Here is a 288,358-nt window from a genome sequence, read left to right as displayed (position 1 = left end):
ATGGCTGTCCCTTATGTCCTGAAATTTTGCCATGATGTGGCTTGGTGTAGCTTTCTTTTCCTCCACTGTGCTGATTCTAAAAATTCATGTCATTCATTTTGAGAAGTTTTTACTGATTATATTTTTCCATGTGATTTATCTATTCCTTCCTTCTGGAGCTCCAATTATTTGCATGTTGGGTTTCCTGGGGACCCTTTGCTTTGCCGTTTTTCTTTCCTATTTTCCATTTTCTCTTTCATTTCCTCATTTCCTATTTTCTCTATCTTCTTCTCTACTTTAGGAGATTTACCCAACTTTATTATCATTCCTTAATTCATTTATTTAACAAATTTTTGAGTACCTACTATATACCAGCCAGTGTTCTAGGTGCTGGAAATGCCACTACGGGAAAAAAAAAAAAAAAAAAAAAAAACCATCATAATTGATCATACAGTCTTATGGACCCTATTATTGAGTATTTTGTTTTTGCTACCAAATATTAAATTTCCAAGAGATGTTTGTCATTACGTATTCCTTCTTCATAGCGGCCTATTCTGGTTTGGGGTTGCCCTATCTTCTCTTATGTCTCTGGGCATTTTGATAGATTTCTTTGAAGTTTTCTTCTTCTTATACTGTTTTCATTTCCTCTACACTGACTTTATTTGCTTGGTTTATGTGTTTCATTTTATGTGCTTTCCTCAAGTATTTGGACATCTGTTCGTATTTAAAAGTGGCATGCTAAAGCATGGATTGGAAGCTCTGTGTTGATGGCTGGGGCCTGTCAACCTTGGTCTTTACAATAGATAAACAGTAGATCTGTCTATCCTATCCTTAAGGAACCCCTGATATTAGTTTCCTTAGATCTTTCCCTTGAACTGGTCAGGTTTCTCAGAAAAAAATCTTAGAGCTACAATATTCAGTGTATTAACTTTTACCCAATCTCCCTATTTCAGTATAATTATACCATCTTCAACTGCCTTATATTTTTGATACAGAGACTGTTTTACTTTGCCATAATGAGAGGTGGGCATTCTTCTTGCTGCATAAATAATAATTACTACAATATAATTTGTTATTTACTGTTGCATTAAAAATTACTTCCAAACTAACTAACTTAAATATTGTCTCATAGTCTCTGGGTTAGGAATCTAGACAGGACTTAACTTCATGCTTCTACCTAAAGGTTTCTCTCAAGGCTGCAACAAGATGTCAACTGGGGCTACAGTCTTATCTGAAGACCCAACTGGGGGAAGATCTTGGCAATGCCCTGGATTTTATCTTTGCTGAGAAGGCATTTCTGAAATATAGCAATGTTTGCCATCTAGATAGACTGGGAATTTTCAAATTCATCAAGTCCTGGCTCCTGTTTATCAGTACTTTCTTCAATTTATCTCTGTCCTCTTGCATTTTACTCCAAGCAGCAAGAAGAAATCAGACAGCACTTTCAACGCTTTGCTTGGAAATCTCCTAAGCTAAATCAACCATTTCATTAGGTACATTTCTTACTTTCCACATTACTGCAAACAATAATGTTAAGTTTCTGCCACCACCTAACAAAGATCTTTCTTCCTCCAGTTTTCATAATATGTTTCTCACTTCCTTTTGAACCCTCAGCATCACAGAAGTTCAGAATTTCTACTAACAGTCTGTTCAGTTTAACTTAGGTTTCCTCTAATGTATACACCAAAAAGTCTTCCCAGCCTTCATTTACTGGTCAGTCAGAAAGCCACTTCATACTTTTTGGTATTTTTTTTAATAGCATCACTCCACTGATGGTACCAAAGCCTATATTTGGTATCTATTGCTGTATTTTAAAACTATCCCAAACCTAGCAGCTTAAAACATTAAACACTTATTGTTTCACTATTCCTATGGGCCCAGAATCCAGATGTGGCTTAGTTGGGTGCCCTAGCTTCAAGATCTCTCACAAGGCTGCAGTCAAGGGGCCAGCTGGGGCTATGGTCTCAACTGAAATCTTGACTAGGGGAGAATCTATTTCTAAGCTCTCTCACATAATTGTAGGCAGAATTTAGATTTCATGGGCTGTTGTATTAAAGGCCTTAGTTTTTCACTTGCTGCTAATTGCTGGCATCCTTTGATTCCCTGCCATGTGGACTTCTCCACAGAGCAACTCACAACATGGCAGTTGATGTCTCTCAGAGCAAGTGAATGAGAGAGTGAAAGAGGGAGACCCAAAATTGAACTTTGGGTCTTTTTTATAACTTCATTTCACGATTGCTATGCCATCACTTTTCCCATATTCTATTGGCTATTCATGAGACACAAAATTCAGGCCTCACTCAAAGAGAGGGCATTACACACAACCATGAGTATCAGGAGTCAGGGGTCATTGTGATTTTCTTGGAGGCTATCTACCACAATAATATTATATCATATCAAATAAAAGTAAGACAACATATGCCAGAGCATTGAGAAGCCAAAATAACAGAAACACAGAATACAGAGAAAAGGCCTTCTCTTCAGGTTAGTTATTGCCAGTCTTGCATTCTGGCTTTGCAGTGTTCAGCACCACACTTGACTGCTTTGTTAGTTGGTAATGCAGACTTTGTAGACCTCTAAAATTATGGTTCTTTTTTAAATTACGGTTCTTATGCAACTGTTTTTATGTTATTTAATTTGTGTAAGTCAAGTATTGTGTAACCAGGGGAACTACTGTAATTTGCAGGAAAGAAATATATACCGAAGAAAGTAATGACAACATCCATGAAATTTGCAGCATTAGAAGAAACCTCAATTTCCTGGCACAACACTGACAGTTCCTGCTGTAGCTCTTCCAGCTTTCCCGTTTGTCTCTCTATACATCATACTGAGATTTGTTTATAAGATTCCTCACTGATTCCTCACTAATTAGCATCTAAGCCATTCATCTATTCATTTGTCAACCACAAAGCACTGATTGAGCACCTGCTGTGTGCTAAGTTCTGCAGTAGCCCCACAGGCCCACATCCCCCACCACGAGAGAATTAGTCATGGTCTCCGCCCTTCTGGAGCACACAGTCTGATGGGGGGTGAGGGAAACAAGTGAAACCACACCTACAAAACCCTTGAGCTGGGATTCAAAAGATGATCAAGAGCTCATTGAGTAGACAAGTTTGGGAACGCAAAGTGGACATGTCAAGAATACAGAGGACCCACAACAAGAACCTACCAAATCTGTTTGTTTCTTGTCTAAAAGTGCTGCCCAAATATAAGGAAATGGAAGAATAATCTCATGGCTGTGTGTGTACGTGTTTCAATAAATCCCATAAGATTTTGTCTGCCTGAGAGTATAGAGTATAGGTAGGAAGGTTAAAGGCTATAGATGAAGGGAAAAGGAAGATATGCCAGGGGGAACTTTCTGGCTCAAAGCTATCAAAAACTGAAGTTGGCTGCCATAGTAGCCACCCTTCTATTTAACACTGGTGCACTGGTCCCTAAATGCTGGTGGGACCTCGACCCCAGCCAGTGTCCAGGCTCTTGATACCATCATAAGAATGAATTTAAGGACCAGTCAGAAAAGAGTGAAAGTATGGAGATTTATTACAAAGGGAAAAGTACACACTCCAGAAAAGGGAGTGCAGGTATACTCAAGAGACTTACACGTAAGGGTTTGGAGTTTCTATATTTATGGGGTTTTCTTAACCATGGGGTGGAATATTATGAAAATTCCTGGAAAAAGTGGAGATTTCTCAGAACTGTGGTGCCATCCATTTTTACACTAAATATGGGTGGTCTGAAAACTGTCATGACACTGGCAGATGTGTGATTTAGTATGTTAATGCGCACACATTAATAATGAAGTGCTAGGTGAAACTTACATCAAATCCAGTGCCATGTTGGGTCCAGTTGATCTTAGCCAGCTTTGTCCACACCTTGACTTTTCAGGATCTTATCAGCCCATAGCTTCTGCAGCTATTTCAGATTTCCTTTTGCTAGTCATGTGAAACTGCTGCTTAGAATTTTCTAATCTCTTGTGACAACCTTGTATTAATCCTGTCTCATATTTTTTTCTCTTCCAGTCATGTTAATCTTCTCTCAGTTTCTCCACTAAGCCTCACTCTTTTCTTTTTCATGATTGGATCCTTCAATGTGCCATTTCCTCTACATGCAACCCTCCTGCCACCAAATCTTCCTTTATCTTGCTGGTTCTCACTCCTCCTTCAGCTCAACTTGAAAGTTACGTCCTCTAGGAACTTTTCTATGACCACTACCACCTGCAAGTCACAGTAATCTCCATTATCCTCAGAGTTATCCCTAACCTAACACTCCTCATACTTGCTCAATGTCTGTCTTTATAGATTGCTGGGTTAGAAGCTCCCTGAGGAGAACAGCATCATTCATTTGCCTTGTTCACCATCAAATTCCTAAAACCCACCAGAGTCCATGGCACTTGGGAGGACATAGTTGAATGAACAAATGAATGAATAGGCAGGGCATTCTCTTTCCCTGGAAGTGGCTACGTGGTTACTTGAAGGGAATGTCATAGAGAAGATTCTGGATGAGGCAACAGGAGTTGGGGTTGCAGGGTGAACTACATGATCTTTTAGTTCTGTTACACCTCTGCAATTTTAGGATATAACAAAGAATAAAATAACAGTAACCATCCTTCCCTCAGAATGGAAATATTCTGTTACTTCAAGTACATAATAAAGTCCAATAATTCAGTATTGTACTTGGGAATTAACCCCTGAACAAGACCAAATGCAAATAAAATTATTCATTTAAGATAGATTTAAAGGTCAAAGGTGGCTACTGGTTTCTTTCTTCACTGACACCATGTAAAGATAAAGAAGGTTCCTGAATGAGAGAAAGAACCACTTAGAACACATATCCAGAGCTGATTTCTGACCCGTTTTAAGTGACTGGGCTACCTACTAGTGCCTCACTGGTAGAGCAGTTGTTCTTGGCATTATTTGACTCACACAGTGAACACTGAGAATACCATGAAAGCTATGCAACTTCCTCCCCACTAAAAATGCAGGACGACACATTTATTCAGAAATTTACTTCCTGTTTCGGAGGCTCCCTCATCTCCCTAGAGCTCATGCGCAGACCTCAACTTGAGAAGCTCGAAGTGATAATCAAGATTCACAAACAACTAAGTGGGACATGTGTCCCTGAGGGCTTCAGTCATAAAATGTGCTGCTCCCTTTCCTTTTCAAAGGTATGGGGTGACAGCGACAAAGGCAGGCCTGACAGTCACTAACTGCACCCAGCCACTGACAAGAGACTAAACAATATAGAAAGACCAGAGAGTTCACAAAATTATAAATTCCTTGAGCACAGGGTCTGTGTCTGCTCTATTTATTGCAGTATTCTAAGTACAAAACAAAGCAAGATGGAAAGACTCATGGAAATTATTTTTTTAAAAAAAGGGAGAGACATAGATGAAGAGAAAGAGATGGGAGGTAAGATTACAAAGAGAACTAGAAGAAGGTAACAACACAGAGAGAGAGATAAAGAAGTAGAAGAGTTATGAGGAGCTAGGACCCAAGACAGAAGTTTCTTAACATCATTCATGATCTCCAGACAATTAGCTGCATGGCAGCCATGAGAAGACTAAGATGGCCAACTGTAAAACCATTTCATATGTTAAGACTTTAATCAATAAGAACCAGTGAAACATTTGTGCTTCATGTTCTTCTTATTTACACAGGCGACAAACTGAAGAAAAAACTCTATTTCTCCAGTCAGAAACATTTCTTCCAGGGAGCCAAGCTCCTTCAAAATCAACAACAAAGTGACGAAGAAAAAGAAAAAACATTCAGTACTTCCACAATGCTATATTTAGATTCAGCCCAAAGACCATCTCTTAGCCTGCCCCTTCTCTCCAGCTGGTTCCAATTGCAGCAAAACTCCTCAATTAAATTGCTACCAAGTTTTAGTCTCCTATTGAGGCTTCGGGCCCATCTCATCTGGAAGAGTGGCTGGAAGGAAGATGGCAGCTCTGGGATCCAAGGTCAAGTTTCAACCTATGTACTTCCTGAACAGACATCCCTCAGAAGACCCCACTCTGGCCAACACTGGGATATGGCTTAAGGGTCCTGAAGCCTCCTCTAACCCTTCTCAGGCAAGGGAAGTGGGAAATGCAGCCTTGTCAACAGACCTGGCATTGAATCCCAGCTCTGCCTCTTACTATCTAGGTGGCTTGGCTGTTTTCTTAGCCTTGCTAAGCTCTAGCTTTGTTATCTATAAAATGGGAGGAAATATACCTGCTACATTGAATTGTTGCATTAGATGTGACTGATCAGGTAATGCATTTAGTGTAATACCTATCACATGGTAGGAATTCAACAAACATCAGCTGCTATGATGAAACTGCCACTCCCACTCCACCTCCCCACAAAATGTCTGAGCACGGACCACACCGTGTTGAAATGATCCTACGACAGCCTGTTGCACCACTACACAGAAAAGCCAGGTCTCCATCTCCAGTGCCTACCCTGCCATAAGTTCTCAATAAGTGTTTGGTGAATTAATGCAGTAGGAACATACTATACATGGGGCCAGCTCACTTTTTCCCTATCAATATGGCTTGGAAGAGATCCACATAACCTTCCCAGGCTTCTGGAAATTTCTCTGTAACATGATATTCCTTGTGGTTTGTTCTGTCCTTGATTTGTCTATTCAACCCCTCATTCTTCAAAACTAAACCAGTCACTTAGGGAGAGCCCGTGCCCCTGCGTAGGGTCTACGGACTTAGTAAAACCTTCAGCAGTCCTGTGGAGGAAGAATTAACATTCGCAAGGGCAACAAGTCTCAAGCCAGAGGTCCCAGTGCCGTCCTCATCTGCATAGGCAATAACACACCATGTGTTGTCTTCAAGGCAGAAACAGCCCAAAGAGCCACTCAACCAGTTCCAGGAAATGGCTAAATGGCAGGTCAAATTGCCCATAACTTTGACGAGGAGGATGGCTGGATGATTCTAGCACCTCTCTGGGGAGAAATGAAATTCAGAAATCAAGCGTCAAGAAAGAGAATCATTAAAAAAAAAAAAAAAAAAAAAAACCACCCTATGCAGAATTTACATCCTGCCGTAACTTGGGGAAGGACTTAGGATGCAAAGGCATCCTTGTATTAGCAGAGCGTGTTTGTCAGGAAACAACCTCCCCCAGCTGGACCAATCAGCTGTTTGCTTTCAGACGATTCCTTTCAGAGACAAACAATCCAGACATTTGCAGTTAGAGCATATCAATTTGTTTTTAAATTATAAGGCTGCCAGGAAGAGTTGACTCCTTGCAGGACATATGCTACTGGGGCTCTGGGACAGCCTCTAGGAGATGTAGTGAGACCACCAATCTGTCCAGACCTAGAGGGCAGAGGATTTATGTGCCTGTGTGTGTAGCCAAAGTCAAGGAGCAAAGGAGGTGGGCAAGTTCAAACCCAGCCCCGCCCCGCTCCAGAGGCACTGAGCTGCAAATGCCTAGCATGGCCTCATTTCAGCACATGCACAATTTGCTAGATGTGTCCTCCTCTACGGATCTGGACACTGCTCTAAATGTCCTTGGAGTGCCACAGGGGATGTACTTCTCTTTGTTCTTTTGTGTGTGTTTGGAGCCCATGAAGAGATCTATGAGGAGAGGCTATCCAAGAAGCTGGCCTCCTGGCCTCTCAGGATCGAAGCATCACCTTCTGTGTGTAATCTACCTTTGCTTCTCATACCTACAGCAAGGGCATCGTCTATGTCAGGTGAAACAGACAGGGATGGTCCCCTCACCTGCAGGGTCTCATGGCCATCTTCATAAAACTGAACACAGTCCCTATTCCAATAAAGGGTTCAGCTCTCCTTTAATGAAAGGTCCCAGAAAGTATCCTGGGGAGCTGGGGAGACTTTAGCTGCCTAACTTGCCCATCATGCCACATGGTGGAGGTGAGGACAAGGACTCACCCATGGAGGTTTTATTAGCTGATCCTCATTTTCCCATCCTGTTTTCTGTAAGCCCTTACCATCCAGTGTTCCTCCTTTCCTCTCTTGGGAACCCTCGCCCCTGCCACATGTAAGGAGAGCCCCAGTCCTGAATCCTTTCTTGTGGAAACTTTTCTTATGGGAGGTCTCAGCTGGGTCTCAGTGAAGCTGTTCCCTATCTGGGCTCCTGCTCACTCCTAGGATTTGGGGAGCCATTTTCATCTCCTGGATATAGGGAGAGATGAGCGTATTTCAAAGGCACGTGGGTCTCTCCTCCCCAGAACTAGCTACTTCAGCTTCCTCCTCATTTTCTGAAGTGCAGATGTACCTCACTGCCACAGGAATTCATTTTTCTATTGAAAGCCATATATTCATTTTAGTTATATGACTTTTACTCTATTCCTTGAGACAATAATCTTGACCTTTTTATGATAAAAAATCATCTCTCTCCTTCCTGGACCAATCCATTACAAAGGGCCCTTAAATACCTCTGTCTGTGCTGTTTAGGACAACGGGGCAGTGCTTCTAGTTTTCTCTCATCACCATGACTGGAAATGCGGTAGGGACCACTTTGCCCCATTCTGCTGCACACACAAACCAAGGTACCTCCAACATCCCTACCCCAACCCACAAGACCAGGTATCCAATCCACCATTTATCAGTCCTGCTGCTCCACTGCCAGCCACTAATACAAGAGCATCTCCAAAGAGGGGCCCAGAAAAGCAGCCCAAAGGGAGTGTGAAGGTGAGCAGTAAAGGGGGCTCTCCTGACCTCAGGAGCACTTGTGATGCAAGGTCACATTGACTTTTGGACTAGAAAGCCCCCACTGATCACCGGGCAGGCTCTGATGTAAACCCCAGAACCTGAGGGGTCTTAGATGGCTGCCAGTCCATTCTAACCAGCTTCTGCACCTTGATTTTGACATCAAGGCCTCCAAAGTTATCTTCCAGATTATTTTCCTGCACTGGGGAACCTGGATGGTTAAAAAATATATATTTCCTCTCTCTACTGGAGTCTCGTTGTTCATCAATTACATACATTCTAGTATCTGGCATCTCAGAAGAAAAATTCTCCCACAGTTCGACACACTCTTAAGGCCCCATTTTCTCCCTTCAGTTCTTGGTTAAGGTTCTAAAAATAAAACTCTATACTTTTTTTCATTTCTCACCCACCTCAATCCACTGAAACCTGGTTTCTATGCCCACAACTCAAACATCTGCTGTTGAAATCTTCAGTGACCACCTCATCATGATATCAAATATCCATCATTATATTGGCTGCTCTTGGGTTTCCACTGCTGCTCTGCTTTTTATCATTAGGTGACCATACAGTTTCCATCTAACCCAAGGCACTATGAGAGTGCAAAGGAGCAGAAGAGTTATCACATGGGCCCAACAGGCATAAAACGGAACAAACTGCAGGCACACCTGGACACATGATCACACTTGTCTTCAGTCTTCTTGCTGGCTTCTCTTCCTCTGCTTATCCTTCAAGGCCAGTATCTATCTGATCTCTGTCCTTAATGCCTCCTTTTTTCATTGTACCCACTTCTGTTAGGTGATCTCTCCCATTACCAAGACTCCAAATATCATCTAAATGTTAATGATTTTCAAATCTATATCTCCAACTGCAGTAGCCAGTCTTAAAGATGGCTTCAATCATCCTTGAAGCCTGGTATTCACACCCTTGAGAAGTCCCTCCATCACTGTATCAAGGTCAGTTCATGTGACCAATACAATATGGTGGAAGTGATGGTGTGTGACTTCTGAGGTGAGGTCAGTAAAAGACATTGCAATTTCTTCCCTACTTTCTTGGATCACTTGCTCTGGAGGAAGCCAGCTGCCATGTCATGAAGACACTTGAATGACCCCTATGGAGAGGTCCACAAGGTAAGAATTTAAGGCCTTTTTCCGACAGCACCAACTTGATAGACATGTGAGTGAGCCATCTTAAAAGCACAGCACTTCTTCCCACCCCAGTCAAACCTTTAGGAGACTGCAGCCCTGGCCAGCATTTTGACTGCCACCTCATGAGAGATCCCCAAGCTAAGGCCCTCTTCCTCATTCACAGAAACATGAAATAATAAATATTTGTGATTATTTTAAGTTGCTAAGCCTTGAGGGTAATTTATTATAAGCAATAGGTAACTAAATAAATAACTGCTCTTCCTCTTAAGCTTTATATTCAGATAGCTAAATGTCTCAGCTCTGTACTTGAATATCCCATCCAAAGATAAGTAACTTTAGCACTTCCAAAACAAACACATTTTCCCCTCCATCATGCTCTTCCCAAAATTGTTCCTCCACTTTCTTCTCACCTCACTAAATGGCAGGAGCATCCTCACAGTTACTAAAGCCAGAAACTCAAACATCGTCCTTACCTCCTTCTCCCTCCATATTCCATCTATCATCGGTTCCTGACAACTGATTCTTTTCCTTAGTAAATGTCTTAAATCTATCCACCTCCCTCCATCTACTCAAGTTAGGCCACTATCATCTCTCTTCTAAGTTACTATAACAGCCTTCTTAGCTGGTCTTCTTGCTTCTGTCTTTATGCCCCTCCTATTGAGATATTTTTTATAAAGAAATAAATCAACTATATCACCCCCCCTACTTAAAACCCTTCAGTGATATTGAAATGCCTTTAAAACCCAAGCCCCTATCACAACTCAAAAGAACCCCAAGCCTCCTACTGTGCCATTCTCCACCAGAGTATGCCCTGCTTCCTTTTTCCTATCAGACTGTATACATTCCCTTCCTCTATTTGCAAAAAATACTCTTCCCCTCAGATCTACAGCTATAACCAGCCTGACTCTCACTCATCCTTCAGGTTTCAGCCTAGAAGGCATTTCCTGTAGGAAGCTTTCCCTAAACAACATTGACCGTGTTAGGTACTGCTGCAGGTTGCGTCCCCCAGGAAGCAGAGCCTGAGACAGAGATTAAGGTGCAGAATATTTCTTCTAGAGTGCTCTTGCAATCAACACCTGTGGAAGGGAAGGAAGGGGGACTGGGCAGAAGAAGAATTTGAGCTATGAGGCAGCTCCCAACAGGCCTCAGCTGACTTACGGGGGTTCCAAGGCTTGAATGACTCTCCAGAGTTGTCCCAAGTTGGGGCAAAGAGGTTGGGCCTTACACACCCGCACCTATCAGTCACTGGATGCCCCAGAGGGGAGCACCATCTTGGGCATGATCTTCAAAGGAGGAAATCTCTACAGAGTGCTGAGAGCTGAAGGCACTCCCTCTGCCTCTGCCTGCAGCACTTCCGGCAGCTGGGGACTACGTCCTTTGTTCCCAAGAGGGCTCTCTGCAGTGTATCACGGAGTGCTCCATGGGAACCTCTATTGTTTACTCCTGCACACCTGATGCTCACTCATTCTGCATTGAAATTGTGTGACTCTATTTGTGTAATTGTGTAATCTCCTTGAACATAGACCCACACTTTTTTCATCTCTAGCCCCAGCACCTAGCACTGCCTAGCATACAGTAGGTGCTCCATAAAAGTCTGCTTAATAAATTGGTAAGACCATAGCTGGATATCAGGGCCCTCCAGGGAACCAAAATTATTCAGGGCTTCCTAGAAACCCTCCTTCTCTGAGCTGCATTGGCTCTTACCTGAGCCACAATCAGCTGGCATTCCCAAGGTTGGTCTATTTCCATAGCCAAAGAACAAGTCTACTATCTACTGCTGAGATGCAGAGCAGAATTAGCAAGTCTGGTGCAGCCAGATGCCCCAGAGGAATATTTTTTTCCTCCTTATTTTATTCTAACTTATTACATTTTAAACAGCCCTCGAAGACTCCAGCCTAACACGGTATCAAACACAACAAAACAATGTGTTTATTTCCTATTAACATGGTAGAGCAGACAGCCCTGCTGCAACAAAGCTGTGAATTATGGGAGAAAAACTACCTGTCTTGTTTCTCTGTGCAGACCCAGAACTCCACCCACAGCAGCCCCAGCTGGACCTGGCATCCCACACAGAGGTCAAGACCCCAGCTCCCGGGTTGCCTGCAAATGTAATCTCCTAGGGCCCTCGGATAGCTGGCTCCTGGGGAAGGCAATGGGGTCAGGAGGCTGAGCCCAAAGTACCTAACAGCCAGCCTAGGTTCTCTAGTACCTAGAGGATAGTTGGGGAGGATTCTTCAAGAATTTACTATGAAAATAAAATTGCTTCCAGGACAGGGAACTCCTCGAGCTAGAGAGGGTCGCCAGGGCTGTCCTGAGGTTGATTATAACCATGCCTCCATCTTCCCTACCTTAGCTTGGCCCTGCCCCTGGTTATAAGGCATTCTACAGCAACCTTTTTCATACAGGGACATCCTGAGATAGCATAAAAGCAAGTTCTGCAAATCAATGGCAAGTAAAGAGGGCTTTAAATTGGGTGATCATATAACTCATCCAAATTAGGACACTTTTGAGAGTGAAAGAGATTATTATTAGCCATTAAGTCAAACTAAGGAGTAAATTGTGACTGTCCCAAGCAAATTGGATGTGTGGCCACTCCTGAGCTTTCAGCCCATCCCTGGACCTCTCTTCATCTCTCACCCTGTCCTGAGACTCACCCCAAGGGCAAGCGGCAAGGATGGCGTGGGCATGTAGGATGAAGTGCAGGTCAAGGGAGGGACAAGGCCTCAGAGAAGGGATGAGGGCCAAGCATAGATCTTCATGTTTCCTGGCAATTGTAAAGGACATTATCACATAAAATTGAGGGTGACAAAATGGCCTGGGCACAAGTTTCTGCTTTGTATGTGCCCTTTTGTGACCCCCATGGAGCCCAGCACTAAATGAATGAAGTTTTGTGGGGAGGAAGGTTCTGAAAGGGAAGGTGCGAGGAAACCTCAAGTTTAGCCCCATCTCGTCCCAGGTTTGCCATGATCTGGCCCTGTCCCCTATATTCAGGGGTGGGGGCAGCTCCTCCCTTTGAGCTTCTGTTCGCTGATCACCCTGGTCCTAAGGAGGTTTAGATCTTCACGGGACTAAAGAGGCCATAGGCCATTGGCCCTTCACCCACTGGTGGCCTGAGCAACCAAAGGTCGTCCTTAAGGGAAGGTGAGTGCTGAGGCACCGAGCATGTGTGCTTGTGTGTGTGTGTGCTTGTGTATGCGTGCCAATGTGGATGTATATGCTTCCGTGTGTGCCTGTGTGTGTGTGTGCATGCTTGTGGGGTTGTGTGTGTGTGCTTTTGTGTGCATTTGCATATGTGCTTGCATGTCTGCTTGTGTGAGTGCTTGTGGGATTGTGTTTGTGTGCCTGTGTGTGTGTGCTTCTGTATGCGCTAATGATGTGTACTGGTGTGTCTGTATGTTGTGTATGTGCTGTGTATGTATTCTGGGATGTGTGCATATATGCTTGTGCATGTGCTGGCATGTGTGGGTGCTTCGGTGTGTGCTTGTGTATGTGTGTGTGTGCTTGTGTATGTGTTTGTGTGTTTGCATATGTGTGCTGATGCATGTGTGTTTGTGTGTATGTTTGTGTGTATACTTGCGTTTGTATGTTAGCATGTATGCTTGTGTGCATGTCTGCCTGCGTACATATGCCAGTGTGTGCTGGTGTGTGTACCTGTATATGTTTGTGTGTATGCGCATGTGTGTGTGCTGGTGTGCATGCCTGTGTGTGTTTGTGTGTGCTTATGTTTGTTATGTAGTGTATGTGCTTGTGTATGTGACCTTGTATATGTTCTAGGGTGTGCCTTTGTGTCCACTTCTCTCTGTGAGTACTCGCTTGCTTATATGTGTGCAGAAATGGCACAGTGTGCCTTCACACAGCCTCATAGGACCAGAATTTTCTTTTTCCTCAAGCATTTGCAGTGACAGAGAGAAGCAGAAACACCAACAGGACATCCCCGCTCCTTCCCTCACAGAGCCTCGGAGGGAATCTTCCTAAAACCATACTTTCTGCCATCTGCCAAGTAGATAATTGTGCAAAGGGCCCTGATGCTGAGATGACCCAGAGAGCTTCACAAGCAGCATCTAGGCACAACTGGCTGATGAGGAAATTGTCCCGCTGGCAGTGGATGGAGTAGATACTTGAAAGGGTGTTGATAGATCATAGAATTCAAGAAGTCTATGCCATGCCATGCCCTGACCTGCAGAAAAAAATTCTCCCAAATATTCTTTCTGGGCAAAGCTGTTGAGTTTGACCTTGAGTACCCATCCAGATGCCACAGGATGCCAGGTTCATTGGACACTAATCAAGTAGAAAACATGAGGTGATGAGGGCAGAGTCACTGATCAGCCCTCCCTTCAAGGAAATTGAACTGCTAATTAACATGACTCACTCTTGACAGGAAAGACAGAGAAGTTGCCCAGGCCAGGGTAGTAACAGGATAGTACCAGCCAGCAAATGTCAGCCCCACAAAGCCCTGCCAGCCCATTTCCACAAGATCCAGCCCAAAGGGTAGTTTCTCTGAGTCAAGAAGTGCAATATTCCATGTAGAGGAGCAAAGAAGACAAAGTGGACCCCTCCAGGAGCAGAAGCCACCCCGGGCCATGAATCCAAGTGCAGAACTTGGCTCCAGGGACACCAGTGGAGAACATCGCTGATGAATTCCACCTCATCACTAAAGACTCATAGGATGCACCAGGCCCAGCAGCAGCAAACACTGGGGGAGCTCCATGGTATGCATGTGTTCAGGCTGAGTGTGGTGAGCAGGCGAGAGGTTCGCAGAGGCGTGGAGGCTGGGTGCCTTGTGACCGCATGCTGAGGGGAGCAGGGACACTTTATGAGGTGTAGCACCAGGGCAATGGGACTGCCTGCTTCCCAGTTCATACACCAGCTGGGTACTGAAGGCTGTTCCCATGGAGAAGCTCTAACTGCCGTGCTGAGCAAGGCAGCCACCAGAGAATAAGTGCATGGCCTCAGGCTGGAGGGAGAAGGGATTGGGGACGTGCCCACTGGGATGTATGTGCCAGAATAATGGTTCAAATTATCAAATTACCACGTTACAGCCTCATCTCCTAATATAGTTCTGCTTGCCTTTAAAATCCTCCTACTTCCCTTTTGGGATCTTGATGGCGCCTATTCATGGAGTCCACAGAGTTCCAGAGGAAAGGAAGGAAGGCTACACCTGGATCCAAGCCTCCCACTTCTGCCTCTGATAGCTTTTTCTATTAGCCTTCCATTCCCTTTCCTGCCTGAACAGCCCAAACCTGAGAAACCTGGCCCTCCTGCCATTTCCTGAGTTAGACGGCTTCTGCCCCAAGTCTTGCCAGAGCTAATGAAACAGCAGGTGACAGTCTCAAGTGCTTCAAAGGCAAGAGCCCCAAAGCCCCTGCATGCAGGAAATGAGCTAATTTTACAATGTGCCTGATTGAATTCTACCCTGCTTTCCCAGGCATGCCTGAATATAGAACCCAGCATCTACACAGGCCAGTAAAACAGGGGTTGAGAGAATAACAACTATCATTTTTTCAATAGAGGATATCCATCTGCTTTTTCTTCCACAGTTTTCACCAAATTGGTTCAATATGTGCTAAGTACCCACTTGGTGGGAAGCCTTGTGCTGAGCACAAATCTCATAAAAGGATGGCAAGACTTACCAGTCTGCCCTCAAGTTGCTTCTTCTAGAAAAAGCCTAGGGGTGAATGCAAATGATACCCATACGGGGAAGGGGCCAAAGAGAGCCAAGAACAAAGTCACCAGGAATCAGAGGAAGGACTGATGGTGCTTGTTGGTTTATCAGGAAGCCTTCAAGAGGACAGGGGATTTTGGACAGGCTCCAAAGGACAGAACAAGTCCAAGAGCTCATCCTCGTGGAAGGACAGAGCATTGTGATAGAGTGAAAACAACCTGTCATTTCATATCAGAAAAACTTGAGATCAAACTCTGGTCATACCACTTACCAGCTGAACAACTTTGGCTGAGCTATTTAACCTCTGTGTGCCTTTTCTTCATCTCTAAAGTGAGAATAATAACTCCAGACTCCCAAGATGGCTGCAAGGATCAAATCAACTAACATTGGTAAAGAGCCGTGTCTGGCACAAAAAAGAGTTCAATGAATATTAATTTATTAATTCTGAACAGTGCACTAAGTAGTCTCCACATTAACCCCACAACATCCTTCTAAGCTGCTCTCAGGCCAAGAAGATGGAGAGATGGGTTGCTGGGGGGACGAGCGGAACAGAGGTCACCACTGACGTTCGAAGCCAGACATTATTCCCAAGTGTAAAACAATAAACAATTTCCACTTGCTGTTATCCCTGAATCCTTCTCCCTGGAGTTATTACGGAGTTTAAAAGCAAACTGAAGTCAACATTTGGAACAGAGAACGCATACGTGCGCACACACACACCCTCCTTTTTGTAAGAAAGGTTGCCATGGAGATGAAACAGAGAAATAGCAAAGACACAGAGGAGCCACTGAAACGGCTATAATTAATTTAAAGCATTAAAAATAATTAAAATTGTATTAAAGTAAGTTCATTTGAACAAGGCATAAGTAGGGTGAGCAGATCACATCAAGCATGAACAACGTCAAGTCTTGCTTTGGGGGTAGGAACAGGCACCCTCGCTGTCTTCAAAGAAGGGAAATAAATTACTGCACAATATTCAGAAACAACAAAATATGTAAGCTAATTTATCTAATGTTTCTGAAAACAAGACAGTTCTCCAATAATTCTGCTTCCTCTAGTACCTGAATGCCAGATTGAAAAACAAAATGAGGACAGAAAATTACTTCTTATCAAATAAATGGATCCATGTTCCTTTGTTCATCACTGCAACCACAAATTGCTCATCAATGAGAAGACGGGAAAGAAAGGGAACCAGCACTGTGGGATGCCTACTGTATACCAGCCACTGTCCTGGGCACTTGGCACCCTTTATCTCATTAAACACTCCCACAAGTTCCCTGGGGAAAGTGGGAGTGGCCCTGTCCTACCAACATGGGACTCAGAAGGACGTGTAACTTGCTCGGAGTCTCAGCTCTTCGATCAAGGAATAAGCATGTGAACTCTGATCTGTCGGGATTCCAAAGCCTATCCTCTTGCCACCATACCACACTGCCTCTCATGGAAGAAACTAGAATGGGACGTGGGACAACAGGCAGCCAGGCACCATTTTTTTAACACCTGTGCTACACATTTTACAAATATTGTTTGATTTAACCCTCACAAGGAGCCTCCGTTTCATAGAAAAGGAAACGACAGAGCTCACCAAGTTCAGCTTGCCCGAAATGACACAACCAATAAGGAGCAGAACCAAGAGTCACTTCCAGATCTGTCTAACTCTTTGAAATCCCAGGCTCTGCATCTCCCCCCTTCTCCTGAACTCCTGGAGCATTTATGTCTACCGCATATCACGTCCTGCCTTGGACTGCATAGCATTTACGGCAGCGTGGGGAGGGTGGTAACTGGGTTTTTTGTTTTTGTTTTTTTCCATTTACACAATTGGGGATGGCAGAGAAAACTTTTCAGAAGAGGCAGCTTCAAGGTGGACTTTGCCTTGGACAACCTGCAAGGCTTGAACAAGCAGAGATCTTTCTTGTTTATGAGATCAGATAAGCCTGGAAATTTAGATCTGGCGAATGGAAGGCCCCAGGACCAGGACAAGCAAAAGGGTTATCTGGATGAAGTGGCCTGAAGCCCCAGAGCCTGGATGGAGAACCAGACCCACTTGTCCATGGAAGACAGGCCGTAGCTATAGAGTGGTGCTGAGTGTCAAATCCAACCCAGGTGGGAGAGTAAATCAGAAGGTTGATAGCAGGTAAGTCAGATGTAGGACAAAACCAGGAACAAGAAACGGAAGTCAAGAGAGCCAAAACCACAATGGGAGCACATGTGCTGAAGCCTCTTCATTCTTTGGTGTCTGACATGCATGTCTCGGGGGCAGGTGGGTGCCTCTAAGGAGCTAGGCACCAGGGCCAGCTGACTATTAGCCAGGACTCTGCAGTAGAGCCACGCCCATTGTTATGATATTGAAACACATCATGCTAGTTATAAACATCAGCTCACAGAGCCCAACAAAGGCTCCTATCACTTGACCACCCACCCCACCTCTAGGCTCCTCAGGCCTCCCCAGACTCCAGCAACTGCAGGCTGACCAACCTGCCCTAGGCCCCTGCCAGCAGTGCTCAGATTGACCAACTGGACACACTAGTGAGTAAATACTTTTGCATATCACCCTATGCACTCCGTATGATAAAAACTTACCAGAGTGGCAACTTGCATCTTGACCACAACCATGAGATGGATTAATAGTATGATTTTGATTTTACTAATGCAAGCTTTAGGGGGTTAAGCAAGAGCCTAAGAGAAGTAACGGCAGAAAAGGAAGCCTAAGAAGTTGGCACAAGCAACAGAGGAAACCAGGAAAATGAATGACTGGCATCTGCCATCTCACAGCTCAAGGAACTGAGCTCAAATTTATTTCCTATGGAAAGAAATTCCATGGGTCACAGGGAAAAATCTAGACCATAAGCTGTCTATGAAGAGGCCATCTAATTCAGTGCTTAATTAACCCACTCCCAGGATACATTAAATACAGATGGCCAGGTTCAAGAGAGAGATTTATTGATCAAATGAAAAATCAGATGTGTGATAGAAGCCTTGTAGCACCTCCAGCGGCCTCCTGCCTGTGATGCTATGAGAGAGTAAGGGGATAATTAAATGATCCCCTCCCTCCTGACAGGGAAGATAAAAGGCCTGGCTGGACAACTTGAATCCCCAGAAATATTTATTCCCCCACGTAATTTATTAGTGCACACAACATAGCACAACACCAATGTGTATTTCCAGTTATAATTTCCAGGAAAATAATCCCCCTATGCCTTGATAAACCACAGAGCTCAGGCCACCCACCACAGAGCAATCTGAGCTGGGAGAGGTCGAAGCAAAAAAAAAGCAAGTGAGAGCTCACAAGGTGGAAGGCAAGGGCAGGTGGGAGGAACAGGGTGTGGGCTCATTCATTCCTTCACCCAGCAAATATCTACTAGGTTCCTGCTATGTTCCAGGCCCTGTTCTAGGCATTGGGGATAGTAAAGTGAACAAGACATGTGTATTCTCTACCCTCATGGGATTTCCAATCTAGCTGGGGAGACAGATGGCTTAAACAAATGTATAATATAATGTCAGGCCATAAACAGGTAGCGCTAATGCACAGATCCAGGGACCAAGAGGCTCTCGGTGTGTTTGCGAGACAGCAAGAAAACCAATCTGGCTAGCATAAAGTCTTTAAGGGAAAGGGGGGGTAATAGGTGAGTAAGGGCTCATAGACCAAAGAAATGCCTTTGGATTTCATCCTGGGTCTGATGGGGGATTGGAAACAGTTGGCGATTTAGACAGTGACATAATTTGATTTACATTATTAAACATCTCTAGTAGCTGGGTGGGAAATGAATCCAAAGGCTAGAAATAGGCATTAGCTAGGATGCCATTCTATAATTATCTGCATTATGTATTGAGGGCTTACTATGTCATGTATTATCATATATTAACTCAAATAATGCTTACAACAACAAAAGACACCTTTTAGTATGTCCACTTCATAGTTGAGGTGCTGAGGCACAGAGAGGTTAAAAAAGGGATAGAGGCAGATTTTGAACCCAGGTCGTCTGCCTCTGCCCTGCGATGCTGCACCGCCTCTCTGCAGTAGTCTGGGCAGATCATGGTGGTTTGGACAGCGATGGCAGCCAATAGAGGTGGTGAGAAGTGATCAGATCCCAGTTATACTTCAAAATTTGTCACTAGCATCTAAACTAGCTGGGAGGTATGAGACAAAGACACTTGGAGACCATTGCTTCCAATGTGCTAATTTCAAAGTCCTAGTAAGAGCCACACCTCTGACTCAGTAGTTTATAAACCTGGAAACTCAACAGAAGCTTTCACAAACACAGATTCTAGATGCTTATTCCACATTCACTGAAGGAAGCATTTCAGAATGGGGCCCAGGAACCTGCATTTTAAGACCTCTTCTCACATGATCTTGAGGTAGCTGGTCCCTGGGCTGGCATGGGGAGGCCCTGCAGTTGGCCTCACATCATAATTCTTGGAATGTAAGGACTAAGAGCACCTGAGAGATGACAGTGCCACCTACCTACAGATGACAATATCAAGGCCCTGAGATGGAAGGGACTTGACCCAGTTAATAAGTGGCAGCCCTGGGACTAGACTCCTGGGCCAGTGCTGCATCCACTGCCCCATGTTGACTCCTCCAGACAGCACTGCATTGCTCACCTGCCTCAATCCTCACTCAAGGTCAGGTAGAGTACTCTGAATGACCTCTGAAGCCATGGGAAGAGCATTATACTTGGAGTCAGAGACGTGGGTTCAGGCCCAGGCCCAGCCACCTACCAGATGAGAGCTCCTGAGAAAGTCCCTTTACCTCTCCGAGCTTCAATTTCCTCACTTATAAAATGGAAATATAAGGTCCTCCTACTATTGCTATTTTATTGGATAAAGTAATACATGTAAAACATGTGGCAAGACCTTAATGCTAGTTACTGTTTGGGTTTTTATGGCCATTAACCCAGATTTCCTGGTTCCTAATACAACGTCTTTCTCTAAACATGTGTTCATGAGGATTTTGAAGTTTTGTGTCTCCAGGGTCAAATGCAGGTACTCCAGCAGGAAAGAGCAACTCTAAATGTTGGAACCAATTCTATAAGGAGCTTGAGAGTCAAGCAGCAGGGAAGAGGGCACAGAGGAGCATGTGAGAACTGGGAGAGAGGAGTGACGAATGGCAGAAACACCATCAGCCCTGACGCAAGTACACAGAGATTCCATAACAGGGAACGGGTCCCTAAATAGCTTTCTGCATTCCCAGAAAATATCAGATAAATCTCTTAGATTTACAGGCCACATATATATCCTGTTGCAAATTCTTTTTTCTTCTTCTCTTATTTTACAACCCTTTAAAAATGTAAAATCCATTCTTAGCTGACAGGTTGTACAAAAACAAACCTGGGGCCAGATGCGGCCTGTGGTCATTGTTTGCCAACTTCTGCTCTAAAGTATAAGCTCATGAAAGGCAAGATCCACATGTAATGTGTGCGCCACTGCATCCTTCAGAGCCTAAAATATAGTAGGGCACTCACTAAACAGTTGTGAAATGTAATTTAACTGAAGTAGGTCAGGCAGGATTTATTATTCCCACTTGACAGATGACAAAAAAATGAAATCAGAGAGTCAATGTGACTTACCCAAAGCACGTAGCTAAGAAACAGAGCTGCAAAACCAGTTACATGTGTATAACAATTTGCATCTCACAGAGTGCTTTCCACAGATTATTTCATTTGAGCCTCAGAACAACCCTATCAATTAGCTGTTACGACTGCCCTCCATTTTAGAAATGAAAAATTGAGGCTGAGTTCAATCATTTGCCCCGATAACACACTAATATGCAGCAGGACACCCATCTAAATCAGTGCTATCCAATGGAAATATTATGTGAGCCACAAATGTGATTTTCAATATTCTAACACCACATTTTTAAAAAGTAAAAAGAAACAAGTATAATTCATGTAAATACTATATTTTAATTCACTATATCCAAAATAATATCATTTTAGCATGTAATCAATATAAAAAATTTAAACTGGGATATTTTTCATTTTCTTTTCCTACAGTCTTTGAAATCCAATATGCATTTTACACTTACAGTGTATCTCAATTTATGAGCCACATTTCAAGTGCTTAATCGTGACAGTGGCTTCTGTATTGAACAGCTCTAGAGCAGGTATCAGCAAATTTTTCTGTAAAGGATCAGATAAGTATCTTAGATTTATAGGCCATATGCTCTGTTATTGCATATTCTTGGTTTTTTTTTTTTTTCCAACTCTTTAAAACTGTAAAATCCATTCTTAGCTAACAGGTTGTACAAAACCAAGCCATGGGCCAGATTTGGCTTGTGGATCATGGTTTACCAACTTCTGCTCTAGACTATAAGCTGCTGGAAGGCAGGAGCCACGTCAAATGTGCGCACTGCTGCATCCTCCCATGCCTAAAATATAGCAGGCACTCACTAAATAGCTGTAGAATGGAATTTAACTGAAGTAAGTCAGGCAGGATTTACTATTGCCACTTGACAGATGACAAAAATTAAATCAGAGTCAATGTGATTATCCAAAGCACACGGCTAAGTACAAGCCCCAAACTGTGTGGCTTCCAGCCACTTCTCTTTCCTGCATCAAGCTTCTTTTCATACCTGTTGCCACCTGTTTCATAGCTGCATTGGCGGTCACTCTGATTTTTAGTTCTTCTGTCTCTTTGCCTCTGGATTTGATCTTGAGCTCCCCGGAAGCCCCAGCCAGCCTGGCAGAGAGGAGGAGTTGTGGGTCCTGCATGTTTTAGGAGAGGAGCACGCTCCCGGCGGGCCCCATCATTCATGATGGACAGCCCAGGTCATGCTCCTGTCCCTCCAGTCCAGGATCTCTCTGGAAATGAGTGCTCTTTTATGTTTAGAGAAAATGCATTTCTATTCTCCTTTTCAGGCTAAAAGCATCTGCCTTCTTCACAAAGAAGTTAGTGAACCCGTTATAATTACACACCATACCCTGGGGAGCGTGAAAGTGACATTTAGCAACACTTAAGCCTCGGCTCTGTGGTGGCTGCAGTAAACATTATATAATTGCTGCGGCATCGATCCCAACAATTAACGCCAAAGAGCAGAGACAGAATGGAAGTTCTCCAAGAAGCTGCCACAACCTGAGAGTAACATGGAGCCCAGAGTCTCTCTTGGAGATGATTCTCGCTCCTCCAAATGTTAAGACTTTTTTCTCTTTTTTTAATGTTCTCAATCCAAACAGCTTTTAGTGCAATTTTCCAGGGCTGAGGGGACCATGAAGCAGGCAGGCAGGTGGAGACGGAAACACGAGGAAGTGCTCTGATGGGGTGGTCTGCTTCCCCGCCCCCTCTGTTCCAGCCTATGAAATTGGTGAATGCGGAGAACTGCAAGGTCAGTGTGGCTGGATACCACAAGGCAAGGAGCAGGGCTCAGGAGAGGGGCCTGGAGAGGTTAAGGCCCAGGGAGGTCAATGATCAGTCGTGCCTGGAAGCAATGCAGAGCCTCTTGGGTCAGGGCAGGGTTATGTTCTTAGAAGGAACAGAGCCATTTTACTTTTAAAGAAGCAGGGAGACAAAGAGAGACTGGTAATGGCTGAACTGTGGCTTGGGGAAGGAAAGAAGTGGACATATCCAAGGGGTCTTTAAGAGAAAAAAATGGACAGGGCCTGATGAGGGATGGGATGAAGGAGAATCAAGAGCATCCCAGGCTTCTGCCTTTGGTGACTGGGATGCTGGTAGTACTGACCCCTGGAAGGAAGGAAGACAGGTTTGGAGGAAAAAAACAATGTGTTCAAGTGTTGGGTACCTTCATCATAAGGTGCCTGTGGGGTGTTCAGATAAAATGGGAAACTGGAAATGGGGCTCAGAAGAAAGACTGGATGGAAACCAGGAAATGTGGGTAATCTGCATCCAGGAAGTGACTGACCGTGGAAGTGAGTTGCTGGGACGAGAAAATCCAGTGAGTAGAAAAGAGGATCAGGGACACGCCGGTGAAGGATTGAGTAAAAGAAGAGTCTCCAACCATGGAGACTGGGAAGGAACAACCAGAGAAGGCAGAAGAGAAACAAGGAGAGCGAGGAAGTCTCAGAAACCAAAGAAGTGGATTTTGGAAATAAAAGAGGTGAACAGCCATGCCTGATGCTGCAGCAGGAAGAAATAAGATGCACTCAGTCATCAGTCCAAGATTTATCCAGCACTACTACGTACCTGCTACTATTCTAGGTGCCGAGTAAAGCAGTCAAGTGAACGCAACAGGCAAGATGCCCTACCCTCATGGAGATTTCCTTCTAATGTGGAAATACAGATTACAAGCAAATAAATAGGTACATTTATTAGGTATATGTAGTGGGTTGAATAGTGGCCCTAGAAGATATGACCAAGTCTTAACCTCTGGTGCCCATGAATGGGACCTTATTTGGAACTTACATCTTTGGAAATGTCATTCAATCAAGGATCTCAAGATGAGATCATACTGGAATTAGAGTGAGTCTAAATCCTGTAACTGGTTTTCTTATAAAGAAGAGGGGAATTTCAGACATACAGACACACAGAGGCGAAAACCATGTGAGATGGAGGCAGAGATGAGAGCAATGTCTCCACAAAGCAAGAAATGCTAAGGAGTCTAAACCCCATAACTGGTTTCCTTATAAGATAAAGAGGGGAATTTGACACATATGGACACACAGAGGTAAAAATCATGAGAAGATGAAGGCAGAGATGGGAGCAATACCTCCACAAGCCAGGAAATGACAAGGATTTTCAGCAGCCACCAGAAACTAGGAAAGAGGCCTGGGACAGATTCTCCCAGAACTTCCAGAAAGAACCAGCCCTGCCCACACCTGGATTCCAGACTTCTGGCCTCTAAGACTGAGAGAACACATTTTTGTTGCTTTAAGCCATATAGTTTGTGATAATTTTTTATGATAGCCCTAGGAAATTACTGCAATGTGTGAGAAGGTGATAAGTGCTATGGAGAGAGAAACAGAGAGAGAGAGGAAAGTGGAAGGTGGGGAGTTGGTCAGAGAAGGCTTCACTGAGGAAATGAGGGAACTAGTCATGCAGCTGTCTGGAAGAAATAATAAAGTGAACAAACAGTGCAAGATCCCCAAGGCAGGAATCTGCCTGAAAGGTTCAAGAAAAGCCAAGGAGGCCAGTCCAACCAGGTGGGGTTGTCAAGAGGCAGAGTAGCAGGCGATGAGTTCAGAGAGAGAACATGGGGTGGGGAGTAAGGTTCTGTGTGCTGCGCTTCTCCAACTGCAATGTGCACATGAATCATCCGAGTAATATGTTAAAACACACATATAAGATTCTCCCTTTATAACAAGCTCCTATACTACGCTACAACTGCTAATGGCTGTGTCTTGAGCATGAAGGTAAAGGACAATGTCTTTCAACCCAGAGTGCTTATCAGAGGCATCTGAGAAGCCTTTGGGGTGGGAGAAGATAATAGAGTCTTGCCCCAGACCAATTAAATCAGAATCTCTGGGAGGTGAGACCCAGGCACAGATAATTTAATAGCTCCCTAGGTGATTCTAATGTGCAGCCAGAATTGACAATCACTGCTCTAGAGCCTTGCAGATTTTTAAAGGACTTTCTTTTTCTCTGAAAGAACTGGAAAGAGATGAGAGAGTTTTGGACAAAGGAGTGATGTGATTTGATTTACATCTTAAGAGAATGACTTTGGCTTCTGGCTTCTACTCAGGTTGTAGAAAGCTGGAAAGACCATCCCTTCCACCATTGTAACAACAGAAAAGCCACATAATCTACAAATTAACAACTTCTTGGAAGCTGAGGTCTCTGGGCAACCAATTAACCTGAAATCTAAAGAAAGGTATGCATAAAGCCTTACCTGGGTTCTTCTTCCCTCTCTCCTCAAAGAAACAGAAGTCTTCAGCCAGTGAGAGGAGAGCAGCAAAACCTTCCCTGTCACTCTCAGGCCAGAACTGAGGATTCATTACAGCTTGGGGAGTGTGCATGAGTCTGCTAGTGCTGCCATAACAAAACACCACAGGATAGGTGGCTTAAACAAGAAAAATGCATTTTCTCACAGTTCGGGAGGCTTAGCGTTCAAAACAAAGGAGTCAGGAGATTTGATTTCTTCTGAGGTCTCTCTCCTAGGCTTGCAGATGACCATCTTCTTGTTGTGTCCTCACGTGGTCTCTCCTCTTGTGTGAGCTCCCCTTGTGTTTCTTTTTGTGTCCAAATTTCCTCTTCTTATAAAGATACAAATCGGATTAGAATAAGGCCCTCCCTAACAGCCTCATTTTAACTTAATTACCTCTTTAAAGGCCCTATCTCCAAATATAGTCACAATCTGAGGTACTGGGAGTTAGGACTTCAACATATGAAGTTAGGAGAGGGAGCACAATTTAGCCCTCAACAGAAGGGAACTCCCCCCAAAACACTTTTAACCTTGGAAGGGGACCAGGGAAATGTACTGGACCCTAATCATTAGAGATTCTCTGCCCCTGAGGAAGGGATACAATTACTGAGGATGTCCTCTCACCAAGATTTAATGTTACAACACCTAAGATTTGGGCTAAACAAGAAAAACAAAGAATGCCCCCTACATCCCCCATCATGAGACTATCAAGCAAGAATTAATATAAATCTAGTATTGGAAGAGGAGCAACAGCATGGAAAATACTCTCTAAGATGTATGTACAAATGGAGACCTAACCTCTGGCAAAACAGTCACCTCAATAAGCATGGGGTAACACCAGAAGAATTTAAATGATAAAGTGCTCTGGGGATAACGATAAAAACAACAAAACCCAAGCCCAGCTCCACTCTTAACTAGACTGACTCAACCCCCAAAACTAATGATCTAGCAAAGGAAAAGGTCAACTCTTTGCAAGAATAAATACTGTTTACGTCAGTCACTACTGTTGTTACAGTCTCAACAATGCACCACAAGCAGTCTCTTGTGAGGTATCACCCAGAGTTCTTTGTCTCATGACCAAGAGAATTAAGGACTGTGAACACAAAGGGTGAAGTTGGAGCAAAAGTTTAATAAGCAAAAGAAGAAAGCTCTTTGCCACAGAAAAGGAGCCTGGAAAAGCGTTGCCATTTTTACAGTGGAATGCAAAGGCTTTTATAAAAAAAAAACAATGAGGGATGGGTGTCTCATTTGCATAAGGCATGAAGGTCCACCACATCCTAATGTGCATGTGGGTGCTTAGCTTGAGTTACTCTATACTGCTTTGTTCGCCTTACTACTCATATGTCAGGGTATGGAGTTTTCCATTGCAGGTATGTCTGGGCAAGTCACTTGTATAGCCTTTTTTATCTGTGTGGCTGTGGGCATGTCTTAGGTAAGCTCCACTGTGCAAGTTCCCTTATCTGTGCCTGCAGGTTGTTCTTTTGTTTGAAGGGATTCAAACAAAGACATACCCTAACTGCTTACCTGACTGGGATTTTTCCCTTTCTCCTCTCTCACTGTCTTACACAGGGCAACAACTTTCAACCAAACATCACATGACACACACAAAAATTAAAAATGAAATCACTGATAAGAGATAAAGTAATCAATAAGACAAGACTCAAATATGACCAAGATGTTGGAACTATCATCTAGAAAAGCTAAAATAATATTAATTAATATATTCAGGCCTTTAGCAGAAAGAGTACACAGCACGCCTGAACAGATGTGTGATTTTATCACAGAGATGAAAACTATAAGAAAAAATGAAATGAAATTGCTAAAAAAAAAAAACACAGTAACAGAGATAAAGAATGTCTTCAATAGCCTCATCAATAGAATAGACACAAGCTGAGGAATCAGTTTACCCAAACTGAAACACTAATAGAAAAACAGAGTGAAAAAAGAAAGAGGAGGAAAAGGAAGCATCCAAAACCTGTGAGAAAATAACAAACAGTCTAACATACCTGTTACTGAGATTCCAAAAAGGGAAGAGAGATGAAGAGAGTGGACAAAAGAAATACTTTTTAAGGCCAGGCACGGTGGTTCACGCCTGTAATCCCAGCACTTTGGGAGGCCGAGGCGGGCAGATCATGAGGTCAAGAGATCGAGACCATCCTGGCCAACATGGTGAAACCCCATCTCTACTAAAACTACAACAATTAGCTGGGCGTGGTGGCGCACACCTGAGGCAGGAGAATCACTTGAACCCAGGAGGTGGAGGTTTCAGTGAGCCAAGATCGCGCCACTGCACTCCAGCCTGGTGACAGAGTAAGACTCCATCTCAAAAATAAAATAAAATAAAATAAAATAAAAGATAAATAATAAGCCTATAGTGGATAAAATGAAATCTTAAAAAAGAATTAATCCAAAAGAAGACAGAGGGGCCGGGCGCGGTGGCTCACGCCTGTAATCCCAGCACTTTGGGAGGCCGAGGCAGGCAGATCAGGAGGTCAGGAGACTGAGACCATCCTGGCTAACACGGTGAAACCCCGTCTCTACTAAAAACACAGAACAATTAGCCAGGCATGGTGGCAGGCACCTGTAGTCCCAGCTACTCGGGAGGCTGAGGCAGGAGAACGGCATAAACCCAGAAGGCGGAGCTTGCAGTGAGTCGAGATAGCGCCACTGCACTCCAGCGTGGGCGACAGAGTGAGACTCCATCTCAAAAAAAAAAAAAAAGAAAAAGAAAAAAGAAACAGAACAAATAGCACGTAGAATAGAAAACCAGAAATTAACATGGCAAGATGTTAGATTTTAATAATATAATAATTACATTAAATATAAACAGTCTAAACACACCAATTAAAAGACAAAGAGTGTCAGATTGGATATAAAAGTAAAACTCAATTTTATGCTCTCTAAACATAGGGAGATAAACTAAGAGCAAAAGAATGGAAAAAGATACACCATGGAAAAGAAAACTGATATAAAACAACGAATAAGGTTATTATATTAATATTAGACAAAGTAGAAGTCAGAACAATGAATATTTCAAGCAATAGTGACTTAAAATAACATTAAAGGATTAATTCACCAAGAAGCTATAAAAATCCTCAATGTATATACAACTAATAAAAGAGCTTCAAAATGCACGAAACAAAGAATAATAGAACTGAAAGGAGTAATAAAGAAATCTACAATTATGGGAGGCTTCAACACATTCTCTAAGTATTTAATAGAACAGTTAAACAGAATATCAATAAGGATAGAAAAGACTTGGACACCACCACCAACCAACTTGACCTAACTGAAATTTTTAGAATACTCCACCCAACGACAGGAGAATACACATTCTTTTCAAGTGCACATGAAACATTTGACAATATATAACATATTCTGAGCCACAAAACAAATCTAAAAACTTTGAAAGACTTAAAGTCATAAAAAGTACATTCTCAGATCGTAATGAAGTTTAGGTAGAAATCAATAAAAGAAAAATATCTAGAAATTAAGCAACATACTTTGAAATAGCCATGGACAAAGACAAAGACACAAGGAAAATTTTTTAATGTTTTGAATTAAAATAAAAATGAAAACAACATATCAAAATATGCAGAATGCATTAAAGAAAATGCTTAGAGGGAAATTTATAGCCTTAAATATTTATATTGCAAAAGAAGAAAGGTCTTAAATTGAATACACTTTTACATTAAGAAGCTCGAAAAAGAGAAATTAAACCCAAAACATACCAAAGGAAAGAAAGAGCAAAATCAATAAAACAATAGAGAAAATTAATGAAATAAAAAACTGGTTCTTTGAAAAGATCTATAAAATCAATAAACCTCTATCTAGACTGACTAAGAAAAAAGGAGTGAAGAAATGAAATATTACCCTCAGGAATGAAAGAGGGGCCATCATGATTACTATCATTTCCACAGACATTCAGAAAATAATAAATAAATATCACAAACAATTCTATGTTTATAAACTTAACAATCTGATGAAATGGACAAATTCCTTGAAAAACACAAACTTCTAAAACTCACTTAAGAAGAAATAAATAGCCTAAATAGTTCTATTAAATAAGTAAAATTTGCATTTTAAAGACCCCAACCAAAAAGACAAAACAAAACAAAACTTTAGGCACAGATGGTTTCACTAGATAATTATATCATACATTTAAAGAAGAAATGATAACAATGCTCTACAAAATCTCTCAGAATCTAGAAGAAAAATGAATACTTCCCAACTCATTTTATGGGGCCAGTTTTATCCTAACACCAAATGAGACAAATATATAACAACAACAAAAAAAAACTGTATACCAATATTCTTCATAAATATAAAAGCAACAATCCTCAAGAAAAAGCAATATTAGCAAATTAAACCCAGCAATAATTAAAAAGGATAACAAATAATCAAGTGTGACTTATCCCAGGAATGCAAGGGATGCTTAACATTGAAAAGAAAAAAATTAATGGATGAAATTCACTATGTCAACAAACTGGAAGAAATACTCTTATTAGTTTCCTAGAGATGCCATAACAAATTACCACAAAATGAGTGGCTTAAAACAGCAGAAATGTATTCTCTCCAGGTTCTGGAAGCTAGAAGTCTGAAACCAAGATGTCAGCAGGACCATGCTCCCTCTGAGGGAAGAATTCTTCACTGTATCTTCAAGTCTCTGTCTCCTTTAAGGACACTGAGTCATTAGATTTAGGGTCCACCCTATTCAATATCACCTCATCTTAAACTGATTATACTTGCAGTGACCTTATTTCCAATAAGGACACATTTACAGGAACTGGGGATTAGGACTTTTCTATTATTTGAATGATGGTCTCCTGTCCAAAATTCATGTTGAAACTTAATCTGCATTGTGGTGGTATTAAGACATGGCGTCTTTTTTGGGAAGTGATTAAGGCATAAAGGTGAGGTCCTTGTGAATGGATTAGCATCTTATAAAAGAGCTGGAGGAAATTAGCTTAGGCTGTTTTTGCTCTTCCACTCTGCCATGTGAGGACAGTGTTCATTCCCTTTTTGCTTTCCGTCCCTTCAGCCATGCAAGGTCATCTAGATGGTACCATCTCTGAGGAACAGGTTTACAACAGACACCAAACCTGTTGGTGCCTTGACCTTGGATTTTCCAGCTTCCAGAACTGCAAGAATAAATTTCTATTGTTTATCAATTACCCAATCTGTGGTATTTTGTTATAGCACCACAGATGAACTAAGATAGCCTTCAACAAATATTTTGGGGGTACACAATTCAATCAACAAATACCACATAATTATTTCTACAAGTGCAAACAAAGCATTTGAAAAATTAGATACTTACTCATAATAAAAATTTTCCGCAATAGAAGCAATTTTTCTCAACTTGAAAGGCAGCAACTGCAAAAAAAACTTCCAGCTATTAACAGACTTGCTAGGTCAGGGAAGTCCTCCTGGATAGTATCCTGAAGTGTGTTTTCCAGCTTGTTTCCATTCTCCCCATCTCCTTCAGTTACTAAAATCAATCATACATTTGGTCTTTTTACGAAGTCCCATATTTCTTGGAGGTTTTGTTCATTCCTTTCATTCTTTTTTCTCTAGTTTTGTCTGCATGCCTTATTTCAGCAAAATGGTCTTCAAACTCTGATACCCTTTCTTTCACTTGGTCAATTCGGCTATTGATACTTGTGTATGCTTCATGAAGTTCTCGTGCTATGGTTTTCAGCTCCTTCAGGTCTACATTTCTCTCTAAACTCGTTATTCTAGTTAGCAGCTCCTCTAACCTTTAATCAAGGTTCTTAGCTTTTTTGCATTGGGTTAGAACATGCTCCTTTAGCTCAGCGTATTTTTTTATTACCCATCTTCTGAAGCCTACTTCTGTCAATTCGTTCGTGCTCTTCTGTAGGGCTGCTGCAGTTTGCTGGGGGTTCACTACTGGCCCTATTCATCTGATTTGCTCCCGTGTCTGGAGATGTCACTCAAGGAGGCTGGACAGCAGCAAAGATGGGTGCTTGCTCCTTCTTCTGGGATCTCTGACCTCGAGGGGCACCAACCTAATGCCAGTAGGATCGCTCCTGCATAGGGTGTCTGACAACCCCCGCTGGAGGGTCTCTCCCAGTTGAGTGGTACAGGGAACAGGACCCACTTAACAAAGCACTTTGTCCCTTGGTGGAGGGGATGTGCTCTGCTGGGGGGGGAAACCCACTCGTCTGGGCTGCCCAGATTCCTCAGAACTACCAGGAGGAAAGGCTAACAGAGACGCGGCCAACCCTCCCGCTGGGGGCTCAGGCCCAGGGAGATTAGCATTCTGTCTCTGAGCCTCTGGCTGGAGTTATTGGAGTTCCTGCAGCGAAGCCCCATCCAGTGAGGATGAGTCAGGGTTAGGCCTGAAGAGGTACTCTGGCCACAGTCCGCCACAGCCCATGTGTTGGGCTGTGAGGGACAAGTCTTGGGACCAAGCCATCCAGCCTCCCTGGCTCCTGCAGGGGAAAACCACAGCCCGGAGCTAGAGATGAATGCCGCCCTTCCCCCACCCAGGGAGCTTAGCGTGTTGGGCAGTTGTGAGCCCCCATGCTGGCTGCTGCCCCTCCCACAAGGAGCTCAAATGGCCCAGACAGCAGGCAGCCAAAGCTATGGTGCTGGTCACCCTTCCCTGCTGTGAGCTCGAGCTCGATAGGCTTAAGCAGATTCCAGCTCAGAGGCTGTTGAGAATTTGCCTGTCTCCAGGGTTGGGACATTAGGCCTAAGTGGTGTGGGTTCACAGGCGGGATCTTCCGATCCAGGAGGTGCACAGTTCCGTGGGAAAAGCACTGTTTCCTCGGCTGGGTAGCACATTCACTCACCGCCTCCCTTGGCTGGGAGATGAGGGCTCCCCTGTCCCATATGGCTCTTAGGTGGGCCGCCGCACTATGCTGCTCTTCCTTCCTCTCCGTGGATCACGCCAGCCTCCTAGTCAGTTCTGATGAGAGAACCTGGATACCCTGGTTGCCTGTGAAGGATTCACACACTTATTATGGTTCTTTTTGATGGGAGCCTCGGATCGCGCCTGTTTCTAATCAGCCATCTTGGCCCCGCCCCTATTGACAGACTTAATGGTAAAAGACTAAATGCTTTTCCCCTAAGATGAGGAACAAGGCAAGGATGTGTGGTCTCACTACTTTTATTCAATATCACATTGCAAAAATGCAAGAAAAAAATAAATAAAAGCTTTGCAAGATTGGGAAGGAGGAATAGAACTATCTCTATTTTTAGACAACCTGATTTTCTATGTAGAAAATCATGAAGACTCTTCAGCAAAATTACTAGAACTAATAAGTGAGTTTGGAAAGTCACAGCATACAAAGTCAATATACACAAAGCCATTGTATTTGCACTTACTAACAGTGAAAAATTAGAAATTGAAATTTACAAAAGTGCCATTTGTAATAGCACTAAAAATTTATAAACACATATATGGACAAGTCTAATAAAGTATATGCAAGATCAGTATACCAAAACTAAAAAAAAAAAAAACACTGAAATTAAGAAGACCTAATAAGTGGAGAGAAACATTGTTCATGGATCTGAAGACTTGATGTTGTTAAGATGTGAGTGCTCTCTAAAGTGAGCTACAGATTCAGTTCAATTTCAGTCAAAGTCTCTGCAGGAATTTTGCAAAAATTAATATACTGATTCTAAAATGTATATGAAAAGATAAAGGAACTAGAATAGACAAAACAATTTTGAAAAAGAACAAAATTTGAGAAATCACACTGCCTGATATCAAGACTTATAAAGCCACAGTGATCAAGACAGTGTGATACTGGAGAAAAGGATAGACATAGTGGTGTGCTGCAGCCAGCTCATATCAGCTCATCAGAGCCAATGTCAAAGTTGCAGAAGTTTTACAGGCTAGTTGTTGTCACACTGATTGCTTGAAATTATGCACTGTAAGAATATATTAAAAACAGAACTCAGCAAACAACTACAAATCAGGACTTGCGTCTCCCACCACCCCCCAGAGTCACTTCTTAAATATGTACCAGCAGCCAGGTTGCAGTGGCTCACACCTGTAATCCTAGCTGAGGTCAGCGGATCGCTTGAGCTCAGGAGTTCGAGACCAGCCTGGGCAACATGGTGAAACCCCGTCTATACAAAAAATACAAAAAATCAGCCAGGCATGGTGGCACATGCTTATGGTCCCAGCTACTTGAGGGGCTGAGGTAGGAGCATCACTTGAGCCCATCACTTGAGGTCAAGGCTGCAGTGAGCAGAGATTGCACCACTGCACTCCAGCCTGGGTGACAAAGTGAGACCCTGTCTCAAAAAAAAAAAAAAAAAAAAAAAATTGCCAGCACACCTCTGCATTTAGATCTAGGGAACAGAATCCAGAAATTGACCCAGGTAAAGTTGGGCAACTTATTTTCAATAAAAGTATGAAGGCAATTCAATGGATAAAAAGTAGTCTTCCACACAAATGGTGCTGGAACAAATTGCACATCTATATGCAAAAAAAAAAAGAACTTCTATCCATCCGTTGTATCATATACACAAATTAATTCAAAATGAATCATAGACCTAAATGCAAAATCTAAAACTATTAGATCAAATCATAGAGAATCTTTGTGAACTTGAGTTAGGCAAATATTTCTTAGATGTTACCCCAAATTAATAAATTAGAAACCTCTGCTCTTCATAAGACACTGTTATGAGAATGAAAAGATAAGCCACAGACTGGGAGATCAAATCATGTATCGAATAAAAGACTTGACACAGGATATATAAAGTATTCTTAAAACCTAAGAGTAAGAAAACGAACAGTCCAAGTTTTAAAATAGGCAAAAGAATTTAATAGACACTTTGCATGTCAATAAGCACACAAAAAGATGTTCAACATTATTAGCCACCAGGGAAAAAGACATTAAAGCCACAATGAGATACCACTACACATCTGGTAGAATGTCTAAAAATATATTATCAGCTAAAAATAATTTTTATAGCTTTTAAAAATGATTTTTTTAGCTGATAATATCAGGGGCTGGTGAGGCTGCAGAGCAACTGGAACTCTCATACATTGCTGGTGGAAATGCAAAATGGTACACTTTGCAAAGCAGCCTGGCAGTCTTATAAAATGAAACATACTCTTACCATACAACCCAGCAATCCCACTCCCAGGCATTTACCCAAATGAAATAGAAACTTAAACTTCCAGAAAAACCTGTATGCAAATGCTTAGAAAGCAACTTCATAACTGCCAAAAATTGGAAAGTATCACACATCCTTTATCTGTTGCATATGGATAACAAACTGTGGAATATTCATTATAAAGGAGTCCTATTCAGTATTAAAAATAATGAGCTACTAACACACACAACATGAATTAATCTCAAATGCATTATGCTAAGTGAAAGAAGCCAGACTCAAAGGCTACATACAATATGATTCATTTCCACGCCATTCTGAAAAGTCAGAAAGTTTAGAAACAGAAATCAGTGGTTACCAGGGACTGGGGGTAAGGAAATAGGTTGGTACAGAGGAATTATTTGGAGTGGAAAAAAAAAAAACATTTTTATATCTTGACTACAGTGGAGGTTAAACCACTGCATGTGTTTGCCAAAGCATGCAGAATTGCGTATTAATACACTTGAGTTTTACTATGTATACATTATTTCTGAATTTTAAAAGGTTCAATTTTTCAGGAAAAGGTCACTTTGGCTGTTGGGTTGGGAATAGATTGTACGGCAAAGGATGGAAGCAGGGGACCATTAGGAGACTACTGCAGTAGGCCGGGTGAGGGATGACAGTGACTTGTACCAAAAGAGGCTGTGGAATCTGGAAGTATGAAGGGTTCATCGGTGACCCTCGTGGAGGAAGTTTCAGTGAGGGCGCCAAGGGAAAGGTAGCCTGCAAGGGCCAAAAGTGGGAGGTGAGCATGCGCAAACAGCGCCAGATTCCCTCCCTACTCTTTCAAGAAGCGTGCATGGACCTGCCCCTGGATGAGCCCAGACTCTGAGTTGGGCCTCCGCCTGGGGTGACCAACCCTCCCAGTTTGCCTGGGACTTTCCTATTTTTAACACTGGAAGTTTTAAAACTTCCAGGGAAACCCCTCAGTCCCAGGCACATCCGGAAAGCTGGTCACCTAAGCCCGGTCCCCGGCCAGCCCCTGTGGTCGCCCTGCAGTTTTGCTGTCCCTGTAGGGTGATGTCCCTGCCTTCCATTACAAGCCTCTGAGCTCCTGCTACTGATACTGCTCACTGATGCCGGGATGCAGAGATGCTCAGGAACAGGAGGGACATTCTGCTCCTTGCATGCCACCTTATGAAGGCTGTTCCATGACTCCCAGTATTGGGAAGAAATAAATGAATGATTTTGTCACTCCACCACACCAAGTCAGGAGCACTGAGCTGGGAACACGCACTTCACCCCCATCATGTTTCTGAAATGCCTGTCTTGAAAAAGATTCATCGTTTTTTGCATTGGTCTTGTCCTTCTATCTTCACAACTTTGAATACAGAAAAGCACTTCCTCCTTCTTAAGATCGCTCCTTCGTTGCCTCCATACTCCTCTCTTCAGTGTCTCCTCCTGCCTTTCTGATATGTGTTTCTCAGTCTCTTTCATGGCCTGAGAAAGCATGAACCTTCCTCATACACGCTGGTGAGGCAGGCCAGGGTCACGTTTGAATGCCTGGACATTAACATCAAATGGGACCAGGACTTGAATCCCAGATTTGCCTCTTTCTGGAACTGCAGCCTTTGACACATTACTCCTCAGACCTTCATGTTTCCCTCTGTAAAATGGGTCTAATGGAGTCTACCTCATTAGATTGCTATGAGAATAAAATTAAATGAGATTATGCGTCAAGGGAAAAAGCTTAGCAAAATACTTGGAACAGAGCAAAGCAACAAATAAAAGCTGCTCTTGGTATTATACAATGTTCCCAACAGTAATGTTCAACAATAGGGAAGTGGTTAATAAATCAGGCTACATACACCATGATTTATTTATAGAATACTATATGATACAGCCATTAAAAATAATGTTCTGAAGAATATTTAATGGCACAGCAAAATGTTCACAATATAATTTTAAGAGAAAAAAATCGGGCTATAAAACTCAAGTCTCAATTCTGTTCTTTAAAGAAAGTATGTGTGTGTGTGTGTGTGTGTGTATGTGTTATGCATGTATTTAGAAAAAAGAACAAAGAAGAAATATAGCAATATAGCAAAAATGTTGGCTGGTTAGCCTTTCTTTTTTACTTCTTCTTTATAGTCTTTTGTATTTTTACATTTTCTCTAATAATATGTACAGCTGACCCTTCATATCTGCAGGTTCTGCATCTGTGAATTCAACTGAGGATCAAAATATTTGGAAAAAATAAAAAATATATAAATTATAATCATTTACATAAGATTTACAGTGTATTAGGTATTGTAAGCATCCAGAGATGATTTAAAGTATATGGGAAGGCCAGGGGCAATGACTCACACCTGTAATCCCAGCACTTTGGGAGGCCAAAGCAGGAGGATGACTTGAGGTCAGGAGTTCAAGATCAGCCTGGCCAACATGGTGAAACCCCATCCCTACTAAAAATACAAAATTAGCTGGATGTGGTGGCTCACGCCTGTAATCCCAGGTACATGGGAGGCTGAGGCAGGAGAATGGCTTGAATCCAGGAGGCAGAGGTTGCAGTGAGCCAAGATCATGCCACTGCAATCCAGCCTGTGCAGCAGAGCGAGACTCATCTCAAATAAATAAATAAACAAAGTATATGGGAAAATGTGCTTAGGTTATATGCAAATAAATACTACACCATTTTATATTAGGTACTTGAGCATCCTTGGACTTTGGTACCCAAGGGAGGTCCTGGAATCAATTCCCCATGGTTACTGAGGGACAACTGTCTTATTCTCATAACAATAGATGTTATTTTAACATTTCCATCATCAATCTATTTATTCAACAAAGATTTTTTTTTCTGGCACATACTGTATGCCAAGCAGTATTCTAGACCCTGAAGATACTGTGTTGAAAAAGTCAACAGGCAGAATTTTCTTAAAACACCCTCTAGCCTTGCATTTAATTCCCCTTAATTGTTTTATGTATTAATTTTGTCTCCAACACTAAATTGTTTACTCCTCAAGGGAAGAGACCTTGTGTTTCCCTTCTCTGTAGCCCTATATCACTCCCTGAATACAGGAAGAAATCAGTAATAGATTTCACTTCAGCAACGGGGGCTTGATTGAAAGCGGCCAGTTTTCTGGAATCAGCTACTATAGTAAGAAAACAGAAGAGGTGCCTTCCTATGTTGGGTTGGTATCTGCCCCTTCTTCCATTGTCTTGGGAATGATGAGGTTGAACATTAAAGACTGCCACCTCCAGTGGATTTTCCTGGCAGCACAGGAGCCAAATGGCTGGCCTGGCCTTTTGTCAAGGAAGCTGCTCTTTCTTCAAGCACCATATCATACACAACACACCTGCCTTTTTGCACGTTAAGCAACTTGAGAGCGTGGCAGGTGATCATGTCCTCTTATATCAGGAGTTTTTTTTTGTTTTGTTTTGTTTTGTTTTGTTTTGTTTTGTTTTTGGAGACAGAGTCTCACTCTGTTGCCCACACTGGGGTGCAGTAGCACGATTTCGGCTCACTGCAGCCTCCACCTCCTGGGTTCACACAATTTTCATGCCTCAGCCTCCTAAGTAGCTGGGACTACAGGAACATGCCACCACGACTGGCTAATTTTTGTATTTTTAGTAGAGGCGGGGTTTCGCCATGTTGGCCAGGCTAGTCTGAAACTCCTGACCTCAAGTGATCCACCCACCTCGGCCTCCCAAAGTGCTGGGATTACAGGCCTGAGCAACTGTGTGGAGCCATCTGTTCTTTACTGTCTTTATATAGTGGATTCCTTGGGCAATCTGAGGAAGCCTACAGACCTTTCTTAAAATAATGTTTTTTGATGAATAAAATAAAGGCATAGGATTACAAGGAAAACCAAGTATGTATACTGAAGTACTATTACCAAAACAGTATGTTTAAAATATATATTACATAGTAATAGATTTGCTTCTTTGAACCACATTTAAAAAAAATCAGACATTGCATTTGAAATACAGACAAATTAAAGTAAAATTTTATTTTTTAAAAGACATACCCATATAAAGGCTGTTTTTGCCTAGCTTGAATAACAACATGAGACAGCGGGATGTCTTTGATGAGATAATACACTTGTCATGCTGGACAGCCAATTGATTTTGATTTTTTTATAGTAACGATTAAAAATCCAATCCTCAAATGTATATTGTTGAAAATGGAATTAAAGCTTTTATGGCTCCTTTGCAAAGTAGACAGAGGTTTCTGTCAAGGAGCACCAAAACTCTCCAAGACTTTTTAGCTAAACTCTAGTTGTAGCTGTTTTCCGTCCCAAGATCGATGTTTGCCATCTTTGGCTAGGCGAACACCTTTGAGACAGTTTGTATCAACAAGAAAAAGAATGTGATTCTATGGTCCAACTTTGACACCATCAAGATAGAAATAATTTTTAAAGGAGTTCTACAGTGTTTCTAGGTGTTTGTAGATTTCTCTTTTCAAATAAACTGACAGTATTTTGTATGTCAACTTCATTGAGGTAAAGCACTTCCTCCAGCATCGCAAAAGTTGGCAAAGATGTCAGCCTCAACTCTCCTTTCATATTGGCAACTGAGCCAAAAAAACTGGTAAAGATTTCAGGATCATTCATAATGGTGGTGTCAGGGCCTCAAACTGGAAGATTCCTCTCATTCAGATGGTTAAAAATATCCGCTGAGTCAGCCAACCCACAGAAAACATTTTTTTTTTTTTTTTTTTTTGCTACATGTTTCAGGAGTGATTTTCTTTTTCTTTTAGAAAACAGTGAATCTTTCCCCTTGAAAGATAGTGAGCTTCTCTGTGGTAGAGAAGCACTTCATTTTTTGCCATCATTTCTTGACAAAACCTGCAAAAATGCTGTGATTCAGAGACTAGATAAAAGTTGATGACTTTTATGGCTGTTGACAAAACTTCTCTTGGGACTTACTGAAGAGCCAGAATATGTTTGTGTGAAATGCGGTGAGTGAGAACAAGGTAGGTACTCCGTTTTACTCAAGTGGCGAAGTCAGATGCACAGCCACGCATTGCGACAGCACTGTCTGTGCTAGGAAATGAACCTTTTCTGTCGAGTCACTTTTGTTTGACACAAGCAAAACAGAACAAAAACCTTTATACCATCTGCAAAACATCAGCAGCCTTTGTAGTTTCCGAAGACACTCACAAAACAAAATCTTTCTTTGTTGAAGTCAGCAGGCGCATCATGCACAAAACACGCAGGTGGTTACCTGGAAAGATACCTGTAGTTTCACAGAGTGACGTGTGGGAGTAATGGCGAGGCGACCACTTCCTCCATAACTTGCTTCAAGACATGCCTATTATTCTTCATAGAAGCACCTCATCTGACTAAATAATCACCTCCAGTTTTTACCTGTTTCTATTCACAAATCTACTCCATATTCCCACTGTATGTGGCTTTAGATAAAGTTTCTCCAGTAATGTGAGGCTTTTTCTGTTTGGCATCTGGTAAGAAATTTCAAGAACGCTTCAAGAAAAGGTTTTTATGCCAAATCCACATTTTGAAGTATCTGAGCTTTTTTTTCTTTTTCTTTTCCTTTTCCTTCCCCCCCACCGCCCCCCACCGAGGTAGAGTTGAGGTAGAGTACAGTGACGCTATTATTTCGCCCTGCAGCCTTGACCTCCCAGTCTCAAGGGATCCTCCTACCTCAGCCTCCTGAGTAGCTGGGACCACAGGTGCCACACCATCACACCCAGCTAATTTTAAAAAAAAATTTTAGAATCAAGGTCTTGCTGTATTGCCCAAGCTGCAAGCTTTTTCTAACTGAACTTCCTTCATACACATGCACACAAAACTGGGCATTTTGGATACATCTTCCAGATAGACAACGGTGGGTCCTCTTTCAGTCTTCCTGACTTCAAAATTCCATTCCCAATAATTTTTTTCACAAAAGAAAAAAGTCATTGTGACTTTTTCTGTCCGGTCACTTCATTAATGTAAACAAAGCCAAATACACAGTTTTCATCAGGCCTTCCTTTTCTTTTCCCAGCCTGAAGATAAATTGGGTCTGTAAAAAATAAATAATAAATAAAGCTAAAATAAAATGTTTTATGCCACTAACATTCTTTGAAGCATCATATTTTCTTTATGATTCCTAAGTAATTTGTTTGATAGACCTACATAGGAGGCAATCATTTGTATATTAATTAAGTAAAGTGTCAAATATTTGTTAAATTTTATGACCAGTGAGTAAAATAAGACAGGTTTTATGATTACCCAAGGTTTCAGTACTGTTAGTATCTTTTAACCCCTGCACAGATGTGGGATTACCACAGTTGATCACGAGTCCTATCCTACCTGGAATTTAGCTAGTGCTGCATGTGATTTCCTATGACTTTTTAGAAGTAATGATTCTCATTTCTGATATTGTCAGTGTTTCTCACAAAGGTTTTTTTTTTAGGTATGTGATATTTTCACAAAATAATAGTGCAAGAACAACATGTGAGTAACATAGTGTGCATGTGAGACCGCACTTCATATCACAGACATTGCACAAATACAGAGTAAATCCAGAAAAAAAATAGAGAGGACTTCTGCTTCTCCCAGAGCTTATCGCACCGTGCACGACCTGCATCACCGTGCAATCTGTCAGCAATCACAAGAAGTTGCTTTACATATCACACTCCGACAGTTCACTCATCAATCAGACTTATCCCAACTCAGCTGTGCCACCCAAGGTGGCACTGCCTACGGAGAGTTAAAAATTCAAGTTAGAACAGTTCAGATTGCAAAACTTCACAAACCATTAAAACGATTCAACTCCTTCTGCAAATTCATCCACAAACAATTCAGTTAAGGGATGCTGGAAAATCTGGGTCACCTACAGGAAAACACTCAGATCTGCTGCTTGATGACTGCCCTGTTGAGGTACCAAGTTGCCACAAGTGGCCAGATGTAGAGCAGGAGAGTCTGTGGGGAATTCTGAGCTCACATGCTGTCTAGCAGCCAGTCTGAGAGCTTCTGTGATTTCAAAATAGTCGTGGGTGTTAATGACATTTCCAGATATCTACAACAACTGTAATGTGATACGAAAACATTTGCGATTCTATTAATGACAAAATCACAGTTAGAGCTAATATGACTGGTTTGTTGCCACATTTGTAATTGAAGGAAATGCTACATTTCACATAGAAGATAGTTAAAAAAAAAAAAAAAAAAGCTATAATTTTTCTCTACCCAAGTTCATGGAGCCTCTGGCTCCTATTCCACAGACCCCTTAGCAGTAGGGTGGCAATCTACAGACTCAAGTTAAGAACTTCTGCCATATATAGCTCAGAGTGGTCCCAAGAGACTGGTTCCCAAATTTCAGATAAAAGAAATGAAAAAGAGTAAATGTTTATAATGCTAAACTTATGAAACACAAGGATTCTTTCTTCTTTGCTTTTAAGATGTTCTTCCAATGAAATGATAGAGACAGCAGATGGTATTTTTTTTAATATTTACTAGGTGAAAGTGAAAAGTCAGCAATCCTATGTCAGTTCCCCCACCCACTCTTTGTATTGTGTTTATTGATCTAAGAAATTCAAAATCTGAGATGTGTTGGTCCAGGGCACCATGACAAATCCAATGAGCCCCCATGTCTAGTTCCCCTAACAGGACCCTGGGTTAGTTCATCTGTCTACTTTTCAGAGATGACCCCATTTGCAATCCATGGCGAAATTCTTATCAGTCTATGCCTTCACAGTCATCCCATTTTCCTGGCAGAGCACACAGCTTGACTCTGTGTAGCCAGATGAGCCTGAGAAGAATGTGGTTGTGACTGGGTGTCTGATGCCTGGAAATGCCAAGGTCACCTTGCCACCACCAGGGAAGCTGGCCCCAGTGGGAATCAGCAGAGTGAAGAGAGAGAGGGAGCCTGAGTCCTTGGTGACATCACAGAGCTGATTCTACCACTGGAGCAAGTGCTACCACCCATGGACTTCCTGCTATGTGAGATGATTTCTGATTATTTATAACCATTGAGTTGGGGGATTTCTTACCATGCAGGTGAAGTCATCCGGACTGATATAGCTAGACAGCTTGGGAAGCATTAAGAAGGGGCATTACCGCTAAAGCACAGGTTCCTAAACCAGGGTATCAAATGTGCTTGCCCATCTCAGTTTATGTAGATTATGTCTCCTGCAACCCTTAATTCAATCCATCCCCCCATGTCTTGCTGATTTTACCTCCTAAATATCCCACTGATCCTTCCTCTGCCAACTCTAGCCCAGCTACTGCCAGCTCTTGTTTGGTCTAAGGCATCAGCCCACCAACTCCCACTACAGCCTCTTCCACACAGCAGCCAGAGGGACTTTGTGTTAGTGCAGATCTGTTCACATTGCTTTCCTGATTCAAATCCTGATGAAAACCTTTGTTCTAAGTGCAATAGCAAACTACTTAAGTTACCGACAAAACCCTAGAGAACCGGGCCCTCCATACCCTCCTCCAGCTCCAGCCACACTGGCCCTCCTCCTGCCTTTCCCTCCTGTGTCTGGTTAAATCATTCAGATCCTATAGAGGTCAGTTCAGAAATCACTTCCTTAAACACAACTTTAACAACCACATTCTCTGCCAGCCCCAGGCTGGTCCCCCAGTAATACTCTCACAGCCCTCCATCAAGCCCTGCCAAGGATTCAATGCGATCTTTTTGTTTCACCATTGAATTCACAGACCCTAATATAATGTAGGTGTTCAAAACATATCTGTGAAATGAACAGATGGATCTTCACAAACAATCCTAGATACACCTGGGGGGTAGCTTGTCCCCAAGGTGTATCTGGCTTCATAAGCAGTGCACAGAAGCCCTCTTCACAGCTCCCTGTGTCCTGCTCACAGACACAGCAGCCTGCCCTTGACTACTCCCTCTCGAGGGAGGGAGGTGTATGCCTCCTACCGTGCTTCTAACGGTGACCCAGTGTTCCCCACCCATACTTTTTCTGTATCGTGGAAGGAAGCAATATTGCATAATGCATATGATGAATTAAATGTCTGTGTCCTCCCACAATTCTTATGTTGAAGTCCTAACCCCCTTTTGTGTTGGCATTAAGAGGTGCAGCCTCTAGAAAACAAAAGGTTCAGATGAAGTCCTGAGGGTGGAGCTCCCATCATGAGATTAGTATCCTTATGAGAAGAGTAAAAGACTCTCTCTCTCTCCCACTGGCTCCCCTACCTTCACTCCCCCTTATGCAAAGATAGAGCAAGAAGGCACCCATCTACAAACCAGGAGGAGAGGCCTCATCAGATTCTGCTGGGACCTTGAGCTTGGACCTCCCAACCTCCAGAACGGTGAGAAATGTCTGTTGTTTAAGAAACCCAGCCTGTGGTGTTTTATTATAGCAGCCCAAGCACACTAAGATAATGCATTAAAGGTGTGGGCGACAGAATCAGACACACGAACTCATTCCAGTTCTGCCACTTCCCAGTTGTATTTCCCAGGGCTAAGTTCATAACATCTCTAAGCCTCAGTTCCTCATCTGTAAAACGGGATAATAAAAGCATGAACCTCACACAGTTGCCATGAAGATTAAATGAGATCATATATGTAAAGCTCTTAGCAAAGTGCCTGGCACATGGCCTAAACATTCAGCAATGGGTATCTTCACTGCCACAGAACTGAAACAGAGTCTTAGAGATCAACTGCAGTTGACCCTGGACCAACACAAGGGCCAGGAGTGCCAACCCCTTGCCTCCACGCAGTTGAAAATCCACATATAACTTTTGACTCCCTCAAAACTTAACTCCCTTAAAACTTAACTGATAGCCTACAATTGGTTGGATGCCTTACTGATAATATAAACAACACATATTTTGTATGGCATATGTATCATATACTGTATTCTTACAATAAAGTAAGCTAGAAAAAAGAAAATGTTCAGAAAATCATGAGGAGAAGAAAACACATTTACTATTCATTAAGTGGAAGTGGATCATCATAAAGGTCTCCATCCTCAAGTCTTCACGCTGAGTAGCCTGAAGAGGAGGAGGAAAAGGAGGTCTTCCTGTCTAGGGGTATTTTATGGAAGTAAATGATAAAAGAGACTAGTATCTACACATATTTTATGCATTCGTGACATAGCTTTCCTTAATTTTTTTGACATTTCTAGGCCACATGGCTCATCTGTGAGTTGTTTCAAATTGTTGTACATTTCCCTCCCCTAAAAAAATCCCAATATGTTTGTTGAACAAAATCTGTGTAAAAGTGGACCTGTGCAGTTCAAACCCATGTCATTCAAGGGTCAACCATAGTAAACAAGCTGATTTCACAGAAGAGGAAACATGCTGTGAAGGGGCTCCAGTGGCAGTAGCAGCAAGAGGAGGCTGACGTGATTCCTACCCCGTGCAGTTTCCATCAGAACCTGGACCCACCCTGATTCTCTGTGCTCTGATGACTCGGGGCCCTCCCGGGACTCAGGGAGGGTCTGCAGAGGGAGCAGCCAGGAGATTCTCTCCCCTGGACACATGGTGAGTTGAGATATTTATTGAATAAATGCAGAAAAGACCAGAACCAGAGGGGTGCTTCTTGGCCCCAAGAGACCATGTATTGCCCCAGAAACACAAAGTGGCACCACCCAGGAAAATTAATTAATCCAGTACTGTTCATCTCTTTCAACAGGCCTTCCTGGGAAGGACATTCCAGACTGTTTATTTATTAGGCTTTCTTTCCACACTATGGTACCTTTCTCCCCTTCCTGGGATCCACGCAGATGAAATTCCTGCTAATGGCATCCTCATCATGTCGATCCCCAAAGGTTATTTTGCAAAGATGCAATTCAGAAACAGCTTTACATGTGCACGCATTTGAACAAAAAACATACTCCTTGATGCCTGCCTGATGTTTCAGCTGAGGGCAGCTGCTTGACAACAACTGGGAAGATGAGAGAGAGAGGCAGAGAGAGGAAAAGAGAGAGAGAGAAAGAGCCTAAAGAGTGTGGATACCAATGGGAGCAACACAATCAATCACTTCTAAAGGGCACATTTGCCCTGGAGAAAAGGTTTAAGGAAATAAGCAAGCAGATTTAATGAAAAATTCTGAGTCTATTGATTAAAATCTGTTGCCTATTCTTACTATTCAAGAACACACCATTTTTGCATTAGGCAATTGGTTTATGACTTATGTAAACATAAGAATACATAAAAACTTTTCAAGAGACAGGGAAAGTTCAGCGAAGATGTTTCATTCAATTGCCCTGCAGTGTTCATGTCTCCTTCCCTGTTGTCTTTGTGATGAGACTGGTCCAGGCCCCTTCAGACTGAAGCCCCCCTCTGCTCCACTGCTGATAACAATCACAAACAAAGACAACAAAGAGCTGCTCTCAATCACACCCGCCTCTGTCTCCTTCCTCTGCAAAAGCTGCTCCCTCTGCCTGGAACCCTACCTCCTCTGGACTCTTTACCCTCCCCTTGACCATCACTGTTAGCCTAGAAGGCAGCCTTCCAACACTATCTCCTGCCAGGAGCCTTGTCTGGTGTTCCCACACGGCATTAAGGGCTTCCTCCAGTGGGTTCCAGTGGTGTTTTGTTCCCACCCGTTGTGACAATGATCACACCGCTGTAACTATCAATTCCAAGACACATTTTTCCCCACATTTTCATGTCCTGATAGGTCAATGGGCCCACTCCTATTGTGAAAATGATTACTCTGTTCATACTGCTCAATTTTAAAACCTGTTTTTTCACACTTGAGTGTTTCTGAAACCAGAATATTTTGCTAATGTGGACATTGACTGTGGTAGTGTTTCTGACTTTTTTCTTCTGAAAACCTGTTATTATATTGACAGTACATTTTAAGATCAAAGAGCTGTGTTACTTAATTGTGTGTCTCGACTGAGAACTCTTAGGGAGCAGGAACTGTGTTCTAGTCATCTTTGTATCTCCATCCCTTAGCACAATACAGTTATGCAGCAATTGCTCAATAAAGGTTGGAGGGAGTGAGGAATGTCGGGGGGGGACTTCTTTTTGTGCTGCTATAACAGAATACCACAGGCTAAGTAATTTGTAAACAGAAATCTATTGGCTCACAGTTCTGAAGGCTGGGAAGTCTGAGGTCAAGGCATCAGCAGGTTTGATGTCTGATGAAGATATTCTGTTCTTCCACGATGGTGCCTTGCACGTTGTGTCCTCACATGATGGAAGGCAGGACAAGACAGAGAGCCCACTCCCAGAAACCCTTTATATGGCAGCATTAATCCATTCATGAGGGCTCTACCCTCATGACCTAAACACCTCCCATTAGGTCCCACCTCACAACACTTGCCTTGGGGAGTACCTAACATATGACTCTGGGGGGATGCATTCAAACCATACCAGGGAAGAAAGAAAGGAAGAAAAGAAGGAAGAAGGGGACTGTATACAATTTAGATATCACCTGCACATCCCTATCTCATTCATTTGGTTTCTCATAAGAAAGCACTGGGGTTTCTCCCTGCAAAACCTTGCCTCTGGGCTTCCCTCCTCACTGTTCTCTGGGCACTCACCTCTGTGATGAATTATCAGCACAACACAAGGGTCGTCAACAACACAGGGCACACACTATGATGAGAGAAAACAATCAAAAGGAAAGTTATAGGTTCAGGGTTATCATTCAATTCAGCTTCACCAGCCAGGAGTCAGGAGACCCTTCCATGAACTCTGTATTCCCCAGGGAAGAGCTCACCTCCACACCTTCTACCCATCTCAGCTCCTCCCTGGCCCACAAACCACGCCCAGATCTGGGCTTTCCCTTACCTATTCCACCCCATTTCTGAAGACTCCAGTCAGCTGATTTCTTCACCTTGCCCAGCTCACGCCCTGCAGTGACATCTTCCCCAGCCCCTTCCATCAAGGGCCTGCTCAAGCAGCTCCTCGATGGCTTCTTCCCTGGTGACCCCTCACCATCCTCTGAATAGCACTGGTCATCTGAGCCATACCAGTCAGCGCTGTTGATTCTGTGGCTGTTGTTTCATAGCATTTCCCACAGCACAGGGCTATACACAAAATCAGAGCTCAAACACATGACTGACATGAATTAATACAGCAACCGGCTTTTCTGCAATGCTTCATCCTTTATCATTTCCTTGGTGCATCCTTCCTTCTTCTCCTAGCTCTAACAAATCCCTCTCTCTGAGGCCCCCTGGTTAGCTAAGAATTATGCCCCTTGCCTCTGTTTGTTTTTTTTTCAGGTATTTTGTTAGAGACACCCTCCAATCACACGGCATGCAGCTCCCCAACACTCGAGCCTATAAGCCAGCCCTGACTTCCCTACAGACATCTCTTTGAGCTGGCCTCTCTCCTTGGCTGCTGCACTTTTCTTACAGGTTCTTCTCTATCCTTATCAGAGAAGTTTCATGGGTTCCTCTCCAACATCTCATACATCAAGGGGGCATTAGAAGTGGAAGAAGGTTGTTAAGTTTAAGGTCAGGTTCCAGCCCATGCTGAGGTCTGAAGGGATTTGGTGGATGAATGGCAGATGGATAGGAGGAACACTTAGGGAGCCATAAGTAGGTGAAATGTAACTTTATTCAGCAGCTCTCTTACACTGTCTGTCTCTGTCTCGGCTGCTTGCTCCAGCGGCTCCCACATACAGCTACACAACCAGCAGTCCCTTCAGGGTAAACAGCTTAACTCTTGCCCTATGGGCACAAGCGAGCCAAGCTGTGTCCTGGCTCCACAGCTCTGGCTTTCTCTGTCTTTCTCTGGGCACGAGCATGCCTGTACAGTGTCAGCAGGGCAATTACACCTTTTACAGATGATAGTGGCTCCAAGCCAAGTTATGAGCCTTCCCATATTATGGCTACATGGCTATGATTATACAACAAGTTGGAGCTATGCTCCTGCACTACAAATTGACTGAGTCACGCAGGATGTTTACCTTGGCCTATCCTTGCTTGGCTGCAGCACAGCCATGTTCCTTACAAAGGGGCAGCCACAGCACCACGTCAGCTTGTGTGGAATTCATAGCCAACTGACTCTATTAGGTTCTGTTGACATGAGCTGCTGTTAAGTCAGGTTTTTCATCCTTTACAGAAACAACTGATTTTGCGAACCTAAGGAGTGTAATTTAAATTTATCCCTGTTACATCTCATCATGTTTAGCCTGATTGTTCCAGTTGGTGACGATCATGTTGAAGCTTCACTCTGTCCTTTCGATTTCTCAGTAGGGTAGAAACAAACTCAGTGTTTACAGCCTTAATTGGTGGCCTCAGTGAAATAATTAACACCATGTCTACATTGGGGTTTTAATTCAGTTCTCGACCCTGAGATCATAACAAAGTTGGGTCAGCTGAACTGCCTTTTAGGGCTCATTTTCATCACCATAGATAAGATAATCGTTCATTATCTTCTCCCAACCTCACTTCCACCGTTAGGCTCCTCCACAGCACCCCCTGTCTCAGTAAATGCACTGCCATCCTACAGGTGACCATGCCAGGAACTGGGGTTGGGGTGGGGAGTGCAGATTCCCAACTCCTGTCTCTCCATGAGCCCCACAACTGAATCAGTTCCTTAGCCTTATCGATTGATGATGCCTCCTAAATCAATCCAGTTCCTCAGCCACCAATCTCTCTTACATGTCAGCCACGCCTTTGTGCAGGCTTCCTCCTGGCCTGTGCGCTCTTCCCCCTCCTTCATCTATTTATCTTCTATCCTTCAGGTTTCAGCTCAAACCTTGCTTCCTCCAGGAAGGCTTCTCTGTCCCATAGATATGATCAGAGCCTCCTGCCAGCAGCTTCCGTAACATGGTGCTTTCTCTCTGATTCACCGAACTCACCGCACATTGTTGCTGGTGGAACTCTCCCCAGCTACACCTAAGTTCCCTGAGGATAGAGAAGGATTCTGTTTTGCTCATTGTATCCCTAGCCTACAGTAGATACTCAATGAATATTTCTTGAATTATTGCATTAAGTATAGTGCCATGAGTTTGGTTGCACAAGGTTTAAATCACTAGCAAGTGAGTTGGCTCCAGACCCTTAAGGCCTCTGGCATGGGGAAAGCACACCAGCTTTGCCCTCTACACAGCAGCGGGACCTGGGTGATTCTATGAGCCTCAGTTTCCTCATCTGAAAAGTGAGAATAAAAACGTATCATATGGGATTGTCACAGGGTCAAAGGAAATCATGCACATGAGCTTGCTCCCAAGCTGAAAAGCATGGTTCAAGCACAGGTATAACCATAGCCACCCAGTCCCTCTGTGAGTGACTTTGCCCTGGCTTTGGAGGCTGTGCCAAAGTTGCATAGGCTCAACCTTGACCACGTGACTCAACAGTGTGGGCTCAGTAAAGTCCAGCAGGTCTTTCTTAACTCCTTCTCAACCCTTTCTGCTATCCTCATTCTTCTGTACTACTGGGCCACTTCCAGAAACTCTCATAACTGCAACTTCTATTGCACTCTCTTGGTGGAGGGTTTAATGATCCTGAAGGCCCTAGAAATACACTGAACTTAAAACGCCAAATGGAGAGCATTGTGCATTTTAGTGAAACAGCAATTAGGAGCAGCAGTCACCACGTACTTGGGAGGGCAAGAGAGCCGAGGAGAAAAGTAATAAAGTGACCTCATAAAGACACTTAATTTCATTACCACCAGACGCAGTTTCCCATTATTGCTCTTGGTGTTTAATGGTTTTATGATTTCATCTATTGATGCTTAGCTAGTTCATTAACTGTGCTGCTAAAAATACAATTATTTCCAACAAACCCTTCATCACTAATAAATGGGGGGAAAAACCTCCATCATTACCAGAAAGCAGTGGGGTGGACACACCTGTGCAGTAACGCTGCAGCCCCAAAGTTCTCATAGAGACTGAGACTGTAACCACACAGGTTTCATGTGGCCAGTTTAGAAATTCAGTCAAGCAACTGCTTTATTATTTGGCTGATTCCAACTAACTAATGGACTGATTTTGTGCACCCAACTGACATAGACTTTGATTGAGCAGCTGAGTCACAAAGCTGGTGACCAATGTGAGATCTGAGGATCTGCTTAACTGCTCATTCATTCACCGGTATTTACTAAGCCCCTACTGGGTGCCAAGCCCCAGTCAGACATGCAGTGATATGTAAATAGGCAGGGGTTTTGTTTTGGGGAAGCCTGTAGCCTAGTTGAGAATCTGTGTCTGCTGGGATCAGGGGAAGGAGAATCCCAGTAATTGAGCTGGGGGTCAAGGCAGAGAGCTCTACTCCTGACTTGGGGTGTGGGGAGGAGATAGCGGGCACTCAGCAGGGCAGAAGGTTTTCCATTTCACTTAGCATCAAAGCTGAAGCCATCATGATGGCCCTGCAGGGTCTGTCCTCCAGCCCCATCCTCTGACCGCTCTATGGTCCTACAAGAGGAGGAAGGGGATGTCAGTACAAGTCACCCAGGTCATCAGTCAGAGGGAGCCCAGGGCCTAACAAAAACCTACATAAAGATTTTTTAGGTAGCCCACCTATCCTAAGGAGTCCCCCTTTTTTTTTTTATTTCTGGAGCCCAAACTGCTCAGCTGTATCCCCCTGCCCTCATCTCCTACTGCTTCTCCCCTTGCACACTCTGCTCGGGCCTCTTTATTTTTCCTTGTCCAAGGCAGGCCTCAAGGCCTTTGCCCTTGCTGTATCTCTGCCTGCTATGCTCTTCCCCGAACACCTCGGGTCTCATTGCCTGGCTTCATCCAGGTCTTTGCTTAAACTGTTCTTAGTGAGACCTTTCCTGCCCACCCACCCACTCCCACCACTCGCTGCCCACTTCCTGCGTTCATTTTTCTCTGTAGCTCTTACTGCCGTTTAAGAGATTACATATTTTACTTTTTTTATATGTTTGCTGACTGTCTCCCCAACTAAGATGCTGGCTCCTAGATGGCAGGGAATTTTCTATTTTGTTCCCTGCTCACTCCCCAGCATCACAACAGTGTCTGGCATTTAAAAGGTACTTAGTAGGCCGGGTACAGTGATTCATGCCCGTAATGCCAACACTTTGGAAGGCCGAGGCAGGCAGATCACAATGTCAAGCGATCAAGACCATCCTGACCAACATGGTGAAATGCCGTCTCCAGTAAAAATACAAAAATTAGCTGGGCATGGTGGCGTGTGCCTGTAGTCCCAACTGCTCAGGAAGTTGAGGCAGGAGAATCACTTGAACCTGAGGAGTGGAGGTTGCAGTGAGCTGAGATTGCAGCACTGCACTCCAGCCTGGCAACAGGGTGAGACTCAATCTCAAAAGAAAAGGTACTTAGTAAATATGTGCTGACTGCCTGAATGTACTTATTGTTTGTCTATTGCCTCCCAGGCCCAGCACACTCTCTGCACACGGCTCGGTCACACTTGGCTCCTTTGCCAGCTGACTTCTTCACAAGCTCTCTCAATAAGAGATGCTGGGAGAGTAGTGCTGATCTTCTATTCCTCTCACTCTTTCTCTCATTCCTTCTTCTCCAGGTGGTGTCTCTCAAGCAGCTGTGCCATTTCCATCATCTCAGCTCTAGCTGCAGCAGTCCCTCCTCCACAGCACTGCTCCTCCTCTGCATCCCAGATCCTAATGATAACCCTCCTTCTTTTTGCTTCCCCAGCTGGGGCAGCAGCTTCCTACAGGTCATAAGCCCTGGGCCACCTCTCGGTCTCCCTCTTGCCATCCCAGCCTTCCAACATCTACACATTCTATAGCCAGTGTTAAATTCCTCTGTCAGATACACCACGCCTGGTTTGTGTTTTCCTGCCTGAATCCCGACAAATACAATGAACCAAGGAGGGAAATCAAGGCACAAGCACAGCCCCAGGGACTGAGCCAACATGGAGAAAGGGCCAGAGAGCTCTGACAGAGGCCCTCCCACCCTTCCCGACTCTGCGAGGAGCAAAGAAGCTCCAACAGCAACGAGAAAGCCCTGCAGTGCAGACTGGTCTGCCAGATCCCAGCTGAAGGCTGACCCCTCTCAGTGGTGGGGCAGACACTGAGGAGCATGCTCTGACTCAATTTGGCTTGACTCCTGAAAGTCTGAATCACAAAGACAGCCAGCCCTGTGCATCCAGCTGAGAGATGCTGGAGAAGAGAGACACGGGACTGATCCTCCGACACTCCGCATCCCAGGCCTGGGAGATGATGCACAGCAGTCTCAGTGGCCTCCCAGCATGGTGTATACCAGGTGATCATCGAGGCTGCCGTCTAATCACAGTCATGGTTATTGCCTCACACCACATGGATTTCTCCTTCAGTCCTGTGACCACAGCTGAGACAATGCACAGTCCAGGGGTGCAATTTTTAATGTGCCTGAGGTTGAAATGTATAAATTTAATGGGTAATTGACACATTTTTTTCCTGAGAAGGTGTTATTGGTAGTGCATCTCATTATGAATAGCATCTGGAATTGAAGAATGGAAAAGCTGTCATTCCCAAACATAGCTGCTTCTCAGAGTCTCACTGGGAGTGCCTCAAAAATTCACATTCTCAGAACCCAACCTCCAATAGTTTCTATTAAAGGGGGCAACACTGGAGTCCGGGAATGCATTTATATTTCAAATCTCCTTACGGCATTAGCAAGAAAAACTGAGCACTTTAATGTGCTAGATGGTGCCGTGCCCTGTCACTGAGGCCTAGAAGCAGTCCCACTGTTCCCACTTTTATGAATAGGAAATGGAGGTCTGAGAGGATTGCAACTCCCACAGCTTACTAGTGCTAGATTGGGGATTGAGAAGCCCGTGTTCTTTCCATCCCATCATGCCAGCCATACTCACACCTTTGACCAGGAGGAAGGGCTGAAAGGCAGATTCTGAAATGAACTTTTGGTGTCAGGACCCTCTCCCAGCCTGGTGGTGGAGAACTAGAAGCAAAGAAGTCCCCCAAGAAAATTCAGATTTTCCCAGGCATCTTCCCAATGGATCCAGGACCCATCTGGCCAATCCATCTGGTGAACTTCTCCTCTGCAAGATAGAAAGAAGTACTGGACATGGCCCCACCCTTGAGGTGGTTCCAGTCTCATTAGGAGCAATAACAACAAAGAACAATGGCCAGGCACGATGGTTCAGCCCTGTAATCCCAGAACTTTGGGAGGCCAAGGTGGGCCAGCCTGGCCGACATGATGAAACCCCATCTCTACTAAAAAATACAAAAATTAGCCAGGCATGGTGGTGCACACCTATAATCCCAGCTACTCGGGAGGCTAAGGCACAAGAATCGCTTGAACCTGGGAGGTGGAGGTTGCAGTGAGCCGAGATCGTGCCACTGCATTCCAGCCTGGTCAAAAGAGTGAGACTCCATCTCAAAAAAAAAAAAAGCGGGGTTGGGGGGAACAGAGAGAAAAGAGAAAAAAATAAAGAACAACAGGCAGTACTGTCAAATTCCACAAAAAATAGGACAAGGATCATGCATATAAGGCTCCGGGAGACAAAACTTTCCAGAAACTGAAGGGCATCCTCAGCCTTCACTCTGCCCTCTGGGGAGAGCATTTGAGTGTCAGGAACTCTGGTGGTGCTGTGGCTCCCTTTGGATCCTCACACAACCTCCCAATATAGGTCTTGTTAGTCCCATTTTACAGATGCCCTAGGTCATACTGTTGGTGACAGTCCAGCTGGACTTGAACCTCGGTCTGCCTGCCTTTTGAAATCCATACCCTTTCAACCACACCATGTCCTCAGTGCATGTGTGTGCACTTACACATGCGCGCGCGCACGCACACACACACACTCCCACACACACACACACTCACGTGTCTTATCTACTGTCTGCAGAGGTAATTGTTTTTTTGGAGAATGCAATATAGAATACACTGCCAGGTGCATTCAGAGAAGCCAAATGTTCCATAATCCTTGCTAGGGATATTGTTTGCCAAGAGAATGGATTTTTGTGGGGTTTGTGGGTGTTTTCTGTTTTATAGTCTTGGGGCTTTTTTAATGATTAAAAAATAAAGCACACAGGTTGTAACATTTGAGATTTATTCTTTACCTGGCAAGCAGCTTTGTGCAGAAACAGGGCTATACTCCCAGTGCTGGCCTTACCACCAGGAAGCCTGCTCTGTTGGGCACTGGGCTGAGGGATGAGGGGAACAGCAAGGTTAACAAATGCCAATCAGCCAAGGACTTGACCAGGCCACCAAGTGCCCCAGGAACATCTCTTTTTTCATCTAACAGATATGCATTCAATGCCTACAGGGTCCCAGGCACTAGAGGTAATAAAATAGCCCTACCCTCAAGGTGATCAGTCTGATGTGATAGAACAAAATTAGTCATTACAGGCAGAGCATAGTGGCTCAGGCCTGTAATTCCAGCACTTTGGGAGGCCAAGGTGGGCGGATCACTTGAGGTCAGGAGTTTGAGACCAACCTGGCCAACAGGGCAAAACCCCATCTCCACTAAAAATAAAAAATTAGCCGGGCATAGTGGTGGATGCCTGTAATCCCAGCTACTTGGCAGGCTGCGGAAGGAGAATCACTGGAACCCAGGAGGCGGAGGTTGCAGTGTGCCAAGATTGCACCACTACACTCCAGCTTGGGCAACAGAGTGAGACTCTGTCTCAAAAATGAAAAGGGAAGAGAAGGGAAGGGAGGGGAAGGGAGGGGAGGGGAGGGGAGGGGAAGGGAGGGGAAAGGAAGGGAAAAAGGAAGGGAAGAGAAGGGAAGGGAATCATTACAATACAATGTAAGGAGTGATAGAGTGCAGGCCTGCGGCAGCATCGAAGGCAATAGCAAAGTCTGCAAGAATGGATGGGGGGAAAGGATGTTACAAAAACACAAACAAAATTGGAGCTCCAGGACCACAGCTTTGAAGATTAAGGAAGATTTTCTTTTACATACAGAAAAAGGAGGAAGAATTCCCGAGGGAGGAGACAAGAGAGCAACATGACGAACAATTAGTAAGGCACAGTGCAGTGAGGACTGTAACATACCTGGAGCAAAACTGGGATGCAGGGGAGGTGGGTTGTGGATTGTACCTGGGGAATGAGTCCTAGATTGATGAATTGTCATTTGACTTTTTCCTAATTCATGCTCACACATAGCCTGATGTATTTCAGAACGTGGCTTAATTGATATTTTAATTATATGCTTATACCCTGAAACAATTTCAAACGACAGCAGGTACATGAAACAAGATAACAGTGAAACCACTTAGAGGGCTATGATGTGTTAGACCAAGTACTGTTGGTAAGGTTGTTTCCGTGTTTTTCTAAGATTCCTGAGGCAGATCACTCTGCTCATTCCCATACCTATTTACTGAGGCCCTGCTACATGCACAACTGGGGCCAATGAGCTGGGAGGGCCGGGGGGAAGGGACACAGCAGTACTTCCTCAACACCCAATTTGGTGCCATCCATGGCACGGTGCCACCCACCCTGGCTGACAATGTGTGAATGTCAGCATCTGTCACTTAGACCAGTGAGGAGGCACTGAAATGGTAAACGCATTGGCATAGCAGTGCTGGGTGGCTGAAGGGTAATGGACTTAGCCTCCACTCCACCTCTCTGCCTAGAGGCCTTGAGGGGCAGCAGCTCTGGATCTCAGGGTTCTCATCTGGAACATTCAGAGATAATGGTGAGGGCCCCCAGTATCCGAACTCAGAAGCAGAGTCCCCACACGTGCCTCATGCATTCATACTGGCCGCCCCAGGGAAAGAGGTACAGGAGCTGCAAAAAGCGCAAAGGAGAGAGGTTTGGACACTCCGGATATCTCGCTGAGTAGCACTTGACAGACTTGCTTTCCTCCCCTGACAGAAAGAAAAAAAAAAAAAAAAAACTGCCAAGGAATCCCCAAGCCCCAGCTTATTCAATAGCGGATACCAAATGCCACATCCATTCATTAACTTAGTAAACATGGATGGAGTATCTTCTGTTTATAGGTAACGCACAAGGCACTAGGCTACCAAGATTTTTTAATAAAATATTTTTAAAATAACAAAAAGACATAGCCTCCCAAAATTCACACAGCATTCTAGCCAAGCTAAAAATAAGAATATTTAAATTTTTAAAGCCAGTGATTTACCTGGTGTCTTCTGGGGTAAAGAAATAATTACAAAACAGTGGTAACAAGGGTTACTTACAAGATAATCTAAATTTTAGAACGAGGCTCTAACATAGGCCTAGGCACATACAGTCACCGTTCAGTATCCAAAGGGATGGGTTCCAGGATCCCCTACAGATGCCAAAATCCAAGGATGCACAAGTCCCTCATAAAAAATGATGTAATATTTGCATACAACCTATGCACATCTTCCCTTACACTTTAAATCATCTTTAGATTATTTATTATGCCTAATACTATGTAAATGCTATGTAAATAGTTGTTATACTATATTTTTTATTTGTATTTTTTCCAAATATTTTAAATCCAAGGTTGGTTGAATCTGCAAATGCAGAATCCACAGATATGAAAGGTCAACAGTAGTCGGTGTTCAATAAACATTTGTTGAAATAATAAAGGATGGCTGGGCTCAGTGGCTCACACCAGTAATCCCAACACTTTGTGGGGCCAAGGTGAGTGGATCACTTGAGCCCAGGAGTTTGAGAGCAGCCTGGCCAACATGGCGAAACCCCAGCTCTACAAAAAGCACAAAAAAATTAGCTGGGCAAGGTGGTGCATGTCTGTAGTGCCACCTACTCGGAAGGCTGTGGCTGGAGGATCACCTGAACCCTGGGAGGTTGAGGCTGCAGTGAGCTGTGATTTTACCACTGCACTCCAGCCTAGGCAACATAGTAAGATCCTATCTCACAAAATAAGTAAATAAATAAAAGAAATAAGAGAGGTTATAAGAACAGGGCCTCATGAAATCATCTAGGAGCAGTACCCAGTCCATGGGTGGGGTCAAAGAAGGCCCCCCGGGGGAGCAACTCCTGATGCCTGCAATTGCCTCAGTTGGATCCACTTGGATTTGCTTTGGGGAAAACCCAGGCTGAGGGGCTGGCAAGAGCTTTGCTTTCTGGGGGGCGTCAGGCAAGAGAGCAATGGCCACATCCCACATTGCCTCTGCTGTGAGTCAATGCTGCCTTTGCCAAGAGATGCCCAAGTAGTATACAATGTTTTTAGGGCTGGGGAGGAGGTGGTGGTGGCAGATGCAGCCTCCTCTCAAGTTGAAGTGTTTGCAAACATGGCCAGTTGGCCACACCTACCTGCTCGGAGGGCGCCTTTCTGGCACCTCCTCTCACTGAGTCCCTGGCTATCTCATTTGGCGAGAGCACAGCAGAATCCAGGCCTAAATTGCTTGTTCCATCTCCTTCCTGTAACTTCCTGATATAATCATCTTGTCAGGCATTTGTCCACATGCCGGAAGAATGAGCTTGCCCAAGGCCAGCTCCATCAACTCACTCTTTTATCCATGTAGCACTCGAGTCAGGCTGAAAAATAGGATTATTTCACTTTTTAGCTGGTGGGAGTACAGCCTGGCAGAACTGTTTTTGGGAAAGTGATTGGTAATGCAGATGGCACAAGGCAGGGAGAAGAGCACCAGCTCAACCACCCACTAACTCTGGGGCCCTGGGCAAGTCACAGAACATCTCTGAGCCCCCATTTCTCTGAAGCAATTGGAAAGGACAGATCACAGAATGCTCAGGAGCCGAGGGACAAATTATAAGCTGCAGCATAGCAGATGCATCACCCACATCACCAGAAGTGCACACTGTTGGATGTTTCAGGTGAGGGCATCTCAAAAAACCCACTGTATTAGGGGCATAGCAGAATAGATGGCACTCAAATTAGATTGTTCAGGGAGAGATTAATAAAAAGATTATGTATGAAGCTGTGAGTGGGACAGAAGACCTTGGGGGAATAGTGCAGTGTTCTGAAGCTAATAACAGCCTTAGCATCCTAATAGGGCAGAACTGGGAGCCCAGGTCCAGGGGGCTGTCTGCAGAGAACCTGCTGGGAGCTGCAACCTTCAATGGAGAGATGCAGCCAGACAATGTCGACCCCACAGGGAGGGAACCAGAGGAATAACTACCCCAGCATCTCTCCCCTGATTCTCTCCAGACTCTTGCCTGGGACTCCCACTCACCAAACTCAAGCAGACACTGAAAGGTAAGGGAGCCCTTTGATACATTCTACATGCGCCAGCCCCAGAAACAAAGCAGGGTGAAGGAGGATGAGAGGTTGGCTCTGGAGAGACAAATAAAGATATCCAGCACACCCCACAAAAGCAACCCACAAGAAAAAGGGTCAACTTTGAATGCCTACCAAAACAATGAGGGCACCAAAACAGCAAGATCATGACAGTCCCAGTCAAGTAAGCTCTTTCCTGCCTCTCCCGCTGCTTCTATGCTCCAACCCACCCTACAGAGTTCAGAAACTGCAGTTAGTAAGTCAATAGGATTAAGGATGGGATGAGGAGGTACCAAGGAGGATAGTAGAGAGCTCATTATGCCTCCTTTTCCCAATGCAGGCTTTTAACCTGACACAGACCACAGCTGGAGAACGTATCAGTTAGAGTGTGAGAAGCTGCAGTAACAAACAGTCCCAAACATGCAGTGACTCAACTCAGTACAAGTCTGTTTCTTGCTCATGTAACAGTACAGGAAAGTGCCAGTTTAGGGTAGTAGGGAAGGCAGTGAGTGGGCTTTGCTTCATCCACACAGTTAGGGTACCAGGCTGATGATCTTTAACAGATAGCTCCCACATGCAGGCTACGTTGAGGACTTATCAATGCACAGCCATCACAGGCAGGTGCTACTGAGAAACAAAAACACTTCAGTGGCAAATTGTAGACAGATGTGGATCACTCCCATCTCAGCCAACCAGAAAGAGGAGATAATATGAAGAAGCACACATGGGAAGTGTTTCAGGGATAGGCCTGGAAATGAAACCTATCCCTCTGTTCACATTCCATTAGTTAGACCTCAGTCACATGGCCACTTCTAACTGCAAGGGAGACTGGGAAATGGAGTCTGCTGGCCAGCCATGAGATTAGAACTTTTATTATAAGGGAAAATGGATTTTGGTGGACAGTTGTCAGTCTTTGTTACAGAGAAATTTTAAATCTTGAATTTTGCTTCTACATAGAATGGACATTTTAATCACTGACAGAGGCCAGGCGCGGTGGCTCACACCTGTAATCCCGGCACTTTAGGAGGCCAAGGCAGGCAGATCACTTGAGATTAGGAGTTTGAGACCAACCTGGCCTACATGGTGAAAACCCATCTCTACTAAAAATACAAAAATTAGCCAGGTGTGGTGGCAGACACCTGTAGTCCCAGCTACTTAGGAGGCTGAGGCAGGAGAATCACTTGAACAGGGAGGTGGAGGTTGAAGTGAGCCATGACCTCACCACTGCACTCCAGCCTGCATGACAGAGTGAGTGAGACTCCATCTCAATAAACAAATTAATTAATTAATTAAATTACTGACAGAGTTTGTTTTGTGATTAAAAGTCATGAGAGAACTTTCCTCATTTGACAGGGAAAAAGGGAGTCAAGACATCTGCCCTAGATTTACCAAAGGAACAAAACAGTACCAGGCAGAGAGCAGGTTTGAGTCAACTTGAACAACAGTTTGAAAAATAGTTTGAAGGTTGTTTGTTTACACTTTGGGGATTTCCACTTGCTCAGTGTGCCAGTTATTCTGTGATCAGAATATGTGTAAACTTTTTCTCTCTCTTTTCACTTCTCTGAGAGAAATTTTCTCAATTGCTTAAATGTTACTTTTAAATGAAGAACACTATTAAAAATGTATGTATTTTTAAAAAGTCAATGAAGTTACTCGATCTTCTTATTCTGACTGCATTCAGTTCTTTACTGACCACCAGTCCCCTATGCTTTAAAAAGCCATGTGTAATATCATCTTACATATCATTTTTCCTCCATTAGTGATGTCTCTTTTGCTCACATCGACTCAACACTGTTCAATCCCATTTGACTCTTCCTCCCTCACCCCAGCACCCAGTTGATGACTAACACCTTGTTATGCACAGGGAAGTTGGTCATGGCAGCTGGGGAAGGGGACAGAGGGCTGAGGACGGCAGAGCAGAGCATGCAGGCTACGTTTAGGACTTACCAATGCACAGCCATCACAGGCAGGTGCTACTGAGAAAAAAGAAAAAGAAAAAAAAAAAAAAAACCACTTCAGTGGCAAATTATAGAGAGATCTGGGTCAGGATCCAGGTAAAACCAGTAAAGAAGTTTTCCAGGGATGACGGGGCTCATGGATGTCATTCAGAGACCAAGTCCAGGGCATGCACTTTAGACAGTGTATGGCTTAATCCTGCCTCAGTTTTTTTTTTTTTTTTTTTTTTTTTTTTTTTTTTTGAGGCGGAATTTCACTCTTGTTGCCCAGGCTGGAGTGCAATGGCACAATCTTGGCTCCCAGGAGGCAACCTCCGCCTCCCAGGTTCAAGCAATTCTCCTGCCTCAGCCTCCCTAGTAGCTGGGATTATAGGCATGTGCCACCAGGCCCAGCTAATTTTGTATTTTTAGTAGAGATGGGGTTTCTCCATGTTGGTCAGGCTGGTCTCGAACTCCCGACCTCAGGTGATCCACCTGCCTCGGCCTCCCAGAGTGCTGGGATTACAGGCATGAGCCACTGCGCCCGGCCTCCTGCCTCAGTTCTAAGTAACTCTCCCTACCAATCACACGCCACTCCCAACCCCACCTCCACTGCCGTCATCATCTGCATTTGATGTCCAAGCTATACATGGTGAAGCCAGGTACCAAACCAAGAAGTCAGTTCAAAACCGTAACCACTCTACACTGAAAATAATGCTCCCGTGCTCGCTTCGGCAGCACATATGCTAAAATTGGAATGATACAGAGAAGATTAGCATGGCCCCTGCGCAAGGATGACACGCAAATTCGTGAAGCATTTCATATTTTTTTCTTTGACAAACCTGATAAAAACAAGCAATGGGGAAAGAATTCCCTATCTGATAAATGGGGCTGGGGAAACTGGCTAGCCATATGCAGAAAACTGAAACTGGACTCGTACCGTTACGCCTTATACAAAAATTAACTCAAGATGGATTAAAGACTTAAATGTAAGCCCTAGAACCATAAAAACCCTAGAAGAAAACCTAGGCGATACCATTCAGGCCATAGGCATGGGCAAAGACTTCATGACTAAAACACCAAAAGCAATGGCAACAAAAGCCAAAATTGACAAATGGGATCTAATTAAACTAAAGAGCTTCTGCACAGCAAAAGAAACTATCATCAGAGAGAACAGGCAACGTACAGAATGGGAGAAAATTTTTGCAATCTACCCATCTGACAAAGGTTTAATATCCAGAATTTACAAGGAACTTAAACAAATTTATAAGAAAAAAACAAACAACCCCATCAAAAAGTGGGCGAAGGATATGAACAGACACTTCTCAAAAGAAGACATTTATGCAGCCAACAAACATATGAAAAAAAGCTCATCATCACTGGTCATTAGAGAAATGCAAATCAAAACCACTATGAGATATCATCTCACGCCAGTTAGAACGGCAATCATTAAAAAGTCAGGAAACAACAGATGCTGGAGAGGATATGGAGAAATAGGAATGCTTTTACACTTTTGGGAGTGTAAATTAGTTCAACCATTGTGGAAGACAGTGTGGCAATTCCTCAAGGATCTAGAACTAGAAATAGCATTTGACTCAGCAATCCCATTACTGGGTATATACCCAAAGGATTATAAATCATTCTACTATAAAGACACATGCACACGTATGTTTATTACAGCACTGTTCACAATAGCAAAGACTTGAAACCAACCCAAATGCACATCAATGATAGACTGGATAAAGAAAACGTGGTACATATGTACCATGGAATACTATGCAGCCATATAAAAGGACGAGTTCATGTCCTTTGCAGGGACATAGACGAAGCTGGAAACCATCATTCTAAGCAAACTAACACAGGAATGGAAAGCCAAACACTGTATGTTCTCACTCATAAGTGGGAGCTGAACAATGAGAACACATGGACACAGGAAGGGGAACATCACACACCAGAGCCTGTCAGGAGGGATAGCATTAGGAGAAATACCTAATGATGATGGGTATTTCATTATCATTAATGATAATGAATAGCTTTAGGCAACCTGGAGGTCCTGGTTGGATGATGGATTGTGATTAAAAGTTATAAGAGAACTTTCCTTATTTGACAGGGGAAAAAGGAGTCAAGACGTCTGCCCTAGATTTACTAGATGATGGGTTGATGGGTGCAGCAAACCACCATGGCACGTGTATACCTATGTAACAAACCGGCACATTCTGCACATGTATCCCAGAATTTAAAGTATAATAAAAAATAAAAGAAAAGAAAAAAAAAGAAAAGAATGCTCCCACTGCAATTGATGAAATTATACATGTACAGTGCTTACACTAGCTCTGTGAGTTTGCTAGGGCTGCCATAACAAGATATTGCAGACTGGGTGGCTCAAACAGAAATGTCTCACAGTTCTGGAGTCTGGGAAGTCCAAGATCAAGGTGTCAACTGATTGGTTTCTTCTGAGGGCCATAAAGGAAAGATCTGTTCCAGACCTGTCTCCTCAGCTTGTAAATGGCCATCTTCTTCCCACGTCTTCACGTGGTTTTCCCTCTGTACACACCTGTGCCCTAGTCCCGTTTTGAAGGGATGCAAGTCATACTGGATCAGGGTTCACCCTAATGACTTCAGTTTACCTTACTTGCCTGTATAAAGACCCTGCCTCCGAATATAGTAATGTTCTGAGGTACTGGGGGCTACAGCTCAAATATCAATTTGGCCAAGGGTGGCTAGGGGGTCACAATTCAGCCCATGCTACCAGCTAAGTGATCATAGCTATTACTAGGATCCTGGAATTCAAGGACCCCCATAATGTCAACATCTAAATCAACTTTCCATTCAACTTTATGTTTCTTACCCCCATCCGAATCAGGTTTACAGGCACTTTTGACCAAAACACCACAAACATTCCCTCCTGCAAGCATTTTCTCTACTGTGATGGCCCACCCTGTAATCTACCTTGTGATGACAAACACACCAAACTCTCCTCATAGTGAAAGATGCAGCTCAAGCCCCATCCTGTATCCTACGTCCCCTTTACAGGTTAGGAAACTGAAGCTCAGAGTGGTTAAGTAATCGTGTCCAAGTTCACCCAGCAAGCGAGGCAAGAAATGCGATCCTAACTCCACCCATCTAACTCCAGGTACAACGGTCCCTCCATGCTGAACTCCTACAGCAACCCTGGCCTGAAGCACTCGCAGGGCAGTGAAGCTTGCAATGTCCTGATGTCCTCTTCATCGTCACCTGGAGATTTCAGTTTGAGCTTTTGAATCCTTATTATCAAATTTCTATTCACATATCTTTTCCTCCTACCTATATTTTCAGCACCTTGAAACAGGAATGGACTTTTCACTTACGCAGATCCCTTCATAGGATCTGCACTGGCAGGGCTCGATGGAGATGGCTGATGTTGGTGTAGGGCCAGCGTGGGGGTCATTCTCTGAAACCTAAAACACGTACCCACTCCTGCAGAGAGGTGCACACACTCCTCGGAGAGCTGGCTTTAGCCAGCTGGACAGATGGGGCTCTGCCTCCTCCAAACACAGTGGCTTCATGAACCAATTGATTCCAGAGATGGATGCTCTGCCATCCCCTCTCAGCCCCAGGTCCCTCCCAGAGCTGGAAGCTGGAGACCAGGCCCAGAGCTGGAAGTTGCAGACCAGGCCTCATGCTTGAGTGGGGCACCCCAGAGCCCAGCTTCTAGAAATAGGGCTAGATATCCACACTGACACATTTGCCTCTGTCTCCTTCTGCTTTCCCCCTTCCTTTCCTGTCCCCAGTCTCTCTCCTCTCTCCTCTTTCCAGGACCTCCAGGTTGCCTAAAGCTAACCTTTGCTACTTAGTGGCTACTGTAGGCCGGGCACTACTCTAAGCACTTTAGAGCTGTAACCACTGCATTGAGCAAGAAGGACTCAGGAAGTGATGTCACAAAGGTATTTTTACTCTGAGTCTCACAATTTATTTACGCCTCCTCGGTGGCGGTGGGCTTTCTTGGATAAAAGCTCAGTCCACATGGTTCTTTCTGTTAGCTGTGTCCATGGGCAAAATGCCTAACCTTGCTAAGCCTCATGTGGACACAACATAGTATCTACATTACAGAATAGTTGTAAAATGAGACTTAGTAAAGGATTTGTAAAGGGCTTGGACAGGTAACCAGCATTTGATAAAAATCAGTGTTTGCTGCTGCCGCTGCTGCTGCTAATTCACGCATTTGTTGTGCTCCTTCCCTGATGTAGTCACTGTGCTGGCTCTGAGATAAAGAATGGAGGCAGATGCGCTCCTTCCCCATAAGGAGCTCATGGCCTGGTGAGGGAGGCAGGTAGATGAGTTGATGGATAAGAGCGAGGCATGAGGCGGGTGCGATGAGAGGGTGAACATGGGGCGAGGGAGTAGAAAAAGGATCCCCTGTGCCACTTCCTTCCAGGCTTGGCTTTGGCTTTGCTGACCCATCCCTTGCTCAATGCCCCAGGATAAGAAGTCCACCTCTAACTTCAATGTCCCGGATTATCCATTGACTCAGAATCACCGAGTGATGCTCTGGTGGCAGGAAGCGGCCCAGTGAAGAGATGGCTGTGTTTGTAGCTATCTGAAATACCTGCTCTCTAAAAAAGAAAAAATAAGTATCTTCTGAACCATAAATGCTGCTGGTAAAGGCTCAGAGATGGCATATGTCCCCCAGATAAGTTAATCAAGCTTATAATGGGCTCCTCACGCATCACCAGAGGCTGCCTGGGAAGGCAGTGCACCTCCCTGGGACTGAAACCACGTCATTCCACCCTTTGAGCCAGCTCAGTGACCGGCTCAACTCAGAGGGAGCTGGCTTCCCTGCCCAGAGAGCTAGCCTCCAGTGCTAGCACCACCAGAGCTCCCAGGCTCTCCTCTCTCACCAGAGATGCTGCTGAATTCCAGGCAGGATCTCCCTAGGAAGAATCAAAGCCTCAAGGGGCTGGGGCCCAAGGACCCTGTGGCCTGTTGTGGAGACTGTGACTTTCACAGCATGAAAGCCACAAACCTACTGGAGGCCTCCCACCTCATTTTCATGGCACCGTTCCCCCCACACCTTCCAGGCCCAGGCAGGGGCCAGCTTCTTGCCCCACAGGCCTCTGCCAGGTGCCTGGCATCTTTTGTCCATCTGCATCCTCACTGCCCCACCCTTGTTCAGATGTGCCTTATGACCCAGCTGGACTGTGGCAAAGAGCACCTACTGGCACTCTTCCCTCTAACCTCATGCCTCCTGACGCCACTTTGATACCTGGGAGACGGGGATATTTAGCTCTCTCCAGGCCACTCCCCTCCTCAGAAATCTCCCCCAGCTCCGCCCTGCCCAGCAGAGGGACAGACCCATGGGCTCAGGCCAGACGCAGTGTGCAGATAGGTTTTGTTTGACCTACGTAGTGTTTTTTAAATTTTTGAATAATTTTAAAATCAGAAAATGCATATAAAACTTCAGGTTTCTGGCTTGTCTCGAGTACCAGGAAAGCTAGCAAGGGTCCGTATGTCTACCTGGAGTCATCAGCCGGATCTGGGTCACAGCAGCTGCCCACCCCACCAGCTTCACCTGTTCACCCACATCATGGCTGCTGTAGACACGGGAGTGCGGGACCCCAGCCAAGCGTTTAAGTCCAGACTCCTTGGGCTCCTTCCCTTAATCCCTTCCTAAGTCTTCCTCCTAACCTCATCTCTCACTATACACAGAGTGAGCACATGATGTATCTTTCAAACTGGAACGATTTTGAAAGTAAAAAGGGACACCGGGAATCATTAACAGTTGTTCATTGATCCACAAAAGTCATAAAGTGGGACTTTTTCTGGGCAACCTGGGCATAAGGTCTCCCAAACTACTGGCCCCAACTTGGGCATCACACACCCCAAACTCCAGCCAAGACACACTGCTCATGCTTCCTTAATGGAGCCTACATTGGCAGGTCAGCGCTTTCACCCCTGTTGTTCCTGCTTCTAGAGATATCCTTCCTTCCCATCTCAGCCTGTCAGGATTCAGCCAGCACTTCAAAGCCCAGACCAAATGTGACTGCTTCCTGGAAGCGCTCCCGTGTTTCCTACTTGGAATTCCACTTCCCTCTTCTGAGTGTGTAAATCTGCTACGACCCTTCCTTGTGCCTCACATTAGAATCATGCCACACCTTCACTCAACAAACCTTTATGGACCACTCAGGATCCTGCAGTGAGCAAGGCCAAAGTTCCTCCCCTCGGTGAGCGTGTATTTGACTGCACGTGTCATCCTCGCTCATTAGCTTATAAACTTCTCAAGGCCAGGAATTGCGTGTGGAAGGTCTGGCGCTCTGAACCCAACAGATGATCAAGAATATTTGCCACATTAAATTGTAAAGACCTCTCTGAGCCTTATCCTCCTCATCCGCCACAGGGGGATCATACCCACCCTTCTTCCCTTCCAGCATAGCTCTGAGGCTTCATGAGAAGCCGAGGGATGGTGCTTTGTAAAGTTAAAAATATTTTAGCGCTATAGAGTTCTAAAAACAGTAGCTACTGAGCAATGCAAACTGCGGTCAGCACATCCTGTATCACCTCCTTTTAAATGATAGACATTATCATTCCCTGTTAACAGAGGAAGAAACTGAGGCTCAGAGAAATTGATTGGCTGGTGAGGGAGAGGCAGGCTCAGTCCTGAGTCTGTTTGGTGTTTGACTCTGGACTCTGAAATGTTTCTGCCACACCATGCTGAAAATTAACTGGATTCCAGTGTGACCCAGTTTCTCCTCTTAGGAACAAGAAGGACTAGAAGTGCATCTGAGGGAAATCTAACTTTAGCATCCTCCTGGGAAGTACCTTAGCAGAGACCGTTTCCACCCTAAATGACAGTGGAGAACATAAACAGTGACTGGCATGGAGGGACCAAGATGTCTGGGTCTCTGGGCCTAAACCTGTCTGCCCCCACCCCCACTCTGCCTCGAGCATCCCCCATGGACATTGCCCCCTTGGCCTCTCTGGGCAGTGGGGACCTTCAGAGGCTGCAGCAGGCCTGGTCTAGGGCTGTGACAGGTGATAAATCTCCCTGAAGAGGCGGGTCCTATCTGTGAACGTCCCCTGCCATACCCCGCAACACGCACACAGGTCTGGAGACTCCATTTAGCACAGGGGAGGGAGGGGATAGTGGCAGGAGAAGCACAGTGTTCTCAGTTCACCTGCTGAGATTGTGAGTACCTTTCACCTGGGGCTGTTTTCCAGGCCTGAAGTCAGTGCCTGGCTCTCTGCAGGGCCTCTGGTCATTGCCAGGAAGAAGCACAAATTGGGTTAAAAAGCCATGCTACCATGATTCCAGAACTCCCATTCTGTGAGGCTGTGCTTCCCATGTCAATGAACAGCCAACTCCCTGTAAATGTCTGCTGGTTTCTATAATTACTTGGGGAAAATGTCATGTTTGCCACTGTGCTATTAGTGTAGCACACAGGCTAAGATGCAAACAACTCCACACCAACATAAATATTTTTAATGGCGCTGTTCCAACTCTCTGGTGCATGTGCTTCCAGATGATCACACAAGAGAAAATCAAAAAGAAGGATCTTCTGTTATGAAATGTAGTCATACGGAGGCTGCGTCTGAAGACAGACAGTTCCAGTCGGCTGTGAAATCCAGTGTGATCCTGCATTTGAAGCCATATTTATTCTCTCTTGCTTGAGACTTGATCACTACCTGATTTGACTGTGAAACAAAATGCTGGATATTTAAGCAGTTTTCACAGGAACCCTTAGCAAATGTATCATAGGAACTGAAAAAGGGAAGAATCAGGCTGACCTTTGGGTGAGTCAATATACTTCCTTGGGCCTAAGTCGTCCCATCTATAAAATAGGGATAAAATGTCAACTGACCAAAGTGAGAATGACTTTCTTGTACTTCCTTCAAGCTCTGAAATACATGATGCATTGAAGGCTTGCGATTTCATGCAAAAATAACATGCAGATAAATGTCAGGATTAGCCAAGGGGGGTGGCTCACGCTTGTAATCCCAGCACTGGAGGCCAAGGTAGGGGGATCACTTGAGGTCAGGAGTTAGAGACCAGCCTGGCCAACATAGTGAAACTCTGTCTCTATTAAAAATAGGACAACATGGTGAAACCCCATCTCTACTAAAATACAGAAAAATTAGCCGGGTTTGGCATTGTGTGCCTGTAGTCCCAGCTACTCGGGAGGCTGAAGCAGGAGAATTGCTTGAACCTGGGAAGAGAAGGTTGCAGTGAGCCGAGATCACGCCACTGCACTCCAGCCTAGGTGACAGAATGAGACTCCATCTCAAAAAACAAAAATTAGCTGAATGTGGTGGGGCACACCTGTAATCCCAGCTACTTGAGAGGTTGAGGCAGGAGAATTGCTTGAACCTGGGAAGCGGAGGTTGCAATGAGTCAAGATCGCACCACTGCACTCCAGCCTGGGCAACAGAGTGAGATTCCATCTAAATAAATAAATAAATAAATGCCAGGATGCCCTGTAGTTTCTGCTGACTCTAGGAGAAGTGGTCAGGCCTGCCCTAACATTGGCAGGACCCAGGGCAAGATTACAAATGGAGACCCATGTGTTACAGGTCACATTTAGAAGTTAGAAATCAAGTTAATAAACCATTAAGTAAAAGATGTTTTTGTTCTTCTTCCTTGAAAAAATAGGCCTTCAAAATGACCTTGAAGGCCAGGATGGACTTTAGAATTCTTGACTCCTTAGGGTTCCACACCACGGTATTGTAGTTGGAAGAGCCTGCCCCAGCTTCTACCCTTTTCTCCCACTCCTGTCTCCGTCTCATTATCTCCATCTCAAGGGGCCTTGCACACCTGCTTGTGAGCAATGCAGTGTGCATGTCCATGCTCTGTACACGCACACACACACATGCACACATACACAACCAACAGTTCCAGGAGTGTGTGCACTAGCAGCATAATCCATTCTCCAGAGAATGGACCTGGGAAAGTTAACGGACTTGGGGCTGTTTGAGCTGGAAATCCCAGGGTCTTGTGTATCCTTAGAGTAACTGAGAAGAGGGAGCACTTCCACTGGTTCCATACCCTACAGAGAACTGTAAGCCCATGGGAGGCCAAAGTGGGGCCAAGACAAGGACCCCTCTTGACTGGAACTAAAGGCAGCTCTAGAGGTGGTGCAAATGATGTGCCATTGGCAATGGCTACTTTCCCCAATATATAAAGAACTCCTTCCAATCAGTGAGGGAAAGTGATAGAGACTCCTCCACAGAAAGTGAAGAGACTTCATTTAAAAGAATATGAATGGCAGCCAGGCACCGTGGCTCACACCTGTAATCCTAGCACTTTGGAAGGCTGAGGCGGGCAGATTACCTGAGGTTGGGAGTTCAAGACCAGCCTGGCCAACATGGTGAAACCCCATCTCTACTAAAAATACAAAAAATTAGCTGGGTGCAGTGGTGCGCACCTGTAATCCCAACTACTCTGGAGGCTGAGGCAGGAGAATCACCTGAACCTGGGAGGCGGAGATTGTGGTGAACCGAGATAACACCACTGCACTCCAGCCTAGGGTACAGATCGAGAGTTTGTACCAAAAAAAATTTTTAAAAAGAATATGAATGACCCCTAAAAACAAAAAGGTCGAAAGTTTGGTAGCACATTTTGTTGACAAGGGTGTGAGCAGCAGACATTCTCATCCCACTGCTGGTGGGAGTGAAGGCCGTGTGAGCTCTTGGAAACACATATTGGAAACTACTAGAAAACTTACAAATGCATATACTCCTTGACCCAGCGATTCCACATCTAGTTATGGAAGCTTGAGAAACTCTTTCAACAAGAAAGAATATTAATTGCAGTATGTCTTGTGATGGCAAAATACTGGAAGCAACCTAAAAGTCTGCCAGTGTGGAACTGGTTAACTCAGCAATGTCCTCCGTCCAATAGAATGGCATGAGGCAGATCTATATGAGCCCATACATGGAATGATCTTCAACAGACATTGCTAAGTGTTGAAAGAAAAGTGCCCAGGACAGTGGCGGTGTGCTGAAATTTGCGTGAAAAGAAAGAACTCACATACACATACATACATATTCATTGTGCAAAAGCTCTCTGGAAGGACAAACAAGAGACTATTAACAGAGGCTACATTCAAGGAGGGGATCTGTCTGGCTGGGGAGAGCTATGAGTTGGAGACTTACTCTTTTATTGTATCTCTTTCGTGCCTTTTGAATTTGTACCATGTGTATGTTTTATTTATTCCAAAATATTCAAGTAATAAAAAATAAAACACTTAGCTCAACACCCTATCTGTTCCTTTTTTTCTCTTTGTTTCTTTCTCCTTCTCCTTCTCCTTCTTCTTTTTTAGAGGAATGCAGTGGTATGATCATAGCTCATCTCCCTGGGCCCAAGCAGTCCTCCCACCTGAGCCTCCTGAGTAGCTAGAATAACAGGCACACAGCACCAAACCCAGCTATTTTTTTTTTATTAGAGATGGGTTCTCCCTATGTTGCCCAAGCTGGTCTCAAACTCCTTGAGCTCAAGCAATCCTCCTGCCTTGGTCTCCCAAAGTGCTGGAATTATAGACATAAGCCACCAAGCCTGGTCTGGCCCTTTTTCAACAGTAGTTGTCTTTCCTACCTTATGCCATCATCATTTATACACTATTTTTGCATCCTCATCTATATTTTACAGTTTGTGAGAGCAGAATTCATGTCGAATAATAACTAACATTTTTGAGAATCTATCATATGCCAAGCCCTGTTATCAATTCTTTATGTGCATTATCTCATTTATTTCTCTATAATCACCTCTGATGGTAGGGACTGTTATTATCCTCATTTTACTAGCAGGGCGTTAAAAAGAAAACTTCCCTAAGGCCACCTAGGTATGTGCTGCAGACGCTGTCTGATCCCAAGACTATTTGACCCCAGTTCTGTCTGACTTCAAGTTTGCCTTAATCATTGTACATAGCAGCTCATTCTTCCTCTGATACACACACACAGTACCTGAAATCGGTAATGCATAAGTGAATGGGTGCATGAGTGAGTAAATGAGTGATGTACCCGCCACATCAACAGTTATCCTGCTTGTTGTGCTTCTAGGTCATAGCATGCTATTCCTAGATTTAGGGAGGACTTCCTTATAAATAACCAAAGGTTTCCATTCCCTGCTACTGCCTGGAGGGAAATATGGAGATGGAATTTACCAGCTAAGGAAAATGAAGGGGCTGGTGGTTTCACATAAGAGAGGATATTTTTTAAGCAACGGTGCTGGGGATTAGACAAGAGCCTGAGGGCCTATTCTGTCACTTCTGCATGAAGCATAGGTCACATCTCAAAGCTCTGAAATGTCAGAGAGCTGACTGTACAGTCCCTGGTCCTACAGAGCCCAAGGGTCCCTTCCAACAGCAGGGCAGCCTGTACATGCTTATCCTGCAGTCTGAGGGCCGAGCAACCGTGAATCCCATGTGGGATAGCCCTGTCTGAGCATAGAAACAAAGGTTTCTGGTCCCCTCTACCAAAAACAAAATTGCCAACATGTTTGTGTACCTGTTTGTTTTCCACACTCCAAACAAAGCCCACTGTGAGCTTCCATAAGACAATTTGAACCAAGCCTCATGATCCTTACACACAGTTCTGTCTCCTCCTCTTGCATGATTTATATGGGGTTTAAATAATAAATTGCATGGATGCTGTAGAATTTATAGTGCTCCAAGTAGGTCATTAAATAAATCACTGTATAATTTATATAAATGAACCTAAATCATGCAGTAGGAGGACTTCATTAGAAAATCAATCCTGTGAGTGGATAAACATGAGGACCGGCAGGTGCACTGTTGCTTTTGAAAAGTCCCTGCATCTGTGACCGCATGTGAAGGTGCTCTGTGCTGGAGGGCACTCACTTCTCCCAACTCCACCCTCCCCCTGCTGGGTTGTGGGTGCTCCCAGGAAGCTGGGTTCAGGCTTGCAGTCTCCAAGAAGACCTGCTTCCACCTCCGAGTTCCCGAGCTCTTCTAGCAGGAGTCCACACAGCCACAGGGACTCAGGTCACCTCACAGGCAGCCAGCCTCTTACCATTTCCATGGCAGAACTGAGGATAAAAGGTAAGGCTTGGTGCTTTCTGAGTAAGGAAATCCACAGGGCTCCTGCTAACTACAAGCCCAGTCTTGGCTTGAACACAGGCCAAGAAAGAAGTCCAAATATCTTTGGCTGGCAGGAGTGTTCACCTTGCCATGGGCAGATGTCTGCTTGATGCTGCTGCCCGCCAGCTGTGCTTCCCCCAGCCTCCCATGGAGAATGTATTCCAGTCTCCATCAGGAACCCATTCTTGAGGGGACATATAGGACAGATGGGTCCAAGAGGCAGGTCTGATTAGGACAGCTTAAACCCCTCAATTCCTCTCCAGATCCATTCTGGGACAGGAGAGCCTTGGGATCTCCACCTGGCAAAGAGAAGCACATCATTAACAGCAGCCTGGGGCAGCTCTGCCAATTAGGGTGGGAGGCAGGAGGCTGACGACTGAAGGCAGAGACATTTTAGGACATGGGAATCTCAGGCGAGAGGAGGTCCTGTATTTTTAAAACCGCTGCTTGAGACAGATCATCGAGATTGAGTTAAACAAGATGGAAGATGAACAAATGGCCTATTAATAACAAGTTCTCTGAGAAACTCTACAGGCTCGGTGAGGCTCCCCAGAACCCTGTGGGAAGTTTGGCAACAAGGGAAGCTGAAAGAGTCATGATGTGGCAGGCCATGGGTGTATCCTGTGCTTTTTAGTCACTCTAAGAATATGAGTTTAAAGACTCTGATCCCCCCAACACCTGGCTTCCCTAATTCCTTGACTTGCACACTCTGAAATCCTGCAGGTCCACGGGTCAAGGTGGCTCTTTGCTCCTGAGAGGGGTGGCAGCTGGGGACATGGCCCCAGAGGGCCTGTAAGGACCACAAAACTGCCCACCCCATGGATTGGGGACACGTGCCAGGCTCCTCTTGCCCTCTGCTCCTGTGGGTCACTGTTGCCCAAACACTCACAGGTGGCTGTGCCCATTGTCTTCATTGAGACCCTTTAGTGTTGATGCCTACGAAATAAGAGAATGAAGCCCTGATAGCTGGGACATCCTTTGAACTTCCCAGATACTGAACAGTCTCTGTCTTAGTGACTGAGGCCAACAGCTATAGAAAAAAAAAAAAAAACTACTACCTGAACAACCCACCATCCACCAAATTTCCCCACTGGATCATTGTCTTAGCCCATTTAGGTTGCTATAACCAAATTCCATAACCTGGACAGATTATAAACAGCAAACATTTATTTCTCACAGTTCTAGAGGCTGGGAAGTCCAAAATCAAGGCATGGCAGATTTGGAGTCCACTGAGGGCCCACTTCCTACATGGTGCCTTCTCCTTGTGACCTCACATGGCAGAAAGGGTGAGGAGCTCGCTGGGCACTAATCTCATTCATGAGGGTGGAACCTCATGGGGCATAAACCATAGCAAGTATCGTGATCACCATGGAGGTAGTGGCAGAGGGGACCAGCACACACTGTGCTTCCAAGATCTCATTTACAGTCGCAACTGAGATTTTTCCCATTCTGAAAAGTGAAGGAGATAGAAGAAGAGAGAGAAAAAGAAGGAAAGTGGGATAGGAGGGAGGAGAGGGAAAGACATCTTGTGAATCTACTGACTCTATTTGTCTCTCAAGCTACTACCCTAGGTTTTTTCTCTTGCCTTTATTGCTAATTATTGTTGCTTGTTTGTTTGTTGTTTGCTTGCACTCTTTTGCCCAGGCTTGAGTGCAGTGGCACAAGCATAGCTCACTGCAGCCTCAACTCCCTTGAACCAAAGCGATCCTCCTGCCTCAGCCTCCCACATAGCTGGGACCACAGGCATGCACCACCACTATGCCTGGCTTTTTTTTTTTTTTTTTTTTTTTTTTGGAGAAACAAGGTATCCTATATTGTCCTGGCTGGTTGAACTCCTGGGCTCAAGCAATTCTCCCACCTCAGCCTCCCAAAGTGCTGAGAGTACAGGCATGAGCCACTGCACCTGGCCCCAATTACTGCTTTTCTTTTTTTTTTTTTTTTTTTTTTTTTTTTTTTTTTGAGATGGAGTCTCACTCTGTTGCCCAGACTGGAGTGCAGTGGCATGATCTCCCCTCACTGCAACCTCTGCCTCCCAGGTTCAAGCAATTCTGCCTCAGCCTCCCAAGTAGCTGGGATTACAGGGGCCTACCACCACGCCCAGCTAATTTTTTGTATTTTTAGTAGAGGCAGTGTTTCGCTATTTGGCCAGGCTGGTCTCGAACTCCTGACCTCAGGCTATCTGCCCACCTCAGCCTCCCAAAGTGCTGGGATTACAAGTGTGAATCACCGTGCTCAGCCAATTATCGTTTTTTAAGCAAGCCCCACCTGTTGCCTTTTCTGCTCAGGGGCAACTCACCTCTTGGCTCTGTGCCCACTGCTCTCTGAGAAGTTGCCAGCGCCCTCCTCCTATGTGCTTCTGTTCTCACACACTTCAGCATCCCCACTGCATTCCACGTGACTGGGTCCCCACCCTGCTGAAGCCTCCTTCTCCCTGCACCTACGAAACTCACCTGTGGCTCTTGTTCACTCTTTACTTCCCAGGACTCTTTGACTTGTTTTCTCCTTTTCCTTCCCTCAACATCAGCATCTCCATTGGTTTCAAATGTCATGTCTATGAAGGTGACTCTCAGATCCACATTTCTGACTCTGACCCCATGTCTTCATGATAAGCAACCACCTTTGGTTATCATTACATTGCTCTAATTGGGTGCCCCACTACCTAAAACTGAACTCACCATCTTTCTCTCTGCAAAGGGACTTTCTTCCTTGGACTCATTATCACCATGAGGAATATCTCCATCCTCAAGCTCCTGAAGCCTTTTGAATGCTCCAGTTATTTTAACACTGCATACTGTCCTTCATAGATGCCTGCCAATTATTCCTATGATGTTTCTCTCACATCCACTCCACTCCCACAGCCCTCACCGCAAATGAGCCCTCATGGTCTCATATGTGGGCAAGAGAAATACACTTTTAAAGCTAGGAGGAATCCAAAGCTAGGAGTTCATTCAACCTTATCAAAGGTTCAGAGGAAATGTCCCAAGGTCACACAGCTGTTTAGAGTCAGGACTTACACCCAGGCTTCACAGCTCTGTCCCTCGCCTTTCACCTTCACCACAGGTAAACTTCACAGTGGCAGCCTAACTCCTTTCACTTTTCCTTATAACCACTTACCAAGACATTTTTTGGGGTGTCCGCCCATCTCACCCACAAGGGTGGAACCCAGCAGTTATATTGCACCATGTGGTCTCCCTTACTCGTTAGAAGTTACCGGATGAAGGATGGTCATCTGACTGTTCAAGACAATCAGATTTTTTCTCCCAATATTTGGAATTAGAGATAAGAAAATTCTAATTCAGTCTAAATTCATCTCTTGAAAGTGGCCTGTCATTCACCCACCCTCTGCTCTAAGGTGCAAAGAAAGGTGGGCTTCAGAGTGATGCAAACACATGGCGAGAAGCAGACAGGAGTGGGAGAGAGAAGCCTAGAGAGTGGCTTGGGGGTAGCAGGACTGGTGACTTTATCTGACCTATTACCTCCATCTATGTCCCTAATCCATCCCCAGGTAAACATACAATCTGAGCAAAAACTGGGTTTGCCATGAGGACAACTTCAAGTCTTCTAGCCCTAGAAGTTTTTGCTTTAAGCGATCTCAATTTGGTTTCTGTTGCTTACAATCAAAGAGTTCTAAGTAATTCACCACCCATTCCAACCAAACCAAACATATGCACACACATACACAGACACATACACACACACACACACACACACACACACACCATGAACCTATGCAGGGTAGAGGGTAGTTTCTCTCAAGCCCCTCTAAAAAGCTTCTCCAGCCAGAAGATGTAGGCGTATGTTTTTCCATTCAACTTGCTCTCAGCTCCCCGCCCCTACCTGCCACTGCTGGGTGGCTCCAAACCCTACCTGAGTTAATGTTCCTTGGAAAAGCTTTCCTGCTGAGGCTCATCCAACTCCAATCAGCACCTCCAGCCTCAGCCCCAGCTCAGCTTCCCCTCCCTGTAGAGAACTTGTCCATAAAAATACACTCAGTAACGTAACGTCAATTCTATGTTCTGGCTTTTCTGGTGTGTGTCCTAACTTCCTGGTGGTCTATGAGCTTTTCAATAAGGAAGACAGGCATCCCTTCCCAGCAGCATCTGGTGCAGTACTTTCTACATGATAGACACTCAATTAATTTAACTGCCTGACTGGTTAGAACAGGAAAGGTAATAAGCCAGCATCCAAACTTGCTCCCAGCAGGCCTCTAACTTCCTCCCTGAAAATGGCAGGCATCAGGAGCTCCAGGGCCCTCCACTCACTTCCAATCCTGAATTAAGATGTGGTGCTGCATGAATGACTCAGCCCTTTGGAACCATCTGAACAGGGATCAGGTGCAAAGCAGAGCTAAAGGGTGCAGGGCAGGATCTTGGAAAGCAAGGCCTGTCAGAGAGTGCGTGGGCATGAATGTGAACAACCAAGGCCCTAAACTAGGACAGGGAATAGCCCTAGGATCAGCCCTGGGCATGCACGTGAGACTGGGGACCTCCAACCCAACTCCAAACTTTCCCCACAGCCTTCCTCTTCCAAAGCACACTGTGAGCACCCGTGCTTTTCTTTACTTCAGACCCTACATCCCACCCATTGCTCTTAACTACTTTCTGCAGATAGGGGAACAAGAAAAACCTAATGACTTAGCAGTATAAATCTTCAAAGAGTGTCTTCTTTTTGGCCAAAAAAAAAAAAAAAAACTACAGCTGCTACTCTATGCCAGTCATTATAACTCTATTAAGTAAATTACCATTAATTATTTCTATTTTACAGAAGGGAAAACTGAGGCTCAGAGAGATTAAGTCTTTTGCCTAAAAGTATAAGTATGCAGAAAGCCATTCAGATAGGAGGTGGTAGATCTGGGATTTGAATCCACGTATTTTTTTGTGTAGAAGTTGAATATTTTCCTGTATACCTTGCTGACTCCTGAGATAAGGCAGCAAGACCCCACGCTAAGAAAAACTTGGCCAAACTACACCAGGAATCCTTCCTGGTCAGCAGGAGGTCAGGAAGATCAGCAGGGATGAGTGTAGGTGAAGGTGAAACTGAGCATGACAGACAGTAAGATCATAGTGAGACCCTGTGTCCCACCCAGAGTGCTACGGCCCACCAAGGCAAAAAGAGCATTAATTGAGAGCAATAGATCAAATAACAAAGGTCCAGAACAAAGGTCACCTTGAAGGTGACCATCTGTTTCCTGCAAGAAAGAGGAGAAAAATTCAACAGATTTTGTTCTCCTTTCCCACTATCAGAGATTAATATATTTGATTTTACCATCATCTTCATCATCATCATCATCATCATCATCAACTAACACTTATTAAGTGCTTGTGTACTACATACTTGACTTTTATTATCTCATTTAACCCTTACAACAACCCAGGGCAGGGATATGGGTGTTATCCTCCCCACCTTTAACAAATTAGGAGACTAAGGCTCAGAGTGCTGCATCAACTTTATCCAAGCTGCATGGCAAGCCAATGGAAGAACCAGAATAGAACCTGAAACTGTTTGCCTCTAGAACCCAAGCCCATAACTATGACTACAGCAAGGGCTGCGCTGGTCATCACACTGAGGGGTAGTCGTTGCTGGCTCTGAGGTCTCAATACACTCAGGACATTGAGATGTGTGTGTACTATGGAGAAGCAGGATGGCAGCCCCCACTGCCACCCTACCCCCAGAAGCTAGAAGAGAAGGCCTGTATGAATAGGGGTGGTCAAGTATCAGCCCTGGGAAGCCTAGGGGAGCAGCAGGAGGAAGGAAGCAGCACAGGCACTAATCCTTAGTCTTGAAGCATCCAAAGGACCAGTGCTGCCTGAAGCACAGAACCCTGAGTCCCTTTGCTTCCTCTCTGCAGCATCCTATTTTTACCCCATGTTCCAAGAAGATTCCTCTTACACAGTCACAATCACGTGTTACCAGAGCCTTCTCAGGGCTATGACTTTCTCAAGACCAAAATAAAGCCTCCATTTGCTATCCCACCCTGATGCCGTATGAAATACTTCATCACCATGGTTTTTGTTGTGGGGGTTACTTGGTAGAGAATCTGAAAACATATAAAGAGAAAGGTATGGTAGGACTTACATCTCTTTTTCATTCCTTAAGAAGAATTGTTATTTTGGTAAAGAAGGCTTGCAGCAGCATTGATTGCAATGCTGGGGGTTTCACAGTTGTGCTAATGCAGTCCTTTTTCTTTAGAAGCCAAGCCTGTTAAGCAGGGTGGATGCTAATGACTGCATAGAAATTATAGAGCAAAATTTTATTCTAGGAAATTGAAATTGTAACTGATCTCCACTTTTATATTCTGTTGGATACTGATATAACATAATCATCATGAAAAATTCCACAAATACCTATGGATAATTTGCAATCTTAGATAATTGTGCTAGTGTCTTTCTTAAAAATAAACCAGATTTATGGTATTCAGTAAGTCACTGACTGAGACCACATGAAAAGGCAGTATGGTGCCAAGGTTTGTGAGTAGGGCTGGAATCTGAGAAACCAGGGTTCAGTTCTCAGCTCAGCGCTACTTGGGGTGGCGCCTCAGAAGCTCCCCAGCCTCTGCTCCATTCTGCACCTATCCATAAGGTGGGAGTGATAATAATAACCCACCTCCATGGCTGATCACTGAGATCACATTGGAAGGTTACCCAGCAGTAGCAGAGGATTCCCAAATGTGTTTTCTTCTTAGCAGACAGGTTTATTGTGATAATGTTCAATTTCACCTGAGCCCTATGCTCCTGGAAGCATGAAAGGTTCAAAAGTCCCCCACCTGGCCCACCGCAGTGGCTCACACCTGTAATTCCAGCACTTTGGATGGCCCAGGTGGGCAGATCACTTGAGGCCAGGAGTTTAAGACCAGCCTGGACCAACATGGTGAAACACTGTCTCTACTAAAAACACACAAAAAATTAACTAGGCATGGTAGTGCACACCTGTAATCCCAGTTGTTCAGGAGGCTGAGGTAGGAGAATCACGTGAACCCAGGAGGCAGAGGTTGCAGTGATCGGAGATCACGCCATTGCACTCCAGCCTGGGCAACAAGAGTGGAACTCCACCTCAAAAAAAAAAGGTCCCCCACCCTTTTGTGTTCTGGTGAATGCCATCCTGCAAAGAACTCCCCCTTCCCCATTTGACTCACATAAGAACCATGGATGCCTCCCTTGATCACCTGTGACAAAGTTAGACACACACTCTCCAAACTCCCATTCTTTGCCTTATAAATGATCATCTGAACCATTTCATCCCAAACCATTCAATAGGAACAATCCAAACAAAATGCCTGTAAACCAAACATTAGCTAAGTTTCTCCCTTTCATCCAGTCCCTGAACTTTGGCTCACCCTCACCCTAAGCCAGTAGACGGCCCATCTTGAGAGCAGGCGGGTCTCAGGATTATAACATTCTCTGAGCTGCTGTCCTGATCCTGTCATCCCACTCCTTCACAGTGGTTCTTTCTAGCCTTGTTTACTCCTCCCTATAAAAGAAAAACCCTTTTTGCCTAACCTTTGGGAGACCTGCAGGTACATTAGTCCCCCGGCCTTATCCACAGTTTCACTTTCTGGAGCTTCAGTTACCAAAAGTCAACTATGGTCAAAAAGTAGATGAGTACGTTAAAAACATCCCTGTCTGACTGCTCTGAAGAAAGCAGTGGTTCTCTCAGCATGGCGTTCGAGCTCTAAGAACAGACAGACTACCTCCTCAAGTGCGTCCCTGCCCCACGTGTAGCCTGACTGGGAGACACCTCCCAGTAGGGGCCGACAGACACCTTAAACAGGCAGGTGCTCCTCTGGGACGAAGCTTCCAGAGGAAGGATCAGGCAGCAATGTTTGCTGTTCTGCAGCCTCCGCTGGTGATGCCCAGGCAAACAGGATCTGGAGTGGACCTCCAGCAAACTGCAACAGACCTGCAGCTGAGAGGCCTGATTGTTAGAAGGAAAACTAACAAACAAAAAGGAGTAGCATCAACATCAACAAAAAGGACATCCACACCAAAACCCCATCTGTAGGTCACCAACATCAAAGACCAAAGGTAGATAAAACCACAAAGATGGGGAGAAACCAGAGCAGAAAAGCAGAAAATTCCAAAAACCAGAGCACCTCTTCTCCCCCAAAGGATCGCAGCTCCTCGCCAGCAAGGGAACAAAACTGGATGGAGAATGAGTGTGATGAGTTGACAGAAGTAGGCTTCAGAAGGTCGGTAATAACAAACTTCTCTGAGCTAAAGGAGCATGTTCTAACCCATCGCAAGGAAGATAAAAACCTTGAAAAAAGGTTAGATGAATGGCTAACTAGAATAAACAGTGTAGAGAAGAGCTTAAACAACCTGATGGAGCTGAAAACCACAGCACGAGAACTTCGTGACACATGCACAAGCTTCAATAGCCAATTCAATCAAGTAGAAGAAAGGATATCAGTGATTGAAGATAAAAATCAATGAAATAAGGCAAGAAGACAAGATTAGATAAAAAAGAGTGAAAAGAAATGAACAAAGACTCCGAGAAATATGGGACTATGTGAAAAGACCAAATATACATTTGACTGATGTACCCGAAAGGGATGGGGAGAATGGAACCAAGTTAGAAAACACTCTTCAGGATATTATCCAGGAGAACTTCCCTAACCTAGCAAGGCAGGCCAACATTCAAATTCAGGAAATACAGAGAACACCACAAAGATACTCCTTGAGAAGAGCAACCCCAAGACACATAATTGTCAAATTCACCAAGGTTGAAATGAAGGAAAAAATGTTAATGGCAGCCAGAGAGAAAGGCTGGGTTACCAACAAAGGGAAGCCCATCAAACTAACAGTGAATCTCTCAGTGGAAACCCTACAAGCCAGAAGAGAGTGGGGGCCAATATTCAACATTCTTAAAGAAAAGAATTTTCAACCCAGAATCTCATATCCAGACAAACTAAGCTTCATAAGCGAAGGAGAAATAAAATCCTTTACAGACAAGCAAATGCTGAGAGATTTTGTTACCCCAGGCCTACCTTACAAGAGCTCCTGAAGGAAGCACTAAACATGGAAAGGAACAACCAGTAACAGCCACTGCAAAAACATGCCATATTGTAAAGACTGTCAACATTATGAAGAAACTGCATCAATTAATGGGCAAAATAAACAGCAAACATCATAATGACAGGATCAAATTCAAACATAATAATATTAACCTTAAACGTAAATGGGCTAGCCCCAATTAAAAGACACAGACTGGCAAATTGGATAAAGAGTCAAGACCCATTGGTGTGCTGTATTCAGGAGACCTATCTCACATGCAAAATGCACTTAGGCTCAAAATAAAGGTATGGAGGAAGATCTAACAAGCAAATGGAAAGCAAAAATAAAAAGCAGGGGTTGCAATCCTAGTCTCTGATAAAACAGACTTTAAACCAACAAAGATCAAAAGAGACAAAGAAGGCCACTACATAATGGTAAAGGGATCAATTCAACAAGAAGAGCTAACTATCCTAAATATATATTCACCCAATACAGGAGCACCCAGATTCATAAAGCAAGTCCTTAGAGACCTACAAAGAGACTTAGACTCCCATACAATAATAATGGGAGACTTTAATACCCTACTGTCAATATTAAACAGATCAATGAGACAGAAGGTTAACAAGGATATCCAGGACTTCAATTCAGCTCTGGAACAAGCAGACTTAATAGACATCTACAGAACTCTACACCTCAAAGCAATAGAATATACATTTTTTCTCAGCACCACATTGCTCTTATTCTAAAATTGACCACATAATTGGAAGTAAAACACTCCTCAGCAAATGTAAAAGAACAGAAATCATAATAAACTGTCTCTCAGACCACAGTGCAACCAAATTAGAACCCCAGATTAAGAAACTCACTCAAAACAGCACAATTACATGGAAACTGAACAACCTGCTCCTGAATGACTACTGGGTAAATAATGAAATGAAGGTAGAAATAAAGATGCTCTTTGAAACCAATGAGAACAAAGACACAATATACCAGAATCTCTGGGACACATTTAAAGCAGTGTGTAGAGGGAAATTTATAGCACTAACTGCCCACACAAGAGAAAACAGGAAATATCTAAAATCGACACCCTAACATCACAATTAAAAGAACTAGAGAAGCAAGAGCAAACAAATTCAAAAACTAGCAGAAGGCAAAAAAAATAACTAAGATCAGAGCAAAACCGAAGGAGAAAGAGACACAAAAAAACCCTTCAAAACATCAATGAATCCAGGAGTTGTTTTTTTTGAAAAGATCGACAAAATAAAATAGATAGACCATTAACAAGACTAATAAAGAAGAAAGAAGAATCAAATAGATGCAATAAAAAATGATAAAGGGGATATCACCACCGATCCCACAGAAATACAAACTACCATCAGAGAATACTATAACACCTCTATGCAAATAAACTAGAAAATCTAGAAGAAATGGATAAATTCCTGGACACATACACCCTCCCAAGACTAAAAGAGGAAGAAATGGACTCTCTGAATAGACCAATAACAGGTTCTGAAATTGAGGCAATAATTAATAGCCTACCAACCAAAAAAAGTCCAGGACCAGACCAATTGACAGCCGAATTCTACCAGAGATATAAAGAGGAACTTGTACCACTCCTTCTGAAACTATTCCAATCAATAGAACAAGAGGGAATCCTCCCTAACTCATTTTATGAGGCCAGTATCATCCTGATACCAAAGCCTGGCAGAGATACACACGCAAAAAAAGAGAACTTTAGGCCAATATCCCTGATGAACATTGATGCAAAAATCCCCAGTAAAATACTGGCAAACCAAATCCAGCAGCACATCAAAAAACTTATCCACCATGATCAAGTCGGCTTCATCCCTGGGATGTAAGGCTGGTTCAACATACACAAATCAGTAAATGTAATCCATCACATAAACAGAACCAATGACAAAAACTACATGATTATCTCAATAGATACAGAAAAGGCCTTCAACAAAATTCAACAGCCTTTCATGCTAAAAACTCTCAACAAGCTAGGTATTAATGGAACGTATCTCAAACTAATAAGAGCTATTTATGACAAAGCCACAGCCAATATCATACTGAATGGGTAAAAACTAGAAGCATTCCCTTTGAAAACCGGCACAAGACAAAGACGCTCTCTCTCACCACTCCTGTTCAACATAGTGTTGAAAGTTCTGGCTAGGGCAATCAGGCACAAGAAAGAAATAAAGAGTATTCAGTTAGGAAAACAGGAAGTCAAATTGTCTGTGTTTGCAGATGACATGACTGTATATTTAGAAAACCCTATCATCTCAGCCCAAAATCTTCTTAAGCTGATAAGCAACTTCAGCAAAATCTCAGGATACAAAATCAATGAGCAAAAATCACAAGCATTTCTATACACCAATAATAGACAAACAGAGAGCCAAATCATGAGTGAACTCCCATTCACAATTACTACAAAGAGAATAAAATACCTAGGAATCCAACTTACAAGGGATGTGAAGGACCTCTTCAAGCAGAACTACAAACAACTGTTCAAGGAAATAAGAGAGGACACAAACAAATGGAAGAACATTCCATGCTCATGGATAGGAAGAATCAGTATCATGAAAATGGCCATACCACCCAAGATAATTTATAGATTCAATACTATCCCCATCAAGCTACCACTGACTTTCTTCAAATAATTGGAAAAAACTACTTTAAAGTTCATATGAAACCAAAAATGAGCCTGCATAGCCAAAACAATTCTAAGCAAAAAGAACAAAGCTAGAGGCATCACACTATCTGACTTCAAACTATACTACAAGTCTATAGTAAACAAAACAGCATGATACTGGTACCAAAACAGATATATAGACCAATGGAACAGAACAGTGGCCTCAGAAATAACACCACACATCTACAACCACCTTATCTTTGACAAACCCGACAAAAACAAGCAATGGGGAATGGATTCCCTATTTAATATATGGGGCTGGGAAAACTGGCTAGCCATAGCTAGGTAGAAAGTATGACATATGTAGAAAGCTGAAACTGGATACCTTCCTTATACCATATACAAAAATTAACTCAAGATGGATTAAAGACTTAAATATTAGACCAAAAGCCATAAAAACCCTAGAAGAAAACCTAGGCAATACCATTCAGGACATAGGCATGGGCAAGGACTTCATGACTAAAACACCAAAAGCAATGGCAACAAAAGCCAAAATAGACAAATGGGATCTAATTAAACTAAAGAGCTTCTGCACAGCAAAAGAAACTATCATCTGAGTGAAAAGGCAACCTACAGAATGGGAGAAAATTTTCACAGTCTACCTATCTTACAAAGGGCTAATATCCAGAATCTACAAAGAACTTAAACAAATTCACAAGAAAAAAGCAAACAACTCCATCAAGAAGTGGGCAAAGGATATGACCAGATACTTCTCAAAAGAAGACATCTATGCAGCCAACAGACATATGAAAAAATGCTCATCATCACTGATCATCAGAGAAATGCAAATCAAAACCACAGTGAGGTACCATCTCATGCCAGTTAGAATGGCACTCATTAAAAAGTCAGGAAACAACAGATGCTGGAGAGGATGTGGAGAAATAGGAACGCTTTTACACTGTTGGTGGGAGTGTAAATTAGTTCAACCATTGTGGGAGACAGTGTGGTGATTCCTCAAGGATCTAGAACTAGAAACACCATTTGACCCAGTGATCCCATTACTGGATATATACCCAAAGGATTATAAGTCATGCTGCTATAAAGATACATGCATGTATATGTTTATTGTGGCACTATTCACAATTGCAAAGACTTGGAACCAACCCAAATGTCCATCAGTGATAGACTGGATTAAGAAAATGTGGCACATATACACCATGGAATACTATGCAGCCATGAAAAAGGATGAGTTCATGTCCTTTGCAGGGACATGGATGAAGCTGAAAACCATCTTTCTAAGCAAACTATCACAAGGACAGAAAACCAAATACCACATGTTCTCACTCATAGGTGGAAGTTGAAAAAGGAGAACATATGGACACAGGGCAGGGAACATCACACACTGGGGCCTGTCGGAGGGGTTGGGGGCTGGGGGAGGGATAGCATTAGGAGAAATACCTAATGTAAATGACGAGTTGATGGGTGCAGCAAACCAATATGGCACATGTATACCTATGTAACAAACCTGCACGTTGTGCACATGTACCCTCGAACTTAAAGTATAATTTTTTAAAAAGTGAGTACAATTCGCTAAGATATTTTGAGAGAGAGAAAGACCACATTCACATAACTTTTATTATAGCATATTGATATAATTTTTCTTTTTTTTTTTTTTTTTTTTTTTGAGACGGAGTCTTGCTCTGTCACCCAGGCTGGAGTACAGTGGCCGGATCTCAGCTCACTGCAAGCTCCGCCTCCCGGGTTTACGCCATTCTCCTGCCTCAGCCTCCCGAGTAGCTGGGACTACAGGCACCCGCCACCTCGCCCGGCTAGTTTTTTGTATTTTTAGTAGAGAAGGGGTTTCACCGTGTTCGCCAGGATGGTCTCGATCTCCTGACCTCGTGATCCGCCCGTCTCGGCCTCCCAAAGTGCTGGGATTACAGGCTTGAGCCACCGCGTTATTAGTTACTATTGTTAATCTCTTACTGTGCCTAATTTGTAAGCTAAAATTTATCATAGACATGTACGTATAGAAAAAAAAAACATTAAATATATAGGGTTTGCTACTATCCACGGTTTCACTCTCCACTGGGGATCTTGGAACATGTTCCTGTCGGAGAAAGGGGAATGACTCTATTACGGTCAGAGCATTCTCCCTATCGCAATAGTCTCTTCCTATCCCACTCCTTGAAATAATCCTTCCAATAAAATCTATTCTAAGTCCAGACTTGTTTTTTATTTGACAATGGCCATGGATGACTCTAAGGAGGTCTTAGACTCAACAACTGTCCTCTAAAACTGATCTCCAGTCCTGGAAAGTGCCATGAGCCAAGCATCTGAGGGCATGTAATATGGCCACACATTAGTAAAGACATTTGTCAGGGTACTGCCACCGCCAGATGCTGTCGTGGCTCCCATGGATGAATGCTAATTATCCTTTCTTTCACCTTTCTGTTTGCATCTTTGAAGTCCTGGCATCAGATTCAAAGTCCTGGGAGGGAGTGTGTGATTGGCCTGGCTCAAGTCCCATGCTTGTGTCCTGAGGTCAGGAGCCAGGACAGAGAACCTCCCCAAGTTGGTTTCTGAGGACACAGGCAGGGCCCTGCATCCCAGCAATATTACACGCAATGGGGAAGACAGCTTGATGTTAGGACACCCACGAAAAACCAATAAATGTCTGCTATCTTTCTATCTAGATCCTAGATGTTTGTTTGTTTGTTTGTTTGCAGGGGTGAGGGGATGCTTGTTGTTGTTAAAAAAGACTCCAAAACTTGCTCTCTTCATCAATAATGTTGGTATAAAGTCCACAAATAATGATGTGTGGCTAAGGCTTCACAGAGCAGTGTACGGTTTCACAGACAACACATCTCTCAAACTCCCGTCCTCAAATTGCCCCCTGCCCACACCTTCGGCTTTGATTAATCAACCCAGATGCTGAGGCAAGAAGGGTTCTTCTTGCTGCCCTCCATGGTCTCCAGCTGCTGATACTGTCCCCCTAAGCCTGAGCCACTTATCACTGAAGAGGATCCTGGGCCCCATGTGACAGGGGGAAGGGAAGGCACCAGCATTAACCTGCTACCTGATTCTGCTGGGGCCTCTGCCAAATGCCTGTGGGGAGCTGCAATAAATTGTCATGCAACATGCCAACGTAACAGCTGGTGACCAGTCATTAGGGTAATCCACCGAGCATGGGAATTTCAAAAACCTCTCAGCACGCACAGAAAATGAGAATTATTGCAAAACCAGGTGTTCCGGTCTAATTGCACCAAGTGGTTTGAAATGTTAATCTGCTCCCCAAAACTGCATTTTGCATGTGAGGAGTGTGGAAGAAATACTCCCAGCCAAGGCTTAATAGAGGAGAGCAAATACTTTGTTCCCTCATCTATTTACTCCATTGAGGTTGTTTCTAAGCTTTTGAGTCATAGAATCACAGAGAATTGTGGCTGGAATTAACCTTGAGGGCATCAGCTCTGTGCCCTGCTATAGTGCACAGCAGTCAAACTGTGCCAACCTGGTCCTCGGCAAGGTGAGCCTATACTTCCTAGAAACCTGCCCCAATCTGCCTCTCAGATGACATAGCAGCCAGACATGCCTCCCATTCACCCAGGGACTGTCATTTTTGCAGTATCAGCCACATGTATCTGTTGTGGGAAGCAGTCAACCCTGGCCATTAAGAGAAGTTCAGAGGCAGACACAACTGGCTTCAACTTCTTGCTCTGTCCTTGCTGGCTGTGTGACTTGGGGCAAGTTTCTTCACCTCTCTGAGTTTCTCAAAGCCTCCATTTCCCCCCCTCTTTTGAAACAGGGATAATGAATCTATCTTACAAACAGAGGTTAGGATTAGCTCAGGTAATGTATGTAAAGCACTTAGCAAAGTCTGTGGTCATGGCAATGAAACAGTAAAATAGCTCTTATTATTAATTCACTGGATTAGCTAACTTTATTCATTTTCAGAAATCAAGGGATCTTCCTCGTGGCTACATATTTAAAGACAGCACAACTTTCCCATGAATTGACGCCTTCATCCTTTCCTCTCCAGGCTCTGTTACTGATGTTTAGGGCTTGCTGTCACTCGGCCTTTGCTGCTGCTTCCAGTTAATCTGCCATGGGTTTGCAACCCCATTCTTTGCCCCCACCTTCATAATCTGCTCTATCCTGTTTCTCGGGCACTGGGATGCTCTTTCTGCCCTCTCTGCCCTCCCAGACCTATGCAACTTCAAAGCCCAGCTCAAGTCCTGCCTTTTCCACAAAACTTCTTCTGGCTGCCCCAGCTCGTTCATTCAACAGCACATGCTGACTAAGCATTGGCACTAGGCTAGGCCCGTGCCTCCCTGAGGCTGGGGTGAAACGTAGACAGGACACACTCCATTCAGCCCTACCGAGCACTCCTTTCCCTGAACCACAGTGGCAGATTACAGTTTATTGCCACCCATGTTCATGGCTGATGTGCACATTATTCTTGCCTTTTGGAAGCTTAATTCTTTAAAGAAATGATGCAAGGCAATGCTGTGGAAGAAAGGACGCACACTGTGAGATCAAAGAGTCCTAGATTCAAATCCCAGCTCTGCTTCTTGCTAGCTGTGTGACCCTGGCACGTACATGGGCTCACTACAGGAAAAGATGTGGTATCCCTGCAGAACCAATGCCCTGTCACAGTGTGAGGACCACTGGCTCCTGCTGAAACAAGCTGCAGACGCTGTCTGACATCTTAGCATCACTGTCCCTTAGCTTTTGTCATTGTAGAATCTGAAGAATACCCCAGCCACTCTAGACTGGACACCAGGAAGTGACTTCTCTCTCTCCTCGAAGTCTATGCACAATATACAAGGAATAACACCAGAGTCTTCTTTTATCTAATCAGTTCACAAAACGGTTGAGCCAGTTTTTCTGCAGAGTTCTTTTTCCCCCTTCTCTGCAGAGTTGTTTATGAACATATTTTTTAATTGTCTGAGAAACATACATAACTTGTTATTCCAAAGCTAGGTTACCATAACTCTGACTTCTGCTTGGGGGAAGAAACTAGGAGAGAGTGAAATAAACTCCAAGTACCCTTTCAAACAAATCCCACTGTTTCTGTGCAATATTATTTGAGCATCCTCAGAGCGGTGAGACTGTGGCGGAATCCTGCAAACCTCCCACGGCCACAGGTGTACTCCCTCAGGATCTGCCGTCTACCCAAATCACTTGGACACAGTAAAAGACAAAAGGGCCTCCAGCCTTGCTTGTCACTGCCGCTTTGCCCTATGTTCTCTATTTGTGGCTTGCAGGCTGCTTTGGGGTGTTGGCAATAAAATATACGATGAATTGATTTGCCTTCGATCAGAGAATCTTTGTTCTATTTCCACTCTGAGTCTGACCAAAAAATACACTTGAGTCCATTGAAAGGTGAGTAAACAAAGCAGACCACTCCCAAAATCCACCAAAATGACAATTTTATTTTTTATTTTTTAAATTTTTTTGAGACAGAGTCTCACTCTCTCGCCCAGGCCAGAGTGCAGGGCTGCGATCTCGGCTCACTGTAACCTCCACGTCCTGAGTTCAAGCAATTCTCCTGCCTCAGCCTCCCAAGTAGCTAGGAGTACAAGCACACGCCACCACACCTGGCTAATTTGTGTATTTTTATCAGAGACGGGATTTTACTATGTTGGCCAGGCTGGTCTTGAACCTGAATAGTTACATATAACTATTGAAGAAGAACTACAAGAAAATATTCTAACATGGAAAGTAAAAAGACAAAAATCATATGAAGGAAAAAATTAGAGACATAGAAGATTAATTAGAGCCTATATCTATCTCATAGAAGTTGAGACAGAGAGAAAGAACCAAGAGAAAGGAAGGGAGAAAAGAATCAAATAAATATTTCAAGTCTCTATGCCAAAAGGCCCACCAAGTACTAAGCAAGATGATTCTCAAAAGACTCCTACTTAGACATAAATATCCTCATGTGGTTTCACTACATGGAAAAGGGAAAGTTTCTAAAACCACTGGAGGAAGCAGTTTAACCTACAAAAGATTGATCATCTTCTCAACAATTCTGGATGCTAGGAGACAGTGAAGCAATTCCTACAAAATTTTGAGTTAAGTTATTTTGAACCCAGAAGCCACCCAAGGAACAGGACAAAAATAAAGATATTTTCAGACCTGCCAAGATCCAGAAATTTTACCTGAAAAAAAAAAAGTTGCCTGAGGATATGCTCCAGAAAAGCAAACAAACAAAAAAGAAGCTGTGCAAATAAACAAGCACCAACCAAATGAGAACAAGCAAAGGCTATTTATTCAGAGCTTGCTCGAGCAAGAGTCAGCTGCCATCCATTGCATTTTGGCGAGACTCAAAAACAAGCAGAGAAATGGGAAAGCTCTATAGTAGAAAAAAGGAAAGGTTTCTGGCATGCCCTGATTGGAGGCTGCCGGCATGGGGAGGTCGCAGGTGGACTAACGAGAAGCTCAGCATCCCACAGGATTGATTACAGGTGCGTATCTGGCTTTCTCTGGTTGATCCCAAATTGGAAGCAGAGACAAAGACTAGGGATGCTGTCAGATATTAATCAAGTCCTGACTGTTGGAGACCCATTGCTTCTGAGGTTATTGTTAGGATTCTTGGGCTGAGTGCCGGAGACAGTGGTCTGACTTACTATACATCTGACTTATCGATAATAAGCTGGCTTCTTGGGCTGGTTACTGTAGATAATGGATTGGTTTCCTGGGATAGTTGCTGCAGTTTGTGAGTCAGTGTTTTGTTTCTTAATATGGTTTGGCTATTATCCATTTATTTATTCAGTCCCTCAAACCAAAGAAAGAAAGATGTGGGACCTATCAAATGGTGGAACTAAAGAGTGCATCAAAAAAGTTCAGGATGACACAGCTAGAAAGTCTGTTTCAAATTGGCCACTTTCCAAATAGAATGATTAAGAAGTTGGAAATTCTTAGTAACATGGTGAAGGCATGTCAACCAGAAAACAGACACACACAATTATAAATTCCAGAATGAGACTCATGTTCCAGATTGAAAATGAGTTCTTATATTGAAGAATTGTTAGCATACAGCAAGATTCTGTTTACCTTGATGCTTGGAACAACCTCCTTTGGACAGCAAAGATTATATCAGAACATAGGATTACATCTCCTCCATAAAGCCAAACACTGTTCTGGTTCTGCAGCGAATAATCTTTACCAAATCCCAGTATTGTTAAAGCCATGTATTGATTTTCAGTTTTCAGCATCAACTTGCATATAAACAAAGCATGAAAGGGACTAGTTGTGGGTATGATATGAAGTGTAAACGTTCTACACTTTGACAACATAAAAGTAAAGTTAGCGCTGACCAATACTGGGGGGGAAGAGAAAGGTGGCAACATGGAGTTAATTTCCTTACATTACATGATAGAGAAACAAGACATACTAAGTTAATGCATCAAAGAATGATGGTTTAGGCACATTATTTTAAATTATAGAGAAAATATATAGAAGAATAAAAATATAACAAAAATGGGCAGGCAGAAGTTGGGGAGATACAGGCCTCATCTATCACAGAGAGGAGTCAATAGCTACTGCTTCATATTGATGAATCAAGAAATGCGAATGTAAGCATATTATTTGAGATATGGACAAAACCACCACCAACGCTTCCTCCCCCAAGAAAGTCGAGTGAAGAACAGGACTAGCAATGGAGGTGAAGAGAAAGACTTATGTTTTATTTCATACCTTTCTGTACTATTTTAATGATTTTTCCCCAGGCGCATGTACTTAATATTCTTTTCTTCTTTCTCTTAACTTTAAAAGAAGTCAGGATTCAGAGACAGCACTTCAGAACTCCCACAAAGTGAACTCTTTTTTCTCTGTGCCCCAAAACAGCTTGGCTTTATTGTTTGACATGGCCTCACCAAGTTTGTGTTTTCAGCTGCACTTTCTCAGACCCGCATTCTTGGGGACGTAGAAGAGACATTTGATGCATATTTATTGCATAGATGAGAAGACAGTAATTCCTTCCTGGAATAAACACGTTCAGAGAACCTACTGTGTGCTGGGCACTGGAGATACAGAAGTGAATGAAACAAAGTCACTGCCCTCATGGAAAGTGTTTATATTCTTATGGGCGAGACAGACACCAAGCAAGGAAAACCTGCCCTTCCTTCACCTGCTGAGAGAAAAGCTAGACAAACCCACGTCCGCATCTCTGTTACCAGCTGCAAGATCCTGAGCCAATGACTAAACCTCTTGGAGCTTTTGTGCCCCCATCTGTAAATTGCAGATGCCTACCTTTCAGGGTCATCAGAAGAGTAAACATGGTTCCAGGCTCCCACGTTGAGTTACACAGACATAAATTGGAGTTTTTAATAATCTGGAAAGGAAATACAAAATCAATTCAAGTTTCAACACTCTTTGGGTAAGAGCTTATAACAATATAAATATCAAACTATTTCTAGTTTAGTTGAGAGAAGTATAGATTTTGAGTCTTTTGGTGTTGATGACTTAGAAAAATCAGCAGGATGAATCTTCATTCAAGTAAGACTCTATTTCCCAAAGTATGTTCGGTGAAATGCTTGTAGCAAGGGCTTTATAGCTAAATAAACAGTAGGAGTGCAGCCTATGATAGCCCTCTCTTAGAAAGTCACAATGCACCCTGGTGTAATAAAGGTCCTGAGAAGTCCTGCCGCAAACAGGCCTGTTCAGCCCACAATTTCCCAATTGACTTCATCACGAAACTCTTCCACCCACTCTCCATCCACAGAATGGGTGGAGTGCTGTCCCACACAAACATCTCCTACCCACCCTAATTCCACTGAATTAGTACTTAGCAGAATACACTTTAGAAAATGCTGAAGTAGAGGGCTTGTGGCCTCTGTTTAGGTCAAGCCAGAGATAATAGTCTTCACGAATTCCCTAGCACTAAAAAAAGCTCACCAGACTCAAGCAAGGCCCATGTGGCCAATAGCAGACCTCACTGTGAACAAACAGTTTCTCTCTCCTAAAGGCCCTTCACATTGTGTGGGCGGCACATGAATGCCGCCAGGACGCGATGAACGTTATCTGCACAGCCTGGGAACCCTCCTGAGGCCCCTCTGGGCTCCTGCCATCCCGTCAGGTTCAACAGTGAATCGGAACCATCCTGCCATCTAACCGATGCCAGCAAATCCACCCCAAGAACACCTGTTCCTCAAATAGCCAACTAATCCTGCAGACACTTCTCGAACACACAGCCTAACACGTGAGGGGTGTATGGCAGCAGTTTCCAAAGATGCCACTGTGCCCAGCCCTACAAGCCCTCGAACCTCCCCCTGCACCCCTCCCCACCCACATCACACCTCTACGCACACACACAAAGCTTCCTCCTGGCTTCCAGCACACGCAGAATAAAAGCTGTTCTTGGGCCCTATGGGCTTTGCCAGAAAAAGTGTTTTGGGGACAAAACTGATACTGCTGCTGGAGTAAACTAGCAAATCAAAGGACAACTGACTGGCATTTCCTTCTGTTCCTGTGACATCTTCATTTTGTGCAGAAAGTGCAGTTTGGATACCACTGACAGCTGCTGACCCTCCTGTAGGAGGCTGGAAGCCCACGATCCCTCCAAATGGCAAGCTCTGCTGTTCCCTCCTCTTATGCAGTGACAGGCAGGCTGTCACCTGGAGCCTTGCCTGGCTTTGTTCCCTTCCACAGAGACTCACCACGGCAAGCCGTGTGTGCCGCTGCCACTCACAGCCACTCTGTTCAAACCATATCAAGTAGTTGGAAAAGTGATACAAAGCGGATGGTAGAGGAAGAGGCAACTGCCTCCCAGGAGTGATCAGAGCATGAAAAGCCCTCTTTCCTCCAAAACATTCTCCCCTGCCAGCTGTAAATGCCTAAAATATTAGAGTAAGAGTTTAATTCCTTCGACTGAAAGCAGGTGGTACGTGGGAGGTGCGTGGCGCTTGCCCCTGCCTCCTCCTCTACGTTCGTGGCAGGCGTCGCAACCCAATCCAGGAATATTTCCTGCAGCTTTGCACCCCCTTCCAGCCACTGCCCTACTAAGTTTTCCATTTATTCCCATCAAATATACCTTCCCGTATTTGTAAGAAATCGTTTAAAATAATACAGAAAAAAAAGTATAGGGGGAGATAAGTGAAGAATGGAAGCAAAAATGATAGACTGTTGATAAATGTTGAAGCCAGTGGGTATGTATGGGTTCATTATATTTTCTCTCTATTTTTGTGTATATTTAAAATTCCTATAATAAAAATCTAAATTAAAATATATATACAGGCCGGGCGTGGTGGCTCATTCCTGTAATCCAAGCACTTTAGGAGGCCGAAGCAGGAGGATCACTTGAGCCCAGAAGTTCAAGACCAGCCTGGGCAACATGGCAAAACCCCATCTCTACCAAAAAAAAACAAAAAATTTTTTAAAAATTAGCCAGGCATGGTGGTGCATGCCTGTAGTCCCAGCTACTCAGGCGGCTGAAGCGGGAGGATGACTTGAGCCTAGGAGGCAGAAGTTGCAGTAAGCCAAGATCGCAGCAGTGTATTCCAGCCTGGGTGACAGAGTGAGATGCTGCTAAAAAAAAATATACATATATATATACACACACACATACACATACATACACACGCACACACACATACACACACACACACATACATATAGTATATGTGTATATATGCCAGTTTCCCTTCCTACCTGATATCACTTAGATATCAACTTAAATTATAACGTGAATGAGTTTTTGCATCTTTTTGAGAGCAAATTTTGACAGTAAAAGAATAGAATAGCTGAATTCTCAGTGAGGCAGGAGGAGGCCACCAATTGGGAGGAAAACAAAGTCAAACATAACTGAGAGGCAAGGGTTCCCAAAAACCTGGAAGGGTATTTACTTTACAAACTGTTAAGTCAATGCTATTCAAGAACAATCAAACTGGATTAGGGAAGTTTGGTGGAGAAACTAAATGGCCATTTGCTCTCTCGGCATTGTTGGTTTCTGAAGTGTGAATTTTTGCTGTTGTCCACCTCTGCTTTTTGCATCAAGCAGCTGAGTGTTAGAGGCCAATGTGTTGATTTAAGGTATGAACTTTAATAGTTTGTGGACCAGCCCCTGTTATTTCAATGAACCCAGTTTTCAAGTTATTGACTCTATACTGTTCTCTGATCCGAAGGACACCAATGAATCTGTTTCTAGCCTCCAGCAGATTTAGAAGAGTTCATTTCTCGCCCGTAATTTACTGAATTATTTTCATTCAAGATTCTTAGATGAAGCCACCCTTCAAAATATTGCGACATGGGAGAAGTTGTATAAGACCTGCTCTTTCCATTACATCCCCCTTTAAACACCGGCTGTTCCCCCGTTCAAAAGTCAATCAGTAAAGATGTAATTCTACTATGGGAACATTAAAGCATTCGGCAATAGGAGTCTGGTTAAATAAACTGAAGTTATACACACAATGCAATATCTATGCAACCATCAAAGAGGATGAATTTGATCTTTAGGGGCTGAGATGAAAAGATCTCTAAGATACACTATTTAGTGTGACGCAAAAGCCCAGTTGCCCTGTGGACGTGAAGGGACAAGATCACCCCCTGCACAGATAGTAAGTGTTTACCGCTAGTCACCAGAACTGAAGGCTCACCAAGCCTGCCCCTGAGCACAAAGACAGATGGAAATGGTGGAGCACAGGGGGATGGCAGAGTTTGAAAAAGGTCATGTGCCTTGTTCCAGAAAAGAGTAAAGCTGCTCCCCTCTACCTGAGACCTGAGAGCAGCTAAGAGGAACAAAGCCTCTATCATGATTTTTGCATATTTGTGCCTGCCTTTTGGAAATAGAAAGCAGTTACCTTAAGATCCAATCATATAAATTGTAAGTTTCTGAGCCTCTGGCATTTTCCTTATTTTCTTCTTTTTATGCCTGAGTACTATATTTAATAAAGTTCTTGGAAAATGCTTGGAGAGCCAATTCATGCTAGAGACAAAGAAGGAAAGGAGGTGTCGCACCCCCTGGGTCTAAATTTCAAAGGTGAAGTTGTGTGCCCTCAGGTGGGGTAAGGTCAAATAAGTGAGAAAATGCACGAAGCAGGTGAACTTCAAGGGTTCAAGCTCTTTCTGTTCACACTCACAGCTGGATATTTTATTTTCATAACTCTTCTCTGCTGGAAATTTTGTGGTTAGTTTTGCAGGGTGTCGCAGAGACTGCCACATTCTCCTCTTATGCTAATGTGTATTCTCTGATCACTGGCTGGGCAAATAGCTATGTGGAGTAAGGACCATATGTCCCAGCCTTCCTGGCTACTAGGTGTGGTCAATTGACTAAGTCAAAAGACAAATCAAGAGGGTATGGTAAGTGTAATTGGAACATGTGATTTCTGGGCAGAGCTCTTAAAGAGAGAGATCCCAACTCCTCCTCCTCCTTTTTTCTACTGACTAGAATGTGAGCATAATGGCTGCTTTTTGGACCAAAAGGCAGAATCTTCATGTTGAAGATGTAGAGCAACAAGAGACATGGAGTCTGGCTTCCTGATCACTGTAGAACTGACAAACCAGTTTAGGACAGCCTATGTCTATGGGATAAATAAACTTCAATTTAGTTTAGGCCACTGCAGTGCTGGATTTTTCTGTCACTAATAGTCAAGCTTAAACGTGGCTAACAGAAAATTTTCTAAGTCTTTTGCCTGAAAGAGTCCAAGGGCTTTATCAGGGCTGTGTGTGTGTGGGTGTGTGTGTGCATCTGGGAATAAGGTTACCATGGATCACTTCAGAGAGGGGGCATATGCCTCCTCCTCTTTCTGTAGAAAAGTCTCATTTTGGGGGAGGTGTCCTCTGTTCCATTTTTCTCCAGCTTGCCCCTGTGAGCACTGGCCAGGCTGCAGAATCTGTGGGCACTGGGTGAGAAGGAGGTTCTCTTAGAGTCTCTGCTTCATTCAGAACAGCTTCAACTGATTCCTCTCATAGTCCAGGTGACTAAGTCAGGGTGGTCTCATTACAGGGATGATTGTTTCCTCCGAGTCTTTAAGTAAGAACCCTAGTTGTGATACTAGACCTCTTATTCCCTTTTCCTGCAATAACCCAGCTTCAATTCAGCTTCAGATAAATTTGAGTAAATTTCATCAGAACTGAATCTTCCTTTCAGATCTGTAGACCCACACTGCCAAGATGCAGTTTGGGCATCTTGTTAGGACTTTCATGAAAGCCCTAACAAGAAAGACTATTATTCTCAAGGTTGAACCCACAGATACAATAAAAAATGTGAAAGCTAAGATTCCTCCAATCAACAGGGGTTGATTTTGCTGGCAACTGGAAGATGGATGTACCAATGTCTGATTATAAAATTCAAAAAAAGGCCTCTTTTGCTGTTGAGGCTTCATGGTGCTAAGAAGTCATCTTATCACGCTCCCAAGAAGAATAAGTCTAAGAGAAAGAAGGTGAAGTTATTTGCTCTGAAATACAATAAGGTTGATGGAGATTGGCAAAATGGGTCACCTTCTCCAAGGGTGTCCTTCCGATGGCGTCTTCCTGGGCCATGTTAACCCACGTTACTATGCAAGTGCTGTCTAATCCTTGCTGCAACAAACCAGAAGATAAGAATGTGTGTGTGTGTGTGTGTGAATATAAGACTAGAACTACTTTAACTATTGGATTTTATGCCAACATTTGAAATACAAAGATTTAGATTTTATTCTTGAAAAGGCAAAATTATGGTGATGGAGAACAGATTAGTGGTTTCCAGGGGCTATAGGTGGGGTGGGAGCATAAGGGAGTTTTTTTGGGAGTCATGAAATAGCTCTGCATCCTGATTGTGTTGATGTGGTTCCACAAAGGTACATATGTGTTAAAACTTACAGAACTAGACATCAAACAAATTCAAGTTTATATAATTTTAATTAAATTTTAAAAGGTCTTTCTGAGCATCCAAAAAATAAACAGACCCATAGTTTTGTTTATATGAAACTAACAAGGAACGTACAGCAAATTCTTGCAGGCACTCCCAGTATCTACATATCAGTATTCGCACACTGAGGCCACTATGTCACTTAGAGATGGCTACAAGGATGAGCTCCCAGATCACAGGGGACCAGATCACTGGTAGAAGGACAGTGGGACAGTAACCAGTCACAAAAACCATTCCATCTTCTTACAAAGGGACATTCTCTGTGCACAGTGATTCATAGAAGACCCCCAAGTGTGCAAAATAAAGACACCTGCAAAAGAGAAAAAGAAAATACTCAGTTTGTTCGACCTGACTAGTTAACTAGAAGAATTACCACCACATACACACAAAAAATCATGCACTATGTAAGCATAACAGTGTGTTCTCTATAAATATCTGCCCGGAGCCTTCCAGTGGCTCACAGAAACCTGGAACCAACTATGGAGCTGGGAAGAAAGTTGGCACACAGGGAGGAGAGTCTCAAACGAGTTTAAATTTCTGACTAGCACAGTATGATGGGAACATGGAGTCAAAATTAGGTTTACTTATGGGCAAGGACAGAATTGGAGATTTCTTACCCATCTGAGTTTGGGGACTGGGATTGGTGCCCCCTATCCCAACCAACTCACGCACCGTCACTCTCAATAACCATGCGGTAACCCTCTCCTCCCCACTTCCTGGCTCCAGGAGTGACTAGGATGTGTTTCGCGCCCCCACATCACTTCCCCTTAGCCCACCAGGATTTCCGCTGCAGCTGTGACAGCCAGTCCCCATGAATGGTGCAGGGGACCACCTCCAGCATCCTGCTGGTCTATTTGTTACCCTCAGGGCTTTTTATCCAAAATTTCAGGGTCTTAGTGTGCAGGGCAGTCCGAAGGCAACCCCAGAAGGCAACCTCAACCAATGGTTTGGAAATCAGAGAATAAATGCACCCACCTCCCCTCCGGAGTGAAGCGTCCAAGGAGACATTCCTGACAGATGCTCACCAGGCCTGGGCCCAGCTGACCGCCATGGCAGCCAACTCAAGACTGACTCTTCCTCCTTCCCTGCCTGGCTCATTCTGCTCCCTCACTCCCTTGCCTTGGATCACTCCACAAATAAACTCACTGCTCCCGAATCCTTGTTTCAGGCTTAGTTTTCAGCGAAACCCAAACTAAGACAAATGGCTAGATTATGACTCTCTACTCTATCTCACTCGCTCCGTGAGGTCCTAGAGCCAGCTCCCGGAACATAATTGCACATTTCCATCAAATGCCATTGGCTGGAAAAACTTCAATCCTTTAATGTCGGTAAATGGACTAAGACGTGGGCTCCGTCTAATGAGGAAGCTTTGCAGCTACCTCCCTGTACCATTTCAAGAAGCTGCCACTTTCCAGTTCCAGATGCCTCTTGTCCCCAGCCCCGGCTCCCCTTGGCCCCCAGGCTGTAACCAGCAGATCCTGACCATTCCTGTCTTCTGCCTTCATTTGTGTAAAGAGCCCCAGGAGGCTAATGCTCTGAGCATTTCAGTGCCCATTGGAGGGCTGCAATTTCTTCACTAATTAGGCAGGTGAAAGGGCTGTGCCGAGGGGCCTTTGCTCCTGCATCTAACACCAGCGTTACACCAGGTGGCATAGCTTTCCCCCTCCTTCCTCAGTCTGTTCAAGCCCATTGCCTCCCAGCCACAACTGCTCAGGTTAAGATGCGTCAAGATGGAAAGTTGCCACTTGATTAAGATAAAAATAAAATAATCAAAATATGTACCACGTTCCTCCTTTGAACAGATGGCCAGGAAGCTTGCCTCATAACATTGAACATCAAAAATGAATCAGAGGCTCATCTTCCTTCATAATCAAGAATTTGCTCACTGTTTGTACTACAGCCAGGCAGGGAGTGGAGATTCTATCTACAAAGGTTGAGAAACGACAGAGAAACCACTGGTTCCATCGTGAGGCTCTCCCTAGTCTTTTCCTCAGCCTGTCGGGCAGCACTGGCCTGCATCAGACATCGTGTCAGTGTGTGCAACAGAAAGAGGAAAGAGGATGCAGAGATACGAAACAAATAAAAGATATGTCAATTCTGCCCCTCAGGAGGGCCCAGAGCAACCCTTTATCAAACCATACTCGTTGCCATTTTTTCTCCAAAGAAAGAGTATTCCAGACACTCACGTTTTTTATCTCATGGAGACATCCCACTTGTCACTTCACTCCAGTTACAATACTTGAGCACACTGTATGATGATTTATGTGTTTACTTGTCTGAGCTCCCTTCAGCTCTTTGAAAACAAGGATCATTTCTTATGTGACTTGATATCACAGAGCCCAGCACAGACCTAAATGAATGTTTGATGAATGAATGAATGAAAATAATCAGAATTGTTGAAGGAGTCTCTCAATTGGTCTAGCTTCCTCCATTCTCTTTGCTCTATTCCACCTGGCCACTGGTTTGAATCTGTCTAAAAGCTTCAATTAGATAGACCTATAGGTGCTGTGAAATTACCTCCAAGATATACAGTGAGGTGTAAAAGTAAGATACAAAACAATAGACATGTCCAATTGATTTTCAAGGAGAGGAGGAATATGTACATAGATAGTTTAGATATCCCTAAACGTTTCCAAGACATACAAGAGAAGGAAAAAAATGTTCCATTCTGGGAAACAAGAGTTAGATGCTGGGGATGGAAAAGAACCTTGCTTTTTAGTACACATCCCTCTGAATTTTTATCTTGCACATCTATTTCTACCTTTCCATTTAAAAAGCCAATTAATAATTATTTTAAGAATTATGGTTAAAATTACTCCCACACTCAAAAATATTCATCAACTGCCTATTTCCTTCAAGCCAATTAATCTCATAAACCCCAATTTGACTTTCTAACTTTTCCCTGACAATACCCTGCACAGACCCTCTCAATGGTAAATGAGTCTCTATGTTACAGGATCGTTTATGGTGGCATCACAGCTGCCCACAAATACGCCAGTTCCGCCTCCATGCACATGGTAGGGTTGCACTTCCCTGCCCCCCTGAGGTTAGGGGTGGCCATGTATCACACCTTAATGGGCTAAATGGAGGTTGAAGCATACAGAGCCTATGCTAGGCACCTTCCAAAACAGTTCCCAGTGACACTTGCTTCCTGGCATGTGTACACTTGTGTGGTCCCTTCCTCTAGAGTGTAAGTGGGGCCCAGCCAATTGTTCCTGGTGACTAGAATATGGTGAAAAGGATGGAATGTCACCTCCAAGGTTAGGTAATAAAAGACTGTGACTTCCATCTTGTTGCACTCTCTTTCTCTCTCTGGCTGTTTCCACATGGCTTCCCTAATGGAGAAGGTCACCTGCTAATAACCATGTGAATGAACTTGGAAGCTGACCTGGCCTTGTTGAGCCTTGAGATGACTGCCTCAGCAGACACCTTGATTGCAGTCTTATGAGAGACCCTAAGCCAGACCACTCAGCTAAAGCACATCTGGATTCCTAACCCACAGAAATGGTGACATTATAAGTGCACATTGTTTTAAGCCACAAGTTTTATGGTACTGTGTTATACAGTGGTAGACAACTAAGATAGAGCCACTGCACCATTCCCTTTCCCCTGCCAGGTGATCCTAAAAGCACAGGTAGAGATGGACCCTGTCCCTGAGTGACTATGATGAGCAGGGCAGACTCACACACAGTAGATGAATGAGATGAAAATAACAAACAAAAAAATTTATGATTGTGTCAAAATGAGTGTATAGAGGAGAATAAGAGTGTGTGAATTCATTCATTCATTTAAATATTTAGGTGTTTGTGTTAGGTACTGTGGCAGATGCTGGGAATATAATGATGAGTAAAACCCACAGGATCCCTGTGCCCATGGGGTTTATATTCTAGTAGAGATGACAGGCACTGGATAAATGGAATGGATACACATATAATTAGTTACAGTTGTAATAAGTGGTAGGAAAGAAAAAGTGGGGGTGGGTGGTTAGCACTCAGAGAATGGAGCAGATTGCTACGGACCAGGGTAATTAGAGAGTAGTTTGTGAGAGAGGTCCAATTGAAGAATGGTTGATGTGAATAGCTGGAGAGGAAAAATGGGGTCTAAAGTTCAGGACACAGGAACAGTGTTCAGATGTTAGTATTAATAGTTTATACTTGGATTATACTTTCAGATTTCATGGTGATTTCACACACATGCTGCATTAGTCAGGATAGATCTGCCCCATTCTCTGAGTGCTAACACCCACCCCCACTTTTTCTTTCCTACCACTTATTACAACTGTAACTAATTATATGTGTATCCATTCCATTTATCCAGTGCCTGTCATCTCTACTAGAATATAAACCCCATGAGGACAGGGATCCTGTGGGTTTTACTCATCATTATATTCCCAGAATCTGCCACAATACATAATACAAACACCTAAATATTTAAATGAATGAATGAATTCACACACTCTTATTCTCCTCTGTACACTCATTTTGACACAAACATAAAATGTTTTGTTCGTTATTTTCATCTCCCACATGTTTGTTACGGATTGTACCTCCCAAGTAGATTCTGAGTCCCTGGAGGCATGAATTGCATCCTTCAATTGGGCAGGACACTTCACAATCACAGCAGTGCCTTAAGCGTCATATAATACCCAGTGCAGTGCCTTGCTCATGGCTGGAGCACAATTACTGCTAAATTCATATTATTCCATGTGCTGAACAAATTATTGATAAGTAAATTAATATAAACAAGCATATATCAATATAATGGTGTGAAAATAATTCTTAAGGAAATAGAGCAAATGAGTGAGGAGTGTGAGATGAGGGCAGATGAGAAAGGCTTTCTGCAGGAAGAGAGCTGGAAATGATACATTTGTAAAGAGGCAGAGAAACCACCATGCACATAGCTGGTCACCGTGTCAGGCACCAGACTAGATGAGACGCATGTATTATTTTGTTTAATTTTCAAATTAGCCCTACGTAATAGGTTCTATTATCTCCACTTTACAAATGAGGAAACTGGAGGACAAAGAGGTTAAGTGACTTGCCCAAGGTCACAGAGCTAACCAATGGCAGAAGCAACAACAAACTCAGATCTGCCTCTCTCCAAAGCCCATCTCTACCATGCCAGAACCTAAGTTTAGATGTAAGCCTGGTGCTGTCATTTATCGGCTGTATGGCCTTGGGCAATATACTTAACCTCTCTTGACTCAGTTTCCTTAATTTAGTTAGGATTAATCATTGTGCCTACCTCATGGGATTGTTGTGAGTATTAAATGAGATAAAATATGTAAAGCACTTAGAATAGTGCCTGGGCCATGGTACGTACTCAATAAATGTTATCCATTGTTATAACTATTTATAAACAGATGTCAGAGAAAAACATAATTCCCCTCCCCAAAAAAAAGAATTTTTATAAATGCCCCTTTCATTCACATCTACTTTCGTTTGATATTTCTACACCCAAAGCTTTAGGACTGCAAGAAGAAGGGAGCTTTCAGGACAGAAAAGGCCATGTGGGAAACCCAGGAACAGATCTCATCTCACCTGTCCCTACCAGCCTCTTCTGCCCGCCACACATTGCCCTGTGCAGCCTGGGGTCCCATAGCACCAACTCAAGGTGAGGCATTGGGGGCAGCCTCTCATGCACTGCCCTCTGACCATCAACACACCCATTCTCACAGATCCTCAAACAGGATTGGCCACATAATTTAGAGGGCTCAGTGCAAAATGAAAATGTAGGGGCCTCTTGTTCAAAAGGTATTCAGACTTTCAAAACAGCCACAGCAGAACGTCAAACCAAGCTGAGGGCCCTTCTAACCTCACAGGTCACCTATGAAGCTGTCCCTGTCCTCAAACCTCTCCAGAGGGGGCCCAAACAGCTGGGAGAGTCATAAACAAACGAGACGCACCATCTCCCACCTGGCTTCTCCATCCAGGCAAAACCTGACGTGGAAAACCCTTTCCTACAGAGTACCTCAGTGTTTTCATTAAAAACCATGATAAACTTGTGGGTGCAACAAAAGAAGAAATTGATGTTTTAATACAACTCATTAGAGCACCTTTATTAACTCCAGAAATAGAAAGAGGATATAAAATAGAAAGATTAGTTTAAAATCAACACTGCGCTGGTAAGGGCAGCCACGATTCCAGGAACATTAATTGCTGGGTAGCCTCATTACTGATTAAATAAGAAATCTCAAATACCATTAGACAATTGTGATTAAATGTATGTCATTCTAATTGAATGTGTGGTTTATTGCCTTCCACTGAATCAGCAGGTCACCTTCCTGTTTTGTATATTTGAAAGGGCACATCTATGCAGTGACAGCACAGAGCCATTATTTCTCAGAGAGCCCTGAAACCCTCGCAGTTGTATCCTAAAATATGACTGTATGTGCAGGTGGCGAAGGAGTATGCCATACAATAGGGAACCTGAGATGATGAAAATAAATCCCACTTAATGTCACGGCTGGGCACTTTTTCCTCTCATCTCATTACCCAGCTCTAGAGTCACTTGCAGTCCCCCTGCCTTTGCAGTCATTTGAGGACTAGGGGGAGTTGGGCACCTTCTTGGCACAGAGAAGAAGCTCTGAGTCCTTGAAACTGGATCTGGCTGAGATCGTGGGGAAATGAAAAACCTCTGGTCTCATCTCTCCCTCACTTCTGCTAAGGAGCCGGGACAGAAGAGTTTTCTAAGGTCCATCCTTCTTGGTTTCCCAAGGATGAAAATACAAAATTAATATTGTCACTGTTCTGACTGATTTTTGTTGCCCACCTATCCCATGGGACATGGGCTATCATCTCCCCACTCTGCTCTTGGCTTTGCCTGGAATAAGAGCCAAGGTGAAGTGGGGCAAGCACCTTGCTGCAGGCCCGCGGGCTGCATAGTCCCACACAGCACATCATTCCAGAAGGGACCAGGCAACACCAATCCCAGGGCCCACCCTGGAGGAAATCATACAGTAGGTTAGGTCATTCTCAGTTGAGTTTTGTTACATGGCCATGCACCTATGTGAGCGTGCACGCATGCACGTGCGCGCGCACACACACACACACACACACACACACACACACACGCAGAGTTACCACAGTCTTCTTCCTAAGCTCCAGATGCGGTCACATCAGTGCCCTGCTTCAGGTAAATGCTGGGGTTTTTTCCCACCAGCTGTGCCTTTAAGGCCTCCACCAGCTGCCCCAACCACCCTCTCCACCTGATCCCCCAGTGACATCCTATACTCCTGCGCAAGGACTCCCAACAGACCCAGCACGGGGACGCACATGCTGCCTGCTCTGCCTGGAATGCTCTTGTTACGGTTACTGGGAAATTACTTCATATCTTGTTTCTCCAGAGTCCCTGGAAAGGAATGTTTCCCGCTCGTAAGGATTAAGCAGTGTTCCTAAGGTCTAGGCCCCCCAGTCACCAGAGGGTGGTCAATACAGTTCTATATTTCAGTGGAAATGAGGAGAAAGGAGGGTGGGCTCCAGGGCAGCCTGTTGCTGAGGGTTGAGATTGTACAGGCTGCTGGCTGCATGGGGCTGAGTGAAAGGCAGGCACCAAGCCTTGGGAGCTGCAGAGGCATGGTGAGACTGGTGCCACCCCCAAAGCTGTCCAAGAGACCGGGCTGGTCTAGACAGGAACCGTGAGGCAAGATGGGTTCAGGAGGTGCCACAATACTAGACAGATGGTGGAAGAGCAGCTTTCAAGAGCAGTCTCAGATCCGTGCAGAGTGGAAACCACAGACTGAGACCCAGATCCATTGTGGGGTTCCTGGAAAACCTTGTCGGGGGGTGCCCCCAAGTAATGACTGGTTTTTAGACTTCTCACCAATCCTGGCTAACAGGAACTCAGAGCTCAACTGACTTGATTAAATATCTATACTTGGCTGGGCACAGTGGCTCACGCCTGTAATCCCAGCAGTTTGGGAGGCCGAGGCAGGCGGATCACCTAAGGTCAGGAGTTTGAGACCCACCTGGCCAACATGGCAAAACCCCATCTCTACTAAAAATACAAAAAAATTAACTGGGTGTGGTGGCAGGCGCCTGTAATCTCAACTATTTGGGAGGCTGAGGCAGGGAGAATTGCTTCACGCAGGAGGCGGAGGTTGCAGTGAGCCGAGATCACGCCACTGCACTCCAGCCTGGGTGACAGAGCGAGACTCCATCTCAAAAAAAAAAAAAAAAAATCTATACTTAAGCATCTTGGAGCAGCCATACCAAGTACAGCTTTCCCCTTCTTCCCACAGGATGGGCTCCTCACCTTCTCCAGGAAGTCCTCCGTGCTGCTCCCACAGCCACTCATGTCCATGCTGCTAGTAGAACACTGACCACATGGCTCTTGCAAGTAGGGTGTGTACAAGCATCTCCCAAGCTACATTAAGCCCATCCTTGGTTCCCAGTACCTAGTAGCCTGCCCAGCACATAACACATGCTCAGGAAATATTGAAGGCAGGAAAAACAAAGGAGAGAGGGAAGGAAACTTCAGCTGCTCAGGCCCCCACTGAGCTACCTCCTACACATCACCAGACCCAGACCTCCCTCAACCACCCCACCACCTCCACCAGGCCCTGCCCCATGTGCCTGTAACACCTGGGATACCCACTACCATGCTTGACCCACTTCAAGGCAGTAAAGCACACCAGTCATAAGTCTGACCTCTGGAGCCAGCTCGTCTGGGTTCAAATCTCAGCTCTGTCACTTATTAGCTGTATGACCTTAGGTAAATTATTTAACCTCTCTGTGCCTCATCTGCAGCAAACTATATAAAACAGTACCTGCTTCCTAGGGTGATCACGAGCATCAAATGAGTAGAGCGATTTTGAAAGGATACATGGTGCTTAGTGAATGCTATCTTATTATTGCATTATGATTATCTACTTAAAAACTCATCCCCCTACTAAACCAGGAGTTCCACAAGGGTAAGAATCATGTCTGGGTTTTTTTTAATATATCCGATACTTAGCACAACCCCTAGACTGGCTTAGAATAGGCATCAATAAATGATTTCTGGATGAATGAGTACATGACACAGATTCTAGTTAAGAGCAGAGAGCTCTGGCAAGCCTGTGGAAGAGAGGGCCTCAGGGCTGTGGGATGGCTTTAAGACTGCTTGGTAAGGGACGAACAAGTTTGCAGTGGGCTAGGAGAGGTGGGCCTGAATCTCCAGGGGCTCTAGGGCCTCACTGGAGCATTTAGAGAACCTAAAGTATCAGGATTTAGATGGTAGGATATTGGAAAGGGACAGAGACAGAAAATAGCTGCATTTCCCTGACTTTCTCCCCATTTGGCATTCATGGCCCCTCTCCTCCTTTTCTCCTTCTAATTACCTCTTCCTCTCCTCCCAAACTCAGGAAGGGCAAGACATAGCAAGGCTAACAAAGAAAAGTGCCCTGGATCACTACTGTTGTATAGGTAGAACACAGACAAAAAAGAGATCTACTCAAATAGCCTCCCGGCCAGAACTTCTGCAGGCAGGGAAGATATCAACAATTCCGTACACCGGAAATACGTGATGTGGGAAGAACCATCACTCAGTGGATAGCCTGCCCTCTTGATGCTCTTACAGGAAGGCTTTCTTTAGACTTTCTTTTCTATTTCATCAATTCTTCCTCAGCACAAAACAAAAATCATTCATAACTCACTTGTAATTTATAATTTTCCCAATTTCAAAGTTGAACTTTTTTTTTTTTTTTTTTTTTTTTTGAGACAGAGTCTCACTCTGTCGCCCATGCTGGAGTGCAGTGGCACGATCTCAGCTCACTGCAACCTCCACCCCCCAGGTTCAAGCGATTCTCCTGCCTCAGCCTCCCAAGTAGCTGGGATTACGGGCATGCATCACCAAAACCAGCTTTTTGTATTTTTGGTAGAGACGAGGTTTTGCCATGTTGGCCAGGCTGGTCTCGAACTCGTGACCTCCTGTGATCCACCTGCCTCAGACTCCCAAAGTGCTAGGATTACAGGCGTGAGCCACCGTGCCTGGCTCAGCTTTTAAATACACTTAAAATACTCTGTCCTAACCAGGGCCTCAGATCAAGAGCACAGAACCCCTCTGCAAAGTTTACCAATGCAGCCAAGAGAGGGTCTGCTGGATTCCAGAGTGACAGCCACCTCAGAGGAGAGTTTCTTCACATTAGAATTAGAAGTCAAAGACCCCAGTCTGCTTGGGTTTAGGAATCTCATTTCATTCCTGCTGTGCACTGCAGGCTGGTAGGTGTGACAAATTGTCTTATCTTTGTCTAACCTTTGTTGGACCCGTGCTTGCTTCGGGGTTTAACTTTAATATATGGCTTCAGTTTAATAGCAAAGTGCTTCTCTTAAAATGTCAGATTGTAAAATGCTGAGTCATTCACCAAGAAAAGGCTGGTCCTGAGTGGAAATTAGATTTGCTGGGGCACACAGAGCAATACCACATATCTTCAGCCTGAGTAGAGGAGACAGAGCTTAAGTTCAGATCAAATTTAGAAGGCAGTGCTGAGCTCCAGTGGGGTTGTTTGCTCTGAAAGACAAGAATGAATCAGATGGAATGATCAGGCAGCAGCTGAAATATTGTCACTCCTGAAAGTAAACACAGTGGCAAAGATGTGATATTCAACATTTTATGTACTTAACAACTGACTAAACTCTACTAAATGAGACCAAAATAGGAAGAGAACCAACAAATAGTGTTCCAGATGTAAGAAGTGATACAATCCTGCCAATATGCCTACAAAGTTCTGTTAGTTTTGCTTTATACCCATATTTGTCTTTATATTTATATATGAATTAAATTCCACAGTAATAATTATTTCAGGCCGGGCGCAGTGGCTCATGCCCATAATCCTAGCACTTCAGGAGGCCAAGGTGGGTGGATCACTTGGGCTCAGGAGTTTCAGACCAGCCTGGGCAACATGATGAAACCCTGTCTCTAAAAAAAATACAAAAAAACAAAAAAAATTAGCCAGGCGTGGTACTGGCTGTCCCAGCTACTTGGGGGGTTGAGGTAAGGGGATCGCTTGAGCACAGGAGGTCGAGGCTGCAGTGAGCTAAGATTGCACCACTGCACTCCAGCCTGGGTGACAAAGTGAGACCCTGTCTCAAAAATAAATAAATAAAAATAAATAATTATTTCAGGCTGAATTATTAATAAATCCTAAAATCAGTGGGTAGAATATGATGAGAAAAGGATATCTAGAAAGTGTCTCTCCACAAAATGCTTTACAAAAGCAAAAACAGTAACTTTACGGTAGAGAAACCTGGCAGTCCCCACCTTAAACAGGAAGTCAAAGTTATCACCAATAATAAAACAAATCGATGATGTGCTCCTTAATACGATGCTCTGGGAAGGATACAACATCACTTCCGTAATATTCTTGCCAAAAACATATGACCTGGATTTAGATCTTGAAGAAACATCACATAAACCCAAATTAAGGACATTCTAGATGATAACTGGGCAGTATTTTTCAAAAATGTCAAGGTAATGAGAGACAAAGAAAAATTAAAGAACTATCCCAGATTATAGGAGACTAAGGGGACGTGACAGCCAAAGGCAATGTGTGGTCCTGGGCTGGATCCTGAACCAAGAAAAGGGCTGTATTGGGAAAACTGGCAAAACTCAAATTAGGGCTACAGATTATGTCATAGTATCTTATCAATATTAATTTCCTGATTTTGATCATTATACTCTAAGTTATATAAGATGGTAACATTTGGGGGAATCTGGGTTAAAGAGTGTATTGAAATTCTTTGTACTATTTTTGCAACTTTTTTTAAAAAACTGAAATTAATTCAAAATGAAAAGTTAAAAATAAATAAAGCTTTAAGTGAAGTAGAGGATCTCAATTTAGCAGTTATAAGGATGAGGGGAGAGGACTCTTCTTTTGCAAAGCCCTTACTCCCCAGTCTCAGATAAAAAGAATTTTGGTAACTGTGAGACATAATAGAACTATCAAAAATGTATGAATCTAGCTATATAAATAAAGAAGCATACGTCACAGTTCTTTTTTTCCCCCTGTAATTGTGTAAAACGTGCAAATTTTTCAAGATACACAGCTACAAGCTTTAGAGCTATACGAGCTGGTATGAAGTAAGGTGGAGTACTGTTTCCCACCCGGTAAAATAGGGCCAACACCGTCACTGGGAAGCCAGGAGACTTTGGCTGAGCTTCTCTTAGCTCCGTCTCTTCCTCCATGAAATGGATTCATCCTAATGCCTGCACTAAGAGGTGTGAAAGGGCAGTGCAAAAAGCGTCACTGTCCTCCTACTGCACAGCAGCACATGGCAATGCTGCCACCATTCTGAGGAGCATGTCGGGCACTGTGCCACAGCTTGTCTGGTTGGAGGGGAAAGTGGGCTAAGTAACCGGTCTCTAGGACAGCCGTATCTAAGGTCTCTAGCCGCAGTCTCCATCCCTCACTCTATGGTTTCCTCATCCCACTGAGCAAGGCCTGGGATGGGCAAGAGTCTACTGCAAGAGACCAGACAAGCTCCACAGTCCCCGTTATTTGGGACTTCGAGCTACCAGCTCCCTGCAGCCTCCCCAGTCCACTTCCACATTCTCATCAGCACGCTCCCCACTGTCAGGCTGCTTTATTAGAGGCACGATTTACATTTCACATCGACAACCTAGTACCACAGGCGGCAAAGGCAGAGACTCGTGATGGGCAGTGCCTGGGTCTGGCAGATGATGAGATGGGTGAGCTCGGGCCTCTCAGGACTCTTTTGCACGAAGACAGGTGGGAGCCTGCTGGCGTGCCCGTTCCATCCCACGCCTCAACCACAGGGAAATCTCATTCATTCCCCACCCACTCTACTCACCCTGCTGCCCCCAGCTCCTTCTTGACCCACTAGGGCACACACACACAAAAATTGTTTTTGCTCTTGAGGAAGACACAAAAGCCTATAGTTCCTGCAAGCCCCACATTCCCTCGCTCACAGGGCAGGGGCCAGACAGGGAGCATTTGTTAGTGTCTCCCATCAAAGTCACTTTCTGACCTGGCTGTTCATCTCTAACCTGCCTGCTCCTATCTGCCAGTTTGTCCTCCAAGGGCAAATGGTGAGCAGTGAGGCTGCCTTTCAGCCCTCTTGGTGCTGCTTTTCCTCCCCTAAACATCTAAGAAGACAAGTGTTCATTGAGCCCCTCTTCTCTGTCACACCAGCAATAACTCTGTCAAAGAAACCTGCAAAAGGGGCCCACAGGCCTGTAATCCCAGCACTTTGGGAGGCCAAGGCAGGTGGATCACTTGAGGTCAAGAGTTCCAGACCAGCCTGGCCAACATAGTAAAACCCCTTCTCTACCAAAAATACAAAAATTATCCAGGCATGGTGGAGTGCACCTATAGTCCCAGCTACTTTGGAGGCTGAGGCAGGAGAACTGCTTGAACCTGGGAGGTGGAGGTTGCAGTGAGCCGAGATGGCGTCATTGCACTCCAGCCATCAGAGTGAGACTCCATCTCAAAAAAAAAAAAAAGAAAAGAAAAGAAAAGAAACCTGCAAAAGGTTTCAAAGTTCAACAAATAGGAATGCAAGTTCTGGTCCTAGAGCCTGCTTGCTGTGCAATCTTGGGTGAGTCATTACCCTTTCTGATTTCAATTCCCTCACCGGTACCATAGAGAAAATCATGTGGACCTTGCAGGGTTGTTCTGTGGCCCAAATGAGATGATGTCTATAAATCACTTATTGCCACGTAGCACATGCTGGATATTCAATAAACAGTTCCAACCTCCTCAGTAATAGAATGATTGCTTATTGGGCATGCCAGTCTCTGATGTGGGCACCTTACCTACATCATCTAATTTAATCTCACAGTAAACCTCTAAGGCAGCAACCTTCATCCCTTTACATGTGAGGAGACTAAGGCTTAGGCAGGTCAGATAACTGTTGCTCAAGGTCATACAGCCAGGAAGTAGCACAGCAGGACTCAAATCTTCTGATCCCAGACACCAGACTTTCTGGTCTTCACAGCACAGCCTCCGTCCTGCCCTGGCAGACCTTAGAACTGGGCTGACATCAACAAATGGGGCAACTGGAAGGCACCGGCCCTGGCACCAGAAGCAGTGCTGGAAGGAAGCCCAGTCCGGAAGCCACAGGAGCAAACCCAGTGGTGGGAGGGAAGAGGCGCCGCGGCTCAGGGTGCAACCACACAAACAGGCGGAGTCCCACAGCAGCGCGGCTGGGGAATGTGAGTGTGAATACCAGCTGTCCACTTAACTGGACTGAGAGAGGCCGAGGTGGCTGGTGAAGCATTGTTTCTGGGTGTGTCTGTGGGGGTGTTTTCGGATGATGTGAACTTGGGAGTTAGTGGACTGGGAGAGAAAGACCCACCCTCAATGGGGAGGACACCATCCAGTCGGCTGCCAGCACGGCCAGAGCAAAGCAGGCAGAGGACGGCGGCATATTCAGCTTACTGAGCTTCCTCTCCCCCGCCCCCTCCCCTCTCTCTCCTTTCCCACACGGGATGCTTTGCTTTCACTCCTCCTGCCCTCGGACGGACGTCAGACCCCAGGTCCTTTGGCCTTCAGACTCTGGGACTTGCGCCATCAGCCTGCCGGGGGGCTCTCAGGTCTTCAGCCTCAGACTTGGGGCTGTGGCTCCAAGTGTGGGCTTACCTGCCTGCTCCTTCCCGGTTTTGAGATTTCAGATTTGGACTAAGCCAAGTTACCAGCTTTTCTCATTCCCCATCTTGCAGAAGGCCTGTCATGGGATCCTTGGAGGACCCTAATACAAAGAGGATGGGGAGAAAGGCAGGGGGGCCATGTGGAAAGGGGAGAGGCCACCTGAGCACAGGTGGGGACCCTGGGTCAGGTGACACCCAGCCCTGCAGGCGGTCAATATCAGGGAGGTATATTGGTCAGATTACCTAGATATTCAAAGGCAGTTCCAGGACCAGTAGCATCACCTGGTCGCTGATGAGAAATGCAGAATCTCAGGCCCTCCCAGACCTCCCGGTTCAGAATCTGATGTTTAACAACAGCCACGGGTATTTCTTATGCACATTAAAGTTTGAGAAGCAATAGGTCAGAAGGTAACTTGTCCCCTGCCATGAATTTGGGGAAAGCAGAGAGCAGTGGTTCTTAACCTTGGCTGGACTTGTTATCCAGACCCTTGTCCAGATTACAGTGACAATAACAAAATCCAGCCCATGGGGTTGCTTGTGAAGATCAGTGGCCCAGCACCCATGAACGCCACGCCCCTGTAAACTAGAACGTGCTCTAACAGTGCTACCTACTCTTTTTGCTTTTCCTGTCATATTTCCTCTGCTGCTTCAAAACCAAAGGAAGTGAGGCCTCATTTCTTCAGATTTTGTCATTTAATTTAACCCTATTTCACCCCACAAAGTCCCCAGAAGGCACAGAGGAGAAAATCACCCCCGAGACCTGCCTCACTTCTGCTGAGACCCTGCCTACTGCAGTTCTTCTCACCTCCCCCTCCACCCCCGTGACACACTGAAGGAAGAGGAGAAAACGCGAACAGGTCTGATCTCCCAGGCGTACAGATTTACAAAGCAGTCAGCACTTTTAACTAAAAGTCTTGTCCAGGATATGCACAGACATTTATCATGTGGGCAGGGCCTAGCGCCATGGTTGGATCTCAACATGGAGTCTCCTCTTTTATGTCAGATCAGGACGGGCCAACTGCAAACTGAGACAGGAGGGTCTGCTGGAAAAAACGGGGACCTGGAGAAGACCTGTGTTTAAGCCTTCACCCCAGCTCTGCTTCTAACTTACCTTATATGATTAGAAGGATTATTTAATCACTCTTTCTATGTTCCCACCTCTCCTGCTGCTGTCAAACCTCAAATCTCTATTAACCATTGGAATTTTGTTAGAAAGTGACGAATAGTCCATGCAAAGGCATGTAATAAAGAATATCTTCTATTTATAGAAATTTGATCATATTTAAAGCACTTGATAAGATGATAAACAAAGAAAATATTATCCCCATTTTATTAATTTAAAAACTGAGATTTGGATTGATTTGTAAAATTGCCCAAAGTCTTTAAGTTTGACATGAAAGGCAGTGTCAAGAACAAAATCCGAACTTCTGACCCCTCGGCCAGTGTTCTCCCTACACTGCTAATTTCTGCGGAATGCCATTGCATGTATCTATGAAAAACCTATTTCCATTTCTATCTGCATAGAAAAAAGTAATGGTGGCAGAAGGGCCATGTCCACTTTGATTGGTCCTGCTTTAGAACTGAAGGAAGGCTTTGGTTTCCAAATAATGTCTCTGCTAGAAAGAAAGTTTGCAAAATGTGGATCTCTCATTAAAGAGTCTTTCTGATTAGAGGGGAGTGGGAACAACGCCAAGGAAACTGTAATGGGAGTCAGCTGGAGATGCAGGTGTGCAGTCTTATAAATTACTCAACAGTTCTTCACGAGTGCCCCCCAAGACCCCACAGCATAACAGGAAGACGAGTGCTCCACTCTGCCCAAGGAACGCATGGCCAAGAACTCCTGCTCACTTTAGGATTGGGTCTAGGGGGTTTGATTCCAAAAGCCAAGGGTGGCAGGGACTTGCCCAGCTCACAATAAGCCCCATTCTCTGACAACTGCCAGTAGTCATGCTTGTACCATCTCATACACAGACACACATCCATATCGACTGGACTAGGGTGATCACATGACCCAAGCCCATCCAATTCTCTCTCTCCCTGGGAGTCTGAAATTAAGACTTAGAGGCATCCAATCAATCTGAGCTGATTACTTGGATAAACAAGAGGAAAACTCAGGAGCTATGAGGCATCCATTTTACAGCATGCACGTGAAGAGCAAAGTCACATGTACACCCTGAACAGGACTTTGTTTGCAATTAATGTTTCTTTTACAGGATGCAGAGGAAGAGAATGAACAAGGACTATGGGCTCCTAGCAGCTTCAGAGCTCCCGGTCCCACCTCTTAAAAGGCCCAATCGTCCTGGGATCTTGTAAGATATCCCAGTATCACAGTGTACTCTTTTCCCTTCCCCTGCAACTGGCTGTAGTTGGTTTCTATTATTAACAACCAAAGAATCTTGAATGAGACCCTAGGTAAAAGAAATTACCCACCATCTGATGACTGCTTGGCATGGCTACACGCTACCAAAAAGTGTCTCGCTCACCCTGCCTCCTCCAAAGGTGCAGGCAACAATGAGATTTAGAAAAGCATTGGAGGGCAACCTTGGAGCCCATGGACACTTCATAAGTGGTTTAAGGCAAGCAGAACATGACGAATAAGTAAACTGAACTCATTCCCAGACCTAATTTTTTTAAGTAAAATAAAATCAGGTCCACTTAGAGTTTAAAATGGCATTTGGCTAGAAGTTCCTGACAAAGGATCTCCAAACTTCTCCCTAAATTATTTATCATACAGAAAAATGACAAAAAGTCACAACAATAATGAAAATGAAGACTAACAACCTGTTACCAGAATCTAGAAGGAATTCCTACTAACTAAATAAAGCTGCTAAAGCTGAGCTGCATTGAGACAAACAGTCCGTGCTGCTGCTCAGAAAACAGAAGAGCACCATCGTCTTGAAAGATGATAGACATTTTCTTTCTCTCCTACTTTCTACCTCCAGTTCAGAGACCCAGGACCAAGTCAAATGAAAACCTGGCTCTTTATTATGACTGCTATTCTTTGCAGGAGCCAGAGAACTATTACCTCTCCCTCAATCTACATCCATTCATAGAATGCAATTACTGGGAAACCACAGAGCAGGAAGTGGAAGAGGATTACCAATGGCACGTCATGTTTTGGAAGGCATTTTCTCCACACAGCATGCCTTATAGGAAGCACAAAGGTAGTTTGTGCTGGAGAGTAAGATTTTCACATCCCCCATCAGTTCTGGTTGTTAGAGAATGGGCAGAAGAGGTAGGGGGAGATCCTATGCCAGTTCAGCAGGGCTGCACAAGATGAATGCCCTTCAATTCTGGGGAGTTGTGCACCACAACTGCCCTTCAGCTACAGACCTAGGAATAGGGCAGTGAGCAAAGCCAAGGACAATCGGCACAATCTACACTTCCTCTTTTAGCAAGCAAGCACCAAGGCTCCAAGGAGCTCTACTTGCTTAAAGGTAAACAATGTGCCAGGCGGAAGAGGGGATATAGGAGAGGGAATCCTCATGAAGCCTATGGAAAAACAGCATTCACCATAAGAGAATAAGGGAAACAGAGTATCACCCGGAAGACTAAGAAAAAGAGCACATTTCTGAAGATAACTTACTACAGAAACCAGAAGAAAATGTTTTAAAATTGGCATTTATAATATAAAAACATAATGTGGCCTTATGAAATTGAAACTGAAAACCATATATATACACACACACATATATATATACACACACACAAATACATATAGATATAGAAAACAAGCTGAGTTAAACTGCTATCAGGATAAGCTTCAAAGACTGGCATGTGAGATGACATTTTATGTTCTTACAAAAGTGTGATGGGGGGCTGGCTCCCTTGTTTATGTTAGACCTAATTGTGATTCTTTTAAAATGAACAGTGAAGCAAAACTTTTAGGATATCAAGAGAAAGCAGTTAGCTAAAAGAGTGGAGTTTTTAGAAATACGTTATTCAAAACAATATTAAACAATATTCAGATATGATCCACTCAGGCTTCAGCTCCTTACTACTTGTAAGTGTTCTTCCCTCTGCAAATGTCCGAGCAAATCAGACCAGCACACACCCACTGGAGAAGAATGGTACTCTAAAGCTGCTTCTGTTTTTTTTTTATTTTTGGCAGAAATGATGGAACTGTTAAAATTCAGTAATGATTTTATTACCTCATTTGAGATCATTTCATTCTCTTTTTCCAGTAGCAACAGCAAATTGGTTAAGGAAGCAAAATCCAGCAGTTCTCATACAAATATTGCAAGAATTTTGTTAAAATATTTTAGGGTACATGGTGATTTCAGAATATGTATTATTGGAGTACCTTCAGCTGCTGTACAAATACATCTAATGTTTGTATCTTGGCAGAAGTACAATAAAAGCTTATCTGTCACTTACAAAAGCGCCTGAGGCAGATGTTCCCAGTTGGCAAGAGCAGCTGTCCACCCTGAGCACCCAGGCTAACAAAGGTTCTGCCACCTTCACCATTAGGCCTCCGAGGTTGTCACTGTCCTCTCATGGCACTCAGCTGGAAGGGGGGAAAGAGAAAAGAGGACAACTCATTAAAGGCTCTTATGGGGAAGTCCTATATGTCACACACATCACCTGCATTCCCATTCTACTAACTAGAATACAGTCTCAGGGTAAATATTAGGGGCTTCAGGCTTATGAAAGAGAATTTGGCCAATGGACTCAAGAAAAGATACAAAGGAAGCTGGTTGTAATAAGAGAAAAATATTCCCAAGAAAATTAAATTATTAAACATAATTAAAAGTCACATAGGAAGCAGTAAATGAGTGGAATGGACATGGCAGAAAACTAAGAAAGCGTTATAGATGGCAAACTGGAGGAACACTTTCAGAATGCCAAGAAAGAGCACCAAGAATTAAAACTATTTCCTTAATTCTAAGATGTCTGTGTTGCCACATCAACACTTCTGAAATCAGGCCAAGTCTTGCAACCACTGGCATCTTATAATCACCCTGGGCCAGGGAGCTGCCATGGTGAGGTCATCAAGACCTGGGCATGGGTGAACTTGGTCTCAGCTGTTCATGTTATTAGCACTTTAATTGAGTTGTATACATTGTTGCAATTACATGTGAGTTTAATTGCCATTTAAAATGTCTTTTAAAAGATTACACTATGGTTTGGCATTGAAACAAGAAGTTATTATGTATGCAGAAAGGCATGGAATTCAAGCAGCAGGATGTAATTTGATATTACTGAAGCAAATGTCTATTATTGGACCAACCACTGCAATTCTTTTTATTTTTTTTTTTCTTTAAGAAAAACTAAGTGCTTGACAGGACCCAAGAAAGGAAGGTATCCTTAAGTAGAAGCTGTGTTATGTTTTGTAACTGAGACTCATGCAAAAAGAATTGCCTGTCACATGCCAAACAATGCAACCAAATGCAGGAGCAACTGCCAAGTCCCTCAAAATAGATGAAGTCTATCAAAATAAGAGAGAGAATGGTGTGAGCAACTTACCAATTTCACAGGACTGTAATCATGGCATTATGTCACAGTTTAATTGGCAGCATTTTTTCTTCCTTAGTTGCACTTATAATAATAGTGCTTCTTACAACAAATACTAGCTTAGATTCAATAAAATACAGTACTTTAAAAAGAAGACGATAGCTGTGGAAGACCAGGAATAGAGATTGAGCCTAAGAGTTATGTTTCTGAAGAAGAATCTAGAACAATCAAAAGAGAACCAATAACTGAAGATATAATTAAAGAAAACTTTCCAAAAAGGGACAGAAAGGGGAAACAGAGAAATGGACTCAGTTCACCAGGTTCCAGGTAAAAGTAACCAAGAGATGCTCAAATCCAGAAATATCCTGAGAAATTTTTAAATTACAAGCAAATTTTTAAGTGTTTTCTATGTACATCCGACCAAAAGAAAAAGGAAGTAAGGAGGGAAGGAAGGGAGGAAGGAAGGGAGGGAGGAAGGGAGGGAGGGAGGAAGGGAGGGAGGGAGGGGGGAAGGGAGGGAGGAAGGGAGAGAGGGAGGAAGGGAGGAAGGGAGGGAGGAAGGAAGGGACGGAGAGGGGAGGGAGGGAGGAGGGAATGAAGGAGGGAGGCAAGGAGGAAGGAAAGAAGGAAGGAAGGAATGAAGGAAGGAAGGAAGGAAGGAAGAAAGGAAAGAAGGGAAGAAGGGAAGGAGGGAGGGAGGGAAGGAGGGAGGGAGTAAGGAAGGAGGGAGGGAAGGAGGAAGGAAGGGAGGGAGGAAGGAAGGAGGGAGGGAGGAAAGGAGGAAGGAAGGGAGGAAGGGAGGGAGGGAGGAATGAAGGAGGGAGGGAGGGAGGAAGGAAAGAAGGAAGGAAGGAAGGAAAGAAGGGAAGAAGGGAAGGAGGGAGGGAGGGAGGGAGGGTGGGAGGGAAGGAAGGAGAAAGAAGGAATGAAAATTGTGCTGACCTCTGTCTCTACTACAATGGAGGAGTAGCTTACAGAGTTTTGATATGGAAAACACTTAGATGAAAATTTTACTCACAAATAAGTTTAGTTTTTGAGGACAGACAACCAAAAGAGCTCAGAATGTCTGCCACTCACATATTCTTTAAATCACTTTAAAATATATTTCAACTGCCCAAACGATGACTTAAAATTACTCAAGAATGGAAAAAATAGAGTGTCAAAGGACTAGCAGTGAGTGTTGAAGCCAATTACACACAGAGAGTTGGTCTAAAATAGTTGTTTAACTATGGTTACAAGACAGAATATGTGTCAAAAATACCCTAGAACCAAGAGACATACAACATCAAAAAACAATGCACGAATAATCTGATCCCAAGTCCATAAACTAATCAGCTTTCAAATAGGAAAGGAGAACAGAGGGAATTAAAAGTGTACAGAATTCATCCTACACAGTTGTGAGCTTAAAAATACCATTTTATTCTTGACTTTAACAACCAGAGAAATATTGATTGGTGCTCACATCCATTTTTAGAAACTCATTACGTAGGAGAGTAGGGGCCTGTCCTTTAAAAGATAAAACCTCACTCCTGCCTCAAGGTATTTACAGTTTGAAGATCTCTAACCAACACACAGGATAGGTTTTAATTTGTTACAAGAATAAACAAATGTCAACGTCCTTGAAGAATTTAAGGTTTTATGCAGAACCAGTCCTCAAATGCCGTTTCAATGTTACTGCCCACCAGCATTTTCCATTCCTTCTGGTAAAGCCTCCTAAAGCCTGGTATGAAAGGACGGCAGTTCCTGGTCACTGTGGTGCCCTCTGTACCTGACAGCAGGGTCCCCTTGATGTCAGTCTGCATTGTGACAATCCATGAACCGGACTGCCCTTGTTTAACAGCATCACTGGTGTCACTGAGAATGAGACACACAGATTTGGATTGCAGGGAAGCTCTCACAGTAACCATTACACACAGAGCACCAAGACCTGAAATCAGTACACAAATACCAGATATTTTCCTTCCAGAATTTAATTTAATGCTCACAATCACCATTCAAGTGGGCGGCATTTTTCCCATTTTACAGATAAGAAAACTGAAGTTTAGAAAGGCTGTTTTCCAGAATTACAGAGCCAGTCAACAGATGGCAGACAGGGGTCTCCAAGCAAGGAATTTCTGGCCCCAAAGTTCACGGTACCCTACCACACTATTTTCTTAATTCAAAGAAAGAAGTTACAAGGAACGGAAATGGAGATAATAATTTTGCAATTTATTACAGCACTAGTAAAGATGCTGCCTCCTTTACAAAGTAATAATCCAATGAACTGAACTAATCATACTGTGCTAGTACCCCGTTAACCCTCTCTAAAACATTCACAAAGTGGATGCGACACAGGGCTGCTCCAGGGCCAATGAGTTTTCTCTCTAAAGTAAAATTCCCAGGGAGCGCTCTGGTCTCTAAGGCTTGATTAGCAAGTACCAATTAATGCGCCTTCAGTCCTCTTTGTGTCTTGAGCACTGAGGGCTAACCCTTGCCTTGCCGACAAAGATGAGATGAAATCATTGACTCACCCTAAAGAGCCCAAGTTCTAATGCACTGCTCCCTCTCAGGGCCTTGAATTGACAACAATCTTTAGGACAAAAGACTGCATCTCTAATAGTGAAATTTTAGACGTCAGCAAAGGAGATATTTTTAAGTCACACATAGACACACAAATTTTCCACGTCACACCTTATTGAGACAGTGGTTCCTCATCTGGTGCCGAGGACCGCGGCTCACCTCGGTGTTACCCAACTTAACGTCCTGCCCCGCCACAAACCATGGGTACAGACCAAACCAGGGCGTGCAACGCCCGGAAGACTGGTCCAACCCCGGCGCCCAGGCCTGCAACCCCTGGGAGGCGTGGGCGACCGCTGCCAGCACCCCGACTCTGTCGCTGCGTCCCCGCGGCTCCCCCTCTCCGGGGTTCGCCCGGCCAACCCAGGAGCCCGCAGCAGGGACCACGCCCGCCCGGAGCCGGCGCGTCCCCGCCCCCCGGGACGCACCGTGGCTGCCAGAGGGCCGCTGCTGCCACCTCGCGGCGGCGTCTCCCCGAACCGCGCTCAGCCGCCACGCCCAGAAACCGCCCCCCAAAGGACTCTCGGGTCCGAGTCCAGTGGGCCTGGGAGGTGGTGACTCCTGGCAGGGGCTTCCTACGGAAGGAATCGTCTTCATCTCGGGTCACTCACGCCGCGCACCCAGACTGGAGGTGGAGATGAGCGCTTCCAGCACCGACCTCCCCCAGGGTTCCAACGGACACGTGCTCCACGCCCCTTCCCCGTCTGGGGATCCGAAAAAGCCACACAACCTGGCCCCAGGCACAACATATAACAACTAGGACCCCAGGATCTGGGCAGACCGGCTCTATTTGGGCCATCCTGGATGCCTGAAGAATGCGAGTTGGAGCGGAGATCTTTGAACTCAGATTCAAATGTCAGACCCACTGAATTAGAATCCCCTGGGCAGAGGCCAGGGAACTATTTTTGCAAAGTTCCCCCAGGTGATCCTAATGGTCAGGCAGGTTGGGGACCCTCCCAGTTACAAAATCTAGATGACCTTTTCAGGTTACCCACACATGCACAGAAACACACACCCCTGAGTCTATGAAAAGGCAACAATATAAGGTTGTGTGCTTGAAATGAGAAAGATTTCATGACAGCTCATCACCTAGCCCCTGAGTTTCCAACCTTGTCTGTTTATCATGCCCTTAATGTCTCAATGCTTTTTTTCACAGTAACCCTAGGTCTAAAGAAATACCTAACTGTTCTGTGTATTAAGTAGCTAGACCCAAAGTAAGAAGTATTTCTGTCCTAAAAACTTAGCTACTACAAAAAATAATGCATATAAAATAGGAAAAAAAATTATCTTATTCTTAGCCACAAATTCTCACTAATGGGATGTGTGTCCTTTGTGGGCACGCACAACTTCTCAAACCTTGGAATTGGATTAGGCACTGCCACCCTCACTCCCTATTCTATACTGATTTTTCCCATAGTACATGTTTTATGTCATAGCAAATGACAAAAACTGAAAATATAGCTTCTGAAAAATATGGTTTTATCAAAAAACATGTAGGGCAGGCTGGGCGTGGTAGCTCACACCTGTAATCCCAGCACTTTGAGAGGCCAAGGCAGGCGGATCACTTGAAGTTAGGAGTTCAAGACCAGCCTGGCCAACATGGTGAAACCCCATCTCTACTAAAAATACAAAAATTAGCTGGGTGTGGTGGCCCGTGCCTGTATTCTCAGCTACTCAGGAGGCTGAGGCAGGAGAATCTCTTAAACCTGGGAGGCGGAGGTTGCAGTGAGCCAAGATCGCACCACTGCACTCCAGCCTGGGCAACAGAGTAAGACACCATCTCAAGGAAAAAAAAAAAAAAAAAAAATGTAGGGCAATCTAATGTTGAGTCTGCAAGCTGTCCTGCACTGCTTAGTAGTTTGCATGGAGAACAACAGAAGTTGAGTGTTGCCTTTGACCTTTAAAATATCCCAAAGAGCCCCTCCGAATTCACAGCAGCACCAAGAACACCTCAGCACAGAGTTAGGGAACATGCATGGACCTCGCTCCTGCTCCTCTCCTCATCCCATACTCCCCAGGGTTCACAGTGCTCCTGCAAGCATCTTCTTTCTTGCCAAATGCTTTCCCACCTCAGCACATTGTGCCATTGCTCTTCTCTCTGCCTGGAATGCTCTTCCTCGGGTCTCCGCAGGCCCAGCTCCTTCTTGGCCTCCAGGTCTTGGTTCAAGGACCACCGTGCTCCCTAAAGCCTCTTCAGGCCTCCCACCAAATCACTTCTATCCTATGGGCCTGTTTCCTTTTCTCTGTAGCTTTTATCACTATCTGAAGTTATCCTGCTTAGTTTACTTACTTATTTTCAAGCTTCCCCACCAGAATGTGAACTTGATGAGAATAGAGACTTGTTCATTACTGTTTCCCCAGAACCTGGAACAATGCTTAGCAATAGGTGGACAATAAATAATTGTTCAATGAATGACTGCAGCCACTACACTCAGCTCAGGGAGATAAAAGGTAAGAAGAATGTGCTTACATGTGCTATCCCCTTGGATCTTCACAACACCCTTTGGAAATAAATACAAATAGACATGATTAACCCCATTTAATAGGTGAGGAACTCACATTCAAAGAAGTTAAGTGTTCAAAGCTGCACAGCTGAAGTGGCAGAGCCAAGATTCAAGTTCATGTCTACTTGACTGCAAAGGCTGCTTTTCATAAAATCACATTAACATCATGTTGGATACCTTCGATACAGACAATATTTTTTTTTTTTTTTTTTTTTTGAGATGGAGTTTCACCCTTGTCACTCAGGTTGGAGTGCAGTGGCGCGATCTCGGCTTACCACAACCTCCATCTCCCAGTTTCAAGCAATTCTCCTGGCTCAGCCTCCTGAGTAGCTGGGACTACAGGCATGAGCCACTAACCAGCTAATTTTTGTATTTTTACTAGAGACAGAATTTCATCATGCTGGCCAGGCTAGTCTCAAACTCCTGACCTCAGGTGATCTGCCCGCCTCAGCCTCCCAAAGTGCTGGGATTACAGGCGTGAGCTACCACACCTGGCCAACATTTTTTTTTTTTAAAAAAGTTTAACCACATTGCCTCCCATTATCCCACTATCCACCTAGAAAAGGGAATAATAACAATGGCAAAGTCAAGAAATGTAGCCTAGGGGCTAATAGAGCCCCAGAGTCCTTAGAGAAACTGGCCCATGTTGGCATTTCCCCACTCAAGGTCTCAGCCCCTGCCTCCAGTGGAAAATAGCAGAGGCGCCCACCTGGGAAGGACTTGCCTTTATTATTCCTCTGGCCGTAGCTGCTACCAGGGAGACCCTCTTGTAGACATATCTTCTGGCCTGGCCCGTGTTACCCTGTTAACCTAATGACATGTGTAACTCTCATTGCTGATTACAACTGCCGAGCTCCTGTTGATCATCCTGACAGGTAACAGGTGAACTCACACGCAGCTGCAATCAAGGACATGATGAGCACACACCCTGAGCTCATCTGCATCCCCCAGGAAATGCTGGGTTGCCTTGACCCCCTGGGAGGAACTGTGAAGGATCCCCATAGGCCAGAGCTTGGATGGCTGGACACTGAGTTTGAGACCCTCGTACAAAGAAAGGGAGATTAAAATTTGTTCTCTAAAGTCAAGGGACTTGTGCTTGTCAATTTCCCCTCTTCATATGGTTTGGTTGCCCCATGTTGCTCTTAAACAGGGTGGTTCAGGCAGGAAAAGAATTCAGCTCTTCCCTCCTCACCTCTATACTCCCCTTGGCTTGGCCCAGCTATAATTTCTGCTTATTCAAGACTCAGTAGTGTTGGTGCCGCCTCTGGCAAGCCTGCCCTGGCCCCTGAGACCTCTCCTCTGTGCTCAGAATAACCCCCATACATCACTGGATCCTGGTACTTGCCCGGCTGCATTATAATTATCTAAGTGTGGGTCTGTCTCCCATCCAGGCCGTGAGCAGAACTGAGGTGGGAACTGTGACCTATTTACTGTTATGTTTCCAGCTTAGCACCATTCCTGGCACAGAGTAAGTGGAATAAATATCTGGGCTAAGGGAGTTGCTGAATTACCCGACTACGTGTTCTGACAGGTAGTTGGGAAGATCGGATCATCATAGTTCTAGTCTCTGCGCTGCCAACATTCACAAGCTCCTGGAAGACCTTAGAAGTCATCTAGCCCCGTGCACAGGTTCCCATATCCTGAGGTCCCTGCACCAGGGTGGTCTGCCAGAATTACAAAGGCCAAGGGAACAACTTCTCAGGAAAGCCTTGGCCACAGGCTACTCTCATTTCTGAAGGCTCTGAGCCTATCTCACTGACCATGTAGAACAAATTGTTCATGACTCAACCTCATTATCTTCTACCTGGGGTATAGGAGCCCCAGCCTCCTCAGCTCTGCATCAGGTCACTGTTATCGCTCCCTTGTGGGCTTGCCATGTCACTTCCACAAGCAGCAGCAAAAATCACTTGCCAGAAAAAATGTCAGAAAAGCAATTAACATGAGTCTGGGAAGGAAGAAGGAAGCAACACATAAGAACAAAGGAGATGGCTCCTCCCTGCAAAGTCTCTGATTGCCTGCCAGGGAAGCCAGCTCCGGGAGACCTGGGGATTGGGCTTGAGCCATCAGCCTCTGCCCCTGGTGCTTTATGTCACAAGCACCAGCATCCCTTTAATCATGAGCAGGAAGCTTGACTGCTGTGGGAACCCAAAGGGACCACCTGAAGCCGGTGATGAGAGGGGCTGCAGTTCAGGAGAAAGGTAGAGTCTCCCCCACTGCCTGCTGAGGAATGCAGCTGCTCTGCAGCTGAACTTGGAGAGGCGAGAAAGAGAACAGGCATTTAGGAAATGAGAGGCAACCCAGCGTCTGAACCCTGAAGGTCATGGGGAGATACAAGAGACAGAAAATAGGCTGGGCGCGGTGGCTCACGCCTGTAATCCCAGCACTTTGGGAGGCCTAGGTGGGTGGATCACGAGGTCAAGAGATTGAGACCATCCTGGCCAACACGGTGAAACCCCGTCTCTACTAAATATACAAAAATTAGCTGGACATGGTGGCACATGCCTGTAATCCCAGCTACTCGGGAGGCTGAGGCAGGAGAATCCCTTAAACCCAGAAGGCAGAGCTTGCAGTGAGGTGAGATCGCACCACTGCACTCCAGCCTAGCGACAGAGCAAGACTCTGTTAAAAAAAAAAAAAAAAAAAAAAAAGAACAAGGAGGGAGGGATAGACAAAGAGACACAAACACAAAAGGAGAGACAAAAGTCGACAACTTTAAAAAGAACTTTTAAACAGAAGGAGTTTTCACCGTCAGCGAGAGTGTGAGGGGCCTCCCTGAGAGTGGGGGAGGATTATGAAAGCATTACCAAAATGTTCTAGATCTCGCCCTGGAGACCACAAAGTCAGACCACATTTACATTCAGTTCCCAAACTGGGATCATCTAAGCTCTCACCAAGCTGTGGCAGCAGGTCCTGCAGCCTTCTCTGAGGCTCAGGGACTCAGGAGCCAGCCCCAAAGCGGAAGTCCCTCTGCTGTGGCCCCCACCTCAGGCTGCCACCATGGCACTCATTAGCTCACCATCTGCAAGGTACGACTGCCCTCCATTACGGCTTTCACCACCACTGCCGCTCTGGCACCTAAGGAAGACCTGCCCTGACCCCCACTTCTCAGTCCTTACTATGGGATCCATCCCTCCCCAGTGCCACACTTTTCCCATGGATTTCCTCGAGAATTGGAGGCGACAGAAGGAACCTGTGTGGGGCCTAGAGCAGCCTAAAGCCCCTGACTCACCTGCCTTGTACCTCAGGCCCACCAGCTTTACAGAGCCAGAGGTCAGTCATCTCCCACCATAGAAATAACTGACACCTTCGCGCCCCAGAGCCTGAATCCGAGGGAGATGTGGCTGCCCCCTAGCCTACGGCCCCGGGTCTTGGGGGATGATGCTGGGCTCCTGAGTGACCCTGTGGAATCAAGGAGTTCACCTACTCCCCAGAGGCTGCTAAATGAGGGAGAGAAATAATCCACAACATTTTTTAAACCACTGTATTCTTGGATGTTTTTCTTACGACAGCTTTGCCTTGCACCCTAACAAATAACAAGAGCAGGCAATTTCCTGGCAGGAGTCACACCTGATTTCAGCTCACAAGAGAGCCAGCCCTCCAATCCTGGGGTTCCATATCTGAAGATTTTCTATCTGCAGATATGAAAGATATTTCACATGGATAGAAAATATTCCAAAACAAACCAAAAATTTAGAAAATATTCTATTTAGAATATTTTAGAAAATATTCTGAATATTTTAGAAATATTAGATAGAAAATATTCCAAAACAAACCAAAAATATATATATAACAATAAGAAAACACAGGCCAGGCACGGTGGCTCATGCCTGTAATCCCAGCAATTTGGGAGGCCAAGGCAGGCGGATCGCCTGGGGTCGGGAGTTTGAGACCAGCCTGACCAACATAGAGAAACCCTGTCTCTACTAAAAATACAAAAATTAGTGGGCACGGTGGCGCATGCCTGTAATCCCAGCTACTCGGGAGGCTGAAGCAGGAGAATCACTTGAACCCGGGAGGCGGAGGTTGCGGTGAGCCAAGATCACACCACTGCACTCCAGCCTGGGCAACAAAAGCGAAACTCTGTCTCAAAAATAAAATAATACAAATTAAAAACCCAATTAAAAAGCTAATTTACATAGCATTTGCATTGCATCAGATATTATAAGTGGCCTGGAGATTATTTAAAGTGTATGAGAGAATTGTAGGGTATATGCAAATACCACACCATTTCATATCAGGGACTTGAGCGTCTGTGGATTTTGGTATCCGCAGGCAGGGAGTATGTCCTGGAATCAATCCCCTGTGGACACTGAGGGATGACTATGATGATAATACCCTCTAAGAATCAACTTAAGATGAGGTGGTGGTTCCGAGCAGGTACTGGGCACTCCCAGGGAATACGAAAGTGTTCTCAGGGCCTCCCTCCACATCACCTAGTAGAGACAAATGGGGCCTTTCTCTTTGTTCCAACAGCTTAATCACATCTTTCTTCCCACTTTTTGCATCCCCCTCCCCTGCCCTTCAAGGCACAACAGCAAATCCAATGAGGGACCAGCCCACACTCAACAGCTACACTAACCAGCTGAGTGACCTTGACAGCCGCTTCTCAATCGAGGGCTGGACTAGATCTGTGGCTTACAATCCCAGCTGTGCATTAGAATCACCAAGGGACCTTTGAAATATTGAGATGCTGAGTCCCTCATCAGACCAACTAAAACCAAGTTTCTGTGGGGCAGAGAACCTTTAACTTGGAAACTAAATCCAGTTCCCAGATTAATTTCATCAAATGGTGCTGTTCTGGTCACAATCCAGCCCATGCAGCCCTCGCTGGACTTTGTCTTATTTACAGCCCAACACCTAGGACAGTCACAAGTATCACACAGAGTAGATGCTCACTTTTCCTTCCAAGAGGTTGCTGTCATTGTGGATAAAATTCCATGTTTCCTGCATTTGATTTCAGAATACACGAATGGAATTTTCTCTAAGAAAGAAAAAAAAAACTAAGTTTGGTCACTTTTTACTCCTGTGGAGTCTTCAAAAGACTTGTGTAGCAGAGAGAACATGGGCTTTGGAGTCATTCAGACCGGGTGTGAATTCCAGCTCTGCTCCTCCTTCACCATGTGACTTGGGCAAGTGATATACTGGCTCCCCTTGTAACCAACGAGGTCACTTGAATTACAGGTGAATAGCATTTCCTCAAATATTGCAAATACGCAATTTGTGCAGCCCAAAGCAGCAGCTGCGGCTGAACCTCTGAGCCTAGTTTTCTTAGCTGTAAAATGAAAGTAGTAACAGTTACAACACAGCTTTCATGCAAAAATATGAACAATGTAAGTAAAATAGTTAGCATAGCCCCTAGCAGATAAAAAATGCTCAAGAAATATTAATTTTCTCCCACTTTTACCCTCAAAGTTTTCTATATCCCCAAATCTATGCATCTGTGTCCTCTGAATGGAAGGCATATGAGGAGCTCCTATTGAGTGGCCACGTGAGATCTCTGCAGGACACTCACAGAGGCAAGGCAGGCTGAGATGGACAGGGTGTGCAGCTTGATCCTGGTAAGGCAGCTACTAACAGCAGTGCAAGTTTTGCATTGCACAATTCTGTTGGGCTCCTTTCACATCATGGTCATCATAGGTTTTTCTGGTTACTACAGCAGTTTTCTAGAAGATGTCAGTGGCATGTCTGAAAGAAATGGTACCATTTTCTAAATTCAACCAAATTTGCCCTGTTGACCAGCTGTAGGCTGCCATCCCCACTCCCTAGCTCCTCTGCCTTAATACGACATTGGACCTCATCCCCCAACCAACCTGTCCACAAAGTAAGTCCTGATGACGTCCCTCTCAGGGGCACACAAGTCATTCTTTGTGCCTCTCCTTGAAACTGATGATACAATGAAAATGAGAAACACAGCAGGACAAATGGAGAAGATGAATCCCACCACAAGATGTCCTGAAACTTCCATGCTGTGGAAGCTCCCAGCCCTCTTCAATGCAGACCAATCACCCAGCTCCCAGACAAGGGCTCCAGCTCACAGCTGCCACATGTGAGCTCCCAGATGGGATAGCTCTATAGTGTGCTGCACCTACATCTCCCTTTAAAGGAAACCGCCTGCCCTCATCCCCTGCCACAGGTACTCCCCAGCAGGGCACTTCTGTTTTATGGTACACCCTCCCCTGCCCAGCTAATTGCAACAGGAGGCAGACTCCCAAACAGCTCATTCATTGGCTGGCTAGAGACTTTTGATGTGGCCCAGCACCTGAAAAGGGCGGAGGGTGTGTCAATTAGATTTCTATCTCAGAAAGCAAAACTGGAAAATGTCAAGAAAATCAATCCGTTGGTGGCGGGAGCCAAGGCTGAAATGTCATGGAGTGCAGCAAGTGGAGAGAGGCTAAAGGGACCACAATGAGTGAGGGGTGAGCCAAAGTTATGAATCAGCAGAAGCTGTGATGTGGGAAAAAGGCAGGTGCAGAAAACAAGGCAAGGGAGCTGCCAGTGGCAAGTGGAGAATGGAGGACCTGCTCACAGAAGCCAGGTCACCTTACTGGGGGAGAGCCAGAGCAAAGATCCAGGACTCCTGCTGGAGTGTAACCTCAGATCCAAATGCAGGCTCTGTGGACATTCTTACTCCCTTGTTGCTTCCTTCTCCTTCTAGCTACCTCTCCAACTTCACTTAAACTGGTGTGTAAAGGCATCTGCTTATTGCAACTTAAAGAACCCGGCTGGGCACAGTGGCTCACACCTATAATCTCAGCACTTTGGGAGGGTGAGGCAGGCAGATTGCTTGAGTTCAGGAGTTCGAGACCAGCCTGGGCAACATGGCGAAACCCCATCTCTACAAAAAATACAAAACAATTAGACAGATGTGGTGGCACATGCCTGTAGTCCCAGCTACTTGGGGAGCTGAGGTGGGAGGATAACTGGAGCCCAGGAGATCAAAGCTGCAATGAGCCAAGATCATGACCCTGCACTCCAGCCTGGATGACAAACCGAGACCCTGTCTCAAAAAAAAAAAAAAAAAACTCAATTCAACCATTAGCAAGTAGAGGTGGGCAGAGAAAATCACACACACAAAAAAAAGTCAATCAATAAGGAAACCACCTAAAAGAAGAACAATTATTCTAGAGTTTCTGGTAATAATACTAATTAACATGTGTATAACCATTTGCAAATTTTGGCTTAGGATAATCATGAGAAATACAGAAACTGAATCTTAGTTCTGTCTCACCAGTCACCATTGCAGAATCAGTTCATTTTAGTCAGAAGGCCAGATGGGGGATTTTGCAATCTACACCTCACCCTGTCACATCTCAGTGGATCTTTTTGAGCTGAAAACATAAAAATTTTAAAAATTAAAAAAAAAAAAAAAAAATCCTTGAGAAGCGCGAGGGCTAGTGGGAGAAAAGCATCTTGAAATAGACGATCGTGGCCACTAGAGGGAGATGCTTCCTCGTGAAACATTTCACGGCCCGCTCCTTCCCGGGAGGATTCTCAGCTGAGACCAGAGAACGTGAAGGGACCTGCTCCCCTTCCTCCTCTTTTAGAGACGAGATGAGGCAGCATCCCCTCTGGAACCGAATGGGCTCTTCTCCGCCTTGGTGAAGACAAGGCCGTGTTCTACAAAGTTCATGCATAACCCAGCGTTCCTGCGGCCAAGGCAACAGATATGGCCATCGTCTGGAGGGGCCGGTTGAAAGAAAGAGCCGGAAGAAGAAACGTCTAATGCTGCCCTCAAACAGCTGAGAGGATACGGGGAAGTGCCACATTTGCTATGCGCAGCTTCAAATGGCGGAACTAGGGCCTATGGCTGAGAGCTACAAGGAGAAACCACTCAATACAAGAAGGCCTCCTTGGAAACACAGCTGACCAATTATGGAGTGGATCCAGCTGACACTGACCATCTTTGGGTGTGGCATAGATGGATGACTATACTGTGTGGGGAGTTGGTCTCACCGCCCCTAAGACCCCCTCCATCTCTGAGAACCTGCAGGAAGAAGTGGCCTTGCGACCCCCACCCGCCCCGCCCACGCCGAGTGCTTCTTTGCCAGCCATCCTACCGCGAGCCACCAGGGGGCGCCGCTACTCTGGAAGACGCCTTACCACTGAGCTTTCAGAACCAATCCCTGAGCGCCAAGTGCCCACCCTCAACCAAAAGACCACCTGTTAGGTCGGGATAGCACAATGAATCTGGCTTGGTTGCACCCCCGCTATTCCAAACACATTGTAATAGTACGTAAAGTATAAAAAGAGAAAACCGAAAGATATAGTTCCTGCCTAGTGCTGTGGCTCACACCTGTAATCCCAGTGCTTTGGGAAGCCAAGGTGGGAGGATTGCTTGAGGCCAGGAGTTTGAGATCAGCCTAGGCAACACAGTAAAGCCCTGTCTCTACAAAAAAAAAAAAAAGCCAGGTGTGGTGGCAAGCACATGGAGTCCTAGCTATTTGGGAGACTGCGGAGGGAGGATTGCTTGAGCCCGAGAGTTCAAGGTTACAGTAAGCTATGATTATGCCAATGCACTCCAGCCTTGGGACAGAATGAGAACTTCTCTCTAAAATATATATATATATTTATATAATATATATCATATATATATATACATTTTTTTTTTTTTTTTGAGCTGAAAATGTGTATATCTCTTTGGATCAGAAAAGGAAGATAAACCCAAAGCAGTAAGCAGGGCTGAAGCAGCAGGATGGCTGCCCAATGCTACCTGGGGTTACAAATTCCTGGGCAGCCATGGGCCCAGGGAGGGGAAGGACAAAGCCTCCCTTCCAGGAACTGAACCAAACCACCCACTGTGCTGTCTCCAGTATCTCCTGTCACTAGCCACCTTCATGAGGCGTTTCTAGACCTGGGGTTCAAAGGGACAGGAGGGAAGCAACTGCAAAACCTCAGCTGAAGACAGATGCAGTTGAACAATCAGAAGAAAAAGAAGAAAAAATCCAAAAGCCTCCCATTGCACATGAACCTGCAAATCCAAAATTACAAAACACAGGAAGAACCTCATGCTAAGCCTAGCAGCCAGCAGCACCAACACTCTAAACATGAATCAATCCAGACAAAATTAGTTTTCAGAAGTAGCGTGACATCATGCATACATCGAGGCTGAGAAGAGAAAGAGGAAGCATAATGCTGTCATCCACACAGGTGAATGTCCAAATAGCACATGCCCCTGGCCTGCTGGGCAGCACTCCTTGGGGTCCACTCACAGAGAGGACCAGGAACACGTGTGCAGGTCCCCATGACCCTTTTCTCCTAGGCTAGCACTGTACTGCCTGGGAGGGGAAAAGAAGCAAAAGTTGCTTTCTGGGAGAGTCAGGAAAGGACATTCTACTGGTGACACTGCTGGTTGGGGGCCTATCCAGGACTAAAGCAGCCCCTCTCTGGAGCCCCGTGTCCTCAAAGAGAGACTAGTAGATTGAAAAAGTACTGGTTCAAGGAATGTGAAACCTGCTATTAATTGATTTATTACTTTAGACAAGTCACTTTCCTTCCCCTAAGTTCAAGTCCTGAATATCCCTGTTAATTTTCTGTCTCAATTATCTGTCTAACACTGACAGTAGGGTGTTAAAATCTTCTACTATGAAGCAACTACATCAACAAGTTTACAAAATAACCAGCTAGCCTTATTATTATTGTGTGGGGGTCTAAGTCTTTGTAGGTCTTTAAAAACTTGTTTGATGAATCTGGGTACTCCTGTACTGAGTGCATATATATATTTAGATAGTTAGCTCTTCTTGTTGAATTGAACCCTTTACCATTATGTAATGCCCTTGTCTTTTTTATCTTTGTTGGTTTAAAGTCTGTTTTGCCAGAAACTAGGATTGCAACCCTTGCTTTTTTTCTACTTTCCATTTGCTTGGTAAATTTTTCTCCATCCCTTTATTTTGAGCCTAGGTGTGTCTTTGCATGTGAGATGGGTCTCTTGAATACAGCACACCAATGGGTCTTGACTCTTTATCCAGCTTGCCATTCTATGTCTTAATTGGGGCATTTAGCCCATATACATTTAAGGTTAATATTATTCTGTATGAATTTGATGCTGTCATCATGATGCCCGCTGGTTATTTTGTAGACTTGTTGATATAGTTCCTTCATAGTGTCATTGGTCTTTGTATTTCAGTGTGTTTTTGCAGAAGCTGTTAACAGTCTTTCCTTTCCATATTTAGCATTTCCTTCAGGAGCTCCTGCAAGGTAGGCCTGGTGGTGACAAGTTCCCTCAGTATTTGCTTGTCTGAAAAGAATTTTTTTCTTCTTCACGTGTGAAGCTTAATTTGGCCAGATATGAAATTCTGGTTTGGAAATTATTTTCTTTAAGAGTGATGAATATTGGCCTTCAATCTGTTCTGGTTTCTAGGGTTTCCACTGAGAAGCCTGCTATTAGTCTGATGGACTTCCCTTTGTAGGTGACCTGCTTTTTCCCTCTGGCTGCCCTTAACATTTTTTCCTTCATTCTGACCTTGGAGAATCCAAGGATATTGTGTTTTGGGGTTGGTCTTCTCATGGAGTATCTTACTGGGGTTCTCTGGATTTCCTAAATTTGAATGTTGGCCTGTTTTGTTAGGTTGGGGGAGTTTCCTGGATGATATACTAAAGTATATCATCTTGGTTCCATTCTCCAACTTGGTTCCATTCTCCTCATCTCTTTCAGGTACGCCAATCAGTCATAGGTTCAGTCTTTCTATATAATCCCATAGTTCTGGGAGGTTTTGTTCATTCCTTTTCATTCTTTTTTCTCTATTTTTGTCTGCCTGTCTTATTTCAGCAAGATAGTCTTCAAGCTCTGAAATTCTTTCATCTGCTTGGTCTATTCAGTTATTGATACTTATGGTTTCATTGGGAAGTTCTCACGTTGTGTTTTCTAGCTCCATCGTGTCATTTATGTTCCCATCTAAACTGGTTATTCTGGTTACCAGCTCTTGTAATGTTTTATCATGGTTCTTAGCTTCTTTGCATTGGGTTAGAACATGCTCCTTTAGCTCAGCGAAGTTTGTTATTACCCACCTTCTGAAGCCTACTTCTGTCAATTCATCCATCTCAGCCTCTGCCCAGTTCTGTGCCCTTGCTAGAGAGGTGTTCTGATCATTTGGAGGAGAAGAGGCACTCTGGCTTTTTGAGTTTTCAGTGTTTGTTTCACTGATTCTTTCTCATCTTCATGAGTTTGTCTAGCTTCAATCTTTGAGGTTGCCGATCTTTGAATGGGGTTTTTGTGGGGACTTTTTTGTTGATGCTGTTGTTGTTGTTGCTGTTTGTTTTCCTTTAAACAGGCCTCTCTTCCATAGGGCTGCTGTGGTTTGCTGGAGGTCCACTCCAGACCCTATTTTCCTGGGTCCCTCCCGCACCTATAGGTGTCACCCGAGGAGGCTGCAAAACAGCAAAGATGGCTGCCTGCTTCTTCCTCTGGGATCTCTGTCCCAGAGGGGCACTGATCTGATGCTGGTGGGAATGTTCCTTTATAAGGTGTCTGGCGACCCCTGCTGGGGGGTCTTGAGCAGTGAGGAAGGATGGGTCAGTGTCCAGCCTAAAGAGGCAGTCTGGCCACGATCTGCCACAACCCATGTGCTGTGCTGTGGGGAATTCCTCCTGGGTCAAAACCATCTAGTCTCCCCGGCACCAGCAGGGGAAAAATGGCAGACCCGAGCTGCAGAGATGGCCACCACCCCTCCCTGGGGGAGCTCAGTCATCTTAGGCAGCAGGCAGCTGCAGTGATAACGGCCTGCCCCACCCCTCTGGAAACTCTTAGCAGAGTTAACAGAACAGAGCTGTTAACTTAACAGACCTGTGCAGAGTTAACAGAGCTGTGCAGACTCTCAGCAGCCACTTGACTGGAGACTGCCTAAAACTGCAGTCACGTGGCTGCTGAGAATCTGCACAGCTCTGTGCTTGGGGCCCAAGGCCCTGGTGGTGTAGCTCACAAGTGGGATCTCCTGATCTGTGTGTTGCGCAGATCCGTGGAAAAGAAAGAAAGAAAGAGAGAGAGAGAGAGAAAGGAAGGAAGGAAGGGAAGGAAGGAAGGAAGGGAAGGAAGGAAACCAGCTCATCCACCATTTACTCCAAAAAGCATTCTTTCCCTTCCTTTGTACTCCTAAGGCTTACCTCTATCTTAGCATTTACCCATTAATTTGAAATTATCTGTTTATGAACCTGCCTCTCAACACTAACCAAAAGCTATTCAAACGGAGGGATTGGCCAGGCATGGCGGCTTATTCTGTAATTCCTTTGGGAGGCCCAGGTAGGAGGATTACTTGAGGCCGAGAGTTCAAGATCAGCCTGGGCAACATAGCAAGACACCATCTCTGCAAAAAAATAAAAGTTGTAAAAAGGAGAAATCATAACTGGTCTTTGTGCCCCTGCTCTAAAGCTTACCACAATGCCTGCCACATACTGGGCCCTCAAAATAAATTATTGATTAATTTTCACAATGGGGCTACAAGGCAGGCATTACAAATGAAAAAAACTAACACCCAGAAAGCCAGTTACATACCAGGAGGTGGGAGGGCAGCAACTTGAAACCAACTCTACTGCTAAGGCCTAGGCTCTCTCAAGTACAACCTGGAAGACATGAGTAAGCATGGAGGTGGAGATGAGAATGAGGTGTTGGGGCACCTGCCTGGGACATGATGTGTGAGGAATGGAGGGATATGAAGGTGGACAAGATTCTGGGGGGTGGAAGAGTATGGTCATGAGGCCTTGGCATTGTGGCTTCTAAGCAGAGCCCTGATAAGCTAAACTGCCTGGCAATGTCAGGCCGGGCAGTTTGGTCTGACGTTGCCAGTTTAGCTGCCCAGGCATGTCTGCTAGCTAAATCTAAATCCTGGGCCTGAGGCCCATGTCCCCACAAATACCCACAACTCTGCTGCACAACCATATTCAGAGTCCTGCACTTACTCAGCCTCTGCTTGCTGAGCAAGCAGACACTACCTCTCTTGAGTACAAGCCTCCAGGAAGTTCCTAATGCATATCAAGGCGGGAATATCCAAATTATATTAGAAGGCCAGGCACAGTGGCTCACATCTAGGATCCCAGCATTTTGGGAGGCTGAGGCAGGTGGATCACGTGGGACCAGGAGTTTGAGACCAGCCCGAGCAACATGAAAAAACTCTCTACAAAAAAAAAAATAGCCAGGCATGGCAGCATGCACCTGTAGTCCTGGCTACTCAGGAGGATCAGTTGAGCCCGGGAAGTTGAGGTTGCAGTGAGCCATGATGGCACCACTGCACTCTAGGGTGGGTAACAGAAGGAGACCCTCAAAACAAACAAGCAAACAAACTAACACAGTATATTAGAAGATAAATAAATATGGACTTGTGTGGACAAGAGTGTCTGTGCACCTCAGCCTCTCCTGAGAGGTGCCTCTTCTCCCACCCACCTTCCAGGGGCCTTCCCCTACAAACCTAAACACAGAAGGCAGCCAATGAAAGGGACCAAGAGGCAGATTCATGAGATAAGCCAAGGAAAGCCCAGGTCCAGGAGTCCATAGAATCAAGAGAATATTCTCAGACAGTAGCAAAACAGGAGGACTGTTCAACACAGCTAAATGCATGCAACAGAACATGGCCATCCCCTGCACGCCCTTCTCTGGAGCTCCTTAGACTAGAAGATGATTTCTTCTGGACAAGGAAGACACAGGCCATGGGGTGAAAATAATTCCAGCAAAAGAAAGCTAAATACACCATCCCATGTTTGCAAAACACAGGAAAGGTAGCGAGGGGATGGAGAACCAAAGATAAAGGTAGGATGCCCTTTTCTGGTAAACTGCATGCTAAACAAAGGTGAGGGGCCACAGTTAGCTCATCAGCAGGGAACTCAGGGCAAGAATACCCTGCCCTTTTTCTGTCCTCACCTGAATCTCTGGGACGAAGCCAACTTGTCACCTCCCTAAATGGTTCTAGAAACAGAAGAGTTCATCCCTTGCCCGGGGAAGGGATTTCTAGGTCTTCAGTTCTAATCATATTTGGTTTTTTTTGTTTTGTTTTGTTTTTTTTTTGAGACAGAGTCTCGCTTAGTCGCCCAGGCTGGAGTGCAGTGGCGCGATCTCGGCTCACTGCAAGCTCCGCCTCCCGGGTTCACGCCATTCTCCTGCCTCAGCCTCCCGAGTAGCTGGGACTACAGGCGCCCGCCGCTTCGCCCGGCTAATTTTTTGCATTTTTAGTAGAGACGGGGGTTTCACCGTGTTAGCCAGGATGGTCTCGATCTCCTGACCTCGTGATCCGCCCGCCTCGGCCTCCCAAAGTGCTGGGATTACAGGCGTGAGCCACCACGCCCGGCCAGTTCTAATCATATTTGTTATGCACGAGTGGAGACATTCAGATACATGGCCCCCACCCTGTTTCTGCTCTGCAGACTGAGATAAGAGCCTTACGTTTACAAAATTTCACAAGAAACTGGAATTTGTTGCCCTTCTTTTCCATCTCCCCTCAGCCAGCTCCACTTGTCCTCGGATGTGACGGAGACTCGTTACCAGCTGGACAGCATACATCCCAGAGCTGGAGGGGAGCACCAGCGACCCTGACTCACCTGCCCTTGCTCAGGGAGGGAAGGAAACCTGTGAAACCTGGAAATCCCCTCTGGGGGAGGTGTGGCCAGCTCCTAGGCACCACCTCCGCAGGATTTCTCCAATCATAATAACAAGAAGGAAAACAAGCAGCTATCCAGTGCTTTCTCTCTGCCAGCCATCGTGCTCCACAAGTGTTATGTCGTTAAAAGCTCCCAACAGCCTTATGAGCTGGGCACTGTCATTCTCCCCGCTTTGTGGATAAGGAAGAGCAGTCGCATAGATTGGTCTGGGGTCACCCTTGGTTTCCCATTGGAGTGTAGGCTTCCTGAGGTTAGAAGTTGTTTTTATGGGCTGGGCGCGGTGGCTCACGCCTGTAATCCCAGCACTTTGGGAGGCTGAGGTGGGCGGATCACCTGAGGTCAGGAGTTCAAGACAAGCCTGGCCAACGTGGTGAAAACCCGTCTCTACTAAAAATACAAAAATTAGCCGGGTGTGGTGGCAGGCACCTATAATCCCAGCTACTCGGGAGGCTGAGGCAGGAGAATCGCTTGAACCCGGGAGGCAGAGGTTGCAGTGCCATTGCACTCCAGCCTGGGTGACAGAGTGAGACTCCCTCTCAAAAAAAAAAAAAAAAAGAAGAAGAAGAAGTCGTTTATATGACGCTTTGGGAGTGATATCAAGAACATAAATGCTGACTGACCAACTGAAAGATTCAAAGCACCATGGGTATTTAATAAATGTTATTATTGATCACTATTCAAAAATCATTAACATGATTTTACATATCTCAGGAAGCAGTACCACAAATAATTCTGAAGTTACTGTATCAATAACAAATTATGTAAGTGACAAAACTGCATTTGTTCACAAGGCTAGACATAGAGCCTATTTGTTTTCAGGAGTGTGGACCTTATTTGTTTTTGTTGATAAGAAAGATAAGCTGCTCTGGTATAAGTAACGATATTTAATTGCTATTACATAGTATCAAATCAGTGCAAAAGGAAAAATCACAGGTCACGAGATATGGCAGAAGTTAGAAGACTGTAAGGGAATTAAATGAATTAAAGGCTGCTTCTGTGACTCAATTAATTGAATGATATTGAAAAGAGAAGGTAGAAAGCTGGATTCAGGGCTGATTTCCAGGAGCCTAGTTGTAAATAATTAGGCCATCCCTTGGATGTGTACACGACACCAACACCTCACAGCCTCCACAGGAGCAGGGTTCATCTCCTCCTCCCAGTACCTGCAACAACAGAACCAACACAGAGACGCCAGCAAGCATTTCCGCAATCACAAACCCCACCTTTCTCTTATCATGCTGTTCTACCTTTCTTTTCCCTATATCCTTCACTTCTTACATTTTAAATCTTGTTTTTCTGTAAGCTGCTTCAAATCCTACCTGAATAAGGCAGGGTATCCGAAAATCAATACACTCTTCAGGAACTTAACCGAAGGGAATTTCCTGTGAGCAGCACAGGGCCTTGACTTTGCGCCTGGAAAGGTGTCCTCATCACATCATTGTCAGACCACCACAGGAACCCACAGCTCATCCTGCCTCTTCCAATTCATGTCTCACTCATTAAACCGTCCTGTTTGTTTGTTTGTCTGTTTTCTACTGAATCCTCTGGTTAAATAGCAGGAGCAGTGCAGTCAAATGTCTTGATAAAATGTCACACCTTTCCGTGAAATTTCTAAGTGTAGCTATGCAGCACGGAGGAAAAACCACTTGGTTTCCAGTTACTGACCTGGGCGGACTTGGTTTTCTTCCGGGTTCCCGCAGTGGGTTTCCTCTCGAGCAGTGAGTTCTTGCCTCTCAAAGGAAGAAGCCACACTGGCCATGTAAAGAGAGTGTCCAAACCTTCCTCTTCCGCAGCTGGAGAGACTTCCCAGTTCCTCTTCTGTTTGGGGACTGGGAAGCTCTGAGTCCCAACTTCTCTTGTCTGATTTCACTTTCTCACCCACCAACCCCTGCTCTCACTCAACCACAAAGTGCCCTCAACACTGATCTCTGCCTAAAAATGACTGAAATCGATGTCCAATTTTGGGGGGATGACTGATTCTAATGTTGGGAAGAGGAGCTTAAAAGATCCAACCTCCCACTCAGTGAGAAAGGGGTCCCTGAACACCTTTCTTGAGACATAACCTCCCTACTCCCACTTAAATGCGAGCAATTCCTGCTTTTTGCCACAGCGAGGCAAGGCATTTCTGGAAGTTATGCTGCAAAGTAAATCTTTTTAGAGCTCCGATTTCAAGACTTTGGGTTTTAGGCACCTAGATAGGTGCCAAGTTTTCATTTTGTTAAATAAGGATATTTAAAAAATAAATAGGTGCCCCCTTCTGCGCGGTCACACTGAGCCAGCGCCTAGGCCTGGGACTGGGCCACAGCACCTTAGCTTCTTCATCCACCGCCTCCCGACCATGGACCCCTGGAAAGTGAACGCACTTCGGGCTTTTGTGAAAATATGTAAGCAGGATCCGAGCATTCTGCACATTGAGGAAATGTACTTCCTGAGGGAGTGGGTGGAGAGCATGGGGGGTAAACTACCACCTGCTACTCAGAAAGTTAAATCAGAAGAAAATACCAAGAAAGAAAAACCTGGTAAGAAGAAGGTGGAGGAAGACTTAAAGGCAGACGAACCATCACGTGAGAAAAGTAATCTATAAATTGATAATGAAGCTGTGATTGAACCAGACCCTGATGCCCCTCAAGAAATGGGAGATGAAAATGCAGAGATAATGGAAGAGATGATGGATCAGGCAAATGATAAGAAAGTGACTGCTATTGAAGCCCTAAATGACGGTGAACTACAGAAAGCCATTGACTTATTCACAGATGCCATCGAGCTGAATCCTCAGTTGGCCATTTTGCATGCCAAGAGGGCCAGTTTCTTTGTCAACTTACAGAAGCCAAATGCTGCCATCCGAGACTGTGACAGAGTCATTGAAATAAATCCTGATTCAGCTCAGCCTTACAAGTGGTGAGGGAAAGCACACAGACCTCTAGGCCACTGGGAAGAAGCAGTACATGATCTTGCCCTTGCCTGTAAATTGGATTATGACGAAGATGCTAGTATAATGCTGGAAGAAGTTCAGCCTAGGGCACAGACATTGCAGAACATGGGAGAAAGTATGAGCAAAAACGTGAAGAGTGAGAGATCAAAGAAAGAATAGAAAGAGTTAAGAAGGCTCGAGAAGAGCATGAGAGAGCCCAGAGGGAGGAAGAAGCCAGACGACAGTCGGGAATTCAGTATGGCTCTTCTCCAGGTGGACTTCCTGGGGGAATGCTTGGAATGGGAGGGGGCATGCCTGGGATGGCCGGAATCCCTGGACTCAATGAAATTCTTAGTGATCCAGCGGTTCTTGCAGCCATGCAGGATCCAGAAGTTACGGTGGCCTCTTCCAGGATGTGGCTCAGAACCCAGCAAATATGTCACAATACCAGAGCAACCCAAAGGTTATGAATCTTATCAGTAAATTGTCAGCCAAATTTGGAGGTCAAGCATAATGTCCTTCTGATAAATAAAGACCTTGCTGAAGGAAAAGCAACCTAGATCACGTTATGGATGTCGCAATAATACAAACCAGTGTACCTCTGATCTTCTCATCAAGAGAGCTGGGGTGCTTTGAAGATAATCCATATCCCTCTCCCCCAAATGCAGCTGAAGCATTTACCGTGGTTTGCCATTCATTCAGATAATGTTTTCCTACTAGGAATTACAAACTTTAAACCGTTTTTAAACCTTAAAAATATTTAAAACAAATTTAAAGGGACTGTTAATTCTTATATTTTTCTTTATTAATCATTTTGGATTTTTTTCTTTGAATTATTGGGCAGGGAAGATACTTATGTATGGAAGATTATTGCTCTAATTTGAATGAAATAAGAGTTTATTAGTGCAAGGCAAACATAAAAAAATAAATAAATAGCTGAAGGAAGGGAAAATCTACCATCTATAATCTACAATGATCATAGTTTCATAAAAGAAAGAACAACAAAACATCATAAAGCTATAATGTCAAAATAAAAGGCAGGCCTTTAAACCAAATCAATGTTTCTTTCTTTTTAAAAATGTCATAATTTTGCCCTCATCTCTGTCATGCCATGAAAACAGGCAAACAGTTGATCAAGATCATTGCCAGCCTAGAGTTTGGCAATAATTGCTATAAAGCAGGGGTTATTTTCCCAGAAGGCCTTGTGACCTGGAGCAGCTCAACCACCCAACCCCAGTCCACTGACCCTGGCAGGCCAACAAGGCAACACAAGTAAAGCACAGTGCAGATCCAGCTGTGCTCTTGACACGCAATTTTGGATTAAACGAAGACACAAATATGATCAACAAAAAGTCTTGAGCAAAGACAGAACAATTAACTATTGCTGTGATAAACTTCTCTCCAAGTTCTATCAAATGTAAGTAGATGAGGTATGTGTCCCACATGTACAACAAAATATACACACGGCATATTAAAATTAAAATGTGCTGTATCTGGAATACATCTGAATCTGAAATGCTAAGCAGAGCACACGTGTATTCCCTAGGTAGTAGAGCTGTCCGGTGGAGAGAATCCCCAGCCGGTGGGAAGGAGGCTGGGATCTGGCCCTGACTTTGTCACTAAGTGGTTCTTAAGCCTGGGGCAAGTTGTTTAATTTTTCTGTGCTCAGTTTTCTCAGACATAATTAAGGGAGTTAGATTAAAATTATCTCTTAGGGCCAGTCCTGCTTGAAAATACTTAATCTAATACATAACAGCATGTTCCCTCTCTCTGAGAATTTGTAAGGCCTCGGGGAATGAGAAGAATGGTATGCATCTTTTCAAAAGCTGACCACGGGCTATCCCTAAAGCACAGGGACTCTCACTTTGGGCTATTCAAAGGCATAACACCCACAATGCTGAACCAAAGAGCCAGAGGCACAACCCAATTAGCTCCTAAATCAATATATGTGGACTTGAGCATCCATTGTGGGTCAACAAATGAGAGTAAAACTTCTCCAGCTACCCCCAGCTCCCTGGTCACCCTTGTCCCTCGAGTTAACACAGATACTTGCCATCGGTGGTAAAAAACTTCTCTTAGAGTGTTGACTCTGTGGCATGCATGTTACATGCATTACCTCTTTTAAACCTTAACACAATCCTGCAAGGTTGGTCAAAGTCTGTCCATAATACGGATAAGAAAACTGAGGCTCAGGTAGGTTAAGTACAGTCCAAGGTTACAATGTGAGGAGCAGGATTCCAATGGAGGTCTCTTGGACTCTTAACATCTGCGCCCCTTCCTCATGTTCACCATATTGCATCCGTCACACCGCTGACATGCCCAAGAGACACATCAAAAACCCCAGGGCCCCTCAGACAAATGATCCCTGCATCCATCACTGGTCGTGTCTGGTGAATTTCGGAGAATCTCCCATTAGCCTTTGACCTTGGAAAGCCAACTGCTTCCTCCTCTCTGACAGCTCTCCTTCCCAGGGAGACCAACAAGGCATTGAAGCACCCACCAGACTTTCTACCGCATGAAGAGCCTCTGCATATAAAGCTGTAGGCAGACGGGCAGGCTTGGGGTGCACAGGGCAGTCATGGAACCTAGCTTTTCCAACTTTGATTAGTCTGGCATTTAATTCTAACCTGGTTTACTCAAACCAGCTGCTAAACGCTTGCTATTCAAAGTGTGGTCCATGGATCAGCAACTTCCTGGTATCACCCAAGAGCCTGTTAGAAATGAGGAATCTCAGGCCCCATATCAGACACACTGAATCTGTGTACTAGCAAGATGCTTCCGGTGACTTGAACATGCATGCATGTTTCAAAAGCTCCATCCAAGAATCACTGATGGGGCTTTTTGAAAGTGTGAATTTCCAGGAACTACAGTCCAGAATTGTAGAAAAGGGGCTGAAGAAATATACAAGGAGGCCCCAAAAATGTGTATTTTATTTCAAAACTTGTTTTCTTTTGGTCCCCTGTCCTCAAGAAAAATCAAGTCCTTTCCAGCTTGATTCAAAGAACAATTTTGTTTTATGAACAGCTGTCCCTATAGCCGTAGGGCTATAGGCCAGTAGACACGCCCCCCCTCCCTAGAGGACATGCCAGTGTCTTCACACAGGCCCTCTCTTGGGCTGAGCCCCATCTTGCAGAAAATGCATGGAACAATTCTACATAAATCAGAGTGTTCCCTTCTGAGTCGTTTCCCATCCCCCAATCCCATGTCCCCCAGTTCATAAGGAGATTAGACCATCATCCCCATATCAATAGCAGAACTCCTATATTTTATTTTCTACCATCCTGATCTGTATAAATTTAGGAAAGAGGGAAGAAGAAAGGAAGAAAGGTAGAAAATGAATTAACATTTGTTAAAAATTTATATTATATGTCAGGCCCACCCTGTTCCCTAAAATGGTTTTGGGGTTTGTTTTGTTTTCTTTTTTGAGATGGAGGTCTCAATATGTTGCTCAGCCTAGTCTCAAACTCCTAAGCTCAAGTAATTCTCCTACCCCAGCCTCTCAAGTAGCTGAGACTATAGGGGTGCACCAGACCCAGCTCAAAACAGCTTACATACACCTTTCACTTAATATACATAAAAGTAGGTAAGATTGATATTAATGCCTTAATTTTAGAAGTGGAGACTAAAGCTCAGATAGTTTAAAAACTCTCCCAAAGCAAGGATTCTGAACAGGACCCAATACTAAAGTCCTGTCACATTATTTCTGCTACCCCAACTTGCCTACATAACATATTATGTAAATAAAAATTTTGTTGAGATATAATTCACACACCATAAAATTCAATTTGGTAGTTTTTAGTACATTCACAAGGTTGTGAAACCATCCCCACTAATTACCTCCAGAACATTTCCAACATCCACGAAAGAAACCCCAAATCAATGAGCAGTCATAGTCATTTCCCATTTCCCGCACCATCCCTAGTCCCTGGCAATGACTTTGTGTCTCTATGGATTTGCTGCTTCTGGATATTTCATAGAAATGGAAGCATACAATATGTGGTCTTTTGTGTCTGGCTTTTTTCACTTAGCACAGTCATTTCAGGTTCATCCATGTTGTCGCATGTATTGGTACTTGATTTATTTTTACAGCTGAACAACAGTCCATTATAAGAACATACCACATTTTGTTTATCCATTCATAAGTTGATGGACACTTGGATTGTTTCCACTTTTTAGCTATTATGAATAATGCTCCTATAAACATTTATGTACAAGTTTTTGTGTGGACATACATTTTTAATTCTCCTGAGTATATACCTAGGAGTGGAGTTCCTGGACCATATAATAGTAAGTCTATGTTTAGCTTTCTGAAGAAATGCCAAACTGTTTTCTAAAGTGGCTACATCATTTTATATTTCCACCAGAAATGAATGAGGGTTCAACTTCTCCATATCTGTGCCAACTCTTATTATTATCTGTCATTTTTATAGCAATAATTCTAGCTGTAAAGAGGTATCTCACTCAAGTTTTGATTTGCATTTTCCTAATAACTAATAATGTTGAGCACCTTTTCGCATGCCTATTGGCCATTTGTACATTTCTTTGGAGAAAGTATTCAAATCTTTGCCCATTTTTAAATTGGGACATTTGTCTTTTTGTTGTTGAGTTGTATTCTTTATATATTCTAGAAACTAGGCCCTTTTCAGATATATGATGTAGATTATCTTGTCACTTTTTTTTTTTTTTTTTGAGATGGAGTCTTACTCTGTTGCCCAGGCTGGAGTGCAGTGGTGCAATTTCAGCTCACCGTAACCTCTGCATCCCAGGTTCAAGTAATTCCCCTGCCTCAGCTTCCTGAGTAGCTGGGATTACAGGCACATGCCACCACACCTGGCTAATTTTGTATTTTTAGTAGAGACGAGGTTTCATGATGTTCGCCAGGCTGGTCTCGAACTCCTGACCTCAGGTGATCCACCCTCCTTGGCTTCCCAAAGTGCTGGGATTACAGGCGTAAGCCACTGTGCCCAGACCTTTTCACTTTCTTGATAGTGGCCTTCAAAGAACAAAAGCTTTTAGTTTTGAAGTCCAATTTATCTATTTTTTCTTTACTTATTTTTGCCTCAGGCATCATGTCTAATAAACCGTTGCCTAAATCAAGATTATGAAGATTTATACCTATGTTTTTTCCTAAGAGTTTTATAGTTTTACATTTAGGCCCTTGGTTCACCTTGAGTTAATTTTGTATATGGTATGAGTAGGGCTCCAACTTTATTCTTTTGCATGTGGATATTCAGTTGACCCAGTACCATTTATTTCCCCATTGAATTGTCTTGTTACCCTTATCAAAACCCAGCTAATAATAAATGTGTGGATATGTTTCATCTCAATTCTATTTCATTGATTTATATGTCTATCCTATGTCAGTACCACACTATCTTGATTACTGTAGCTACACAGTAAGTTTTAAAATTGGGAACTGTGAGTCCTCAAACTTTGCTGAGTTTTGTTTGTTTTTCAAGATCATTTTGACTATCCTGAGTGTGTTGTTATAGTTTTCCGTATACAAGTCTTGCATTTGTTTTGTTAAATGCATTCAAATGACCTATCTTCAAGTTCACCAATACTTTCTTCTACCAGTTCAAATATGCTGTTGAGTTCTTCTAGTGACTTTTTTTAATTGTAGTTATTGTACTTTTCCATTGCAGAAATTTCTATTTGGTTCTTTTTATCATTTTTATCTCTTTATTACTATTCTTTATTTGGTGAGACATCAATCTCATACTTTCCTTTAATTATTTAGATATGATTTCTTCTAGTTCCTTGAACGTATTTATAAAGCTGAGTTAATATCTACGTTCAGTTAAGTTCAGTGTGTGGGCTTCCTCAGGGACAGTTTCTGTTTACCTGGGATGGTTTTTTTTTCTTCTGTATAAGCCATATTTTCTTGTTTATTTGTATATCTTATAATTTTTCTTCAAAACTGAACATTTAAAAAACACAAAGCCAGGCAAAGTGACTTATGCCTGTAATCCCAGCACTTTGGGAGGCTGAGGCACAAGGATTGCTTACACCTGGGAGTTCAATAACAGTCCAGAGAACATAGCAAGACCCTGACTCTACAAAAACTATGAAAATTAACCAGGTGTGATGACACATGCCTATAGTCCCAGCTACTTGGGAAGCTGCGGCGGGAGGATCACTTAAGCCCAAGAATTTGAGGCTGTAGTGAGCTATGATTGCACCACTTCACTTCAGCCTTGGCAATAGTGAGACCCTGTCTCAAAAAAATAAATAAATACACACACACACACACACACACACAATGTGACAACTTTGGACCACCAGACTCCCTTCTCCTCCCTGAGTTTGTTTTTGTTGCTGTTCGTTGTTCTTTTTTTTATTGTTGTTGCTGCTGCTGTTTCCTGACTTTCTTAAATTAATTCTGTGAAGTCTGTATTCTTTATCATGTGTAACCGCCAAAGTCTCTGTTCTGTTTGCTTATTGACCAGCTAATAAATAGAGATTTTTTTTTTTAATTTCTTGAACTAATAACTCTGGAACCAACAAGTCTCCCAGTCTTTGCCAAGCACTTCTGCATGTGTGTTTTGGGGCATGCCTTCAATGATCGGATAGGCAGTTTACAGCTCTGCCTTAGCCTTCACTTCTTACTTGTGCAGAGCCTCAAGGTCAGCCAGAGGTGAGAGATTAGGGGCTTCTCAGGTCTTTCCTGGGAATGTGTGTAGCCCTGCACATGCACATGGCTTTTTAGATTCCCAGGGATTTGTCCAAGCTTTTCAAACCCCCTACAGACATCTCATTCCTCAGGGGGTTATTTTACAGTTTTTACTCAGCCTTTTGTTAGTCCCAACTGGAATCGCTGCCTCAGAACGTTACAATGTTGAAAAATTCCAACTGACTATTTTTGACAAACATCTTAGCAATATAGGTGTTCACACAGAGGATGTTCTGAGTCAGGTCACATAAAGAAAAGCCCAGAGAACGAAACTTTACAGGCAGCTTCCAAAAAGGTCACAAAGTGACAGTTCTCTGGGGATGAGGCTTTTTGGGAAGCTCCAAACCTGTTCTGTTTCCTTCCATCAGCTGCTAGTTTGCTAATCTTCAGAGTTACCATAGCTGCAAAGGCCCTCATGGAGGTGGGGCAAAGTGAGTGTGACCAGGGCTACTTGAAATGCCATAACGCTCATAGTTCTTAATGATATTCAACCATTTTTCTTAAATAAATGCTCCCAGATTGTTGCAAGGATTTGGTTAACTTCCAAAATTCTGGAAAACTTATTTTGACCATTTTTTGCTAGTGTTCTCATTGTTTTAGTGAAGGAGTTGATTTTTCAGAGGTATTTATGCCACCATTCTGCCAGTGTTTCTCTTGAAGGAACACATAGTAAATATTATCTTGATTCTAATCCACATTTTGTTTCTTTCTACTCACAAACTTGCATATTTCTTTCCTCTTCTTCAGTGAGTAAGTCATAAAATTCAGAAAGGAGATGTGAAAAAGCATATTTTCTGATTTTTTTTTTTTTTTTGGTGCTATGGTGTTATGGAAGAATGTATCAGGAACAAGGTAAACCTAAGCTGTTTCTTTCCAAATAAATATAAATAATATATAAGTAGATGTAAGTCCAGAAGCATAGTCTTTCTCATTCTATGCTAGTCACTAAATGAATTGGGGATTGGAGACTTCTCTGATTAAGGAGGGGTGGAAGAGGGTATGTAATCCAGGAAAAGAGGGTTTTTGTGCCTGGGTTTCCTGCAGTGAGAAGAGCGGAACTTCTCAATGGACCAGGTATGTGATGATTACACAACTCTGAATTTCACTTGCTGGTATTTACGTCTTCTCAATGGCTTTCTTCAAACAGCAGATGCTGAAATGAGAGGTGTAAAAAAAACCATATTCAGGACATTCCCCTTCCTAAGCAAAACTGCAATTTGCAAAATCATCGGTGACAGGTAATGGTGACTGGTGATTCATTACTGATGATGTCTTGGGCCAAATTCCAGAAGCCAATGTATATTCAGAAGGGGCAGGGAGAAGATCTGCACATATGACTTCACCCAGAAGCCCTGGCGTATAAACAAGAGGTGAGTCAGTTTTACCCAATACCAGGCCTAGCACTTTCCAAACAGATTGAGACCATGGCAGTCCTCCATGACATGCTGCTGCAGCCACTGAAGATGTGTCTGTGCCTCAGTCTGCAGTTTTCTTCTGCCACCTTTATAAGGTACAGTAACACCTGCTTCACCTTTGATGAATATTACACCATCACCCTAGACATCAAGGCCAGTTCACATATCTATGAAAGCAATGCAGTCTATTCTGGTGAGTAGAAGCCATGCTCTCTGCTGTACTTTGTTCCCTGAGGGAAATTAACCAGAATTTCAGAACACACTCCTCTATCGTTACTCGCAATTATACAAAACATGTGTCTTCTGAACCCAATGGGAAGCAAGGGAAGGAAGAGAAAGAATGAGAATTAAGGGAGTGGGTTGGGGGGGTGGCTATTTCTGCATGTTCCTTGTGAACTCAAGCCACAGGAGTGAGAAAGCCCTAACCCCAGAGTCACTGAGTCCCGGTAAGAGCATGCTTGGGGTAAATCCTCTGACTTAAATAAAATGGGCACTTTTATCATTTTAAGGGATAATCATTGCATTCCAGTGTGTAATCTTTTCTCTTTTTGTTTTTGTTTTTCTGGAGACAGAGTCTCACTTCATCACCCAGGCTGGAATGTAACGGTACAATTTCAGCTCACTGCAACCTCCGCCTCCTGGGTTCAAGCAATTCTCGTACCCCAGCTTCCCAAGTAGCTGGGATTACAGGTGCGCACCACCACACCTGGCTAATTTTTTGTATTTTTAGTAGAGATGGGACTTCTCCATGTTGACCAGGCTAGTCTTGAACTCCTGGCTTCAAGTGATCCACCCACCTCAGTCACTCAAAGTGCTGGAATTACGGGTGTAAGCCACCGCACCCAGCCTCCAGTGTGTAATCTTTTCATATCTATTTGACAAAATGATGCTGCTGGGGATAACTGTATACTGCATTTAGTCCGTGGGTGAAAAAAAATCTTATAAACTATACAGGGGAAGTATTACTAACCCACTTTATGTATGAGAAGCCTGAGGCCAAGGGAAATTAAATGACCTGCCCAGAGTCTCCCTTCTAGTAAGTCATAGAACTGGCTCTTGAATCTTAGTCTGTTCATTCTTAATCCAATACTTTTCTTAGAGGTGTCCAGTAGATATTTTTTATATATCCCTTTTCGAATCAGCCAAACCTAAAAGTCAAGGAATATGCTTTCTAATTAGTTTCATAATAATAACACTTCATATGGTGTTTACATGTAATAGTGACCTATTAGGGAGATACCATTATCATTTCCATTTTGTAGATGAGAAACAGAGACAGATGCTAAGTGACTCTTGCTCAGGTCCCGGAGCTACTTCAATGGTGAAGCTAAGATATGAACCAGCATTCCAGCTTCAGAGACCCTGCCTTTAACCACTGTATACTCTTCCTTACAGTAATGAGAGCTAACACTTCTTACGATGTGCTGGGCATGTTTTAGGAGTAGATGCTGTTATCATTTTACAGACAAGAACTGAGGCACAGAGAAGTTACAAATTTACACTAATAAGTAACCTAGCTATGATTTGAATCTAAATAGCACAGCCAAAACTCGTACAGCTTTTTGTCCAGCCAGGCTGTCCAGCTTCAGAACCTGTCTTCTTATCTACTGTGTTATCCTGCCTTTCTTAAAAGTCTAACTAACTTTTGCAAAGACCACCAGGGTGATCTCCACACTCACAGTCTAGGTCTCAGACTTCAGCAGGTGAACAATCATGGCATGCCTCACGCACTCACCTTGCTTATCTTTTGTCTTACTTTTAAATGAGGAATGACACTATGTGCTCCAGTTGTGATGGAGCCAGCTACGTCCCACTCCCTCAGGCAGTCGATATTGTCCTGACAGGGCAGGGAGGATAATCTTGTAATTCAAGATGAGCACAGGTGGACGGACATATGTGCAACCTGGGGGAGAGCCTGAGGGGTCAGAGGCACTACTGCAAAAGAGATCACAAGCCTCTGGCATTTAAGATAAAAGATTTTATCTTAAATCTTTAAGGTGAAAGATTTTGCTAATGCAACGGAAGAAAGAGAAATCTATCACTGAGCACGGTGGCTCACACCTGTAATCTCAGCGATTTGGGAGGTCAAGGCAGGCAAATTGCTTGAACTCAAGAGTTCAAGACCAGACTGGGCAACATGGCGAAACGTAGTCTTTACAAAAATCACAAAAATTAGCCAGACGTGGTGATGCGTGCCTGTGATCCCAGCTACTCAGGAGGCTGAGGTGGGAGGACGGCTTAAACCCGAGAGGTGGAAGTTGCAGTAAGCTGAGACCACGTCACTGCACTCCAGCCTAGGTGACAGAGCAAGACTCCATCTCAAAACAAAAAAAAAGAAACCTATCATGTGAAGATGCTATGGAGGGGGAGACATGGGAGCCTTCTGAAAGTCGAAAGACAGGAGAAAGATGAGTCAACGTGATCCACTGGGGTGAAGGGGATCACAGCAGCCACAGAGGCGTTAGGGAGCAGGGAAAGGGAACAGGGAAAGAGGAGAAGAACTAAGGTTCCTTGAATGCCTACTTATGCCATGTACCCCCAAACTTTATCCAATTCCATTTTAAAATAAATGTGCTGTGAAAGCTCCGTGGCAAATTGACTCATGATACAAATGATTTAAGTCGAGGGTCAAAATCCTCACCCACGGAGATGTGAATTGCCAGATCCCACCCCCGTGGTTACACAGCAGGCTCCACGATTGCCTTGTAGGTGTTATTGCCAGAACTCAGGACTTCTGGGGACTCTGAGTAAACGGCCATTCAGGCCAATTGCTTTTCCTTATTTTGATTCTGAAATTCTTTTAAACTCTGGGGCTATGTCAACATTGGTAAATCGTGTATAAATGGCTTGGCAGGTCCCAAGAGACAACTGCAGCTCAAGCAACATCTTAGAACAGGTTTCCTGGGTCTGTTTTGGTATCAGTGAAAGAAACCCTTAATACAGTGACATTTACACTAAGACTGTGCTGAGCAACCATCTGCCTTTTTTTAAAAAAACAAAAACAAAACTTCTACGGGCAAGAGGGATGTGATTTGCTTGCTTTTCTTGCTAAACTTTAAGCCTTAAGGGCACTATACAACACTGGATGCAGGACTTTTAAAATCAACCAATGAGTAGTTACCTAGGGCCCTCCAGAGGCACAACACTGGGCTGTCCAGATACCAACACAGATGAAACCACAGCATGCAGCACAAAGTAGAATATGATTAAGAACTCAACAGAAAAAAAAGAAAAAAAGAAAAAAGAAGAAAAGAAAAAAAAGAATGAGAGTTAAACAGGGATAAATCGGTCCAGAGGTGGGACATCAGCAAGCTGTTGGAGTGGAAGAGGGGATGTGATGTATGACGAGAGGGAAGGAAGGCTTTCAGGCAGGCTGCCGAAGGTAAGCAAGGATCAGGGGCAGGTGCATTTGCAGAAAAAGGGAAAGCCTGGCTGCCTTTAGAGTGGGAATACAAACAGCAGGCTGAGGCTAGGTTCTTACAGTCCAAAAACATGTGTTGGACACTGTAATCAACACACCAGAGGCAGAAATATAAAAGCAGAAATGTTGACATGCTCTAGAAGGAAGGACCCTTTGAAGGTTTGAACAGGAGTGTGTTCTGATGGACGTGCTGCATAAGGAAGTCTGGTCTGGCTGCAGCATGTTGCAAGGCCACCTAAAGGAGAAGAACCTAAGGCCAGAAATCCAGAAAATGTGGGTGCCTAAGAGGGAAGAAAGAGGACTTAAACCTCTTTAAGGGGAAGGGGAAAAGCAGGACAGGGCACACTTGTGCAGAGCTCACACTGACGATTACCTAGATGACACCGTCTCTGCTCACCTTCTACTGCACCTGACGCACAGATCTAGAACAGCTGTCAGGTGCTCATTGAGCAAGCCGAGGTCTGTGGGATCTGCATCACCCGACCGTGACTGGCAAAACTAACAACTAGAACACAGAACTGTAGTGTGCATATAGTCACATAATAACAATTGCAACGTATCCAGTACTCCCCAAGTATTAAAATCTTCACATTCTTCTCTTTATTCTCCAGGACCTTTCAAGATAGGTATCACGATCTCAGATAATGAAGGATAACGTCATTATCCCCAGACCTAGAACCAGGGCAGGTGCAAAGTGGGCACGCAAGAAGTATTTATGGAGTGAATGATGAACAATAAGGAAGCCGAGGCTCGGAGGTGAAATGACTTGCTCCTAAGTGTTAGAGTCAGAATTCAGATCCAGGACTCTGATCCTTTTGCGTTACATGATCAATTTGCTTCACTTTGTTAAGGAGAAGCCTTAAAGAAATTTTCCGTGGCTGAAAGGGCCCAGGAAAGAACAATAGCCTAGCATTGAGGAATTCACTCAGAAGAGATCTCCTAAGGGAAGAAATGGAGAGACAGATATTTTCTTTAAATGCCCTCTCCATTATACCGCCAAAGGCTGAAATTAACAAGTGGAATTAACAAGTTACTTGGGGTAACCCTCTAAGGAGTTAGGGCCCCTGTGGCTCAAAGGCACTCCTTCCCACACCCTAACAACAGAGACCAAGAGAATCAGCATTTCTGGAACCACAAAAAGGGTTTTGCTTTTACTTGGCCCACCTGGCCTTTCCACACGCATCAGCCTCTTCCGTCCCCACACTCCCCCTGAGAAGAGGACCAAGCAGGCTTGTATTCTCATCTGAGAAATGGGCCCTGGCTCAAAGAGGTAGACATTCACTCCCAGAATCTCACCCACCGTGTGTAGCAAAACCAGAGCTGGGTATAGGTTTTCTTTTGTCTGCCTTTTACTGTAGAAAATTTGGAAAACACCAAAAAGCACTAGAAAGAAAATAAAAATCATCCACAATCCCACTACCAAGAAATCACCACAATCAATAATCTTCATGTATTTCCTTCCAGACTTTCAACTTCTTTTACAAAAGTGAGACCGCATTCTGTGTACATATTCTTTGTAACTTTCTTGTTCCACGCTTTGTTTTGATGTCACCACCCGCATCCCTTGAGCTTGGCTCACAGGGAACAGACGGCTGATTGTGTCTTCACCATTTCACCCAGAATTCGTTTCCGTGAATGACAGCGTCTATGCTGTGGTCAGGAAAGCCTTGGACAAGAATGGTGACTCTGGGCCTCTGGCAAAGAGCGGATGAAGATTGCTACAGCAACTCCACGTTTTACGTGAATGATCAATACATGACAGTCTTAGAGGCACAGTGGCAAGCTCCTAAATCTGAGAACATAACTGAAGTGGAGATACAGTAAGAACTTAGCTTGCTTTGCTTTGGGCTTTAATTTTCATATTGGGTTTATGCAGTTTTACACTAAGCAAGGAAGACTTAAAATACAATCCAGATGTGATGTGCAGTACTCAGCAGCCACACTTCATTACCGTCTCACATGCTCTACCACACCTTCCATCTATAGGAGCTTGCAGACACACACATTCACATACACATTCACACACACACCACACCACACACACACTCACACCACATACACACCACACACACACCACACATACACCACACACACCTCACACACACACCACACATACATACCACACACACCACACATACCACACACACACCACACACACATACCACACGCACCCCACACACCCCACACACACACCCCACACACACCTCACATTTACACCACACGCACATACATACCACACACACCACACTCACATACATATCACACACACCACACATACCACACACACCACATACATACCACACACACACAAACATACCACACACACCCTACATACACCTCACACCACACATACATACCGCACACACCACACATACTACACACACCACACTCACATACATATCACACGCACCACACACACCACACACACCAAACACCTCACACAAGCTCGCAGCACACACACATACCACACACACACCACACATACATACCACACACACATACCACACACACACCACACATACATACCACACACACCACACACACACCGCACACACCTCACATGCTCACAGCACACACACATACACACCACACAAACACCACAAACACACACCACATACACCACACACAACACACGCATACATACCACACACATACCACACACATAGCATACACCACACACTCATACCACACACATACATACCACACACACCCCACACACCCCACACACACAACCACCCACATATACATACCTCACACACCACATACACCACACACACGCCACACACACTCACACCACACACACATACATACCACATGCACCACTACCACACACACCCCACACACACCACACACGACACACACACACCATTCACACCACACACGTACATAACACACACCACCACACACACACCACACACACCACACACAATACACAACACACTCACCACACACAACACACACATACATACCACACACACACACCACAGACACCACACACACACCACACACACATACTACACACACACCACACACACCACACTCAATACACAACACACACACTCACCACACACAACACACACATACATACCACACACACACCACAGACACCACACACACACCACACACACACACACACACACACATGCTCAACATCCTCAGAAAGAACTGAGCACCCTCTTTGTTTCATATTCCTACGTTCAAACTGGAGAACCGTTTTTTAAAACATGGCTTCATTTTGGAAATGGCTCGCTAACAGAAAGTGTGATGATTGCATAATAAAACTGTCTTGCTAGTGTCACACGAAATGGACACACTCAGCTTCTGAGGTAAGGTCACCTGGAATCGCATTACACTTTAACAACAAATCTTCCTCCCAGCTAGGATCTGTCATTAGGTTTACTTTAGGAAACACATGCTGGGAAGTACTTAAAGCTTTCAGATTCCATTCTGTACTGAAAGGGCCAGTCTGACCCTCAGGCTGTGTCAGCTTGAACAGCCATGTCTCTGTGGAAGCTGGTAATGATGACGATGCTGTCGAACCACGCTGCCCTCTCCCTCCACGCACTGGGCCTGGTCGGACCTAACTGGCTTTGGAGGAGGGACTATTGTGCCCACAGAGTGACTGCAAGAGTAGAACCCAATGGGAGCTACTACAATCCAGCCTCCCAGTGACAGCAGTTGCTTAGAAGCCAGCCAAGGCCAATTAGGGCAAGGGCTTTCTTTTCATCTCACATCGTAAAGCCTCCACATTCCAAGCAACAAGAGATGAAAGACCAAACAATGACCATCTGCAAGAGAAACGGCCCAATCCCACTGACAGTGTGCTCTCCGGACCTCTCCTAACTTCCACACCCGCGATAACACGCTGGCCTCCCTGCTCGTTTATACCATGTTACATGGCCTTGATCAGCGAGGCTGAGTCAAGGGGAGTGGAGCCCCACATATTATGGGGGATGCAGAAAGCAGGGGACTCCACAGTGGTGGGCTGGGCACAAAAGGGATGGGAAGAGGTCCCTACTCATGGAATGTTACAATGAGGTTAGGGAGGTGAGGTTAGGGAGGCAAGGCCTATACAGAGATAATGACAGGTTAAACACTTCCTCAAGAAACCATTCCCTGAACTCCCAAATCAAATAGAAGCTCCCAGTTATACACCCTTAGAATTTCTTCCCCTTCATCACAGCGTGCATCACAGATCAATTCTTACCTAGGTAACTGATCATCTGTTTAAAATCTGTCCCTCTGAAGACACTGTAAGTGCCCTGAGGGTGAAAACCAGGCCGTCTTGCTCAAACACTGCCCTCTCAGCACCAGGCACAGTGACTGACATGAGGTGTCCTTTCATTAATGATCTAACACAGGTATGAACAAGGGACTCATGTAATAATGGGTTTATTGATAGGATAACAGACCAAGTGGTACCGGTCATTTAGCAAACATAAAGCACCTATGTATGATATGTCAGGTACTGTTGACAACAGAACCTGCCTTATGAAGTTGGTCCTCCCATGGGGACAGAGGCTCCTAGCAAGTCAGTGCAACGGAGTGTCATGCCTAGCTTAGTGACACTAGGGGAAAACAACTTCATAGAGGTTACCATTGAGTCTATGAGCAGATTGACCAGGAGAGGTATTACAGGCAGAGGAACTGGCTCAAACAAAGACCAGAGGTACGTGTACCAGCCTGTGGGCAGTCAGGGTGGTGACGTTGGTGGGTGTGTGGGAATGGGGGAGGCTATCTGGAAGTTGACCAAGATCATGGAGGATCTTACCAATAAAAAGCAGACCAGTATTTAATGATCTGCTCATTGTGCCATATAGAAAGTAAGCACAAAAAGAATTAAGAGGCTGGGAAGTCAGAAATGTGAGCTGAACTTGTGAATTCCGCATGAGGTCCTCACCATTATCTCTCAATGATTTGCCCTCCACAGAGCTTTCTCTGTCCAGACCAGAGCCCTGCCTATACTTTCTACTCTGAAGCTGACAGAAAAAGGTGACTTCCTCTGCAGCCCATTTGCAAATCTGGCAGTGAACTCAGTCAGCCTGGAGAATTACCTTGTGAGTTCCCTAGAAAAGAGAGTCTTCTTACCACGCATTGCTCAGCTATCTATCAGCTGACTCTCCCTGCACCTTGAGACCTATAGAAGATTTGCCCAACCCGTTGTCCCATGCCCTTTGGAAAACAAAAACCCTCCCCCAAGATGTCTGCAAATTCCCAAGGTCCTTATATTCTCAGGGTCATCTGTGTCTCCAAACGCCACTTCCATAGGAGCTGTTTCTGTTCAATACCACATAGACACAATGTGAAAACATCTTCCTCAGTTTCCACAAATAATTCCCACTCACACAAAACCTTCATGGATACAGTAGACTTTAACCAAAGGGTTTTTAAGGGATTGGGGGTAGAGGCTGGGGAGTTGTACAAAGAAGGATTGATAACATAGAAATAGCAAGAATGTCTGTAGTTCTTAAAGTGGCCTTTGGCCACCACCACTCCACTAGGAATTTCCACAGCTTTTCACAGGCTGTTGCCCCCAGCTTCGCACCTCCCTGTTTCCTCCCCTGTCTTCTTCCTTGTTCCCTTTCTTTTCTCTAACCTCCCTCTAAGGAGCTATATATAACAAATTTAAAGCTGGGCACGGTGGCTCACACCTGTAATCCCAACACTTTGGGAGGCCAAGGCAGAAGGATCCCTTGAGCCCAGGAGCTCAAGACCAACCTGGGCAACACAGTGAGACTTTGTCTCTATTTGATTTTTTTTTTTTTTTAATTGAGAAGGAGTCTCACTCTGTTGCCCAGGCTGGAGTGCAGTAGTGCGATCTCAGCTCACTGCAACTTCTGCCTCCCGGGTTCAAGTGATTCTCCTGCCTCAGCCTCCCAAGTAGCTGGGATTACAGGCATGAGCCACCACACCTGGCTAATTTTTATATTTTTAGTGGAGATGGGGTTTCACCATGTTGGCCAGACTGGTCTTGAACTCCTGACCTCAAGCGATCCACCTAAGTCAGCCTCCCAAAGTGCTGGGATTACATGCATCAGCCGCCACACCCGGCCTAATTTTTTTTTTTTTTTTTTAATTTACAAAAACGTTCAAGAAAGGAGATTTAGAAAAGTAGGTAACTTGTCTAAGGCCACACAGAAAGCAAATGGCCAAAAGAAGACTCCTATTCCATATCCTATTTTTTCCACTTTTCTTAGACTTACATCAAAACTATAACAATATCTTGTTTTTGAATGACTTTTTTAAATACAAGATTCAACCAAGAACAAGAAACATTAGACTTTCTCACTGTCCAACAACGGGTGGTCCTCACAAGCCCCCAGACACTGAAAGCATGCTGCCTGTTTTCCCGCCAGTTACGCATTGCAAAATGTGTTCAAAGGGAGAATTATATTCAACAATAAATTGTAAAGTGATTGTGCCTAATGAAACTATTATACGAATGTCTTAACTGTTTCCTTGGTGGATTTCCCTCTGCAAGAAAACAGATAGTAGCTTTTTCCTCAAGGCCATTGTCAGGATGAACCCTTGTGTAAATGTTACTGGACAAAGGGGGCCTTGATCCAGATCCCAATAGAGGGTTTTTGGATCTCACACAGGAAGGAATTCAAGGTGAGTGGCAGCGTGTGGTGAAAAGAGATAGTTTACTGAAAGCTACTCCATTACAGAGCAGGGTGTTCTCAGAAAGCAGATGGAGGAACACTGTCTCTAAGTTTCTCTTGTAGAGGGGCTTTGTCTATGTAAAGACAAAACTAAGCTGTGCCTGTGTGTGGATGGGCTGATGGCATGACAAAATTTATTACTTTATTGATGTAAAGAAAACTATCCCTGACATTTTAGTGTGTAAGTCCATCAAAGCATAACTATAATTATCTTGAAAGCATATATTGTTAAGGGTATTGGGACAGCTGGACTTTCTGCTGTTATACGAGTATGTCCTTGTTGGTATCTTCGGTCTGTTTCCTCAACTGTAAACATCTTAGGACCATGGGCTGTGACTGGCAAGGAATGTGCTTACTAGTTTCAAGACGTAGTTGACTTTTAAATGGTGTCACTCTGACTCTCCTAGGCTCCTGCTTCCCTGACATAAATGCCAAAAAGGGGAAAAAAAAAGAAAAGAAAAGATTTGTTTCTAGTCAAGACTTGTTAGCTCCAGGCTAATAAAATCCAGTTTAAAAAAAAGAAAAAGAAAGTAGTTGCATTCCAACTCTCTGGGTTAGTGGGATGCCAGAGAAACATCTGGCCCGGGGAAATGCTAAAGATTAGACAATGTTACGTTACTGGAAAGCACCCTCCAGGCAGGAAGAAGACTCCACAGGCCGGAGTCGACTCCTGGACATTCCCCTTCTTCCTCTTCCTGTTTTGTTGTTGTTGTTTTGTTTGTTTGTTTTTGAGACAGTCTCACTCTCTCACCCAGACTGGAATGCATTAGCACAACCTCGGTTCACTGCAACCTCCGCCTCCCAGGTTCAAGCGATTCTCCTGCCTCAGCCTCCCCAGTAGCTAGGATTACAGGCCTCTGTCACCACACCGGGCTAATTTTTGTACACTTAGTAGAGACAGGTTTCACCATGTTGGCCATAAGGTTGAACCCCTGACTTCAAGTGATCCACCCACCTCCACCTCCCAAAGTGCTGGGATTACAGATGCCTGGTCTCTTCCTCTTCCCTATAGACCCCCCTACGGTCCACTCAGAGTCTTGGAGGTATTCCCGCCAACCTCCAGTTTGTCCAGGATCAGACAACCCCTCAGGACTATGGGCCTGGCTTTCTCTGCTTCTCTGCAAGTTAACCTCAGGGAACCAACGTGTGATCAGGTCCCTTCATATAAAACTTACCAGTGTCTCAGAAATCACAGAAAGAGTCGGGGCTTTGGACTGGGCACCTTTCCACTAACTTTAAAGCAGGGATGGCTGTCCTGAGGTCTGGATGGGATCTAGTTCTTACAAGTCCTTGAAATTAGCAAGAAGAAAATAAAATTGTGCCATTCTGGATCATATCTGCACTGATTAACCTCATCTATTAAAGACAATATTACATTCAGGAGGAGACTACCCACCCCAACAACAAATGCAGCAGTTGTACAAATTCAGTAGGTCTCCACCTCATCTCATAGAACTATGAAGACCGTAAGGGTAGAAAGTGTTTCTTCCTTATTTTTGTTACTTAACCCTCTGTTTAACCCCCAGCTTTCCCCCTCCTCTGAAAACACTTGGCACTGGAGAAGAGTTGACTGAATTTTGCTCATGAATCTGGCTCTAGCATTCCATCAGATTGGCCTCCTTTCTCAAGTGCCCACCCAGCACCCAACAGAGGTTCCGATGCCATTTTCCAGTGCCAACCATACCCTCAACCGCCTTTCCAGTGTCAACCTTAACCTTAGCCGCCAAGATTCCCCAGAGCTCAGCCTTGAAGCCTTTCCTCTTGATTACGCCCAAGAGTATCAGACTCGAAAGCTTGGTCAACCGAGTCTTCAGCAGCCCCATCACAGATGCCATTTATATCCTGCTTGCTTTCTCACCAGCACACTTCTCTTCTAAAGGGAATCTAGGGAAACAATTTTTTCTGCCTCCACTGCATTCTCCTACATTCAGTTCCAAGCTGGTGCTGGGAACCGAATGTGTGTAAATGAAGGCTTTACATTCTCAAATGTGCAACTCTGCTGCCATGGTTTCAGACCAAAACGAAGATCTGGAGGCACTCATTGGTAGGCTTGGGTCACACAGATGTTCATCTGGATCTTTCAGGACAGATATTACACTTTTTGTAAATATTTAGATCTGGCCGGAACGTAGTCACCTAGAGTTCTCCCTATCGGTTGAACAGTTTGGCAGCCAATTCCGCAGCCAATCTCAACTTTAGTTCACTGCCAAATGATTCCCCTGCACCCTCTGAGTTTCTGTGGGAAGAATCTTTCCTTGCTTTCAAGATGATCTCAGATTTCTGACCAAACCCACTCAGGTTACAAGGAACTTCTGTGACTCATGTGACTCAAGAAAGAAAGGAGAAAGGAGAAATAGCTCTGAGGCTGCTGGCAGCTTCCCATTTGTCCACACCAGTAGATTTTGAAGGGCAAGAGAATAGGAATGAACCATATCTGAGCAGCCAATATAGAAAAAATCTATGCTATAAAAACACTTCTGTCACAACAAATTATACTTTAAACAAGAATAATGAATGTGTTCCATTCAAATATAAATCTCTAATGAGTAGGTTAAAATACAGATAATTTTGTCGAATTGTATTATTTGTGTGTGGGTATTAAAGAATGAATCAAATGGCGAGTGTATGTGTGTTTTCAAGACCAGACTTCAGGGCAAAACAATCTCAATTTTCATTTCCCTCAAGTGCAAACTGGTCATTTTTCCCCTAATAGTAATTTCCATTAAGAAATGGGCAAAATATATGTGTGTGCTTCTATGTGTGTGTTTTTTTAGGGCCGGCATAGTGGCTCACATCTGTAATCCTAGCACTTTGGGAGGCCGAGGCAGGCGGATCACTTGAGGTCGGGAGTTTGAGACCAGCCTGGCCAACATAGAGAAACCCTGTCTCCAGTAAAAATACAAAAATTAGCCAGGCATGGTGGCACACACCTGTAGTCGCAGCTACACGGGAGGCTGAGAGAGGAGAATCGAACCTGGGAGGCAGAGGTTGCAGTGAGCCGAGATTGCACATTGCACTCCGGCCTAGCAACAGAGCGAGACTCTGTCTCTAAATTAATTAATTAATTAATTAATTAAAGTTAGAAAATTGAAGTTCAGAGAAGTTATGCGACCGGCCTCAATCACAGAGCTAGTGAAAGGCAGGACAGGAGTACAGGAGTACAGACCTGTTCCAAGGACTGTGCTCTTCCATTTAACCACAGGTCTCGGAGTCGGCCTGCCCTTAAGTAGCTGAAGGATGTGGGATAAAAACAACTGCCCCACTTCACTGTGTTAGTGTGTAATAATAACAATAGCATTAATAGTAGTAGTAATAACAGATAAATAAATGATAACCGCTGTTACAATGTGTCTCATGCATCTCTTTGAGTTTATACTATTTGGAGTTTGTTGAGTTTCCCATATGCGTACATTCATGTCTGACATCAAATTTGGAGCCTGGGCAACACAGTGAGACCCCATCTCTACAAAAAAAGTAAAAATTAGCCAGATGTGGCACACCTGTAGTCCTAGCTACTAGAGAGGCTGAGGCAGGAGGATCACTTGAGTCCAGGAGTCTGAGACTGCAATGAGCTATGATGGTGCCACTGCACTTCAGCCTGGGTGACAGAACAAGACCCTGTCTCTTAAAAAAAGAAAAAAAAAGGAAAGAAAAAAACAAGAAGGTAAGCTTTTAAAAAAACTTTTTTTTTTTTGAGACAGTCTCACTCTGTCACCCAGGCTGGAGTGTAGTGGCCCAATCTCGGCTCATTGCAACCTCCACCTCCCGAATTTAAGCAACTCTCCTGCCTCAGCCTCCCAAGTAGCTGAGATTACAGGCACCACCACGCCCAGTTAATTTTTGTATTTTTTAGCAGAGACGGGGTTTCACTGTGTTGGCCAGGCTGGTCTCGAACTCCTGACCACAGGTGATCAGCCTGCCTTAGCCTCCCAAAGTGCTAGGATTACAGATGTGAGCCACTATGCCGGCCCTAAAAAACTTTTTTAATGAGGTAAAATATACATATATAATTTACCATCTTTACCATTTTTAAGTGTACAGTTCGGTGGTAATACATTTATTTTCTTTTCTTCCCTTCATCCTCCCCATTCCCCCCCACTTCCTAGCCTCTAGTAACCACCAATCTACTTTCTGTTTTCATGAGATCCACATTTTTTTAGCTCCCACATACGAATGAGAACATGAAATGTGTCTTTCTGTGTTTAACTTAATATAGTGGCCTCCAATGCCATCCATGTTGCTGCAAATAACAGAAGTTTGTCCTTTTGGGGGCTGAATAATATTCCATCATGTGTGTATACGTACATTATCTTCATTCATCTATTAATGGGCACTTAGGCTGATTCCGTATTTTGGGTGTTGTGAATAGTGCTGCAATAAACATGAGAGTGCAGGTATCTCTTTGATATACTGATTGCCTTTCTTTTGGATATGTATCTAGTAGTAGAATTGCTGGATCACATGGTAGTTCTATTTTTAGTTTTTTGACAAACCTCCATATTGTTCTCTGTAGTGACTGTACTAATTCACATTCCTCCCAACAGTGTATGAGGATTCCCCTTTCTCCATATCCTTTCCAGCATCTGTTAGTGTCTTTTTTATTCAAGCCATTTTGACTGGGGTTAGATGATATCACATTATGATATTGATTTGCATGTCTCTGATGATTAGTGATATTGAACATTTTTTCTTATACCTGTTGGCAATTTGCATGTCTCCTTTGCACTCCGGCCTAGCAACAGAGCGAGACTCTGTCTCTAAATATTAATTAATTAATTAATTAAAGTTAGAAAATTGAAGTTCAGAGAAGTTATGCGACCGGCCTCAACAGAGAAATGTCTGTTCAATTTTTTTGCCCATTACTAAATTGGATTTTTTTACTATTGAGTTGTTTAAGCTCCTTATATATTTTTATTATTCATCCCTTGTCAGATGAATAGTTTGCAAATATTTTCTCCCATTCTGTGGATTGTCTATTCACTTTGTTGATTGTTTCCTTTGCTATACAGAAACTTTTTAGCTTGATGTAATCCCAACTGTCTATTTTTGCTTTGGTTGCCTATGCTTCTGAGGTCTTATCCAAGAAATCTTTGCCCAGACCAACACCTGAAAGTATTTTCCCAATGCTTTCTCCTAGTACTTTCATAGTTTCACGTGTTAGTTCAACTCTTTAATCCATTTTGACTTTATTTTTTTGTATAGTGAGAGATGGGGGTCTAGTTTCATTCTTCTGCATACAGTTATCCTGTTTTCTCAGTACCATTTATTGAAAAGACTGTACTTTTCCCCCTGTAAGTTTTTGGTGCTTTTGTCAAAGAAGAGTTGGTTATAAATGCATGAATTTGTAACTGGGTTCTCTATTCTGTTCCACTGGTCTATGTGTCTGCTTTTATGCCAGTACCATGCTGTTTTGGTTACTATGCCTTTGTAATAAGTTTTGAAGTCAGGTATTGTGATCCCTCCAGCTTCGTTTTTTGGTTTGGGGTTTTTTTTGTTTTGGTGTGTGTGTGTGTGTGTGTCTCACTCTGTTGCCCAGGCTGGAGTGCAGTGGTGCACTCATAGCTCACTGCAGCCTCAAACTCCTGGCCTCACGCGGTTCTCCCACTTTGGCCTCCCAAAGTGCTGAGATTACAGGTATAAGACATTGCACCCACCCCAGCTTTGTTCTTTATGCTCAGTATTGCTTTGCCTATTCAGGGTCTTTCATGGTTCTATATAAATGTTAGGGGTTTTTTCTATTTCTGTGAAGAGTGTCATCGGTATTTTGATAGGAATCGCATTGAATCTGTAAGTTGTTTGGTGTAGTATTGTCATTTTAACAATATTATTCTTCCAATCCATGAACATGGAATATATTTCCACTTTTTGGTGTCCTCTTCTATTTCTTTCATCAGAATTTTATTTCCTTGTACAGAACTTTTATTTCTTTGGTTAGACTGACTCCTAGGTATTTTATATTTTTTGCAGCTACTGTAAATGGGATTACTTTCTTATTTTTCAGATTGTTCACTGTTGGCACATATAAATGCTACTGATTTTTGTATGTTAAGTTTGTATCCTGCAACTTTACTGAATTTGTTTTACGTTCTAACAGTTTTTGGTGGAGTCTTTAGGTCTTTCTAAGTAATAAGATCATGTCCTCTTCAAACAAGGTTAACTTGACTTCTTCCTTTACAATTCGGATGCCCTTTTATTCTTTCTTTGTCTAGTTGCTCTGGCCAGGACTTCCAGTATCATGTTGAATAAAAGTGGTAAAAGTGGGCAATTCTTATCTTGTACCAGTCTTTAGAGAAAAGGCCTTCAAATTTTCCCTTCAGTCTGATGTTAGCCATGAGTTCGACATAGATGGCCTTTAATAATTTGAGGTATGTTCCTTCTATACCCATTTTGATGAGGCTTTTTATGATAAAGGGATGTTGAATTTTATCAAATACTTTTTGACATCTATTGAAAAAATTATATGGTTTTTGTTATTGATTCTGCTAATATGGTATATCATGTTTATGTCAATTGAATCATTTCTGAAGCATCCCTGGGATGAGTCCCACTTGATCGTAGTCAATGATCCTTTTGATGTATTATAGGATACAGTTTGCTAGTATTTTGTTGAGGATTTTTGCATGTATGTTCATCAGTGATATTGGTCTGTAGTTTTCTTTTGTTGTTGTGTCCTTGTCTAGTTTTCGTATCAGGGTAATACTGACCTCATGAGTTTGGAAGTACTCCCTCTTCTTCAATTTTTTTTTTTTTTAAGAGTTTGAGTAGGATTGATATTAGTTCTCCTTTAAATGTTAGGTTGAATTTGCCTGTGAATCCATCAGGTCCTAGGCTTTTCCTTGATGGAAGACATTTTATTTTACCTTTGCTCTCATTACTAGTTATTGGTTTGTTGAGATTTTCTATTTCTTCACAATTCACTCTTGGTATGTTGTACATAGAAGATGAAAAGTATCATTTCATTTCTTCACATTAATTTCTTCTAGGTTTTTCAATTTATTGGTGTATGCTTGTTCACAATAGTCTCTAATGATTCTTCGTATTTCTGAAGTCTCAGTTGTTATGTCTCCTTTTTTCATTTCTGATTTTATTCATTTGGGTCTTCTCTCTTTTTTTAAACCTTTAGTCTAGCTAAAGGTTTATCAATTTTGTTTATCTTTTCAAAAAACCAACTTCTCATTTTGTTGATCTTCTGTATTTTTTTGGCTCAATTTCACTTATTGCTTCTCTGATCTTTATTATTTCTTTCTTTCCACCTATTTTGGGTTTGGTTTGCTCTTGCTTTTCTAGCTCCTTGAGGTGCATTATTGGGTTGTTTCTTTGGAATATTTCTTTTCTGTTATAAGTGTTTTTGCTATAAACTTCCCTCTTAGTACTGCTTTTGCCATACCCTATAAATTTGGGTATGTTGTATTTCCATTTTCATTTGTTTCAAGAAATTTTTAAATTTCCTTCTTAATTTCTTCATTGACTCCTTGGTCACTAAGGAGCATGTTGTTTAATTCCATGTGTATACATATTTTCCAAGGTTCCTCTTGTTATTGATTTCTAGTTTTATTACATTATGTTCAGAGAATACTTTACCCCATCTCTACCAAAATGCAAAATTTAGCTGGGTGTGGTGGTGTGAACCTGAGTCCCAGCTGCCTAGGAGACTGAGGCAGGAGGATCACCTGAACCCAAGGAGGTCAAGGCTGAAGTGAGCTATGATTGTATCACTGGATTCCAGCCTGGGAGACAGTGAGACTTTGTCTCAAAAGAAAAAGGGCAGGATCGGGGAGGGGACAAAAAGCATTCTTAGTTTAAGAATAGGTTTTGCTTTAAAAATCATAGTACACTCACCAATTCTTGCTGAAATCAATAATTACACAAGAGACTAACAATACTAATAGCCTGTTGTAAATTGATCACAAGCCTTTTTAATAAAGCCCTTTTTTAAATTATACTTTAAGTTCTGGGATACATGTGCAGAATGTGCAGGTTTGTTACATAGGTATACATGCATCACGGTGGTTTGCTGCACCCATCAACCCATCACCTATATTAGGTATTTCTCCTAATGTTGTCCCTCCCCCTGCTCCTCGACAGGCCCCAGTGTGTGATGCTCCCCTCCCTTTGTCCATGTGTTCTCATTGTTCAACTCCTACTTATAAGTGAGAACATGCGGTGTTTGGTTTCCTGTTCCTGTGTTAGTTTGCTGAGAATGATAGTTCCTAGCTTCATCCATGTCCCTGCAAAGGACATGAACTCATTCTTTTTTATGGCCACACAGTATTCCATGGTGTATATGTGCCAGATTTTCTTTATCTAGTCTATCATTGATGGGCATTTGAGTTGTTGGTTCCAAGTCTTTGCTACTGTAAATAGTGCTGAAATAAATATACGATAAAGCACATTATTTTTAGCCCTTATGTAATCAAAAAGCAGGTTCAGTCACATGCCACTTACAGAGTCCAGTTAACAAGAGCAAGGTCTGGTATAAAGAGACATTTGGGTGGGCGCGGCGGCTCATGCCTGTAATTCCACTACTTTGGGAGGCCGAGGCAGGCGGATCACGAGGTCAGATTGAGACCATCCTGGCTAACACAGTGAAACCCCATCTCTACTAAAAATACAAAAAATTAGCTGGGCGTGGTAGTGTGTGCCTATAGTCCCAGTTACTCTAGAGGCTGAGGCAGGAGAATGGTGTGAACCTCGGAGGCGGAGCTTGCAGTGAGCCAAGATCACGCCACTGCACTCCAGCCTGGGCAACAGAGCAAGACTCCATCTTAAAAAAAAAAAAAAAAAGAGAGAAGTGACTTTTTATTCCAAAGCTAGCTTAGAGGAAGAAGTAAAGGCTCCTGCCTTTCAGGGTACCAATTCCCTTTTGGAACAGAAAGCAGGTGCTTTTAAAGGGGGACTTGGCACGTTAGATGAACTTGCCCTGTAGGGAGTGTCTGGTGAAGGGGAGGTAAAAGGTTATAATTGCATTTCTGAAGAGCTAAGTAGGAAGTTGGGAGCAGGGGGAAAGGAGAAAGAAAAAAGAACAAATAATAATAATTTTAAAAATAACTCTTTTTCTTAGACAAATGGGAGTACTCAGTTACACTAATATCCTATATAAGCAAGCATTATGCTTGAGGTAGGGGTGTTCCTCCTCTTGCTTTCTGAGGACACCCTATTCTTTAATAAGAGTAGTTTCTAATAAACCACCTTAACTTCACCAGACTCTGTGATCCACCCTGAATTCTTTTTCTGTGTGAGGTCTGAGACCTCTTTCCAGTAACACACAGACATCAACCTGCTCTCAAATGAGGGTGGCATATGTTATATCCCACAATCTGCTTAAGTTGCATTTTTTTTCTTTTGCAAATACCATTTTCCCCTACAAGAATGGAGCCTTGACTCTCCTCCTTGTACTCTGGGAATTATTGAGGGTTATTATGGCAACAAATTACGAGGCCCATATTTGCTAGAAAATAAATATTGCCTCAGTGTTACCACAAATGAGGTCAGTTCCACATTCCACGAGGAATCCTGCTCTCGGGGCCAAACAGATAGAATGATAAAGAGCATTCTTTACAAAATGAGCTGAGGCTCTCCCTGCCTGGGACAAATCTATTCTCCAACAGCTGGGACAGAGACAGATACACGCAACCTTTATTGTTTACCCTGCTAAAAGGGAGGCCGCTTGTGTGGTCATGAGGACGGCCATTTACCAAAAGGGCTGGGATTTAGAGTTCTGGCTTATCTTTACCTAAATCAGTAGTTGAAGACTAAAACAAATTGTACCCACAAATAGCAATGGAAAATTACCAGGAAGATAAAGTTAGGCAGATAAACAGCTTTGAAGGAATACTTATGAAATGTTATTTTATGTTGTAGTGGTTGTTCTCTAAGCTGAACTGCATAAAGAATAACATATATCTGAATGATGCTCAAAACGTTTGGCATTAGACCAGATACAGTGGCTTATGTCTATCATCCCAGCACTTTGGCAGGCCAAGGCAGGAGGATCAGTTGAGCCCAGGAGTTCAAGACTATCCTGGGCAACATGGCAATACCTTTGTCTCTACTAAAAATCAATCTATCTATCTATCTATCTATCTATCTATCTATCTATCTATCTATCTATCTAATCTATCTATCTATCAGGCATGGTGGTACACGCTTGTAGTCTAGCTATTAAATCTCAAAAAATTTACCAAACCAGATTACCAGATTCAACCACTCCTTTAGAGATGGCAGTCACTCTGTAAATAATTCACTCTGTAAATAATTATTCACTCTGTAACTAATTATTCAGCACCTATTGTATGGCAGGCATTACACTAGGTCCTGGTGAGACAAGAGTGAACCAGACAGGGCTTCAGCCCTTGTGAAGTTGACACCTTCGTGGTTGGGACAGACAGTAAACTAGTGAAAAAGACAAAAGGAAGCAAATATACAAAAAATATACTTTAAAACTGCAAGAAAGAGGAGTATATGGTATTGTCCTAGAATACAACAGGGTTCTACCTACACCACTGGCCTGAGGAAGGCTTCTCCAAGATGGTGACATGTAAGCTGAGATCTGAAGAATGCTTAGGTTTTCTGCAGGGGATTTGGGGGAACAGCAGTTCAGGGAGAAGGGCAGTAAATGCAGAGCTCTTGAGATGGGAATGGAATTGGTGCATCTGAGGACTTCAGAGTAGGCTAATGTAACCAAAACATAGTGAAGGGCTTGAGGCTGGGAAGCAGGCAGTAACTGGATCCTATCAGGCTTAGTTAGACAGTGTGGGGAGTTTGGATTATATTCCAAAAGCAGGAGGAAGCTTTCAAATGGTGATACAGGGGAGGGGAGTGACAAGATCTGATTTACTCTTTTAGAAAGATCCACAGGATTGTGGAAGAGAACTAAAGGGGAAGGCAGAGACCAGTTAAGAGGCCATGTCAGTCATCCAAGCAAGAAACAGTGGCAGTTTGGACTCTTGTGGTGGCATCAGAAATGAGAGACAGGCACGGTGGCTCACACCTGTAATCCCAGCACATTGGGAGGTCAAGGTGGGCAGATCACCTGAGATAAGGAATTCAAGACCAGCCTGGCCAACATGATGAAACCCCATCTCTAAAAATACAAAACTTAGCCAGGCATGGGTGGCACACAAGTGTAATCCCAGCAACTAGGGAGGGTGAGGCAAGAGAATCGCTTGAACCCAGGAGGCGGAAGCTGCAGTAAGTCAAGATCGGACCACTGCACTCCAGCCTGAGCAACAGAGCAAGACTCAGTCCCTGCCCCCTACCCCAAGAAAAAAAAGAAAAGAGAGACAGACAAAACCCATTATATATGTTGGAGGTAGAACCAGAACTTTCTGATAGATAAGATGTAACAGGTGGGAAGGGGGAGGAGTAGGTCAAAAAGAGTTCCCAGGTTTCTCACTTGAAAAAATGAATGGGGCTGGGTGCAGTGGCTCGTGCCCATAATCCCAGCACTTTGGGAGGCTGAGGTGGGCAGATCACTTGAGGCCAGGAGTTCAAGACCAACCTGGCCAACATAGTGAAACCCCATCTCTACTAAAAATACAGAAACTAGTTGGGCATGGTAGCGGGCGCCTGTAATCCCAGTTACTCAGGAGGCTGAGGTATGAGAATCACTTGAACCCGGGAGGCAGAGGCTGCAGTGAGCCAAGATCACGCCACTGCACTCCAGCCTGGGCAACAGAATGAGTCTCTGTCTTCAAAAATAAAAAAAAAAAGAATGGATGGTTGTGGCATTATTAGAAAAGACTGGCAGACGGACAGGTTTTGAAGGAGAAAGCAGAAATTCATGTTTGGAAATGTTAAGTTTGAGGTGTCCACAGGACAACCATCAGTGGCTTTATCTGTGGTCAAGTAAAATTTTTAATAGGTAAAAGACACACTAACCCCTTTATTTCTTCAGGTTGTTTGTAGCCCGGTGCTCGCATCTATGAAGATACTTGTGAAAAGTGAAAAGGGTTTGAAAACTTGATTCAGATTATTATCACACTAACTTGAGAATTTTCACTGAATAATAAACTGGCTTGATGAGGACAAATATGGGCTTCAGTACTCAGTACTTGTTTCTTGGGCTTTTTTTTTTTTTTTGAGACAGTCTTGCCCTGTTGCCCTGGCGGGAGTGCAATGGAACAATTATGGCTCGCTGCAGCCTTGATCTCCCAGGCTCAATCAATCCCCCTACTGCAGCCTCCTGAATAGCTGGGACTACAGGTGCATGCCACCATGCCCAGCTACTTTTAGGGTTTTTGTTTTCATAGAGACTGAGTTTTGCCATTTGCCCAGGCTGGTCTCAAACTCCTGGGCTCAAGTGATCCGCCCACCTAGGCCTCCCAAACATAGAGGGTTACAGGCATGAGCCACTGCGTCCTGCAGGGCTTCTTCAAGAATACAAGGCTTACAAGCCTGGGAGGTGCTTCTTTAGCCAAGAACTACAAAGAAAGGTGGGTAGGAAGAAGGACACTGTTCTATTTCTTTTTTAAAATTATTAATTCTTGGCCGGGCACAGTGGCTCATGCCTGTAATCCCAGCACTTTGGGAGGCTGAGGCGGGTGGATCACCTGAGGTCAGGAGTTCGAGACCAGCCTGGCCAACATGGTGAAACCCCATCTCTACTAAAAATACAAAAATTAGCTGGGTGTGGTGGCGGGCGCCTGTAATCCCAGCTACTCAGGAGGCTGAGGCAGGAAAATCATCGCTTGAACCCAGGAGGCGGAGGTTACAGTGAGCCAAGATCACGCCACTGTACTCCAGTCTGGGTGACGAGCAAAACTCCATCTCAAAAAAATATATATTTATATATATATAAATTCTTCTGTCTCAATGGTTGCAGAACACTGGTGGAAATGGGTGAGTCAATTTTTGAAGAGAACCAACCGATGAGCTACTTGAAAGCGGAAATGCTGCTTTGAAAATCCTCCAGGGCAAGAACCACCTTCCCTTACTTTTGTGGCGACAGCAGTTCTCTCTGCAGCTATGTGGAGACTTTAACGGTGTTTATCTGGGACACTTTCCAGAAGTGTCTTGCAGCAGAACCTTGCTATAAAGTTAAATTGTGTGAAACTAACAATGATTTTTCTATGTGCAAGGGAGGCTAGAAATATCCCAGACATAACAAAAGCAAAATGAGCACAATCTGTTTCCTATCTTTAAGATAATTTCAATTCCAGAGGGAATTTAAAAGTTTGGAGTTTAAAAAGCCAAACAGATCATTTATCATAGGTCTAATGTATTAGTGGCCACATGTACACAATTGATCAAAGCATCCTGGCTATTTTTATAATCCGCTGGTAGTTCCTACATCAATTGAGGTGATACAAATGATCGCTCAGCTCTGGTCGTTATGTTCACAGAGATATGGTGGTATTTTTTAACTTCTCACCTTAGAATTGGTTTTAACTTCAAGAGTTGTGCTTCCAAGATTTCTATACTCCTCTACCACCCACAAACTCCACAATTCCCACTGTAAACAACAGCTGCTGCTCTGACATTTCACTCCTGTGGAATGAAATGTGCTTTACTTCCCTGGCATCAAAAAGGGCATGATATATACTCCTTGCCTACCTCTCCAGTCTTATCATCTGATATCTCCACATCAAAATGTGCACATTAGCAATATATGTCTAATCCCCTCTTCCTGAGTATGGACTGGATGGAGTCACTTGCTTCAAAGGAGCAAAATACAGAAAAAGCGATTCGCTTACAAATGACTGTGTCTTCGATCATGGTGGCACTCTCCCTTACCCTCTTACCTGCTCTGCTGAAGCAGGCCGTCATGTTGGGAGATGCTCTGTGAAGAGGCCTACACAGCAAGAAACAGAGGGAGGAACTGAGGCCTCAGTCCAACCACCAAGTATGGGAGTGAGCTGGGAGGCGGATCCTTCCTGGTCAAGCCCTGAGATGACTGCAGTCTTATGAGTGACTCTGAGCCAGAGGTGGCCTTCTGGTGTGCAGAACTGAGATAATAAATGTGTGCTGTTTTAAGCCACTATGTTTGGGAGTAATTTGTTACGCAGCAGTAGGTAACTAATACATTCACCCAGCAGGGTGGTTATGAGGATGAAATGAGGTCATATAAGAAGTATTTAGCAAAATGCCTGACACCATAGTGGGCACTGCACAATTAGCTCTATTCTCCTTCTTCCATCTATTTCCACTGCCACCCCCACGGTCCAGGCACCCATCGCTTCACGTCTAGATTCCTGCAACAGTTTTGCAAATAGTTTCCTCACTTTCCTTTGTCCACCTGGTTATCTTCTTTAAAAAACAAATAGCTTGCTATTCCTCAAAAGATAAAGACTGATTGACATTCAAGGCCGTCCAGGCTGTCTCCAACCTGTATTTCCAAGTTCCTTTCTCATTACACTCTCACACCTCACTACCACTCTACTAAGATCAATATATTCGCTATTACCCAAATATATTTTGTATATTCCCAACCTAGTAACTGTGCTAATGAAATTTTACCCATTCAGTATTCATTCTCTCTTTTCTCCTGAGTTCCAAACCACCACTCTCCCTACCCCATCACTGAAAGTACCATTCCTCATCACTAAGCTTTTCCAAACCTCATCACCCCATGATGATTTTTTCCTTCTCTACATTAAGAATATTTACTTATTTGGCATGTAGGAACAAAAGTTCTCTTGAAGCAACTCATGAACAAATACCTAGAGTGTTAATGTTACTGTGAACAATGTTTTTCTAATATGGTATCAGATCTGCAAAATTCCGCATTAAAAAAAAAAAAAATGTGGCCAGGCACAGTGGCTCACACCTGTAATCCCAGCACTTTGGGAGGCCGAGGTAGGTGGATCACTTGACGTCAGGAGTTCAAGACCAGCCTGGCCAACATGGTGAAATCCCGTCTCTACCAAAAAATACAAAAATTAGCCAGGCGGGGTGGTGTGCTCCTGTAGTCCCAGCTACTGAGGAGGATGAGGCACAAGAATCACTTGAATCCAGGAAGCAGAGGTTGCAGTCAGCTGAGATTGCACCACTGCACTCTAGCCTGGGCGACAGAGTGAAACGCTGTCTCAAAAAATAAATAAATAAATAAAAATAGAAATAAAAAATGCAAGCAGAAGTCGTGCCTCTTTTTCATGACACCTCAGAGGCAATCAGCTGCTTCAAGATGCTTCAGTGATGAGGTAGGGAGAAAGGTGGTTTGGAACTCAGGAGAAAACAGGGAAGGAATACTGAATGGGTAAAATTTCAAGATAAAAAGCAAACCATGCTTTTTATGAGAAGCGTATGGCCACAGAAGTTGCTGCTGGCGCTCTGGGTAAACACTGGAAGGGTTATGCAGTCTGAATCAGTGGTGGGAACAAGGTTTCCTCATGAAGCAGGATGTCTTGACCCATGGCCATGTCTGCCTGCTGCTGGGTAAGGGGCATTCCAGTTATAGACCCGGGAGAACTGGAGAAAGAAAGCAATAATCTGTTCAAGTGTGCATTGTGGATGCCAATCCGAGCATTCTCAAATTGGTTATTGTTAAAAAAAAAAAAGGAGAGAAGGGGCCGGGCGCAGTGGCTCATGCCTGTAATCCCAGAACGTTGGGAAGCCAAGGCGGGCAGATCACAAGGTCAGGAGATCGATACCATCCTGGCTAAAATGGTGAAACACCGTCTTTACTAAAAATACAAAAAATTAGCCGGGCATGGTGGTGGGCGCCTGTGGTCCCAGTTACTCGGGAGGCTGAGGCAGGAGTATGGGGTGAATCTGGGAGGTGGAGCCTGCAGTGAGCCGAGACTGCACCATTGTACTCTGGCCTGGGCGACAGAGCAAGACTCCATCTCAAAATAAATAGATAGATAGATAAATAAATAAGGAGAGAAGGATATTCCTGGGCTGATCCTATGGTGTCTCATCTCCTGGGGCCCAAGATCTAGCAGAATCCGCAAACTTTTCAATCTCTCTCAAGAAGATGATGTCTGCCAGTATGTCATAAGCAAGCACTTAAACAAAGAAGGTAAGAAACCTAGGACCAAAGTACCCAAGATTCAGCATCTTGTTCCTCCACGTGTCCTGCAGCACAAACGCCAGCATATTGCTCTGAAGAAACAGTGTATTAAGAAAAATAAGGAAGAGGCTCCAGAATATGCTAAACTTTTGGCCAAGAGAATGAAGGAGGCTAAAGAAGAGTGCCAGGAACAGACTGCCGAGAGACACAGACTGTCCTCACTGCGAGCCTCTACTTCTCAGTCTGAATCCAGTCAAAAATAAGATTTTTGGCCGGGCGCAATGGCTCACGCCTGTAATCCCAGCACTTTGGGAGGCTGAAACAGGGGGATCACGAGGTCAGGAGATTGAGACCATCCTGGCCAAAATAGCGAAACCCCATCTCTACTATAATACAAAAAATTAGACGGGCATGGTGGTGCGTGCCTGTAGTCCCAGCTACTCAGGAGGCTGAGGCAGGGGAATTTTTTGAACCTGGGAGGTGAAGGTTGCAGTAAGCCGAGATCACGCCACTGTGCTCCAGCCTGGTGACAGAGCAAGACTTGGTCTCAAAAGAAAAAAAAAAAAAAATTAAATTGAGTAACAAATAAGTAAGATCAGACTCTCAAAAAAATCTGGAAATATTCAAATTGTCCCTTTTCAGAGTCTGTGTTTCAGACTCAGAAATAACCTGAATGTTAAACATCCAGTTTGCAATTTATTTGCTGAATGATCTAAAGCAAATAGCTTAAACTCGCTCAACTTTAATTATCTCACCAACAGAATGAGAATACCAGCTTGCAGGGTATTTGTGTGAATTAAAACATAAAGTGCCTTCATAAATAATAGCGATCTGCCTTTCAGGTAATCAATACAAAACATCCTACATATAGAACATTCAAATTGATAACTAAAATACATTAAATATAATTGAGTGGCCATTTGCATTACTGTCAAACTTTATATTTCTGCAATCACTAAAAAAGACTACTCTTTGCAAATTTTTCTAGAACAGTAATCACTGCAAAAGCCCTTTTACTATTTTCAGGCAACAACATTCTGGGAATTCATTGTATGCTAGTTGCTATGTGGAGAGAAAATCAGAACCCTGCATTTAAGAAATTTAGAGTACAAACAAGAACACAGAACGTCTTTTGTGCAAAGTAAGCAAATACTTTCTTGTGGATTTAGTCACGAGGAAAAGATCCCAGAGAAGAATGCCAAGAATATCGTAAGTTTAAAATCAGAACAAAATGGGATCAATTAGGAAAAACTACATACAGGAAATACTTTATATGGTAGTTGATCCTTTGTATGCTGACTGTAGAGTTTAAAATATATGATAATTCTGCAGTCTTCTGAGTTAAAATTATTCAAGTGCCCATAAGGTTCAGAAATTCAGATGAATACAGTGAATAAATAATTTACTGATATTCCATGATATGTTTAATGTGTTGTTCCTCACTAGCAATTCATAATTCAATACGCTGTGCAAAATTGTAATAAACGATGTGCTCTAAAGCAGCATTTCCATCAATCTTTGTACATGTATCCACAACACATTGCCTCAGATGATTTTTCACTGAATCCACTTTTGCCTTCAGCACACCCAACACGTAGTAATCAAGAGAGTTCAATCTATTAAAAATATATATAGTCTCCAGACTTTGTGGTCACTTGAATTTTATTTCTTATAAGATTCACATACTCGAAGTCATATAAGCATTTTAACCATGTATATTATACCAAGTAAAAATGAATACTAAAAATGAGGTAATGGAGAAAACAACAAAATTAGATTTCTTTTGCTTTCAAATAATTCCACACCAAAACATTTTGCTGGAAATGAAGTGATTTTTAATTTATAAATAAAAGACTCTCTAAATGATTTTCAGAATATATTACAAGTTTAGTTTTAAATAGACTTATATTTATAACAGGTCTTACAATGATTTCAATAAATAGGGACTCCAGAGCACAATGTGGAGGTACAACAATCACGTGTTGACCTCTTAATATTCCAAGGGGATCAAAATCTTTTTCAAACACAGAAGGAAACTGGGCTTTGTACAGTGCTAACCCCTAATAGCTATTCTCCTTTATAAACTACAATATTATTGTCAGTTTCATATACTTTTACTTTATAAAGAACTCCTACAGGAAGAACTTTCTGGAGGCTGTCCCAGATATAAACAGCTACATTTTCAGTCGTGCTATAGGAAAACAAACAAACAAACAAAAATTCAAAATGCAAACAATAAAATTTCATGTTTAATATTTATAGAGAATAGAAATTCTAGTTTTGAAAGATTTAATTAAAACTTCAGAAATCACACAACAATCAAATATTCAAATCAATTCTTGTTTTACAATCTATATAAAGCAAGGTATAGTGCCACCCACCTCACCACATCTGCAAAGTATGGCACATCCATATCCAGATTCTTATGATCAAGGGGCTGCATAATCGCCTCCTAGAGACAAAACCAAGGGAAAATATCATTGGCTCCATGTATGACTCAAATTCCAAATTGTTACACTTATGCCTCTAAACCTCACCTTATCACTTAGCCACTAACTAAATACTTGTAAGTACTAGATTTGAGTCTTACAAAGCAACCTTACAAAATTTTAAGTTGTGAAATAAAGTCAGGCCCAGCTGTTGGTAATGATTAGGAACCCTTGTTACTGAATAAAAAGAGGTGAGAAACCAAAACACAGAGAATCCTGGAGCTTTCTCGCAACACAAGCCACTGTAATTCAGAATTCAGTTTAGCACTCTGGGAATCCTGTCCAAAGAGTTAGCACCAATATTTTTCCATAACACTGTTACACCTACGGAACAATGCCACAATATCATGGACAAAGATCCAGTGACTACTACATTTTATAAAGCAGATCTGACCGAAATTATGTAAGCAGTTCTAAATTTCTGCTAGGAGGAGTAATTTAAGAATGGTTTTGGGCTCACGGAAGGAAAAGTACAAATATGTAAAGACTATTACTCCCTAATGTTCATGTATATTAACATAATGTTTTTCCTCATCATCAGCAAGGATTAAATCGCCTTATTCTTTCTTTGCTTTTTGCTTTTAGCTATTGCAAAAAATCTAGCATTTGTGAAAAAAATCTAATTTTCCATATGGTGTAGTTTCAAGAAGGGTACATTAATAACAGTAATAGCAATCATTTCTTGAGAAAAACTAGAATCATACAAAAAGAGTAAGTCCTAGATCAAACGGTTGTTGAAACAGATCCAATGAAGGGATGTTCCACATGAATAGCAAGAAAATAGGTATCTTTGCTTCATCTTCAATCCCAGTTCCAGTCCCAATTTCTCCAGTAAAGCCTCTTATGCCGGACTTTTTGTTTTCTTTTGTTTTGTTTTTAGAGACAGGGTCCCTGTCATCCAGGCTGGAGTACAAGTGGCACAATCATAGCTCACTGCAGCCTTGAACTCCTGGGCTCAAGCAATCCTCTCCCCATGGTAGGGTTCTAAGTTCACTCTATATGCCACGATGAGTCACTTTCACTGATGAAAGTGTGTGGTGTCCTTCAGGCACACAAAAGCAGAAAACAGCACAGAGAACCCCTCCTGCAGTATTCAGTCAGATGTTGAGGGCTTTTATGTTGCTTTCTTATCTCTTTCCTTTCTTTTCTCTTTCTTTTCTTTTCTTTTCTCATTTTCTTTCTTTTTCTTTCTTTCCCCTCCCCTCTAATCTCCTCCCCTCCCCTCTACTCTCCTCTCTTTTCCTCTTCTCCTGTCTCTGTCTCTCTCTCTCTCCCCCATGGCCCCCCCAACCCCTGCCCCATAAATGCATGCAGGCCCTATCTCTATAACTTTCCTAAAGTACTTTGAGCACAGTGCTGTTTCTTCATTCACTCATTCTTTTCCTCATTTATGAAATCAACAGTTAATTAACAATTACTATTCTTCACCTCCTAGAAAAAGTAATGTATACACTCTGTGGGCTACATCTCATTCATCTTTGTATACTTAGCTCACAAACTGATGCAAAGTAGACAAATTTGTTGAATATATGAATAATGTGAAAGAAGTAAACACCACTAATAACATCATTTTAACAAAGCAAATGTCAAATTTCAGAACAAAACGAAGCTGCAAGTGCAATGACGGCATAATAACCAGCTGGATGGAAAGAAATCTACTCCCAACTTTGCAAATAACCAGCCACACAATCTGCGGCAAGTCCGTTAACTGTTCAGCATCTCTCAATCTTAATCTACGGATTGAAGAAGTTGGTTTGAATAATCTCCAAAGTCTCTTACAAAGCAAGAATTCTATAATGATATAATCAGTTAAGTTCTTCACTGAACCCCTTGTGTGTTATCTCTATGATGTACTGCTGTCGTGGGTTTATAATAAATCTAGAGTGAATAACATGGTGTGGTATCTAAATCTATGATCAAAAGTACAAGGAATATTCAGAGAGGGAAGAGAAAGCTCCAAGGAGAAGGCTCATGCCTGTAATTCCAGCACTTTGGGAGGTCAAGGCAGGACACATTTGAGACCAGCCTAAACAACATAGTGAGACCCCTACCTCTACAAAAAGAAAAATTTGCATTGGCTCTGTGCCTATTAAAAAAAAAAAAGTAAGTCTCAAGGAGAAAGCTATGTCTTAAAAGAAATGGAGAATTTGTTAACTGAAGGAAATCAGGATATTCCAACAAGGAATACAAGGTAAGCATGTTATATTTCCTCCCATCGCTGTAACACAACTGTGACTAATTTCCATTAAGTCACCAAAACACCTTTAGAGGCCATGCGAGTAGTTCCTCCAACTATACCCCAACACCCACATCCAATTCTACTCACAGAGTCATGGAGCCTTAGGATATAACTGGTTGGGGAGGTAGATAGGGGGCCACCAAATATTATACTTAGGGAATAGCACATAATAAGCACCCAACATGCCATTACCTCCATATATTTTTTGAGATCAGCCAAATTCATAACCATTCCCGTAGCAGGGTCAATCTAAAGAATAAACAAAGGTGAATATTACTCTCATAGGCTCTCCATATTAAACAGCTGGCAAATTATTAAAGGCAGTACAGTATGCAGAGACTGTGCCCACATTTGCCTTCATCCCAGAGATAATCACTGACCTCAGCATGGAAGCACCATGTACTTCAAGCATCCTTTTCATTGTATAGCCCTTCTACCTGTCCACACACAGCACATTAAAGACAACACTTTGGTAGAGGAGAGGCCTGGAATGGCAGCAGTTCACCACACACACATATACAAGGGCCAACAATGAGCAATACTGACTGGAACAGTTTTCAACACAGAATCCACCACACTGGCTGAAAGAGAGCCCAGCAATCTGAAAAAACCACACAAATATTTTCTGCACATACCTCTCCATGTACTGTCACCACAACTATGGAAAGGAAACAAAATACCAAAAAAACAGCATGACTTTCAACAGATTAACATCCAAGCACAAGTTAGCAACATACAAGCACAAGTTGGTAACATAAATTATTAGATCTGTCCCCAAAAGCCATACTTAAATATTTACCCCAAAACATTTGTTGTTTTAGTTAAGATTTTTTTTTTTTTAAATCAACCAAAGCAAGACGCAAGCAAGACAAAGGAGCTTAGTTAGGAACTTTGGCTAAGCAGAGGCACTCAGCCAAGGCTGAAAAGGGTGTAAATTCTGCTTATAATGTTAATGCACTAGGGAGCATCAAGATGCTGCTCAATCTCTGCCTGTAGAATTAGAAACTGTACTTGTAGGTGTCCAGCTACACAGCAAGCTGGTCCAATACTGAACAGTACCTTTCTGAACAAGCAATACTACTGGGCCTTAAATTCTTATCCCCTGCTCACGTGAATGTATACAAAGTCTAAAGTAATGCTTTGTAAATTAAAAAGTGCTTGTGAAAAGCATTTGAAAACTCTTGGCCAGGCGTGGTGGCTCATGACTGTAATCCCAGCATTTTGGGAGGCCGAGGCGGGAGGATAACCTGAGGTCTGGAGTTTGAGAGCAACCTGGCCAACATGGTGAAACCCCATCTCTACGAAAAATACAAAAATTAGCCAGGCGTAGCGGTGGGCAACTGTAATCCCAGTTACTCGGGAGGCTGAGGCTGAAGAATCGCTAGAACCTGGGAGGTGGAGGTTGTAGTGAGCAGAGATCACGCCATTGCACTCCAGCCTGAGCAAAAAGAACGCAATTCTGTCTCAAAAAAAAAAAAAAAGAAAAGGAAAAAAAAATCTTGATCAGTGCTTTACACATTAATAACTTTTACGAATGTATGTATTTTAGTTCTATACAAATACCATTAGGTATTACGTGATAAGTAAGTACACTGAGACTGAGATACCATAGATTAAGGAAGAGGCAGTAGCTAAACCAGTAATCCTAATCTGACACCTTGTCTGGTCTTTTTTTATGCCACCACCACACACTGTTTTATACTCTATGGCTTATGTAGCTGTTTTTTAAGGCAGGCTGTACCTCAAAGAATCATGTCTCTTATCTTTGGACAAATTACCTACTTTCTTGGAACACTGCTGGCAAAGCTTTAGACCAAACCTATTTTTCTGCCATATATTACATTCCTAGGCAACATTCTCGTTTTGTCAGTCATTATTTACTCAAAGAATAAAATCTAATTTTAACATTAGCCTCAGCCACACCTAATCAGAAAGAAATTTATTGTGTACTCTAGGACAAAGAAAAATGCTTTAAACCATTCATTGTTTTGGTCTGTTTGTAAGAGCTGACAATTTTAAGGTAAAACTTAACACACATCTAACCAAGACAACAGATCCTTTCATTCTGAACTCCCATTAAACTTCTCATTCAAAGCTCAAAGCATTCACACTGTGTCCATAAGTTTTCCCATTCATTGTGTCTACATTTGCTGAATACTCTTTCATCCTTATTGAAGGGCTGAAATGTCATCAGTTTTTCTCTCACCTTTATAATTGTGCCCATGGCCATTTGGATTGCTGCATTTCCCAAACAGTTTCAAGTTTTCTTCATCACTCAGAAATTTACTAACCAAAAAAAAAAAAAAAAAGATCAGCATGATACAAGTATCACATCCAAACCCCCTTCTCTGTTCCTTATATTTATTATTTGCTCTGATCTTTGAAAAGTCTCCCAATTTGTTATTACTTTAGCTCACCAAACGGGGAGTCAGAAATCATGTTGATTTTTATTACTCATGTATATGTCAGAAACCATGGCATATTCCCTAATTAGAAGACTGTACCACACAAATTAGCACAAACAAACCTTAACTTCAAGCCCCTTGTTCCACAGCAGCTGATCTGCTCATGGGACTTCCGCTTTTCAATTCAACATTACTGAGTGCCTACAATGTATCAGGCAAGTGCTGAATGAAATAACAGCATATAATGATAAACATAGATGGTGATCCGCAAAGTGGCTTACTATCTCATTTCTCTCAGAAGCTAAACTACTCATCCAGAAAAAAAAAAATTTTTTTAAATTACATGACCTGGTAAGTCTCCTATTTAACAATCTTGCTTTATACTATGTCTCAATGACTGCCTCATGAGAACTTTACCAATCTGTTGAGGAATATTCAAAGCAGGTGAATTTTTAAAATTACAATCTTTGACTGTTGTCTCAGACAGAAACCAAATTGCTTAATGAATGTTTATACTTATACACATCCATTCAATTTTGCATCCTCTATGAGGCCTTACCACCCTCAGGTGTTTATGCCTCTTATTATACAACCCCTTTCTTTTTGAGATCCTCTTTATAAGATTCCCCCCAATGTAGTTTGGATGTTTGTCCCCTCCAAATCTCATGTTGAAATGTGATCCCCAATGTTGGAGGTGGGGCCTAGTGGGAGATGTTTGACTCATGGGGGTGGATCCCTTATGAACGGCTTGGTGCCCTCCCTGAAGCAATGAGTGAGTTCTGGCTCTATTAGTTAATGGGCGAGCTGGTCGTTAAAAAGAGCCGGGCACCTCCCCTCCTCTCTCTTGCTCCCTCACTTGCACTGTGAGTTGCCTGTTTGCTCCCCCTTCGCCTTCCACCACAAGTGGAAGCTCCCTGAGGCCTCAACAGAAGCAGATGCTGGTGCCATGCTTCTTGTACAGCCTGCAGAACCAAATAAACCTTTTTTCTTTACAAAACACCAGTCTCAGTATTCCTTTACGGCAATGTAAAATGGAATAACACACCCCCACTTTCTCCTGCTCAGCCACTTCTTGTATTTAAAGTGCTAAAGTCTTTTGCACAAAATTCTCTCAGTGTACCCTCCACAAAATAGGCCAGATTGGAAACCCCATACAAGACCCCTGATGCATCCGTTACCTAGCACAAGCCCTGACAACCAAGAAACAAATCCTCGTTTAGCGAATGGAGGGATGAATCCCGTTAGGTAGCAATGGTCATCCTCATTTCACAGACGACGATACGGAAGGCCAGAGAGTGGAGCTTGTTAGTGAGTGGTAAAACTCCTCAAAATCAACTCTTCAGGGCATGCAAGCGGTATGTACGATCGGGTTTCAAATCCCAACTATGCTGCTTGCTTCGGAAACTGAACGTCTGGGCTCGTTGTTTTTTTTTTTTTTTTCTCTCCTAGCCACTAGACCACCAGGGACTGGGTTCATTCTGTCTTTGGTTAAAAAGGCGCTAAAACTTGCCTTGTAATTACATTAGATATGGTCGCCAATGCTCCTGGCATACAAGATTAGCTAACATTTATTGGGTGTCTACGCCGCGGCAGGTACTGTGTAACATAGGTGAGTTTAACACTGCTGAGCTTCACAACAACCCTGTGGCGTACACCAAGGGACTCCTAGGGGCAGAGACGTTTCTTCGAGTCGCAGAGTCGGACGTGGGCCCCACACTCAGACGTGGGCCATCGCCCTCCGCAGTCGGCTCCGTTAACCACCAAGCTCCCCGACTCCTCCAGGGCTGGGGCCACTCCAGCCGCCATCGCGATGCTCGGGGCCGACCGAAGACCAGCGAACGCGACCAACTCGCGCCGCCCTCCGTACTCAGCGTCGCCCCAGAAGCCCCGGCGCCCCTCCCGAGGCCGACGTCAGCACGACCCCAGCCCCGCCCCGGTGACGTTCCGGGGCCCGGGGCCCGCCGCCCAGCGCTGCACCTGTGTGCACACTCTACCTGTACAATCGGTGGCTCGCGCTGAAGGAGATGCGGCGGGACACTTGCGCCTGGCGGCGACGGCCGCCACCTGCCGTGCTCATCTTCCCGGCGCTGTCTGCACTACTCGGCCAGCACGTCCTCCAGCCGCGCGGCCGGTGTCTCCTCCCACCGCGGCTGCGCAGTGCGCTTCGGCGCGCTCCTGGGAAGCGCGGCTCCGCTTCCGCTCCGGACAATCCCGGCCTCTGGAGACCGTTAGGGGTGTCTCGCGGCTGTTTGAATCTCTTTGGAGAACAAGAGTTCGGACACCTAAGCATACCCTGAAGCGGTCAGGGTGGGTGGGGACACGGTGTCCTTGATCAGTTTGCCCCGCCTGAGGTCACGCCACGTATGGGTTAGGGCCCGTCTGGGCACACTTTGGGTACTGAGTGACCTCTCTGAGCCTCCCCTCCCACTGTCTCCTGTAAAGCTCCAGTGGCTGGTGACTCTATCGCATGAGCCCCACGGCCACAGTCCGCTTTATAGACCAAAAGGAGCAGGAATTGAGCCAGGCGGGCGTGGTGGCGCACTCCTGTAGCCCCAGCTATTGGGAAGGAGAGGGATCCCCTCAGCCTAGGAGTCCAACCCGGGAAATGGAGAAAGACCCTCCTTTCTTTTTCTTTTCTTTATTATTATTTTTATACTTTAAGTTCTAGGGTACATGTGCACAATGTGCATGTTTGTTACATAGGTATACATATGTCATGTTGGTTTGCTGCACCCATCAACTCGTCATTTACATTAAGTATTTCTCCTAATGCTATCCCTCCTCCAGCCCGCTACTCCGTGACAGGCCCTAGTGTGTGATGTTCCTCGCCCTGTGTCCATGTGTTCTCATTGTTCGATTCCAACCTATGAGTGAGAACATGCGGTGTTTGGTTTTCTGTCCTTGTGATAGTTTGCTGAGAATGATGGTTTCCAGCTTCATCCATGTCCCTGCAAAGGACATGAATTCATCCTTTTTATGGCTGCATAGTATTCCATGGTGTATATGTGCCATGTTTTCTTAATCCAGTCTATCACTGGTGGACATTTGGGTTGGTTCCAAGTCTTTGCAATTGTGAATAGTGCTGCAATAAACATAACGTGTGCATGTGTCTTTATAGTAGTAGCATGATTTATAATCCTTTGGGTATATACCCAGTAATGGGATCACTGAGTCAAATGGTATTTCTAATCCTAGATCCTTGAGGAATCGTCACACTGTCTTCCACAATGGTTGAACTAATTTACACTCCCACCAACAGTGTAAAAGCATTCCTATTTCTCCACATCCTCTCCAACATCTGTTGTTTCCTGACTTTAATGATTGCCATTCTAACTGGCGTGAGATGGTATCTCACTGTGGTTTTGATTTGCATTTATCTGATGACCAGTGATGAGCATTTTTTCATGTGTCTGTTGGCTGCATAGATGTCTTCTTTTGAGAAGTGTGTGTTTGTATCCTTTGCCCACTTTTTGATGAGGTTGTTTGATTTTTTCTTGTAAATTTGTTTAAGCTCTTTGTAGATTCTGGATATTAGCCCTTTGTCAGATGGGTAGATTGCAAAAATTTTCTCCCATTCTGTAGGTTTCCTGTTCACTCTGATGGTAGTTTCTTTTGCCATGCAGAAGCTCTTTAGTTTAATTAGATCCCATTTGTCTATTTTGGCTTTTGTTGCCATTGCTTTAGATGTTTTAGTCATGAAGTTCTTGCCCATGCCTATGTCCTGAATGGTATTACCTAGGTTTTCGTCTAGGGTTTTTATGGTTTTCAGTCTAAATAAGTCTTTAATCCATCTTGAGTTAATTTTTGTATAAGATGTAAGGAAGGGATTCAGTTTCAGCTTTCTACATATGGCTAGCCAGTTTTCCCAGCACTATTTATTTAATAGGGAATCATTTCCCCATTTCTTGTTTTTATCAAGTTTGTCAAAGATCAGATGGTTATAGATGTGTGGTGTTATTTCTGAGGCCTCTGTTGTATTCCATTGGTCTATATATCTGTTTTGGTACCCATACCATGCTGTTTTGGTTACTGTAGCCTTGTAGTATAGTTTGAAGTCGGGTAGCGTGATGCTGCCAGCTTCGTTCTTTTTGCATAGGATTAAGACCCTCATTTCTTTAAAAAATTTTTTTAAAAAGAACAGGAATTTGAGAGCACAAATAAGACCACGTGGCAACAGTCCTTTTGACTGTTGTGTAATGATTCTTACTAATGGAAATTCTAAAGACATTCTTATCCACAAGTGTGTATGGACCCATTTATCACTCTGGGTGGCATAGTGTGAACAAAGGCACCCGTGAACACATATTAGCAATTCTTCTGCCAGTGTAGACACATTGAGAGTGAAAGGATCTTTTTTCCTCACATCTACTCACAAGGGTGTCCAAACTACACACAGTTCCTAGAATCATGTTACCTCTTGCTTCCATTCATTCTTTCATTAAATATTTATTGGGAATCTACTATGTGGCTGGCATTGTTCCAGGTACTGGGGAGGACAGCTCCACTGTATATGAGAAAAATCAAATGATGAAAAGCAGGACAAGTCAGTGATTAATAACGGACTTGGAAAAGTTTTCTTTAAAAAGAAAGATAAAATCATGGGGGTAATAGAAATAAGCTCAAATGGTGATTTCCCTCAAATATCTCCTACTTATAGCTATATATTCTGTTTGTTCTGTATTAATCTACTAACAGGTTATTTAGCAAACACTCTCCATACATTTTCAGATGTTTGTTTCATCTACCCCATTGTACTGTAAAGAAAAAACTTCAAAGAACATGTAGAGATTTTTGAGATAGACTATTTAATTCAATACTTTCACTTTACAGATAAGAAAATACAGCCCCAGATAAGTGAATTACTATTGCAAGATCACTCAGAACAGAAACATTATTTCCCAGGTATGGACTATCTCAATGATAAATACTCTCTAGCAGTCAGTGGTTACACAAATAGTTGCTCATTCCAAAACCAGCTTAAAGAATCAAAATAAAATGAAAGAGTAAGAGAAATGTCTGCAAAATTGTTTTTATTAATAATACTTGTTTGTTTTAGTAAAATATTTCACTGCATTTGCAGAGTTGAAGTTTAACCTGTTTGGAAATAGGATTGTTGCACATGTATTGAGATGAGGTCTTTAGTATGAGCCCTAATCCAACGTGACTGATGTTCTTGTAGAAAGGGGAAACTTGAACTCAAAAACTGACACATACAGAGGGAAGATGATGTGAAGACACGGACAACACCATCTGCAAGCCCAGAAGAGGGAACTGGAACAGCTCTTTCTTCAAAGCCCTCAGAAGGAACAAACCAACTTTGATTTTAGACTTCTAGCCTCTAGAATTGTGAGACAATTCATTTCTGTTAAGACCTCTGTGGTACTTTGTTATGGCAGCCATAGCAGACTAACACACTAACCAATAAGAAAATAACATTTCTTTTAGCTTTCAGTTCTTTGAGATCAACAGCCATTTAGGTATAGTTCCCACTTCACTCTTGCAACACTTACTGGCTTGTGCTTGGCTGTGTTGTCTCAGAAGGCTAACTTCTATTAAAAGATCCCATAAGGGCCCCTGGCCAGCCTTCCTGCCTCAACTCTCCTGCTGTCTCCAGGGGCAGGTGGCAGGCATGGGTACCTGCATTTCACTGGAGTGGTTTATTGGATCTCTGAGGGGAAGGAACAGCAGAAGAGGCCCTTCTTCCTCACCCAAGGTGAAGGGTGGTTGGGGCCAGGAGTTTGGACCCTCCAGGTCTTACGGGAAGAGCTGGGTAATACCTGGTGTCTGAGTGATTCTCTGCAGACCCTTCACCTCTTCAAGGACCACTCATCCTCCTTTCAGCCCCCTTTATGGGGGCTGGGCAGCTGTGGAGCCAGCCACAGAGGCTCTTACAGAAGCGAGGCCTGGAGTAGCCTGCACCAAGTAGCAGGGTCAGGGTTCATGTGCTCCTCCTCCTGCCACAGGGGCTGCACATCCCATTGCCCCACTACTGCTTTCTGTCTCCCTCTGTCTAGCTTCCAGGGCAGGGAGCAGGCCCCACCTAGGGCTGCAGGCAGTCTGGCCTGTGCCAGCATGGGCTCTTGTGCCCACCAGCCTCACAGGTGCTGTGCTTTGTGCTCTTGGCTGCTGTGCTGGGACAGAATGGGATGCCAGGAAGAGAAGAAAGGGGGTGCAGTCTGAGGCCACCACCCCCCTTCCTATCTAAGGGAGGGTTGAAGACAAGGGGCTGGCATTCAGTGGGCAACAGAAAGGAGAGGCTCCTTGAAGCTGCTCAATCAGAGGCCCCCTGTCCCTCCTTTTGCCCTCCCCAGGACTAAAGACCTGGAGGGGCTGGGTGTGGGGCTGGCTTTTGGAGTGTGGAGGTGAATATGTGGGAGCAGAGATCATGAATAACTCAGGGCAGTGAACAGTGCACCAAGAGCAGGGCTGTGTGTGGGAGGCTGCAGCCAAGATTGCCTCAGCTCCTCCCCCTCAGGCTGGGAGGATAGCACAGGCTGGGGGCTGAGGGTGGAGGGTCTCAGCTCTGCTGCCCCCACCCCGGTACTAGCCTAGCTTCCCAAGCTGTGGCTTAGAGGATAGTTGGCTTCCTGCCTCTCTCCTCTAAAGCAGCAAGTCTGGGAAATCCTGGGGTGAGTGGAGTCACCCCACCCCTAGTTGCTGGCAGAGACTGAGACTAAAGCATCACTTAATAAACCCTCCCAAGCCCCCCCCAAAAAAAAGATCCCATAAGGTACTCCAATGGACATATATTGGCAAGGCAGGCCCCATGTCTATCACCTTCCAGTCCTCATTCACTTACTAAGTTAAAAAAAAAAAAAAAAAAAGAAGTGTTTATTTAACATCTACTGAATGCCAAGTGCACTGCTAAGTGCCAGGGGCGCAGTATGAGTAACAAACACATGGTCCCTGTCCTCATACAGTTCAAGCTAGTGAGGGAGCTAAACACAGAAATAAATCATGATAAACTAAAAAAACCCACTAATTCTCCCTCAGGAAGTAAAAGAAGGCTTCAAAGAAGAGATGACTTTTGAGCTGGATTTTAAGATTCACCAGGTAGATAAGGGAATTCCAGGAAGAGAAGACAATGTAAGCAAAGGAAATGTGGAAAAGTACAGCTTGTTTAGTGCATATTGACGAGTTCTTGGCTACAATGGAGAGATAGGTGAGAGGTAAGATTGGAAACATTGACTGGGGACCAAATTATTGAAAGGCCTAGAATGCCATTTAAGTATAAAGGAAAGGAAGCTTCACCCCCTTATCTCCCTCCTAGCTCCCCACAAAAAGGGAATTTTCATCTGCTTAAATCACATTTCCAGGCACTGGTTGGGCCTTGTTTACTCACAAGCAGGCCTACAATGTGTTAAAAGTACCATATATAGTGGTGCTTACTCTCCAAAGCTATCCTCAGAGGAAAAAACAAAAAAAAAAAATCAAGCCAAAGTTCTCCCCTACTCCCACCCTGCCCCAAGGTAGCTGGCTGGTTCGTATGTTTTTCTACTGCTTGCATCCTGTGGAGGACCCAACCTGCCCATTTGCCTCTTCCTTTTCCCCTCAATTGTGCACCACTTATTCCCTTTCCTTGAATCTTCGGACACTGGCTAGTGGTAAGAGTTGGGCTTAGGGAGAAGAAGAGGCCCAGCCTATGCTTTGGGCCTTGGTCATATGCTCACTCAGTTTTACCAGAACTTTCTCCCTTGGATTACCGGCATATGTGCCTAGATTATAACATGCCACTGATCCTTTTTTGTCTTCTCCTTCAGGAAACAGAGAGCAGAGCCAAGGCAGAATTCAGGTATCCTTAGGTCAAAATCTTATGATTATACTGCTATCCTTCATATGTCTGAACTTCATTCCCTGTGTATTAAGACAGATATTTATAAACAGAGGAAAGATGTGACAGATCTATGGACTTGCCAGAGGTCATCCAGAGTCTCCTTCACCCTTCAGATCTAGGAAGATCAATCAAATCTCCATGTTTTGTCTGAGGAAGTACAATGAATGCCTTTTCAGGGACTTGTGTGAAAGGAAACAGTGGGGGACTTACACTCTCTGTTACCTGAGGCTCTTTGCTCCTGCATCTGCTCTATTCCTTCTGTTTAGGCATCTTCTTGCCATTCTAAACCTGCTACTGTGTTCTGCATCTCACAAACCCAGACATGGAACTCAGCCCTTTTACTTTATTGCCACAGTGCAAAACCCCACATGTGGCATTTGCATGTATGGAACACATTACTAAAGAAGATAGGGTCTGTGAAGTTTGAAGTGACTCTTAAGGAAAATTAGACAGGAAACTATGTTAGTCCAGGCCCGTGCAGAGAGCCTAACCATGAGTTCAAAGGTGCCCCATATTGTATGTCTGGGGGTCTTCTCCAGAGCATTCACCATGCAGAAGGAGCATAAACAGTTTAACTGGTCCTGGAATGGAGTTCAGCAGAGGGAAGGGAATGTAACTGAAGGAAAAAGGAACAAGGGATTTTAGGGGTGTTGGCAAGAGTGTGGTTTAAGTGACAGACCTTGCCTGCTTACAGCTGTTGGTAAGAACAGGCAGGGTTTAGAAATGTGGAGATTATATGGTCTCTAGTGCCACCTGTTGTCCAATTAAATGAAGAACTACTGGCTTGTCAACAATCCCTGAGAACTATACACCTAGAGATTAGAAGAAATGCCTGATTTTAATGATGTTCCTCAAAATAACCTCCCAAAGCAGAGCTGAGGGTGGGGTGGGGGTAGTGGGTGGTCCATAGGAGGTTGTGCAATTGCAGTAGCATCTGCTGTGGACAGCAGAGAAAAAAACAGTTTAGAAGAAGCCTCCATGCAGGATATAGCCAGCTTCCTGTCTTCTGAGTATCTTAGGACCAATGGTGACAGGCAGACTGTGATGGAAAGAACGAAGTGCTTTTCAGATTTATATTCAAAGTCTACTATCTATGATCATCTGTATTTCTTCTCCTAGGACCTCTGTCACCCACCTATCCGATGATGGTAATTGACAGGGCAGGAGCACCTTTATTTTGGACAAACCGCCACTTTAAGTTCCAACTCCCTTTCTAGCCTCATGTGTTTCAAGGAAATAACTTCTAACTATAAGCAAACAGAAAAAGCAGCCAGTTAAACACAAATAAAACAGCTCGGGCACAGAGGGAAGTAGGGGGAAAGTCTCTTGGGTAACTGCCAAATTTCACCCTCATACAATGGGCCCCAGTAAAACAGTGGGCCTTAATAAGGACATTCCTCTCCCTTCAGGGGCACTAAGATAGGGAAGCTAAAAGCAGACTTGGGGGGTATGTCTGCAGCTGAAAAAAAAAACAAAACAAACAAACAAAAAAAAAAAACACAACTCTCCCTCCCAAATAAGCACAACAAAGAAACACAGAAGCAGTCCAAGCCTCTAATAAACTCTCCCACCCTGAACCCTTAAAAACTCTTAGTCTGTAAAAAAAAGTTTGCCTCTAACCTACCTCAGTCAAAAGGCTCCTCTCGTGTTTGTTTTCTCTAAAATAAACCTGTCTTATCTGGCAAGCCACTTTTCATGTTTCTTTCATCTTTCTTTAATTCTTTCGGTAATGACCAAAATGCATGAATTTTTCTTTCATGTATTCTTATTATTATGTAGAGGAAAATATATCCAATAAATGAAATTTAAAACTCTCTTCAAAAGGTTGTATCAATACTTTCTTAATTATTTCAAGGAAGAGCCCTAAAATATATATATAAAACCATAGTTATCTTATGAATTCTGCTTTGTGGTGTTTTTTCTTAAGAAACATGAGTGCCGGCTGGGTGCGGTGCCTCATGCCTGCAATCCCAGCACTTTGGGAGGCCAAGGCAGGCGGATCACAAGGTTAGGAGATTGAGATGATCCTGGCGAACACGGTGAAACCCCATCTCTACTAAAAATACAAAAAAATTAGCCGGGCAGGGTGGCGTGTGCCTGTAGTCCCAGCTACTCGGGAGGCTGAGGCAGGAGGATGGCGTGAACCTGGGAGGTGGAGCTTGCAGTAAGCCAAGATCACACCACTGCACTGCAGCCTGGGTGACAGAGCGAGACTCCATCTCAAAAAAAAAAGAAAGAAAGAAAGAAACATGAGTGCCAAAGTTTTATTTGTTCATTCTTACATTTGAAATATTCTTCAATGACATCCTTGGCTTAAGATTCTTTGACATAGTCCTTAACTACTGCACAACTGCAGCCAACTACTTTTCGGGGGTTTCCCTCTCCGTTTTACAGAGGCCTACCCATTCCCCTGGTTTCTCGTTGTCATCAATCTTAATTAGGGTGAGTTGGTGTTCAGCACCATGGGCCTCCACCAACTTGACATACATAGGCTCACTGCAGTTGGATGCAGGCAGACAACGGTGGGCTTGGCGCTTGTCTAAGGCTTTGGCAGCTTCACAAATTGCACATGCTAGGCCATCATGGGTGAAGGCAGTCTTCCGCACCTCTTATAAAGTAGTGTTAATGGCCATGACACCTCCAGCAGCAATGCCTCCGTTGGCCATGATGGTGTATTAAAGGTAAAACAGAACCTCATATGCACTCGAGCCTCTGCCATGGCGTGACTTGGCAGTGGCAAGGAAATAGTGAATTATGGTTTTAACAGAAATTTTTAAACCAAATGTCTATTTGGGACATTGGTTTGGGAGGTACGGTGCCCTTTATGCTCTGTCTTTTCTATACAGTACATTCTTTGTTTTTCTTTTTATTTTTATGTTAGATTCTGGGGTACATGTGCAGACTTGTTACATGAGTATATTGTGTGATGCTGAGGTTTGGGCTTCTAATGATCCCATCACCCAAACAGGAAACATAGTATTCAATCGGTAGCTTTTTAACCCCTGCCCCTCTTCCTCCTTGCCCCCCTTTTGGTGTCCTCAGTGTCTATTGCTCTAGTCTTTGTGTCCAAGTGCACACTTATTTTAAACCTAGTTTCCAGACCCTGTGGTTGTCCCATCAGATGGGTATGAAGGTACCATGGAATCCATAAGGCATCTGCACAGGTACCTCTGCTCGGCCCAACTCTTCAAAGTTCTTGGCATCCAAAACTAGGAGAAAATTGCTTTCATTCTAGAAAAGGAAAGACAATATTGAAAATTATCTTTTCTTCATCAAAAATTTGCCTGTCTCCTCCACTAAGCTGTAAAATTCCTAATGGAGAGACCATGTTGGTCGGGCACAGTGGCTCACACCTGTAATCCCAGCACTTTGAGAGGCTGAGGTGGGTGGATTGCTTGAGCTCATCATTGAAGACCAGCCTCGGCAACATGGCAAAACCCCATCTCTATAAAAAATACAAAAATTAGCCAGGTGTGGTGGTGCACACCTGTAGTCCCAGCTACTCAGAGGCTGATGCAGGAGGATCACTTGAGCCTGGGAGGCAGAGGTTGCAGTGGGCTGAGATTGTGCCACTGCACTCCAGCCTAGGTGACAGAGCAAGACCCTGTCTTTAAAATAAAAGAAAGAGAAAGAGAGAGAGAGAAAGAGCAAGACCATGTCTTACACATCTTCATATCTCTCCCCAGAACCTAGCACAGTGCCTCACCTATATGCTCACAAATTGTTTCCTCAGTTGCTGAACTGGACTGGAAAGGATATCATAGCTAAAGAAGTTCATACCTAGAGCAAATAAATTAAGTTGTTTCTATCAATCACCTTCTAGGATTTCTTTGAGTTTAATATTTTTGCTTGCACCTTGCCAATCTTTTAAAAGACAGAAACTCTTTCTTCCAAGTTAGAAATGCCTCCATTTTGTGTTACTTTGTAGCTGTTCAAAGGGCAGCATTGCAAGGCAGACTGAGATCTGCCAAATCGAATTCCAGGAATGGCAAGTGCATGGCATGAGAACAAAGTCCTCCTAAAGCCCATGACAGGTATCGCTAATTGATCACAGCCTTTCTTACTGAACCCTTAAAAGGCCTCAGAGCCCTGCACCCCAGGCAGCCACTAATAATTAATCAAAGCTGATACTCAAAGTGAACCCATTTACCATAAGATTGCCCTAGACAAGGAGTCAGATAGTGAATAGTGTTATTGAGACACTGGACCAGGACTGATGACATTGGACTTGGAGGTCAGTTCATTGAAATTGGCAGCACACATGATGGTATAAACATTAGACCAGAGGTCAAAAGACTTGGATTGAAATACTGGCTTTACCACTATGAGATCTGATGCAAGTTTACTTCAACTTCTTTACTTTACAAATTCCACATGTATAAAATGGTATCCCACAAAGTTGTTTTGATAACCGAATATGTGTAAGTAGTTCATAAATAACAAATTCCTATGCAAATACAAATTGTTATTATGGTCTTCCAAACAGAACTTTAAAACAACAAAATATGGATTGAGACAAAAGGGTATGTAAATAGTAAGAAGGGGAAGAGAAGGGAAAAGGAATCAAAGTAAACTATCGACAGATGAGTGTGCATCCTTGACTTATCAGATGACTCAGTGCTACTTTTCTTTCTGACTAGTGATAGGGAAATATATTTACCTGGTTGGGAGTGATCACCACAGAAAGAATAACCCCACCATCTTCTTCATTGGTTCCTGGCACTGGAACAAAAACAGGTTCTGAGGGATAAAAGCCATCTTCTCTCCAAACCTGCAAGTCCCAAAAAAAGCATTCGATAAAAGGCCAGTAGTAAGTTGGGAGCTTTCTATGGCTTTTGTCACTTCAAGCATGGATTTGGCTGTGATATAGTTTGGATGTGTGTCCCCTCCAAAGCTCATGCTGAAGTGCTGAGCCCAGTGCTGAAGGTGGGGCCTAGTGGGAAGTGCTGGGTGATGGGGGCCAGTCCCTCATGAATAGCTTAGCACCATCCTCTTGGTGATAAGTGAGCTCTGGCTCTATTAGTTCATCTGAGAGGTAGTTGTTTTAAAGGAGGCTGGCCCTTCCTCCTATCTCTCTTGCTCCCACTCTCTCACCATGTGACATGAGGCTGCCCCTTTGCCTTTGCCTTCTGCCATGATTGTAAGCTTTCTGAGGCCTCATCAGAAGCTGAGCACATGCTGGTGCCATGCTGGTACATCCCACAGAACTATGAGCCAAATAAGCCTCTTTTTCTTTTTCTTTTTTGTTTTTTTTTTTTTTTTTTTTTTTTGAGACGGAGTCTTGCACTGTTGCCAGGCTGGAGTGCAGTGGCACAATTTCAGCTTACTGCAACCTCTGCCTCCCAGATTCCAGTGATTCTCCTGCCTCAGCCTCCCTATTAGCTGGGATTACAGGCATGTGCCACCACGCCCAGCTAATTTTTGTATTTTTAGTAAAGACAGGGTTTCACCATGTTGGCCAGGATGGTCTTGATCTCCTGACCTTGTGATCCACCCCTCCTCAGCTTCCCAAAATGCTGAGATTTCAGGCGTGAGCCCCCGCACCCGACCTAAACCTCTTTTATTTATAAATTATCCAGCCTCGGGGATTTCTTTATAACACAGAACAGACTAACACAGGCTGTCAATAGAATAATCTAAAAATAAAAGAATCAGCCCTACTGAGTTGAATATAGGAGAAAGAGAGGGAGTCTTTGCAGTCCCAGATTCCATCACCATCAAACACAATTTGTGTAACTATAATTTGCTATCTACTTTAAATATAGGTGTCCCAACAACCCTAACCCCACAATTGCCCCCAAAATAACATCAAGATCAAACATAGAATTATTTTGCTGGGCTTGGGGTCAATTTGGATTCCCTAGAAGGAACATACCCCTAACTTAGATGATTTCATAGTTCTCAAACTCAATAAAAGAAAATGGCTGAGCTCCTTAAATACTGAAGAATCTTAAGAGCTACTTTAAAGAGAACTAATTCAAAGGGAAGAACAGGTTTCTGAAAAGTTCAAAAAGGAAAGAGTTTTTCATCACCTTCAGTGTCTTATTCACCACATCAACCTTGATCAGAGAATCCCCCACCAAATGCCGAAAGCCACAGCCATAAAAGAAACGATACTTTTTGCCACTGAATTGACCATAGTAGATCTGAGGAAATTCAATGCCTCCTTCCTTTTCTAGGTCCTCCTGATGTAGATTTTCATGAGAGCACCAGATCTAAAAGAGATTTCAAAAGGATTTGTAGTGGTTGCTTAATTCTTATTTTCCTCTTATGTATGTCAGTGAGGAGCCTCATACTTATAAAGGTTTGTGACAGGGCGTGGGAACTGAGGTTCTACGTCATTTTTTAATATTGTTCCTCTTTCCATCATACGTATGCATGCATAATGATTGTCAAATTTTATTAATAAGCTGTCAAATGACATAGGAGGTAGACATATGCTTTTTATTCTTCTAAAGCTAAGGCATTGACAGCTACACAATGATAGACCTGTGCTAAGCACATATTATCTAAAAGGTAGGGATTGCAGCTGGACGCGGTGGCTCGAGCCTGTAATCCCAGCACTTTGGGAGGCTGAGGCAGGTGGATTACCTGAGGTCAGGAGTTCGAGACCAGCCTGGCCAACATGGCAAAACCCCATCTTAGCTAAAAATACCAATACATTAGCCAGGCGTGCTGACAGGTGCCTGTAATCCCAGCTACTCGGGAGGCTGAGGCAGAGGAATTGCTTGAACCCAGGAGGCAGAGGCTGCAGTGAGCTGAGATGGTACCACTGCACTCCAGCCTGGGCGACAGAGCGAGACTCCATCTCAAAAAATAAAAATAAATAAAAAACAAAAGGTGAGGATTGCTAATGTCAAGCTCAAATGAATAGACATTCCACAACCATTACACAGTTCCATATCTCTGTTTCAAAGCACAGGAAGGATAGATAAACACTGTGTTCATTCCCACTGTTTCTGCAATTCTTGTGCAAGCAGTGTTACATGACCTTACCCTGCTCGGATGAATGTTATAAAAGTTATTGGGTACCAAACATTTTGGAAAACAGCTAAGGAATAAAGTAACACCACTAAAGCTCAAAGTCTTACTCTAATGTTCATAGCATACCGTTCCATCAGCCTGTTTCACAGCACTGGCTGAAGTATAGGACAATGGACTCAGGTTGTCTCCCTCAGGGGCATTCAAACTGACATTTAAAGGCAAAACAAACCTTCGAGGGAAAGATCTGCCTGCTGAATTATAGACCTGTTTAGGAAGAAGAAAGAGATGAAAATTGTCATTCATATGGTAACAGTATGTCCCAATAATTTAGATCCAGTCAACATCATTGGCATTCCTAAATATTTAAATAAATGATAATTTCCATTCATTCATCTACTTAATATTTGTTGAGTACCTACTATAGCCCAAGCAGTTTTAGACACTGGAGATACAGTCATGAATAAAGCAAAGACTTTGACTTCATATAATTTATATTCTAGTGGAGGAATAATAAAGAAATTTAAAAATTAGAAAATATTTGTGGCCAGGTACGGTGGCTCCTGCCTGTAATCCCAGCACTTTGGGAGGCCGAGGCAGGCGGATCACCTGAGGTCTGGAGTTCAAGACCAGCCTGACCAACATGGAGAAACCCTGTCTCTACTAAAAATACAAAATTAGCTGGGCATGGTGGCGCATGCCTCTAATCCCAGTTACTCAGGAGGCTGGGGCAGGAGAATCGCTTGAACCTGGAAGGCAGAGGTTGCAGTGAGCCGAGATCGTGCCATTGCACTCCAGCCTGGGCAACAAGAGTGAAACTCCATTTCAAAAAAAAGAAAAAAAAAAGTGTTATTTAATTAGCATCAAATAAACAAATGATTATATAACAAAGAGTAAGAAACTAGAGAGTAACAAGGGGTGCTTTCCTTCTTCAGATTTGATCAGGTAGACCTCTGTGTGGAAAAGGATCAACTTTGCAGGCCTGGGTTGCTCAGACCCTGCACTATTTCAAGAATGACTTGTTTTCATGACTGACCTTGGGCTGGTTACTGGGAACTGAGTTCTTGGGATGTTCTGCCTGATAAGAGTGTTCTTGCATGTGCCAGTCCTTAAGTGACTCTGCAGTAGTTTGTCCAGACAGTTTATGCTAACAATGTGATTTATAATGAACACCTCCATTCCCTTGAGTATCTGGAACATCAGTAACTGAGTGTCATCATGTAGGGGTTTTATGCTTATATAACTCATCCCCAATAAAAACCCTGGACAAGCAGGCTTGGGTGCGTTTCTTTGGCAGACAACATTTTACACATGTTGTCACTAGTTCCTGGAGGAATTAAGCGTGTCCATTGTGACTCTATTGGGAGAGGACTCTTGGAAGCATGTACCTGGTTTCCTCTAGACTGCATCTCATGCGCCTTTTTCTTTTGCTGATTTTGTTTTGATCCTTTTACTGTAATCATGAGTCATGATTACATGATAGTCATCACTATATAGTCTTTTTGAAAAATTTTAATAAAGATGGGACCTATGTTGCCCAGGCTTGTCTCGAACTCCTGGGCTCAAGCAGTCCTCCTGCCTTGGGCTCCCAAAGTGCTGGAATTACAGCCATGAGCTACCTCGCCCAACCTATATTGAGTCTTATGAATCCTCCTAATGAATCATCAAACCTAGGGGTGATCCTGGGAACCCCCAACACAGCTTCTCTGTAGAAATGATGTTTAAGCAGGAGACCCAAATAAAGTAAGTGTTTTTTTCCTAACAGTAAGTGCTTTAAGCCCATTTTCCTCTCCTGAAATACTGTAGGATGGAGAACAAACTGCATCATTTCCTCCCATATACCTAGTCTATATGATCTCTGTAGCCTGCAGAAATATTTTTAGTGAGTAAAGATTTAGTGCTATTCTTAAGATTCATAAAGAGTTATTAGCTTTTTTTCTAAAAGGTCACCATGGCTTCAGAAGTTACTAGATTTTAAAAAATGACTTTAAGGCCAGGCGCGGTGGCTCAAGCCTGTAATCCCAGCACTTTGGGAGGCCGAGACGGGCGGATCACGAGGTCAGGAGATCGAGACCATCCTGGCTAACACGGTGAAACCCCGTCTCTACTAAAATACAAAAAAAAAATTAGCCGGGCGAGGTGGCGGGCGCCTGTACTCCCAGCTACTCGGGAGGCTGAGGCAGGAGAATGGCGTGAACCCGGGAGGTGGGGCTTGCAGTGAGCTGAGATCCGGCCACTGCACTCCAGCCTGGGCAACAGAGCCAGACTCCGTCTCAAAAAAAAAAAAAAAAAGACTTTAATTATATTTACAATTGTTTTCTCTTGCAAAACCAAAAGACACTTCAAATAATGGTAGATTACATCATATGGATCAACTACCCCATTGAAAACAACTAGAAATGATGGACAAAATGTTTAAATCAGCTGCCTGAAGGACTGGTGACCTAAAAAGACAGTGAAGAACAAAGGGGCCAGGTTTGGGATGAAACAGAAACCCACAGAAACCAACTGGATACGGGGGCAAATTTTCCCCTACCTATTTAAACATATGCTCAACATTATTAGTCATTAGGAAAATGCAAATCAAAACCACAATGAGATATCACTTCACACCCATTAGGATGGTTTTTTTTTTTTTTAACCCAGAAAATAATAAATGTTGGTAAAAATGTGAACAACTAGAACTCTTGCGCATTGCTGATGGTAATGAAAAATGCTGTGGCCACTGTGGAAAAATAGCTTGGCAGTTCCTCAAAAAGTTAAACATAGAATTATACAATCTAGCAATTCCACTTCTAAAATATATACCTAAAAGAACTAAAAAAAAGAACTTGGATATTTGTATGCCAATGTTCATAGCAGCATTATTCTTAATACCCAAAAGATGGAAACAACCCAAGTATCCATCAACAGATGAATAAACAAATATAGTGAGTGTGTGTTTGTGTATACAATCGAATATTATCTAACCTTAAAAAGGAATGAAATTCTGATACATGCTACAACATAGATGAACCTTGAAAACATTACACTAAGTGAAATAAGACAGACACAAAAGGACAAGTATTGTATGATCCCACTTATATGAAGTACCTAAAATAGGCAAATTCATAGAAACAGAAAGTAGAATAGAGGTTACCAGAGACTGGAGGCGGGGGGAACAGGGAATTATTGTTTAATGGGTACAGAGTTTCTGTTTGAGATGATGAAAATGTGCTGGAAATGGATATTGGTGATGTTGCACAACATTGTGAATTTATGTAATGCCACTGAATTGCACACCTAAAATGGTTAAAATGGTAAATTTAATGTTATATATATAATTTTTACACCATAAAAAAAGAAATAATATGGAGATTTCCCATGTATTCGTCATACTCTCTTGCCAGTGGGAATGTCTTGCATAATTACAATACAATATCACAACTGGGAAATTTACATTGATGCAATCCACCAACCTTATTCTAGTTTAACATGCATTCATTTGTGTGTGTGTGTGTGCGCGTGTATTTAGTTCTATGCTATTTTATCACGTGTAAATTCATGTACCTACCACCCCACTCAAGATACAGAACAGATCCATCACCACAAGGATCCTTCACGCTACTTTTTGATAAGGATATACCATAGCAACTCGCTCATCCCTTAACCTTAAAGAGAAGGGCTTTCCAATAGTTTTGAGGGCTAGAGTGACAACAGTTTGAGTTTACGATTTTCCAAGAAGAGGAAGACCTACTAAACCTCTAGTCCTTTGGGTTTGGACCTCATAAGTCTGTACCTTATGAATTAGAATAAACAAGAAATAGTCCAGTACTTGCATGGACTGAATCCTGCTTCAAATTATACAAGCAAGTGAAATTCTTCTCTAGAGGAAGATAACATCATCCTGTGTCTCAAAATATTTCCACAATTTTTAAAACACAATATTCTGCAAATGAAAGAAAATAACCAGCACATGAAAAGACAAAGCAACATGATTAAAAACCAAAATAAACAACAGATAACAGAAACAGAATCACAGAAGATCCAGATAATAGTTATCAGACTTTAACTATTCTAAATATGTTTAAGGAAATTATTTTAAACTGAGAATTGTGGTAGAGAACTATAAATTGGAAAAGAGAACCAAATCAATATTCTAGAACTGTGGATCTACCTATAAGGACATTTTCAGGTCTGGAAGGCTTTACTGTTGAATTATTCCAAAAATTTAAGAAATAATGTCAATCCTATACAATATCATCCAGAGAGAGGGAAAAGAGAGGACAATTCCCAACTCATTGTATGAGACTAGAAAAACCATGAAACCAAAACCTAGGAAGAACATTATAGAAAAGAAAAAAAATTAAAAGGCAATTTTATTCATGAACATAGATACAAAGAATTCTAAACAAAATAGTAACAAAGCAAATCCTGTAATATATTTAAAAGAAAATACAATGCGACCAATTGGGATTTACTTCAGGAATGGAAGGGCAGCTTAACATTCAAAAATCAATCAATGGCTGTTATGAACATTTTTTAAGGAATCAGTCAATGTACTTCATCACGTTCGCAGAATAAAGGATAAAAGTTATATGATTATCTCAATAGTGCAGAAAAAAAAAACAGTTGATAAAGTCCAATATCCATTCATGACAAAAAATCTCAGTAAACTAGGAGTAAAAGGGAACTCTCCTAATCTAATAAAATGTATCTTTTTAAAAAGATGTCCACACAAAACCTGCTAACAAATATTTATAACAGCTTTATTCATAATTGCCAAGATTTGGAAGCAACCAAGATGTCCTTCAACAAATGAATGAATACACAACTGTGGTACATATTTCAGTGATAAAAAGAAATGAGTTCTCAAGTCACAAAAGACACAGAGGAACCTTAAATGCATATTGCTAAGTGAAAAAAGTCAGTCCGAAAAGTCTACATACTGTATGATTCCATGTGACATTCTGGAAAAGTCAAAACTACAGAAATAGTGAAAAGATCAGTGGTTTCCAGGGGCTGAGAGAAGGAAAGGGGAAGGGAAGAATAGGTGGAGCCCAGGGAGATTTGCGGGCAGTGAACTATGCTGTATGATATTGGTAGATACATGACATTATGCATTTGTCAAAACCTGTAGAACTGTACAACACAGACCTAACCATCATGTACAGTATGGACTTTAGTTAGTAATAATGTAACACTCCTCCACTGATACATCAGTTGTAATAAATGTATCATACCAACGCAAGATGTTAATACCAGAGGAAACTAGCAGGAGGGGGAAATATGGAAACTCTCCATACTTTCTGCTTGATTTTTCTTTAAACCTAAAACTGCTCTAAAAAACAGTCTTTTTTTAATTATTATTATTTTAGAAGTCCTTTATTGTAAAGGTAATTCTTTTGTCTGATGACAAACGGCAGCCACAGTGATTATTCTGGATCTCCACATTAGACAAATTCAATTTCTTCTTGAGACACAAGTTTACTTCTGTATTTCTGAGGTAATGTTTTCATTACTTCTGCAGTGTCTGGTGCATCTGCAAATCTAGTAACTTACTTCCCTTAGAATGCTGGGAAATTGCAGAAGAGTGAGATGGTTGTCCTGTTGATCTCAAAGTTTCTGGTACATTGGGTTTAGGATTGTCTCTTCTAGCAGGGAAGCTTATTAACGGAGCATGTGGCTTGACTACCTGAACAACCCTGCTAGCAGACACATCTTGCTGCCCATCATGACCCCCAAGAAGGGACAGTTTCTATTTTTTTTTTTAATCTACAGCATACAGCATGCTTAATGGTAAAATGGTGTAAGCTTTGCCTCACAGATTGGGAACAAGTTAAGGATGCCACTATCATCACTTATATTCAACACTGTACTGAAGATCCAGTGAAATAAGACAAAAAAAAAAAAGAAAGAAAACCAATAAACAACTTACATGTAGAGTTATAAAAGGAACTGTCATTACTTGCATGTGATATTATAGATGTAAAAAACCTAAAAGAATCTATAACTATTAGAATTTGTAAGTGTAATTACAATATTAGTGAATATAAGATCAACAAACAAAAATCAATTGCTGGCCAGGTGCGGTGGCTCACAGCTGTAATCCCAGCAGTTAGGGAGGCCAAGGCGGGTGGATCACTTGAGGTCAGGAGTTCAAGACCAGCCTGGCCAACATGGTGAAACCCTGTCTCTACCAAAAAATATGAAAATTAGCCAGGAATGGTGGCACGTGCCTGTAGTCCCAGCTACTCAAGAGGCTGAGGTGGGAGGATCGCCTGAACCCAGGGGGCAGAGGCTGCAGTGAGCTGAGATCACACCACTGCACTCCAGCCTTAGTGACACAATGAGACCATCACCCTGTCTCAAAAAAAAAAAAAAAAAAAATCAATTGCTATATAGCAACACTAAGATAAAATGAAAGCAAAAAATAAACAACATTTAAAATAATGTAAAAAAAATCTAGGAATAAATCTAACAAAAGATGCAGAAAACCTGTAACCAGAAAACTATAAACATTGAAAGAAATTAAAGAAGTCTCAAATAAATGGAAAGATATATTGTGTTCACATACTGGAAGACTCAACATTGTGTAAAGAGGTTAGTCCTCTCTCAAATTGATACATTGGTTCAGTGCAAATACAATTAAAATATGACCATATTTTTGTGCGGGGAACTGACAGCTGATTCTAAAATTTATACAAAAATGTGAAGGGCCAGGGATGGCCATGACACTCTTTGCAAAAGAAAAATATTAGGATAACTTGATACTAAACCTTAAGACTTTTTTAATGCAGTGCACAAGTAACCATAAGTAGAACCATGAAACAGAATATAGAGTACAGAAACAGAATAACGCATATACAGATACTTGACTTCTCTAGAAGATAACACAGGATAATATTTGCATTACGTTACCAAGAGAAGATGTCTAAAACAAGATGTACAATGTATAAGTCACAAAGGAAAAGATTGTATACTGGGCCATATTAAGAATGTTTATTCATTAAAAGGCACTATTAAGATAATCTGATAAAGACAGCTAGAAAAATACCTATAGCAATTTTATATTTAATAATGAATTGTTAAACATTTTTCAACACTACCTGTTCAACTTCTATTCATTATCTTGCACTTCTATTCAACTCGAAGTCCTAGCTGGTACAGTAAGGCAAGAAAAAGAGATAAAGCCCTAAGTATTAGAAAGAAAGTTGTCATTATTTTCAGGTAACATGACTGTGCACATAGAAAATCCAAAATAATTTGTGGATCAACTATTTGAACTAATAAGTGAATTTAGCAAGATCTCTGGATACAAAATCAATTATATTTCTATATAAGAACAAAAAACAGAAAATGAAAGCTTAAAAGATACCATTTACAATAATTTCAAAACACACAAAAAGAAATGTAATATCTTTATACTGAAAACTATAACATTACTGAGAGAAATTTTTAAAGACCCAAATAAATGGAGGGATATTCCATGTTCATGGATTGGAAGACTCAATATTGTAAAGATGTCGGTTATCTCCAAATTGATCTACAGTTGCAATACTGTATCCCACCCATCTGGGAAGTGAGGAGTGCTTCTGCCCAGCTGCCGCCCAACCACCCCAGGAGTGCCTCTGCCCAGCTGCCCACCGTCTGGGAACTGAGAAGCGCCTCTGCCCAGCTGCCACCCCTGCCGCCCCAGGAGTGCCTCTGCCCAGCCACCCACGGTCTGGCAAGTGAGGAGGCCTCTGGCCAGCCGCTGCCCTGTCTGGGATGTGAGGAGCGCCTCTGCCCGGCCGCTGTGCAACCTTCCAAGTGTGAAGTGACAGCCTTGTGTGTGTCTTTTCTGCCTTCCCCAAGTTTGCATTTTCGACATTAAAGTTTACCTTTTAATTAAAAGTTAAAAATAAATAAATAAAATGAAAAATAAAAATAAAAAATGGGCAAAGGACCTGAACAGTCATTTCTCCAAAAATAGAGGCCAGGTGTGGTGGCTCACACTTGTAATCCCAGCACTTTGGGAGGCTGAGGCAGGAGGATCACTTGAGCCCAGAGGTTTGAGAAAAGCCTTGGCAACATAACAAGACCTTGTCTCTACAAAAAAAAGTTTTTAAAATATTAACTGAGTGTGGTGCCACACACCTGTAGTCCCAGCTACTTGGGAGGCTGAGGCAGGAGGATCACGTGTGCCCAGGAGTTTGAGGCTTCAGTGAACTATAATCATGCCACTGCACCCAGCCTGGGCAACAGAGTGAGATCCTGTCCCTAAAAAAACAAAATAAAATAAAATTTTAAAGTCCAATAGGCATATAAAAAGGTGCTCAACATCACTGACCATAAGGGAAATACAAATATAAAACCTCACACTCATAAGGATGGCTATTATCAAAAAGAGAAGAGATAACAAATGTTGGCAAGGGTGTAGAAGAAAGGGAACCCTAGTACCTTGTTGGTGGGAATATAAATTGGTACATCCATTATGAAAAACAGTATAAGAGTTCCTAAATAAATCAAAAATACAGATGACCCTTGAACAACACAGAGCGGGGTAGAGGGGCCAACCCCCCACATAGTCAAAAATCCACACATAACTTTTGACTACTCAAAAATGTAACTACTAATAACCTATTTTTGACTGGAAGCCTTACCAAAAACATACAGTTAATTAGCACATATTTTGCATCTCATATATATTATATATTGTATTCTTACAATAAAGCAAACTAGAAATAAGAAAATGTTACTAAAGGCCAGGCATGGTGGCTCAAGCCTGTAATCCCAGCACTTTGGGAGGCCAAGGTGGGCAGATCTCCTGAGGTCAGGAGTTCGAGACCAGCCTGGCCAAACCCCATCTCTACTAAAAATGCAATGGGCATGGTGGTGGATGCCTATAATCCCAGCTACTCAGGAGGCTGAGGCTGGAGAATGGCTTGAACCCAGGAGGCGGAGGTTGCAGTGAGCCAAGATTGTACCATTGCACTCCAGCCTGAGCGACAAGAGCAAAACTCTGTCTCAAAAAAAAATAAAATAAAATGCTATTAAAAGTCATAAGGAAGAGCAAATATATTTACTATTCATTAAGTGGTAGTAGATCATCATAAAGGTCTTCATTCTCACTGTCTTCACATTGAGTAGTCTGAGGGGGAGGAAGAAGAGGGGTTTGTCTTGCTATCTCAGGGGTGGAGAGGTAGAAGAAAATTTGCATATAAGGACCCATGCAGTTCAAATCCACGTTGTTCAGGGTCAATTGTACAACATATGACCCAGCAATCCCTCTCCTGGGTATACACTCAAATGAGATGAAATCACCACCTCATGAAAATAGCTGCATTCTTACGTTCATTGCAGCATTATTCATAATAGCCAAGAAACAGAAACAACCTAAATACCCATTGGCAGATGAATGGATAAAGAAAATGTGATATATACACACAATGGAGTATTATTCAATCTTAGAAAAGGAGATCCTGATGTCTGCCACAACATGGATGGACCTGGAAGATATTATGCTAAGTGAAACAGCCAGACACAGAAAGAAAAATATTCTATGAGGCAAGGCACTGTGGCTCATGCCTGTAATCCCAGCACTTGGGGAGGTCAACACAGGCAGATCACCTGAAGTCAAGAGTTCAAGACCAGCCTGGTCAACATGGTGAAACCTGGTCTCTACTAAAAATACAAAAATTAGCCAGACATGATGGTGTATGCCTGTAGTCCCAGCTACTCAGGAGGCTGAGGTAGGAGAATCACTTGAACCCGGGAGCAGAGGTTGCAGTGAGCCAAGGTCACACCACTGCACTTCAAACTGAGTGGCAGAGTGAGACTTTGTCTCAAAAAAAAAAAAAAAAGAAAAAAAATATTGCATGATCTCATTTTCATGTGGAATTTTTTAAAGAAAATCTCAAATACACAGAGAAAGACAATGAAACAGTGGTTACCACCAGAGGGGAAGGGAAGACAAAGACAAGATGTAGCTCAAAAGATACCAAACAGTAGATACGTAGTATGAACAAGTCTAGAGCTCTAATATATAAACACAAGAAATAAAGTTAATAAGATTGTATTCTATTAGAGATTTTTGTTAAACAAGTAGATTTTAACTGCTCTTGTCACACAAAAAAGTAACTATGTGACATGATAGATATGTTAATCTGCTTCACTATGCTAACCATTTTACTATTTACATGTATCCCATAACATCATGTTGTAAACCTCAAATATATACAATGAATTTTATTTTTAAAACAAGAACAAAAACAAAACCTGATAAATGGATTCTAAAATTTATAGAAATGCAAAAGGCCATGAAAAACTCAGGCAATCTTAAAACAGAAAAGAGATAACCACAGACGTCAGGACTACCATGAAGCTATAAGTAAACTTAGAAAGGCATAAGTAAACGCAATAAGTACTATTTTACAAACATTTAAAAAGAAAACTATAGCCAAAAAATAAAGCTACAGCTAGAAACAATGTATATTACATAATTCAAGGAAAAACTTTACCTTGGATTCAGCATCAGGAAAAAGTGAATCCCTTCAACTAGGTGGACTGATTGACAGTCTACTTTGCTGCCCCTTCCAGCAAACTTTGTTTGGTGCTTAAGTGTAACAAGGAGATAAGGAACTATCACATACGCTTTTTTTTTTTTTTTTTTTTTTTTTTTTTTGGAGATGGAGTCTCGCTCCGTTGCACAGGCTGGGGTGCAGCGGTGCAATCTCGGCTCACTGCAACCTCCACCTCCTGGGTTCACGCGATTCTCCTTCTTGAGCCTCCCAAGTAGCTGGGATTACAGGTGCCCACCACCACACCTGGCTAATTTTTGCCTTTTTAGTAGAGACAAGGTTTGACCATTTTGGTTGTCCAGGCTGGTCTCAAACTCCTGAACTCAAGTGATCTGCCCGCTCAGCCTCCCAAACTGCTGGGATTACAGGTGTGAGCCACCATGCCCAGCCACATACGCTTTTAAACACATATCTTGGCTCTCTTTGCCATGCTTTTTACTTATTAGGTATTAAATAAGCTATTTCAAATTATTTTTAATATTAAATAAATGATGAAGCTATGTCTTCAATGCTTTAAAACTACTCTCTCTCATTACTTGCCACAAGGAAACAAGAGAAACATGTAATTCCTAGGTCAGGCATGGTGGCTCATGCCTGTAATCCCAAGACTTTGGGAGGCTGAAGCGGGCGGATCACTTGAGGTCAGGAGTTTGAGACAAGTCTGGCCAACATAGTGAAACCCATCTCTACAAAAAATTTAAAAATTAGCAGGGCGTGGTGGTGCGTGCCTATAATCCCAGCTACCTGGGAGGCTAAGGCATGAGAATCTCTCGAACCTGGGAGGTGGAGGTTGCAGTGAGCCAAGATCGCACCATTGCACTCTAGCCTGGGTGACAGAGCAAGACTCGGTCTCAAAAGAAAAAAAAGAGAGAGAGAGAGAGAGAAACATGCGAGAGAGAGACAGAGAGAAAAAAACATGTAATTCCAAAGCCAAAGCAAGATCTTGGAGTTCAAAATTATTTTGATGACTCTTGACAAATTCTAATGTTTACCTGATCAAGCTCTTCCCCAGCCTTCCTGAGATTCTGTAACTGGTAAACTTCTAGGATTCTTCCATTATCTTGACAGCACAAATCAATTATAACACAGCCCTGGTCCTCAAAGGCATTGATTTGATGAAATGCAACAAAAGGTTTGCTGTAGTATCTCCCTGGAAGAAGCTGCAGGGGAAAACACAAACAATGAAAAAAATTTTTTTTTAGTTTTCTTCTTTTTCCCTTTCCTTTAGGAAACAGGTCCAAAAAGTTCAAAATAAGAAAATTAGGAGGATTTCCCCCTCTGAAATGGCAGGTCCAGTATATATAAAAGTAGAATACAGAATGTAGAAGCAAATATGCTTTGATTTAAACATTGTTTGCTTAAGCAATGAACTGGGGCTATTTGATACAGACTGATCAATTGTTACAATGAACTTAAAAACCCTCATGAAATATAGCCCAATGTTTTGAATGATATGTAAATCTTGGACTCTAACTGCATGGTTAAATAGAAAATATTGCTACTCAGTATATTGATGATAAATTAAGAGACTATTTTTTTTAAAGTGCAGTCATTACTAAATTTTTTTTTGTAATGAGATCCAGATAGAGTAAATTTAAGATACTATCTCTTTAGAGAGGTAAAAAGTAGGCAAATATAATAGTGGTATGAATCAGGAGTGTAAAAAGATATTCAACCATCATGGTTGGACTTTAGTAGGATTGTCACATCCACATATTAAGAAGCCAGAGAATTGGGCTGGGCATAGTGGCTCACACCTGTAATCTCAGCACTTTGGGAGGTGGGCAGATCACGAGGTCAAGAGATCAAGACCATCCTGGTCAACATGGTGAAACCCTGTCTCTACTAAAAATACAAAAAAAATTAGCTGGGTGTGGTGGCACATGCCTGTAGTCCCAGCTACTGAGGAGGCTGAGGCAGGAGACTCACTTGAACCCAGGAGGTGGAGGTTGCAGTGAGCTGAGATCTCACCACTATACTCCAGCCTAGTGATAGAGAAGACTCCGTCTAAAAAAAAAAAAAAAAAAAAAAAAATCTCAAAAAAAAAAAAGGAAAAAAGAAGCCAGAGAATCAACTAATTAGAGTATTACTGCAAAAATTACAGAAGATTTCTGCACGAACAACACCCTCTTTAGCAGCTATTATGATATGGAAAAAATCCATGCTAAGAGAGTTTCTTGGATGCCATTTTAATTGAATCAGATCATTAAAAGGATAAAATTGTTTCCTATAATTCTCTAATATGCAAAATCCATCATACTAATTAATAAGTAGCTAGCTCAACCTATAGAAGAAGGTAATATCCTTGATTAAAAGTGTCCTATGCAAATAATATCCAGGGAAGGTTAAAAAATCAACTATATGGAAATTTGCCTTTGTTTCCAACAATTTTCATGATAAATATACTCCACCTGTCCAGTGTGTTTATCCACCACATGAAACCGCGTATTACACTGGGGTTCCCAGCTTATCCCATCTGAAAAGGCCTTTCCTCGAATTTTAGAAGTGGCAATTTTCCACAGGTTCATCTTTAGAGGTTGTTCAATGAAAATAATATAGTTCCTTGTCATTCCTAAAAGGTTCCAGCAAACAATAAAAATGTTATTTGGCAAACTAGAGTTGTCTGAAATGTGACAGTTATGGGGACTTGTCTGAATGCCTGGACATGTTACTGATGCCCTAAACAAATGCCAGCCAGAAATACATGTTTACTGTCTCCCAGCTTTACTATACATATTTCCTGTTCCTACATAAAAAAGGGAACTGCTTAGAATAGCTTGGGTTGCATGTTCTCAGCTTGCTTTTTATCTTTTTTTCCTTTTCTTTTTAAATTATTTGGTTTAGGAACAAAGTAAAAAAGTATAGTATTAAAGTGTCCTTTATGATCTGTACATGTATCCCTTAATCCTTTTCCTGCTTATACTCAGGGTAAGAATCTAGGAGCAGTTTGGCTATATGATTTAAAATACAGAAAATAAATAGTCTGAGTAAAAACTGAACCAATCTATACAGAATATAAATTCCCCTCAAAATAGAGTCAAGATGACCTTTTCATGTCTGATTGCTATTGGTTGCCTAAAATTTTTAATTCTATCAACTAATTTTTTAGTAATTGCTTATACTAAAGCAACTACAATATATCTTTTCAAGCAGTCAGCTGGCTAGGGTCAGGAGTATGTGACCAAACAGAATAACCTTAACTAGCATCAAAATGCAACCTTGGTCTCATTATCACCATAGCATGATAAACTATTAACATAACATTTGCCAAACTAGTCCTTCTGCTACAGCAACATCAAGGCAGGGCCCACTGAAATTTGCCTTATCCCTGGACTCACCAAAGCTATGGTAGTAAGAAGGTTTCCCTTTCTCTGTAGGAGCAATAGAACATATCACCTGGGCTCCATGGATGGTCTCCTCAAGGTCCACCTTCTCTGGAGGAACCCGAATAACCTTATAGGAGAAACCTGAAAAATGAAAAGTCCTATTTTACTTGTTTTACATACATTCTAGATTAAAAGACAACCCTTGCACTTGTGGACTTGCCAAAAGCAATTAAGAGATTTATGCAATATGCATGACACTCTTATTTCCTGAAGGGTTATTTCAAACAAAGATTTAGATCTTAAAAATATGTTATCGCTATGAAAATAATTAGCTAAGGTTTTGAAACAGCACATCCAAAGTGATCAACCAATGATTCATTCTATTATAATGCTTACTTCATCTCTAATTCATAGGAAACATTAAGGTAGCAGCCAGGCACTGTTCACAATAGCAAAGACTTGGAACCAACCCAAATGCCCATCAATGATAGACTTGACAAACAAAATCTGCCACATATATGCCATGGAATACTATGCAGTCATAAAAAAGGATGAGCTCATGTCCTTTGCAGGGACATGGACGAAGCTGGAAACCATCATTCTCAGCAAACTAACACAAGAACAGAAAACCAAACCGCATGTTCTCACTCATAAGTGGGAGTTGAACAATGAGAACACATGGACACAGGGAGGGGAACATCACACACCAGGGCCTTTCAGGGGGTGGGGGGCTAGCAGAGAGATAGCATTATGAGAAATATCTAATGTAGATGCCGGGTTGATGGGTGCAGCAAACCACCATGGCATGTGTATACCTATGTAACAAACCCGCACATTCTGCACATGTACCCCAGAACTTAAAGTATAATAATAAAAAAAAGAGCTATTATATAATGAGGTAGTGATTACAATGGACCTGTCTCATATGTATGGTGAATAGACAAGTCATAGAGTTGAAGTTCTTAAACTCAAAAAAAAAAAATATATAGCAGCCAGAAATATCCTCAAATTCTGTTCCTTCCCTTCCTTCCCCTATTCTAACTACAGTCTCCATTTGCACTCGTGTCCAGCTCCTTCCCTCAACCCTCTGGACCCCTAGGGTCACTCTGGGTTCCATCCCATCCTGTCTCATCAACATTCTTTCATGCAGTCATTTATCTGTCTATTGCTTACTGGCTCTTCAAGAATCAACTCAGATATCCACTCCTCAAGTAGTCTTCCCTGACTCTTCCCCACCCCAAAGGCATTTGGTGCCCCTATTGTATGTCCTCATTACATCCTCATAGTCATAGCACGTATCTCATTGTATACAATTTTCTGCTTATTTGTCTGCTTTCCAGTACAGTTCTTTATTTATTTATTCTGCAACTACTACTTTTTGAGCACCTACTATATTCCAGACACCATTCGGAGTGTTCTTAGTACTATATTCCAGGCACTTGTATACAGAAATATGCAAAATAAACAAAAATCCCCCCCTCTTCCTCCACCTTCTTCTTCTTCATTTTATTTTTAGAGACAGGGCCTTGCACTGTCACCCAGGCAGGAGTACAGTGGTGTGATCATAGCTCATTGCAGCCTCAAACTCCTTGTCTCAAGCAATCCTCCCACCTCAGCTTCCCAAAGTGCTGTGATTACAGGTGTGAGCCACTGTGCTCAGACAAAATCTCTTATTTTGTCTTATTGTGTTTCTTTTAAATCATATAATAAGTAAAAATACAATGCATCAGATGACAATGAGAACTATAATAGAAAATAAGCCAAGGAATAAGGATCAAGAGTGATCATATGAGGAGTAGGAGCTACTGTTCGCACCTTTAAATATGCTGGTCTGGAAAGTTTCACTAAGTGGGTGACATTTGAGTAAAGACCTAAAGGAGATGAGGAAGAATGCTTAAAGATATCTGGGAGAAATGCATTCCAGGTGGAGGAAAGAGCAAATGCAAAAGTTCTCAGCCAGGAGCACCACTGGAGTGTCTAAGTATCAGCAAGGAGGCCAGTGTGGCCCTATCATGATAAGCAAGGAGGAGTGTCTAGGAGGTAAGTTCAGAGAGGCGGGTGTGGGTTAAAAGGATAACTCTGGTAACTCTGGTGTTACCGCGCTGAAAAGAAACCGAAGTGGGGCAACGGCAGAATCAGGGCAACTAGTTGAGGGGCTATTGCAGTCATTCAAGTGAGAAGGGATAGTGACTCAAAGTAGAGTGGTGGCCATGGAGGTGGTGTGAAATGGTTGGATTGTTGATATATTTTGAAGGCATTGCTGAAATTACTTTTTTTGTTTGTTTGTTTGGTTGGTTGGTTGGTTGGTTGGTTGGGTTTTTTTTTTTTTTTTTTGAGACAGGGTCTCACTCTGTCACTCAGGCTGGAGTGCAGTGATGCAATCACGACTCACTGCAGCCTCAACCTTCTGGACTCAAGCGATCCTCCCACCTCATCCTCCCGAGTAGCTGGGACCACAGGCACATGCCACTATATCCGGCTAATTTTTGTATTTTTTGTAGAGATGAGAGCTTGCTATATTGTCCAGGCTGGTCTCAAACCCCAGAGCTCAAGCAATACACCCACCTCAGCCTCCCAAAGTGCTGGAATTACAGACATAAGCCACTGTACCTGACCCTGAAATTACTTTTGGATCAACTGATATAAGAGATAAATGTAAAGGATGATTCTACAGTTATTGTCCTTAGCAACTGGAAAGATGGAGTTAGTATCTCCTGAGATGGGGAAGACTCATCTTAAGGAGAGAAAGAAATAAGCCAGGCACAGTGGTGCATGCCTATAGTCCAGCTGCTTGGGAGCATCTCTTGAGCCCAGGAGTTCAAGTCCAGCCTGAGCGATATAGCAAGACTCCATCTCTAATCGAAGAAAGAAGAAGAAGAAGGAAGAAGAAGGAGGAATGAGGGAGGGAAGGGAAGGGAAGGGAAGGAAGGGAAGGGAAGGGAAGGAAGGGAGGGAAGAGAAGGAAGGGAAGGAAGGAGAACAAGGAAGAGAGAGAAGAAGGAGGAGGAGGAGAAGAGGAGGTGGTGGTAGTTTAGGGGAAAATATCAGGAGTCTGGTTTTTGACAAGTTAATTTTGCAATGCCTATTAGACATCCTAAGAAGAATGCTGAGTAAGCAATTGGATATAAAATACTAGGGAGGTCTAGGTTGGGGATATAGATATGTTTTGAGAACCCACTACATACAAAATGTCATGCTTTGTACAGTGATGAAAGAAATATTAGACAAGCTCTATAGTCCAAGAATACTCTATTATTTTCTTTAACATTAGTCTGAACAACATATTTTAAATAAGTATTAAAAACTAACTGGATTGATTAGTGTTTACAGGATTTTCATAAATTTTAAAAGCCTTTTAAAAATATCTAGAAAAGCTAAAACAAAAGCTTTTTACTTCCTAAAGGTAGCAATTACTAGCAAGCATTTTACTGTAATACAATGAGAATAACTAAATTTCCCCCAAATGTCTATCAAGTAGTCAAGCTCCCTGCAGTTGCATGCACATTGAGTTCCAGTTCAAAAACTTCTCACTGAACCAAATAATCAAGTGAAGGAAAAAAAAACAAAAAAAAAAGAAGTAGGTTCAGTGTTCGTTGGGATTATGAGAAGATAAAGAGATGAATTTCCTGTCTCAGCAATTGGATTACTCAATTTACAGAATTTAAACACATTAATTAATGAACTGTTCTAACTGCAAGTCTCGAAGGCATTAGGTAAGACAAACAGACACCCAGGAAACACCCAGCAGAAGAATGTCCAGAAAGACCAGACCTACCCAATACTGTCAGCTGAATTCTGGGAGACTCTCCAGGAGTTTGTCTCCTGGAGACAAGCAGCAAACTGAGGCAAAGTAACAAGCACAGGCTCTCATGATTGGTGGCTGGGTTAATCAGTGAGGTCCAGGGGCCACTTGCACCAAGATCACCCAGAGACCATGTTAAAATGCAAATTTTTAGCCCCTTTTCAGTTCTACTAAACCAGAATCCCTGAAGATGAATGAAATCCAGATGATTCAATCTACATTCCAGATTATTGTTAGGCACATTAAAGGTTGAAAATCACAGATCTAGTTACTATTACTTTAGAATATGTAATTTAGGCCAGGCGCAGTGGCTAGCGCCTGAAATCCCAGCATTTTGGAAGGCTGAGGTGGGCAGATTACTTGAGGTCAGGAGTTTGAGACCAGCCTGGTCAATATGGCTGAAACCCCGTCTCTACTAAAAATACAAAAATTAGCCAGCCATGGTGGCAGGCACCTGTAATCCCAGCTACTCAGGAGACTGAGGCAGAAGAATCACTTGAATCTGGGAGACGGAGGTTGCAGTGAGCCAAGCTCGTGCCACTGCATTCCAGCCTGGGCAACAGAGCGAGCCTTCATCTTAAAAAAAAAAAAAAAAAAAAAAAATGTGATTGGCCAGGCATGGTGGCTCACACCTGTAATCCCAGCATTTTGGGAGGCCCAGGCGGGCAGATCACAAGGTCAGGAGATCGAGACCATCCCAGCCAACATGGTGAAACCTCGTCTCCACTAAAAACACAAAAATTAGCCGGGCATGGTGGAGGACACCTGTAGTCCCAGCTACTCGGGAGGCTGAGGCAGGAGAATCACTTGAACCTGGGAGGCAGAGGTTGCAGTGAGCTGAGATCGCACCACTGCACTCCAGCCTGGCAACAGAGCAAGACTCCATCTCAAAAATAAAAAAAAAAGTAATTTAGAATGGCAAAATAGTATTTGTCATATTATGAATGAGTTACAAAGTTATCTACTTGGTTAACAGAGTTAATTTATTATGAAATTGATTTTTTTAATGATCAAGATAAGATAGATGGACCGAAAATTGCTGGGTTCTTGGATCCATTTTGCTAAAACATTTTACTTAGAAGGATGTTTGCTGTTTCCTATAACAGTGTTGAAGAATCCTCCTTATCTGAGATCAAGTAATAAAGAAGAGAGAGAGCTGGGTGTAGAGGTGTCTAGAGCACCCTCTCCCTACTCGTGCCAGTAAAAAGCAAACCTGTAGTATTCATCTTTATATACACTCAGAGATGTAAATATGGAGAGATAGAGAGGAGCAAGCCACAAAGCCAATTATGCACCAAAGTTATACCATTAACCTATACAAAGATTTCATAGGTTGTAGATGGTAGATTAATTGATAGCTGAGAGAAAGATAGTCAAACATATCTAATGCAGGAATCCCCCTGTATCCAGGGGAGATACATTCCAAACCCCCCGGTGGATGCCTAAAATCATGGATAGTACAAACCCTACACACACTGTTTTTTTCTTTACATATATACTTATGATAAACTTTAATTTCTAAATTAGGCACAGTAAGAGATTAACAACAATAACTAATAATAAAATAAAACAATTATAACAATATACTGTAATAAAAATTACGTGAATGTAGTTTTTATCTCACAAAATATCATAAAATACTCAGACTGGATAACTGAAACTGTGAAAGTGAAACCACAGAGAAGGGGGGTCTACTATACTTACTTACACATTCCTCTTCAAACAGGGAGAGACATATGTATTCATGTATAGAAACCTGAATTCACATGCCTTTAGAAGAGTGGGTAGATAGGTGAAAAGGCCTTAACAAGTAGAGAAGGACATGGTGAACAGGTGAAGATTGAGTATTAAAAAAATACCAATAGAGTCTTCTGCATTCCATGATGAATAACTAATGAGATGGTCTAATAGAGTAACTAGCAAGCAAGGCTTCGTGTGTGAGTCAAAAGCTTACTAGAGCAAGTCATTTAGCTCTCCTCAAGGTTCACTGCCTTTGTCTGTAAAACCAAGGTAATATTAGCACCTTTCTCGGAGAGTTGGCATAAGGATTAAATGAAAAAATATGGGGAAAAATGCTTAACACATAGTAGATACTCCATAAATGTTAGCTATCATTATTAGCTATCAGAACTTTCTGGAGCAGATTGGAGACTAGAAAAGAGATGTGACTTAAGTGGTTGTGCATGCAACCCCACTATGACTTTAACTTACCGTGTAGTGTATTACTTTCATGATAAAAGTAAATTCCTTCCCTATGATAGACAATGTACCTTCCTTGTATCTCTTGGCTGCAACATTCTAAATTTCTTATACTTCTAATATGGTACTTATTAAAAATTCCAGTTTGAGAAATATGTACTGAAAATCCCTACAATGCTTGTAAGCGAGAGGCACAATGAAACATAAAAATGTGAGTTAAACTAAAAAGGTCAAATTGAAAATCAGCTACTAAGCATACGTACCAATAGACCGTAGAACAGATACTTAATGATAAATCATATATTTTAAGTTGGGTAATGCTATTTTAGAGATTTTCTTTCAAACTTTTCAAATGATGTTTCATATGTTTACATCTTAACTATAATTGAACCCCGAGAAGACAGTTAACACCCAATTATTTCTTTCCTATTTATTTATTTATTTATTTTTGTGAGACAGGATCTTGCTGTGTTGCCTAGTCTGAAGTGCAGTGGTACAGTCATGGCTCACTACAATCTCAAACTCCTAGGCTCAAGGAATTCTCCCACCTCAGCCTCCCGAGTAGCTGGGACCACGGGTGCGCACTACCACACCTGGCTAATGTTTTTGTTTTTGGGTAAAATGAGGTCTCACTTTGTTGCCCAGGCTTGTCTCGAACTCCTGGGCTCAAGAAATTCTCCGGCCTTGTCCTCCCAAAGTGCTGAGATTACAGACATGTGCCACCGTGCCTGGTCTCAATTATTTCTAAAAAGACCTCTATCGCAACTTTACCAAATGGCCCAAAGGAGTTCCCCATATTGTATGCTGTTCCATCCGGGTCGTAATGAGGATGTGCAGTTGCTCCATTCACAGCAATAAATTTGCTCCAATCTACCTGCAAATTTGAGACCATTGGAGATTTTTAATGGGCAGATCTCTACTTACATGCATAAATAGTAGAAATATCTAATGTTTTTAAAAATATGATATGAAAACTGCAATGTAAGCCCTAATTTCTTGCCTCTGAGAAATAAAAATTATTTTTCCCACTAAAAAAAAGAAATCAAGACTAAAAACAATAAACAAAAACCCATCACCACTACTAACAACAAAACTACCCTGAATAAATTTGCCTAATACCACAGGAAAATTCAAAAGAAGCATAAGAATTAAAATTAAAAACCTAGTCTAAAATTTTCTTTTTAATTATGTTACATGAAGGAAATACAGGTATAGACAACCTCCAGTCCAATACTAACCATAGCTAGGAAGAACAGCAACTAGCCAAAGTAGATCAGTACTATTCTATTTCTCCTTTACCCTAGCCTTCAGATGTTAGGGCTAAGGAAGGAGTTTAGAATTATATTTAAGGAAAACCAACCCAGAGGCCATCAGACCAGAGGGTAAAGGTGACCTGCATCATGAATAACTTTGTTTTTCTGTAGTTAAGGCTCCAATTTCTTCTTGATATATACTACTCTAAAAAGTATTTCGAATGGAAAGAAATGTTAGGATCTATTTTATTCATTTTTTTACCTGTACTTTACCTTTTCTGTCTTTTCCAGAGTTTCAATGTCCACTTTATTCATAAAGTTGGTCTCAGTGCAGAGGTAGTAATCACCCTTGTATCGCACATAGTTGACATTAGTGTTGTCAGTCATGGCTGAAACCAAACCCTAGAGTTATTTAAGTACCATGCTTACTGTAGCAGATGCTAAGCACACACTCAAAGGAAGAAAGCAATTTCAACATCCTCTCACATATACAAAAAAAAATCTATTTTCAAGATTTATGTTTGTATAAATGGTATATATCATAATAGTTTAAATAATCATCACTCTCACCTGCAGCTTTACCAGGCAGCTCAAACCTGGACATGAAACGTTCAAAAACATTCTTGCATGGATCCGGGAGAGCCAGTGTGCCAAATTCTGACATCACAATTCGGTTTTTAGCACTGTTGGCCTTATATGTATCACTCTGTAGAAACTTGCTCCTGTATGTCACTGTGCCCTTTGCCATCCTGAACTGGTGAAGCAGTGCCATCCCATCAAACCAATGATTGTACCTTCAAACAGGAGAAAATAAATAAATATTAGTAAGAAAACATGGGGTAAAAATGAGGGAAAGAGTGATAGATCTTCATTTCAAATATAAAGATAAGGAAATGGGACAGGTTCCCAGCACAACCTGATTAGTCAGAGAACTTGAAATTATGGGAGGATAGCATTTTGGGCATATCCTAGGTATAAAAGGAAAGAATAATTTGCATTCTCCTGACCCTTACCCCTGTCAAAAAAAAAAAAAAAAAACCCTCACATTTTACAAAACCCCTATTGTGGTGAATCCTAAGAAAATTCTAACCTTTACTCCATGGCTAAGATAATAGCATGAGAGGATATGGGACGCCTGACATTTACCTAATCAGAATGAGTTCCAGGCCGGGCACAGTGGCTCACACCTGTAAGCCCAGCAATTTAGGAGGCTGAGGCAGGTGGATTGCTTGAGACTAGCCTGGGCAACATAGCAAAACCCCGTCTCATTAAAAATAAAAATAAAAAAAGGAAGAGTTTCTAAGCTTTTAGAAATAGTTATCTTCATATCTTATATGTATTAAAGTTTCCATTTACTCTAAAATTTTTCAACTTTATCAAGATTATGCTAAAGTAGACAAACAAGATAACTGTCCTTCTTAATCATTTTTGTCCATATGATTACATCTTAGGAATGATCTACTTAAACAGTTAAACATTGAAAACTGTAAGGAAAAGTTTGTGGTTTCGCTTTTTAAATGGTTTATTATATGGTCTCTTCTTTCATATGCTTAACACATTGAATGCTTAATACCTTCAGTATGGATAAACAAAGCTAACAACATTGTCTTAAAAGGCAGAGACTGGAAGAGATATTTGTATACCCATGTTCGCAGCAGCATCATTCACAATAGCCAAAGGGTGGAAGCAACTCAAGTGTCCATCAGTGGTTGAATGCACGAACAAAATGTTTACACTGTAAGGGTTCAGAGCATGCTACGCCAAAATATGCCACTTTGACATACCGATTATTTTGAGTTAAAAGGTACTTGAAAAACAGCCGATGCATGAAGGGCACTCTGACCTTCTTTAATCCTTCCTGAAAGCAGGAATAAAACTCCCATGTGAAAGGTGCCCTCCCTGTACCGGAAGGAAGGAAGATATTTATATCACCAAAGGTAGGGAGTTGAGGCTGAGAAAATGAGAAAGATCTGTGCAAACGAACCTTGTTAAACTAACCTTTATCTTCATGGTCACTTTCACACAATTAACTGCCATAGCCCAAACTCCTTTGTCTTGTCACATTTTCACCATTTACTACACTTTGTCCAGCCTAGTACAAGCTTTCACCCCTAACTTATTCTTTGGCTCTTCATTTTTCTTGGGGGAGGAGTGGTTCCAAGGTACACGTAAAACTTACTAAATAAAATTTGTATGCTTTTCTCTTGTTAATCTGTCCTATGTCCATTTAATTCTTGGGCTCAGCTGGAGACCCTAAGAGGTAAGAGGGAAAATTTTGTCTCCCCCAAAACATATACTGGAATATTACTTATCCTTTAAAATGAAGGAAATCCTGTCACATGTTACAACATGAAGGAACCATTGAGGACATTATGTGATATGAAATACACCAGTCATAAAAAGACAAATACTGTATGATTCTACTTATATAAGGTATTTAAAGTAGTCAAGTTAATAAAAACAGAAGGTAGAATGGTAGTTAATAGGAGGAAGGAGGAAGGAGAAATAAAGAATTGCTGCTTAATGAATATAGAGTTTCAATTTCACAAAATGAAAAAGTTCTAAAGATCTGTTTCATTACAAGATGAATATACTTAACACTACTTAACTGTAGTCTTAAAAATGGTTAGGCTGGTAAATTTTATGCTATATGTATTTTACCAAAATTTTTTTAATTGCAGGAAAGAAAAAAGAAAAAGTCTTTAACCCAATGATTTGGGATGCCACTATTATCAGATAACTAAATGTCCGTAAATTCCTGGGTTTACTTCTGGTCTTTCTAATCTACAGTGGTCCTTTCTTGCACCAATATCACAATGTTTTAATTGTAAAGGCTTTATGGTATATTTTAATATCTGGTAGGGCTAGTTGCTCCCTCTGAAAAAAAATTTTAGTGTTTTCTTGTCAATTCTTACATATTTATTGTGCTATATGAACTTTAGTATCAGTTGGTCCAACTTTCTTAAACAGCTTGTTGGAATTTTTATTAAGATTGTATTAGATTTATAAATTGACTCAGGGAGAACTGGGACATCTCTATGACGTTGAATCACTCTATTCAAAAACAGGGGATGGTCTTTCCATTTATTTGAATTTATCTTCCAGGAGTGTTTTAAAGTTTGCACATTTCTAAATTCATTGCGAAGTATTTAATCTTCTTTGTTGCAATTGTAAATGAAGTTTCCCTACCATTATGTTCTCTGATTATTGTTTGCATACATGAAGGATATTATTTCAGTATGTTAATTTTATATCCTGTGACCTCACCTTTTATTGTTAAATTTAGTTTTATCATTGATTCTCTATGGTTTTCCAGGATTAATGTGGTTATTATATTAATATGATAAAATAATAATATTATATCATCTGCAAAAAGAGAATTTTACTTTACTAGTCCTTGTGCCTCTGGTCAATGTCTTTCATCTAATTGCATTGCTTACATCTGGTACAATGTTGAACAGTAGTGAAGATACTGATCATTCTTTCCTGTGTCTGGACTTGAAGAAAATACTCATATATTTTCCAATGTAGTATTACTGCTTGTAGCACCAAGATATAATAGATAGAGTTATTTAAGATATTTATAATATATATATTATATACATATACCAAGATATATATACATTAAGAAACACATACATATAAAATCATACTTAGAAACTATCCAACAAACCCTATTTTCTTTTTTTTTTTAGACAGAGTCTCACTCTGTAGCCCAGGTTGCAGTGCAGTGGCACAGTCTTGCTCTTGCAACCTCCGCCTCCCGGGTTACAAGCGATTCTCCCGCCTCAGCCTTCTGAGTAGCTGGGATCACAAGCACGTGCCACCACACCCAGCTAATTTTTTGTATTTTTAGTAGATATGGGGTTTCACCATGTTAGCCAGGATGGTCCTGATCTCCTGACCTCGTGATCCGCCCACCTCAGCCTCCCAAATTGCAGGGATTACAGGTGTGAGCCACTGTGCCCAGCCAAAACCTATTTTCTTAAGCAATTTTTAGGAAGAGTGGATGTTTAATTTTCACAAAAGCTTTTTCAACGTCTATGGAGATAATTCTGTGATTTTTCCTGGAACTTATTAATATGGTGTATTTGTATTGTATTAATGAATTCACTAATAACAAGCCTACCTTGTATTCTTGAAATTAATCCCATCTGCTCATAGTTAATTTTATTTTTTAATGTGGTATTGAATTCTGTTTCTTAACAAAATATTTATTGGTGCTATAATAGTATTATGTATTTTGTACTTTTTTTAAGAGACAGGATCTTGTTCTGTGGCCCAGGCTGGAGTGCAGGGGCACTGTCAGAGCTCACTGCATCCTCAATTCTGGGCTGAAGTGATCCTCCCGCCTCAGCCTCCCAAGAAAGCTGGGACTTACAGGGACATGCCACCACACTTGGCTACTTTTTAATTTTTTTGTAAAGATGGAGTCTCACTATGTTGCCCAGGCTAACCTCGAGCTCCAGGCCTCAAGAAATCTTCCTGCCTCAGCATCTTAAAGTGCTGGGATTACATGTGTGAGCCACAATATTTGGCCTATTTTGTACTTTATCATGGATATTCATAAATAGTATTAGTCTGCAGTTTACTTTTTTCCATGATCTTTGTCATATTTAGATATTAATATGATGCTTCCTTTATAAAAACAATTGGGAAGTTTCCTTCATTTTTGATGCTCTGAAATAATTTATAAAGTACTGGGACTATCTCACATTTGAAGGTCTGGTAGAATTCATCTATGAAATAATCTGGGCGTGGTAATTTTTTTGAGAAATATTTCCTTAATAAGGGTCCTATTTCTTCTACAGAAACTGGTCTACTAAAAACTTCCCTCTCTAAGGCCGGGCGTGGTGGCTCATGCCTGTAATCCCAGCACTTTGGGAGGCCAAGGTGGGCGGATCATGAGGTCAGGAGATCAAGACCATCCTGGTTAACACGGTGAAACCTGTCTCTACTAAAAATACAAAAAAAATTTAACCAGTGTGGTGGCAGGCACCTGTAGTCCCAGCTACTCGGGAGGCTGACACAGGAGAACGGCGTGAACCTGGGAGGCGGAGCTTGCAGTGAGCCGAGATTGCACCACTGTACTCCGGCCTGGGCGACAAAGCAAGACTCCCTCTCAAAAATAAAAAATAAAATAAAAATAATAAAAATAGAAAAAATAGAAAAATAAAAAACTTCCCTCTCTATCAATTTTGTTTAATTCTTTTTCTCTTTATAGAGACATGGTCTGGCTATGTTGCCCAGACTGGTCTCGAACTTCTTTCCTCAAGCAATCCTCCTGCCTCACCTTCCCAAAGTGCTAAGGTTATCCCGCCCTGACCTCCCAAAGTGCTGGGATTACAGGCATGAGCCACCACACCTGGCCTCCATCAATTTTGGTAATCTGCTTTCCCTATAGAATTATCCATTTTTTCAAGGCTTTCAAATGTATTTGCATAAAGGCCTTCAAAGTCTCTTGTAATTAATTTTTTTCTGTTTCAATTATTTCTTCTCCATTGTCATTTCATACTTTGTATATTAGTGCCTTTTCCCTTTATCTTCTTCATCATGTTAACTAATGGTTTGTCTACTTTGGTAGTATTTTTCAAAAAAAGTTACAATAATTTCAAGAATTTTTGCTACTTAAGATATTTCAATTTGTTAGATTCTGTCTCAAGAGATCCTGTCATTCCATGCATGCATTTATTCAAGTCAACATATGCTTGAGTCCCTACTATCTGCCAGGCATTGTGCCAAGGTCAGCACTTACAGGCACATAAATAACAGATACAAAGTGATTGCTGCTACAAGGGAGAAACTTAAAAAACAAAAACAAAACAAAACAAAAAAAAACACTATTTATGCAGAGAAGGAGCAACAGGATGGAAAGCTGGGGAAATCAGGAAAAAGTCAACAAGAAAGGCGACATTTGACTGGTTCTTTACGGATGTCTGCCAATTGCAGAGGGGACAAGGGCAGAGGTGATGGAAGGGGGAAGCGTCAAAAGACATACAGTATCTTAGAGGAACAGCCAGTTGACAGGGTAGCGTGTGGGCGGAGCTGTCAGTGGCAGGTGATAATGTTGGAGAAACAGGTCAGCCCGCATCACCAGCACTTAGACTAAGGCTTAATGACCTTCAACAGGCAAGTATGAAGTTGTGAAACAGGAGAGTGAAACTGTGTGACTGGCATCTTGGAATAGAAAGAACAGCATGCAGACTGAAGAAGCCGACGAGGAGCCCAGGCAATAAATCAAGCAAGAGAAGATAAGCACCTAAACTGAAGCAGCACCAGTAAGCAAAGGACAAACTCCAGAAACAAGTCAGAGATGACTGATAGGATGTAGGCAGCGACAAAAGGAGAGGGTCCAAAAAGTCAGGCCTGAATGACTGGCTGCCTGGTGATACTTTAACCGGGATGGAGAAGACATGAAGAACAAGTACCGGGGAAAAGTCAATGGCTCGGTTTTGAGAGTCTGAGCTATTTGTAGAACAGCAGAGTATAGATGTTCCATAGCCAGTTGGCAAACCACAGGTCTAGAGCCCAAGAGCTGGGGGCGGGGTGGGAGATGCACGTTTGAGAGAATCTAGGTATAAGCTTGCCAATGGGATAACTGCCATCTACCGAGCACTTACTACATGCCAGGTATTGTGCTAAGCACTTTGCTACATCCATTATACATATATTCTCCCTTCACATTGACCCTGCAAGGGAATATTTTTCCCAATTTATAGATGTGGAAACCAAGGTTCAGAGGAATATGCCCACAGTCTCAGGGCTGCTCAGTGACAGAACAAGGGTTTGAATTCAGTGATGACACTAACTCCTGGGCTCTACAGCATCCCAAAAGGTAAGGTGAGCTCTAAGAGTTATTTGGCAGAGAAGGAAATGGGAGAGATGATGATGCATCAAGGTTTCAGAGAAGAGGAAGAGGGCTGCGTCCTCTGATCAGCAGCAAAGCAAAACTTGAATGTGCTGAGTACTAAGACAAATCCATGGGAATGAAGTATGTGTAGGCATTGTATTAAGTGTTATAAAATAACCTAGAGATGATTTAAAAGATAGAGGAGGACGTATGTAGGTTAAAAGCGAATATATGCAATTTATATAAGAGACTGCAGCATACTTGGATTCTGGTATTTAAGGGGGTCCTCTAACCAATGCCCTGTGAATACTGAGGGACGAAGTGTGGGGGTGGGAAGAGGGAAGCTGAAGGAGTTCAAATGCGGCTGCCCCACAAGTCATTCCTTCCTATGAAGTAGGCCAGTTTATCTGCTGAGGGTGAAAGGGACAGGGAGAATGAAGGAGGCCTCAGGAAAGGGTCAGAGACTTGCGGCAGACCCTGTGAGAAGCTGCAAACACCAACTGCTAAAGATTCCTGGCAGCACCAAGCACTCAGCTAGGACTGGAAATCATCATTTCGTAATTGAATCAATCAGCAAGGTTGTGTGATTTGCTCTAGACCTGCTCAGCAGGCGTGGGCCATGAGCAGGGGAAACCAAGGATGGGCCAATCTAGGACTGAAAATAATCAGAGGAGAGGCAGTGACCACCAGGGCAAAGGAAGTGAGCGTGGTGTTCAAAGCGCTTGAAGTGACTGACGGTAAAGTCTGGGCCAGGGAGAAGAAATTAAGAGACAGTGGATAAGCCTTAAGAAGGTAGAGAACAGGAAGGAAAGGAGAACTTGATGGAATGAAAAAATAAGTTTAATGGAATGTAGGACTGTGAAAACTAGGGTTTTGAGCAGAGTAGAGTTTCAGAGTTCAAGATTTCAGGGGTGGGGAAATTCTGTAGAGTAAGTTCCAAGTGTGGCCTCGGCATGTGGCCTTGTCGAAGTGGCACAGAGGGGGACAATCATTACAGTGGGGACAGTCCCGGAACTGGGAGCCTAGACTATGGATCCTGAAGTCCTGTCTAGAGAAGAGTAGAGACTAAAGGTGCTGATGCTATTTAATATTCTGCCCAGATTCATGTAACTGTATTCTTTTTACTTTTGTTTAATTTTTATTTTTTGTAGAGATGGAGTCTTGCTATGTTGCCCAGGCTAGCCTCAAACTCCTGGCCTCAAGCCATCCTCCTGCCTTGGCCTCCCAAAGCACTGGGATTATAGGTGTGATAAACCACACCCAGTCTTCACATCATTTTAAAAACTAGTATGTCTTCAATTAAATCACTGATGAAAACAATTTAATTGAAGATACGCCTTTGGCATGTCATCACTGTGTCTGCGTGCTGACATGAATATGTTAAATGGCGTCTAACAGAGTGACCAGAGCTTCACATGTGAGCAGGGTATTCTTATCCACAGGTGAAGGGTTACACTGCCCTTCCCTAGGTCACTGCCTCTCCCTGTAGGTCCTGTCTTGGGAGCCAACCACTAAACTGAGTGTCTGTCTCCCTTTGACCTGAAGATATCTGTCCAAGGGGAAGGCAAGACTTTGTTCCTGCTATAAATGCCCACCACTGACTCTGAAGAAACTGATTTGAGGACAAAGTAAACACTTGTGAGGGCCAGCCATGCCATCCACTTGTCCCACAAAGATTCTTATCTTCAAAGAGGCCCGTGGGGGCAAGCCTGGACCCTGAATGGTTCTGCTACTTAGTTTGAACAATATATTACAGCGTCTCCTTCTGCAGCAGGTGAAATACCATATACCCTCTGTAAGAGGCTGTTTATTCTCTGGGAGTTGGATTAGAAGTTTCTCCTCCTCCTCCCCTTTGCCCTCCTTCTCTTCTACTTCTCCTTGCCTCATAGCCTTTTTTTAAACATCCCTAGTTCTTGGTCTGTTTCCAACAACAGACCATGAGAGACAGAAGGACCATGATCAAATTCCAACCAGGCCCAGAGGAAAGGGCATGGTGATTTACCAAACAGAAACTAGAACGGTGGTTGCCAGGGGTTAGAGGAAGGGAAGAATGGGAAATTAGTGTTCAGTGGATACAGGGTTTCAGTTTTGCAAGGTAAAATGAGTTCTGTGAATGGATGGTAGCACAACCGTATGAATCTACTTAATGCCATTGAATTCTACATATAAAAATGGTTAAGATGGTAAATTGTATGTTATCTATATTTTACTACAATATTTTTTTTAAAAAAAACAGTAATTCCTGGAATTCATCTAGCCATTAAAAATAATGATCGTTCAGACTTGGTAGCAACATGAACAAAAAGGCTTATGATAGTGTGAAGTTTTATTACAGCGGGGCAAATAATACTACATATAATTGTAATTACTTAAAACAAATCTATAGAAATAGTGGGAAGACTGGCAGGATATACATCAAAGTGCTAAAGAAGGATGTGTCAGGTGGTACATGCTTCCCCCAGCCTCCCTTTTCTATATTTTAAAAAGTTTTATATGGGTAAAACTTTTATAATAAAAAATTGTTTCTACTATTTAAAAATGTTTAAAACAAAGCAGATTCCTTCCTGGCCATAGAGGTTTTGTCACATAGCTTCATGTCCCTAGTAGACACTGAGGGAAATTTATACTGAAGAGTTATTGGTTTTTCTTTTTTTTTAACATTTTATGTCATTTATTAATGCAGTATACATTAGATCTAAAATCTGCAGTTTCTAAGCACACCATGTTTAGATCTTTCAGATCCTTCTGCAGTTTTAGGTTATTTCTACAGAGGTACCTTTAAATGAATGAATAACACATTCTATAATTCCTGAAAATATAGTACAGAGTGAAATGACTTAAATATAATTTAGGCACATATTGATTATGAAAATAGGTTATCTCTCAATACAATACTTCTCTGTCTTGGTAAAAATAAGAAAAAGAAAATAATTCATTTCTGAAGTTGCTTTCCTTCACTTGTAAGGGTCTGATCTCCTCCCACTATGCACATGTACCCTTTACTGTTAAGGAAAGCTTTGCATATGTAGATATAGAAGAATGAGTTACGTAAATACTAAAGATATGTCATTCTCCCAAAGGAGACACAGGTGGTTTTCAATGATTCCTTGCCTCATGTTGATGAGTCTGTAGAATTCAGAACCCATTTGGACACAGATAATATGCCTTCTCTTGGGGTAGAAATAAGGACACCAGGTCACTAGTAGGGAGGTACAGGCCCTTCTTCTGCTGCTGCAGAGAGATAATGACTGAAGAAAATTGGGCTAAAATTTGTTTTTAAAAATATATATATATATATATACACACACACACACACACGTAAAATAATCACAGGTGCTGACTGATTGGTATTACATCTTGGAGCAGCCAAATGCCTTTATTTTTACTTTACATATATTTTTTGGTGGCTGTAATCAAATGTGTGTTTAAAATTCCTCATTCCTGGGCTGGGCACAATGGCTCACACCTGTAATCTCAGCACTTTGGGAGGCCAAGGCGGGCGGATCACAAGGTCAGGAGATCGAGACCATCCTGGCTAACATGGTGAAACCCCGTCTCTACTAAAAATGCACAAAATTAGCTGGCCATGGTGGCGGGCACCTGTAGTCCCAGCTACTCGGGAGGCTGAGGCAGGAGAATGGCGTGAACCCGGGAGGCAGAGCTTGCAGTGAGCCAAGATCGCGCCACTGCACTCCAGCCTGGGCGACAGAGTGAGACTCCGTCTCAAAAAAAAAAAAAAAAAGGGCCGGGCGCGGTGGCTCAAGCCTGTAATCCCAGCACTTTGGGAGGCCGAGACGGGCGGATCACAAGGTCAGGAGATCGAGACCATCCTGGCTAACACGGTGAAACCCCGTCTCTACTAAAAAATACAAAAAACTAGCCGGGCGAAGTGGCGGGCGCCTGTGGTCCCAGCTACTCGGGAGGCTGAGGCAGGAGAATGGCGTAAACCCGGGAGGCGGAGCTTGCAGTGAGCTGAGATCCGGCCACTGCACTCCAGCCGGGGCGACAGAGCCAGACTCAGTCTCAAAAAAAAAAAAAAAAAAAAAAAAATTCTCATTCCCCACTGTAGGGTTCTAACTGCAATTATATTACATTGCCTTTTAGCAGACAACTCTACCATATTCATTCATATAAGCTTTGATTGCAGTAGCTCTGGATTTAGTATTTATTTCTAAGCTGGCCCTATGTAAGCTATTTGGTATTTGAATTAAATGAATATTAATGATGCACCTTGGTTTTTCGGTTTTGAAGTATCTTCCTATGCTTGTGATGATTGTGTCAGAAAACTAGGCTAATAGTGTAAATAGATAGAATTGCTTGGTCTGGTGTTGAGTGGAACTTGCCTAGAATGAAATTCTGAGAAATTCTCATTTATAAGTGTTGTAGTGATAGGTAAGTTCTTCCTCTATTCGGAGTTCCACTGTACCTTTGGAATGACAGTGATGCACAACGATGTCTTTCTTTCCACTCTGTGGCAATCAGTAAGAATTGGATATTACTTTAATTTAGCTATTGTTTTCTCCTAAAAAGTAAACATTATGAAAATGAACCTGAAAAGAGTCTTAGGGAATCTGATCTCACCATATTCATATGTTGTGACAGGTATTTAAAGAGGGGAGGCATCACTAAAGCTATTTATGAACCTGAACAACCTTTTCCACGTTTTCATAAAGTTTTAACAATTTAAATATCAATACTGCATCTAGGTATTCAATAAATATAATTGCATATGTTGTGCTTTCCATAAATTAAAATCCTCAAATGCATCTCAAACCAAGATGGTATTTCCACATCATGCCTATTTAAAAACAAATATAATAGATGCTATTCCTGGTCATAAAGCCAGGTAAACCCCTCTACCCCATTCAAAAGGCAGAAATATCTATTTTCCTTACATCTATTAAATGAGTGCTTTTCTGTTAAAAATCAGAATATGAAAAAAAGTCAGTTTTTCCCTTATGCGCCACTGAGAACAAGCATAATCCTCTAAACTTTTTTTTTTTTTTAATTTCCTTACAGTGTTATTTCTTCTAGACAACTGAGTGGGTGGAGAAAGAAAAAGTGATAAGGAAAACACTTTCATCTTGTACATCTTCCTCCAGTCCCTAAAATTCTCATCTGACACTTTGTGACATATGTAGTGGTGTCAGCATCTCTTCAAATATAACTCCCTTCAGCTTGGACCCTCTTAGTTTGGCTTCTTGAAGATCACACCCAGACAGATCACAGTTCTCTAAATCAGTTCCTGCCAGAGTTGCTCCTCTGAGGTTACAGTTCTTCACTTTGCATTTTTTAATGTAGCCCTCTCAGGTTAATTCCTGTCATCTGACTTCCCTCCATATCCATACCTTTCAGATTAGCACCTTCTAAATTGGCTTTAAGACCGGAAGGATCCTCAAAATTACACAGTTTCAGGGATGCTCCTTTTGCATTAGACCAGAGCATCTTGATTCCCTAGAGATTTGCACAATCTAGCACTGATCCAGAGAGATCAACTCGTTCAAGATTTGCACAGCAAAGATTTGTACGTGCAAGATTACAGCGGCTTAAATTGGCCATTTTGAAGTTAATGTATCGAAGGTCCAAACGAGAAAGATCAGCACCACTGAAGTTCAAACCCTGGCATCGCAGTTCTGACTTGGTTGGAGTTGCTAGCAGAAATCGGACAAATTCCTTTCGGGATATTGGTGAATGATCCTCCAGTGGTTGAGAATTCTTTATTGCCACTTCTAGGTGTTCAATCAATGAGTCAATACCAAAAAATCTTGCTTCTTCTAACACACCCAATAAATTAATGCCATCATTTACAATGAGCTGTCCATGACGCAAGTAGTTCAAAATGGGTTCAAAGTACTCAGGACTTCGGTCAATTAAGAAAGCTCCTCTATGATCTTGCTAATTTCCCTAGACACCTTTGTCCTCAAACATGTGGGCCAGCATACCGTCAGGTTCTTTATTCACTAAAGTGCTCCATGTAGTTGTAAAGTACCACCCTCCAACATTTAATGTCAGCCAGTCTGTGTGGAATCCTAACAATCCTTCAGGAGACTTAGAATCTGTCTGAGGATCAATAAATGGCTCTCCTTCACAAACAAACAAAACATCATCATCCCTGATCAAAGCAATATCATCAATCAGTCTACCTTTTCCATTGTACACACTGGTGGTTTTTATGCCGAGTTTACTGCTGGCCACAGAAAGCAAATCAGATAAAGTTCCATATACAGCAACCATCTTTCTATTCTTGGGGCTGCCGTTCAGGAACAGGGTCACCCGCCTCATTGAGCTGCCCCTGCTGGGTCCTGAGTGAGCCGCCACCCTTCCACCTGGTCCTCCTCCCACCTTTTTCTCCTCCTGCCCTTCCCCTCCCTCCACCCACTCGGATTCGCCTCCCTTCGCCACCTTCCTGCCCTTGGGGACACACCACACACACGCACTCTGCCCCACACCCAGGGCTCGACCAGTCCTCCTTCCCACCCCGCCCCGAGGCTCCTCAGCCTGCCTGAGTTTTTCATTTATTGACATCTATTTATTGAATGCTATTTAGGTGCAGACCACTGTTACAGGTAGTGGGGATACAGGATGAACTAGAAAAAAAAATCTCTACCCTCATCAAATTACATGCCAATGGGGGAACAGAGCTTAACACTCAAATAACAAACAAAAAAATACCAGACACTGATAACGCTGTGTAGATAATTAAAATAGGTAATGTAATCAATACAGTCAGCCCTCCATACCCATAGACTCCACATCTGTGGATTCAACCAAACTCTTGAGTCAAAAATATTGTGGAAAAAAAAGCCACAAAGTTCTGCAAAGCAAAACTTGAATGTGCTGAGTACTAAGACAAATCCATGGGAATGAAGTATGTGTAGGCATTGTATTAAGTATTATAAAATAATCTAGAGATTATTTAAAAGATATGGGAGGACATGTGTAGGTTAAAAGCAAATATATGCATTTTATATAAGAGACTTCAGCATACTTGGATTCTGGTATTTAGAGGGGTCCTCTAACCAATGCCCTGTGAATACTGAGGGATGACTGTGCTGGCATTTTTATGTTGGGAGATCAGGAAAGGCTCAAAGGACATGAGATTTGAGTTGACATCCGAATGACAAGACCAGTCTTGGGAAGATTACAGAAGATAGGTGAGAGAACTAATGCTAAGATGCTGAGCAGATACAACTGTGCCCAGTTTGAGGAACTGAAAGAGACCATTGTGTCTGGCAAGTGCTGGGTTAGGAAGAGAGTGGTATGAGGAGACATTGCCCTTCCTTCAGGAACTTGCAGGAAAACAGCTCAGTCATCACACAGACAGCTTCTGACACCTCTCTTCTTTTGGAACAAACCACAGAGGGCTTCAAATTTACAATAGTCTACAGAGCAGAAAAAGCAGGACATTTTGTTTAAAAAGTCTCCTTTTTTCTCCTCTAGGCTACAGTTTCCTTATCTGTAATCAAAGGGATGGAATGGCAATATTAACCTCACAGAGGAAGCAGATATTAATGCATATTCCATAGAACCAGCCCATGCCAAGAAATCCAAGTTGTTCTCCAAAATCAAGGCTTACTTATCCTTCCCAAACTCGAATTTCCCAGGTCCAATTCGCAGAAGAGAGCCATTGAGCCACTTAGGAAAATGTCCCGAGACTTGAGCAGAGATGCCCCGTGGAGCCTCTTCCACTGTGGTCAGTAGCGATGCAACACATGGCAGACCCCGACACTGCCCAAAGATGGCTTTTTTCTGATGAGTATTTCCCATGTACCTTTTGAAAACTGTGCAGAGGAAACCAAAAGAACAAAAAATATTTTACCAAATCTTCTATAAACTTGCCTGTTTCCCACAGACAATAATCTTATCAACTGGCAGCTTGAGGGAAACGTGAACCTAACACCAAATACGGTCTCCAAATTTCTTCTCTCTCCTTCCTCATTCTCAGACTATCAACGCTTTGGTTCTCCATTTTCAACCCACAACAATTTTATTTCTTGTAGTACTAATCTGCCTAAGAACTAACTTAGGACTTCAGTTACTATTTTTATCATTTCTCATAGTTGAACAATGCCTGTCTTTTTACAAGAATAAATTTACATGCCAACCCCAGATGTGCTAAGAGCAACTGCGTTGTTATAAAAATGACCACCATTCAATATTATCCAATTACATTGACCACAGTAATTTAGATATACCAGAATCTGATTCCAAAGATTTCATAGCAATTCTTGTGATTTTAATAAGATCTTAAATTTAATTCCTTTTATTTGAATGGCATATACATGAAAATGCAAGGCATTTTCCAGTAGAAGGGTGTCAAAAATTAAATTATGCAGTGATATTCAGTCTGAAATTACCGAAAGGGCAAAAGGCACAAGAAGTAAAAATCATTACTGTATAATAAGGAACTGAAACCTTTCCCTATTATTTTAACATTACTGAGTATTCACAAGGCAGTACTGCCTAACATAGAGGGGTGGTCAAATAAATAATCAAGTGCTATAAAATAGAATTCTTTCTCTCATTAAGGTTTAAGAGTGATTCAGAAATCTAGACTAGAAAAATGAGCTAACACATAGGGACACTATTACTCTTAAGAAATGAGATTTGCATTCTTTTAGCAAGTTATTACTATCCATTTCTTTCAAATCTTTCAAAAATTCAGCTTGAAGCACATGAGACATTCTACTCCCCTATATGACATGTAACAATTGAGGCAAACCTAATTCTTTCCTGATTTTTCAAATAAAATTCTCTTTCACCCTGAATGTTCTTCCCAATGTCCTTATCTCTAGTTCTAAGAAAATTCCAGCAGGGCACAGTGGCTCACACCTGTAATCCCAGCACTTTGGAAGGCCAAGGCAGGTGGATCACCTGAGGTCAGGAGTTCAAGGCCAGTCTGGCCAACATAATGAAACATAATGAAAGCCCGTCTCTACTAAAAATACAAAAAAAATCAGCCGGACATTGTGGCAGACCCCTGTAATCCCAGCTACTCAGGAGCTGAGGTAGGAGAATCGCTTGAACCCGGGAGACAGAGGTTGCAGTGAGCCGAGATCGCACCAACGCTCTCCAGCCTGGACAACAAGAGCAAAACTTTGTCTCAAAAAGAAAAAAAAAAAATTTCATTAATTGGTCAAGGTCTATCTCCAGTGTTATAGTACTTCCCTTAAGAGGCAGCACAGTGTAGGCTGGGCATGGTGGCTCACACCTGTAATCCCAGCACTTTGGGAGGCCAAGGCAGGTGGATCACGAGATCAGGAATTCAAGACAAGCCTGGCCAAGATGGTGAAAGCTCGTCTCTACTAAAACACACACACACACACACACACACACACACACACACACACAATCAGTGGCAGCTGCTTGTAATCCCAGCTACTCAGGAGGCTGAAGCAGGAGAATCACTTGAACTCGGAGGGCAGAGGTTTCAGTGAGCCAAGATGGCGCCACTGCACTCCAGCCCAGGTGACAGAGTGAGACTCCGTCTCAAAAAAAAAAAAAAAAAGAGGCAGCACAGTGTAATATTTAAGGGTGTGAGCTGGAGCTCTACCTGGCTCCAGCTGGTTGGTTTCAAATGTGCCCCCTCCCAAATAAGAAGCCTTGAGAAAGACACTTATCACCTCTCTGTGGTCTGTTTCCTCTTTTCTAAGATGGGGATAATGATAATTCATATTACTTCTAAGGCTATAAGTAATAAATGAGTTAGTTTATGTAAAGCTTTTAGAACAGAATACTCAAAAATGCTATTATTATATTTACATAGCTTTTAATGATAGTCCAATAAGGTGTAATATCTTCTTTATTTTATTCATTTGACAAAGTACTTGGTACCGCTGTGGGATAAAAAGCATTAGAACCCTGAAATAAAAGAACTGACTGCCTAGTAAACAGACCACTGACACTGTGTTTTATTTCCGCATTGTTTCTCAGAGTCTGGTACAGGACTGCTTGGAACAGAAATATCTGGTGTTACTGCTGAAATGCAGTTTCCTGGACTCCATTCTGGTCCTAATAAATCAGAATCGCTTGGGAAAGGCAAGCAGGTGTTCATAGGCATACTAAAATTTGGGAAGTACAGTATAAGAAGTCCAAAGAGGATGCTTTGAAAAGATAGAGAAGGAAAAACTCTCAGTTATTCATCTTACTCTATTTTTATTAACATTATGCATATTTATCTTATTCTCAGATTAAAATAAATTCCCTAAGGTCAGGTATATAATTTACTCATCTTACTTTTTTAAGTAAATTGAATGGCCTAATTGGGCAGTTGTCTAAGTAGAGATACACGAATTTAAGCATTTCACATTGTAGAAAATATTTACATGTCTATATGTTGTATACTCCATAGCATGCTGTTGGTAATCTGCTACATGATCTTCAAAGTTTCAATAGAATTTGATGTTAACAACTTTCTTAAACTCCTTTCTATTCGTAGCTTCTGAGACATTGTCCTATTCTAACTTTCCGCTGCCCTATAACTACTCTCTGCATTCTACTAGTTTTATTACTTATTAGCTGACAACCTTGAGCAAGTTACTTAATGTCTCTGAGCCTCAGGTTTTTCAATGATAAAATGGAAATAAAAGGAGATTAATACTTCCTGTTTATGTCTGTCGTCATAATCAAATATAAAGATACTGGATGCTTTCCAAATGTTAATTCCCTTTAGGGGCTCCTTGTCTCCCTTATCACTTCATGAATGTTCCTAAGGTCCTACCTTGGATCTTTAATCTCAGCACTCTCCCTTGGCAATCTCATCTAGTCTCTTAATTTCACCAATTACTTCTGGCAGGTGACCTTCAACATGTCAAAATAGAATTTTTAATTTCCCCCCTTCCAAATCAATTTTCTTCATCTAGGATATTTCCCAACTCCTTCAGATGACATTCACTCACCTAACTCATCCTTCAAGATCCAGTTTCCATGTCATTTGCTTTATAAACACAGCATTCGCCTTACCTAGAGCAAGAACTGATTCTCCTTAGTCTGAACTCACAGCATCTGTTTATAGCTCTGTTTATGGACCTTATCTTATCTGTCTTGTATGATAAATGATACTACCAGTACTCCTTGAGTGCAGGGTCTGGTGTTTGTCTCCCTTCTCCTTCCAGTACGTAATACATTCCCTTGCATACTGCAAACATTAAATTACTATATTAAGTAATTTTAAAATTTATAGTGCATATTAGTATGATTTCTGAAAGTTCTAGATCAGCCAATTTCTATAAATAAAATCATGTAACAATGGTAGCCATAATAGAAGGCTATAAAGCAATAAATGAGTTTTAAGGCAGTCCCCGCAAAATGCAAATAGAGAAACCAAACAATTACATTAGAACGTGTGGCAGCGATTTTTCAATTTAGAAAAGCCTAAATATTGAATATTCTTCTTATTGCAAATCCCAAAGAATCCCAAGCCCCTGACTCCTGCCCTAAATATTGCATAAAATATGCAAATGTGAAGGCTGTTTCCCTGACCATGAGGAAACAATCCTAACTCAGCCTTCTTTAACTTCCGGGACTCTGCGGAATTGCTGTCTAATCTGAGGCACACAGGACGGAAAGCTTCAGAAGCTCCCAACAGTCTTCAGGAAAGTGGCACAGAATTCTAAGTGCAGACTGGCAAGAAGAGGAGGATGAGGAGGAGAAAGGGGCAAACCCCCTACCTGGGAGCGGGTGCACCATCACAGGAAGGAAATCCACTGCAGTGGCAGAAAGACTCCTGATAAAATGGAGAAAGACTCGAAAAAACATTTTCATATTGAGCAGATCCCGTGATTTCCAAATCCTCTCACACTGGCAGCTTTGAGTACTACTAAACAATGAACACGCACAGAACTGCCTGGACTGTCCCTCCCTTACTGACAGGTCGAAGTGAGGAGGAGGCTTAAGGGGCGGGGCTTATTTCCATGACAACTGTCCAAACAACCTGTCTTTAATAAGCAGCTGTTTGAAATATTAAAATTAGACCACCAGTAGTGGTCTCCCCCTCCCTAAACTTTTCTTTTTCAAACCTGTTCACACACTATAGTTAAGTCCGTTTATCTTGATGCACAGCATCAATTTTATTATGCCACTCTTCTCTTCTGGAAGATTCCGACACAGAATAAAGTCCAAATTTAGACTGCCACTAGAGGACTCTACAATCTGGCAACAATTTACCTTTCATTCTTTTTCTCTGCCTTTAAATCACTTCATCCTTCCTTTTCTTTTCTATTCATTAATTTTACAGAACATTTTCTGACAATCTAGCATGAGTGAAAGTATGCCCTCAAAATGTATATGACTTTATTAATTTAACATTTTTAGCACCAATGTATCAAATACTGTGCTACAAAGAAAGAATACCAAGAAACAAGATTGTCCCTGCTCTCCAAGAGTTTAGACCATACACTATTCCCCTTCATGAATTTTCATCCTAGCAAAGTGACTAACATACCATGATACGTTTGTTCTTCTGTGCCACTGAAGAAACTTTTCTCCTGCCTGAAATATCCCCTTTCCTTTTCAAAAATCCAATTTAAAATCTACCTCTCTGACTCCCTTACCAAAAGGTCTTCTAGTAACTTCCACAGCACTGCCACAGAGTTGCTTTTAACATTAACATATCATGTTTTCCTGGCAAAATTGTAAGTATATTTCAAGAAAGAAGTGGTTAAAATTGTCAGAAGGGAGTGTCTTAATACATCTAGCAGAGTACAAAGATGGTTTGGTATATATTTTGATTAGTAATCAATGAAAAATAACTTACAAATTTGTGAGACTATTGAAATAGTAAAGAGTAACATCAGAAGTGTAAATTAAAGGGCAGTGGTATTCCTACAATAGCATTTCTCCAGTTGTGAGATTTTTTTTTTTTTTTTTTTTTTTTCTGAGACAGAGTCTTACTCTGTCACCCAGGCTGGAGTACAGTGGCACAATCTCGGTTCACTGCAACCTCCGCCTCCCGGGTTCAAGTGATTCTCCTATCTCAGCCTCCTGAGTAGCTGGGACTACAGGTGTACGCCACGATACCTGGCTACTTTTTTTTATTTTTAGTAGAGACAGGGTTTTGCCATGTTGCCCAGGCTGGTCTCAAACTCTTGACCTCAAGTGATCTGCCTGCCCCAGCCTCTCAAACTGCTGGGATTACAGGTGTGAGCCACCATGCCTGGCCAAGATGACGACTCTTGTCTATGTGGATGGTACCAAAACCATCCAAATTTGATTTTAACAATAAGCCTTCATGATTAGGCTTTCAGGCACCTTTATACTAGAAAGTATAACAATTCTGAACAGTAAACACATTGTGACTTAAAATCAGTTCTCCAGTCTTAATCATATCAAATGAAATGATCAAATCCATTTTCTGAACCTTCAAAAGGAAGAACTAGATGTTGAACAATAGTGATACCACCAGGATATAACAAGTATATTATGAAATCTAGTCTGAAACAATCTGTTGGCCTTATTTTTCATATTAGTAATAAATGCTTAGAAAAAGAACATTTCTTAATGATGGTAGGTCAAAATCCAGACGACATGTCGTATTAACTCACAAACCTTCTGGTTGTATTTAGTTTTTAAAAAATTTCCTTTTGGCCGGGCGCAGTGGCTCATGCCTGTAATCTCAGCATTTCAGGAGGCTGAGGCGAGTGGGTCACCTGAGGTCAGGAGTTCAAGACCAGCCTGGCCAACACTGCAAAACCCCATCTCTACTAAAAATACAAAAATTAGGCAGGTGTGGTGGCAGGTGCCTGTAATCCCAGCTACTCAAGAGGCTGAGGCAGGACAATCGCTTGAACCTGAGAGGCAGAGGTTGTAGTGAGCCGAGATCATGCCACTGCACTTCAGCCTAGGCAACAGAGCAAGATTCTGTCTCAAAAAATAAATAAAAAAAAAAGGAAAGAAAGAAAAAGAAAAAAGAAAGAAAGGAAAAACTGAAAAAATTTCCTTTCTTTCCTTCTTTTTTTAGAGACAGAGTCTCACTCTCTCACCCAGGTTAGAGTGCAGTAATGCAATCATAGCTTGCAGCAGCTTCAGACTCCTGGGCTCAAGTCATCCTCCCACTTCAGTCTCTCAAATAGCTAGGATTAGAAATGGGAGCCACCGCGCGTGACAAAAAAAAAAAATCATTTCTAATAATTACTTTGTTGACCTCCAACCTATTCTGTGCCACCACCTCTATCAACCCAATAGTTTTTTCCAGTCAACCAATTTTCTTTAGCAAATATTATTTTATTTCACTTTTGTCATCTTTTCTTATATGAGTATTCATGTCATGTGGTGTTTATGCCTTAAAATAGTAATGTAACGAAATGAGATTTTATTTTAGAGTTTAGAAGGCAGCAAGGCAAATGTGCAGTCTCCCTTAGGAATAACAATTCCCTGTAGTACTATTTGCAATTTTCGGATTGCTTATATTGGAAAAATATATATGTAATAAACTGAACTGTCTATATGATTGAAAAATGGGTGCTATTGTGTTTAAAAACCTGGTTAACACAGCTATCCCGTATAGTAATATATAATACAGAAAGTTTTCAGTAAAATCATAGTAGTACTTTACATCAAAGGGATATTTTTTTTTTAGCTAGATGAGTAGTATAGATCCTCCAGTCCAAATTCAATTTCTCAATTATAATAGGATTGAAGTGACCTCCCAAGGTCATCTTGTTGTTTAAGCCAATCTATTTACTTCTGGATCACTAATCTTTATCCCATACCACACTGCTGATAATGTTTCTAAATATAATTCATTAACTGCATATGTTGATGTGGTTGATGTGTAAAAAAGTCAACTCATACAAGGTTTTGGTGAGTAATTTCTGGTTTTTATTTTACTATTTTTACCACAAGAAAATAATTTTAAGCCAAGAGCTTCTATTAGTCATACATAATAACTAATAGTGAAAATAATCAAATGGAAATAGCACACAGTTATGTCATTCTATTCTGAGAAACTGGAAAAATCACCTCTAAGTATTTTAATCTTTTATAATCTTGACCACAAAAAATTTTTTCAAAATTATCTCCAAAACTATCTGACATTTAAACAAAATATTCTAAAAGAAAAAGTATGATGTTATTAAACATAATAAATTAACTGAATCCTGTTTTAGAAGTTTAAGAAACACCAAGAAGTTTAAGGAAAAAATAAAAGAATCCACATAAAATTTAAATAATTTACACTTCTATAAAATGTACTAAATATTTGGCCCTCAAAAGAAAAGTGACGTAGTTCGTGTTAATGTCCAGTTTAGGACATTAACACGAACATTAATATTAACATTAAGGAATTTTAAAGTTCCCTTTTAAATCTAGAAATTCAAAGAGTTTCCCCTTCTCTATTCAAAATATACATTTTCTTTAACAACTCCAGAGCTTTCAAAGCATAAATGTCATTCTTTCATTATAACAATAATAGATTTAAATTATCAGCTTATTTCAAGTATATATTTTATCTGTGTAATGTGTTTGCAATCACTGTAAACCTCTGTCGCAGGAACTCTCTTTTTTGTATTAGAAAGTTTTCAATGGTATTGGCTTCTTTGAAGAGTTCATCTATCTCATCAATGTAAGATGCATCTACTGCTGCTCTCTCACTAATAGGAAAAAAAGTTGTATATTAAACTAAGTAGATATAAACAACATCATTATGTTGTTCTTCATTACATTTGTTAACTATTTCATTTAAATGGCTTTATGTGCCACAGAACTTCATTAATTTACTAATACTCTTCGGGAAAAAAATTAGTCCCACAAATATTTTTGACTACTCAAAAAGGTCTCCTGACAAAACAGGAAGTGTATCTAATACATTATCAACACTAATATTCAATTATATACATTATTTTTACAGCCACATAAACCACTATCCAGGTATAATGACTGTCCAGCAGTGTTAAAAAAACACACACACACTTTATAAAACATGATATCAGGCTAATAAAATATTTAAATTTGGTCTTAAAATAAATATAGGTAAAATATAAATGCAGTCATCCCTCAGTATCCATGGGGTATTGGTTCCAGAATCCCCCACAGATACCAAAGGAACATCCCTCATAGATATTCAAATCCCTTATATAAAACATCATACTATTTGCATATAACCTAAGAACATTCTGCCATATACTTTAAGTTATCTCTTGATTACTTATAAGACCAATACCATGTAAATGCTATGTAAACAGTTGTTATACTGTATTGTTTGAAAAATCATGACAAGAAAAAAATGTCTGTACATGTTCAGTACAGACACAACCATCCTTTTTCTCCCCAAATATTTTCTATGTGTGGTTCATTGAATCCACAGATTTAGAATTAATGGATGTGAAAGGCTGACTTTCTATGACATAAAAGTATTTATCTTTAATATCACTCTGTTATCATTAATTTCACCAAAAATTTTTCTCAAAGAGGTATTTACATAAAATTTAAAATGTAACGTCATCTAATTACAGACCAAGATATATACAATCTAGTATTAGCTTGGCAAGAGTTAAAAAAAAAAAAAAGAATTTTTAGTGGAAAAGTTGACGCTATTCTCTGAAAATAACCAAATAATCTATTTTAAGGGACTGAAATAGAATAAAAAATTCCAACGTTTTAATTACTGGAGAGGTTTGCCAGCCACAGAGTTAAACTTCCCGTTACAGAGTTTCCAGAAGAAAACTAACATAAAGACCCCAGAGAATATACTATAAGTACTTGCCTCAAAAGCTTTGCATAGGTAGACAACATTAGATTAATTTCCTTGCTCACATCTGTTCAAGAAAAATCATATAAGTTATAAAATATAACAAACCTTCTGCATTATAAAACTGATGTTTAGAAATATAAACATTTTATACATCACCATTTAAATCTTTCTCCAAGGCTTCATCTTTATAAAACAGTCCAGAACTTTCAGAGAAAGATGAATCTGATTTTCCAAGAGAGGACAGCTGTGGACTATCTGGCACTGGAGACTAACAGGACAAAATAAAGAAAAGAGGTACAGTCAGTAAGATCTTCAGGACATATACTGAATTTATTAAGTATATGTTTTTTTGTTTATTAAGAAAAAGCAAATAAAACATTTTTCAGAAAAAGGCAAACATGCTAGAAAGCATATGACTCAGTCATTTGAGTTTTTATTATTAAGGAAATTTACAGGCCCAAGAAACACCTTGATCAATATATTAAATTTTATTTTGGTTTTCAACTAGACTTTGCTTTCCATTTGTTTGTTTTTGTGACAAGTTCTCGCTCTGTCACCTACACCAGAGTGTAGTGACACAATCTTAGCTCCCTGTAGCCTCCTGGATTCAAGTGATCCTCCTGTCTCAGACTCCTGAGTAACTAGGAGTACAGGCACATTCCACCATGCCCAGTTAATTTTGTTTTGTTTTGTTTTGTTTTCAGAGACAAGGTATTGCAATGTTGCCCAGGCTGATCTGAAACTCTTAGCCTCAAACGATACTCCTGCCTCAGCCTCCCAAAGCACTAGGATTATAGCCATGAGCCCATGCGCCCAGCCTTAAATTAGATTTTAAATGTGGTTTTAAACTCCTGTTGAAAAAGCGTCTGGTATCTTGAACCAGTAGATGTTTTCATAGCAATGAAGCTGAACTGTAATTTAGACAGTAGCCAAATGCTTGCAAAATTTTGCAAAATAATATAATCTTCAAGGGACCAAATCATGTCCCAAATGCAACAGATCAATTGGTGGGGGCAGGACTGGTAAAGGATAGGATACTGTGCTCTTTAAAAAGACCGGTAACTATAGTACCTAGGTATCTTACTTATCATAGCAAAATAATTACATAAAATCCTATGTATCATAAAGGCACAGACTCACTTCCGTCTCTAGATCTCAAGCTATCAAAAAGAAATCTCCCAATAGTTTCTTGGAGGCCTATACTTAGTGAAAAACCAGCTGGAATCAACATAGTTCCTGCTATGTTGTAGGACAATCCTAGCTCTGGGCATACGAATATATTAAATTCCACTTATCTATAGAGCTTTCTTAAAGGGAAGAAATTTGAGAAGTATGTAAAACAGAATAAAAGATTAAGGCTACACAGGCATAGAGCTTACCTCCAATTCTCTTGGCCTCTTGCAATTTCTATTGTCAGGCTTTACAAGGTGATTTGCCATCATATTCCGAAGGCACCAGCTATAAAGCTTAGAACAATGCCAGATTTAGGTACAAACTGCACGCTACAAGATCTCTGGAATCCTTCCCTTTTTCCCACTCCTACTGCTGATGTTAATTTAGACTGTCATTATCTGTCACTTTCCTAAACTCAATTTCTCCCTCCTCCAAATCATTCTATCAACTGCTATTTGGGTAATCTTTCAAAACTTTGATTACTGCATTCCTTTAACTCAAAAACTTTCATTGTTCCAGAATAAGTTGAAATTCCATGATATGGCCTTCAAGGTCCTGTATTTTATGGCCTTCAAGGTCCTGTATTATCTGGTGCCAGCCTACTAGTCCCATCATTTTCAACTACTCCTCTCTATGTACTTAGCCAAATGAGTCTTTCTGGCAATTCTGCCTTGTTTCAGGACTGGCTCAGTTAAGATTCTTCTATGTTCGGCCGGGCACAGTGGCTCATGCCTGTAATCCCAGCACTTTGGGAGGCTGAGGTGGGAAAATCACCTGAGGTTGGGAGTTCGAGACCAGCGTGGCCAGCATGGTGAAACCCCATGTCTACTAAAAATTCAAACATTAGCCGGGCATGGTGGCAGGCACCTGTAATCCCAGCTGCTTGGGAAGCTGAGGGGAGAGAATTGCTTGAACCCGGGAGAGGGAGGTTGCAGTGAGCCGAGATTGCACCACTGCACTCCAGCCTGGGCAACAGAGCGAGACTCCACCTCAAAAAAAAAAGATTCTTCTATCTTCACAAAATCTTTTTTTTTTTTTTTTTTTTTTTTGAGACAGAGTCTCACTCTGTTGCCCAGGCTGGAGTGCTGTGGCCGGATCTCAGCTCACTGCAAGCTCCGCCTCCCGGGTTCCCGCCATTCTCCTGTCTCAGCCTCCCGAGTAGCTGGGACTACAGGCGCCCGCCACCTCGCCCGGCTAGTTTTTTGTATTTTTTAGTAGAGACGGGGTTTCACCGTGTTAGCCAGGGTGGTCTCGATCTCCTGACCTCGTGATCCGCCCATCTCGGCCTCCCAAAGTGCTGGGATTACAGGCTTGAGCCACCGCGCCCGGCCCACAAAATCTTAATGTTGAAACAGGTCTTACAGTTCATCTAATTCAATCTCATTTTTTACAAGTGAGAAAACAGGGACAGTGATGGTGGGTCAAGTGACACCAGTAAGACTGAACTAGACTAGAACCGAGATCTCACTCGAGTCTGAGATTATTCCCACTGTCCAACCTTACTTTTAAAGTAGCTTCAAATTTTACTTTTACTTTTCCATAAATTCGGAAGGCATTTTCCCTAGAAGTCCAAATGTTGAAACCTGGAAGGGTATAGTCTCTGTCTTTGAGATAAGGGGAGCCCTATCCACTTTCAAGTTATCAACAGACTTTGTTGTTTTTGAGAAACGATGCTGACTTGGGTAACTGTAATGCATGTTTGATTAGTCCTATAAAATATGCATATATAGAAGACAGAAAGAGCAACAACAAATTAGAAAGATGCTTGTTAAGTAAATTCTGTATTGTACGTCTCCATTCCTGCCAGTACCTTTATAGTATGCAAGTTTACGTGCTGTAATAATATTAATAGTATCTAGAAAATACTACACACGCACGGCAGTGCTAACTTTGCCTTGGGAGTTGGAAAATACTTAAGCCAACAGGCGGATTTTTCTCTCCTCCCTTCCACTTCTAATCCCTTTCCCCTTCACCCCCTTCTCTTCTCTCCCAAAGTAACACTGCGCACCTACGTCAAATGAAAACTTATAATCAAGTAACTGTTTCTGCAAAAATAAGTTCGTTTTTCTGTCATAGCTCAAGGCCTCAGCAGATCCAGGCCTGGTGGACTGTTTGGTCTTCGTCGTATGCCGAACACTGGCCACTGCCCCCGGCTCTGCCATCTTAGGCTTAGTGACCTGGCTGTTACTAAGCACTGTCACCCTCTGCCTCATGCAGCTGTCTCCTTCTAGTCTTCTCCCTCTTCTCAACGCCAACCTGGCCCCTCAGTCCATTTCACCTCCATGTTCCTCACTTCCCGCCGCCCCTCCCCACTTCCTCCGTACTGTTGCTTCCGCCCCACTAGAGCCCCTCAGAGGAAGCTTCCATCCTCGCGCCCTTCCTCGTGTCACACTCCGTCACATTCTCACAGGCGCCCATCCCTCCAGCCCCACCCCAAGGCCAATGTACTTCACGGTATGGGCACCTTCCTCGTCAGCGAACGCGAGGGAGTGAGGAGGCTGGGCCCGCGTTGCTCAGACTTCGCGGGTAGAGGTGGAAAGCGCGCCGCACTCCCAGCAGCCCCCGCGCGAGTCACGTGACAGCCCCCGCCCCCGCCCACTTCCCCACGGCAGCCTCCCAGAGCCTGGCCCCACGGAAGGCCCGCTTTTTTCCGGTTTTCTCCCGCTCTTTCCCCTCAACTTAGAATAGTCGTGAAACAAAAATCTCTCCCTGCCACCCTGTCTGTATTTCAATCAGGAAAAAAGTCGGAAACTGGTCAAGAACAAGGAAGACTTGCCAAAGCAAGGCCGGGTGTGCCCCAGCGGCTTAGAATCTCAGCAAGGGAACACAAAATCCACGGCCTCTTTTCGAGTAAAATTTACTTGGTTTGTTTGCAGATGCTCTGTTGGCAAGAAGGCTTTAATCATGTGTTCCCCTGGCCCACAAGCAAGGCTTTTAGATCCAGAGCCTCAGTTACTGCCCCTCTTCCTTTTTGGTGCAACCAAACTTTCAGAACCTCACCTTCTTAGAAAATTCTTCCCCGGGTCTGTCAATAAGTTTAGTCAATTTAATTGGCAGCAGCTATCAAAAACTATTGCATGACACACATGGCTCACAAAACTGTAGCTTTGCCTCATCAGGTTCTTTAATGTGGAGGCTTTGACCTGCAATTTCAAAGATACACATTCCAAGCTTATGCCTAGTTAGTGGATGTGGAAGAAAAAAACAAAGCAAATTACCTCGTAACACAAAGGTCAGTAACACCCGTAAGCTCCAGGTACAAAATCTTATATCTTAGAGAACTATATTTAACACTTCCATACATTACTAATGGAATTTTTTTTTCATTTTGCTTAATTAAATGTTAGTTATCATCAAGCCTTGGAAGTATTCTGTGTGTGTATATTTATTTGCTGTTCGTGAAGAAGCCAATTGTTTTAAGTAAGTTCCTAGAAAATAAGCGCTCAATGTGTTTAATCTGAGTTGCTAATATTGTGAAATATAGGCCACGTAACTAAATACTAGATTAGATAACTATGGCGAAGTAAGGAGTCTCAAACAGTGTCCCAGAACAATAGCAATCTGTGTTGAATTTTTACCCTCTGTGGTAAAATGAAGGGAAAAGGAATGAAGTTTTAGTTTTCCTTAATTTTTATCTTTATTGTTTCAGACTCTTGAACAGTATAAACTTTTCATCAAGTCAAATATATTCACAGTAAAGGACTGTCCTTTATTCTGATACCATGTCCTTCCTAATTTTGGGGGCACAGATGAGATAAGTTTTATGAAATAAAAAGTTGAAAAATTCTTACGTTTTTAGGGTCCTTACTTGGTAAAATGTAGAGTTGTCCACCATGTTTATCTCTTCCTCCTTATTATCATGATTGCTGTTATTATTTTTAATTGTTCATTAAATCCAAGGGTCTGGGAAATACTCATGTAATTCATCTCACAGCCTTCACATTGTATGATATCCAAACAGGTGGCTGTCCATCCTATTCTTAAAATATTTCCAGGAAAAATGATTCCACCTAATGTGTAAATGCTTTCATCAGATTAAGAGAACACCGTGGACATTTTATTTTATTTTTTAAATCTTACCTCCATTGTATAAGCTAAATGTGTAGGAATAAGTGAGATTATATAGATATTATCTAGAGCTTTAAAATATTCAAAGCACTGTCATCATTATCTCATTTAATCTTTGAAAACAACTGTATGAAGTACAAAGAACACTGAGACATTTGGATTGCTCTATATCAAAGAAAAAAGTGTTTGTCCCAAAACTTCAAAATGTGTAAATTGTACATTCTGCATCTTTACAGCTGGAGAAAATTCACTGGCAATGGAATATTTAAAATTAGAGCTTGCTTAGTGCTCCGCTTCTGATCACTACTTGATCCCACTTTGTGCTTTCATGTTAATTGGCCCAACTGGACTCTACAGTTGGAAGGTGAAAACTTACTATTTCAACTTGAGTCATGTATGTATTCTTTTCATATATTTCTTAAATGTACTATTTTTTTTTCTTCTGATAGTCACCACACCAAGCATTTCCAGTCACCCTGCCACAGACTTCCTTTGTAATCACTGCTGAAGGATATGATGTTTTTATGACTTCCCGAAATGAAAACCCTATCTTGTTTTTAAAACAAACAAGTCAACAAAAAGTAGTGTTTATGTAAGCATTTTGTTCCCTGACTCTAGGAACCCCTCTGTTTTTATACCATCTCTGTACTGGCAAAACACAAAAACAAAACGCCACCTTGCTAATTCCCTTCCTAGCAAAGTGATACAGTTTAGCACATGTTCAAGAAAAAAAATGGCTAAGAAATTTTGTTTCCACTAATTATTTTCAAGACTGTGATATTTACACTCTGCTCTTTAAAAGTTACATTTTGTAAGACTATTTTTTAACAAGTTGAACATAAGCCCTAAAAATATGTATCCTTAAATTGTATTTTGAATATTTTAAGTCAGTCTTTGCTATCATTCCAGGAATAGAAAGTTTTAACACTAGAAACTGCAAGTTTGCCCTCTCATCTGAATTTTGGTATCCCTCTCCCCAAGCTTACTTTCTGTTGCAGAAAATTTAAAAATTATTAAATAAAATTCTAATGATGGTATCCATGTGGCTTGCATCTGATATAGCAGATAAAGAAGTTTTATGAAAATGGACTCCTTTTCCACTGAAAAGTAAATCTTAATGGCCTGTATCAACTATCCTTTGACACCATATTGAGCTTGGGAGGAAGGGGAAGTCCGGAATGAGGTTATAAAGTAAAAAAAAATATTTTGCAAAATGTTCCTTCTTTTAAAATGTTATGTTTTAGAAATATTTTAAGTGTTGTAACATCGTAGGAATTACCCCAATAGGACTGATTATTCCGCATTGTAAAATAAGAAAAAGTTTTGTGCTGAAGTGTGACCAGGAAGTCTGAAAATGAAGAGAGACAGATGAGAAAAGAAGATGCTTCTAATGGACTAAGGAGGTGCTTTCTTAAAGTGTTTGTGTGTACTTCAGAAAGAGGTACAGGTTTTGGAAGGCGCAGAGGCCCAACTTGTACAGAAGAAAAGATTTCATGAAAATAGTGATATTACATTAAAAGAAATACTCGTATCCTCTGCCACTTTATTTCAACTTCTATTGCCCTAAGAAAGAGCCTGTTTGAAGGCGGGAACAAGGAGTGCCGGCAGCAGTCTCCTCCCTCCACCTTCTTCCTCATTCTCTCCCGAGCCTGCTGAGCCCTTTGCTCCCCTGGCGACTGCCTGGACAGGCAGCAAGGAGTTGTCTCCCAGTGTGTTTTGCCCTCCTAGCTGCCAACTCTGGCTGCTAAAGCGGCTGCCACCTGCTACAGTCTGTTACACAGCCTCGGGAAGAGGAAAGGGACCTCGGACCTTCCAGATTGCTTTCTCTAGCAAGAAACTGTCACAGGTAAGAAATGTCATTCTTCTTTATTTGGAAAGTCAGCCATGGCAATTAGAGGTAAATAAGCTAGAAAAACAATTGAGAGGAATATAAACCATCTAGCATCACTATGATGAGCAATCAGTATCAACATAAGAAATATAAGCAAAGTCAGAGTGAATTTTTTTCTTTTATCAAATATGGGAGAGGATCACTCTAGAGGAGAGGTTCTCAAACTTTTTGCTCTCATGATCCCTTTACACTAAGCACATCACATGTTAGCATAAGTAACATTTTTAATTAAAGATAACTATGTACTTTTTTTAACAACAACAAAAAAGCATAAAGAGTGATGCTTTTTTATTTTTACAAGTGTTTTAACTGGTTTAATAGAAGCCATATAGAGCCGCTGGATTCTCATTTGCTTTGCATTCAGACTATTGCAATACTGCACAGAATGTAGCCTCTGGTAAACTCTGTTGTTCGCTCATGAGAGAATGAGGGAAAAAGACAAATTACGTCTTAGAATTATTAGAAATAGCTTTCACTTTAGGAACTCCCTGAGAATCGCTGCTTTAGAGTGGTAAAATAAATAGGCTTCTCTTTAAAGGGAATCTCAAGACAGAATCAATTACATTAAAGGCAAACAAAAAATTTGCCCATGGGTAGTCATCTTGTGAAATCTGCCACACCTTTGGACTGGGCTACAATTGGATAATATAGCATTCCCTAGGATAATTTTGTTTCACAGTTAAGGGAAAGGCTGAATAAATATCTCTGTTTGAAGTTGAATAACAAAAATTAGGACCCCCTAAATTTTAGGACACCTGAAATTCCTCTTTTTGCCTATATTCAGCTACTTTGAGTTCTGTTAAATCTTCTTTCACCCCAGGTCAGTAGCTCCTGCCCAGAATCTCAGGCAGGCCTGAGCCCAGGAATTTGAGACCAGCCAGGGCAACATAGTCTCTACAAACTAATTAAAAATTACCTGGGTGTGTTGGTGCATGCCTGTAGAACTACTCAGGATTCTGAGGATTGCTTGAGTCCAGGATACTCAAATCTGTGGTGAGTTCAGTCACTAAACAGAGTGAGACTTTCTCAAAAAAAAAAAAAAAAAGTTCCTTCAAAATAACTTTTGTCTGCAATGTTTTCCTATTGCCTATGAGATTAAATTTACTCTTTTACCTGATTTCCAAAGCCCTCCAAAATCTAATCCCACTTTACCCTGTGTTCACTGCAAAACAGCAGGACTGTTCCAGTGCAATCCAGAAATCACAGGCTGGGGGCAGCGGCTCACACCTGTAATCCCAGCACTTTGGAAGGCCAAGGCAGGTGGATTGCTTCAGCTCAGGAGTTCAAGACCAGCCTGGGCAACGATGGCAAACACCCTGTCTCTACAAAAAAAAATACAAAAATTAACCAGACTTAGTAGTATGTGCCTGTAGTCCCAACTAGAGGCAAGAGGATCACTTGAGCCCAGGAGGTCAAGGCTACAGTGAGCCATGTTCGCTGTGTCACTGCACTCCAGCCTGGGTGACAGAGCAATACCACATCTCAAAAAAAAAAGAAAAGAAAAAAAATCACTCTATTCAGTTCACCCCCACCACAACATTGTTTTGATTATCACATAAATGCTGGTCCATTTCCTTCCCTTCTCTATCTATTCAAATCTTTAAGCATTCTTTGAGATTCAATTCAATTCTCCTTTTCAAACTAGGCCATTTAAACTACATCAGTTCCATTTTGATTTTTTGCTTTGAGTCTACAGACTCAAAACCAAAAACTTAAAAAGTTATTTTTTAAGTTTTCTTCTACTCTCACCTCTTCCACACTCACATACACGCATTCATAATAAGATGACAAAATGTTCAAGGACAAAATGATTTATAGAACTGAAAAGTTAGGTTTTGATCTTGTTGCTGTCAAGACGACTACCTGCCTGATCTCAGGGAATTAGTTATGTAGCATGCTCCCTCATTTCCTCCTATACCTATTCGACAGGATTGGAATTCCACAGCAAGGATAAACATAATCATAGTTGCTTTTCAAGTTCAAGGCATTTTAACTTTTAATCTAGTAGTATGTTTGTTGTTGTTGTTGTTGTCGTTTGAGACGGAGCCCTGCTCTTGTCATCCAGGCTGGAATGCAGTGGCACAAACTCAGCTCACTGCAACCTCCGCCTCATGGATTCATTCAGTTATCCTGCCTCAGCATCCCAAGTAGCTGGGCTACAAGGCACATGCCACCATGCCTGGCTAATTTTTGTATTTTTAGTAAAGACAGGGTTTCACCATGTTGGCCAGGCTGGTCTCGAACACCCGACCTCAAGTGATCCAGCTGCCTTGGCCTCCCGAGGTGCCAGGATTACAGGCGTAAGCCACCGTGCCCAGCCTAATAGTATGTTTTTAAACTCTTAGTGGCTTAACAATGCTGGTTGTATAATAAACATGCCATAAATATGTATTGTCTTAGAATTATGAAGAAGTGGTTACTAGGCCGTTTGCCACATATCAGTGGTTCTCTCCTTACAGCTTTAACTGGAGTCTAGAATTTCAGGTTGGTAGAGCTGGAACAGACCTTAAAGATTGACTATCCAACTTCCTTGTCCAAATGAGAAAACTGAGACCCTTAAAATTAAGTGACTTGCCCCAGACAAAACTGGAACTCATGTGTCCTCATTTACATCATGAAATTTTACCATTCACTAGCCTCTGGCTAGTTGTCAAAGTATTGCATAACTAAAAATTTTTTTCTGTTTTAAAGAACAAATTTTCACTACTTACTCCTGGGAGGATCTTTCTGAGGTGGTTTATAACTCTTAAAAAAAAAAAAAGTCAATAGTCTGAGAACTTTAGATGAAATAGTCAAAGCATTTTTATCCAATGGATACTATAATTTTCATGGATTAGAGTTAAAGCAAAGAAACATGGATGAGAAAGGAAGAGGAAAATTGAGGAGAGGAAGAATGGGGTTGAGAACACACCACTTGTAATCGGTCATAGCTGTATTGAGAACTAACAGGAAGAATTGTAAGAAAATAAGAATGAAGAATTCAAAATCAACACATGAAATAAAAAAGAAACTACTAGGGAAAAATGGAGAAGACAGTAGAAAAAGTATTCTATTTTTAAAATTCTATTTTCAGGCTTCCCTCCTGTTCTTCCTCCTTCTCATTGGTTTTCAGGTGGAGGGAAAGTTTAAGATAGAAAAGATATATATATTCTACACATCCCTTTCTACACCATTGTCATGGCAACAAGGTTTATCATAGCAAACTTTTATTCATAGAACATTTATTGAGTTCTTACTGTGTGGTAAGCTCTTTCCAGGTGTTGAAGATTCAGGGGGAGAAAAAGACAACTCATTGTCTTAAAACTCAGATGGAAGCTGAACAGACCTATTTTTATTCAAAGTAATCTCCATTCAGGGTAGTAAGAGCTATTTAAGAAGCATGAACAGGTTTGAGTGAGGTGGGACTCTGAGGAGACAATAATTAGCTAGGAATGAAAGAGCAGAGAAGTTTTCCTAGAGGAACTATTAAAGCTGGAAGTTATGGGATGAGAGATGAGGCAGGGTTTGCAGGCAGGAAAAAAAAAAAAAGCAGGGGAAGGGGAAGTTCTGGCCTGGCAGAGAGAATAACTGGCAACAATGGAGGAGAGTCTGGAAGCAAGACAACCAAGTACGAGAGTATTAATATAGAAGATGCCAGGGGTGATGAGGGCTTGATTTAAGACAGTGCTGTTGGAGACGGAGAGGAGATAACTAAATTCTGGAGACATTTCTGAGTTAGAATCTACAGTATTTATCAGACAAGGGAAAGATTAGACGAAGGAGTTAAGAATGACTCCCAGGTTTCAGTTTTGGGCAGGTAACTAGGACATGTTTTGAAAAGTAATTTATTATATCTCTTACCGTTGGAACTATGTATCTGGAGCCAAATTAAAATTTGTGCATTGTATATAACTTTCCCCGCCACCAGTAACTACTACCCTAACTCTTTACTTGGTAGCCAGACTTCCTAAAAGAATAGTTTGTAGTCACTGTCCTTACTTCTCCCCCTCCCATTCTGTCCTAGATATTTGTCCATCTACCATCTGCTGCCTCCACTTTACCCAAACTGTTCTACAGTTACCCAAAACTTCCTAATTGCCAAATTCAATGAACAAGTTTAAGCTTATATGTAAATTAGAAGCTCTACAGTTTCTGATTTCCAACAGCTCCTCCTGAAACCCTTTCTCTTTTGACTTCCGTGACACATCTCAGATTTACAAAACTGAACTAATCATTTTCCACTTGAGCTGTATTTTCATTCTTTTTTTCTTAATGAATGAGGTAACCACTCAACAAATTGCCCAAGCCAGAAACTACGAAGTCATCCTCAGTTCCTTCTTCTTCCATTTGATCCACAACAGATCAGCTGAAAAATCCTGCTGTTTAGTATCTCTTGAATTCACTACCTTAGTTTATAGCCTCATCAACTCTTAATTGTTAACATTGCTTCTGTAGTTGTTGTCTGAGCTCTGTCCAGTCTTGTTCAATCAGATCCATTATCTTGTTCTTGGTGGTGGTGGTGGTGGTGGTGTTGACACAGAGTTTCGCTCTTGCTGCCCAGGTTGAAGTGCAATGGTGTGATCTCAGCTCACTGCAACTGCACCCTCCTGGGTTCCATCAATTCACCCTCCTGAGTAGCTGGGACTACACTTATGTGCCACCACACCCTGCTAATTTTGTATTTTTAGTAGAGACAGGGTTTCACCATGTTTGTCAGGCTAGTCTCAAACTCCTGACCTCAAGCGATCCACCCACCTCAGCCTCCCAAAATGCTGGGATTACAGGCATGAGCCACTGCTCACGGCCCACCCAGATCCATTCTTTATGTTGCTTCTAGAGTGAGCTTTTTAGAACACAAATTTGACCATATCTTTCTCCTATTTAAGTCAGCATTTTTTTTTCAAGAAAAAACAGTTCAAACTCTTTAGCCTGCTTACACAAGGCCTTTATAGTCTGACCCTTCTTTCCAAGCTTTCATCAAACTATACTGCAAGTTGCATTTTATGTGAATTGAATTAGGCAAAAATATAAAAATTATAGTTTATGTGGGCAAAATGGAAATAATGTTAACTCTTCCAAACAGTTTATCTAGAATGACATAATTTCCAAGCTGGTAGGTCAAATGAGTTATAAACTGTTAACACTATTGCCACATGCAAGTGTCTCTTATACCTGGTAGAATTATCTGCTTCCATGTCAGTATTATGTAAATTAGACTTTAAATAACTCAGAAGTTCTTCAGACATACAGGTTATTATTGTGCTATTTTTTCACATAATTTTAAATAATTTTATATATGATAATGTTATCCAAGTGCTAAGGGATGTATTGTTACTGTTGTGAAAAAAACAAAAAACAAAAAAACTCCAAATAAATATGTTGAAACAAAGGTTACATGCAAGAAAACAATATTTAAAAGGCCAAAGTACCACCATGACAGGCTGTGTGGAGACGGCGGGCTACTATGTACTCTAAGAATACCTCCTCTCATACCTTTACGTTTTTCCCAAAGAAAAGTTAACCTTGGCCGGGCACAGTGGCTCACGCCTGTAATCCCAACACTTTGGGAGGCCAAGGCGGGGAGATCGCCTGAGGTCAGGAGTTCGAGACCAGCCTGACCAATATAGAGAAACACCCCCCTTATTACTGAAAAAATACAAAATTAGTCTGGGTGTGGTGACTCACCCCTGTAATCCCAGCACTTTGGGAGGCCGAAGCAGGCAGATCACCTGAGGTCAGGAGTTCAAGACCAGCCATGGAGAAAACCCGTCTCTACTAAAAATACAAAATTAGTTGGTTGTGGTGGCGCATGACTGTAATCCCAGCTACTCAGGAGGCTAAGGCAGGAGAATCACTTGAACCCGGGAGGCGGAGGTTGCAGTGAGCTGAGATTACACCATTGCACTCCAGCCTGGGCAACAAGAGTGAAAATGTCTCAAAAAAAAAAAAAAAGAAAAAGAACAGAAAAGTTAATCTTGAACTATGTGAGATCTTTAGACAAGCATTCTTTCTGTAAAATGTGACTGCATTTGCCTTATTTATGGTAAAAATGTTGAGGCCTCAAACAACCCACGTTCTCTCAGTCTCCCTGCTGCCTAGCCTTTGTTCACATTGCTGCTTCTTGGTGGAAGCTCTTCCCCTGGCCTTGAAAATGCCTGCTTCTCTTTCAAGGCAGCACAGTCATCACTTCTGTGGTAACCTTCTCCAGCACTATCAAACAGAAAGAATCTTGTAAATTCAGCTCTTACAGCATTCATTATATTATTTTGTAACTCTTTATAGATTCTTCTCTCCCACTAGATTCTGAGTCACTGGAGGGTAGGAGCTAACTACCCTCATTCATGTGTGGTTTGGTCAGCTACTGGCCACATTCCTGATGCATAGTTGATGCTTAAGCCTTAACTGGTGAATCAGCTCAAATATTGTCCTTCTCTAAATCCACTCACTCACTGACTATGTACTGAAAATAGTAAACACCAGTAATTTAATCCAATTTCTGCCGATACTACTTGGTACATTTCAGGTGAATTACTTTAATAAATATGTGTGTATTACATAACATTAAAGTTTGTAGAGAAGATCATGCTAGTCATTATTTCACCAGCTGATAACTAATCAAAACATAGAGTCTCAGGTTAACAAATGTCTGCCTTCTCAGTTAATTCAGTCATTAACAAACACCTCCTGATGCTGATAACAGGGCTGTGTTCAGCAATGAAGCCATAAAGGTAAATAAAGAAAATGCCCTCATGGAGCTCAAAGCCTAGTCATTATTGTTCTGATTTTTAATATTAAAGTTGGTTTGGGTTTTGGTAAAAAATGTTTAGACTTATCTCAGCGATCTTTTCATCCTTTGCTATATTATTTTTCTCTAAGAATCTTCCTTGGCCGGGCGCGGTGGCTCAAGCCTGTAATCCCAGCACTTTGGGAGGCCGAGACGGGCGGATCACGAGGTCAGGAGATCAAGACCATCCTGGCGAACACGGTGAAACCCCGTCTCTACTAAAAAATACAAAAAACTAGCCGGGCGAGGTGGCGGGCGCCTGTGGTCCCAGCTACTCGGGAGGCTGAGGCAGGAGAATGGCGTAAGCCCGGGAGGCGGAGCTTGCAGTGAGCCGAGATTGCGCCACTGCACTCCAGCCGGGGCGACAGAGCGAGACTCCGTCTCAAAAAAAAAAAAAAAAGAATCTTCCTTATCCCCTCCTTTAAAAAACTAGGTGATAATTCTAAATTATAAATTTAAATATTATAAATATTTTATAATATTTAACATTTATATTTAAATGTTTGATAAACATTTAAATTTTATAATATTTAAATGTTTATTTAAATGTATTCGTACATCAGTTTTTATTTTATTTAAATCTTTTGGCCAGGCATGGTGGCTCACGCCTATAATCCTAGAACTTTGGGAGGCCACGTCAGGCAAATCACTTGAACTCAGGAGTTCGAGACCAGCCTGGGCAACATGGTGAAACCCCATCTCTACCAAACATGCTAAAACTTACTTGGGTGTGGTAGCACACATCTGTAGTCCCAGCTACTTGGGAGGCTAAGATGAGAGAATTGCTCGAACCCAGGGGAGAGGAGTGGGGTGGATGTTGCAGTGAGCTGAGATCGCGCCACTGCACTCCAACCTGGGTGACAGAGTAAGACTCCATCTCAAAAAAAAAAAAGTTACTTAAATAAGATATATTTAATAACCATTCACATTTAGATGAGCATAAGGAACTAAACCTAGATAAAACTGTTAAATAAGGCCTGGGTACAGTGACTCATGCCTGTAATCTCAAGCACTTTGGGGGGTCAAGGAGAGAGGATCGCTTGAGTCCAGGAGTTAAAGACCAGCCTGGACAACATAATGAGGTCCCATCTCTATTAAAAAAGAAAATAAACCTGTTAAATAGCCACCAGCTCACAAGTATTTGGGGTCAGCTTAATTTGCATTAAGTTTTTTCAACTGAGTTTTAATTTCCTGTTTATTCTACCATATATGCTTGCTTTTAGATTATCTTAGAAAGAATTTGAGTCAGTTCTCTACCTATGAGCACAGTTTTATGGCTACTCCTCTATGTGTCATTGACAATTGTGACTCACTTACCTTCCTTAGAGCCCCAACCATAACTGCCTTCAGAAACCCAAGGCACTGCTGAATTCTAGTGTAGGGACTTCCTAATCATTTTTGTGGCATGGACTTTCATGGGAAATATGAAGACTGTGGACTCCTTCTCAGAACAATGTTTTTACAGACATAAAATTAAATGCTTAGCTGTATAAAGAAAACCTATTATATTAGAACAGAGTTATCAAAAATTTTTTACCTCCTTCAAGTTACGCTGTAAGGCTATAGTAACCAAAACAGCCTGGTACTGGTATAAAAACAGACACATATGTCAGTGGAACAGAATAGAGAACCCAGAAATAAAGCCGCATACTTAACAGCCAACTGATTTTTGGTAAAGCTGACAGGAACATACAATGGGAAAAGGACACCAGTTTCAATAAATGGTGCTGGGAAAATTGGATAGCTAGGTGCAGAAGGAACAAAACTGGACCCATGTCTCTCGCCATGTACAAAAATCAACTCAAGATGGATTAAAGACTTAAATGTAAGACCTGAAACTATAAAATAGAAAAAAAAAAAACCTAGGGAAAACTTTTCTGGACATTGGTCTAGATGAAGAATTCATGGCCAGGCCCTGAAAAGCACAGGCAATAAAAACAAAAATAGACATATGGGACTTAATTAAACTAGAGAGCCTTTATACAGCAAAAGAAATAATCAACGGAGTAAATAGACAACCTGCAGAATGGGAGAAAATACTTGCAAACTATACATCTGACAGGGGACTGATAGCTCAAATTTACAAGGAACTCAAACAGCTCAACAACAAAAAAACAAATAATCCTGTCATACAAGTGGCCAACAAGCATGTGAAAAAATGCTTGTCATCACTAATCATCATAGAAATGCAAATTGAAACCACAATGAGATACTATCTTACACCAATCAGAATGGCTGTTATTACAAAAAATAACATGTTGTTGAGGATGCAGAGAAAAGGGACCACTTATGCACTCTTGGCGGAATGTAAATTTTTAAAACCTCTCTAGAAAATAGTATGGAGATTTCTCAAATGACTGAAAATAGAACTACCCTTTGATCCAGCAATCCCACTACTGCATATCTACCCAGAGGGAATCATTATATCAAAAAGATACCTGCATTTGTATGTTTATTTACAGCACTATTCACAATAGCAAAGATATAGAATCAACCTAAGTGTTCATCAGCTGATGGTTGGATAAAGAAAATATGGTGTGTGTGTATGCATATATGCAATGGAATATTATTCAGCCATAAGAAAGAATGAAATCATCTCTTTTGCAGCAACATGGATGGAACTGGAGGCCATTATCTTAAGTGAAACAACTCAGACACAGAAAGGCAAATACCTCATGTTCTCACTTATGGGTGGGAGCTAAGTAGTGTGGATCCATAGACAGAGTATAGAATGATAAACAGTAGAGACTCAAAAGGTGGGGGAAGTGAGAGGGAGGTGGATGAGAAATTACTTATTGTATACAAAGTATGTTATTCCAGTGATTGATACAGTAAAAGCCCTAACTTCACCACTATTCTATATGTCCATGAAACAAAATTATACTTGTACCCCATAAATTTATACAAGTAGCCGGGCGCGGTGGCTCAAGCCTGTAATCCCAGCACTTTGGGAGGCCGAGACGGGCGGATCATGAGGTCAGGAGATCGAGACCATCCTGGCTAACCCAGTGAAACCCCGTCTCTACTAAAAAATACAAAAAAAAAAAATTAGCCGGGCGAGGTGGCGGGCGCCTGTAGTCCCAGCTACTTGGGAGGCTGAGGCAGGAGAATGGCGTGAACCTGGGAGGTGGAGCTTGCAGTGAGCTGAGATCCGGCCACTGTACTCCAGCCTGGGCGACAGAGCCAGACTCCGTCTCAAAAAAAAAAAAAAAAAAAAAAATTTATACAAGTAAAATAAAAATACAAAAAAACTTGATATGTAAACTTGTCATAATAAGTACAAAGCTGAAAGTAACATGTCTGATAACATGGTTTTAACATTTACTTCTCTGTCAAACACTTCAGTTCACTGAAAGAAAACAGCTTATGATACATCTTTAAGAAAGCATGTTTACATTTGCCTTTTAAACTGGATATGAAACTCATTTAATAAAAAACAATGCAGAAAAGAAAAAATAAATTGTAAATTTAAATATTAATGTTTAATAAGATTTTATTTTATTTAAACTTATTAAATAAAATAAATTTAATAACCATCCACATTTGGATGTGTATAAGGAACTAAATCTAGACAAAACTGTTATATAACACCAACTAACAAGTATTTTGGGATTAGCTTAATTCAGATTAATTTTTTTTTAAACTGAGTTTTAAATTCCTGCTTACTCTACCATACGTGCTGGGCCTCATATTATGCTAGAAAAATTTTGAGCACAGATTTATGAATACTCTCCTGCATACCATTTAATTTAAACAAATTTCAATGCCGCATATATGTGCCTTTTTACCAACATATTAAATAATAAGATCTACTATGAGAACTAAACTTTTGTAATTTCAAAGTAGTAATGAGTTTAAACCATTTTCAAGATCTCTGCAATAATTGTAGCACAATAGAAAATAGGTATTTCTATTAATGACAGAGTCACACGTACTACTAATAATACTGTGGTTTGTTTCCTGCAACTAATCATGGAAGGAATGCTAAATTTCAGAAGTTGGTGAAAATACATGTGTATTTTTTCCTCATCCAAGTTCACAGATTTCTCACGCTGAGAACTCCTATTCCATAACAAAGTTCTGGAAACCTGCACGCCATATTGAAAGAGGGGCAGAAAGGAAGAACAAATAGGATTTAAAATTTTTTCAAATCCTGTATCCCTTGATTTTACAGCAAGATTGTGTTTATGTATTACTTGTGTTAAAAAACATAGTATAATCTAGACTCCAGATCAAAAACCACTGCTGCTCAGGGAGAAAGGGCCATCAAATGCCAGAGCCCTGCAGCCTTCTCCCACCCTGCCTGTACCCTCAGATGGAAGCACTTTTTTAATCATTGTTTCACCTTTAGCACTTTGACAATGAAGTCACAAACCTTCAGCCTCTCACCCGTAGGAACCCACTGTTGTAAGAGAAGGATGAAGCCAGTCCTTCCTAAAAGGCAGGATTAGATGTGTTTCTGGCATCCTCAGATGAAGCTATATTTATATTGAATAATATATTTATATTTCTCAAGGAATACTAGAATAATGATTCAGTTCAGTAGTGGGCCATTTATCTACCCTATATAATATTGTTTAATGAGAAAATGCTTTCTGTATTCCAAATATCTGATGATTTGTAAGAGAACATTTAAACATAGGTATTCATAAGCTGAAACTTCTGGCATTTATTAAATGTCAAGATTGTTCATCAGTATGCTAGGTGATTAACTGACCACTGGACTTGAAGGTAGTATAAAGTAGTAGTAAAATGTACAATCATTGTCTCTTAACAGATGCCCTTTGCTTTCATTAGGAATAAAGATGGCTGCTGAACCAGCAGAAGACAATTGCATCAATTTTGTGGCAATGAAATTTATTGACAGTACGCTTTACTTTATAGGTAAGGCTAATGCCATAGAACAAATACCAAGTTCAGATAAATCTATTTAACTAGAAAAGATGTTGTGAGGTGAACTGTTAAGTGATTCTTTTTGTCACCAAATTTTATTGTAATATTAATGGCTCTTAAAAAAATAGTGGACCTCTAGAAATTAACCAAAACATGTCCAAGGTCTCAGCACTTTGTCACACCACATGTCCTGGCACTTTAATTAGCAGTAGCTCACTCTCCAGGTGGCAGTAAGTGCACATCATGAAAATCCCAGTTTTCATGGGAAAATCCCAGTACAAAACTGGGTGCATGCAGGAAATACAATTTCCCAAAGCAAATTGGCAAATTATGTAAGAGATTCTCTAAATTTAGAGTTCTATGAGTTACACCATTTTATGTAAATATGTTTGACAAGTAAAAATTGATTCTTTTTTTTTTTCCTGTTGCCCAGGCTGGAGTGCAGTAGCCTGATCTCTGCTCACTGCAACCTCCACCTCCTGAGTTCAAGCGATTCTCCTGCCTCAGCCTTCTGAGTAGCTGGGACTACAGGTGCATCCCACCACACCTGGCTAATTTTTTGCATTATTAATAGAGACAGCATTTTGCCATGTTGGCCAGGCTGGTCTTGAACTCCTGACCTCAGATGATCCTCCTGCCTCGGCCTCCCAAAGTGCTGGGATTATAGGCATGAACCACCACACATGGCCTAAAAATTGCTTCTTATGATTAATCTTCTGTGAACAATACGGCTTCTTTTGAAAGTTTGCCTTCATTTGAAACCTTCATTTAAAAGTTTGGACAACAAAGTGAGACCCCATCTCTACAAAAAATTGAAAAAAATTACCTGTGGACACCTCCTACTTTCTTCAGAGGCTGAAGCAGGAAAATCACTTGAGCCTAGGAATTCGAGCCTGCACTGAGCTATGATCCCACCCCTACACTCCAGCCTGCATGACAGAAGACCCTGTCAAAAAAAAAAAAAAAACCTTCAGAAAAAATTCTTAGGTGACTTTTCTTAGATGACTTTCCATTTAAGCAATAAATTCAAAAGTAAAATCTCTCATTTTATAAAATTTATTTTTAGTTACATATTGAAATTTTTAAACCTTGGGTTTAAGTTTTATGTCTAAATTACCTGAGAACACACTAAGTCTAATAAGCTTCATTTTATGGGCCTTTTGGATGATTATATAATATTCTGATGAAAGCCAAGACAGACCGTTACTATAAAAATAGGAGTTTGAGAAAGAGGAGTAATAAAAATAAAAACTAGAATGAGATGAAATTCTGAGTCGAAATACAAAATTTTACATATTCTGTTTCTCTTTTTTTCCCCCTCTTAGCTGAAGATGATGGTAAAGTATAAATGAATTTATTTTTCTTTGCAAACTAAGTATCTGCTTGAGACACATCTATATCAACATTGTCAGCTGAGGAAAAAAATGGTTCACGTGATAGCCATCTATTTGGAAAGCCCATCTACCCTCAAAGGAATGTGGACTCAGTAGCACAGCTTTGGAATGAAGATGGTCATAAGAGATACAAAGAAGAACCTCTAGCAAAAGATGCTTCTCTACGCCTTAAAACATTCTCCAGCTCTTAGAACGTACAAAATAGACTTTGCCTGTTTCATAGGTCCTAAGATTAGCAGGGAGTCATGGATTCTGTTGCCGGCAGGGAGGCATTGCATAGGAAAAGGGGATTGAAGCATTAGAATTGTCCAAAATCAATAACACCTCATCTCAGAAATGCTTTGGGAAGAAGCCTGCGGTGCTCCTGGATTGATAGCGACGGGAGGGCAGAAAATTCTGGAAGTAGAGGAGATAGGAATGGGTAGGGCAAGAAGACCACATTCAAAGGCCAAGATCTGAAAGAAACCGTGGCATTTATGATGAATTCATGGTAATTCAGCATGGAAGTAGAGTAGGAGTAGGAGAGTAATGAGAGAAGCTAGAGTGATAAACAGGGTGTAAAGCAAGACATTCTCTTGCTCCAAGATATGAAATTTGGACTTTATCTTGGAGATACTAGGGTTAATTAAGCACAATATGTATTAGCTAGGGTAAAGATTAGTTTGTTGTAATAAAGACATTCAAAGACATAGTAGCTGAATAAGACAGATAATTTTTTCTCAAAGTCTAAGTAGGCAGCTCTGAAGTAGTATGGCTGGAAGCAACCTGATGATATTGGGACCCCAACTTTCTTCAGTCTTGTTACCCATCATCCCCCAGTTGTTTATCTCATACACATAGTTGAAAATCATCATACTTCCTGGGTTCATTTCCCAGTTATCAAGAAAGGGTCAAGATAAGAGAAGTCAGGCTCATTCTTTTCAAAGACTCTAATTGCAAGTTATATACATCAATTCCCCGCATATTCCATTGACTAGAATCTAATCACATGACCACACCAAGTGCAAGGAAATCTGGAAAATATAATCTTTATTCCAGGTAGCCATATGACTCTTTAAAATTCAGAAATAATATATTTTTAAAAATATCATTCTGGCTTTGGTATAAAGAATTAGTGGTGTGGGGTGAGGAGGACAAAATTAAAGGTTGAGAGGCTATTTTAGTTCTTACAAGAAATGATGGTGTCATAAATTAAGGTAGACATAATGGAGTGCTGATGAGGAGCTGTGAATGGATTTTAGAAACACTTGAGAGAATCAGTAGGACATGATTTAAGGTTAGATTTGGAAAGGAGAAGAAAGTAGAAAAGATGATGCCTACATTTTTCACTTGGGCAATTTGTACCATTCAATGAAATAGGAAACACAGGAGGAAGAGCAGGTTTTGGTGTATACAAAGAGGAGGATGGATGACACATTTAGTTTTGGATCTGAGATATCTGTGGAACATCCTAGTGGAGATGTCCAATAAACTCTTCTACATGTGGTTCTGAGCTCAGGACAAAGATTTGGGCTGGAGATAGAGATATTGAAGGCTTATGCATAGAAATGGCATCTGAATCTATAGAAATAAAAAGACAAATCAGAGGAAATGTGTAGAGTGAGAGAGTAAAAGCCAAGTACTAAACTGAGAGGAATACCTACATTTAAAGGATGCAGTAGAAAGAGAAGCTAATAAAGAACAGAGAGCAGACTAACCAAAAAGGAAGAAGAAAAAACAAGAGAATTCCACTGACTCCCAGGAGAGCATTTTAAGATTGAGGGGATAGGAGTTGTGTTGAATTTTGCAGCCTTGAGAATCAAGGGCCAGAACACAGCTTTTAGATTCAGCAACAAGGAGTTTGGTGATCTCAGTGAAAGCAGCTTGATGGCGAAATGGAGGCAGAGGCAGATTGCAATGAGTGAAACAGTGAATGGAAAGTGAAGAAAGGATACAGACAATTCTTGCTAAAAGCTTGGCTGTTAAAAGGAGGACAGAAACAAGACTAGCTGCAAAGTGAGATTGGGTTGATGGAGCAGTTTTAAATCTCAAAGAGCTTTGTGCTTTTTTGATTATGAAAATAATGTGTTCATTTTATAACTAATTCAGGCAATGAAAAAAGATAATAGGCCGGGCGCAGTGGCGCAAGCCTGTAATCCCAGCACTTTGGGAGGCCGAGACGGGCGGATCACGAGGTCAGGAGATCGAGACCATCCTGGCTAACACGGTGAAACCCCGTCTCTATTAAAAAAAATACAAAAAACTAGCTGGGCGTGGTGGCGGGCGCCTGTAGTCCCAGCTACTCGGGAGGCTGAGGCAGGAGAATGGCGTAAACCTGGGAGGCGGAGTTTGCAGTGAGCTGAGATCCGGCCACTGCACTCCAGCCTGGGCGACAGAGTGAGACTCCGCCTCAAAAAAAAAAAAAAAAAAAGATAATAATATGAAAGATAAAAATATAAAAACCACCCAGAAATAATCATAGCTACCATTTTGATGCAATATTTCAATGTTTCTACACTTCTTTCTATATATATATATGGAAGAAATGCTTATATTTTTATTAAAAGGGATTGTACTATACCTAAGCTGCTTTTTCTAGTTAGTGATATATATGGACATCTCTCCATGGCAACGAGTAATTGCAGTTATATGAAGTTCATGATATTTCACAATAAGGGCATATCTTTGCCCTTTTTATTTAATCAATTCCTAATTGGTGAATGTTTGTTTCTAGTTTATTTTTATTAACAATGTTCCCATAAGCATTCCTGTACAAAAATGTTCACACATTTGTGTGACTTTTTCTTTAGGATAAAACCCAGGAGGTAGAATTGCTGGGTTAATAGAAGAGAAAGGATGATTGGCAAATCAAAGCTTCAGTAGAGGGTACATGCCAAGCACAAATGGGATCAACCTTAGATACCAGCAATGGCACCTTCGCATTTCCCCTTGGGACGAGAGAGAGAGGAAATAACTGGTACTGCCAGAGTTAATTTGTACGTGGAGTAGCAGGAAATCATTTGCTGAAAATGAAAACAGAGATGATGGTGTAGAGGTCCTGAAGAGAGCAAACAAAATTTGAAATTGCGGCTATCAACTATGGAAGAGTGTGCTGAACTGGAAAACAAAGGAAGTATTGACAATTGATATGCTTGTAACAGCACTGATTCGAACACTTGTGCCATTGTTCGCCAGCAGCACTCAGCAGCCAAGTTTGGAGTTTTGTAGCAGGAAGACAAATAAATTAGGGATTTAATATCCTGGCAAAATGGTAGACAAAATGAACTCTGAGGTCCAGCTGCACAGGGAAGAAAGGGAAGACAGGAAGAGGTTAGAGAGGAAATACAAGAGTCAGAAGACTGGAAGATGTTGTGAAACTTAAGAACACATAGAGTTGGAGTAAAAGTGTAAGAAAACTAAAAGGGTAAGAGACTGGTCAGAAAGTAGGATATTTGAAGTTAACACTTCAGTGGCAGAGTAGTTCTGAATGGTAACAAGAAATTGAGTGTGCCTTTGAGAGTAGGTTAAAAAGCAATAGGCAACTTTATTGTAGCTGCTTCTGGAACAGAAGATTGTCATTAATAGTTTTAGAAAACTAAAATATATAGCATACTTATTTGTCAATTAACAAAGAAAGTTTGTGTTTTTTAATGAGATTTCATGTTTGTTGTAGAAAACCTGGAATCAGATTACTTTGGCAAGCTTGAATCTAAATTATCAATCATAAGAAATTTGAATGACCAAGTTCTCTTCATTGACCAAGGAAATCGGCCCCTATTTGAAGATATGACTGATTCTGACTGTAGAGGTATTTTTTTTAATTCGCAAAGGTAGAAATGACTAGCTACTTCCTCCCATTCTGTTTTACTGTTTACATTTTTCCGTGCTAGTCCCAATCCTTAGATGAAAAGTCACAGGAGTAACAATAATTTCACTTACAAGAAACTTTATGAGGCATCCATGTTTTTTAGTTGGAGTAAAAAAATGGATACAATAAGACATTGCTAGGGGTCATGCCTCTCTGAGCCTGCCTTTGAATCACCAATCCCTTTATTGTGATTGTACTCACTGTTTAAAACCTCTATAGTTGGATGCTTAATCCCTGCTTGTTACAGCTGAAAATGCTGATAGTTTTAAAAATATTAAAGATAAATACACACGCATTTCAAATGAGTCTGTCTTCCCCCAGAAATTTAGAGTACAATAGAAAAGGATTAAGTTGCCAGGTGTGGTGGCATCTATCTGTAATCCTAGCTACCTGGGAGGCTCATGCAGGAGGATTGCTTGAGGCCAGGACTTTGAGACTGTCGTACACGATGATCGTGCCTGTGAATAGCCACTGCGGTCTTGCCTGGGTGATATAGAGACCTTGTCTATAAAATAAAAAATAAAATAAAATAAAAAAAACTTTAAAAAAAAAAGAAAATGATCAAGTCTACTGTGCCTTCCAAAATATGAATTCCAAATACCAAAGTTAGGCTAAGTTGAAGCAGTGAATGTGCGTTCTTTAAAAATACTGAATACTTACCTTAACATATATTTTAAATATTTTATTTAGCATTTACAAGTTAAAAACAATCTTTTAGAATTCATATCTTTAAAATACTCAAAAAAGTTGCAGCATGTATGTTGTAACACACATTAAACTGTGGGCTTGTTTGTTTGTTTGAGACACAGTTTCACTCTGTCACCCAGGCTTAAGTACACTGCAGTGGTGCGATCTCGGCTCACTACAACCGGCGCTTCCAGGTTGAATCAATTCTCATGCCTCAGCCTCCCAGCCTCAGTAGCTGGGACTACAGGCATGCACCACGTACACGCAGCTAATTTTTGTATTTTTAGTAGAGTTGGGGTTTCACCATGTTGGCCAGGCTGGTCTCAAACCCCTGACCTCAAGTGATCTGCCTGCCTCGGCCTCCCAAACAAACAGACAACCCCACAGTTTAATATGTGTTACAACGCACATGCTGCAACTCTTTTGAGTATTTTAATGATAGGGATTCTAAAAGGTTGTTTTTAACTTTTCAATGCTGGGATTACAGGTACGAGCCACTGTGCCAGGCCTGAACTGTGTTTTAAAAAATGTCTGACCAGCTGTACGTAGTCTCCTGCAGACTGGCCAAGTCTCAAAGTGGGAACAGGTGTATTAAGGACTATCCTTTGGTTAAATTTCCACAAATGTTCCTGTGCAAAAATTCTTCTAACTAGAGTTCTCATTTATCGTATTTATTTCAGATAATGCACCCCGGACCATATTTATTATAAATATGTATAAAGATAGCCAGCCTAGAGGTATGGCTGTAGCCATCTCTGTGAAATGTGAGAAAATTTCAACTCTCTCCTGTGAGAACAGAATTATTTCCTTTAAGGTAAGACTGAGCCTTACTTTGTTTTCAATCATGTTAATATAATTAATATAATTAGAAATATAACATTATTTCTAATGTTAATATAAATAATATAATTAGAAAACTCAAATATCCTCAGACCAACCTTTTGCCTAGAACAGAAATAACAAGAAGCAGAGAACCATTAAAATGAATACTTACTAAAAAGTATCAAACTCTTTACCTATCGTGATAACGATGGTTTTTCTGAGCCTGTCACAGGGAGGAGGAGATACAATACTTGCTTTATGACCTGCATCTCCTGAATAATCAGTCTTTATACAAATAATAATATAGAACACATATGTGAGTTATACATTTAAGAATAACATGTGACTTTCCAGAATAAGTTCTGCTATGAAGAATGAAGCTAATTATCCTTCTATATTTCTACTCCTTTGGAAATCATAATACTATTTTAATCTGTAGTTGTTTTGTTCCTGATCCTTAGTCTAAGTCTCAAACACAAGCTTCAGCTTCCAGTTGATGTATGTTATTTTTAATGTTAATCTAGTTGAATAAAATTTATGAGATCAGCTGTAAAAGCAATGCTATAATAATCTGAAAGCCAGGTATAAAGTATTTCTGGCCTCTACTTTTTCTCTATTATTCTCTATTATTTTTCTCTATTTCCTCCATTATTGTTAGATAAACCACAATTAATTATAGCTACAGACTGAGCTAGAAAAATTTCCTCCCAGTAAGAGTAGCCAGGGATGCTTAGAAATTGGCAATGCTTCAGAGGAGAATTCCATGTCATGAAGACTCTTTTTGAGTGGAGATTTGCCAGTAAATAACTGCTTTCATGCCCACCCAGTCCCCACTAAAAGACAGTTAGGATATGACCTTAGTGAAGGTACCAAGGGGCAATTTGGGAGGGAGAAAAAAGCCACTCCAAAATATAATCCAAGTGAGAACAGTGCATATGCAACAGATACAGCACCCAGACAAATCCCTCAGCTATCTCCTTCCAACCAGAGTGCCACCCCTTCAGGTGACAATTTGGAGTCCCCGTTCTAGACCTGATAGGCAGGCAGCTTAGTTATCAAATGGCATAAGACGCCTGGGATGGAAAGGTAGGGTGCAAGGGGTTAAGCATGCTGTTACTGAGCAACATAATTAGAAGGGAAGGAGATGGCCAAGCTCAAACTATGTGGGATAGAGGAAAACTCAGCTGCAGGGGCAGATTCAGAAACTGGGATAAGTCCGAACCTATAGGTGGATTCTTGTTGGGGGAGACTGGTGACAAGGTTAAGAAGATGGAAATAATGCTTGGCACTTAGTAGGAACTGGGCAAATCCATATTTGGGGAAGCCTGAAGCTTATACAATTTTGATGGTCCTTTTAAAGAAAAAGAACGTGGCTGGGCACGGTGGCTCATGCCTGTAATCCCAGAACTTTGGGAGGCCGAGGTGGGCAGATCACCTGAATTCAGGAGTTCAAGACCAGCCTGACCAACATGGAGAAACCCCATCTCTACTAAAAACACAAAATTAGCTGGGCGTGGTGGCGCATGCCTGTAATTCCAGCTGCTCGGGAGGCTGAGGCAGGAGACTCTTTTGAACCTGGGAGGCATAGGTTGCGGTGAGCCGAGATTGTGCCATTGCACTCCAGTCTGGGCAACAAAAACGAAACTCGGTCTCAAAAAAAAAAAAAGAATGTAAAATTACCAAAGGCGTAAGCTTAAATTTAATTCAACTTTTAAAAAGGGTGGGTGAGGGGTGGCTTGAAGAGATCTGTGCAAATGAGGGAATCTGACATTGAAGCTTCATCAGCATCATAGCAAAAGTGCTTCTGGAAGGAACTCAGTAAATATTGGAGGGAGGGAGAGAGCGAGGGGTGGACTAGGACCAGTTTTAGCCCTTGTCTTTAATCCCTTTTCCTGCCACTAGTAAGGATCTTAGCAGTGGTTATAAAAGTGGCCTAGGTTCTAGATAATAAGATACAACAGGCCAGGCACAGTGGCTCATGCCTATAATCCTAGCACTTTGGGAGGGCAAGGCGAATGTCTCACTTGAGATCAGGAGTTCAAGACCAGCCTGGCCAACATGATGATACCTCGTCTCCACTAAAAAAAAAAAAAAAAAAAAAAATTAGCCAGGCATGGTGGCATGTACCTGTAATCCCAGCTACTCGTGAGCCTGAGGCAGGAGAATCGCTTGAACTCAGGAGGCGTAGGCTGCAGTGAGCCGAGATCGTACCACTGCACTCCAGCCTGGGCGACAGAATGAGACTTCGTCTCAAAAAAAAGAAAAAGATAAAAAGACACAACTGGCTGCCCTAATGTGCTCACCTTTCACTGTTGATTACTAGCTATAAAGTCCTATAAAGTTCTCTGGTCAAGAACCTTGACAACACAAAGAGGGATTTGCTTTGAGAGGTTACTGTCAGTGTCTGTTTCATATATATACATATATATGTATATATGTATCTATATCCAGGCTTGGCCAGGGTTCCCTCAGACTTTCCAGTGCACTTGGGAGATCTTAGGTCAATATCAACTTTCCCTGGATTCAGATTCAACCCCTTCTGAAGTAAAAAAAAAAAAAAAATCCTTTGCCCCTTGGAGCACTCAAGTTTCACCAGGTAGGGCTTTCCAAGTTGGGGGTTCTCCAAGGTCATTGGGATTGCTTTCACATCCATTTGCTATGTACCTTCCCTATGATGGCTGGGAGTGGTCAACATCAAAACTAGGAAAGCTTCTGCCCAAGGATGTCCTTACCTGTATTCTGAAATGTGCAATAACTGTGATTGAAGAGATCGCCTGTTCTACCTACCCACACTCTCACTTCTCAGTTTCAACTGTAACTTTCTTTTTTATTTTATTTATTTTATTTTATTTTATTTATTTATTTATTTTTTGAGACAGAATCTCGCTCTGTCGCCCAGGCTAGAGTGCAGTGGCACGATCTCGGCTCACTGCAAGCTCTGCCTCCTGGGTTCACGCCATTCTCCCACCTCAGCCTCCCGAGTATCTGGGACTACAGGCACCCACCACCACGCCCAGCTAATTTTTTGTATTTTTCGTAGAGACGGGGTTTCACTGTGTTAGCCAGGATGGTCTCGATCTCCTGACCTCGTGATCCACCCGTCTTGGTCTCCCAAAGTGCTGAGATTACAGGCGTGAGCCATCGCGCCTGGCTCAACTGTAACTTTCTATACTGGTTCATCTTCCTCTGTAATGTTACTAGAGCTTTTGAAGTTTTGGCTATGGATTATTTCTCACTTATGCATTAGATTTCAGATTAGTTCCAAATTGATGCCCACAGCTTAGGGTCTCTTCCTAAATTGTGGTATATTGTAGACAGCTGCAGAAGTGGGTGCCAATAGGGAAACTAGTTTATACTTTCATCAACTTAGGACCCACACTTGTTGGTGAAGAACAAAGGTCAAGAGTTATGACTATTGATTCCACAACTGATTGAGAAGTTGGAGGTAACTCCCCAGCCTCCACCGCCCAGAGGCTTTCAGGCATCTTAGGAGGATGAAGAAATGCTATTTTAATTCTGGAGGTTTCTCTATCAGTGCTTGGGATCATGGGAATCTGTGCTGCCATGAGGCCAAAATTAAATCCAAAACATCTACTGGTTCCAGGATTAACATGGAAGAAACATAGGTGGTGCCCACATGTTCTGATCCATCCTGCAAAATAGACATGCTGCACTAACAGGAAAAGTGCAGGCAGCACTACCAGTTGGATAACCTGCAAGATTATAGTTTCAAGTAATCTAACCATTTCTCACAGGACCCTATTCTGTAACTGAAACATACAGGAATCTGCATTTGGCCTTCTAGGGCAGGGCCCAGCCAAGTAGACCATATTCAGGACAGAAATTCAAGACTACCATGGAACTGGAGTACTTGGCAGGGAGACAGAGTCAAGGACTGCCAACTGAGCCAATACAGCAGGTTTATACAGGAACCCAGGGCCTAGCCCTACAACAAGTATTGGGTCTATTCACCATCAGTTTTAATTTCAGGCTCCACTGAAAGAGTAAGCTAAGATTCCTGGCACTTCCTGTCTCTCTCACAGTTGGCTCAGAAATGAGAACTGGCCAGGCTAGGCATGGTGGCTTACACCTGGAATCCCAGCACTTTGAGAGGCCGAAGTGGGAGGATCACTTGAGGCCAGGAGTTCAAGACCAGCCTAGGCAACAAAGTGAGGTACCCCTGACCCCTTCTCTACAAAAATAAATTTTAAAAATGAACCAAATGTGGTGGCACGTACTTACAGTCCCAGCTACTCAGGAGGCTGAGGCAGGGGGATTGCTTGAGCCCAGGAGTTCAAGGCTGCAGTAAGCTATGATTTCACCACTGCACTTCAGGCTGGGCAACAGAGTGAGACCCTGTCTCAAAGCAAAAATAAAAGGAAACTAGAACTAGCCTAAATTTATGGGAGGAGATCATCAATGTCTTTAGTTGTGAATGGTTATAGAGGACAGGAACTGACATTAGCCCAAAAAGCTTCTGGTCTTTGCTGGAACTCTACTTCATCTTGAGCAAATGTGGACACCACTCAATGGGAGAGGAGAGAAGTAAGCTGTTTGATGGACAGAGGAAAACTAGAGTCCTGGACCTGAATATGCATCCCATGACAGGAAGAATAGGAGATTCGGAGTTAAGAAGGAGAGGAGGTCAGTATTGCTGTTCAGAGATTTTTTTATGTAACTCTTGAGAAGCAAAACTACTTTTGTTCTGTTCAGTAACATACTTCAAAACAAACTTCATATATTCAAATTGTTCATGTCCTGAAATAATTAGGTAATGTTTTTTTCTCTATAGGAAATGAATCCTCCTGATAACATCAAGGATGCGAAAAGTGACATCATATTCTTTCAGAGAAGTGTCCCAGGACATGATAATAAGATGCAGTTTGAATCTTCATCATACGAAGGATACTTTCTAGCTTGTGAAAAAGAGAGAGACCTTTATAAACTAATTTTGAAAAAAAAGGATGAATTAGGGGATAGATCTATAATGTTCACTGTTCAAAACGAAGACTAGCTATTAAAATTTCATGCTGGGCACGGTGGCTCATGCCTGTAATCCCAGCCTCAGAGGTCAGGAGTTCAAGACCAGCCTGACCAACATGGTGAAACTTCGTCTCTACTAAAAATACAAAAAATTAGCTGGGTGTGGTAACCCATGCCCACAATCCCAGCTACTCGAGAGGCTAAGGCAGGAGAATCACTTGAACCCGGGAGGCAGAGGTTGTGGTGAGCCACGAATGCGCCATTGCACTCCAGCCTGGGCAACAAGAGCAAAACTCCATCTAAATATATACATACATACATACATACATACATACAAATTTCGTAATGTAAACTGTCTGAATTTTTATGTTTAGAAAGATTATGAGATTCTTAGTCTATAATTGTAATGGTGAAACAAAATAAATACTGGTCTTGAAAAACATCATTAAGAAATGAATGAACTTTCACAAAAGCTAACAGACTTTCCCTTATTAAAGTCAATAAAATATTTGCATGTTTAAAAACTTCATAGTTTGAAAACATTCTACATTGTTAATTGGCATATTAATTATACTTAATATAATTATTTTTGAAGCTTTTGGGTTATTAGTCCTAATGACAAAAGATATTGATATTTGAACTTTCTTTTTTTTTTTTTTTTTTTTTGAGATGGAGTCTCGCTCTGTCGCCCAGGCTGGAGTGCAGTGGCCGGATCTCAGCTCACTGCAAGCTCCGCCCCACGAGTTCACACCATTCTCCTGCCTCAGCCTCCCGAGTAGCTGGGACTACAGGCGCCCGCCACTTCGCCCGGCTAGTTTTTTATATTTTTTAGTAGAGACGGGGTGTTAGCCAGGATGGTCTTGATCTCCTGACCTCATGATCCGCCCGTCTTGGCCTCCCGAAGTGCTGGGATTACAGGCTTGAGCCACCGCGCCCGGCCTGAACTTTCTAATTTTTAAGAATATCATTAAAACCATCAAGATTTTTATAAGGAGGCCACTTCACTTAACGAATTTCTGAATTTCTTCCAAAGTCAGTATATTTTTAAAATTCAGTTTGATCCTGAATCCAGCAACATATAAAAGGGATTATATACTCTGGCCAACTGACATCCCAGGAATGCACAGATGGTTTAATATCCTAAAATCAATTAACATAACATACTATATTAATAAAGTATCAAAACCATATTCTCATCTTTTTTCACAATTCCTTGGTTACACTATCATCTCAATAAATGCAGAAAAAGCATTTGACAAAATCCAATTCATAATAAAAATTCTCAAACTTGAAAGAGAACATGATAAAGGCATCTATGAAAGACCTACAGCTAATATCATACTTAATGATGAAAAACTGAATTATTTTACCCTAAGATCGGGAATAATGCAAGCATGTCAGCTCTTGCAACTTCTGTTCAACATCGTACTGGATGTACTAGCCAGGGCAACCATACAAGAAGTAAAAATAAAAGGCATCCAGATTAGAAAGGAAGTCTTTATTTGCAGATAACATGGTTCTTTATGCAGAAAACCCTCAGGAATATACACACATGTTAGAACTAATAAGTTCAGCAAGGTTGCAGGTTGCAATATCAATATGCAAAAATACACGGAAGGCTGGGCTCAGTGGAGATGACCCATAACTTTTGTCTCAGCTACTTGGGAGGCTGAGGTAGGAGGATCACTTGAGGTCAGGAGTTTGAGGCTATAGTGCAATGTGGTCTTGCCTGTGAATAACCACTGCACTGGAGCCTGGGCAACAAAGTGAGACCCCATCTCAAAAAAAAAGGTATATGGTATTTCTGTATATGAGCAATGAACAATATGAAAACAAGAAAATTCCATTCACAATGGTATTAAAAAGAATAAAATACAAATAAATTTAGCAAAAGAATTATAAAACTTGTACATTGAAAATTTCAAAGCATTCTGGGGGAAATTAAAGATGATCTAAATAATTGGAGAGACATTCCATGATCATTGGAAAATTCATTCAATATTGTTAAGATAACAATTCTCCCCAAATTGATGCATGCATTAAACTTAGTCTTCATCAAAATTCCAGCAGGGTTTTTGCAGAAATTGACAAGCTGTACCCAAAGTGTATATGGAATTGAAAAGACCCAGAATAGCAAATAATTTTTTAAAAACAAAGTTGGAAAACTTTTACTTCCTAATTTTAAAACTTACTATAAAGCTAAAGTTATCAAGACCATTTAGTACTAATACAAGATATAAATATATAGATCAAAGGAACAGATTTGAGAGTCCAGAAATAAACTCTAATATTTATGGTTAATTGATTTTTGACAAAGGTGCCAAGTCAGTTTGATAGAGAAAATAAGGCCAGGCACGGTGGCTTACCCCTGTAATCCCCAGCACTTTGGGAGGCTGAGGCAGGTGGATCACTTGAGTTCAGGAGTTCAAGACCAGCCAGGCCAACATGGTGAAACCCCGTCTCTACTAAAAATACAAACATTAGCCAGGTGTAGTGGCATGCGCCTGTAATCCCAGCTACTCAGGAGGCTGGGGCAGGAGAATCTCTTAAACCTGGGAGGTGGAGGTTGCAGTGAGCCAAGATCATGCCACTGCACTCCAGCCTGGGCAACAGAGCAAAACTCTGTGTCATACATAGAGAAAATAGTATCTTTTCAACAAATGATAATGGGACAATTGGATATCCACATACAAAAAAAAAGATTAACTTAGACCCTTACCTTACACCTTATACAAAACTTCATTCAAAATGAACCAGAGACATTAATGTAAGAGCTGAAGCTATAAAAATTTAGAATAAAGCATATGAGAAAATGGTAAAACCTTGGGTTCAGCAAAGGCTTTTTAGATATGACCCAAGAAGCATGATCCATAAAAGAAAAATAATTAACAAATTTGACTTAACCAAAATTCATTATTTTGGGGTTGAGGAGGAACTGGGTGAAGGATACGTGGGACATCTCTCTACCATTCTTGCAATTTCCTGTGAACCCTTGATTATTTCCAAATAAAAAGGTATTCTTTTCTTTCTTTAGAGAGAGGACCTTACTCTGTTACCCAACCTGGAGTGCAGTGGTGTGATTATAGCTCACTGCAGCCTTGAACTCCTGGGTTCAAGTGATCCTCCTGCCTCAGCCTCCCAAGTAGCTGAGACTAAAGGCACATGCCACCATAATTGGCCAATTTTTTTTGAATTGTAGAGAAGGGGGTCTTGCTATGTTGCACAGAGTGGAAAATAAAATGTATTTTAAGAAATAACATTTGCACTCAAAAGACACCATTAAGGTAATGAAAAGCAGCCAGGCAAGGTGGCTCATGCCTGTAATCCCAGCACTTTGGGAGGCCAAGGGGGGCGGATCATTTGAAGTCAGGAGTTGGAGACGAGCCTGGCCAACGTGGCAAAAACTAAAAACACAAAAACTAGCCAGGTGTGGTGGTGGGCACCTGTAATCCCAGCTACTCAGGAGGCTGAGGCAGGAGAATCACTTGAACCTGGAAGGTGGAAGTTGCAGTGAGCCAATATTGTGCCAGTGCACTCCAGCCTGGGCGACAGAGAAAAAAAGAAGAAGAAGAAGAAGAAGGAGAAGGAGAAGGAGAAGGAGAAGGAGAAGGAGAAGGAGAAGGAGAAGGAGAAGGAGAAGGAGAAGGAAGAAGAGAAAGGAAAGAAAGAAAGAAAAAGAGAAAGAAAGAGAGAAAGAAAGAGAGAAAGAGAAAGAAAGAAAGAAAAGAAAGAAAGAAAGAAAGAAAGAAAGAAAGAAAGAAAAAGAAAAGAAAGAGAAAGAAAGAGAGAGAGAGAAAGGAAGGAAGGAAGGAGAAAGAAAAGAGAAGAGAGAAAGAAAGAAAGAAAGAAAGAAAAGAGAGGGAGGGGAGGGGAGGAGAGGGGAAGGAAGGGAAGGGAAGGGAAGGGAAGGGAAGGGAGAGAAAAGCCACAGACAGGAGAAAGTATTTGCAAATCACATACATTGCAAAAAAAACTTGTACCCAGAATATACAAAGAACTCTTTAAAAGGACTCCATTTTTAAATGAGCAAAAGATTTCAATAGACATTTGTCTTTTTTCTTTTTGGGATTGCGTTCACATCAATTTGCTATGTACCTTCCCTATGATGGCTGGGAGTGGTCAACATGGAAACCAGGAAAGCTACTGCCCGAGGATGTCCTTACCTCTACTCTGAAAAGTGCAATAACTGTGATTGAAGAGATCGCCTGTTCTACCTACCCACACTCTTACTTCTCAGTTTCAACTTTAACTTTCTTTTTTCTGCTTTTTTTTTTTTTTTTTTTTTTTTTTTTTTGAGACGGAGTCTCGCTCTGTCGCCCAGGCTGGAGTGCTGTGGGGCGATCTCGGCTCACCGCAAGCACCGCCTCCCGGGTTCACGCCATTCTCCGGCCTCAGCCTCCCGAGTATCTGGGACTACAGGCGCCCGCCACTACTCCCGGCTAATTTTTTGTACCAGACGGGGTTTCACCGTGTTAGCCAGGATGGTCTCGATCTCCTGACCTCATGGTCCACCCGCCTCGGCCTCCCAAAGTGCTGGGATTACAGGCGTAAGCCACCGCGCCCGGGGCCTCAACAGACATTTTTCAAAGAAGATATACAAATGGCAAATGAAAAGATGCTTCATATCGTCAGTCATTAAGGAAATGCAAATTTAAAACATAATGAGATACCATTTCACATCCGCCAGGAAGGCTATAATCAAAAAGACAAACAGTAACACGTGGTAGCAGGGAAGTAGTGAAACAAGAATTCTCATTCCTTACCTGTGGGAATGTGAATTAGTATATAACCATTTTGGAAAACCATTTTTTATTTTTTATTTATTTATTTATTTTGAGACGGGAGTTTCGCCCTTTCGCCTAGGCTGTAGTGAATTGACATGATATCAGCTCACTGAAACCTCTGCCCCCCAGGTTCAAGCAATTCTCCTGCCTCAGCCCCCTGAGCAGCTGGGATTATAGGCACCCACCAGCATGCCTGGCTAATTTTTTTTTATTTTTTAGTAGAGTCAGGGTTTTGCCATGTTGTCCAGGCTGATCTCGAACTCCTGACCTCAGGTGATCCACCCACCTAGGCCTCCCAAAGTGCTAGGATTACAAGTGTGAGCCACCACGCCTGGCCAGGAAACCATTTTTTAGTTGCTTGAAAGGTTAAGTATAATTTTTTATACAACTCAGCAATTCCATTCCTACGGATCTACTCCAGAGAAATAAAACATATGTGCACACAAACACTTGTGCATTATTCATAATAACGTACAAGTGTTGCTGCATTATTCATAATAGCCAAAAAATGGAAACAGGCCAAATGTCCATCAACCGGTGAAGGGATAAACAAAATGTAGGATATCCTTAATGGAAGACAAATCCTAATAAAAAAAAAGTAAAATACTTACATGAGCTATAACACGAATGAACTTCAAAACATTATGCTAAGTGAAAAAAGCCACGCATGAAAGGTTATATATTATATGATTCTACATATATGAAATGTCCAGAAAAGGCAAATCTATGGAGACAGGAAAATAGATTCATGTTTGCCTAGGGTTAACAGATATGAAGGAGCTTCATAAAAAGATATGATCTTATTGAAACGATGAAAAAAAAAAGTTTTAAACCTAGATATGGTGGGCCGGGCATGGTGACTCACACCTGTAATCCCAGCATTTTGGGAGGCCAAGGCAAGCGTATCATGAGGTGAAGAGATCGAGACCATCCTGGCCAACATAGTAAAACCCCGTCTTTACTAAAAATACAAAAATTAACTGGGCGTGGTGGTGCATGCCTGTAATCCCAGCTACTCGGGAGGCTGAAGCAGGAGAATTGCTTGAACCCGGGAGGTGGAGGTTGGAGTGAGCCGAGATCACACCACTTTTACACTGTTGGTGGGACAGTAAACTAGCTCAACCATTGTTGAAAACAGTGTGGCGATTCCTCAAGGATCTAGATCTAGAAGTACCATTTGACCCAGCCATCCCATTACTGGGTATATACCCAAAGGTTTATAAATCATGCTGCTATGAAGACACATGCACACGTATGTTTATTGTGGCACTATTCACAATAGCAAAGACTTGGAATCAACCCAAATGTCCATCAGTGGCAGACTGGATTAAGAAAATGTGGCACATATACACCATGGAATACTATGCAGCCATAAAAAAGGATGAGTTCGTGTCCTTTGCAGGGACATGGATGCAGCTGGAAACCATCATTCTCAGCAAACTATCGCAAGAACAGAAAACCAAACACCACATGTTCTCACTCATAGGTGGGAATTGAACAATGAGATCACTTGGACACAGGAAGGGGAACGTCACACACTGGGGCCTATTGTGGCCGGGGGGAGGGATAGCATTAGGAGATATACCTAATGTAAATGACGAGTTAATGGGTGCAGCACACCAACATCATGTATACATATGTAACAAACCTGCACATTGTGCACATGAACCCTAGAACTTAAAGTATAATAAAAAAAATTATAAATTAAAAAAAAGTAGATTGGCTCAAACCCCCATCTGAGGAGAGTTCAGTGTTGTTCTCAAAGTTTCTTCAGATTCTCAAGACTCTGGGAAACTTTTGGTTCTATGGCTTGCTGCCTCCAGCAGGGATCATCTTGATATTCAAAGAATGCTCCTCTTTAATTCACACTAATTCAGACTTGAAATTCAGCTATTCCCCCTAATTTCCACAAAAAATCAGCTGCACATAGTGTTACATATTTAGCAGACTTTATTAAAGGTTTATGGAGATGGGGGTCATCACATTAGAGTAATGCAAATAGTTCTGAATTGTGTACTGATTTCATCAATTCCAAGACAGTGACTTCTCACATCTTAATAGGATTATGCCTTACAATTGAAGGCATATCGTAGTTTAGTTGGCAGTGTCTTTTCTTTTCTTGTGGTACATAAAATAATGGTGCATCTTACAATCAATGGTATCTTAGATTTGATGAAAAAGGGTACTTGAAAGTAAGTGTAGTGGATGGTTCCATGCCAGCTCATACTAATAATATTGCCTCAAGTGTGCTGTGTGAGTCTGTTCATTTCTTTCTTTTTCTTTCTCTCTCTCTTTCTTTCTTTCTTTCCTCTTTCTCTTTCTTTCTTTCTCTTTCTTTGTTTTCCAAATTTTACACCTTTGATTTTGTTGCATGCACACACACACACACACACACACACACAAATCCAATTTTACCTAATCCACGGAAAACTGCACTTCACAGCTTGGAATTTTGCTATATCTATGATCATCTGCAGATTTACAAAACCCATATAACTGAACAAATTTTTTACTCACATCTGCAGTCCTGCTCAAAATTTAGCCTTGATTTTTTTTCTTCTGATGGTGATAGTGAACATTCTTGGATGGGTCCTGAGGAGTGGACCCTGTCTTTTGTCTAGGACTTAATTTAAATGTATCTCACAGAGCGCAGTTCAGGGAACTAGAAAGTACAAAAACAATCAACGGTGTAATCCCAGCCCTTTGGGAGGCTCAGGTGGATGGATCACCTGAGGTCAGGAGTTCGAGACCAGCCTGGCCAACATGGTGAAATCCCATCTCTACTAAAATACAAAAATTAGTCAGGTGTGGTGGCGCACGCCTGTAATCCCAGCGACTCAAGAGGCTAAAGCACGTGAATCGCTTGAACCTGGGAGGCAGAAGTTGCAGTGAGTTAAGATGGTGACACTGCACTCTAGCCCGGGTGACAGAGTAAGACTGGTCTCAAAAAATAAACAAAACAACAACAAAAAGCAATCAAAGGCATAGGCAAATTTGTGTCAAGATGCTGTGACATTCCACCTTCCCCCAGAGAACCCCTCAGCTGTTTCACAAAGAAAGCGCTTCTCTTTTTGGTTCTTAGGCTGCAATATGAACTACAAGAGATTTTCAGAATCATTAACTCACTTTTTTAAAGCCTTTAATTAAAAAAAAAAAAAAAAAAAAAAGATGGTTGGAGATATGTCCAGAAAGCTCTCAAATCTCGTATTTCTCATATTTCTCTGAACACAATGCCTTTCAAGACCAGAGGCACACACTGGGGTGGAGCCTTCGGCCTTCCACAGGGGCCCTGCAACAGGAGGAAAAAGAGCAAACACAGAGGGAGAGGAGGACTTCTGGGTGGCTGGTTCTTTTTCACAGAAAAAGTGTCATTTAAGCTAACCCATCAAGAACAGGAAGAATTTCCAAAGACACACGTGAGGAAGGATTGTTTCCTTCAAGCATGGGAACCTGGATTTGTTGGAAGTTCTCTCTGCAGGTCAGAGCCCTAATTGATATAGCAGGTATGAGTCAAAGTCCACAAACTGATGTGTAAGAAATGCAACTTTGTTTTCTATGTTTTAATTTCTTCTCCAAGTTCTCATTATGCTGAGGGTAGTGGAAACTCAATTTTAGTCATCGCTGGGTGCCCCTCTTTCTACATAGTTGTATCTAAGTTCCACGGGGTAAATAGTACCAAGGTGTCAGGGACAGGGTTGGTAGGGATCTGATCCTTGGTCAATACTGGCAGCCTCTGAATCTGCTGAGATATCTGGCTACTGAGCAGACCCTCACTCTTGTCCACAAAGCCCTTTTAGGAGCATATGTCTCTCCATTTCCACAACTGCTGACCCAGGATCCATTTCACCACCTCCGTGATATGGCAGGCAGGTGATTGGGGTGGGACTGGCGTCCACCACCAGCCCTCCCTTCTGAGGCAGGAGCTCAGCAGAACTTGTTTCCCAAGCACCAGTCATGACCCCGCTTTTCCCAAGCACCAGTCATGACCCTGCTGATCAAAATAATCTGGTCAGAACAGGATGTGGTAAAGAAACCAGCTAAAACCAAGACGGTGACAAAAGTGACCTCTAATCACCCTCACTGCTCATTATATGCTAATTATAATTTATTAGCATATTAAAAGACATCCCCACCAATGCCATGACAGTTTACAAATGCTATGGCAATGCCCAGAAGTTACCTTATATGCTTTAGAAGGGGAGGAACCCTCTGTCCCAGGAATCCTCACCCCTTTTCTAGAAAATATGTGAATAGGCCGGGCGCGGTGGCTCAAGCCTGTAATCCCAGCACTTTGGGAGGCCGAGACGGGCGGATCATGAGGTCAGGAGATCAAGACCATCCTGGCTAATACGGTGAAACCCCGTCTCTACCAAAAAAGACAAAAAACTAGCCGGGCGAGGTGGTGAGCGCCTGTAGTCCCAGCTACCCAGGAGGCTGAGGCAGGAGAATGGCGGGAACCTGGGAGGCGGAGCTTGCAGTGAGCTGAGATCTGGCCACTGCACTCCAGCCTGGGCGACAGAGCGAGACTCCGTCTCAAAAAAAAAAAAAAAAAAAAATAAGAAAATATGTGAATAACCCACCTCTTATTTAGCGTATATTTAAGCAGTAGCTATAAATAATATAGCTAGCTAGCAAGCCAGCCACAATGGCTGACACCTGTAATCCCAGCACTTTGGGAGGCTGAGGCAGGTGGATCACCTGAGGTCAGGAGTTCCAGACCAGCCTGGCCAATATGGTGAAATCCCGTCTCTACAAAAAATACAAAAATTAGTCGGCATGGTGGTGGGCGCCTGTAATCTTAGTACTCGGGAGGCTGAGGCAGGAGGATCACTTGAATCTGGGAGGTGGAGGCTGCAGTGAGCCAAGATTTTGCCACTGCACTGCAGCCTGGGCAAGACTCCACCTCAGAACACACACACACACACACACACACACACACACACACACACACACACAAATATAGCTAGCCAGCAATCCACAAGTGCTACTCTGCCTGTGGGATAGCCCTGCTCTGTCTATGGAGCTGCCATTTTCCCATACTCTGTTGCACTAAGAAATTTGCTTTGCTTTCACTTTAATCTGTTGGCTTGCTCTTGGATTCTTTCCCACACACAAGAACCTTCCCAGACTGAGCCCCAGTTTTGGGGTTCACCTGCATCACTACCAGTTCCACTGGTGGCTCCTGCTTGACTCAGGCATAAACCCCTCCTTCTTGCCTTGATGGCATGTCCTTATCACAGTGGTTCTTTTAGGGCTGAGCATGTGACTGAGGTTGGTCCAAACTGAAGAGTATTTCTGTGTGGTTGGGAGCAAACACATTCTCTTTCTGAACAGGCAGGTGTGAGGCCTGGAGCTGACTCAGCCACCTTGCTGTTAGGAGGGAAGCCAGCCTGAGGTTAAAGTCAACACCCATGTGAGAACAGCAGTGAACTGAGTCTAATCACAGCACTCCCACCTCTGAGCTTTTATTACTGAGCCAATAAAATCTGTTTATTCCATTTGAATTAGATTTTTGTTTGTTTGTTTTAGATGATGTCTTGCTCTGTCACCCAGGCTGGAGCGCAGTGGCATGATCTCAACTTGCTGCAACCTCTGCCTCCCGGGTTCAAGCAATTCTCCTGCCTTAGCCTCCTGCGTAGCTGGGACTACAGGCACGTGCCACCATGCCCAGATAATTTTTTGTATTTTTAGTAGAGATGGGTTTTCACCATGTTGGACAGGCTTTCCCAGCAAACAGAAATGAGGGCCCAGGATGAGCCTCTGACTGCATAAGGCCTCCCATCTGATGTCTGTTCCAGGGGCAGATCTGGGGTTTGTGGGACTGGAGGCCTATCCAGCAGAGAGGTGGCTATCAGCTGTTGTATTTTAAGAAAAACAGGCCGGGCGCGGTGGCTCAAGCCTGTAATCCCAGCACTTTGGGAGGCCGAGGTGGGCGGATCACGAGGTCAGGAGATCGAGACCATCCTGGCTAACACGGTGAAACCCCGTCTCTACTAAAAATACAAAAAACTAGCCGGGCGTGGTGGCGGGCGCCTGTAGTCCCAGCTACTCGGAGGCTGAGGCAGGAGAATGGCCTGAACCTGGGAGGCGGAGCTTGCAGTGAGCCGAGATCGCGCCACTGCACTCCAGCCTGGGTGACACAGCGCGAGACTCCGTCTCAAAAAAAAAAAAAAAAAAAAAAAAAAAAAAAAGAAAAACAGTACAATAATATGAACAAAAAATCAGGTGTAAAAATGTATATGTAGAATGGCCAGGCACAGTGGCTCACGCCTATAATCCCAGCACTTTGGGAGGCTGAGGTGGGTGGATCACCTGAGGTCAGGAGTTCAAGACCTGCCTGACCATCATGGTGAAACCCCGTCTCTATTAAAAATACAAAAATTAGCTGGGCGTGGTGGTGGTCGCCTATAATCCCAGCTACTTGGGAGGCTGAGGCAGGAGAATTACTTGAGCCCAGGAGGCGGAGGTTGCAGTGTGCTAAAATCGTGCCATTGCACTCCAGCCTGGGCAACAACAGCAAGACTCCATCTTAAAAAAACAAAAAAAAAAGTATATGTAAAATAACAAAATAAATCAAATTATAATTTTTTAAAAGCTGACAAGTACTATAAATATTACTGTGCACAGAAAAATATGACTTTTCTGAAACAGCAACATAATATTTTTTATTTTTCTTATCTTTTTTTGAGATAGGGTCTCACTCTGTCACCCAGGCTGGAGTGCAGTGGCACAATTTCAGCTCCCTGCAGCCTCAACCTCCCAGGTTCAAGTGATCTTCCCACCTCAGCCTCCCAAGTAGCTGGGACCACAGGTGTGTGCCACCACACCTGGCCAATTTTTGTGTCTTTTGTAGAGACAGGGTTTCACCATGTTGTCCTGGCTAGTCTCAAACTCCTGAGCTCAAGCAATCCACCAGCCTCAGCCTCCCAAAGTGCTAGAATCACAGACATGAACCATCACGCCCAGCCTAAATTTTTCAATATTTGTTAATTTTTAAATTGACCTACTGTAAACTTTGCTTTCATGTACAGTACATGAATTTTAACAGATACAGATTCATGTACCTACTAACACAATTAAGATACAGACCCGTTAATCACCCAAATCCCCTCATCCTGCCCCTTTGTCATCAAAGCCACCCCTCAACCCTAACCCCCCGGCAAAAGCTGGTTTGTTTACCATCCATATAGTTTTCCCTCTTCCAGAATGTTTCACAAATGGAAGCGAACACTATGAAACATTTTTGGACTGCTTTTTTCCATTCAACAAAATGCCTTTGTGATTCATTCAAATCGTTATATGTATTTATAGTTTAGTCCTTCTTATCGTTGAGTTCCCGCCAGAATCCCTGCTCCACTCATAGCTATTCCCATCTCCGTTGATGGAAACTCTATCCTTCTAGTTGTTTAAGCCAAAAACTTCTTAAGTATTTTTTGAGTCCTCCTTTACTCTCAACCCCACATCTAATCCATCAGGAAATCAGGTCAGCTCTACCTTTAAAATATACTGATTATTCAATTGTGTCTCAGCATCCCCGCCACCATCACCCTCATCTGAGCCATGTCATCTGTCACTGCAGCAACCTCACCCCCATACTCTCCTCTCCAGTTCCTGGGCCCTGCCTTGGCTTCCTTACAATCTGTTCTCAATAAAGCAGCTGCAGTGGTGCTTTTAAAAACAGAAGTCAAATCATGAGACATCTCCGCTCAAAGTTCTGCAAAAGTTCCCCTTTCCATTGGAGTAAATGCCAACATCCTCATAATGGCTTACCAGGCCCAGCAACTTCTGGTCCCCATTGACTACCTGGTCCCCAGTTCCCGCTCCGATTTCGTCTCCTACTTCTCTAGTCTTCATTCAGCCTGCGTCAGCCACACCAGTCTTGCTGTTGCTCTGACACTCTAAGCATACTTCCAGCTTGGGGCCTGCTTGTTTTCTCTGCCTGTAATTCTCTCCCCTCGGATGTCCATTTGACAAATTCCTCATCTCCCTCAGGATGCTGATGAAATCTCACTTGTTCAATGAAGCTTACCCTGGCTATTTAATACCATAACCTGCCCCATCCCACCTCCACACATTCTTGTTCCCTTTACACCACATTATTTTTCTTCTATAGGCCCATCACCTTATAATATATAATGTTTACATATAATTAATGTATATAGTATGCTCAGTGTTTATTGTCCCTCTTCCCTGGTAGAACGTTGGCTCCCAGAGGCAGAGACCTTTGTCTGTTTTATTCACTGATGTATCCCAACCACCTAGCGCGGAACTCGGACCAGAGCAGGGGCTCAATGTATGAATATACACAAATGAAGGAAGAAGGGAAGGTACAAATTCTGAGGCTTAATGCTTTCTGACAGACAAAGCAAGTCAGTTGATGACATGCACAAACTTCCCAGGTCTCTGAAGTTCTGAGGACTCCAGTCAACAGCCTCAGCTCTCTGAGCTGAGGGCCAGAGGGCAACATCTGTGGCTTAGGATTTTGCCTGTCACTTAGCGGTGGCTGGTAGCCTGGGCATCGTACATGGTTAAATATTTACTACGAAGAAAGAACTCCAACAACTGCTGCACCCAGCCCCTGAGGAGGGCTGTGTGGACGGAGCACCGTGTTCAGAACCACACGGAGGCCCTCCCTTTCAGCATGCCTCTCCCACCTGGAGAACACCTCACACCCTCGCTTCCCAGCATCCAAAAAGGCTCCACCCTTCTCTCCTGGCACCCTGACAGGGATGGTCACACCCAAGCAAGGGGTCATAAAGCCCCTCCATATTGAATGCTTTTTATACAGACATGATTTCCTTTAACTATACAGATATCCATAAATCAAGTTCCTAATGCAAAGGCTCCAAAGGCTAGAGAGTCTGTGGGAGTGCCCATAAATTGCTTAAGGAAGGAATAACAATTTGAAGTGTCAGGGACAAAGCAAAATCTCCTCATTTGTGTAAGTAGTGATTCACCCTGGGCTGCCTGCCAAAGTCACAGGCTTCAGCAGCCACTGGTTCCATGAAAATATGAGCCTGGTTTCCTGGTGTCTTCCCATCTCTGCCATCTGACAGTCCACCTTGGGTCTGCCAGCTTATCTTCTCACTCCACCACTCTCCAGCTAGCCCATCAGGGTTGGAAGCCATGCATTGAATCTTGAAGCTCACATGTCATTTTCACCCTTAGGTAGAAGAAGACAAACCCTTTTTTTTTTTTTTAGACCGAGTGTCTCACGGTGTGGCCCAGACTGGAGTGCAGTGGTACGATCTGGGCTCACTGCAACCTCCAACTCTGGGGTTCAAGTGATTCTCCTGCCTCAGCCTCCTTGGTAGCTGGGATTATAGGCACATGCCACCATGTCCCTCTAATATTTTGTATTTTTAGTAGAGACGGGATTTTGCTATGTTAACCAGGCTTGTCTCGAACTCCTGAGCTCAAAGTGATCCACCCACCTCGGCCTCCCAAAGTGCTGGGATTACAGGCACGAGCCACCACGCCCAAACCCAATTTAACAAGAAGTATTAAAATGCCTTTCATGCATCTGACAAATATTTATTGAGCACCTACTATGAGCCAAGCTCTTTTCAAGGCACTAAATACTCAGCAAATAAGAGGGAAAGATCCCTGTTCCCAAGAAACTTACATTCTAGTAGGGGGAAAATGACATCTAGACAGATTTTTTTAAAGATCCAAAAATCAGATAACACAAAATGCTATCTGAAAAATTAAGAACCTCAATGAAGGCCCGGCGTGGTGGCTCATGCCTGTAATCCCAGCACTTTGGGAGGCTGAGGCAGGCGGATCACGTGGTCAGGAGTTCAAGACCAGCCTGGCCAACATAATGAAACCTGTCTCTACTAAATAAATACAAAAATTAGCCAGGCATAATGGCACGCACCTGAAATCCCAACTACTTGAGAGACTGAAGCAGAAGAATTGCTCGAACCTGGCAGGCAGAGATTGCAGTGAGCCGAGATCACACGACTGCACTCCAGCCTGGGTGACAGAGCGAGACTCCATCTCAAAAACAAAAAAAGAACCTCCATGAAGAGGTGATGGTTAAACTAAGATGTGAAAGCCAAGACAAGATCTCCCATGTCAAGATCATAAGGACAAGCATTCTCGGCACAGAGAATAACTGGTGCAAAGGTCCTGAGGTTGGAACAAGCTTGGAATTTAGGAGGCAGAGAAAACAGCTCCTGTGGCCAGGGGAGAGTTGGCAGAAGGGAGAGTGGCCATAAATGAGGTGAGAGAGGCAGTTGGGGTTTGGTCAGAGTCTTTGTGGACTCAAGAACAGGGTATGGATTTTACCTAAATGCCAATACAGGGCTTTAAGTTGGGGGAATAATGCAATCTGATTTATGTTTCTGAAAGATTATTCTGGCCACTGGGAAGAGAATGGATTTGAGCTGGGCAAAGGTGGAAGCAGAGAGACCAGTTAGGAGGCAGTGCGCTAGCCTAGATGAGGGATAATAACACCAGACCGGGTGTAGCAGTGCAGGAGGAGAGAGCTCTCTGATTCCGATACTTTTTGGAGAGTCAGCAGGAATTGTCAATAGATTGGATGTGGGGGTAAGGGTAAGGAGGAATGCAGGATGACTCCTGGTTTAGGTTTAGGTCTGACATCACCTGGCCCATCCCACCTTACTTGCCAAGCAATTCCTGAAGGGTAGAGTCCATTTACCATCTGCTTTCTCTACAAAAACATGACCCTCATTGGCAATGGAGTTTTCCATATTCAGAATCACAGAGAGACAGACATCTTTAAGAAGGTCTCCGCCGGGCATGGTGGCTCATGCCTGTAATCCCAGCACTTTGGGAGGCTGAAGCAGGCAGATCACTTGAGGTCAGGAGTTCGAGACCAGCCTGGCCAACATGGCGAAACCCCATCTGTACTAAGAATACAAAAATGAGCTGGGCGTGGTGGCGTGCGCCTGTAGTCCCAGCTACTCAGGAGGTTGAGGCATGAGAATCACTTGAACCCGGGAGGTGGAGGTTACAGTGAGCTGAGATCGCACCACTGCACTCCAGCCTGGAAGGCAGAATAAAACTGTGTCTCAAAAAAAAAAAAAAAAAAAGTGTCCAGACAGGCCTGGTATTATCGAATCTCACATTTAAAACAATGAGTACAAAGGAAATGCACCTTCAGTCTCTAAAGCAAATAAAAGATAAATTTACTGAATGCATATTCATAACATACACAACTCACACACATGCTTACTGCTTTAAAAATTAGTTGAGATCAAAAATTAAATTGCAGCTCATATTTTCCTAAGTCCTTTCATAGCTTCCATAGAATTCAACATACAGAATAGGTCTTGTTTATAATCACAATGCTCCAATTAAAACAAAAGATAGAGGCTATTATCCTTGTTATACAGAAGAGTACACTGAGGTGCAGAGGGAAAAATAAACAGAGGTTCGGGAAGTGAAATGTTTTGCCTGAAGATCACTCAGCTGGTCACTGGTAGTGCCAGATCTCCCAGTCCCTTAGTCTTTCCACCATGACATATAATTTTCCAATAAACCACTATACTATTGGGTATCTGTGGGCCCCAAGGAGAGAAGAAAGAGAATTTCAAAATAAGGAGACTAATTGAGACCTTAGCAGAAGCATAAAGCCAGTATCCACAGGCATGCCAAGGAGACAGCAAGCAGGATCCCTGCCCTCAAGGCATTTAGAATCAGAGGCCAGGTGCAGTGACTCACGCCTGTAATTCCAGCACTTTGGAAGGCCAAGGGAGGCTTCCTTGAGTTTAGGAGTTGGAGATCACCTGGGCAACATAGCAAGAGCTCATCTCCACTAAAAATTTAAATTAAAAAAATTAGCTGGGCATGGTGGCGCGTGCCTTTAGCTACTCAGAAGGCTGAGGCGGGAGGATTACTTGAACCTGGGAGATCAAGGCTGCAGTCAGCTATGATTGTACCACTGTATTGCAGCCTGAGATACAGAGTGAAACCCTGTTTAAAAAAAAAAAAATAGAAATTTAAAGTCAGA

General features: G+C 42.5%; 5 protein-coding genes, 1 non-coding gene and 5 pseudogenes across 12 annotated transcripts; 5 read left to right on the top strand and 6 right to left on the bottom strand.

The window, feature by feature from the left end:
• Positions 1-60,936: 60,936 nt before the first annotated feature.
• Positions 60,937-61,043, top strand: LOC112607549. Its single transcript, XR_003115869.1, has one exon. It is a non-coding gene; the product is annotated as a U6 spliceosomal RNA (small nuclear RNA).
• Positions 61,044-139,771: 78,728 nt separating this feature from the next.
• LOC112607007 lies at positions 139,772-140,858 on the top strand (annotated as a pseudogene).
• A 7,583-nt stretch (positions 140,859-148,441) lies between these two features.
• PLET1 (placenta expressed transcript 1) lies at positions 148,442-160,392 on the top strand. The gene is given in 6 exon segments (XM_025358007.1): positions 148,442-148,625; positions 153,474-153,540; positions 153,542-153,673; positions 156,784-156,845; positions 160,218-160,361; positions 160,364-160,392. Coding segments are annotated over 6 exon segments (618 nt in total).
• Positions 160,393-171,351: 10,959 nt separating this feature from the next.
• LOC112605960 lies at positions 171,352-174,730 on the top strand (annotated as a pseudogene).
• A 1,381-nt stretch (positions 174,731-176,111) lies between these two features.
• On the bottom strand, positions 176,112-183,750 carry PTS (6-pyruvoyltetrahydropterin synthase). The gene is made up of 6 exons (XM_025358008.1): positions 183,595-183,750; positions 181,402-181,481; positions 179,831-179,853; positions 179,388-179,444; positions 176,849-176,919; positions 176,112-176,658 (listed from the first exon to the last, which is right to left on the bottom strand). Exons 1-6 carry the CDS (start codon positions 183,675-183,677, stop codon positions 176,535-176,537), a joined length of 438 nt encoding a protein of 145 aa, XP_025213793.1. The 5' UTR covers positions 183,678-183,750; the 3' UTR covers positions 176,112-176,534.
• Positions 183,751-185,073: 1,323 nt separating this feature from the next.
• Positions 185,074-236,732, bottom strand: BCO2 (beta-carotene oxygenase 2). 6 transcript variants are annotated; one of them, XM_025355164.1, is made up of 13 exons: positions 235,285-235,341; positions 231,963-232,167; positions 218,107-218,330; positions 217,810-217,925; positions 217,055-217,157; positions 210,295-210,423; positions 209,368-209,528; positions 207,949-208,116; positions 196,545-196,682; positions 195,467-195,649; positions 194,095-194,205; positions 192,537-192,665; positions 185,074-186,176 (listed from the first exon to the last, which is right to left on the bottom strand). In XM_025355164.1, exons 2-12 carry the CDS (start codon positions 232,151-232,153, stop codon positions 192,552-192,554), a joined length of 1,638 nt encoding a protein of 545 aa, XP_025210949.1. In that variant the 5' UTR covers positions 232,154-232,167; positions 235,285-235,341; the 3' UTR covers positions 185,074-186,176; positions 192,537-192,551. The 6 variants fall into 6 exon arrangements, with proteins under 6 accessions (XP_025210949.1, XP_025210946.1, XP_025210947.1 ...); XM_025355161.1 differs by lacking the exons at positions 185,074-186,176; positions 235,285-235,341 and adding an exon at positions 236,056-236,732 and having other exon boundaries at positions 191,676-192,665; XM_025355162.1 differs by lacking the exon at positions 185,074-186,176 and having other exon boundaries at positions 191,676-192,665; positions 235,285-235,989.
• On the bottom strand, positions 190,028-192,100 carry LOC112605959 (annotated as a pseudogene).
• LOC112605583 lies at positions 201,848-202,130 on the bottom strand (annotated as a pseudogene).
• Positions 229,501-230,844, bottom strand: LOC112605579 (annotated as a pseudogene).
• Positions 236,733-239,180: 2,448 nt separating the features above from the next.
• TEX12 (testis expressed 12) lies at positions 239,181-244,809 on the bottom strand. 2 transcript variants are annotated; one of them, XM_025355175.1, is made up of 5 exons: positions 244,622-244,737; positions 242,453-242,531; positions 241,230-241,341; positions 241,086-241,137; positions 239,181-239,973 (listed from the first exon to the last, which is right to left on the bottom strand). In XM_025355175.1, exons 2-5 carry the CDS (start codon positions 242,513-242,515, stop codon positions 239,829-239,831), a joined length of 372 nt encoding a protein of 123 aa, XP_025210960.1. In that variant the 5' UTR covers positions 242,516-242,531; positions 244,622-244,737; the 3' UTR covers positions 239,181-239,828. The 2 variants fall into 2 exon arrangements, with proteins under 2 accessions (XP_025210960.1, XP_025210959.1); XM_025355174.1 differs by having other exon boundaries at positions 239,184-239,973; positions 242,453-242,539; positions 244,695-244,809.
• A 3,161-nt stretch (positions 244,810-247,970) lies between these two features.
• On the top strand, positions 247,971-271,943 carry IL18 (interleukin 18). The gene is made up of 6 exons (XM_025355168.1): positions 247,971-248,160; positions 259,766-259,852; positions 261,187-261,198; positions 264,908-265,042; positions 266,470-266,603; positions 271,404-271,943. Exons 2-6 carry the CDS (start codon positions 259,774-259,776, stop codon positions 271,623-271,625), a joined length of 582 nt encoding a protein of 193 aa, XP_025210953.1. The 5' UTR covers positions 247,971-248,160; positions 259,766-259,773; the 3' UTR covers positions 271,626-271,943.
• Positions 271,944-288,358: the final 16,415 nt, after the last annotated feature.

This window comes from Theropithecus gelada, chromosome 14 (assembly GCF_003255815.1).
Source record: "Theropithecus gelada isolate Dixy chromosome 14, Tgel_1.0, whole genome shotgun sequence".
In the NCBI taxonomy this organism is placed as follows: Eukaryota; Metazoa; Chordata; class Mammalia; order Primates; family Cercopithecidae; genus Theropithecus; species Theropithecus gelada.
Note: the sequence above shows the minus strand (reverse complement) of the source record. Positions and strands in the feature narration are given on the sequence as shown.

Coding starts and splice junctions, on each gene's coding strand:
- PTS (XM_025358008.1), bottom strand. CDS start 183,677: ATGAGCACGGCAGGTGGCGGCCGTCGCCGCCAGGCGCAAGTGTCCCGC. Junction 181,482..183,594: donor GCGAGCCACCGATTGTACAG/GTAGAGTGTGCA, acceptor TTTTTTGGTTAG/TAAATTTCTGAGTGATGAAG. Junction 176,920..179,387: donor ATCTCAAAAAATATATGGAG/GTAATGGCATGT, acceptor TTTTGTCTCTAG/GAGGCGATTATGCAGCCCCT.
- BCO2 (XM_025355161.1), bottom strand. CDS start 236,149: ATGAAAATGTTTTTTCGAGTCTTTCTCCATTTTATCAGGAGTCTTTCT. Junction 208,117..209,367: donor TGGATAAACACACTGGACAG/GTGGAGTATATT, acceptor TTTCCCCTGCAG/CTTCTTCCAGGGAGATACTA. Junction 192,666..194,094: donor TGGTGATCACTCCCAACCAG/GTAAATATATTT, acceptor TTCCTTTTCTAG/AATGAAAGCAATTTTCTCCT.
- IL18 (XM_025355168.1), top strand. CDS start 259,774: ATGGCTGCTGAACCAGCAGAAGACAATTGCATCAATTTTGTGGCAATG. Junction 265,043..266,469: donor GACTGATTCTGACTGTAGAG/GTATTTTTTTTA, acceptor TATTTATTTCAG/ATAATGCACCCCGGACCATA. Junction 266,604..271,403: donor ACAGAATTATTTCCTTTAAG/GTAAGACTGAGC, acceptor TTTTCTCTATAG/GAAATGAATCCTCCTGATAA.
- TEX12 (XM_025355174.1), bottom strand. CDS start 242,515: ATGATGGCAAATCACCTTGTAAAGCCTGACAATAGAAATTGCAAGAGG. Junction 241,342..242,452: donor AGAGGCCAAGAGAATTGGAG/GTAAGCTCTATG, acceptor TTGTCCTGTTAG/TCTCCAGTGCCAGATAGTCC. Junction 239,974..241,085: donor ACCTATGCAAAGCTTTTGAG/GCAAGTACTTAT, acceptor TTTTCCTATTAG/TGAGAGAGCAGCAGTAGATG.